Source organism: Chamaea fasciata, unplaced genomic scaffold, assembly GCF_029207755.1.
Source record: "Chamaea fasciata isolate MVZ Bird 193981 ecotype frontalis unplaced genomic scaffold, bChaFas1.0.hap1 SCAF_1, whole genome shotgun sequence".
In the NCBI taxonomy this organism is placed as follows: Eukaryota; Metazoa; Chordata; class Aves; order Passeriformes; family Sylviidae; genus Chamaea; species Chamaea fasciata.
The window spans coordinates 124,091,422-124,379,779 of NW_027094086.1; the positions used below are offsets into that span (position 1 = coordinate 124,091,422).

General features: G+C 37.8%; 2 protein-coding genes and 1 long non-coding RNA gene across 5 annotated transcripts in view; all 3 read left to right on the plus strand.

Annotated features, from left to right (window-relative positions):
• The first annotated feature begins 13,278 nt into the window (after positions 1–13,278).
• On the plus strand, positions 13,279–17,089 carry SOSTDC1 (sclerostin domain containing 1). Its single transcript, XM_066183536.1, has 2 exons — positions 13,279–13,563; positions 15,766–17,089. Exons 1-2 carry the CDS (start codon positions 13,359–13,361, stop codon positions 16,179–16,181), a joined length of 621 nt encoding a protein of 206 aa, XP_066039633.1. The 5' UTR covers positions 13,279–13,358; the 3' UTR covers positions 16,182–17,089.
• Positions 17,090–30,301: 13,212 nt separating this feature from the next.
• CRPPA (CDP-L-ribitol pyrophosphorylase A) lies at positions 30,302–141,614 on the plus strand. 3 transcript variants are annotated; one of them, XM_066196433.1, is made up of 10 exons: positions 30,302–30,534; positions 37,553–37,832; positions 55,225–55,374; positions 69,990–70,094; positions 77,320–77,365; positions 86,793–86,890; positions 90,819–90,908; positions 91,637–91,729; positions 95,954–96,082; positions 139,180–141,614. In XM_066196433.1, exons 1-10 carry the CDS (start codon positions 30,374–30,376, stop codon positions 139,282–139,284), a joined length of 1,257 nt encoding a protein of 418 aa, XP_066052530.1. In that variant the 5' UTR covers positions 30,302–30,373; the 3' UTR covers positions 139,285–141,614. The 3 variants fall into 3 exon arrangements, with proteins under 3 accessions (XP_066052530.1, XP_066052540.1, XP_066052548.1); XM_066196443.1 differs by lacking the exon at positions 139,180–141,614 and adding an exon at positions 100,065–100,131; XM_066196451.1 differs by lacking the exon at positions 90,819–90,908.
• A 144,852-nt stretch (positions 141,615–286,466) lies between these two features.
• Positions 286,467–288,358, plus strand: part of LOC136289701 (uncharacterized) — a 5,423-nt gene continuing 3,531 nt past the window's right edge. The window contains exons 1-2 of the long non-coding RNA XR_010720849.1: positions 286,467–286,510; positions 288,169–288,282. This is a non-coding gene — a long non-coding RNA (uncharacterized lncRNA). The remainder of the gene's footprint in view (positions 286,511–288,168; positions 288,283–288,358) is intronic.

Sequence of the window (288,358 nt, forward strand, 5' to 3'; positions counted from 1 at the left end):
AGGGAGAAGGTCCAGATTAGCAGAAGGGATGGGTTCCTCATTTCTGAAGAAGCCTTCCTTTACATTTCAGTGTCTTTCTGAAACGCGTGCTTTAGTCAAATACAGGTAATGGAGTTCAGTACAAAAGAAGCTGGATGTATTGTATAAAATCACCTGGCAATATCCCCTGGCCCTCCAATCTTAAAAAACCCTTGAGAAGTGAAGTAAAATTGGATCTATGTTCTGTTTACTCTTCCATTTAAGGAAGAGCAACAAATAACACTTGGATACTTTTCATGTGTAGGCCAAGTATTTTGCCATATCTGTAGCTTTTTATCATTAATAATTTGCATATATTTTTGTGGCTTCCATAGTCTCAGATTCTTGGACTGAATGAAAATAGCACTTTATATATGATATGATATGATATGATATGATATGATATGATATGATATGATATGATATATATAATATATATAATATATATTTATATAATATAATGAAAAACAGTGCTTTGCTTTAGTGACTGTCTTTTTCAGATAAAAGTCCAGCTGATAGAAAATAAACCATCCTTGTGAAGCAACTGAAGTGGAGAGCTGATTTTCTTTACTCTTTTAAAGACTTCATCCAAAAATAATTTTCTATTTTTTATGTTTCTCCTACAAACACAAAATCAGAAACAAGAAAAATTTGCATTCCATACACTTACAAAAAGAATACCTCTCTTCTGTTTTCCTAAAGAGTTATCCCTGAAACAAAGCTATACTGTTAGAGACTTTACAGTTTGTGACAAAGAATAACATTCGCAACGTGGCCAGTAGATCACATGTGGAAAGCTAAAAAAAGTTTTCTTGAATAATAGGTCCCAAAAAGGAACATCAATTGTAATAATTACTTTCTTTTAAAATCAAGTTGGACCAATTTGAAGAGAATTCTTGCAAAAAACTCATAAAAAAAAAAAAGAAAAACAAGGTATGTAGATTATAGTTTACTTTTCGAAAGGGAAGAAGAAAACATATATTTTAAAATGTTTTATATATATGTTTATTGTAGATTATAGTTTACTTTTTGAAAGGGAAGAAGAAAATGTGTATTTTAAAATGTTTTATATACATACTCATTGTCTGTACCATATGAGTTGTGTTTTGTCCCTAAGTGTTCTATTGATAATTTACATAAAATGCTTGGATGAGGACAGGCCCTTTGGCAGGAGTAAGCTAGCATGGAGTACACAAACCAAAAATCTCTTTGGGTGAAATGCATTTTTAGTTTCTTGAGACTTTTGCCTCACTACACAAAAGTGTAGTTTCAATTTAATATAGTATTTCTAATGCCATGTAGTAGATCCTTTATTTTTACAGTCTTAATTAACAACATTTCAGAATTTCAAGCTACTCTTCAGCAAGCTAGATCCTGCCTTACTTATGCACAATTGCAGTTGAACTGTGTGAGTTCCTGCTTCTAAAGAAGTACACATTTCAGTCCTGACTTGTGTCGAGCATTTTTGGATCTTCCAACATACTTGATGCCAAAATACAATGCTACATGACAAATTTGCAAGCAAACAAAAAGAGCACTCACCACATCCTCCATTTTAATTCCACTCACGAAAAACCCTGTGATTTTAATACATACATTCACCCAATATTATTGCTTGTATTAGTTTCTTGCATGAAGTACTTATTTTCTTTCAAAGTTACTGCTACGTTTAGTATTTTTTATTTTTAGCAGAGCATACCAGTCAGGCAAATGAATGCTAGTAGCATTCAGTTCACTCTCCTGTAGGAAAGGACTTTTGCATCCTCACTAAGGCTTTGTACCTGACAACTGTCTCATCTGCATGCAAAACATAGGAACTATTGTCCAGATATATCTGTTAAGGAAAGCCTAACACTCTAAGCATTACCTTTAAGACACGCAGACTTTTACTGTTCCAATCCCAAGCAAATAATTTTACTGCTTCTACCTTCCCAGGTACATAGCGGACCAGTAAAATTTATAATCAACTGAGTATTTTGAAAAATCCAGGGTCCTGGCCATTTCATGTAAATAAAAACCATAGTATGAATTCAATAGAGGTAGAGTTTTAGTCTAGTGTTCATGGCCAGAATTTCTGTAGTCCAAGGTATGTGTTGAGCCTCCACGTCTGCTTGTTGCTCCCCATGCAGTTTAGTCATATGTTGGTGATTTCGATTGAATGCAGTTTTCAAAGACTGTTGGGACTTTGCAGGATAAAAAGCACTTTATAAATGTAAAATATTTTATTATTACAGCTGCCTCCAAGAGAGAAGCTGTGTTTAGCTGAACATTCAGAAAGAAAATTTACTGAAATGTATTAGAAACTTTAATTTAGTTTCCAAACCACACTCACTAGAGATTTAAACTATTTGTCTTGAATTGTACCTGCCAAATTTTGATGACATGAAATTCCCCCTCCCCATTTAAAAGAGAGAGATTGACCACAGTCATACTGCAGACATTAAAGTAACCTGCATTATTAGGTTTTCTCCACATTCCAATCTATCTGCCTTAGGGTATTAAACCCTACTTTCATCTCTGTGAGGTTCAGTATTGCCAAATCCAAGCCATAAGGCCATGTCTAGACTACAAACTGAAAAGTGGGTTTGACTGCACATATGGGCACCCTAAGCCACATGTCCCACAATTTTTCCATCTCTACTTTTGTACATAGCCCACTCACAGCTTGGTTTTCAATAATTTACACAGTTGCAAAGAAAACCAACCTCCCAGTACTAGCTGATGAACCATTACTACGATTGATTTTGCCTGGGTGCAGGCCAGGCAGGCTGCCTGAACAAAAGCTTGGCCCACACAAAGCCACTGAGTATAATCAACATTTCTGAGAGTAGTGAGAGTTTTTCCACCTCCTGGCACTCATCTAAATAACGCCTTGGTATTAGTTTAAGGGTTTGTGGTGTGAATTATGGGAGAGTTAGGTCTTGAGAATATGCTGAGATCCACACATGCCTGACAGTAGAGATGCAAATCCTAGACATGAAAAGCATTGTAATGGTCCCAAAATCATGAGATTAGATTAATGAGATATTTCGAGTACACCGCCATCTTTTGATGCTAGAGCCCAAACCAATTAAGGTTCAGGATACAGTCTGAACTTTTACCATGCAAAGATTATGTGTGCCACAAAGCTGAAGGCTAGATTTGGAGACCAAACTCAGTGCTTCTGCTCCTCAGATGGTAATAAGGTAAAAAAGGCAAACAATGACTGACTTCAATCCTCTGCAGCACCCCTAGCCGAAAAGGACCTTAATAGCCAAGAGTAATCCTTAAGTATGATTACATTAAGCATCCTCTGTATTCCTGGGACTGTCTTCCTTCCTTTAATCTTTCTGTGTGATATAATTAAGATATTTTCAAGTTCTTTCAGGTGTTGTAGTTTCACAAAGTGCGCTGTCTCATGTGGTGACTTGGTATTAAGTTACTGCTATATTACCTATTGTATCAAAATAAAGAACAGTTAGTGAGTGATACAAAAAGAACCAAATGTGAATGGGAGGATTCCCAAGCCTCTCTTTCAAAGACAGTCACAGATTTTTTTATAATGGTGTTACTGCATGTGGCATGAGGTTGAAATTGGAGCCTTGGTGTTGAATTTCCATAGGAAGCAATGCATACTGGGGGGCAAGGATATGACACATTCTCTAATGACCTCAAAATAGACTACACTTCTAACAGGAAGAATGAATAAAGTCCTCCCTGAGATGTTTGGAATGAGTACTTGGGAAGGACTGCCATCACATAATTAGCACAAGTGTGCTGACGCTAGTAATAAACATTAAGTAATGGAAACAATGAAAAGATGTAAACTATTTTAACAAGCTGGATAAATCAAAATTTTTATAACCATGCTATTCATAAATATGATTCCTCTTTTTAACATGGAAATATGAATCTAATGCTAATTGAGCAGAAGCTAGTAAAAAGACCATTCTGGTTGCTGCATATAGATAGTTAAAGTTCATATTGGCCTTGAAGTCCAAATTGCTTACCTAAGAGTGTTCTGGGCTGGTGATATGCCATAGCTGTATTTACATTTCAGACTATGAAATCTCACATGCCACCTATTGGAAAGATGTTTTGGGTTATTTTGAAGTGCACATGTAGAACGTCAGAACACAGATGATCAGAACTTGGCCAGCTACTCCCTTGGTGAGTGTTTTACTGCATGGAGGCTCTAAACACAACTCCCTGTGAGATGATTGAAGGATTTCCATTGACTTCAGCAAGGTTCAGATTGGATCGCTCATGCCGAAGAAAAAAGCATGCATGGCTCTTCCTTGTGACAGTTTAGAAAACAAATTATCTAACTTAACGGGTTTTTTTGAAAGCGTTTTCTAAAACGTACAATAAAATGCTTTTCATGGCCATACATTTCTCTGTCCTTAGTAACCATCAAATCCTTTTGGTTTTGTTTATACTTGTTGATTGAATTAATCATAATAAAATAACAACTTTCCTCACTTTACAACAGAGAGTCATTAATGAATAAATTCACTCCAGCACTTCAGTTTTAGTTCTTTTAAGAAAAGACCTTATACTGATACTATGTCTACAAGAATTATGGATTGGGTTGACCAGAACAAAAGAGTTTATTCTGCATAAGAGATCCTCTTTTCTGTTCTCTATATTATTTGTTAGAAGGAGCAAAAGTTATCTATTCTATGCACAATTTATAAGAGTCTATATATGTAAATGTGGTACATGTTTCTTCATGTGAGAAGCAGTTGTGAAACTTTATATCAGCTAGAGAGGGCAAAACCTCAAAGTTCAGATAGATGTCTGAGCTATAACATTCACTGACATCCTCTACACCTATAAGACACAAAAACTATGCTATAACTTCTTTTACATATAGAAGTGATTTTTGACTTGTTTTCCTTTATGTGGTTTGCGTAAAGTAAGAAAGCCATCATAGATATGCTTCTTCACTGTTGTAAGGAGCTCTACAGCAACAGGTACTTTCATAGAATCATAGAAACTTGTAAAATTCTTTTTCACCAATTATTTTATATAATTGGGTGCAAAATGCATTCCACCAGCTAGTTAAGATAATCTCCTCAGAATACCAAATTTATAAAATATGTCCCCAAATTGGCTCCTGGACCTGCCTGATCTACTGGCTCTTTCTGACACTCTGCAAGTATGCAGCTTTTATACGTACTTCAAATGCTTTTCCTTCCTTGAAAATTTAATTGTGCAAAAAAATCTCTGGAGAGTTACACTCCCAATCCTCTGTCTCCTCTCCTGGTTGCTAAATGTGCTTCCCACACAGAGGAACCAGGTGGACAGACACCGGAATGCCAGGCAGTTGTTATCACACCTCTCATGCTCCAACAGCTTGCCAGAGTTTGCAATGGAAAAAGTAAAGGAGGGAGTCGGCACAAGGCGCTAATTCCATTCAGCTGTGCAAGAGGTGGATGAAAGTGAGCATCTGTGAGGCAAAACTCTGAAGGGAGGCTGGAAGACAAGATTTCATGATCCTACCCTCCTAAGAGGAAGCCAAGGTAGCACGTAATGAAAAAACCCCAAAAATTAAACTAAATACCTGGCTGTTTATACCAAGGTGGCTTGATACATCCAGCCCAACAAAGGAAATAGGCTTCTCCAAGACTTATAGGAGGCCAGTCTGGTTACCATCAGGGAAAAATCAGGCTGGGAATTTTCACCTGCAGGATTTTCCATTTACAGTAAAAATTGTTTTGTTGTTCTAATCAGGCAGGCATGAATATGTGACATGAGAGCTATGTTTTAGATGAAAACTCCAAGAAGGAAGGACACTTACTCTGGTTTTCTTCAGAGTGAAAATTTATTGGAAGTACTCCTCCTGAAAAACAAAATCAGATGTTGACAGTTATGAAAGCTTTATTTGTGTAACATTTCCATGCTAGGATACATTTTAGAACAGCAACCCTTTGAAAAGCTCTGAAGAACTGCAGAAAGGCCAAGTGAACAAACAGAATGTTCTGACATTTCCTTTCTTGAATACTGTTTCTAAGTCATCTAAACCAGTTTGTCATTCCAAAGACTAATGACTGAAGTCCCAGAATAAATGTCGCTCACAACAATCATGCTTTGCATTGGAAAAAGAATGTCTTCGTTGCCTGAAGGTTACAGGCATAAATAGAGTCAAGGTTTTAAATATTGTGCAACATGCATTTGTTGTTGAGCCTGTTTAGTTCCTGGACAGTGATGTGAGGCGCAACAGTGACAAGAGCTACTCTTATGGCCAGTTTTGAGCAGTATGGACAAAGTTTAATCTTTGAAGAAGTAGTAGTAATTTTAAAATAATCATTGCTAATTATCTCTGCTGACAGCGGCTTCACTGTTAAATTGTTTTGTAACCATAAAACTTTAACTACATTTTAATTCAAAGTGCTAATCTGTTGTGATCATATAAATATATAGGGCATTAGATGAAAACTGAAATCCCACTGCACTTCAGGCTAGAGGATTGTTTTACTTAAAACTCTGATTAAGCAACTACAGGTAATAATTATTTATTACTATGAAGGCATACTAAGTGACTTCTAAGTTTAGATAAGATGAGATAAATAATCCTTTAAAACCTAAGGCAGGGATTATCCTATTGTTGGTGAACTGCCACTAGTAAAGTCAAGATTAATCAAAGAAAAATTAAAAATAGTAACATCTGGCTAGATTTTCTTCTTCCTCTGAAGTTTCTTCTGTAAGGAGTCTCAGAATGTGAAGATTTTTTTCTGTCTTGGATTGAAGAAAAGATTTTGAAATCTTGACATGTATGGCTGCAAAGAATTGCCATTCTTGTTCTTCCCTGAAGTGTTTTGATATTAAATTTTACATAGAACCTGGAGAATGGGTGGAATGTACTGAATATTCATTCCCACCTCTCAACTTCATGTCAATAACATTTTTCACACTCTTCACCAAACAGACTGCGCATGTGTTTCTCCTATGTGTTATATTTGTGAGTGACATGACTCAACTGCAACAACAAAATGTTCTTACTGTAAAAATGCCTAAAAAACTATTAGTCATTTAGCCCTAGAATTTTGGAAACTTGACTCTCAGTGTGCATTTTGTCACTCTATTAGTTAAGGTTTTGTAGTCAAAATAAGTTTTACTAAGCTTTAGTTCAGCAAAAATGCAATTTTAAAAGAGATTCTAGAGCGTTCCACTGAGATCTCAATCAGCTCTTCCTGTTATGTTTTCTTTTTACATGGGAATTCAAGGTATTGAAAATTACCAGAAAGGAAGTCTGGAACGGGCTGTAGTGTCCGTGTAGTCAGATGATACTTGGTTCTATGTCTTAATTTCATTCAGACTGATTCATTCATTTATTGCATGAAAGAGTTTGGGACTTAAAAAAAATTAGGTGACTAAAACTAACTTCTGATAGGAAGGAAATACTCTCAGTAGCTGAGACTAAAAACCAACACATCAAGATAGAATCTTTAAGAGACAGATTTCCATTGTAATTAAGGTTCCCAGTGTTTAAAACTGTCTGGGGTGATAATGTGAAAACATTTGCTGGATTATAGCAGATCCCACATCTGCAAACAAGAAATTCCCAGTACTGTACAAATGCACAGTCATATTGTACAGATTAATTTTAATAAAATAAGCTCTATACACTTGGATCAACTATATTGCAGTTCCTGGATGAAACCCTGATACTGAGCGTGTGGTAAACCTGTGAATTTTTTGTGCAGGATGGGTCATTTCTGTCTCTTGGCAGGGAAAGGATTACACAGTATTACAATTATTAAAAATCTAATTTGGGGCCAGGTTTTGCCCTCAGGAACTTCCTTAATTTCAGCAGGGAGTTATGCATGTTTATCTGATTGAAGAATTTGGACACTATCATTCTTGGTGAAGGTAACTTTTTCTTTAACAAGAATGTGCACTAGTCATTTTAGTCAAACCTAAAATCTGAACGTAGCAGGGATAAGTTTCCTACCAGAAGACAAATGTCAGTAACTGTTCTGTTTTGATAATGTAAAGCAATTTCCTTGTAAAGTGAGTGAGAGATGGAGCAGAAGGAAAGAGGGATCTTCTTCCACATACCTTGTAGGCTTGTTTTTAAATTATGACTTTGGATCTAACAACAGGTTTGGCAAGTGTTTGCCTAGGAAATCCTGACACCGTGCCAGATTTTCTTAGCTGGTTTGTAGGAGAGTGTGCATTTTTTAAATACACTGTAATCATTTCAGACCACATAATTAGAAACACAAAGCAGTTTACTGAAACGTAGTGATATATTAAGAGTTCAGTTAATTACACATAAAGAAACAAGTCAGACTTCAAAACCTTTACTCAGTTTCTGTTTTATTTGCAACTGGGGCATGCTGATGGGACTTTGCCTGTTTAACACTGAGTAGGAGTTTCAGAATTTTAACCTGAGGGTAAAATTTTCAAAAGCATTTAAGTGACTGGCTCACTGAAAATCAATAGGACTTTCACTCCTTAGGGCAACACTTTACAAAATATGTAGATACCAAAGTCCAGTTCTCTTCAGTGTCTATGTGTAGTAAAAAAAAAATTCCATCTTTCCTGACCAAAATTTCCTTAAAATAGAAGTGTTACATTTCAGTGTCATCTAAGAGTTTCCAAAAATGTTATCACAAATAGACAGGCTGTTATTCTAACTTTTTTTTTTTTTTTTTTTTATTTGTAAAATGTTTTGGTACTCTTTCTTCTTCAACACATGCAGAAATCATAAATTATGTTTTGGATGATAAGCCACATTGTCTTCAAACTTGTCCTAAAATCTTACTGCACATGTTCAAGAAGAGTTCTTCATTCTACTGTAATTTTTCCTAGAATTAAAAAAAAACCCAACCCGTTTTCCATCTATTTAATGTCTTTTTTGATAAAAGTGATAATTTACCTCCTTTGAAGCCACAGCCTGACCTAAATTATTTTGTCTACGTTACATACAAGAGCAAGCAGAAAAAAATAAAATTGTAATATGGCATTTTAGGGAGATGAAGAAGACATAAATCAGAACTAATTAGTAATTCTTATTAATGAGAATATATGTTATGTTTTCCATTGAATTTATTACATGTAATTTACTGAGAAAATTAAAAAGTGTCAGTATAGAAAAACTGCAGTATTCAGAAAATCTTTGGTGTTAGAATTTGCAGCATGGGAGGGTATCTTGGTTCTCTAACATGTTTTATATATGAGCTTTAAAACTATGCTAACTTGTTGCACAACAGCTTACAAGTTCTCAGCAGTTGTGCTTATTACAATTTTATCTTACTTTCAGACAAGTTCTCTTATCAAGCTCCAAATCATATTTTAGGCAGCTTTGAAGTACATTACTAATATACTTATTGCTTAACAGAAAATAGCCTGACAGTCCTTTCTGTTTTAAGGTGCAAAGTAATAAATGTCAGTTTATTTTTTGCAGTCATTTATCTGAGCCTGTTCTTATTCTCAAAGTATCTGGCTTTGAAACAAGTCAGGAGTGCAATACTCTAATGGTCGTCTTCTTCTTGGATAAACACAATAAACAGAAATTTTGAACCTTTCTTTCCATGATACCTTCATTCTAATTCTGGCCTTTTTCTGTCATTATTAAAACTGGGCAGGCCTAAGTTCTATGAAAAATTGAAGATTCCTTCTCTTTTTTGTGCTCGTTCAGTGATCATGTGGTTTGCAAGGCTCTCTGGCAGTCATTTGTACTTGTCAGTGCATACTCTTCTATTCCCTGTGGCTGTTTTGTGCTGCTAGACAGGTGTGTGCACTCTGCACAAAACTTTGCCCTTTGGACATCATTAGACTGTCTAAGAAACATGGAGAATGGGATCCTGACAGACTTATAAATGACCATGAAGAAGGGAATTCTCTTTTGGGATCTTTATGGAATGTATACCTTATATTATTCTTAATCCATTGAGAGAGCGTGGTTTTTCCATCACAGAAAATTCAAAAAGCAAGATTTAAGGTGCAGATAACTATGGATACCATTCTCTCTGAAGAGTGATGGATGGCTTTACCACTATGTTTAGGTTCACTCAGAAGCAAGGCCGTCAAGATAGGAGGAGCAGTTCAGTTGAAAAAAGTATGTAGTTAAATGTAGCACTTTATCCCTGGGTACATGTAGAAACATTTAAATTAATCTGGTTAATGGGTTTCTGTCCTGTGTCTTCCCCACAGTCACTTTTCAAGCATCTGAATAAACAAGGGCCTTTGCACCATGCCAAGTTGCGGAAGGAAGCTCTCTTGTATCCTTGGGAGCAGTGAAATCCAGACTCCTGGACCCTTCACACTGAGCACCCAACCCCTCCAGACACTCAGGTATAGTCACTATGCCCCGGCTAATCTTAAGCATCATAATGGAAGATAAAGGAGAGAGAATTTATTGCCTAGGACTCAAAGCACATAGAGTTTTATAGATCAATAAGAACATCCTGAGTTATGCCCAGGGGCAAAAAGGAAGCCAGTACAGACTTCAAAGACCTTGTGTAATATATTCCTTATGGCCAATATTACAGATTAGGCAGAGCAATGTTCGACACAAGCCATCGAATCTGACTAGAATGAGAACAGACTATACACTGTATAATCTATATTGGAGGCTATGAGAATAACTTAGAGCCTTCACCTTTGAGAACTTATCACAACATCTAACTAATGATAGCAAAATGTATTTTAAGTCTGAGAACTTATTCTGAGTTAAGCAAGAAGAAACACCTTTTGATTCTGGAGTTCACTGAGGAAGAATAACCAAATTTATCTGATCAGATTTCCTTCTAGCAACTTCTTATCTCTCTCAGGGAGACTCAGAAAAAGTGAAAGACTGCAAGCCCTAGGTTTGATAAAAAAAGTATAAATCAAATTAACTGAAAAACTCCTCAGAAGCCTGCTTACCTTTCAAAGCAGGAAGGTTGACAGTACTGACTAAGACACTGAAATTACAATATTTTCGTAAAATATTTGTAACAAGTGGAAAACACAAAATTAAAACAATGTCTACTCTGTATCTAGTGCACAGAAAAAATGCGGTAATCTGTATTATCTTCCCTGTGGCAAATTCAGGGCCAAACTTTTCCTTTAAAAAGGGTGTAAAAGGCTTTTCTTGAGGTCTTCCTTCTCTAAGTGACAAGACCAAGAGATGTATGTGCAAACCTAATGGCTTCATCTAGACTCGATTTGAAAGGATGATCATTAGCTTTCATTGAAAGCTGAAAAGGTTGAGGCCTAGCAAGCTTGTTGTAGACCCAGCCCTATAACAACTCCCAAGTCCAATGCATTTTCCCTGTGAGAAGATTATATGCCTTGTTTCAAAGAAAACAGCTCTCAAGGAAACCTCTGACTTTCTTAAAACTTGTCTAATGTGGGAAAATATCTCTACTAGGAACAGGTCCCCTGACTGGTATACACAGGTACTGTGGATAACTGGAAAATTGGTTCCATGCTTTTAATTACAGTGGCTCAGTTCAGCACAGAGACTATCCTGCAGGGAAGGTGAAATGTGTAAAGATCTGTATGACCTATGATTATGAAAAAACTGAAGTAGGACTTGAACTTTAACAAGGTTCACTGCTTTTGAAAAAAAATAATGCTCAAATGGTAATGATCTGTAATGTACATATATTTTTGATTATTTGCTTAAGAAAATTTGTTTTTTAAGGGAAGGTAAAATGCACATCTTTGCTTTTGAGGTTAGAATAGATGCTCCATGAGAGTGGAACTTGGAGCTTTGTAAGGGGTTAGCAGTGATCCCACTCCTCCATACATTACCCTGCTGAAAGATCTCACTCTGCCTTGCAACATTCTTGTTATTCCAGAACTGGGTTGGGCTAGTCATAATAGATGCAGGCAATCAACTCAACTTCCCCACACACAGCTCTGGCAGTAAAACTCACTTCATCTCGCAACACTCCTGTTTTTCCTGTGTCCTTTAAGCAAAAGCTATCAGTTTGGCTCTCACTGTGGATGTGTCCTTACTCCTGCTGAAATCCAGGATAACTTTCTTAGTGATGCAAGAGGAAAGTGTTGCTGATATAGACAAATATGTGCTTGTGACTAGGGTGAAACAAAGTTGTCTTCTCTGAATGACAGATTTTGATCCTGGCAATAGATGTAACTAACCTGTGTTCCACTTACGATTTTATTACAGCAATAAAATCCAGTGTGACTTGAGATATCAACTCAGTTACAGAGAGTGTGAGTGAGATTACAGTCCGACCTTTACATAATATGGCCTTCTGAAAGGCTGGGCTTTTTCCCCAAGAAAAAGATTCCCTTTCTAGCTAGAACACTAAAGTTTTCAGGGCTGATCACTGTTGTTTTATTTATTTTGAAAGTCCATAGGGCATTCACCATGATGCAGACAAGCATTGGCCTACTGGCAACATCTCAGTTTACGCTGGTGTTTGTATCTGGCCATGTGATTTTATGTGAAATCAAGTAAGTGAGTGACACAATTAAAAAAGTATGCCCAAGTAAGTGTGCCAAAATTTTGAAAAAAGATTTGCATGTTTTCTCTTTGTTTCCTTTAACACATGAAATAATACATTAAAATATAAAAATGCTCTAGGCAATGTACAAAACTAAAAAAGACTAGTCTGGTGAATGAGCATGGTGAGAGCCTATGGATATGGATAAGTTTGTACTAAGGAGCCTAGAGGAGATACTTTTTATGTGTGGTGATACAGGAATACATACTTATAACTCTGCACACCAGGGAGAGAATATTCCCCTAAACCAAGTAATTTTCCTTGCAGTACTCCCTGTTGATCAAAGCTGCATAATTTAAAATATCTAGAGGCAGCTTTTAATTATTCACAATTTTAAAAAAATAATTTTAGTATATTGCAGACAGTATTTGTGTAACTAGCAGTCTTCTGTAAGTTCTAGATTTTTTTTCGTCCTTATAGAGCTCACCTCAGTTTGAGAAGAGGGTACATAACTTTGCATAAATTGGGCAGGAGAGACTCATTCTGACACCGTGTTAATCACATCACGCGAAAGTGCCAGGCACGCAGGACCATAGGGAATGGCAGGGCAGAGCCGGCAGTCTCTAGGTCTCAGCCTGAATGCTGCTGTGTGCTGGTTCCTAAGTTTTCTGATACCCTCAAAAGCCCCAAATAGGAATCCTGCAATTAGTGCATCTAACTCCTCCTTTACTGCAGTCTTCTCTCCTATTGGTGAAAGGTCTTCGCAGCTCATGTAGGGACCCCACCCCTTTTGTGGGTTTTCATTCTGAAGCTATCCACAACTTTACACCTGAATGAATGCCAAACCTCTCTGAATATATAAAGGAGGCCTTCAAGAGCAATTTCAGTTACACAGAAGAAGCAGAAGGAAAAGATTTCATCCAGCTCTGTCAGACAGAGACTGAACCAGCCATGCTTCTCCCTGCCATTCACTTCTATGGCTTTCTCCTGGCTTGCATCTTCACGAGAAGCTACTTGGCTTTCAAGAACGATGCCACAGAGATACTTTATTCCCACGTTGTTAAACCCGCTGCGGCGAGCCCAAGCAGCAACAGCACGTTGAATCAGGCTAGGAACGGAGGCAGGCACTACACCAGCACTGGATCCGACCGTAACAGTGAGTATCCCACCGGCGGCACTTCACCGCAGCCGTGGGCGGCAGCCCCGCCTGGCCCGGCCCCGGGAGCGGGAGCGGCGGCGGAGCCCGGCCGGAGCCGCGCATCCCGTGGCAGCGCCCCGGCCCCCGCCCGAGCGCGGCGCTCCAGGGAACCGGCGCCTGGGGGATGCTGCTGGTTCCGGGCCGGGATCTGCCTCGCCGGGCGGCCCCCGAGCCAGCCGCCCTCCCACCCCCGTGCTGGGAAGTCCTGTAGGACCGGCTCTCTCGGGCAGGTTACTTCCTGAGGGAGGTTCATCCAGGAATGCAGGGCTCTGTGGCATCTATCCGGCAGGGAAGCGAGATAAAGAAAAAGGAGAGAGAGGCATTTCCAGAGCGCTCGCTTTTTTGTTTCACCGCCCACTGCGGGCAGGGGAGGTGTGGGCTACTTTTCAAGTGCAATAAAAAACTCTGAATTTTGTTCCCGCTGTTTAGTTTTACTTCCTGCTGTAGCACTTACCTGCTTAACACCTCCAGCAAAAGTAAACAAATCAGCTCGTAATTTACCTATGATCTTTGCTCTAACTTGCCTTTTTTATATCCAGTCTTTTCCTTCTGAGTTTTATGTATATATGTCAGATACGTGGGGATCTGGAAACCTGCTGACTTTATCTGTTCCCTCCCCTGCACACCGCCTTAAAATGAAAGAAATTCAGATAGAGAAACATACACACACACCAACCCACCCAGAGCAACTTGATAAAAATAGAGTCATCCCTGGAAAGTGAAGGCAACAAGTGACACCGATACCTTTCAGCTAAGCCAGGTGTGTCAGCTTCTGTGAATGCTAAGAGTTTAAATGCACAGGAAACATCTCATCATTATGAGATTACTGGAACAGCTCAGTAGGTATTCTTTGTCACTGAGCTGTCACTGGTGAAAAGCTGAGCCGGGGAAGACAGAAAAACAGAAGGAAAGACAAACTCAGATCTGTGACCAGCTGCTTCCAGGTACATTCCTGAGTGCAGCTACAGGAAGGCAAGCTTGAATCTTTTCTGCAAAGCAGGCACTAGAGCAGCCCTGTCAATTGTCCCTGGGATCAGCCTGCAGATTCAGAGTCCCTCTGCCTGCCCACCCTGAGACACAGAAGACAGGGTGAAGCAATCTTAACTTAGTGCCTCAGTTCAGAACTTGCTCCCAAAAATCCAAGTAGAAACAGAAGCAGCCTGTAGCTGTAATATGTAGATGTACCTTCAAAGCCTTTTATGATTCACTCTGAAATGTTTCTAGTAATTACTTCTATTTTAAAAGCGTTAGTTAATTGCATTGTGTGTAGAATCTGTGCCGTAATTGTCCTTCGGAAAGAGGGAGAGCACAGCCAGTAAAGATTGCTTATTAAAATTAAGCACACTGTGGGCGTTTATTTCAAAGTGTAATTACTGAAATAAACAGTTGTGTTTATTGCAGGGTGCAGAGCTGCACATACAGACAGGTACAAACATGCCTGTATGAGAAGCTCTGCATGTTGATTCTGTCAGCTGCCCGAGAGAATTCGCAGGATCCTCTATGCTACATATAATATACAGACGACTACAGTTACAAAGATGGTCTCTTGAGAGCAAAACAACCCCTCTGAAATTGTTACTGCTGATCATTCAAACTTCCTAGGCAGAACCCCATTCTGTGGTAACTTCAGCTGTTACCACTTCTGCAGTGTCTGCTCAGAGCTGCAGAGTTCATGGGGGAGTTCAGTCCACTGTAACCATGGAATGAGAAGAAACACACTATTTGAAATTAATTTAAAAGCATTTCAGCTGTTTCCAAAGCAGTGTTTTCCCCCTTGCTAATGATGGAACATAATTGTTGTAAACATCACAGTGCAGATTCCCTAGACTGAGAACATGCAGGAAACATTTCTTCCCTTGGGGCATTTTTTCTCTTCTAAAAGGCATGTCCCTTTTAGAAGAAGGATAGAGAATAAAACTGCCTCTTCTACCACAACTGCTGAAGTGCATGTCATTAGGTTTTCTTTATGCTGTGGTATTATCCAGAGATACCATCAGCACTTGAGGCCCTCATGTTGGGGGACACAACAGCAAAGATGTCCTGTAAAGATTACAGCCTACTTTATCTTCTGCAAAACGTACCTGGGTAATGTGAAAATGACTGTTTAAGGAAATCACTCCATTCTGAATCTCAGTGTTTCTTGTTCTGTGCATTCTGCAGATCGCGTTCAAGTTGGTTGTCGAGAACTGAGATCCACCAAGTACATCTCAGATGGCCAGTGCACCAGCATTAATCCCCTGAAAGAACTGGTGTGTGCTGGTGAATGCCTCCCTTTGCCACTGCTCCCCAACTGGATTGGAGGAGGTTACGGAACCAAGTACTGGAGCAGGCGGAGCTCGCAGGAGTGGAGATGTGTCAACGACAAAACTCGCACTCAGAGGATTCAGCTTCAGTGCCAGGATGGAAGTATAAGAACCTACAAAATAACTGTGGTCACGGCCTGCAAGTGCAAGCGATACACCAGGCAGCACAATGAGTCCAGCCACAACTTTGAGGGAACCTCTCAAGCAAAGCCCATCCAGCACCACAAAGAAAGGAAAAGAGCCAGTAAATCCAGCAAGCATAGTACAAGTTAGAAGTCAGATGTCCTCTGCTCTCTCATCTCCCTCTCCTTGTGCCAAAATTGAACTCATCTGTAACCATTTGCTTTACCATTCTGACTGCTTAAAGACAAGTCTGCCATTGCTGTGTTCTCAGTTGACACTACATGCTTATTGCTTTGACCAAAATCAAAAGGGGCATTCTCAGCATATGGACCTTTTGGGTGATTTTCCAAACGCTCAAGATGGGGAATAATACAAGCCTTCCAAAACCACACTATAAACTTTTACAATTTCTCCAGCCATGGAAGCAAAGAAAATTTGCCAAGAGTATTCACTGAAGTCAATTTTGTAAAATGATGCTTTGTTGTGTGTTTTCCTGAGAACAGTTATCACATCTATTGCCTTTTATATCATGTTTTATGAGCTTCTGACAACAGCTTAAAAATACAACACCTTGTATCTGCTTTCAGATTAATTCTAAGAAAAAGTGCTTTGCATGCTCACCTTTCTCTTATCTCAGTATACCAAAAATTAAAATATGCATGGCAGCAATCAAAAAGTAAAGCTGAACATACTATTTATTTGTTGTTGTAATTATTTAATGAGCTTTTATGTGTGTTATTTCCCTTCAAAATTTCCTTATGTTTATAGCTTTTCATATGTATCAAAGTATTTTCCTATGATTTGGGCCTGGATTAGAACATACATTTTGTAGATAATGTAAAATAGACATTTTAGCATTTAGGTATATATATTTTAATTTTGAACATTCATAGACTTAGGTTTTATTTTGACATAGCATCATAAAAACTGTATTTTTCATTCTTCATCTTGTATTATTTTTGTTCAAAAAGTGTGCAATCAAAAGACAGATATGACTTCCTTTCAAATTCATTGGTTTCTTTTTTTTTTTTACAAAAATAAACACTGCTAAAAAACTGTATTGTCTGGCCCTCTATATGAAAATGCAATCATTTCAACCAGTCACAACACTTTAACTTAAAAAAGGGAGAATATTATTTGGTTTAAAAAAGTCTATCCATGAAATTTAACATTGAAACAATGCTTCTCAATGTAAAAATCTTATATGACCATTTAACAGATGGTGCTTATTAATGGTCCAAGTCAGGTTCTTATTTAACAATTCTCAAGCTCTGCATTTCAGAAGAAGTATGTATTAGAGAAATTTTACAAGCTAGTGAGACACCACCATTTTTTTTCTTTTCATTAGTAATGATCAAGTCAGAATAATGGTATAAACTACATATGGTTTCATTTTTTCTATAGAACCAATACAGTCCTGCACATTTATTCACAAATTCTTATAGAATGATCAGAAAATTAGTTATTAATCTACTTTTCAACACATACTGCATAAATCACCTGTTCTTAATCTTTCAAGCAATATTTAAACACTATGGGCAAGGTTTCGTCATGGGAAATTCTGCTGTTCTTAAATCATTAACTTTTACAATCCATTTGCACTCAAAGTAAAAATTACACAAGAGGAGAGTAATGAGAAATCTTGCCTGATAAGGTCTCACCCAAGTTCTCTTTGACCTTCTTTTTTATCTCATCCCATTTTACATTTTGATTCCAAAAGATTCATAATGAAATTCTTGGCAGACATCTTGGTCATTAATGGAGAACTGTTTGAAAATCACTGCTGCTGCCTGACTTGACTTACAGAATCCTAAATTTTATCAACAAAATGTACTGATTTTTCCTCAAAGTTACTTCCAAGAATTCACTTTAAAATTTACCATATGTAAGAGAGAGATACACTTTTTAATTCAATTTTAAGTGATCCACATGGTAGTATAGTTAAAACCCCCCACTGCTTTAATAATCTAGTTGTTTCAAATTCATTTTTGTGACTGTGAAAATATCAAAACGATGAGACCAGAGACCATTTATACTTAAATTTTCTGATCTTAAAGGTGCTTCTTTTAGGCATAAAAGGAGAGATGATGAATAAAGGAGTTAGCAGAGAGAGAACTGAAATGACATTGCTGCTAGGCATATCAGTTCAGCAGACTGGGAGAATTTTCTTTTTTTTTTTATTTTAACAGACATTATAGTCTCATTCAATCATTTCATGACAGAAATCTTTTTTTCCCAATGCCAAACATCTATCAATTTTTAAATTGCTATCCAACTACTTATTCAAGATGATAAAACACAAAATATTGAGATAATGGACCAAAATATAACCGATTTCAATGCCAAAAGTCACTAAAAAATCAGTAAAGCTACTCTACCTGTTCTGTGTTTAACTTTCAGAAATAAGAAGGATGAAAAAACTGCACATCTTGCTAATAGCTCTTCTTCAGTCAGTGGAGTTGGACTATAGAAACAAAATACATGTGTAATATCAGTTTACATTGAGAAATTGGGATAATAACTTCTACATTGTCTTTTTATGCAGAACTACCCAAAGGGAAATAATCTGACACACTTCAGCTAAAATGACTTTGTGAAATTTTGCTGAACATGCTATAGAAAGACCATGGGACCCATTTCTAACTCTGGCATATTTAAGGGAACATGAGGGAAGCCAGCAGGAGCTGTGTCCATCAGCAGCAACTTAACTTTGACATGCCACCTGAGCTAGCTAAGGTCTCTTCTTTGGCCATGACTGACCTTTTGTGGGAGAGATCTGTTGGAAAGCAGCACCAGAAATATAGTCATATAGAGTTTTCTGAAGGAATAATGTTACTGTGTGATGCAACTTGGAGCTCTGAATGCTTCAACGTGGCCTCTACAATCTGCCTTGGGTTTCACCCTGTTACATATGACCTCACAGGGGTCTATCCAAGGATCCAGACAAAAGGTATTACACAAGTACATCTAACTGGTTTCTTGTGGAGAACCTCCAACATGTAAAGTTGCAGTGGGTAGGATATGGGCCGTTGCTCTTGTAGAGGTCAGTGGCCAAAGTTTCTCAAAGACTCAGTGAATAGTATTGGTTAAAATGAAATAATTTTAGATATGATACATGTCAAGTTTGCTTCTGAGCTAAAAAGGAAAGACAAACATGCTGAAATTTTTTACCTAAAGTATTAAGTCAAATAGATACAAGAAGTATGTAAATGTTTTGAAAAAGTACAATACAGAGGCAGAATTAATAATTTTTTTATACATTAGATTATAAATAGTCTAGATTTATTACACTAAAATTATACAGAAGTTGACTTTCTCAATGATGTTTAATCATATAGGCAGATCAGAATTCCAAATACTTTCTTAAAAAGTATTTCAAACATCTAAAAAAGAACCTAATAATTTTATAATTTCTCATACTTGCGTCTTTAGGAAACTAAAAGTGAATAAATTAGGAAATAATCTGTTAATCTGCCATTACTATTTCACCACTTTTGACTTGATGAAATCTTCTCCCAGTTAAGGGGTAAATTGTTTTATAATGAGTGGAAATCAATTTTCCTTAGAGATCACTAGAAACAAACATAACCAGATGCTGATTGTTTTGATAGCATGGAGGCACTCAGAGGCACACTTCTTAGAGGCATTGGTAGATAGCATGTGTCATTAGGACATTTATCAACCCTGGAAGTCGTAAGGGCCTGACATTTGCAATCTAGACTAGAAAGGCCCGTGAGAAGTTTATTTATTCAGTTATTTAATAATAGTAACAAATCTGCTGCTCTTGCCTTTCCAGCAGCCTTGGAAGCAAAACCACCCAGTCCAAGCTTAGTCATTTGTTTGGAAATAAAGCAGACATTTGAATAACACCCTTCAAAATACCTAACAGATTTCTGCTAGTAAATCACTTTAGTCCTTCTAACCTTGACCTTTATATCCTTCCTGAAGGAGTACAACATTAATCAAGAAAGGACTGTTCAATACATTCCACTGTGAGAGTCTTGTTGCTACAGTATTAACCTGGAGGTGTTCAGCTGAAAATTATAAGGAATCCTTAGAGTTGGAAGGTATCCTATTCTCATGATGCATTTCCTTTCCTGGAGGCCAGGCAAGGGGCTTTGATTTTAAGTTCATTGACATACATATAAACATTGCTCCAGGCTAAACCTGAACATTCTCTAGAGATTTATGAGCTAAGCAGACATTCTGTCACTGGATTTGCTAATATTGCCTGAACGTCGCCCCCACAACAAAAAGCCTGCCCATGCATCTCTCTGAAAGACATCCAGCCTTTCAGCTCACTCCTTCTATGAGTTATGTGGACTGACACACTAGAAAAGTGTGATTTACAAGAGATATTGCCTACCACTGAGTTAATAATCAAACATCTACCTCGCTCAATACTTCCATGACAAGAAAATACTCTTAATTTTTAATTAATGCTTATTGAACAACATGCCATGAAAATAAGCAGTCTCTACTAATTGTTGAGAGAAATCTTTAGAAACACTGGACTGTAACCCCATTTTGAGAGATTGCATTTTCTTACCTCCCTTTGGTTTGACATGATAGTGAAAGAGGTGATGTTACATTACGTGAAGTTCAAGCATTCTTGATGCTTCTTTACAACCACAAAGAAATACAGAGGATGTCTTAATAGAAATGAAAATCTGGACATCTTCTCTAATAGGAATATTTGTGGAATATGGTACTTCTTGAATGTTATGGAAAATAAAATAAGAAAAAATAAAATAAAATAAAATGTCAGCTATCAGAAAAGAGGCCTAAATCAAAACCCCCTGAAAAGATAATATAGTTCTGTTTACTAAATTGCAATGGTAACTCCTGTCAAAAAGTGATTTTTACCACTATCTGCTTAAGTAAAAAATACTGAATGACAAAAAAATGTTTTGAACACTTTGTCTATTTCTGGTCCCCTGCTCTATTTTAGTAGTTGTACAATAGTGTATAATTGTCTCATTGTTTAAATTCCTAGCTTCTGAACTATATTACTACAGCACGCTTGCCTTTTGATACATAAATATTTAAAATCTCTTTTTAGAATGTCTGGATGCATTATTTTTTGATTTTGACTACTGAGAGGAAAAGCAATGCTCTGACTTGGCTTAGGAGTTCCACATGTGATTTGTTTTGTTAGCCCCAGTGAGAAGTGACTTAGTGAAGAAGCTGTAAAGCAACTTGGTAAAAGCATAAACCAGTCTGTGAAATCTGATGTTTGGCTGGCTAAAGAAGAGCTATCCAGGCACAATCATTAAAGTTATTTTATTTAAAACAGTGGAGAATTGAGAGAGAGGGCCTAAGGAGAAAAGTACTTGCCTAGCCCTACCACAAGAACAGCCACTGAGAAATGGAGTGACTATTCAAAGCTTTAAAATACTGTGCAGCACAAAGAGTTTGTTTTAATTGCAGTTGAAGCAAGTTTAAACATCTGTTGCTTGTTAGATCATTATTTTATTTATTTGCTTATTTATTTATTCATTTATTTTGGGATGAGTTGGAGAAAGCCTTTTTAGAGTTCCTATGGCCATTAAGTTGGGATGGAGAACAGAGGTCCAAGTGTTTCTAAAATGTAAAGCTGCAAAAAATTTTGGTTTTAGCAAGAAACACTTGGTTTTGGTGTTCATTTCTTTTTTTTTTTTCCTTCATTGAAAAAGCCTGCTGAAACGTTTGCTTTTGTACATCTTTATTGCAATTTTGGGGACAGTAGCCAGAACAGCTAATAGCACCTGGGAACTGGTTGTATCACTGCAGTGCATCTTTTGTTCTCAGATATTGAAATGCCTGAACCTTGGCATGTCTAGAAGAGGCGAAAGAAGAGAAGATGGATCAAAATAAGGCAACAAAATGGCATGTGGATGACAGCATGTGCTGTGTGTTCTTCATTTTCTTCTGATGCTCACAACTTTTCATGAGACTTCAAGTGACATGCTCCATCTGCAGACTGCCAAGGCCAATAGCCCATGAACATTGCTACCCCTGGGATGTAGCTGACTGTCAAATCTAAATACATGTGGTAGAAAATCATTTCTGACTGTTTCCGTGCCTTCACTTCCCATGCAAAGGGAGGAATGCACAGCACAGTGTGTCTGTACCATTCCACACTGAATCAGAGAAGTCAGGGAGACTTCAGAATCTGCCATCTTCACAGAAATGCACATTTCACTGCACTGTTCATATCTTCTGATGGGTGACCACAGCCTCCTATTTCTAAGGAGAATGAATACTGCCTAAGCTGACAAGATTCATGTACAGGTTTCTTAGAAAGCTATCAGCCTGCTACACACCTGGACTTACTTCTTGAAGAATTTGGCCCAAAACCTTGCTTACCAGCTACATAAAATACATCAAATATCATACACATGTATAAAATTACAGTCATCTGATTTTGTGAACAAGACCATCACGAATACACTAGTGAGTTACACATAAAACCTCTCCTAGGTGTTATGCAACTACTGTCCCCATATTTTCTTTTTGGTCTTTTTGTAATCAGTTATGAATCTTGACATCTCTCCCAGAAGAAAATGTTTGCAACATCTTTGGTCAATAATAAACTAAATATTAAGGATTTCCATTTTTATTTGCTTAATTTAATACTTCTTGGCCTATGTCTTTCATAAAAGCCCGCATTAGACAGACCATTCAAGCCACTGTCTGAATCTTAAGAACATTGTACTTTGTGGTACTCTACCTACTCAAATACTGCAGTCCCTTGCAAATCTGTTTGTTTCTGCCCTTCCCTTTGAAACTTCTGGCTCTAGCAAAATAAAATCCTCTTTCCCATGGTGTTTCAATGACCAGGCTCATTTCTTTCCAGTATTTACATTACCTGTCCCAGAATTCTTTTCCATACACACACCTCACACACACACACACACACACACACACACAGAGAGAGAGAGAAGGACACATTACTTAATCCATTTTCTGAAGCATTCAGGACTGAAGAAAACAACATATGAAAAAAACACAATAGCATTGGCACAGGTAAGTTCCAGGGAGAATTTTAAAAGCAAAATGAGCTGGACTGCATTACTCAGACAAACAGTAGCAGGACACAGAGCATTTTTCATCAAGTAGTTGGTTTGCATCCAGCTAGATTAGTATGTTGGAAAATGGTTAACCTTTGATGGTTGCTCAGCGGTGTATGTTAAACAAGCTGAGTCTCTGTATAATTGTTGGATGACAGGTAGCCACATTGCTGCAGTGGGGAAAAATCTGTAACCTTGATCTTCCTAAAAACTGAACAGGATCAAAGGATTGACCCTTTCCAATCTGACATTTTCATGCTAGAACTGCACAAGTCAGCAAAGGATAAGGCAAAGAATTAGGACAAGACCACTGTTTTTAGGGACTACCATTCTGCATGTTTTGCTCACTATAAAGTAACTGTTTGGAAAGAGAAAAAAAGAATCACAAACCTGATCACAAGGCAGACTGCATTTTAAGCCACTTCCCTTTACCAACTACCAAATGGGTTAGAAAGTAACACTAAAAAAAAATCAAAAGAAAAGGAGAAAAAGAACTACTAGAGCATGATTGTTTTGTCTAATGCATACCATATAAATATGTAATGAAGACTAAGTCCAACTTTTGTGTAGGATAGTACCTTGCCTTGACTGCTGCAATTTCAGTCCCCAATGGAATAGTTAGGACCAGTCTTCATTTACTGAGTAAAAACTGACATGGATGGAATCCCTCCTATATGAACCCTGGCAAGCTGACTTCATCTACAGTCCTTAGAAGTAGGGCCAATGAATAACATTCCCGGTATTCTTAAAGTAAGGACCATTATTAACATGACAAGAGATGGAGAAACAATGCTCTCAGTGCAGCAATAAACAGTAAAACTCGTACACCTATACATACCAAATCTGCAAATTTTCATTGGTGCTATTTGGTTGTCTCCATCACTTGAAGTTTGGTGAATTGTTTCATTTCCTTCACAAACATTTCATGGAAATAACACAGAAGAAGGTAAAGAATAAAACACAGATGATACATACCAAAATTAAAACAAAGATTCAGAGCTGTGAAAATCCCAACTTTATTCCAAATCTAACTTCAAGTCTTATATATTTTCCTATAATGTTTCATTACATCAGTCGATATCACTGCCATTATGACATCTGTGGCTCAACACCATGTACTTAACCAGTTCATAGACTATCTCTGCTTTGAGTCATCCTGAGAAAATCAAACTACCATTAGTCTTACCTCAGAGGTAACTTTCTTCAGTCATCTGTCAAAATCAAACATTTCTCTTTTTACTGACATGATAGGGCACTATCCTAATGGCTGGTGGAGGCTCTTATGTCCCAGTGACAGTGGAAAACAGCCACAGGGATTTCCATTCCTCAACTTGCATGTCTTTGTTAGCGTCACCATCAAGCGCACTCTGACAGCCAAAGACCTTAAAGCACAGTTCCTATACACAGCACAATACATGGGGATGTTAAAGCTGAGCAGATGGGCCCACCCAAACCTGGCATTACTGAACATCTGACCAACACACCTGGAATCTACAAAGACCCTTCCAGAGCCAAGTGTCTAAGATTAGTCAACTGTTTCCAGTGAAAAATTACAAGGCCTCCATCTCATCGCCTACTTGCCAAAGCACTCCCCAAAGCAGTAGTAGTCTTTTTCCAAGTCTTTAACATTTCTGAATTTCACAAGATTCTCCTGCAGTCAGAGAATTTCACTCTCACGAATTACTGGCTTACATACTATAGGGCAATTCTCTTATCTTTAAATTCTTTTACTTTGTGTACACAAAATACTAATTAGCTCCTGAAATAACCATCCATATTCCAGAGGCCTAGAGGACTATCAGATAGAGAATGGATAAACACCTCAGGGGAAATATAACATTTTAGGATGAAGCTTTAAAATGTGTGCCAAACATCAAAATCAATGTTTGTCAATTTTTTCTAGCACTTGCACAGCACACAAGCAAGATGCTTCCTCTATGCATCAAGTATTCATAGAAGAAATTTAGCTACCAAACCCATGAAAAATAATGTCAAAGGGGTTTGCACATCTAAAACACCGGTGAAATGCAATGCATGTTTTTCAACATACTTACAATGACGTGCAAGCATGAAAACACCCCTCTGTGTTCAAAGACCACATTTCCTTTACATTCCTAGCATTAATATTCTCTATTTACACTTCAACTATTAAAAAAATATATTGTGCAGAATTGCCTATGAAGGAAATAGCACTTAGAATTCCCCTTAGGGATCTGATCTATAGGTGGCTCTATGCACACTGTATATAAGGCATGTAAGCAGTCTTTGATATTTGATAGTTAACATTCACATCATTTAAGTTATGCATGTAACTCCCTTGTTGTATGTGCTGTTTTGATCTCAGTTCCACATACCAATAGGAGCAAATCAATAGCACAATTCTTTATCTAAGTATTCCACACATCTATAGCATTTTTCATCAAAGAATCTCAGACCAAGAAATAACCCTTTGCAGTCATATTTGTAAAAATACAAATATAAATATATCTAATGTGAAACAAGATAAGATTTCCCTGAAGGTGCTAAATACGCTTTGGAGAGAAAATATTTTTGCCCTTTTCAACATTGCCCCATCTATTATACTGCCTCAAGCTCCAAGTTCCCTATGACACTATATTGACTTGGAATCCACTGTCACCACAGAGCACATACTTCAAGGCAGCTTCTGCGCAACAAAGATTGAAATAGTGAAGATGTAAAAGTCAGTCTAAAAGGACCATGTGGAGGGCTGAACAGCTCTCAGACTCAGGCAAAAGCTAGAAAATTGTGAAGAGCAAAAAATAAAATTGGCACATGATCACTTTTTCTAGTAATCAATCAGAACTGAAATAAAATATCTAGAAAAAATAAGCATGCTTTCCATGAAGCCTAAGACTTCGAGATCTTGTGCAAAGTGCTACAAATAGCAACAGACATACGAGATAAAAACTGAAATTCTATCCTTTGGGGGACTTGGTAATCTCTTTAGATCGGCATGGAGCCTGTGTCTATTTCTGTAAACAGTGACTTCAGGAGAGCCAAGACTGCTATACTACTTGAACACAAAAACTGTCTAAAGAGAACTGGCATTCCACTTTCTTCCTTACAGCTCTGGATGTTCCTTTTATGGCTTGCCACCACTGAAGTAATAATTCATATATCTGGATAAAATTAGTGAAATGCAATCCTGTGAACACAAGGTTCTGGTTAAAAGCCTGCACAACTGCTCAGAATGCTACACATACCATGTCAGCTTTTTAGTAATACTTTTATCTTTATGTTGTCTTTTAGAGATCTTCCACCTTCACAGTATATTGTGGGGGGGGTTGTAATTTTGCTTTTACAATTTACTTTAACTTGCAAAATATTCCTTGACTGCATGCATTTCCCTTTTAAAACACACAATAATGAACCTTGCTGCTTGTCAGGAAAAGGCAAATTCATCTTATTTTGCCTGCACTAAAAATAAAATGCTTCAAGAGTTTTGAAAAAAGGACAATTTCTCAGCTATACCACATCTACAGAAGACTCAACAGCAATTTTAAATCAGGAAATTTTATTATTTCACTAATTTTTCCACAAAAACCTTTCTGAATGATATCTACCACACCTGTAAGTTAATGTTCTCTGAAAACCCTATTATGAGTTTCAGTCATAGAAACAGATGATTTTTTCCCCCAGCAGTCAAATTGTCAGGTGAATTTCACTACTGTAATTTTATTCCAATTTGCACATATCTTCTTTCTTCAATTAAAAAAAAGAAAAAAAAACACACTTTTTTTTTTTTTTCAACCATATGATTGGCATATTTACTGCATAATTGCAAACTTCAGCTATGGTTTCAGATGTTATATCCCTGCACAGAAATGATAGATTAGCCTGCTCTTTACTTGCTTTGAGGTAAATGCTGTCTCTGTCCATTTTTACCCAGCCAAGAACTGCAAAACTGTTCCTCCAATACGTGTGAATTCACATTTTTCCCACTTCCAATGTTTGTATACAAGCATGCAAATATATGCACAGCAACTCAAATATTAGATTGGTTCAATACAAAATGTATAATGGAATGGAACTGAAGATAAATTATGTATTCACAAAATGTCGCTCCATTCCCAAAGTGCTTCACTGCATGTTACTAACAAATGAATATTAAAAAAATGTAAACCCTCAAATCTCAGTTTTCTTAACTCAAATGTAAAGCATAATATAAATAGATAAGAATGTTAAATATGCTCTTCCTTCCATATCATTGTCTAAGAAAACAGGAAAAAAAAGAAAAGGAGAAATAGTAGTAACAAATTCAGTATAACCAAGACCCCAAGAATCTGATGGGCTTCTGGAAAAATTACCAGGTGCTACCAACACAAGACAAAGATCTTTTGACTCCATAGGGACTGTGGAAAGCATGAAAACTTCTGAAACATTTGATGTTCCGGTGCAGCCAAAAGCAGCTTCAAAGTATTTTTTGGTTGGATTGTAAAATCTCACCATAATATACAACAGATTTGATGACACTGAGCTCTGCATCCACCAAAGTCCATCCATCAAATATAATTTATTCTGGATTGATCAAGCATAATATCCCTAGTATAATAAGGAAAATGGACTTTAGAGCAGAAACAGAACCAAATTGGCACATGTTCCTTCACAGAAGAAGTTAATATTAATGAATGAAATGAAGTGGGGAAACACTGGATGGACAGGAAAGAAGGTACTGGGCACAAGAGATTGTGGGTGTAGGTGAAGACGTAAAACCACAATGTTAAGAAGGAAGGGGAAAACAGTTCTGAAGGTGCTTTTGGTGTTGGGAATGTCTTACCTACTCCTCAGAACTCATGTACAGTGTAAGAAGCCATGGAACTAAAAAGAACTTATTTTGTTCCTTATAGAAAGGCAAACAAGAGGTAAGGTTTTTTTGAATGAGTGCATTGAGACCTGAGACAGGAATTCAGAATATGAAAAACAATGAAAAAATGGGAATGCTGCAGAATAAGTTGCCATGAACACATTTGTATAAAACTGCTGCAAGAAAAAATCAGAATGCAAGATGATTTTGGATACTGGAGGTGCCTAGCTTAAGAAGAAAAATTAATTTTGGGCATCTAATAATAATGAAGTGATGCTGACTCACAGTACAAACTTGGAAGTCCCAAAAAGAGACAACAGAAAAATAATGTCGTCAGTCAGGAATTAGGTAGTGAAATACTTTCCAAGAAAAGAAAATAAAAGACCTGCTAAAAAGGAACATAAACAGTTTAATATAGTTGCTGAGCCAATGAATTTTTTAAACAAATCCCACATGCTAAACTGTCCTGAGGACAATGAGACCAACACTTGTTGGGAGGAGGGCAGATTAATTTCTAGCTAATTCCCTCTCTGGTGAAAAGTCTCCATTCCAAAAGCTTGACACCTCTGCATGGAAAGTGCCTGTGCTGTGCATGACTTTCCTGTGACTGTAGGTATCAAGAATACCTGTGAAGTCTTGCCTTTGCTAGGAGGGATCACTTCACTCCTATTGTATGACTCCTACTTTAAAGTCTGTAAAGAAAATTTACAGCCTTTAAAGACTTTGGTCATTTTAGGATAGCCTGCATATCAGACACTGAATTTTTCCTAAAAATAATGTCACAGAGGCAAGGGTCAGGGCCCTGAGTACCCCCATCTTCAAGCCTGGATGACTGAGTTACAAAGTCTAACTTGTCAAATACAAAGATTGCTCTTCCACTAGTAAGAGCTGTTATGAAAAAGCTAGAAGTAACCCTCTCCTCAACCATCTTCTCCTTGTTTTGCTTTGGAAGCTACCTTTAAGCAGTCTTTACTGTTGGCCTCCCATGAGTGCACCTGGTCTGACGCCTCCCTGACCTTGACCTGCACTCACTGGCTCAGCTTCCTGGCTTGCCCTGGCACCTGCCACCTCACTAAGGTCTTGACAGGTGATCACCAGACTACGCCTCCTCTGCCATTTAATGGGTATCAGCTCTGGGAATTTTCCAAACATGTCTCAGCCATCACTGCTTACAATAAGTAACACCATGAGACAAGCTGGAACATCCCAGATCCTCGCAGTGAATTGACTGCCACTGAGTTTTACCTGTTGGAGCTCATTCCTAGTGGCTGAACAAGAGCCACATGGCCAAGGACGCCAATGGCACGTTGGCTTGTATCAGTAGTAGTGTGGCCAGCAGGACCGGAAGAGTGGTAGTCTTGCTGTACTTGGCACTGGTGAGGCCACACCTGGAGTGCTGTGTCCAGTTCCGGATGCCTCACTTCCAAAAAGACATTGAGGTGCTGGAGTGTGTCTAGAGAGAGACAATGGGCTGGGGTCTGGAGCACAAACCCTGTGAGGAGCGGCTGAGGAAGCTGGGGCTGCTTAGCCTGGAGAAAAGGAGGCTCAGGGGAAACCTTATGACTCTCTACAATTCCCTGAAAGAAGGTTGGAGTTAGGTGGGAATTGGCCTCTTCTCCCAAGTAGCAAGGGACAGAAAAGGAAAGTCTCAAGTTGCATCAGGGGAGGTTTATGTTGGATATTGGGAAAAATATCTTCACTGAAAGGGCTGACGTTAAACAGGATGCCCAGGGAAGTAGTGGAGTCGCGACCTCTGGAAGTGTTCCAAAGGTGTGTGGATGTAGCACTTGGGAAATGCAGTTTAACAGTGAATACGGCCATGCTGGACAAACGACCGGAGCCAGTGACTTAAGAGGCCTTCCAACCTTAACAATTCCAGTATGATCCTACTTCAGTCTCCCCCTCCTAGGATGAAGGGAAACAATCACCACATTTCAGCAGGTGTCCTCAGCCAGCCTCTTGGGTTCTCACGAAGACGCACGGTTCGGCCTGCTTTCCCCCACTGGCGCCGTGTTTATTTCCTCACTGGAACAAGACCCCCGCCCCATTCCGCGGCTCCGCCGCTCCCGGCGGGACAGGGATGGATGCGCCTCCCCCGCCCCTCAGCGCGGCCCCGCCCCGAGCCGCCCGCCTGCCGGGCACTTAAAGGGCCCATGGCGGCCGTGCCCGGGCAGTGCCGCTGTGTGCCCGCTGCGGCCGCGCCGCCCTGCCCCGGGCGCTCCCCCGGCGCGGTCCGGGCGTTCCCGCGGGCTGCCGGGGCCCGGGGGAGCTTCTGCGGGGGCTCGCGTAGCGCGGGGGGGGCTGGCGGTAGGGCCCGGTGCGCGCCGGGGGCAGGCGAGCGGGCGGGCGCTGAATGCTTTGGATCGCGGACGTCGTGGGCGAATAAAACAGGCGGGCGGGCGGTTGCGCTGTTCCTGCCGCGGGGGGCGCGGAGCGGAGCGGAGCCGCCGCCGGGCCCGGCGCAGATGGAGTCCGGGAGCCGCGGGGCCGCGCCCGGCGGAATGTCTGTGTCGGCCGTGCTGCCGGCGGGCGGGAGCGGGGAGCGCCTGGGCGGTGCCACCCCCAAGCAGTTCTGCGCCGTGCAGGGGAGGCCGCTCGTCAGCTACGCGGTGCGGGCCATGGAGAGGTAACGAGCTCGGCGCCGCTCGGCTCCCGGCCGCGCCCCGCGGGCTCCTGCCGGCCCTCGCCGGGCCCCAGAGGGGCGCAGGCACCCCCGCTGCCCTCGCCTCAGGTCCTGGGCACTAGGGCGAGTCTAGTTTGCGTTGCGGTGTCTCTCCGTCCCTCCCCGCACGGTCAGACCGGGAAGGGAACAACGTGTGTGTTCCCATAGGCCCCCTCCTCTGGGAAGACGTCCCGGGCGGGACCTGGGTGCTTCCCCCACTCCAGCCTGACTCTAGCGCCGCCATCCCGGGTGGCTTCTCCGCCTTCCTACCGCAGCCCTGTCCATGCTTCGAAGCTGTGCCGCATTCCTTAGCTCCTGGAAATCCGTCTGTTCGAGGCCCCTCAGCCTCGAAGCTCGAGGGTTTGTGTAACTGCAGTGGCTGGTTTGGTGAGCTGTGAGCCCACCGCAGCTGTTGGAGACAGTCGGAGGACTATCCATCAGCCCTGAAAAGAGATCTGTTCTGCCATTGCCATTGGAGATGGTCTTTATAGTGTCCAAAGACTTCAAAAAATAATCCACTCCTCATGATGGGATGAATCAACTCACTGATGTACAGCCCTGCATTATGCTTCACTATTGCTATGGTAAAACACCTTGCATCAGCAGGAAGTTCAAAGCCAAAATGTTTAAATTATAGTTGCTGGGCTGGAAGCTGATGGCTTACGTAGTGTGAAGGTGCAGGTGTAACTTTTCCATGTTATAGTGATACCACACGGAATGCTGGTACAAATTGAAAGTTGGGAAATTTAGGTTAGGTATTAGGAGAAAATTCTTCACTGTTGGCATGGTTAGGAGCTGGAACAGGTATTTCCCAGGGAGGTTGTGGATGCCCGAACCTAGGTAGCATTCAAAGCCAAGTTGGATAAGGCCTTGAACAATCTGGTCTAGTGGGAATTGTCCCTGCCCATGGGGCTAAATAATCTTTAGGGTGCCTTCCAACCCTTAACCCTATGATTCCATATTAGAGCAAAGAATTAAAGTAATGGGATTTCTTAGGAGTCAGGCTTTTCCTTTCCATAAGGCTGTTGAGTTCTGGGCATGTGACTTAAGAGTTAATATATTATGGTCAAATGTTAACATAATGTAAGTCTTGTATCTAGTGTCACTTGAAACACCACAGGTAGGAGTAGAGTGTCAAGGGGAATTCTGAATGTGTTGCAGTAACTTGTAGGAAAACAAACCTTTAGATTTTAGAGAGAATAAATGGGGAGGTGTGGAGATCAGTGAAAGAAATAAAATTGCCAGCATCTCCCAAAGTTCTGAACACATGGAAACTTGTGCAACTTCAAAATTTGGTCTCTTTTCCCATTCCCACCTAGCAAGACTTCCCTCAGGTCACTTGTTACTTTATGAAAGAAATACTGCTTGTTTTCTTTATTTAATTTTCAGCAGCAGCCAATTGAAAAGCTAAGCACATCAGTAAGCAAAGCGTCCAATCCAAGGCTTGCCACAGCTTTAATTTTGTGGGAAGTCAAAATGTCATGGGAATCTACAGAGAGGAATTATATCCTCACTCAGTGTATTGAAGACCTGGAAAAGAGAACAGAGTGAGGTTTGGGAAGGAAATGTTATGCATCTAGAAAAAAAAAAAAAAAAAAAAGAAGTCATTTTTACTGCCAGCAAGCTCTGAGAAAATAGCTGTACTTTGAGCAACAGTATTACGTTTGTCCTAAAGCTGCAAAAAATGAGAAGGTTGATTTCAAGTTATACAGTTCAACCAAGCTGATTGTGAGAGTGACAACTTGGTGCTTTTGCTTAGAAGAGCAATAACCCCTGCCAAAGCTCTGTCAGGCAGAGCTTCCTGCCACCTCTGCTGAATTGGAGTGTTGATTGGTATAGATGTATATGAGGTGCTGGGAACAGATGTACTCCAAAGTTTGGGATGGCTTTCATTTTCATCTCAACACTTTCACTTCTGGCCCTGAAACTGTGAAGGATGTACCTCGTTCTTGCTTTGTGCGTATGTAAGTGCAAGCGTGTAATATTGAGGAGCTGCAGTTTAACACATCATCTACCTAGAAATGGCAGATTTTGTGTTTAGTTTGGTACTGTCTTCTCATGTCTGTGGTTTACCTGATGTAATTGAATGAGTCATTGACTCATTAGCCTGTAATAACTTTTGTTGGACTGGACATCTCAGCTGGTGTGGCTACTTTGAAGCTTTTTTAAATCTGGAAAAGAGGTAGCAGAGTATAGACAGAAATACACGAACAGTTCAAGGATGTGCAGCTGCTTTTTGCTCTTTAAAGATCAGTAGAAAAAGATTTTTATGCTGTTCGGCTGAAAGTAGTGAGACTCTTAAATATCAATGTGGAAAAATGGGCAGATGAGACAAGCGCAGACATGAATGAATAAGCAGTGCATCCTGTTGAATAGGATAACAGCATGTAGAGCACTGGCCTGCCAATAATAATCACAAATGGTACCCTGAGGAGGAGGAGATGAACAAAACTAGGGTAGGGAAAAATCGGTTTTAATTGCCAGTGCAGTGGCACTGATAGGAAGGTCAGGCCCTACCTTTGGGCTAAAATTAAAATGTATTAGAAAAGTTAAATGTCTCATTTTCCCATTGGATTTGTTCCTGCTTTTGTTGAACTACACAAGGCGTTTGCAACAAGTTCAACTGATTTGGAATGGCATTCCTTGTTTTGGCTTCTGTAACAACTAGCAGAGTTTTTCCTTAATTTGATTTTTTTTTTTTTTTTTTTTTTTTTTTTTTTTTTTTTTTTTTTGGTGTATGCATGTTTGTTAGAATAGAATCTTTTCAATTCTTTTTCTAAGACAGGGAGGAATCTTAGCTCTGTATGCACATGTGCACACATATTTTACTAAGTCTATAGGGAGGAAAACAAACTAAGATAAAGATTGATTTTAAAATTGTTGTGGAACAAATATACTGCTGCTATTCTTGCTGTGCTCATATTTCACCAGATGTTGCAAGTACAATGAGTAGTTATAAAAGAGGAAAGCAGACTTAATATCTTCACTGGCAGAGTTAAAATTTTCCATAAAGGTTTCAGACAGCTTTGTTTTCTTTATTGTAGTATCTCAAAACAGAGGGAGGTCTCTTAAAATCCCCTGGGCAAGCTCCCAAAGGAGCTTCTCTTTGGAAGTGTCCTGCATGGTTATTTGCCAAATATTTTTCTCCATTGATTGATGCGTATTCACTGGCTGCATAAGTCACACAATTACAGTTTTGTTAAATGGATCTACTCTGATACTTCTTTTTGTCCAGTTGTCATTAGCGTGGTGGTGTGGTTTTTTTTAGTTTGGTTTTTTTTTTTTTTTTTTTTAAATAGCTTATGAGCAAAAAATAGTAATAGCAAGTTTTATTGGGGCATCTTTTTTGTCATGTCTGACTCATAAGGAGCATTTTATTTCTGGGAAAAAAATTGAGATCTGTATGTGAGATCATCCAAACTATATACCATAAAAGTTTCCTGATTCCATTTTTGTACTGTAAGAGACACATTTGTATTAATATATTTTTTCATATATCAATAAATTCATAACAAGGCTTTTATGGAGCAAAAGGGAGTTATGCTTGAATTCTGCATGTGGATTTTGTTCTTGTTGCTTCTTTTTCTCATTTGGTTTTTAATAAGGTTAGCAAAAGTAATATAATGATTTGTCTTACACCTCTGAAAGTTTCTGTGACAGTGAAAGATACTAACACTGCTGAAGTCATCTCAGCAGCGACTGCCTGGTTCTGGCAGTGTTTTCCTGGTCTCAGTAGGTTCTATTGAATAGTTTTTTTAGTGGCAGAGTGAGAGTTGCAAGAGATTGAGTGTGAGTGTTTAAGCCTTATGTTAAATTTCAGCACTGGTTTCTATGTGAGTGAACTGGTAGAGGGTTAAATCTGGGTCACATTTGTACCTTCGCATGCCATTTAGGCTATACAGTTTCAAAGTCGGCTTGTTTCATTTCCTCTGCAGCCTGTGTTTTGAAGGAATAGCTTAATCTGTTGCTGAGTTAACGAGCTCCCTTACTTTCAGGTCTAGTATAAGTGTTTGTAGTCCTGTTTGAAATTTAATGGAACAATACTATTTTTTACTAGGCAGAAAGTCTACGCGTAGGTGATGATGGGAAGGATAGCTGCAGGAAACGAACATACAGTCCTTTTCTGCCTCATTGTTTCCTTTCTGCTACTATTGGGGTCCTCCCGAGGCAGTTGTGAAGTGATTGTAACTGGACTTGTCATTTTGTTTCATTTGGTCAGACTTGATTTTCCACTTTGGAGCCACAGCCTGTGTTGTATGGAAGCACTGGAGTTGTGTGTTGTGAAAGCACGTTGGGATACAGCACTGTGATCTTTTTCATGTGTCATGCTGATTCTTTCTGAAGCTTGAGCCAATATTAGTTATAAAATTGAAATGGTGTTTGAAATGCTGTTTTTAAACTGGATTTGAGCAGGTCCTCAGTAGATTATTATTATTTTAGTATGAAATCTTTCTGAAGGAAAGGGTGTGACAAATTGAGGGAGGGAAAAAAGATGAATTTACTGCCAGATTGGGTGTATACTGATATCTTTCTACTTCTTTAAAACAGTTTGCAACATTTCCATAGGCAGATCTTCAGAAGAGCTAGCAACCTGTGTGGTGCACAGCTTTCATTCATTGAAATTTGTAGCACACTTTACTGGATTAGTACTCTTCATGAATTTTAGTGGGCCAAAACCTAAGCAGTTCTGTATGTAATCAATCTAGAGGATACCTTTATGCTCTTACATGAATATGTTACATCCCTAAATCCCAGCTCTAATTGTAGACCGTGGGTCCAGGATGAGTTTAAGGAGGACATACTCAAGTTTACAAATGTGTTTATGCAGACACAGGGTGGAGCTGTGACCGCATCCTGTCACTTTTTGGTGTATTGTACCACTGGAGGCCTTGATCCTTTCCACCCCCTCTGTGCAGAGATTTGTCACAGGCTGGGCCAGTGCTTGTGTTCTCTTCCCCACTTCTCAGAAGATGCTGTGTACTACCCAATTGCCTCATAATCGCTTTCATTTGACTCCAAAAAGGGCAGTGTCAGTGCTCTTAAACAGTCACAGTGACTGTGCATACTTCCCAGTTTCTGGGTACTGTGTAAGGCTACAGTCTTTCTGCAACCTGAAATGCAGAGCTCTTGTGTTCATTTAGTGTGAAATAGCTCTTCCTGAATTTTGCTTTGTTAAAAGACTGACTGACTCTCAGTATTTAAAAGAAGAACTGAGAAGAATCCAGTTAGTTTGCTCTAGTTCCAAGTTGAAGTCATGCAGAAGTGCTGTGTTTTGTAGTTAGATATAAGAGTATGCCAGAAATCATATGAGAGATTTTTAAACCTTTTTATTGACCTGTGGTGAAAGACAAGTTGAAATGAAGCTTGAAACCACAAGGCTTCAGATTTTACATTTGAGCAACTTCAAATACTTCAATACTTAAAGAATGCTGAGAATGTACTGGTTTGACTGTATTTTCTGCCTTTGCGAATAGTAAAATGAACGTAAGGACAAGTATTTTTATTTTGAAGAATGTTAATATCACTTTATTTTATTTTAAATAGTTATTTTACAATTCATTGAAATAGTGTTCCATAGAGTATTTTTAATTACAACCCCCCACCCCTCCTTGCACAAGGTGGAAGATGCTCTGTTGTTTCATGTATTTCTAGGCAACTGGCCTGTAACACAGATTAATTTTGCTTTGAAGTAAGAATAGTTCCCAGGCAATGCCTTCTCATGTGTCATTACAGTAATCAGTATCTTGAGCCTGTGTGTTTCTGAACTGTGAATTTCATACTCTTATTTTTCTGGAAATATTTAGTTCTTAGTACCTTCATTCTTATTGTGTCTGCAATATTAGTTTCAGTAGCTTTACTAGTTTTAGTTGAGACAGTACATCGTACTTGTCTCTCTTTTTCCCTACTTGCATGTGTAACTAGCATGCATGGTAATTCTACATATGGGTAATTTTAACATAGTAATTTTTTTCTTTAATCATTGATCATCTGGTGAGTTTCTTGTCTGGCATGCTAAAATGCTCTTCTGCCATCTGTGGGGACACAGAAAGGGAACACAACTTTTTTTTTTTTTATGTTCGCTACATAGGCATTTAGAAAATAGGACACTACAATGGATTTGAATTTTGGTATTTCTGTTGTTTTGAAATGCCACATATGACTAGAATTTGTATTCCTAGATACTTTGACAGAAGTATGACTTCAACCTAGCTTCAGTTGTGATTGGTTTTAATCTTGTGGTCTGTAGGTCATTCACTTCCCCCTACACAACCCCTCAGTTCTAGAGCTAGACTGATACCAACAGTAAAATCTTGGAGATCTCTAAAAATGTATTTTCCATATGGTATTCTTAACAAGCACAGCTACATTTTTACATGTTTCTAGCTTCCTACAGCAGAAATCTTTCTGTTTATAAATATATATATATTTCAAACTACCAGTATAAAGTTTCCTGTCAATATTAAAGTGTTAGAGCTTTCATTCATTACCATTCTGTCAATTACTGCTCATGCCTGTCTTGATAGTGATCTTTGTTTCAGGCTTTTTCTTGATTGTCTTATTCTCTTGTACACCATGTGCTTTGCTAGAACATGGAGTATTCCAGGCCACAGGATTTACCAGCTTATTGGAAACTGATTAGCAAACTGTCGCTGTTAGATGTAGAGGTTCTGTTTGAAGTTAGGAATGATGCTGGAGTAAGAAATGGTTTCAAGGCTTTTGAAGATTTATCAGAATGTGCACCTCCACAAAGTGGTTGTTGGAAGCAAGTCCCTTTCCAGAACTCCAGTGTTGTTGGCATAAATCTTCTGTTATAACTCTCCCTTAAGGAGCGGAGTACAAAAACATGGACTTGAATATATCAAGAGGTGCTTTATTTAGCCATCTTGCATTTTCATTGTTATGAATTTCTTTGTTTCATATATCTCCACTTTTATTTAGTCATTCATGTCTACTTTCTCTGGTTTTGCACTGATTTTTCTAGGATAAGTTGGATATCTGACATTATTGTGGTGGTCTCTCCTGAAAATATCGAAACAATGAAGACTATCATTGAAAAATATGGCCACAAAAGAGTTACAGTAGTAGAAGGTGGAATAACTCGTCACCGGTCAATATTCAATGGACTGAAAGTATTTGCAGAGAATGAATTTTCCAGCCATTTGCTCCAGAAGCCAGAAGTAGTGATTATCCATGATGCTGTGAGGCCTTTTGTTGAAGAAGATATTGTTTCAAAAGTGGTTATGGCTGCTAAAGAACATGGGGTATGTACTATACAGCAATGCAACTCTGTAATGTCCTTTATACTGTACGGCTTAAAACCATGAGTGATAAATCAGGAATTTTCTAGTAATTTTATTAATGTGTGTTGAGGTTTTTTTAAGTAGAACAGATCCAGGTTCCCTATTATGCAGAAAGGTCAGGTGGGGGTGGTTGACATTTTTAAATGCTGCAGGTATTATTTGCTACAGGGAATAATTGTTGTCATAGAGACTGTCAAGAGTTTGAATCAATCAGCAATTTGTTAGCTGGAAGATAGAATATGTAATGATAGTTTACCTTTTCTTTCCATGCAGAATTATCACCTGATGCTATAGCAGTTCTGTTAATGATTACTAATAATAGCCAAAGAGTGTGTGTACTGCATTGGTTGACTTGGAAACTTTGTGCTTTCATCTCAAACTTATATGTAAATCCTGAATAAGTAGCAAAAGAACCTGTAAGCATTGCAAACTGCTGGAAAACAGGGTAAGTGGGAAGCCTCCAGCTGTAGGCTGAATATTCTCCTGTTTGACACTGCATCTAAGGACTGGGATTACTCACAGAAACCAAAAAGATTTCTGAAAAAGTAAGTGATATATGAAGGGAAAGAGTTGGTAGAAGTCGTGTTATGCAAGTAGAAGGATAGGAGAGGCATGCACTAGCATCAAGAGGAACTGTTAGATAAACTGTCTAAGTCAAAGATGTAAGAAATCACATCTTAGCCATAGGCTTCTTTGCAAAATTTGCTGTCTTCAATTTGTTTTTGAATTCTCCAATAATAAGATGCATAATGCTTCCCTGCTTTTAGGACATGGTTTGAGGTAGAAGTCATCTGTGATAGGAGATTGTTTGGGTACTAGAAAACTAGGAAAATGTACCACTGCTTGCCTTTTCCAGAAAATGTGGTAAAAGATGGTTGACAGGTGGTTCACAACTTTGACAGTAGAATAGTGAGTCCAAAGAATGAACTGTGGTGCTTTCTTAGTGCTCCTACACCTTCATAGTGTAGAAGGGGAATATATGGCTTGTTAAAATATTTATTATGAAAATCAAGTTATGTCAAGTCTCAGAACATTGTTGCAACTCTAAATATGTTGTGCCTCTTCTTAGTAGGTTTATAGTTTTGTAGATGGGCTTAATAAGAAATGGCAATAAAATAGAAACTCTGCTCTATAGTTTTCAGTGATCTAGAACCTAGGCTTCCAGTTATTAAAACTTAAATTCTGTTAGGTCAAAAAATCTTGTTAAAATTCATTCTTATATAGCACAGAATAGGATTTCAGAATTGATTGTCTGCCAAAGACTTTAAAGTAAATCATCTTTGAAAATCAGTTTTAAATGTGATTCTTTGAGAGTGGTAGAAGAGTGGAGTTAATTGATCTGGTTTTGGGTTGAAATGAGAATAACTTTTCTGAATGTGTTTGTGTTGTCTTTACATGCTAAAGTATATCGTATCTCATTTGAATTTAACTTGTTCACTTTTTTCTTGAGAGTTTTGTGATTTTAGTATAATATTTTCTCCTGGTTTTCTTTTTAATTGGATGTAAGGTATTTAAAATAGAAAAGTAGGGGGAACCAAGGCAATCTCCATGGACCTTCTCAAGTCAGTGTATTCTAGTTCATCTTAACTTCTGACTGGTAAATATTTTGTAACCGGGATCACTGAAGTATCATTTGATCTCAAAAATGTGATTATGTGCATGTATAACAGTCTATTCCATTGCATAACGTTTGTCTGAAATATGTGTGGTGATTGTGTGCTCCGTGGTGGCTTTCTGTGTTGGCTGAGGTCCACTGACTTCAGCAAGGCTGGACCATCAGAGAGATGTGTGCTTGAAGTCTCTAAAGTCTGGGTGCTGTTGATAATTACCTGACAAAGTAATTGAATTAAGGAACATGAGGAGAATTTAGTTTTATGTACCAAATTGGAAAACCACCTTCCCAGAGACAGGTGGCTGTTTCCACCTGAGAACTACAGAATTCTGAAGAACTAAATGGAAAACTCTGACTTTGTCAAAACTGGTATGTATGGTTTTGAATATCAGAAAAAAATTGATCCAGAGCAGCTATCATGTTTAGTTCTTCCTATGGTCAAATTCTTTGCATATCTAAAAGGATGTCAGTTCTTCAATCTTTCAGTACAAAAAGTAATTACTTCCTCTTGCATTATGTAGAAAGGTACAAAACCTGGCAGAAACATCATATTAAATGACTTGTGTTAATAGGGGTAATGCTGTATTGTTGTATGTCTGCATACCATATAGATAACATAATTATGAGAAGCTTTAATGTTCTTTATAATGGCAATTGATCAAGTGAGTTATTTTACTTCTGGCTGCCAATTTTCAGACAAATAAACTGCTTTATTATGCTTACTAATCAGTTTGTTATTTGCCTCTGGGAATAAAAATGTGTACCTTTACCAGAACTAATAAATTATACCTTAAACCCCCCAAACAACTCCTTGATTATGTTAAAATATTACTTTGTAACCAATTAAATTCCATTTATGTTTTGGGGGTAATTTTGCAATTAAAATTATATGTTTCTAGAAACAAATTCTTTATAGCCAGTAAAAGCTGGGAAAAGTGGAAGCTTCAGAAGGCATTGGTCCAAAGCCTCTAGCAATATCTCATTGCCAAAATTGCATTTTAAACAACATAACTAAAATGAAAAATGCCTACGTGAAAAAAAAATGAGGAAGGTGGGGGGGAACTTGTCAGTTCTGCAATTGTAAGTTTACAAAAAGTAGGCACATCCAAGGACTTTTTTTTCTCTAGTTAACATAAACTAGATTTGAGAGTAAATTATGTTATATTGAAAGGACTAAGTCAAAATGGCATTCTTAAAAGCTGGTTTCTGGAAGCTGTCTAACATCATTACTTTATTCTGAGCTTTAGCAAGGACCTGAACAAAGCTTACATGCCAATACAACGGTACAGTGCTACTCAGTCTCGTGGACTCCTACTCACAGAAGCAGTCGGTCAAAATAATAACCCCAGACAGAAAACACTATGTGCTATGCTCAGCCTTTTCCTCTCGTGGTGCCATTATCACTCTTATAGTAGCAGAAGGCTGGAGCAGAAAACATGGACCACTGTGGATCCTGTTGTTTCACCCGCTTATTTTGTTATCTATGCTTGCTGAGTTACATTAGCAAAACTTGGTGGGTGGCAAAACAAAAACCAACTCTTTTTCTTCACTGACAGTAAAGGAAGACTTGGGTGGTTAAATAAGATGATCTGGTGTGGTGTACTGGAATGGGAACTGAATGCTGGAGTGGTTCTGCCCCCTTTGACCTTTCTTTGCACTTTTTCTCTGGAACAATTATCTTTTGGTTTTCTTATCTCTTATGGTTTTGCCTTACATAGAATATTTTACAGATGGTCTTTGTTCTCTTTGTTATATTCAAAGACTGATTTTAGCCAGCTGAAAAGGCTGCATCAGTGACAAGATCGTTTTTGTTTCCTATTTATACACTAGGTCATCTGAAGTTATCCTCTGCCTGTGTTCTCAGAAGTTCTGTTTTCATTGTATGCTTGATGCTTTGCAGGGCTCTCACTGTCCTGTCAGACCCCTGTGCAAAAACAGAATCAAGAACTGATGAGCTGTTACTGTTACCATCTTGACATGAATGGAAGGAGTTTTGCACTTTAGGAGAGTGACTAATGTCAATGTAAAAATAATTATTAGTGAATTGTAGGGGTGTTATTCATCAATTTGAGAATAAAATAGCATTTTAAGACCTACATGCTCTTAGCCTATTAAGGCACATGGAGGACAGGGAGGGGATTAGAGAGCGCCATTATGGCTTTACCAAGGGCAAGTCCTGCTGAACCAACCTGGTGGGCTTCGATGTTGGAATGACTACATCAGTGGTCAAGGAAGTGGAGTGACTACATCAGCACAAGGAAGAGCTATGGATGCTGCCTCTCTGGTCTTCCCTATAGCCTTTGACACAGTGATCCACAATCTCCTTCTCACTAAATTGGAGAAAGAAGGATTTGATGGGTGAACTGTTCAGTGGAGGAGGAATTGTTTGGATGGCTGCATTGAGAGGATAATGGTTAACGCCTCAATGTCCAGCTGGAGTTCGGTGACAAGTGGTGTCCCTCAGGGGTCCATACTGGGATCAGTACTCTTTAATACCTTCTTCATTGATGCAGACACACTGGGATCAGGTGCACCCTGAGCAAATATATAGAAGACACCAAGGTGAGTGGTATGGTTGATATGCCTGAGGGGTGGATGCCATGCACAGAGACCTGGACAAGCTCAAGCAGTAGTCCTGTGATCTTCCTGAATGCTGAGGTTCAACATGGCCAAGTGCAAGCTCCTGTATCAGTAAAGGTTGGGGGGATGAAAGGGTTAAGAGGACACTTCAGAAAAGAACGTGGGGTACTTGCTTTTCATCCTGGTCATGTACTGACAATATGCGCTTACAGGCAGAAAACCAACTGGGTTCTGGGCTAGGAGAAGTGTGGCTAGCACAGGTCCAGGGAGGTGTTTATGTCCCTCTACTTCACTTTTGTGAGAACCCACCTGGAGTACTGCATCTGGCACTGCGGCCCTCAGCACAAGAAAGATGTGGACCTATTAGAGCAGGTCCAGCTGAGGGCCTCAGAAAAGATCAGATGGATTGAACATCTCCTGTGATGAAAGGCTGAGAGTGTTAGGGTCAATTAGGGTAGACAGGAGAGCTCTGGAGAGACCTTATTGTGGACTCTCAGTACTTGAAGGGGGCTTATATGAATGATAGGGACAAACTTTTTAGCAGGATCTGTTGAAATAGGACAAGTAGTAATGATTTAAAACTAAAAAAGTGTAGATTTAGACTAGATAGAGACAAATATTTTTTTACAGTGGGGGTGGTAAAACACAAGAGGAGTTTTCCCAAAGAGATGATGGATGCCCCATCCCTTGAAACAGTCAAGGTCTGGTTGAACAAGGCTGAGGAACGTGATCTCACTCAAAGTTTAAGACATCTGTGCTCGTTGCAGCAGGGTTGGACTACGTGACCCTTAAAGGTCCCTTGCAACCCAAACTATTTTTTGATTCTACATTATTGTAATGATTAGGAGCTCCTTAGCAGCCCTTCATGAATGTGTGATGAAATTAAGTGTTGTTTTACTGTTGTACAAAAACCAGTTATGCAGTGCATTTTTCCTTTTTAGTGGATAACTATCGAAAGCATAGTGATGTTTCCATAGCTTATGGCATTTTTGGTCCCATAGAAATTAAAACCTTTTCAGCCAAGTTGTTAATTGTTTTCTGTGTTGAATGGAAAACTAATGCATTGTTGGTAAATACTTGTAGTCTTAGTCCTAACAAGGCGTAATGTTTGATGGTGGGAGGGCATTGGTAAGGGGAAAAACAGCTCTGTCATTTCCCAGTCTCAATTTAAGTGCCTTAGATGATTCGCTGTATTTATTACAAAGGATGCAACTCATCCAAATGAAATACATAAATCATAGACAGAAACTTAAATTATAATGTCCCTTTTTCCTTGGCACCATTTGTGTGTTGTACTAACAGAACCAGCCTAGTACTAATACAACTAGTATTTTTAAAAAGTAGCTTAATCCACCACTTTTTTGTTTCTGGAAGTCTACACACATTTTTTTTTATTTTTTTTATTTTTTATTTTTTATTTTTTTTTAGATAGGGTTAGTTTATTCTGAAAATAAATTTTGAGCATAGTTTTCTGTATCTAAGTGGTGGTTGGGGTCATTTTTATGTAATGTCTATAAAATGTACTCCTTTAAATTTAGAGAAATTACATATATGGGCCTGTTTATTTGAGGCTAGTTAAAATCTATATTATTACATTTGAGAAAGGAAGCAGCCTTTATCAAAGATAAGTTGATTTAGCACTCAGATTTCTCCTTCCTGCAGTAGATAAAAGGTTTAAAGAGTAGTTCCATAAAATAAAAGAAATCTTGTCCAGCATGCACAAGAAGCTGAATAAAGGCCTTGGATCATTCTAGCAACTCCTACATGGCAAGATCTGGAAGAGGTTCTTAGCCATACCTCTCTGACTAAGGATTAGGCATGTAAATTTTACTCCTTTTCACCAAATATTGCATTGGAAAGAAAGATTAGCTGAGTTTTCAAGCAGAAATGTTCTCGGCTGTGTTTTGGCTGAGTTTGTAATCCGGGTGGTTGTGGCAAGGACAACACCAGCCCTGCAGGTTAGGTGGAGCTTCTGAAAGCTAACCTGGCCTGTTTCATATGCTGTGATAGTTTGCTGGACAGGTTCTGTGCTTATCCTCCTGTTTCCAAGAAGTAAGTGGGCTGTAGTACAGAAAGAACTAAAACTGCCTTGAGGAGCCTGGGAGCATATAGGAGAGAATTTGTGAGGTATCAAATCCACAAATACATGTATTAAAGTCACTATGTGAGCCAAACTGTCATGGTAAGGTGTAATGATCCATTTTACAAGGCCCTTGATAACAGAAAGTGTTAGATGAAGCCTGTATAAAGGGGTGACTTGAAATTTTGAATTTAACGGACTGTAAGGGAAAGAAACTTGAGTCCGAGGTTTCCTAAAAAGAGAAGCAAAAGCAGTTCTGAGAGAAGCAGCTGAGCAAGTTCATGAGGCAAAGATATTTGAGAAGCAAGTGCAGAGTTGCTTGGGGCGCTGTGTGACCACAATATCTAGTGCCCGTGGGGTTTGGTTGCTCAGGACTGTACGCGTGGGAAAAGAGTTATTAATTAAACATTGCACTTTTGCATTTGGTTGTTTAAATTGTGCAAGAGTCTTCCTACACCACGTTGAGATTTTTTTTTCTTCCTCATGAAATGATGCAAATCATGTGTTAAATGATATGCAGTGGATCAGTAGCCTTCCCATCATGATGTTGATTTTGTAATGATGCATGCTGTCTAGAGGAAAACTATTCTTCTTAAAGTATACACTGCCTAAAAACAATTTTAACTCCTGTGGCAGTTGCATCAAGGTTTCTGCTCCACTGAATACAAGTGCTAACTTATCCTTCTATTGATTTACTGTAATATGCAAAATCCTTTGTGGCAGAGTACACACTCACTGATAGCTTTTTGCAATGTAAATCAGTATTTGGGGTATGAAAGATGTCCTGCTGACTGTAAGTTGTGCTTCATTACTTGTTAGTGCAAGGTAATACTATGCAATCAAAGTAAAATAATCTTTTAACTTTAGTGGCAAAAATTATTGTTTCCATGCTTCATTAATTTTTAGAGCAGAGGTTTTGTTTAAATTTTGCAACCTAGATTTGCGGTATAGCACGAGTTAGAACACGAAAGTTCTGGTAGCTCATCTTATTGTCAGTTATGTTGAATGAATGCCAAAATGTAAAGCTGTAAGTATGATTTAAAATGCTTTAAAAAATATTGAAAACTGATGGTGGGTTACTGGCCATGCGATTTGCTTTGAAATATTTGAATTGCTTAGATGGAATTATACATCTTATAGAATCCATTGTAATTGTGTATAATGTACAACTATTGCTGACAGCTGAAAAGAATAAATAGGTCATAAGAAAGTCTTGAAACTCTGCACCAGCACGTGCTGCTCCTTAGGTGTGGGATGCCATGTATGGTGTGTATCATATACTTGATATTGACCTTTAGTAGCATTATACAGACCCTATACCAAACATTAAAATATTTTAAAAAAATGTATCTAGAAGGGAAAAAAATCTTGTTAAATGAGAGCATGTTGTTAAATGTCTCCAGTAACTGCACTGTGACAAAAAAAAAAGTTAAATATATTGACTAAGGTATTATGTCATATTATTTTGGTTAATAATATGACAAAATATATTTTATGTAATGTACTGTTGTATCTATGGAAAACACTAACTTCCTTGAGCATTTTTGAATTCTTACAAGGAATGCACAGATAAAGAATGCACTAGAAGAAGTTCTATAAAATTTCTATGACACATTAAAAATGTATATATTGGTTTAATCCTTTGAACTTTCATAATTTTATGCTTTGTTGTTTTAAAAATTTATGTCAGTAATTCAGGATACAAGAACAAAATAAATGACGTTCTTACAACTTACTTACAGTCTGTTTTTTTTTTTTAAATACAATTTTGATATGAAATCAAATGTTCACGTAAGTGTTGTATCATTGTTTGCAGTACCACTCTTTTCCTTAGTGCATGTGTACTTGGTTTTGCTTTTTTTCCACTTACGGTACATTTTTGAGCTTGTTTTCTGTGGTGTGTGTTGAAAAATTGCAGCCTGTGATACATCCAGTTCTGCTTCTTTCCTTTACTTTAAACATCTCTATGTATTTTTTTCATTTATGTACTCCTATTATTCTGTCTTTTTGAGGGGAATCTTTTCTATTTTCTCTGAGAAATCTTATTTGTTCCCCAGAATAACATTTAGAATTTAGCACGTGGTTGATAAGACCAAAGTAATATTTAAAAAAGAACAGAAATTATGTAAAGTAAAAAAGAACATGTGCAGTCTTAATTTTTGAGCAACAGTTGCTGTTATCTTCTTTAGTTTGCTCTAGCTAATTGGGGCTCTGACATGTGTTGATGTACATGTGCTATCCCCAGTCACTCAGATGGTATATTCTGATAAGGTGACCTCATTAGAAGAAATGTTTTCTTTTTCTTAAACAGTGTCATAAATATACATTACATTTGTTTAAGGCATCCTATGTCTTTGAAGTAATTTCAATGTACAACACAGTGTCAGCTCATTAACATTGGATCAAAGTGTGTATTAAATTTCTGATTAAACATCCCCGTTCTTTCAGCTAGGAATAAACACAATTATAACTTCTTCCTTCCTGGTGTTGGTTTAAGATTAACATGTGCCCAATTTTAGTGAGTTTGACTGTTGCTTCTAGCCAGCTGGGTAAACAGACTTTAAGGAAATTAGGTGAAGTTTAGCATACAAGCCTTTTTTTCCTGGTGTTCAAAACTCTGTACATGTGTTCTAATTAACCTTCTTTTTGTCTAGCTGGTGATTAGGTTTAATATCTATGTAAGAGTGGGCTTGTTTAACATTTTAACCAGTTCTGTCCTTGGGCAATTAAAAGCTGCCAGTGCAAATGTGTCTAGGTAGCTGAAATTGCACTGGCTGGTGATACTGCTTACATAAAAGAAATTCTAGTGCTCTAATGAGAATCAAACATGCCATAGCCATAAGGATTATGAATTTTGTTTTTTGGTTTTTTTCCCCAACAAATATCAAAATCAGGTAATTTAAGAATTATTGTTTTTGTTAAGGAATATACAGGCAGAAGATACCCTTGCAGACAGAAGGTAATCCTTTTTCTTCAGACTTAATTTCTAATGGATACACAGCCCATGTTGCAGATTGTGCTTGTTTGTCAGTAGATGGAATAGGTAGAAGGAATCCTGGCTCCACCACAGCACAGTCACATAAGTTATGTCTGTGCTACATGGGAGAGTCTGGGTGTGAGTGTGGGTGAAAGTATGCTGTGCCCTGGACTCAAATTTACGTTTCTGCATGCTAATGAGAGTACCTCTACCTTTATTGTGGTGTGCTGTTCTTTACTGAGTCATCTTGCTTGTCCTGTAGTCCTGACTGACTCCATGCTGTATCTGGTCCTTCCAAGAGAAGTGTGCAGCTGGTTTGGAGGGTCTTTTGGATACGACATTTACAGAATGAGTTATGGGGACAGATGGTTACAGGTTTGAGTTGAAACCATGCAACCAAACTGCTGCCTTGCCTTGCTATCCAGAAAGTAGGTGGGTTCTGGGTGCAGAATGAGGTTATGAACTCTGAGGACTATGTGCAGGCTTGTATTAGTTCGGTTTGGAAGCTTGACTAGTTTGGGCTTGAACAAGTGTTCACACCTAGGTTTAGAAAACTTTGCTCTCATAATTGAATTGTTGTTTTCAACTGCACTTCTGTATAGGCGTGGTGGCTTCTGGTTTGTGTCATGACTTTGTTTCTGCCCCCATCTTGTCCATTGAAATAGAGTTGGTTTTGGTAGGATTTCTGTAGATTGGAGGAGGAAATACCCTAATTCTTCAACTTCTGCACTGGAATCAAAAAACTTCTCATAGATTAAGATTTTTGGTTCTAGAAAAAAAGAAAGTAGTCCTAGATAGGAGCTGGATACAAAATACAGAAAATGAAAAGAAAAAAAAAGAAAAAAAAAGAAACATAAGAAGATAAGGTTAAGATATGGTATTTTAACGCTATGCCTTCAATGTGCATTAGAAGTAATTCTCTAATTGTTTTATTTTACAAAAACAGTTATATGCCTTTATTTTGTTAGATATAGAAGAAGTCTGAAAAGAATATCTTCTTAAATATGTGAAATATTTTAATCTGATAATTAAGTTTTTGAATTTTGCTTTGAAGGTTCTGTTTGATAAATTTGAAATAAGAAATCTTTCAGTAGATACAATTCTTCTAACTTAGATGGTAATTACTGAGTGTGGCTGAAGTAGGTTGATTACTGTAGATACAATTAGGTTGAATGCAAGTGTCTGAACAGAAATGCAGGTTTTTACCTGTTTCATGCATCAGAGATACTGTGTTTATTTCTGTTTTTTTTTCATACTGTAGATGGCTGTGGATGCCCTTCCTGGAAAGTAGTTTGATCTGTGTAAAAGAATACTTTCCCTGTAGTAACATGTGGAAACAGTTTCATGGAATAAAATGAGAAGGAATTAATCAAAGTTATTCTGAGCTTCTTTTGCTGGTTCATAGCCAGACCTAATTTAGACTGAAATCCTTATGAGATGGTAGTGTTTGGAAACATACAAATAGTCTTTCACCCAACAAAAACCATTCCAGGACATATTTGTAAACTGTTAGATACCTAGCTTGTCTAAATGAACATTGATTGTTATTGTTACATAGTTCACTAGTGTCCTAATGCAATCCTCATCTTCATGGAAAAGCAAGATAAAATTACTTGTATGTTTACCAAGGTCACAATTATAAAAATGACTTTAATGGTGTTCCAAGATGGATAGAGTTGTCCTACTAAGTGTGACAAGCCCCACCATCTCCAGCATACAGTTTCAAAGAAGTTAGCTGCTTTGAAATGATGAAAATGTATTTCTAATGTACTTCTATTTTCAGTGTATTTATACAAGCCAAGTTTATTTTTTCTAAGGCAGGGTGACTAAATTATTTGTGAGTCTTGCTTCAGTTCTATTTTGCTTGTCAGAATTGAAAACAAGTCTGAATAAAGAATAAAAATTTCTAAATACGAATGTTGAAAGCTTAAGAATGGGAACATTCTTTTCAATTTAGCACTCAAAGGCTTGTTTTTCTATGTCTCTTATCAGGCCTGTTCCTAAGTGGTATCAAAACATTGTATTGTTAGTTGGGATGATTAAAATACTAAATAAGTAAGGCATAAAATATACACTTACCTCATGCTACTAGACGGCTGAGAAGATAGCATAGGGAAAATGAATTTCAGGGCAGACAGGCTATGAATGGAGAAGAAAAGTATTTTGGTGTAGTTAAAAAGTGAAAAGAATTCATGTTAGAGAGATGGAAGGCTTTGCTCATTTATGACTAGACTCTGTAAAGTTTTAGGCTGTCATTCCTACTCACTTGAAGTTTAGGATTCCAGACCGGCGGTTTGAGTGGACTTTTTGGGTCTGCATTAATACTTGGGGCTTACTGGGGACAAGGTAAGTATGCCAAAGACATAGCATACTTTTTTTTTTGGTAGGCCAGCCTGGAGGATCTGTGGTTGTCTGAGCTTGTTACCACACAGTTCTAAAACAAAAGGAATTGTAGTTCTGACATTTTTTGTAAGGATTTTGTGCCACTACAACTTTTTTTCTTCCCAGTCCCTGTCATTCAACTTGTTGAGATTTGCAGCTATTTAGCATTTTTCTGTTTCAACATTGGCTGCCCAAAATGACCAAATCAGTGATGTATATTGGTTTTCATGCTCTTTTGGAGCTTTTAGCTCTTTGGTAATTTGTTCTTGGTGTGTTGTGCTGTAGGTGGGGAGTGTTGGTCACGAGTGAATGCTGCACTGTGTTTTGGATATCTGTAAGCGGGATAATTTCTTGCTTGTGATAAAAGCTCCATCTCCCTCCCTAATCTTTATGAAAATTTTATTGGGTTCTGTTAGGATTTTACTACCTAATATTACCTTATTAAAAATTAAATGAGGATTTTAATTCTTTATGAATTTTCTGTAAAAGTAAGCTATACTGCATTATGTTGGCCATGTTGTTATGCTACATGTTGGCTTTTGTGATCTAAAAATTCATATTTCATTTTGTAATAAAAGATGCCATTATTACCTTTTGCGTTCAGCAGTCCGTGAGCTGATCGTGTTGCCTGATCTTAAAGCTCACCCCGGTTATGGACTCACTGAACCCACACATCCAAACAACTTCTAGTTACGGTGGAGGTATGATAAACTGAGAACAACAGGTTACTGTTTAGTGAAAAGGTGGGTTAGTACACCTTGGATATACTGAAAACACCTGTGATACCTTGTTATGCTGACCTTCCTCAGGCATTTAATTTTCTACCTTTTTTTTCAGTCACCACTGAATCTTTAATTCTTGAATGCATGTTGTGGTCTAGGCAGTTACGCAAAAAAATGAATACAAGACTTAGAACCTTTTTGTAAATGTTTTTGTTTTATGCAGTTTAAAATGGGTCATAAAAGACACCTGTTGTTTCTAAAAGCATCTGGAAGTGGGTTCAGTTTCACCAGATCAATGGATGAGCTTTCTTCTGAGTGACAGGAGTCTGTCACTTCCCCTGCAGTGGCAGGAACATTCTTAGGACATCTTAGCATTGTTTTAAGGAAGTCATAGATGAGGAGGTTGGTTTTTCTTCCAATATTTTGTCTGCAAAAGAAAACTAACCAGTTAGTGGTACTTGTTTCAATGTCTGTTTTCCTATGAAGCAGTATTTTAAGAGCTTGGTCACTCATATGGATACTTCAGCTGATTTATTTAACAAAATATGCAAAAATGGGGGAAAGAAAAGCATTTCCTGGACGTGCCAAGGTTAGTGCTTGACTGTGTTTGAAGTAGAGTGACTCGAAGGCTGTGAAGTGGACATTTAAAGAAATTTGGTTTAACTATCTGTTGAATATCCACTTCACATTCAGGAAGGGTGTATGATGCATTTTCTGTATGATTTTGAAAGCAAACCTATTTGAGGTCTGGCTCAAAATCATTAGAAATTGGGAGACAAGTACTCTTGAGTAGGGAAATGTCAGTATAAGACCTAGGCACTTGCTTTAGACTCACAGGATTTGTATTTTGTGCTATGGTAATTCAAAGTGCAAAAAGGATTTTTAGAACTACAGTGATATTAGCAAGTACTTATAATTTTAATGAGGACAGGTTTTCTTTGTTTTATTCACTTTTAAGTTCATGTCTGAACCTCTCCTGAGAGCTGGGCCAAATATTTGTGCATTCCTGACATAAATGGCAAGTCAATGCTTCTCAATTTAGAACAAATAAAATTAAAATACCTGTAACTCAGTATATACTCACTTTTACTAATATGGGAATAATTTTTCTTACTGATTTATGACCACAAAAACCAACATGGAAATCCCTTGCAAAGGTTAAAATGCTTGTTGTTGTAACTGAATAGATGTGGACTAGCTGATTGTGTTCTTCACTTGCACACCACAATTATCAGGGACAAAAATCCCTTTAGCTACGATACTACCTTATTGTATTATTGTCTCTACTATACCCTAATATTGAAGTGTCTGAATGAAAAAGTGTCTGTTCTTTCGGTTCATTGCAAGGCTGCCAGGTGGAATTCAGAAAGGCTTTGTGCTTTTCAGAGTAGGGGGGAGGTTTGTGCTAACCAGAAAGAAGTACTGCAGAAAAAGCCGTACATCTTAAAAGTGTGCCTCTCTTTGGCCTGTATATAAGACAAAACTCACAGCTCAATCCTTTTGATTTTACATGCCAAATGTTATGCCTAGACCATGAATGGAGATACAATGAGCCAGTTTTGGAAGCAGAAGCATGTGTGGTGAGGTCTGTGTAAGCCAGCATGGGTTTGGCAGGTCTGTTGGCTTATACCAGCTCAGGGATGTTGCCAGCAGTACTGCAGATGCAAAGTTTCCTGTGTTTGGGACTCAAGTCACTTGCGCCATATGAAAACAGTGCAGGGCCACAGGCCAGTGTTTTCCCGTGCTTGGTCCCAGTTTCACGCAGTGTGAAAGTGGCCTTAGGAATTAATGTAGTTCATGTGTCACTGCGGTGGTAAATGCAGCCCTGTGTTGGGCCACATCATCTGGTTGAGAGAGCCCATGTTTGTTTGTGAGACAGAGAAAGGTCCTGTGGAAAGTGAGCCAGTAGTGAGCGAAACAGACAATCAGTTTCTGTATCTTGTCTCAGCATTTTAAAGTATTGACTCAGTGCTGCACCTTGGCAAGCAGGCTCAGCCTCAGCTCTTGGTGCTTTTGGACTGCAGCTCTTTATCATATGAAGGTTTTCTGAGTAGTTGAAACTTCTTGGCTTTACTAAGTACCAGAGCTCTCCATTCTGCTTTCAGTCACAGACTGAGTCCTCCTTTTCTGGAGCAAAAGCTGGGGCTTTCTTTTGAACTCAAATGACTGCTTATTATCCTGTTTCTGCATACACCGAATTTCTCTCCTTTGCATTATCGGAAGTCAGGCATGAATCTTATTATTTGTATTAAATTTCATGTTTTCAATCAGTGTCAGGTATAGTTTGAATGGACCTGCTGCAGAAAAAAAATCTTCTTGTTGAAGTGGCAGGAAGAGAGGGGAAAAACTCAGCCTGCCACGCTGGACTTAGTTATGGGATATTGTAAAAGAAAATTGTAGTTGCTTAAAAAGTGCACTTGTTAAATGTTCAGTGCCATGAAGCCTTCAATTACTTGAGAAGTTAATTGCAGAGTTTTAAAAAAATGTTGCATTTGGATTCAGTAGAAATTAGGTCTTTCTGAATTGTTTGGAAGAGCTAGGCCTCAGCAGAGCGGGAGTTGTGGTTCAGTATTGTCACAAAGATACCAATACAGATATTCATAATTTTTATTGTGCAATAAACCAGATGGCAAGAAAACAATGTGTTTCAGAGTTCTTTTAAAAACATAATTCTGAGTATTCAATTTTATTTAGAATTGCAGTTTGGTTTTTTGTTTCTCAGAGTGCATGTTTCACTTGTGAGATTTGGTTACGCAAGTCACATTGTATTCTTCCAGCCTGTTTTATGCTGAAAATGTAACATGACAGGATTGTTAAAAACTGTAATAAAATATTGGATCAGCCTAAGGAACCTTCTTTTGATAAATGGCTTTCTGGAATGGTAACTGTTCCAGAAAAAAGAAAAAAATCAAATATATAGCTAATTACAGAAAAACTATGGGTAGCATGCTGCTCTCTCTCTTTTCCCATGACCTTCTAATTCTATAATTTTATGTGTGTATGTGTGTGATCAATTAAAATATAATAGCAGAGCAAAATGACATAGTCCAAATGCCCAGCAACTGGGATATAGATGTAATAATCCATGTCCTTGGATCAGAGGAAATAGAGAGGGGACAAGTTGCAGATATTTTAGTCTCTCTTCTTCTGCTATGCACGGCTTTTGCTCTAAGTACATCTGTTAAATTTACACCTCATTTAATACACGGACATATTACTAAAATTATAGTGGTGTTTAGTTTTCTCAGTTTGTCTTTTTTATTACAGAAATAAAATTTATCCTGCCTAGGGCAGAAAGGTGGCCTAGATGACTTCTTGAGATTCTTTACAGACAGTTCTTATGTGATTGCATAATTTTTACTGATCTTTCTGTACTACATTTTGCCTTTGGATGATATTATTTTGCTCCATGTAGCTTTTGTGCAGATATCTCTTTCCATGTATTAGAAAAAAAAGTGGTTTTCAGATTTTGAGAAAGTAGTTCAGATATTTCTCTTCTCACATGTATCTTTTGAATTTTTTCTCGTCCTTCACCCTGCCCTGGTTGGTCATGCATATCAGAACTCTTTGGGTGTGAGAAATTGGTTCACATCTCTGTATTCATTCTGTAAAAAATGGAACTGAGAAACTGTAGTTTAGAGCTCATAAAGTGCTCAACACGCTAACTGCATTCACCTTTGTTTTATTGTTTAATAGTGTAAAAGGGGGAGGGAAGAGAACTTGTTCTTTCTCTTCTGAGAGGGCAAAGCCTTTCTTGTCTTCTTCTACCATTTTATGATTATCTGAGGTCAGAAATCTTCTAAGGGTGGACAGGACTCATGTATTAGGGCAAGATTTGCCAAGGGAGATAAGTAAAATTGCTCATATGTGATAAGGGACCTATTTTTTTTCTGTGTCAAAATTCAATAAACCTCAGAAAATATGTGGCTGCCGTAAAAAGTGTCACTGGGAATGATTTTCTAGGTATACTGCTTTAAAATGTTGGATAATTCCACATATTTTGAAACAGCATCAATTATTCTTTTTAATAGTCTTAAAAATTGATAATGAGCAGTACACCGTGAAGGTGCTGTTCTCAGTGTTTAGCATTGATGGGGAGCATGCTTTTTGCCCTGTGACTTGGTAAGCAATGTTCTGCCATTGCATTCTTTTCTTCATTATTGTATGGACCCCTCTTCTCCCAATTGGTTTAAGCTACATCCAAAGCACATGAGCATAAATTACTGAAGAAGTGTGGGTAACGTTCTGATATCAAAATGCCTAAAGCCATGTAGAAGGGTTCTATTTCAGAGATGCCACTGATGTTTAATACTATATATTGATGAAAGTATCAAAGGTATATGTTTAATTAGTTTCAAAACTAAGCAAAACTGAAACTGAAATACAGGCATTTAAATATCTGTTCTGCAGCACAGTGCTGCTGGATATTGAGTACTTTCAGATGTATATGCTGTGTTCCCTCTGATTTCACTGGTAAATGTGGTTACTTGGTATTTCACAGGGTGAACTGAACACAGAGGAACAAGCTGAATTTTCTGACACTTTTCTTGTAGCTTAGTTCTGATCAGTTCTGTTTAGATCAAGCTGAGATCTGTGAAAGCAATAAGTGCTGTGGATTGTCAAGACTTGTCAGGTGTGTCTGCTGCTGTTTGATATCTGAATAGCTGTAGAACTGTCCTCACAGAAACCGCCTGCTAGGTTTAGAGAAGAAAGTCTAAAGAATGACCATCTCAGATACGTACATGTATTTGCAGTAGGTTTTTATGAAGGACTTAAGATTTCTTTTTGTTTTGGTAAATTGTCCCTTGAAGCGTTCTTATACAATCTTCCATTGCTAATTAATCTCGAAAGTCTCATACCAAGTAGTATGACTTATGGATTATGAGAAATAGAAAAGATAAAGAAGGAAGAAAATAATTTTCAAGCATTTTGGACTAAAGCTTTGTGATATAAATGAATATTGATAACATTTAGGTCTCTCATTGTGTTTTTTTCCACAGGCAGCAGGAGCAATCCGTCCTTTAGTTTCTACTGTTATTGCCTCTGCTGCTGATGGCTGCTTGGACCACTCACTGGAACGTGCCAGGTACAGAGCGAGTGAAATGCCTCAGGCTTTCTTGTTTGATATAATCTATGAAGCATACCAACAGGTAAGACATTAAGACTTTCTAAGACCTTTTTTCCATTTACTTTAGTTAAAAAGTGTTATAAATGATCAGAGCCAATTCCAAAAATCAAAGATGTATTTAACAAATTTGAAAATCAATTTCGGAAAATGCCACGATAAACTCAGACAACGTCGATCGAATGCTGGGTGGACAATCCGGGAGCAGCAAAGGGTGCTTCTCCAGAGTGCTGCCCACAAATTTGGGGTCTCAGGGTAGGTGTTTTATTCCATTTTTCTACCCTGAGGCAAAAACACGGATTCGCCCAAAGAACATGACATCATGCAAATAATACAATCCTTGAAATGTCCGTTATCCTGCGAGGGATGTTTGAAAGAGTTTCCTGAGGAATTGAAAAGAAGCCTGAATGTAAAGTCTCTGAATCTTCTATTGGAAGGTTCCTGCTGATCTCTGCCCAGATTGATATCGAATCCTCTGATTAGCTGTGAAAATGTGGTCAGCCCATGATTAATGGGCCGTTTCCCAGTTATCTTTCCTGCAGATGTTGAGGTAACACCTTTGGACTAAAAAAGACTGTGGAATGTAAGGAGACGCCCTCGGATTGTTTCCAGGAGTCCGGGGTTTTTACATCCCACTGTATAGTTTTATACACACAATTTTTAATGCATGAATTTAATACAGTACGTCTATTACAAAAAGAAAAAAAAAAGGTGACTTTATTTCTCATCTTTCAAGAATAGAGCTTCAGCACCTCTTTCAGATCACATCAAACTGTATGTATATTACTTCTGAATCTTTTAGCATTCTAATTTATTCTAATTTTTGCTTAGTTAACTTTCAGATACAAGAGGGGGTGATGGGTCTAAATGGCTGGAAAGATAAATTTGCTTTAATTTGTATTGTGCATTGAATAAATTACTTAAATGAGTGGGTTTATATATTTAAAATTAGGTGTCTATATAAAGAATGTATTGTTGACTGAGAATATCAAAGGGCTTTGAAAGCACAGTGTAATAATGACATTTTATAGTAATTTAGTGGGATACAGGCTGTTCAAAAATACTGAGATAGTATAGCTTGCTACATCCACAAAAATATTTATTTTGTTTCTTGTTGCATGTGTATTATTTATTCTTCAATTAGTGGCTGAAAATAACGTTTACTTGTCTTTCTTGTAATTTTTCATTTTTTTTCCTAATATATTGCTTTGAAATTAACCTTATTCAGGAAAGTTAAAGTTGTGGGTAATGTATTAAACCCTGACTCTTTTGCCTTAATTTGCCCTGAAGACTGCTTTTATTTGCCCCACCCTGCATTCACAGTTTACTGGAAACATTCCAGCCTTTTGCCTTAACATTCTACTTCCTTTTCATTCATCACCTTGTGGAAATTGCCTGTCCTCCAGGTATCTTCCAGACTGACTGGAAGCAGAGCATTTCTTCATTTGTCACTTGGAAGGAATTATTTTTCATGTTAATGCTGACAGTCATGCCTCCCCATCAGTCTTTCAATTCTAAACTAGCCCAAATTTCTGATACTCACTTTCAGAGAGTACAAAGCTTAGAAGTCACTAACAACAGAAAAATGTGAGGACAGGCAATGAGGAAGCTGTTACTTAATTGTTCAGTAATTGTTTTCCTTAAAAATGTTGGCACAAATTCCGTGTCATACCCTTAGTGCTTGATACTTGAAGATATTAGATGCTGAAGATGAAGGACTATCCAAAATGGAGAGCCACTCAAGTGATGTGGACTGGCTTCAACCTTTTTGCTTCTGATAGGATGTAGGGGGTTGTTCTTAGTATATGACACACAGCTGATACTTCTGAGATTCTACCTTGAATGTAGTGGGTAAACTCGTAAGAAATGCAGCCTCTATGTGCAGAAGAACACATCTCATGAGACAACTGCTACCGTTGGCTATACAACCCTTTTTCATGCGTGTCTCTTTTGGCAAATTGCATGTTTATGTGCTGTTTCTTGCAACCACCTTCCCCCCATGCCCCAAACAACCCAGTACTTTCTCTACTGCGTTTGCTTATAATTTGCAAATACGGTAGAAGTGGCAAATACATAAAAAGCTCTTGCCCTAAATTCCTCACTCAAAAGACAACTATATTTGCAGTTCCTGTGCTCCTCTGAATAGAATTTTTTTTCACATATGCATTCCATCAGTCTTCTTTTTTGTATCCCTGCTCTTTCAAGAACAAGCCACCAAAGTTGTTAGAAGCAACCAAGGCTATGGTTTCTTGTCCCCAGTTTCCTTTGCTTTGGCTAAATTGTGGTCATTTTAATGCTCTGTGCCTGGACCCTTGGGAAGTGTAACACTTTGCTAAAATCTCTCAACTCATATTGTTTCCTAATTATTTATGTTTCAATGGTGTCTAGCTGTCCAAGTCAAGGATTAAGACCCTATTGTTCTGGGAACTATACAAACAAAAATGACAGATAATCGTTGTCCTGGAAAACCTAGTCAAGCTACTGTAGGACAAATTTTTGTAGGAATGGATGCAGCTTATGATGCTTCCTGAATATTAAGATATCCACAATCAATCCCACAGCCTGGTGAAGGTAATTATCATTGTACAGTTGAACAAAGAAGAGAAAATAGTTTTGTTACTCATGTTGCAAGTAATTCACAAGGCTGGGAATGGAATTCGTTTTGGCGGACTCCGCCTGGAATCATGATCCCATGCCTGTGTATTTTATACAGTTGTGACCTTTATGCAAGAACAGTGTGGGGAAAAACAACGGTCAAACATGCATTCCTTGGAAGGAAACTGTCCATTTAAATTAGTGCTTCAATTAACTCAGGCTTTTCAGTGACACTGCAGGTAATGTGGAATACTGCTTTTAAACTCCATCTCTATTTAAATACACCATCTGATGTGAGTAGATAGGTTTAGACTGTTTACTTCCAGATATGTTTGTTAATGTAAGGTCTCTGAATATATTGACCACAAAGTTGTGAAATTCAGTTAAAGGTCAGTAATCTGACCCATACAGGTTTGCTATCTGCAGTCTTTTTTGTCTCGTCTTGTATGGTAGCAATCTGGGCAGAGCAGACTAGAGGTCCTTCTCCTTTTATTGCTGTTTTAAATTTATCTAGAACTAGAATGGAATAAGGTATTAACACTGTTAAAATATGAAAAAATATATTTGTATGATCTTTACCAAATTAAGTAATTTCCTTAGAAAACGTTTTCCATTTCTTGCTCAAATTAAAAAAGGATTGTAATGATTTGTGGAAAAATACAGGCTCCATTGAAACTCCTCCTAATTAATTTTATGTACAAATACCAATGATTGATTGAAATATTATCTTAAAATATATGTGTACTACAGGGAATCCCCTTTACATTTGGCGCCAAAAATCCAGGAGAGATTTTGAGGAATTCAGCCAGGTTGTTCACCTGCATTTCATTGTGATGGATTTAATTTTCAGTCTTATATCTTCCCTGTTGCCTAAAACACATATTCCAAACATATCTTTGTTCGGAAATATATTACTTGCTGATTTTACTGTTATGATGTCAAGACTTCTGACTTCATAACTATTAACTTTCAAATTTACACAGTTTCTAACATTTATAAAATTTATAAAAGTTACAACTTTTTAATAAATGTTTACAACTTCTGTTTGTATGATGTGTATCTAGTTCAGGGTGGACAAGTGACCAATGCAAAGAACAGCAAGGGGAGAAAGAACTGTATTTACAGCGTATGTGAGTCCTGCAGGTGGGAGGCTTTATGTTAGCCAGGGTTTTTCTTTGGGATTTTAGGTAAAAGGACGTATAGATTTGTTAAGGGGATAAATGTGACGTTGCATTGCAACTCTGTGTTCTGGTACGTCCTAATTCGTGAGTTCTCATTTCCTGCACGATGTAATGAACCACAGTAAATGGATAAATTAAAAACCTTAAAATCAAAAAAGCAAATCTCTAATAACAAGTAAAACCTCTGGAAAAGTTTTAACAAAATGGCAGAATCCATGATTTACTTCAGTTCTGAACTACCTGGGACAAAATCAGCCTATTGAATTTTTAAAAATTATTTTTATTTTGTTATGTTAATAACAAATTCATGATCTTTAAAAATATGTGTTTCTTTTCTATTTTTAATAATTCCAAGGAAAATCAGAAAAGTCTTAAGTGTTAATTGAAGATCCACACTTTCTACAGATAGCAAATAAGGAATAGATTCCTTAGACCAGACTTGTTCATTTTTGCTTAAGGTAGTTTCATGTTTCTGTTCCACTTCTTAATTTAAATAGGAACAAATGTGAAGTATGATCCTGCAAGCCTGGGAGGAGGTGGGGGAAAGACTTCACTTACCAAAAGTCAAGTGTTCCCTGGAGCAGTACCTTCTAAAAGAATTAGAGTATCAGGAAGTCAGGTAGACTGTTTTCCTTTAATCAGAGTAGGCTGGGACTGTTTTCTGTAGTACTTGTTTTTGACATAGTATGAAATGCACAAAGATCTCAAAGGTTTTTTTGTCTTTAACACAAAGCATCTTGTTGTGTCATGTCATGTGTTCTGTACAAAGCAATACAACCACAATATATAAAGGGTGAAATACTCAAAGCATTGAACACTTGAAATGTATCTGCTAAAGCAGGAAAGGTATCATTTAGAAACATTTAGAAGGCTTTACCTTTTCATGATCTGGAAGAGAAACAACCAAAAACGGAAGCAGAAGAGGAGTGGTAGGTAGAAGATTCTGACCAGCTTCTATGTCAGATATGCAAACAAACAGCCCTGGTAAGATGATACAATGATTAAGGAGTAGTCAGCATGAATGTGGGGAATACCAGAGAATTGCTCACCAGTGCCACCAGTCCAGGGAAGCTGAGAAACCTGTGAAAGGGAATAGCTACAAACAGCCGAAAAAAGAGCTGGACATGTTAGATTCTGCAGGAATCCTTCCTATGTGTGTGGTGTGGCAAAGTCTGATCACTACTTCAAAATTAAAGCATAGCTTTTTAAGAATCTTATTAAAAAAAAAAAAAGATACACTTTTTTCCCTGCTGATTATTTGTCCATTATCTTACAATTTTCCTCAAGATCTGCTGTACCTGTGGAAATTTACTGCAAGAACTGCACAGTTTTTTGGGGAGGATGGGTGTTTGTATTACATATATAGTTAGTTCACTCATCTGTTGATAGTAGACCTTTTGCAGAGTATGGGAGTTTATATTTAGCTAATCAGAACAGTGAGGCTGAAGTTAAAAAAAAAAAAAGGGCAACAGGAAGCAGGAATACTCATTGAAGGAGAATGAGCTTCAACATGTTTAGAGACATTTCTCTGATTCATGTCTATAACTTCCTTACAGATATCCACACAGATCAGTCTGATTTTAGGGATTCTATCTAATCTGTATGGAAAATGTGTAGAGATTAGTACTTTTTGGGACTACATTAAATTAGTGTATCTTTTAATAGCCAACATTAACCAGTCTTTGAATACTAAGCAATTACGTTTACTTATGGGCCATTGCAGCATCTGCTTGCATAGGAGGGAATGGCTATATATAAACATAGTAATGACAAGATGCAAAACAATAGAGTGTCAGAGAGAATCATGCACATACTTTGATGCTGAATTCTGGGAGGCAGATGTTCTTCCACTCCCCCAAAAAATCATTGCGAAATGTCCACAGATTGGGTGGAGATGGGGAGAAGGGATACTCTGCAAACTGTCCAACCTGGTCATTAGAAGAAGAAAAGGAAATCCTAAAATGGTTCTCCTCTAACAAAATCCTGGAAATGTTCAGGGAAGATTTTGCCAGAGTAAGAAAGGAAGTTGGCTATTGTTAGGGCCATTGTAAAAGTATTTGGTCTAAGTATTGTCTTTTCTGTATGTAAATAATAGGGAGGGTATTCCATGTGGATTTTGTAAACTTCTAAAGTACTTTTTGAAAGGGCACAACATTACTGAGATTCTTTTTCAAACATGTGCAAAGCATTTTAGTATCCTCTGTAGCAGGGAAGTGGAGTCAGCTGTAGGAGTTTAGCAATATTTTGGCATAGGTCAGGCAAAGTCCTTCGAGGCAAAATGTCTAGACTGATTTGAGGATTTTCCTGTGGCTTCATTCTTTGTTAAAAACATCAATGTCTGTCAAATTATTACTGCCAGGAGCAACAAGCGATTAGATGAACGGTAGTAGACAAATTGTTGACTAAAACCTTGGCAACTTTGGAAGAAAGGGTCAGATTCAGAAAAAGGACTGAAGGATTAAGATATAAGTGAGACAAAATTTGGGCATTTAATTCCAGTGCTGGAATCCTGAAAAAAACCACTGCTCATCCCCTTGCCAAGACTAAAGAGACTTGAATCTTCAAGACACCTCAACCTTTATTTTTAACATTCACCAAACATGAAGCTTTGTGTATATCAAGGCATGTAAGTTGTCACCAAGGTTGACCGACTTAACATTTTATCTCCTGTAAACATTCTCTTGGGGATAATTTTTTTTGTCTGATTCTGTTCCATCATGAATTAGTGATATGGGTCAAAACTGTTCATTTTTGTAGTGTAAAAGCACTTAAAAAGAGATCACCATTGTTTTAAACATATGACAAATAGTGCATAAAATATATACATTTTAGCATAACTTGTACTGGTTTGTTTCTTGACCTTTGTCTTTTTTTTAAAAAAATCAGGAATCTTTTATTAAGTATATTGTGTTTAAGGACGATCATTTAACCTTGTTCTTACTCAAATGTATTTTGCATTTTCTGGGTGCTCCATGTGTGTGTAGGTCCACTTCCTTTTCCACATCTCCAGGCTCTGGTCACCCACTTTATTTTTGTAGATTATAGTTCTATGTTCAGGTCTTATATGTCATGTGACATCATTATTGTACTTGTCCTAAACCTGCATTCCAGTTTGTCTATAGGTTTCCTTCCTTCTCATTGAAGATATGCTGAAATACTGAATCAAGAAGTGATTTGTGAATTAGGCAAGAGCTGGCTAGACTAATACTAATCTTTTAGAATGATTTGTTTGAAGACAGTACTACAAACCAATGTTCTTCTTTGTATGGAGACCAGCATTCTTCCATCTGCCTATAGAACAGGTAATTACAGTTTTAGTGTAATTACCTACTTGGTTGGTCCAAGTAAGCTGGATACTCAGCTGAATACTTTTTTGAAATTCCTAGCCCTAATTTTAATTATCTGTGTACTACTTGCATGAATACGGCAAATATTTGTGACTTTTTCAAAGTGCAATCTAAGCATATGAAATAACCTACAGAAGGAAGCCTTTCTGGTTTGTTCATAGGTCATTAGGATTTTAGATATGATGGTTTGACAGGGAAATCTGCGTACTAAATGTTAGAATACCTGTTCTTTCTTACAAGAGAAATTTCACATTATTAAGCACCCTTTCATTGTTGTGGTCCATTTCAGCTTTGATTTTATGACTTGTTTTAGTCACATTTTTAAAAAAATATATATTTGGAACTTCAGTAGAACCTGAGTTCTGCTCCATTTATTGCATGCTGAAAGCTGGTAATCTTTTTCTTGTTTGGATGCAAAATTGATGTTGTGCTAATTTTTTAATAATGCAGTTTTGCAGAGGTTCCGCCTTTCTCCGTTCATTGTCAGACTGATCCATGCAGACTGTTGTTTAACTGTGGGGTTGTCAACCTCACCTAAATGAATATCCTAATTTGTATAGTCAGCAGGTTGTAGCTCAGGTATTTTCCAAAGAGATCTGTTATTTCACCTGGCATCTTTTTACCCTGAAAGCTTTGCCATGCGGAGCATGGAGGAATAAATAATTTTTCTTATGCGTAAAGCCTACCCTATTCTGAAGAATACTTTTCAGGGTAAATATGGTAAAAGAAATGTTTTCAGTAGTGCTTTCTTTTGTTCAAAAAGTGAAGCTAGATTGGTGGTCTGGAGAAAACTGTGCTAGTTTAGATAGCTCTGTACTTGATTAGTTCTTTGGCACAATGGTAGAGCCAGGATATTGTCTGAATCCCCACCTTGCCCTAATTAAATTCTGCCACAAGAATGTTTGGAGAGATTCTGATGCCTTGCACAAGAAAAAAAAAAGAGTTTTTACTAATGGGATAATTGCTTCCATTTTATGTCACTTCATCCTGTAGCATCTCAAAGAACTTTGCAAATTCACATCTTAGCTCTTGGAACTGTTTGCTGCAGTGGTGCTAAGCTTCCACTCCATGGATGAAATTTGGCATCTCTATGGCAGTGAAAAGGCATTTTGTCTTCAGATATAGTCTGGAAGGTGTATGTTTAGGAGACTCAATACAAATATTCAAGTTGGAAGTTAGGTTGGATTATGAGAATGCTGTTGTGTTACTGGATTTACCTGGTAAGTGTCCTGTATCCATGAGAATCACCTGTTTGGCACAGGCTCAGAAAATGCTGAGTACTGTGAGGATCCTGGTATCCCACATATGGGAAACCACCCACCTAAATTGTCATCTGTTGCTTGTTCTGAGATAGTAACAAAGAAGACAAAGTAGTGAAGCTGGAGGTTTTGGTCACTTGTTATTGACAGTTTGGTGTATTGAAAGGCAAGGAAAAGGACCATTTATGATCCTGCATAATTCAAGAGGTTATTTTCCTGGAGTAAATTCTTCCAAGAGTGAATAATCTTACCTGTTAAAAAAACTTAAATTTAAAAATGCTTTCTAGCTTGGCCTGAATTTGGCTCACCTCTGCTTCCAACCTTGATTAAATTATCTGTTGATTTCTTAATTTTGTTACATGATGTATTTAGAAATCTCTTTATTGGGAGAATGTGAACAATTACTTTTTCAAATTTTCTTAGAATAACCTAAATAATCTGCGCTTTCTACATTAGGGCAAGATTTTTCTTGTCTTTGTCTTGTCCAAATAACTCTTTCCCAAGTATTTTTCCAATTTGCAAGATAATTTAAAAAGTATAAACAATAAGTCCTAACACAGTGTTTTGACTGCTACTCTTGTCACATAGAATATTACCATTTTCTTATTTCTTCATGTTGTAATTAAAGTATGGGTATTTAGTGTACTTGGAAACAATGTGAGTACCAAAATATCCCAATGAGCAATCAGGAAGCCTTCAGGGATCTAATGGTAGATTGCCAGGAAATCATGGCATGTACGGAAAGACTTTTGCAGTTACTGCATTGAAGGGTGTTGGGATATAGATACAGGTCTGTATGAAAACAGGCTTGCATAATTCTGTTAGAGACTAAATTGCTGTATCTTTGTTCTCTTCACTACCACTGCATCTGGATGTATGTCACAACAGTTTTAATAATTAACTATGGTAAAAATAGTTTCAGAGATGAGATAATCTGGTTTTACATTGATCTCGGTGTTTCCTCATTCAGGTTTCCCCATTCTGTTTGCTGCTTCTGCTGTCTCTCATTTAGCTGTGGCATATTAATGTAGGCTGAGTGCTTGCTGCAAATCCACTGTTGGATTCAGCTTTTTTTTTTTTTTTTTTTTTTTTTTTTTTTTTTTTTCTTTTTTTTTTTTTTTTTTTTTTGTTTCAGTGGTAATGAGCATGGCAAAAAAAATCTTTTTTAAAATGTGATAAAAATAGGCTAATTCAAGTTCAGTGACAACTTGTGTCTACTTCTTTACTCAATAAAATGTTCCTGATGATAGATGTTCATGATGAACTCTGGCACTTCAGCAGTGGAAACTTGATTTGCCAGGATCTGGAAAAATCTTAAAGCTCTGCTATTGTTGATTAGTTATGCATTTTAAGTGCAAGTGTTCTGATATTGTTACTGAATGGATTTACATTGGACAATAAAATGGAGACGCTGCTGACAGTGGAGAAAGTGCTAAAGATTACACAGTCAAGGGTTAAAGAAGTGTAAATGCTGGTTCTTCACAGGTTAAAAGATACCTGTGTAGACGAGCATATCTGAAAAATTTCTTTCAGTTTATGCATAAAAGAATATTATTTTGTGTCATTATAAACTAAGGAATGATGAAAAGATAAGAAAATAACAGAGCTGTATTGAACCATTAAAAATGTTTTTTTTTTTTATCTGTGCTGGTTCTGTTGTATGGTCACCAGTTCCTGTATAAAGATAAAATAAATATTGTTCACAGTGTTGCATTGGAAGCAAGTAAGCATATGTACTATTAGTAAATACCAGGGAGGGAGAGGTTGCATAGCTGCTGTTTTCTCTAACCTCTTATTCTGTGTTTACATACAAGGAACAACAATACACCTTGCATTTTAGGAAGTAGTAGTATTTTTCAAAATGTTTTCAAAATAATTTCGGGGGAAGAGGAAGAAGACTTTGTGTAATGCTAAAATCTGTATCTCATTCCACTCCTAACACTTTATTCAAACATCCACTCTTAGAAAACAAACAAAAAAAACCCCCACCGACAAAACAGAGTCCCCAAAACTACCTATTAGAATGCCTTTGAATATTCAACACTACAAAAGCATTTTTAAGTAACATATTTCCTTTACTGTCATTTAAAGAGCTAAACTATTATGTTTTCTTTCTTTTGTGGATGTTTTGTGCCAATATTCCGAGCTGTATCCATAATTTCAAATCTGTGGTCTGAAACTTAAACTATGTCTATTGTTTCACAAAACTATGTGTGCATGTCAAGTTCAGTTAATTGTACGCTGTCAAACTTATGTTAGAAAGGCTTTCAGTAATAAAGGGGCTTTAGAAACATCAAGAGTTTTAAATAGATTTTTGTATTGTAAATTGAATCTAGATGTACACTGAATTATATACAGAAGACTTAGGATTAGAATGGTTATATACCTGGGTCAGTAAGAATTTTCTTCACAAATATTCTGTAATTTTTGTAGAATCATAGAATATCCTGAGTTGGAAAGGACCATAAGGATCACTGAATCCAGCTCCTGGCCCTGCAGAGGACATCCCCAGTAGTCCCACCAGCTGAGAGCATTGTCCAAATGTATCTTGAACTCTGCCGGGCTTTGTGCTGGATCACTTCCTTGAGGAGCCTACTCTTTCCTCTGGATGAAGAACTGGTTCCTAATATCCAACCTAAACCTCCACTGATACAACTTCAGGTCCTATCACTGATCAGGTCCATTCCCTCAGGTCCTGTCACTGATCAGCAAAGAGAAGAGATCAGTGTCTGCCCCTCTTCTTCCTCATGTAAGGAATCTGTAACTGCAATGTAACTCCCTTCAGTTTCCTCTTCTCCGGGCTGAACAGACCAAGTGACTTCAGCTGCTCCTAGTGTGGCTTCCCCTCAAGGCCCTTCAGCATCTTTATTGCCCTCCTTTGGACACTCTTTGATAGTTTAGTGTCTTTCTTATATTGAGGTGCCCTAACACTGCCCCCAGCACTGGAGGTGAGGCCGCCCCAGTGCAGAGCAGAGCGGGACAATCCCTGCCCTTGACTGGCTGGTGATGCTGTGCCTGACATGTAGGACTTTTTTATAGGTGCTGTCTCAAAATGCTTAATTTGTTAACTGAATTTCTTAGGGCAATATAGAAGCTTTTGAATTCTGCATTTTAAATACAGATTTAAAATTTCTCATGAAGATATTTAGCATGAGATGATATATAATCAGCTAGCCTTGTGCTGCTACTTCATTTCATTGTTCTCCTCTGGCATCAGCATATCAGACTTGGAGAACAGTACACTCTGACAATATGTTTAGGTTGAAACAATTACAGATAATTAGAGTGGTAAATGTCATGATATACAAGTGTTAGTGAAATATGTTTTTAATTATTACTTTGCTTTGTGTCATATTTCATCCCTTGAAGCAAGTAATACTCTCAAGATGCCTTAGCCCATTTATGGAACTTCTCTACTCCCTACTAATTATCTGTGATTAATACCTTGCTAAAAAGTTGGAATTGCTTAGTTTTGTCCTAGTTGCATTAATTACCCATATATTTAAAAATGTTACTTAATTTTATTTCAAAGTAAATACTTGCTCACTTAAATTTATTTCTGAAATTTTCTCTTCCATTCTGAAGTAAAAATAAAAAAAATATAGGTTTTTTAAATCTGTGTGTTATTCATGTTAGTGGAAAATAGTTTGTGTTCTACCAGAAAATTTTCCTTAAAAACAAGATGAAAGGAGGAAACATTTTTGTAATAAATATTTGGAATTGAAAGTTACTAGGCCATTCATTTCTGGTTTTACTGGTACTTTATCTCTGTACTTCTTAAATTGAGGGATCATTGCACTCTTATGTATTTTGGAGATAGAGTTCCCTATTCCTTTATCTTTTTGTTGACCTTTTTTGTATCCTGTTTATTTAAATTTCTGCTTAATTTGAAAATGTTCCGAAGTGGTTTTTTGAAACCCCTTTCATTTTAACTTACTCTATGTTCTTGTGTCCATTTTGTTTGTAACTCAAGCTAAAAAACTAGAAAAGAACTTTAACATTTAAAGTACTTTTCTGAGTTGGCTGACAAACTAAAATGACAGAATTTACTGATTTAAATAATATAAAAATGACAGCTATGGGTTTTTTCTAGGATGTCTGTAGGTATGAGTATTGCAATTCAGATCTGTAATGCCAATGAAGTCCTTGAATATCGCTGATACATTATAAAACAAGATTAGAAACTAAAAATTTTCTTCATCTGTTTTAATAAACTTCATCAGGAGCTTACTAAAAAGAAAAGCAGGTTGTATTGCAGTACTCTCTTCTGGTTCTACTTTAACCCACTAAAATTTTTACATGCTTGACAATTTCAATTTCTCAAATCGTGGAGGGGGCTGGAAATTATTGAGCACAGCATCTTTGAAATATGAATTTGTATACACATAGTTAAATTTGACACAGTGGAATTGTTTGTAAAGGAAAGCTTATGTATTGCAGAGCTAGGTGTCGTTCTTTAAGGACTTCACTGGCATCTTATTTGAGGTTGATTGAGGTGATAACAACCTATGTGCATTAATAAGATGTTTCACAGAAGCCTTTACTGAAGACTCTTGAAGGAAACTTAAAAGATTTGGGATAAGAGAAAGGACTTACCAGAGTAGATTGTTTGTTAGAAGATAAGAAACAAGGCCAAGTGCATGACCAGTTTTCATTGCAGTAAATCACCACTGGAGTTTCATGATTATCTGTACTGAGACCTGTGCAGTTATTTTGTTCATATAAAATTTGGAACAGGAAGTGGAGGTACCCATTTTTTTTTTCTGTGTAGTAGAGATGAGGACTGAGAAAGTTTGTAGAAGGATATTATGATAAAATTCATAGGTAAGTGTAGATAAATGGAGGGCAAAAGGGTTGATCAAAGTTTTTAAGTAGTTTCCACACATGAGATGACTGAATTGATATTGATCTCTTTATCTCTGGAAAGATGTGAGAAGAGATGTGGTGGAGCATTTTGAAGGGTTGAGAAGGTGGTTTTTCTGTCAGAATGACAGAGAATGTGATGAAAAGACTGATGAATGATATACTCCCTGCTGCAGTTGCTAAAAAAATACTGCTATTCAAAAAATAATTGGGTGAATTTAGCATTCCAGTAGTTCACTGAGTGCTGTTAAGGCAGTCACTTCTGGTTCAGTGTGTCCCTCAGAGCCTTTTTATTATAGGGATTTCTGAAGCAAGAATAATAGCTTTATATGAGGCAAAGGGAGCATTCTGGGAAAGTAAGAACATATTATTGCCTTGTTCTTTCTTATTTATCGTTGACAGTTCACTCTGAAATAGAGACTGGATAGTGTGCTAGCCAGCCTGTGATCTTCTCAAATACTTCCTTTTTTAAATAAAAGATGCTATCTTAAGTTATCCTTGTTATATGGAGTCTGTGTTTCTGGACAGACTGGTAATATAGCAATATGAAAATAGAGTAGAATTTCCTATCTTGGTTAGGCTAGTTCATCTTGAAGTAGTCCTGACTAATAAGCTCCCAGTACCTGCTTTTCCACCTATGTTTTGGCTCAGAAGATTCTTCTCCCTACTCAGTTTTTCATTAATGAGGTTCTTATAATCAGTATCAATAGGAAGCCAAACTGCCTGGGAAGGGTGTGTCAAGAGAATAATATCTTTTCTAGATGAATAAAAGGTAGATGAACCTTTGTTTGTTGTGTCATATTTTTGGGGATTTGTTTTTAATCTGTAAGGATCATGGAGCAGCATGGGACTGCTATTTTCTGTGCATGTAACTGGAGAAAAAGATAGAGGGAATCACATAAGGAATACAGAGGTTCTTAGTTACTACCATCCCTTTTTTGATGCTGCAATAACCAAAACAGCATTTGAAGAGTCATGTTTCTACATCTATTAAATTGTTGCCATACTCTAAAGGTTTGTCACTGGAAGGTCAGTGGTGTCTATTGGTGAGGCCTCTCTCAACTCCATCAAGAATTTTTTTTACATGTAACCTCTCATGCATTTATTTAACAATGTAAAGTTTTAGCTATATACTTGCAGCACCTAACTGAATTCATGTGTGCTTATAAACTGGTTATTTGCTTCTGTAGGACTTTGCTGAATAGCCACAAGTGGGCATAAGCTTCTTGGAACAGTTTTATTTGTGATCCATGCTAAACCTATGTGCCTAATACAGATGTGTTACTGTGGATAAGACTGTTCAGATGTAAGGTTCAATTAATGAAAGAAAATGTGTTATTGCTTAGAACTATCTAAGATTAATTTAGGATATTTTTTCTTTTTTAATTACTTCAGTGTACAGACTATGACCTGGATTATGGAACTGAATGTTTGCATCTGGCTCTGAAATACTGTAAAACAAGTGCCAAACTTGTTGAAGGAACAGCTGACCTCTGGAAGGTAAAGACAATAATAATATCTGGTTATATATATATAATTTAAAATTAATAAAATTTGCATATTACCATAAAATTACCATAAGATGTGTTTTCAATTGGAATTTGGGCTTTTCTATTTAATTTTTCTAATGTGATTTTTCAGAATTGATTTTGTGTAAGCTCTTTTCAGAGCTTATTATTGTGGAGAGGCTTGGGCAGGTGTTACTTGAGATAACCAATGAAGACAGCATTTTCCTGTAAATAGGAAAAACATCTAGGTATTTGAATGATCTGAGAATCTGTAAAACAATAAATCTGTAATCTCCAAAACCAAGAATTGTATTTTATAAAGTGAGCTTTCTCTTGCTATTTCTATATCTTTTGTCTGTTTTCCTTCACTTTTCTTATGAGGACATCGCTTTTTTTTCTGATGCCAAATACCTGGCTATCAACAATTTGATTTTTAGAGTAGTTCATTACATTCAGTAACATTGTAATATTTAAGACCTCTTCAAATAACCTTTTAAATTTTTTAAAACATCATTTACCTTGTCTGGTAATCCGGTATGTTGCTGATGACTGACAAAGCAGCTTGTGTGTGCAGTTACCAAAGTATATGTCCCTTCTACTTCAAAGAATCATGTATTTTTTGTATGGTGGGACATTATTCATTTTTAGTAGCTGTTGTGTCAAGCAATTTTAAAGGGTTTTATATTTTATTTTATTTTATTTTATTTTATTTTATTTTATTTTATTTTATTTTATTTTATTTTATTTTATTTTATTTTATTTTATTTTATTTTATTTTATTCATTAGCACAGTGAAGGATCTGGAAGCAGCTCAAATCACTGCATCTGTCTTTGGCAGTAAATTTCCTCCAGTGAGACATTATTTCTAACAGTGTAACCATAAATCTTACAAAGAAAGGCAATTTCCTAAATCTGCAGTGCAAGTTTCCTGTGCAATTTAACAGCAAAATTTACTTGTTCATTGGTTGCATACAGAACCTCTTTTGATATCTTGTTGAGGACATATAGTCTTTCTGAAACAGTATACGGTCTGTTTTCCTATGTAGTCCTCTGAGGGACAGACTATATCATGCATATTTACATTACAGAATTTTTTGGATGGTTTCATTGTCCGCATTGCAAGGCATGGCACTTACATGAAGGGTAGCAAAATACACCAGTAATGCTCTTTTAGCTCATTATAATGTTCATCTGGTTCTTTGCTATCTGTAGATACTGCTGGTGTCCAGCAGATAAATGTAGCTTAGAAAGACAGACTAATTAAATCTGAAAGAAATAGATATCATCTGGTCCTACACCTTGCTGAAAGTGGGACCAGGTTAGTTATATTAGGCAGTGTAGGGCCTTGTCCAGCTAAATTTTGAATATCTCCAAGAAGGGAGATCTCACAGGCCCTCTAGGGAAGACAATTTTAATGAATATCACCTTGTATGGGGACTTTTTTCATATTATTTCATCAATGTTTCCCTTACTGCCTCTTGCACTGGGAAAGGAAGAAAGGCCAACAGAAAGCTCTGCAAGAAAAGTCCAATTTATTCTTCACTATGGCCATTAATTAACCCTTCACCACCTTGTATCTTGTGTAATTTGAGCTGAACAAACCAAGTTCTCTCACACCATCTTAGCAACCCTCTACTGGCTTCCTCCTGTTACTCTTTGTGTTATACTGGGGAGCCCAAAACTAAAAGCAGTACTCTGGAGTGTTCTCTGATGGGCCAAATACAGGGGAGTACTCCCTGTATTACCTGTAACGAGGACTACTTCCTTACTGATACAGCCCTGTTGGAATCCTTTTCTCCACTGCTCCCCACTGCTGACTCATGCTCAGCTTGTCCAGAAGGTCCTTCCCTGTAAAGCTGTTTTCTGTATTTCAGCATCAGCATGGACTGCTGCTGCCCAGGGTATATGTGTATATATGGTTGTTATTGACCGCAAAGTTTCTCTCAGGTCCTTTTTCTAGGCTTTCAAGATCATTCTAAATTACTGGTGGACCCTTGAGCATATTGAAGGAATACTTGTTCATTTGTTGTTGATTCAACAGTTCTTGTTCATTCATTTCATCTACTAGTTTTCTGAGGGTATTTCCCTTTTCTCAGGTTGTTAATAAAGAGACAGTATTTTCCCCAGTATCAGGCGCCAAGGAATAGCACCAGTGGTTACCAGTCCCCACTTTCATTTGGACTTGAACTTGTGCACATCTGTGTTCTAAAAGAGACTTGTTGAAGTGTCAGGGTCACTCCAGCACTGTTTATGAAACAAAATCCTGATGCTGTTAACTTTATAGTATGTGGGACCCATTGCAGTAGCACTGGACTTTAAAGAGGCCTATAAATGTTTGGAAAATGATAATATGTGAAAAGGGAAGGGAAGCCCTCCCCCTATGGAGGAAAGAGCAGCAGAGACATTGTGAGATAAACTGGTTGCAACCCCATTTCCCATCCCCATGTGCCACTGGAGGGGAGGAGGTGGGAAAAATTTGGAGTAAAGTTGAGCCTGCGAAAAAGGGGGTGGTTGGGTGAAGAAGTTTTAATATCTGGTTTTATTTCTCATTATCCTACTATGATTTGATTGGTAGTAAATTAGACTAAATTAAACTAATTTCCCTGAATTGAGTCTGGTTTGTGTGGTCTCTCCCTGCCCATACCTTGACCCATGAGCCATTTGTTATATTTTCTCTCCCCTATCCACTTGAAGAGGGGAATGACAGAGCAGTTTTGGTGGGCACCTGGTATTCATCCAATGTCAACCTAGCACAGTCTTAGTGTTGACAGTGTTGTGCAGAGTGTGGCAGTAGCAAAAATACTCATTTATGTGAAGACACTGTGCTGAAGGCAGTGCAGAGTAGTGAACATTTTACATACAGTAAGCGCAAAGATGCTGGTGTCAGGTCATGAAAGTACCTTCGTGCATCTTGTGCCCTGTCTAATTCTGTGGGTTAAAGTTGTTAATGTTTTCTGTGGCTTGTAAAGACATTAAAAGTGAAAGGCATAAAAATGACAAGGTCTGTAAAATATTACATTGTTTCTGCAGGAAATACTAATTTCAGTTTAGAGCCTACAGAGCAATACAGCTCCTTGAACAGCTCTCAGTGTTGGTCACTCTGTGCCAAGGTGTTTGGCAGGTGACTTGGAGCAGTACCATTAAAGAAGAGAACATTCATTCTCAGTCTGCAGTTTCATGAAGTGCAGAAGACTTCCAGTTTTGTCAAGGGGTTCTTGCTCACAAAATGATTAGAAACTACTGCTGTTACTAATCAGCTCTCGGAAACACAGTTGTCTTAGTTGTCATAATACTGCAATTTGTAATGTATTATTTTCTTTCTGCTAGGTTTTTAATGCTGAGTTAAATGAAATTTCATATGCCAAGAACTCATGTTCTCTCAATGGCTCCAGTCTTATTTTTTCAACACAAGGCAAAAAGATATTCCATCCAGATAAATAAGAACTGAAATAAATAATCATTTTTCAGTTGAGGTTTCAGAGGATGCGTAACAGAAGGACTACAGCCAATTAACATTTTCTAAATTTTGAGTGTTAAAAAAAGTTTCATCCTATGTGGACCTTGAATCTTTAAAAAGCAGATCAGATATTTGTAAGAATTCAGTTTATGCATGAGTTGCACAACCTACATAACATTAAATGACTCAAAGCTGTGGTAAAATGTTGTGTGTGTTTATATATTATCTTCTTGAATTAACACTAATTATTCTATCTGAGCACTTGTACGTTAGGAAAAGTAACATTTCAAAGTCACTGTTGGAGCTAAAGCAGGAGATTGTTTATTTTCTGGGAACAAATTACAAAATTTAAATAATTCTTTGTAGTGAAAACAACAAAGTTATTCAATTTTCTTTAGTGTTATAAATATTTATAATTTCTATTTTAAAGATAGTTATTATGTAGCTATTTATAAGATATTTGGGATCAGGATGGCAAAAAAGAAAGAAACAGAAAGTCTATATTAACACCACATCTTCGGTTTCTCTGTGTTTGATACTTTGGAGGTAAAATTACCTTATATATTCTGGGGCGATATTCTCTTGAAGTGTAAAATCAACTAACAGAATGTATTTGTTGTACTCTAATATATGTGTGTGTGTGTATTGTAGATAAGACATTCAGTATAATAACACTTTCTAAAAATTGAGACAGATTTATAGACGATGTTGACAGAGTGAAAAATCCTTACTATTTCTAAAAAGCAGCAGATTATTTTCTAATCCTACAAAACTATCCCATACAAAGGAGATCTGTATGATGTCTTAGTATAAGAGGGGAAGAACTTCATTAAACTGAAATGCAGTACATTTGTGTATGTGTGTGATGATAACTTTATTGTATTTGTTCAGTGAGGGGTTGTATTTTTGCCTTTAATGTACATTTTTGTAAGTCTGAACTATTCATCAAGCTAAATCAGTTTGAAGACTTTTAAACATCACATGGAAGTAATTTTGGGGAACAGCTTCTGAAAGAACATCTTCCTAGGCAGTGAAAACTTGCAGCCTGACAATTAACAAAAAAAGGCTCACAGGAAAACAAACTTGTCTGATTATTTTTGAGGCTTTATTAAAGAAGTATGATAGATTGTTTATTATACAGAAAAGTAGAGATGCTTAATAAGTAAGACTGCTGCCTTTGCTATAAGCAGGTCTTGTTTTCAAGTTCTGTGATTGTGAGGTATTTGTGTTGAGTTTTAATATTTGGCCTAGTGATATCCTGGATTGCAGCAATAACATTCTGGAAAACTTGGACCACTGGATGTTCAAGAGGAAAAAATGAAAATTAATATTGTCATGTGAAAAATGAGAATTTGAGTAATTGGGAGCCTGTGAGTTTGATATTGATCAACAAAACAAAAGGGTGCACTGCTGCAGGCAAAACTTGATCAATAAAGAGTCGGGTGATTAAAGTAATTAATGCCAACCAACATGGAATTTTCTTATTTTGTGAAATTGACTTCAAGACCTTATTACAAAACTGTGATCTTGGCTGATAGAGATGGTAGTGCTGATACAACATAAAACTGGCAAAAGTTTTACTTGCTACTACATGACATCTTAATTAAAAATAGGATGATTAGTTCTTATTAAATAGATGAAAAATTAGATAATTGATATATTTCGAAAGAATTCTCACCGTGTCTCACCAGTTTCTGCAGAAACTGTTATTGTCTGTAAGGTATTTAACACCTGTTTGATAAAGTTTGCAGACTTTAAGGATTTGTAAATAAAAAGATTTAAGTGTTCGTAAATAAAAATACAATTCATCAGAAATAACCTATTTATAAGGATTACTTAGCAAGCATTTTAAACAGAGAGTGTGCTTTCCTTGCAGCCAAATATAAGGAACTGATTTTAGAAACAAATGAAGTATAGGTCATATTTAGTGGATTGTCCTTGGAAGGCAGTGACTTTGAATCTGGTGTAGGAATCACAGAGTATAGGAAGTTTCCACTGTGTGTGGGCAAAATATCATATGTCAGCCATGGATCAAGAAATAAGAATATGAAATTAGAAAAGTAATTGTTCTAGTATTACAAGTGCATCTAGAATGCTATGGACAACTCTGGGCTCAAGCTCTGTGCAAATGTTATAATAGGGAACATTCAGGGGATTGAATTTAGCATCTCAGTCAAATTGAAAGGGGTGTGTAGAAACTTGCCCTCCTTGACTAGTGTGGGGTGGTCACAGATGGTATCTGGAAGGGTTTTTCTGTGAACTCTGCAATTTTCACAAAACTTATAGGAGCTTGTATCTGAAATTATCTTATAGGATCAAAGATTATGAAAGAATTACTCATGAAGCATGTGATATGGTCGTCAATTATTTATGTCCCTAGAAAACAAAGCATTTACTGATGACTGTCTCAAAGTTTCAGAAGAGATTTTTAAAGGTTCATTCTTAACCTTTTATTCTCCCATTCTGTTTTCTTGAAGACCGCACCTACCATTCTTTTCAATCAGACTGTTTAGGAATACTTTTGCCCCTGAGAGAGACTGTAAATGTTAAAGTATGAGACCATTTCTAACAGACTTTAGTCTTGTTTCTTGAAAGGTTTTGAGATTATAATCTGTTATACTTCACTGAAAGTTCAGTATAAAGGCCCTCTAGAATCTGGTGAATAGAAAAGAAACTGCAGAAAAATCAGTCACTCAATTGGTCACTCTCTCCCTAAATCTAATTTCAAGACATTGATTCTTCCCAACAGTAAGTAGAAATGTAAATGTCTGTATGTAAAGTCAGATTCCTAAAATTTATCAGGAATAGATTCATTCTCTGGCTGCTCCTCCTGCAGGACAAGCTGTAGGGAAGTTAGTTTTTAATTTTAAAAGAATGTAATGCATTGGGGAAATCATGAGTTGTTATTCGTCTGTGTCTGACAATAATAACCATAATACAGAGCTTAATTTATGAGATTTACAGTAAAAACAAATAGAAATATTTAAGAGTCATGTCAGTTGAAGTCACTGCTTGTCATTGTGAAGACACTGCTAGCAAAGGCTTGGGTAATGTCTTGGGTAGATACTGACTTTAATTTTCTGTTATTTTATTTGCAAAGCCTATTATTGCAACTGTCAGGCACCATGACGGTACAAAGACAGATGTGAAGGGTGTTTTTGCAAGTACCAAGTAAATATTCAGTATCTTATTGTTCATCTAACTGGATCTGATTAATGTCTTCGAGAAGAATTTGATGTTTATTAGTTCTTTGAAAACTCACGCAGTCTGCTTGTAGTCTCACTGACTCCCACTAGTTAATTGGACTCTCATAAACAGTAATAGTCTTGCACTGCTGAAAAATAGCACCTATATTAATAAAAGCAATAACAGTGTTTTGCCCTGGCTGTCACTTTTGTGATCTGAAGTCCTGTTAAATTCTTTTTTATTTGCAATAAAATTGGAGTAGAATGGACTAGTAAAAAAACCAGATACATTATCATATTTTCATGATTTTTCAAAGGATTGAAAATACTTCTAGGTTTCAAATGAGTTCTAAGCAGATTTAAGTGTTTGGAAAAGGGGTTTTCTCAAGTCTCCAGTAGTTTCTACAACCTCGGTCCTCATAAATTGCCAGTGATATTTTACCAAAATTAAGAAATTGACAATATCACTTGTTTATGGTGTTTAAAATGTAAAGAATTGCCTTCAGGGCATGGTTTTATTGGTTTTACATTCCTTCCTGCTGTGTTAAATCTAATGAGGCTTGTCTGTCCTTTAGGTGACCTACAAGCGGGATCTGTATGCAGCTGAATCAATCATTAAGGGTATGTGTTTGTCCTTGTGACTGTCAGTTTGCATATTCCTGATTCTAATTAAGAATTTTGTGGGTGGTGGTTTGAAATGTCTTTAAGAAAAGTTATATGACGCATAAAATGTGCTTAGGTAAGTTGTTTTTGCATGTTTACTGGAGTCATTGTATTAACCATATTTATCTTTATTTACTTCTCTCAGAATACAGAACCTTATAAAAAGCTGTGCATATTACAGTCAAATAGAGTAATTTTGAAGGGCCTTATAAGGAATAAACAAATTTTTTTCTTCTTTCATTTGCAGGTCAATTCTGAATATGTTGTGTGCTTCTATTCTATGTAGTAGAGTGAAAACTGAATTTTAACTCTTTTGAGCTCTTCACTGTTTCACATACAGGCAGTTGTTGCCTTAATTGATATAGCAGTTATGTGATATTGAGGTATTTCATAAATTTATAAATATTTTGTTAAACAGTTTGTTAACCTTTTTTGTCTTTGTGGTGGCAGTGGTTTCATACCAGTTTAACATTAAGACTGGATTTAGCCTTTATCTAGGTGGACTCCCTCTAAAAACAGTGTAGGAAGGAAGAATTCTGAAATACTGTAGAATGAGATGGTTATTGTAAACTCATAGGCAGTGATTCAGGGGACCCTTGCCTGATTCCTTGTTGAGAACTGAGGGACAAAACCCCAGAAACTGATGAAGAGAAAGGGACTTCCCTTTGGATTAAAAATTCCTTTCCAGAGAAAAGAATGCAGTTCCTATTTAAGAAAATCAGAGCAAAACCCATGCTATTGGGGCATGCTGAGTGACTGGCTACTTGTTCACACTTGTTATTATAGCGGGCAAATATTTCATATTAGATGCACTGTTAGAACTACTTAACTGAATTTTTCAGGCACAAATCAAAAAGATAGATCTGGGAAGCCTGGAAATTTCTGGTTCTGACAGGCAATGGGCCCTCATCTTCATGGCTAGAGGCCTGGGATTTTTTTAAATTCTACTTTTTGTAGGATTCTTAGAAATTCCAAACTTCTGGCTTTCAAGCTTAGGAATTCCAAACATTTTGAAGGAAAGAAGATGTCAGGGAATAGTTGACATGAATATACAAACCAGAAATTATGCCTGACCAACACAATAGCCTTCTAAAATGAAATGTGTAGCTTGGTGGATGAGAGGAGAGCAGTGGATATAGTTGGCTTGATTTCAACATGGCTTTCGACACTAATTCCCATGATATTCTCATTGACAGTCTGATGAAGTCGAGACTAGAAAAGTATATGTGGATTGAAACTGGCTGAGCTGTCAGGCTGAAAGAGTAAAGTCCAGTTGGAGCCCAGTCATTGGCGGTCTAGTCTAGGGGTCCATAACAGTTAAAATCTTCACTAATGACCTGAATGAGGGCAGAGCACCCTCAGAAAGTCTGCAGATAATGTAATATTGGGAGGAGTAGTTGATAGGCTGCGTGGTTGTGCTGCCATTCAGAAGGACCGTGACAGGCTGGAGAAATGGGTGAACAGGAGTCTCATGAGATTCAGCAAGGGGAAATGCAACTTCTGCCCTTGGAGTTGCACCATTTCAGACTGGGGACCTACCAACTGGAAGGCAGGTCTGCAGAAAAGGCCCTGAGAGGTCTCGGTGGACAAGAAATGGAACAGGAGCTGGCAGTGCACCCCTAAATTGAACAAGGGCTGGCAAGATGCCCTTACGACAAAGAAGGCCAACAGCTCTGTGGGCTACAGTAGGTAGAGCATTTACCAGCAGGCTGAAGAGGGTGGTCCTTCCTCTGTGTTCAGCACTGGTGAGCTCACATCTGGCGTGTTGGGTCCAATTCTGGGTTTCCACATCAGGGGAGAGATGGTCACACTGAAGAGAATCATGCAAAGAGCCATGACAATGATTACGTAGTGGAACATCTGTCAAATAAGGATTTGCTGTTGATGCCTAGAGAGGCTACCTGGAACAGAGGCTAGACAGAGTAAAGGAATAAAGTAGGTAGTTATTAAAAGGCCTTTAAAAGATGCGTGTTGGGCAGTACAAGAGCCCAGCTGTGGCTCTACCCAAGATAGACCCAAGATGGATGACTGGTCATGAGTTTTCACACTTTTATAAGTTTTGGTCAATTTACATATTGGGGTTAATTGTCTAATTATGGCTTCAGGTTGTGAAGTCCCATCCTCTCAGTTTGCTCTCCTCAATTTGCTGTTGTTTATACTCCTTGGGCCTCAAGCTGCAATGGTGTCCATGGTTCTCAGGCTGAAAAAGGATTGTTTTGTCTAACTAAACTGTGAAGAGAATTTACTAACATTTTATATGAAGTTCAGAGTCGCACACTAAGGCAGTACAGAATCTGAAAAATATGAAAGCTAAAACTTAAGGCATCACTGTGCCTAGACTGTTGTGTCTGGAGAAAAGAAGGCTCACAGGGATCTTAGCAGTGTTTATAAATGCCAGATGGGGCACAGTGAAGAAGATGAAGCCAGACTCTTCCTCAGTGGTCAAAAGATTAGAAACTTGGAAATAAACTAACCTTCCTCCAAATGATTTTCCATGCTCCTGTGCATACAAGGACTTCAATAATCTCATAGGTCTTTAAAGGACTTTAGTTGTTACATTATTTTTTTTAATATATATATGTATATGTAATGTTACTACATTTTTTTTTCCTTAAAGCCAGTACAATTTTTTGCAACTGTTGCTTATAATAAAAGCTGGTTTAGTTTAAAGTAAAAATGAGGACCTTCATGGTGGTCAATCAGGCTAATCCCTTTACTTACCTAATGTCCCTTTGCTGTGGCAGCATGCAATTTATCTGCTTCAGTAACCACAGTGGACTTACTATAGTGTCTCTATGAAAATCTGTATTTTAAGATTGTTGAAGTTTAGATTTGCTTCTTGATGCATTGCATGAGTTCAGGAAGCAGAAGCCTTACGTGTTCTTTGCTTGTTATGCAAGCAGTATAATGAATCCTCCATAGCAAATTAGGACTCTGCATAACAGAGTTATCTTACGTAATTAATTATCTTTAATGGGATTTTGAATTGGCACTGTTAGTCCTCCAAGACAGCAGTTTGAAAGTCTTATCTATTTTGTGCCCTTCAAAAGGCTTAAAATCTCAGACCTTCAGGTGGCTATAGCATGAATTGTTTTGTTAGTGGACAGTTGAACCATGTAAATTAATACTAGGGAGATGATTTATGCACCATTCATTCCACACTTACAGCATATTTAAGGCACGAATATATTTTTGTCCTTTGGAGCATCATCCTGATGTACCCTGTATGGCATCATTTTGTCTTATGGTTGTTAGTTTCACAGAAGAAATCTTATTAGCTGTGTTCTGCTGTGTTGTGCTGCATATATGGGAAACCGTCAAGGACAGGTCAACTTGTCCAATGGCAATCATCCTACCAGCCAAGGCATGCTCAGTTGGGCCTTGCCTACAAGCTGGATAATTGACTATATCACTGTGTCTGCTTTTCTTGAGAGTTCAGAGCCCACTACATGGTGCTAGATTGTAGAATCACAGAATGGCCTGAGTTGGAAAGGACCTTAAAGACTATGTAGTTCCAAGCCCATGGCCATCAGCAGGGGCACCTTTCAGTAGGTCGGATTGCTCAGAGCCCCATCCAACCCGGCCTTGAACACTTCCAGGGATGGGGCACCCACAATTTCTCTGGGCAACCTGTTGCAGTGCCTCACCACTCTCACAGTTAAGAATTTCTTCCTAATATCTAATCTGAATCTAATCTATTCTCAGTTTGAAGCCATTCCCACTGGCCCTATCACTACATGCCCTTGTAAGTGATGTGCTCCTGCTCATCACTTTTTGGGCCATGTAGAGTGGCTGAGGGGGAAGTCCTACATGATTGTCAAATTGAATTGCAAGATACCAGCTCTCTAAATGCCACCTTGCATGCTCTCAAGGTCCTCTGGACGTGTCCCAGAAGCTGAATGCATGGGCTAGAAGGGTGCTGGGTTCTAAAGGCTGTGGCCTCACACTGCCCCCCACTGCTGTTTCAGTCTTCACAGCTGATTTGTTCATTATTAAGTTACCCATTTACTGTGTTGAATGCACATTTTGTCTCTGGATGAATTCAGTAGTGATGAAGAACTTTTGAGTGTACACAATTTTATGACTACAATTCCAAGTTTTATGTTATCTGCAGTTTATATTTATTAGTGCTCAAAACTTTTGGTTTTCTTCAGGAATTCTACAAATTTCAACTTGCTAAAATTGACTTGGGAGAAGTAAGAAAAACATGCATCCCTACATGCATTTGTTTTACCTTAGATATTTATATGTATGTGTATCATTCTTATTCAAGGCAACACAGAGTAACATTTCACTGATGTGAAATAGACTAATGAGTTATTTTTCTTTTGAGATGGTTTTCTTAAAACATTTCTGTTTAGTTTCCTAACTTCCTCAATTCTCTTTTATAACTTTTATAAAATGCAAATTTAATGCTTTTCTTTAGTTAAGCAGGTATAAACTTGTAGAGTATGCAGACAAGGTGGCACACGCCTATTTTTAATAGTCTTGAAGTAAGAAAACATTGTCTTACAATAAGGGTGACTCATCTAGAAATGTAGTTAAGATCAGGCTAATACAAAACATCCTAAAAAAATTCCATTAGGATTACTACCCTCGAGGTAGATAACTTTGAACTCTAGTTCCAACATGTAAACTTTAAATAGGTGCTTCTCAGAAGAAGTTCGTAACTTACAGTTTGACTCTTTGTCCTCCTCCTTTTTTTTTTTTTTTTTCTTAAGGGCCTTACTTTATAAATTACTTTTTCACAAGAGCATGCATTTTCAGATTGGATAATTTGCCCTCACATTTGGCTAAAGAAGTATCTGTTGATGTAGATAAAATGATGATTTTTGCAAGTGCCTAGAAAAACACTGTAATGCCTTTAAACTGTTTATGACTGTTGGGAGCCACATATTATGACTTGTGTTCTGTGAAGAAACCATGTGACTTTTTATAAAAATAAAAATTGAGATAAGCCTTGTTTAGCAAAGGACACAGATCTTATGTGAGGTAAGCTGCATTTTCATGGGCATGCTCATGGACCAATGGCTGTTCTCCGAGCCAAAGAAATAGACTGGAAGGTGGGGAATTCTCCTTGGAATAGCTACTGTAAGGTGGAAACAACCCTCTTCTTGCCTTCTACCACAAAATGTTCCTTTCTTTCCTGTGTTCTAATATTGGTAGGGTCAATGTCAAGTTTGATTTTTAGTTTTGGTGGCTACAGAGACACAGGCAATGGGTAAACAACAAAAAAATTGTTAGATATTTTTGGTTACCTATATTATTCAAATAACAATTTCAACTCATCCTGTTGAGCGTGAATGAATGCTTGGCAGTATTTATTTATTTTTCTTATGTTTGCAGTAGTAGCATCTCATAACAAAGGTGTTTCTAAGATACCGGAGGAAACCATACTGAATTTCTAGACCAGTCAAGCCATTGCTATGTAGAAAGTGCAGATGGAATTCTGATAAATTAATTAACTCCTTGGAATTCACTGCAAACTTCAAAAACATTTCGATGATTAGGATGTGCTTTCAAAATAATAGGAATTGTAATAGCAGACTAAGAATAGTGTGGTACGAGCATGTTTCCAAAACTAAGTGTGTGTGCACACATACATGTGCAATTAAGAGAAAAAATTTATGTCTGTAGGCTAAAACCTATTTGCCATTCATATGCATTTTTTTCCTTATGGTATTAATTCTCTAGGATATGATATTTATTATCTTTATTCAAACAAAGTATTATTTTAATTGCTGCTTGTTTGTGGCATGCTCTTCAAGGTAAACTTCTAAGTCTTCCATTAGAGTACACTTAATACATCATCTAACTATGGTAGTTCCATAAACATGCACATATTTTAGTTTATAATTGGGTACGATCCTAGGATAAAGACTTGTGGCAGGTGTTGCTGAATAATAATGTGATCTAAAGCATTCAGGATATCAAAGGAGGGTGTGGAAAAATTGAAAATTAAGTTTTCTGATGTAGAAAAAAAATAGGTTTAATGGAAAAAAAATTCTGAAATCTTGTATCAAATTTAGCTTTAATGAAGAAAACTCCTGATAGGGAAATTTAATGTTTAAATTTGACAGTGTAAAGTTTTAACTACTTTTTATTTCTTGTAAAAAATACGCTCTGAGTGTATGTTAAAAGTGTTGAAAGGGATCAAATGTGGAGCATGTGAATAAGGAACACTGCTCCACTATCAGGTAAGCTGGAATGAAGCTGGCAGTAAATGGATGATGTGTGTTGGGGAGAGGAATTTCCACGGGAACAGTAAGTTTAAATAAGTGGAGGAAGAGGAAGCCAAAGCAAGGTAAAGAATCTGATATGTATTGTAATAGTGAGAAAACATCTAAAAAAAAACATTGGGCAGATGAAAAGGAAGTTATGGCAGAAAGTAGTTAAGTAGAACGGTGGTTCACGGTGGGAGGACAGGAGGAAGCACAAAAACCCAACCAAGGGAAGTTCCAACTCGATAGAAGGAATAACCTCTTATACCCTTGACAGACAACCAAGCAGTGAACAGGTTGCCTGGAGAGATTGTATGCCAGAGCAGTAAGGGACTGAGTGACCAGGCCTGACCTCAGGGGTGATCCTGCTTTGAGGAGTTTGAACAAGAGACTTCCTGAGGTTCCTTCCAGCCTCAATTATCCGGCGGTCCAATGGAAAACAAAATGTTTTTAGCTGAGTATTAAAATTCTTTGTGACATGGCCATGTCGTGGCTTTCCAGAATGACTATGTCATTCACCGAAACAGAATTCTGAAAACCAGGAATGAAGTGCTGCACACAATCAGTTTTACTGGCAGGCAGCAAAACTCATGGAATCCCTGGAGTTTTGAGCCAGCACTTCCAGCTGTGCTCACTGGGTTCAGCATGACTACACTGAGCGACTAAGCTCCATTGCCTTAGCAGAAGTGGAACACAGGCAGTCTTGGGGAGGAAGGCTCCACTCAGTCTTCCTTCCCACAATGCAGCAAAAGTGCAGTTTAAATTAACATATGGATCTTTTTTGATCACTTGAAACAGTTTAGATTTAAATGGAAGTTGAGTTTCAAATCTCAACTAGAACAGAACTGTGGCTTTACTATGATGATTTTATAAATTATGATTTCCCAGACTTCCTTTATTCATTTCCTTGATCATTTAAAAGCATGCAGCATCTTTTCAATGTGTATATTATCATTACTTTAAGGTTCTCCTACGTCATTAACATACTTTCCCCTTACAACATTATGTTTCTTTTCCGGATAAAAAATACGGTTTTCCACACTACATTGGTTTTTCTCCCTTCTTTATTAAACTCAGCTTGCAAATCTTAGTTGCTTTTTTGTAATTGCCTCCCCTTTCTCATTTATATTACAGGAAATTTGAGATCTAAGAGGGCTGGAGAGAGTAGTGAGATGGGTTTTTATAGCTGCAGCCTTTGAGCAGTCTTTTGTGAGAATACTTCTGACACTGTTGATTACAGACTTCTTTTTTAAAAGTACTGTTTAAGCCTTAGTTATGATGCCTTTTGGGATTCCACAGCCTTCTTCCACATGTGAATTTTTGTAATAGCTCCAATCTGACCTTCCTCATTAAATTACTTAGTTCAATAGAGTCTGAGTTCTTGAAATCTGATATGCTAGTCTGGTTTATTATGTATATCTATCTTGTATCTGCACTTTGTGTACAGTACTAAATTCAAGTGACTCTTGCTCTGATTTCAATCTACCCATTAGTTTCTTTCTGCTGATAAGAAATTAATTCAATATGGTCTCCTATTTTTCAGACTGTAAAGTTACTCTCTATTAAGTAGAAGCCAACTGTGATGCGTGTTCAGTATACTCTTTTGCCCAGTGAATCTATGGGAAGATATTTTCTCTCACAGTTGTGGTATCCTCTGATTTCCAGTCCTGTGAGAACTGGCCATGCATTTTTTTAATTCTCACTTCCATCTGGTTGTGATGATTTATAAGCAGATGCTTATTGTTCTCTTCCTTTCTTCCTCCCTGCCCATGCTTGCTAACTTAATACAAAGTCAGTTGCCACCACTATTTTTGTTGTCACGTTATAAATTTTGGACATAATAAATATCCACGATTCAAAAAATCATTCTAATTATCTTTTGGAACTCTCAGTGGTTCATTCACTTTTCCTGCTCACAGAAAATTGCTTAAAAATCACAGGTCACTTTCCAATAATGTTAACTCTACAGCAGCTTTAAGATTAATTTTCAGGTCTTTATGTCTATTTTTGTAAAGAAGTCTGTGAGTTTACAATAGAAAGTGAGATGTTTCTGCACTACTGAAGTTATACATCTGATTGAACTTATTGTGTGGTATGTAATTATAGAAATAACTTTCCACATGCAACAAATACATATTGTTTATATCCAGACTTGTTTGAAGACCAGTTAGCCCATATTTTTATAATTTTTCTTGTCTTTCACTCTTAATTTATTTTGTGGTGGTGTTTGGTATATTTCTGTCTCTGGAGTTTCATTGAAGTCTGCTTTAAAAATAATTAGACTTCACATGTATGAAATTTCTAGTTGCTTATGGAATGGCTACCCCAAAAACATTGGAAACCTTGTGGTTTTTTTCTGCATGTTAATTCAGCATGTAAAGAATAAAGTCCTGATTTAGACTTGAGAGTTTCAGACTTAAATATTGATTTATTGGCTTAAAGAAAGGAAAATGTTCATTGAATCTAAAACCTGAAGTCAATAACAAGAGAAATTACTAATTGTCTGAAACACTGGCTTTGTGGAACAGATCGGGCAATAACTTGACGCTGTTGTTTGATAGCAACAAAATACTGTATTTTGCCCCACCAGTAAAAAATCCAGGAAGTTGCCCAGGCCAAGATCTTTGTCACAGCTTTGCAACTTCTTTGCTATTGAGGTTACGTCTGCTGTCTCTTTAAACAGTATCATCAATAAATTTTTTTTGGCAATTTTTTAGTATCTATGGTTGGGAATAGGATTTGTGTTATCTCCTGGGTTTTTTTTCTTTTTCCCCCTTTATTTACTCAGTATTACTGACACTGCATTTAGTTATCTGTTGAAGTGATAAGAGGGATGAAATTTTCAAAAGGTTTTCTTGATTGTCATCTAGTGTCAGTGTGGACCTGAACAAATATTTTTCCATAGATTTAAATGGGCTTTGGGGACAGGCCTTATGTAATGATTTAATGTTGTACAAAATCATATAAAATACAATTTGAATTTTTAGATGTATATTCTACAAATTACATATTACATTAACTGTACCTTGTAACCTTTAAATATACAGCTGTTGAAAGTGTTCTCTCAAGAAACAGTACATGGACTGAAGGTAATGTTTAGTGGACTAGTAATTTGGATTAATTTGTCTTTGTATTAAATACTAAAGTTTCTTTCTTGATCACAGACAACCTATCACAACAAGTTTGTGTTATCACCAATGGGAAGGAATCTCTTGTACAAGTAGGTTTTCTCCTTCCTGAATCTCTGAAAAGCCAAATAAAAGTAAGTACAACTCTATGGCTCTCAACTGTATGATTAATTTGATGCTTCTGGTTGCCACTACTCCTAAGAAATGGTCTAAATAATGTTAAAACAGGAACCGAGACTTCCTGTGTCACTGTAGTATTTATTACAAGAGATTAACACCAGGTGTGGAAGTTACCGAGAAGGAAGCATCTTCTGTCCAGTTGTACTGTTTAGGGGGATCTTACAGATCCACTTAACTGTCCGTATTAGATTAGAGGAGAAATTGAATCCAGACACCAGAGAGGCAATTTTCTTTAGATTTTATGAATTCAGTGAGCCCAAATTGTTACAAATATGTTGCAGAGGAAATACTTTTGTTACTTTGAGGTCTGACTTGGAGTTTGAACCAATAAAGAGTAGGTTGTTTTCCTGCAGAGCTGTGAATGCAAAATCTAATTAATCAGCCTTTTTGTAGAGTGATAGGGGTACATTTCCCTCACAGTGAATGCTCATAGGAGTCTTTGCTTTAGAATGTTGATGGAATGTTCTACTGGCATTTAACTATATTTTCCTTTTTCATTATTGTTTTTAATAGAGCTATCATATTTCCCCTTTCCCAAAGGTGTTTAACGTTTGGTAATTGCTTAAATTTAGACTGGTGTTGGGGTGATTCTTAATTATATCTTATATAATGATTTCACATGTTCCTGTTACCCAGAGAAACAGACAGGGAATAACTATTCAAAAATACAGGTTTTCTGATTTGAGTAATGTTACTTCTGCAATGGTTTTATTCATGTCTGCTGATCTTCTGCATGGCATGTTAATTATTACAAGGATATGTTTCTCTACCAACCTGTATTGCTGTTTTGTATCTGGAAATGTCATTTGACATTGCACTTAAAGTTTTTGTTGGGAAAGAATTGTATTTAGCATGGAATCATGTTTTGTATCTCTTAAATGCCTACATCTAAAAGTGAAAAAAAAATAGTAGAGTTGAATAAGATCTTTTTTTTTCTGAATAGCTTATGATGGGACAGAAGTATGTTTCCATTTCACTGACACCAGATGCATTGCTATTTCTCTTTTTTATCTCTGTGTAAACTATGCTGCTATTAGTAGGACATCACTTATCTATATACTTTTAAACAATAAAACCTCTGAGTTATTGTTAAGCTTACCAATATACAGAATTTCTAACCTTATAAAGAATATATGCGCAAGCCTATTTGTTCTCAAATGAAGCACAGTGCCTTGTGTGAGGGAGATTTGATTTTGTGCAAAATAATTATTTTAAGCAGCGTAAATATACCACACTGAAAACTGGGCTTTTTCAAAGGGATAACTGGAAGGTAATTGATCTAAATAAGAGACCAACTGGGAATCATTCAGTAGAGTACATATTATCTGGGACCAGTATTTTGACATTTTGGATACTTTTGACATTCCAGTTCTCAGTAGCAGCCATATTTATTTGTGGGGTGTTTAAGAATTAAAAAGAAATTTTCTTAGAAGGATTTCTGAGAGAAGCTCAGAAATTATATAAATATGATACCAATAACAGGGGGGAAAAGACCTAAAATTTGAACTAATAAGATAAAGAAAATGAAAAGAAAATATTTTCTAAGAAATTTTAAAGGCTTCAGCTATTGCTTTTGAAGTATTTTGAGAGAGCTCAGTGTTACTTTGAACAGTATGACTAAAGAATGGATGTTTTGTTAAAGATATCATACTGTGAATAACATAACTTGAATTTTTCCCTAAATTTGTTATTTAGCCCTTTCTTTTGAATCAAACAAACCTAAATGGGAGCTGAAGGTGTTTTCTTCTGTGACTGGAAATCATGTACTCCTGTTTCTTTGGTGAAAAAGTGCTGCTGTCACATGAAATAGAATCAACTGGATGAAGTTGTGTGTCATTTTTGTGACTGGATGATTATCCATGAGTAGGATGCAAAAGTATTTGTTTGCTTTCAAATAGAGAAAGAACTAGCATTTCACTAGTAGGAAATCACCAATTTCTTAATGTTTGTGTTGTCCATCTGCTGCACTGGTGTTTGTGATTTTAAAATCTGATATAATTTAAATAAATTTGTTGGTTCCAAATGTCCTGGTATTAGTTCTTGATTTTATGGAAGTGGATATTGAATAAAGTTGAAAATTCAGTACAGGGCGTCTGATAACTAAAAAAATTGAAGAAAATCAGTTATTACAAAGACCAGAAGTAATTAAGCAGATTCATATACTCCTTTTTTATTTAAACACTGAAACATTATGTGAGAATCACTTTTTACCAAGGTAGTATTTTTAGATACCTTTTTCTCTCTAATGTAGTTGATAACGTTGATTAATATTAATTTTAATTTTTAAAAAAGTACTATTGCATAGGATAGTAAATGGCAAATAAAATAAAAATTAATTTTAGTTAAGTAATGATTTATTGAAGCTTCTTCTTAGGCAGTTCTGCTTACTTTTCCAACAGAAAATTTCGATTCCGTTTTTGCTAGATAATATGGTGGTCAAAAAATGCTAGTGTATTACTTAATAAAATTGTTGAAATTAAATAAAAATTCTGATACACTAAAGGAATTTTTAAATACTCAGCAATGCTTAAGGATCACGTATTGTAAGACCTCAAAGAAAGAAATAAAAATGGGCCTTCTTCCTTGGATCATGTTCCAAAAGCATTCTGAAAAGACACTGGCTTCCAGTAGGCTTGTGTTCATTGAAGGACGTGCAAGGTTGTAAAGGTACCAGGGATTTCTGATTTTACACCTTCAGAGGTCCAAGTCAGGTGAACCCTGGAGTACTGCATTTTCCAAGTATTTTTAAGTAATTAATACCTTCTGTAACTTTTATTTTAAACTAAAAATATTAAACGTCAGCTATTTGTGGCTATGCTATCAAATTTTGAGCCCAAGATTTTTCTAAAATCTTTAGAGCATAACTATCAACTCCTTGGTTTCAAACTAATCTTCTTTGGCCAACAATTTAACTCCTGATTATTACAAAAATTAACAGATACAGCTTTACATAACACTGCAAAGCCTTTTTAAATGTATTTGGTAATTTTGTTGGATTGTGAATTCAGTGGCAATTTAAGTGAGCACAGCAGTGTGTTACTTCTGTTGCTTGCTATGATACTCTACTATGTGTTTTGGGAAGAAATAAAACTCAGCTGTACTGTGAATCAGTGGCATTTGCTGATTTAATGCAAGTAACATGAAGACTTTTTTTCTCCTGAATTTCAAGATTTTTTTATTTGCTTTGAAGTTTTATCTTCTCTTAGGGAACAGATTCACCCTCTGCTATCTGGTTTACTCTTTTACTTAAGGCAATCCTGAAGCTGATAATGCAGTAAAATCTACTTTTTGTTTTAACTGGGATAAGATAGTTATTTAGCTTGTGTTAAAGGTTACAAAATAAGTATGTCTGTGCTTAAGAAAGTATTTTAAAATATTCATTGAGGAAATGATTTCAAGGAGAAACTCCAGACAAGTCTTGTACTCTTGTTCTGGACAGAATCCTGGAATACCAGTGCACTTGGTCTTTCATGCCTACTTATTTTATTTTTAACTTCATGAAGACAAAAGTTATATGTCTGAATATTGTACAGGTTTTCTCAGAATTAGAGGTCTAAAATCATTAGATCATTTTACGGACAGTGTTTTCATCTCTCTAAACAGCTGAACATCCCAACCCAGGCAGCAGCGCTCACGTCTGATGCTTCCAGGGCTGTTTCTGGAATGGCTACCTGGAGCAGTATACTTCAGCAAATGTTGGGCTCCATGCTTCACTGCTGAGTGCCTCAAAATTCTGAGCAATTTTCAGTTTTTGTTGTGGAAATAATAATTGCCAGTTTAAAATCATTTAAATGAACAACCTGTGCCACAGCAGTGGACACTTGAGCAGATAGTTAGGGCTGAATTAGAATTTTTGATTTGTTTCTTTTTTTGTCTAATCAGGTTGAAGCTATTTCAGTATCTCTAAGCAAAAATGATAGCCGTCTTCAAAACATCATTTCAGGACAGTGCTACAATTTTGTTTGTGTAAATGTAAGTAGTGAGGATGCGTGCTTTTTATTTTACACCTAAACTGACTAGTAATGGTACATAATAAATATTTGTCTAATAAGTTTTTGGTTATTTTTGTCCTCATGTACTGGGTCCATTCCAATGTTTAGTGTTTCTGATGTGCTCTAAACTAGACCTTTGAGATGATGCTCTGTTCATTCTCCACTGGTTCTGCACTTCTGTCACTGTGTTGATAACCAGCCATGAATTCTTGAGCAAGAGGGATAAAATCCAAAGTAGTTTAAAATTTCCTTTCATAACTGTTGTACTGAAGTGAATTACTTTAAGGCGAGGCCTGTCATACCTGAAGTCATCTAAATGTGCATTCATTGCTACCGTGGTCTAAATTTGTGTTTCCCATTGTGGACATGTGCATGTCATGTGATCTGTATTTGGATCCATGTATGGGAACAGGTTGGTTTTAGATGAACCATATCTGAGAGCAGTCAAGACCCTTAATCTTGTTTAGGTTTTTTTATATATGTATACGAAGGGTTATTAATATTATTAATCTCATTCTTTTTCAAGCATCTATACTTTAACAGACAATACCATAGAAGTATATTAGTAACAATCAGCTAATGAACCAAACCTCCCCCAAAACAAAAACAAGTGATGTATCTTTTTTTTGGTAAATAACAGATCTTCAAATTCCATTTTTATGAAATAATTGCTGTTTTCAGTAATTCTAAACATTTATTTTAATTTAGGATAAAAGGTGTGCCATTGAAGAAACCCAGGAACTAGTGGATATGTTGGAAAAATCAAATATTCCTCTCTTATGTCCAGTTGTCCTTATTTCGGTAGGTAACTCCTATAAATTACTGTAGAAAGCATCTCATTAATTATTTTAAATTAATATTTACTATAAATATAAGTAATATTTAATATAAATTTTTAAAATATAGACTAAGTTTAAACTGCTGCTAACTCAGACTAAAATTGTAAATTCAAACTGTAAATTTGTCTCTAAAGAAACTCATTTTCACTTCAGCAAATCTACTGCATCCTGTCAGGAAACAAATGGACACTAGCAAATGACAGTTTATTAGTTATATATTTCTGTGAAAGGCTCATTATGGCTGGCTGGTTGCTCTGAACTCCTGTCTTGCTGTTGTGCTCTGTCTCTGCTGGGCAGGCTGCAAAGCATGTGCTCTGCTTGAATGCTCAGTTGAAACAGAATTAAGTGGCTTTATTTTTTTCTATGCGTGTGTGGTCCTGATGGCTGCACTGTTTTTAATAGAGGCCAGGATGCCATTGGCCTTCTTGGCCACCTGGGCACATGCTGGCTCGTGTTCAGCCACTCAAGCAACAGCCTCAGGTCCTTTTCCACGGGGCACCTTTCCAGCCACTCTGCCCCAGCCTGTGGTGCTGGCTATGGTTGTTGTGGCCCAAGTTCAGGACCTGGCACTTTTCCCTCTCAAACCTTATGCCCTTGGCCTCAGCCCATGTATCCAGCCTGTCCAGATCCTTCTGTAGAGCCTAACCTATCATACCTATTATATCCTCACCTATTGCATGCTGCTTGGAGTTAGTTACTGTGATTCTATGAACATCAGTATTTAGCACTTTGTTTCTAGGTCATCTTTTTTTCTTGACCCTGTTTCTGGGGAACTGCAAGGTAAAAGTATATTTTACTGAATTTTCAAAGATAAATTACTTCTGCCTTTCTTAATCAGAGCAATTACAAGTCTTCAATTCTGATGGTCATTTACTAGGCCGCTGGATGTGCAAAATGCTCTTTAATGGACTGAAAATGTTTTCTTTAATCCTTTATCAAGAATATAAAAAGCGTTTCTGTCTATGTTGAATTTTGAGTGTCAAGATGAAGCTGGAATTGTTTATCAACTAGCTAATGCTAAGGTGTCAAAAGTGTGCTTATTTTATGCCCCATTGATAGCACTTTCCAATCTGGACTTTCAATTGAATACTTTTTTTAGTGTGATGCTAGGAATGTGAAAACTTTGGGTTAATATTTGTAGCTATAAACATTCTGGTCTCAGTATCTCCTAAGAAATAGGACTGCAAATAATTCTTACACAATCTCCCCATGAAACTTGGTTTTTGCCTCTGAGATACTAGGTCTTGAAGCCCTCGTAGAACCCAGAACCATTTCTAATGAAAGTGTACTTGCTTGAGCAGCCTGAAGTATTTACAAATTATTTAGGTGGATTCCTTTTAAAATAGCCTAAGGAAAAAATAATATATTTAATACCTTTACTATACTCCAAATCCATCAGTTGTTTCTGACAACTACTTGAAATTTCTGAGAACTAGACAGTGGAAGAAAATCTCGTAACTAGGTGGAAACAGTTGCTAATATTTAAAACACTGATAGAAATACATTTGTTATTACACTGCCTAATTGTGCTTGGGCATCTGGTGGAAGTACCACACTATCTTTTAGAAATATGAGAAGGCAAGAAAAAGAGATCTGGAAGGTGTGTTTTAAGTGACAAGAATTAGCTTAACAAATCATTGTCTCATATTAATCACTGGGGAGTTTTGAAGTCCTTTAAACTTCTGATCTCTAAAGCTCATTACAAATGGTATGGGGGACTGAAACTTCCTTCATCAGTCTTTAATTAAATTCAGTGTTGGGTGTCCTCTTCACTAAGGCTCATGAGTGGGATTTTTCTCAACTTTATTCTTTCCTATATACTTTTTTAACACATTACCTGAATGAATTGTTAATGAAAAATCCTATAATACCCTATCTTTCAATGTAAAAGGACATATTGTCAGACAAATGTGAATCAGAATTTTAAGCAGTATGATGGCATTTAAATGCATAGGTCTTAGGTACCAGCTGTAAGGGAAACATTATAGTTTTTTACTCTCAAAAGTAAAACTCTTGAAAAAATAAATGAGGAGAGCAGCTAACTGCTTCCATTCTAAACTCTTAACTAGGAACAGTCTAATGTAGTTGGATTTGGGTAATTGGAAACTTCTTGTCTATTCTTTGATTTCATGACAAAAGCAACTTTTAAAAATAATCTGATAATTAAGAAAAAAAAGGGTTGTTTTTTTTTCTTCCAGTAATCGTCGTTCTTAGTTGTAAAAATGACAGGTGTTATTATTGTGCCAGATTCTCTGTTTAACCAGCCCAGTGAGCACTGATTCAATAAAAGGATGAGCTTGCACTGGACACGATGACTTCTGTCCATATTCCCACCTATCAGTTGCCACAGATTCAAAGTCTATCCATTATCCTGGTGCCTGACTGGATTGTTTCATGGCATCTCTAAGCTGAAGCAGGAATTGGATCTGGAGAAAAGGGAAGATTAATGTTATAGGAGAAATAGGCATCACAGAGGTAAACTTCAGGCAATTATTTGTTTGCATCAAGCCTGTATCTTTTCCAATGATGCTGTTACCTGACAAATCATATTCTTAAACTGATATTACGTTTTTGAGCAATGCATTTTCATGTTTGTAAATGGTATGAATGGATTTGATTTTTATGTTGTTGCTTTGCTTAGGGTTAGAAAGAGAGGAATGCTAATACTTCAACTCTGTAGTTGTAATTATTTGGATTTCAGTAACAAAGGTAGTTTGAGAAAAATCTCTTTTCAAAGCTGTAGAAGATGTTAATGGTAGAGAGGAGCTAGGTTAAATTCTCTCAAAATAATAGCTTTTATAATTTCTTGAAAATAGCTGTAAATGAGTAGTACTTAGCCTTGTTTGGGGTAGAAAATAACAAAATAATGAGTGTGTGTGAAAATTAATCTCTGCTTGGGTAGTAGAAGACAATAGCTTTGCTTCTGGTGAGTATGCATTTAGGCAATAAACAGCTTCTTTATAAAAGTGTTGCAAGGGAAAATGAGTGAGGACCAATTTTCTGTCAGTAAAAATGGAACATAAAGTACAAAGAGAAATTGAAATAATTTTCCTAAGCACTGATCTCTGGGGTGATCTCTATACCTCTTCCTCTCCATAGTAATCACAGATAAGTTTTATATGATGGAATCATTCAGACAGAAAAATGCTTATTCTTTCTTTAAGGGGTAAAGGTATTTCTGCTATTAATAGGTGCTGAAACCTTATATGTACAAATCATCATCCTTAATTTTGATTTCTACAGCTAATAGAAGCTTTGTAAGGGAAATTGATTAAAATGTGGAATACGTAGGACTTGGGAAAGGATTGAGCTGTTGATATCTTCCTGGTAATACTAGTTACAGAAGCACAAAATATTATGAGTTGAAAGGGACCCACAATGATCATTGAGTCCAACTCATGTCCCTGAACAGGATACCCAGAAGAGAATCCATAGAACCATAGAATGTGCCAGGTTGGAAGGCGCCCCTTAGAATCATTAAGTCCAACTCCTGGCCCTGTACAGGACACCTGAAGAATCGCACCATGTGCCTGAGAGTGTTGTCCAAACACTTCTTGAATTCAGTTCAGGTCTTGTAAGACCTGACATGTTTGTGCAGTGTCCCTGATGGAAATGAGACTTGCCTTTCCCTGCCCAAAAGCTCAGGATAGTCATATCCCTACCTTCCTTCAAAATAGTTTCTGTTTTTTAAACTTGAAGTATTTTCTAGAAATTAATCCAGTTTAGGCAACTAATATGCTGTACTGAAAGGATAGTAAATTTCCAATTAAACTTTAAAGAATCCAGTTCTGACTTGAAAACCTTCAAGATGCTTACAAAAGACACGTGTATTCTATAGTTCTCTGATAGTAAAAAAACCAACCAAACAAAAAAAAAAAAGTCCTGTAAAAGTTAGTCTTGAGCTTAAAAAAGAATATTGTTTGTTTTCAATTTGAATTGAATATTTTTAAGATGGATTACATGTTCTGGCTACTGGTTTCTTCTGCTCTGAAAAAAGTAGTTTTCATGTCTCTAAATGTGTTAGTGGAATTCAGTAGTAAATAGAAACTATCTAAGAAAAGCCTTTTTTAGTCTGTATTTTTACAGGTGCTTAACACATACAAATGAGATACTAAAAACTATCAGTCTAAAATGGCACACCATGGAAAAGTGGATTTTGTTTTTCTCCTCATCTGTTCCTTTGCAGGTGCACTTGGATATTTCAGAAAGTAATTCTTTCAGCATTGGGATGGAAGACCTTGCTACGATCAAGAAATTTGCAAGAGAAGCTAAAAAGAAAAACATTTTGGTTTATGGTCTCCTTATCCAATATGAGGTATGTAATTATCTTTCTGTGTGCAAATTATCTTCTCCTGCAATTTATATGATTAATGATAGAATCTTCATTTAAAACAAAATCAAAGGGAAATAAATATGACATGAAAAGGATTTTTTGGGAAGATTCTTGCCTGTTCTTGTTCAAAATTCAGACAAGCCTGTAGTTATAGACAAAAATGTAAGCTTTTTGGTTAGAGAGGAATAAATGATAAACACTTTTTAGAAATGCATGAAAAACATCAGGAGCCTTTTTGCTTTTCTCCTTGGGAACTTGCTTTTTTTCAGCATTAGAAAAGAGAAAAATAGTGGAAGTACATTCAGCCAGTGGTTCTGCAGTATTTTATGTCCCTGATCAAAACAGAGTTTGGTACTCAGGTGACAGGAAGGGCATGGCACATAGGTGTTGAAACAGTGTCTGTAATAGCTGCAAATTGCCTCAGCTGGAGGCAAAAAGAGTTAGCACTCCAACATACTTTGTACTCACAAAAGCTATTTAAAAATAAACCATTTGCCTGGGAAACGTGTTCTGTCAACCAGAAGAGTGGGCTGCCTTGCCTCCAGTGCAGATTTAGTTTTGCAACTTCTAAACTCAGTAAACAGTGAAGGAAGAAGTAAGCTAGAAATTTTAATTAAAAAGAATGAATTTAATCTTAACTGCTTTTTTTGGGGGCGGGGGGGTGGAGGGGGGGTGTTGAATGTTTGGGTTTATATATAATTGATTAAAAGTGGCTTTAGTTTTATATTTTTTCTGGTATACCAAGTTCTTGATTTTTCCCATCAAATTCTATTGCTTTTTTAAGAGCTGCGAGTATCAATACCTATCAGTTTATGCTTTTATAGACTTCTAATGCCAACACAATATGAATATTGCTATTATATGACATTAGTTCATCTCTTGTTTGTAAAACACTGAAGGACATACAGCTGTTCAATTTTCTTTCTGCTGCTATCAAACCTGATTTTTTCAGGGTGGACTCTGGCTTCTCTTGGTAAAAATAATTTGAATAACTATTGAAATATAGGTTTAAGAGTCACCCTATCATGGTAAAAAGTAACACTTCAAATATTGTTTTAGTCTAACTGCAGTTTTTGCCTTCTAGACTTCATTGTGTGTATATGATTTTATATACAAGTGTATCAAATAGACATATGTGGATAGCAACAGTTAGTAAAGCTGACTGACTGAAACAAAAATCTTTTGTAATCTTCAGTGGGTTTTGATGTGCATGGCATCAAGACCTTTTAATATTAACGGGCACATCTTAGAGCATTTGAGATCTGAGTGGGAATTCTTGATCTGTGATGATAAGAGGATTGCAGCAGAGGGTGGAGGGTGCTGCCTCCATTCTTTGAAAATAAAAAGCTACAATCATTATGTAAGATCACTGCAGGCAGAATTATCACTTAATAGCATGGAGAAAGTCTTATATAAAGTAAAACGCTTCACAAAGTAAGTAAACTATTTCTAACTGTCTTGTTTTAAAATGGCTTTAAAACACATCCCTGCTCCTAAAGACAGACATGTAGTGTTGAGTTCCTGCTGTCTACTTTGATTGATAACAAAAGAATAGGTTGTACACATCATTTGTATATATATGGTATATGTATCAAGTTTACTTTTGGCTGTGGATCTATATAGAACATAATTGTTTCTAGGCAAAGACCCATGGAAAGACTGGATGTATGAATCTAGAAATTGCATAGCCCCAAATTTTTTGCTGGTCTGAGTGGGACTGAGAGACTGTGAACAAAACCAATTTGTTCCATGAAAGACCATCTTTTAAGCACCTTCTTTTTTTAAAAATCTTAAGTCCAAAGCGTGATCTGAGAGTCACCCAGGTATTTTACATCTAGTACAAGCCATTAATAGATGAACGTGTAGGTGGGTTCCATGCTTGAGGATGGAATTTCACATAGGCATGACAGGAAGTCCAGAAGAAGTAGAAACACAAAGAGCGCCTGTGATAATGCAGGAGAGCCTAATAATGCAATAACTTCTGTCACTAGATGCTTTCTAGAAGTCCCAGAAAGCTATAGTTTATTTCAGGAAAAGAGTGATGACAGGTTACTTCATGGAGCTTTCCTCTAGCTGACAGGTTTATATCATCACTACCAGACATACACAGTTGATAGGTACACATTTCCTAATTCAAAAAAAAAGGTGATTTAGTGAGCCATGGCCATGGTAATGTTCAGGTGAAATTATATTATACTTAGAAGGGTTATATGATTAATTTGGTGTGAGAATATGTTGAAATAAAAGAAAATGGGAGCAGTCTTTTGGATCTTATGTTAGTAAAGCAAATTTGTTGAAATTAATACATTTTGAAAATACAGCACTTTTTATGTTTTGGAAGTGGAAATTAAATGCTTTTAGAACCAAGGAGTTCAGTTTGGATGGTATTGAAGGAAATGTGAAGCCCTAAAAAAAGGATGAGCCTTTATTTTAACTTCTTAAATGCAGTGTTTGTTTGGTATTTAGAAAAAGATGTCAAGTATTTTTATGACTATTTCATACATCAAGATGGAAATCAGGAGAATTAAAGGAAAAGGGTTTAATGTGCTGTATAAATGACTGCTTTTTACCTTTCATTTGCCTATAACAAGTGCGTGTTTGCAGCTGGTACACAAATAGTTATTTCTCTTATCAGCATCATGCATGGGATACCACATTACTGATATTGATATACAGATTGGATCCACTTTATAAAACCTCTAGTTTACATGCTGAAAATACTGTTAAGTTAAATCACACTTATGATATTTTTTCTTTTCTAAAACAGTTCTGCAATATTAGAAGTAGTTTACACATTAAAAATACAAAGGGCCAAAGAGTATTATGTATCCAGTCTGAACTTATGGAATTAGTTTTTGACCATTTTTCAGATAATTTGAAGGAAATAGCTAGTAAGGAAGGTGAGTTAAAAATAGGGAGAAATGTCCATTTATTAATGGATGATATTACTGGCAAGTGTTGATGAAAATGTTAGTAAAAGTCCAGATCCTTAATACAATGACAACTTCACCTTGAACATAGCAATGACTGGCATGGTATTATTATATATTAAAATAAGAATCTTTGTTTTAATAACGGTCAAGTAGGATGTAATGGAGAAAGTAAATTCTGAGTATTAGGAGGAAAACCTATAAAAAGAAGCCAAGTTATTCTTAAAGAAACAAAATTGTACTTAGAAGGAGTCTTAAGATCTGCTAAAAACCCAACGAATATGAAAGCTAATGTCAAATACATGCAGGGCTGGATATATATTAAAAGCATTTATTTATATCATTGGAGCCACAAGATTTGGGAGGATACCTCAGCTGCATGTTGTTGTTCTATGTTCTGAGCAATGAGATAATCCTGAAATAATCCTTGATCTCCCCCACACACAAACATTACTGTTTTAAACATATTCTGGGTAGTTAATGGGGTTATGCTTGAATATGACAGTAATGCTTAAAAAACCCCTATTTTCTCTATTTACTGCTCTTCACCATTAAAAGAAAATAATACTACTAATAATGATAATAATAACCATCATCTTATGACCGAATTACAAAAATAATCAAAAGAGAATAGAAGAAGCATTTCCTAGCTTGGGAGTTCAAATTCAACAGCTTGTAAAAGTTACAGAAATAACAGCTTGGTCTGCAAGTTTCAGTAATGACTTTGTTACTGTTCACAGGGAATAAAAAGGAACAGTAATCATCCAAAATAAAGCACATTTGGATGGACATAGGAATCCACAGAAAGCTTTAAAATAAGAAAGTAACGTCAATATATCTTGGTTATAGAACTGTATTAATAAAAAATAATCTTACTTCAGAGAAGCACTGACAGAATGTTATGTCAGAGCAGCAAATATGTGCTAAGGCGTGCCTAGGGTGAGGTGAGCCCAAATACTTTTGTCTCTGAAACTTCTACTTGGTTAAGATAAAGGATAATTTGATTATTATTATTATTATTATTATATTTAAAGGAACAGCCAGAAAAATCACAGTACCTACACTAAAAAAAGACAAATGACGCAATAGAATAATTGTTATGAAGCTGCTTGAAACTGAAAGGAACCTGAACTGTGGGTGATTTCTTATGCAAACATACTGGACACTTACTGTAGCCTTAAAGACTTTTTGAAACGAGGCCCATCTGCAGTGTGGCTGATGGCTCAAGAAATACTTAGTGTGCCAGAAATGTTTTATGTCTGTCTTGGTAAACCCCAAAGGTAAGCATTTATGATTTCTTTTTCATCAAAGATCCCTTAAAATAGTATTATGGGTAAACATTAAGGCAGTGTTTCTCAAAAGAGGGAACACACCCCTCAATGGGATAATCCACAAAGTAGAAGGTGGTTTGGCAACTAGTATTGAGATAATGAGCCTGGAGGGCAAATGAAGTAAAATCACAAAATAAAACTTTGGAAACTCATGAAAAACAAACAGGTTCTGCCCTATATGACCCCTCCATGCTTCTCAGTTCACTTAATAATCAGCATAGAATTGGTCAAATATTTGCAATCTGATTAAAATGATTGGGATGCTGCCTGGAGACCTCACTTTTCTCAAGATTACTTTTTTTTAAATTTCAGCTGTAATAGCATAATAGATTGGAATGAATAGATTGGAATGAATAGATTGGAATGAATTATGAATATATTTGTAATATGTAACGAAAAGGCTTCTTAATACAAACCTATAGTAAGGAATTCACCAGTAAAACCAGAAATTGATAGTTATGGAGGCTTGACACATTTTTATCCTTAATTATTAGTACTATCTGCAATCAGTCATCAATGTATATTTTGCAATAATTAGAAGTGACATGGTGAGAAAGGTTTACAAGGCTTTGCATTTTGAACTGAAATCTGTTTGATCAAACTAGCCTTTTACATCTGTTTTGTACCATTCAGAGGATGTCAAGAAATTAGGAACATGTCTCTGGCACATTAGTCAAATAAGAAATGTATTAGTTCAAACTCTACCAAAATCTTGGGGAAGTTTTGGGCTTTGAGTCGGGAAAGGTCATAAACACAGAACTTTGCAATCTCACTTTTGCTTGCAACACTGATGTGTGACGTTGTGGGAAGCAGAGCTGCTTGGCTGTGCTACTGCTCATTTCAGTAGATATCCTGAGGCTTGATAGTGTATAATACTGATCAAAAAACCTGGGATTGCTATTCTTTTATTTCAGAGGTTGAGTGTGTCTATCTTGAATGCATGCATACATGCTCTTTTATTTTCTTGCTCTTTTTCTCTTGACACCTTTCTCTGTTCTCTTGTTTCCCCTCAAGTGTTCCTCCTCTTCTAGCCAGAACAGGTAACAAACCAGTGGATTTTCTACAGATTTGCAGCTCTTCTAAAAGCACTCATACGAAGATTTCCACAAACTAATTTCTTAGTGCAGTACCAAATTCCCAGTCTGAGGAGGATGGCCTTTTAAGAAAAATAATTGGTAACCTTTAGGGCTTTCATTAAATAACTGTGTAGGTTTTTATCAGAGAAAGGTCAGAAAGTTGCTCAATTTGTCTCTGCTGTTACAAGTTCTGGGAGTTTAACAAGCTGCACAGAAAACTATGAGGTTAATATTTTATGCCTTTTACACATGACCTTTTTAGACTTGTTTCAGCTATTGAACTTATAATTGGAGAAACCAGAGTTCTGCCATCAGCTTGTCAGCCAAAGTGATTAAGGCATGTAGACATATCCTAGAAGTCGTGACTTCATAAAATGGCCTTTAAGCATCCTTGCTTTTATACCTCAGTTCAGCCATTCTGACAGTGTTAGTCAATAAAAGTTGCCACTTGTTTCTTTCGTGGATATTTTTAACTGTATAAAACATATTCCTCTAAAATACCTTCTTAGTATGAGGAATTTTGGGGAACAAGTGGATTTAAGGTGAACTACCAAACTCTCTAGTGGAAAGGGAAATATGTGATATACAGTATAGGAACTTAGAAAAGTATGTCAGTATTAATTATTCTGGATACTTTATTGTAATAGGAAATAAACATTGAATTGGAACCATTTGCAAAAACAAATACTATGAGCATCAAATCTGAGTTTCATCTTCAAATCTGATAGTAAGAGTTATTCTGATTTTTATTTCTTATTAAAGCTTTGATGTTGACCTCTTATCTCTAAATGGAAACATAAACATTTAAGATGAAAGGACTTTGACGCAAAATTTTGTTTGCAAACAAATGGCTTTTAACTTTTTTCTATTGCTAGCCTGCCTGACAAAAATCTCTGAAGTCCATTGCATCTTTTTAAGGACAGTTGCACTTTTGAGTTGTTAGTGCTGTAATTCTCCACTTAAAGCAATGTTTGTACTCTTTTACTCTCTAAGTTGGGCATCAAAAATTAATCTTCTCATCTGGCTTCCATGCTGTCCCCCAGAGGCATCATTTAGCAGGTAACTAAAATACCTATAGTACAGAGTACCTCTGTTTTTTTCTGGCTTAGCTCTGATTACCTAAAACAATAACAAAGAAGCTTTCTAAAATTGTTCTGTGTGCTTAAGAAGCATTTTGAAAATGTTAACAGCTTGCTCTTATATTCGTTTTCTAATGAGCTTTTGTATTTTGAGTGCACTTTTTCAATTAAAAATATGGCTGAAATTCTTCAAATAACTTTCCAGTTTCAATGCAAATTTTAGTTATAGAGTGAAAGTATGCAAAGGCTGTAGCACATTTTCATCACTATATTGGACCAGGAAAACTTAGGAAGTTCTTCAGCCATTTCAACACAAAAATTCCCTTCAAGCTGTACATTGTAGTGGCTATAACTATTCTGCAGGATTTTGCTGCAGTCCTTGCAGTGTGGTAATTCCTAAAATTTGTGCAGCAGAGGCAGTAACCATCAAATCTATATTGGGAGTATTAATTTCATCTTTCATCCTCTCCTGCTATATCCTAGCTTGAATCAAGTAATCCAGCCTCAGGCTAACTTGGGGGTATTTCTTTAGCAGGTTGGAAGACTTGTGGTTGGGGTTTCTGTACATATTTGAGACACAAAGACCCAAATCTTATTTGTTGCTTATATCTGGTTGTTCAGTGAAAGTCATCCATTATGGATAATACCCAGTGCTGAAATATTTAAAAATAATATGTGATATTACACATTGCAAAGGCCAAATAATGTCAAGAATGAAAAATGCCGCAGCCTGAGCACAACCGTCAGATCCCAGTGATACCCTGTCTATCCTAGTAGCAGCTTTGTGCACTTGAACCTTCTTCAGATTTGGCACCCATCTTCTCTGGAAGCATCTGTCCTGATACATCCCAGGTTTGGGCTTCACTGCAGTGGGATTTATTATGCTGCAATATGTCACCATCAAAGGTGGCCATAATGGACCAGATCAGAAGTTTATATAGGTCATTGTCTTGTGTCCAACAGTAGATATAAGGAAATTCCTAGTAGAGAATCAGATCAGGGGAAGCATATACAACACCCCTAAATTTTCTCCTTACACTCAGTAATTGCTAACTTAAGTATTTCCTGAGCCTCCTTTCTCAGGCTTCTGAGCCTGAGAGAGGTTTTTGGTGGAAGTATTAGCCCTGATGGGTTTCTGTTCCATGCTCTTGTCTTCTGAGATCTGTGTAAACTTTTAGCCTCCACTGTGTCCCCAGATAAACAACTGCATAGACTGAAAAACAAAGAAAGAGAGGTAGTTCTTCACAAAGTAGTGTCCTAAGCGCAGGGACTTGCTTCTGGTCTGCTGAGATCTCATAATTTAAAATTTGAAATGCAGATGAATTGTTTTACATTCACTAACATTCAACTTACTTTGTCATTTTATTGTCTAGTTACTAATTTTATAGTGAACTTCCTGCATTCCATGCCAGTCAGCCACTACCCTAATGGGCTTTGTATCATAATCAAACTCGTATTATTACTTACTATTTTTTCCAATTTGTGTATGAATGTGTTGAACAACATAGATCCTATAACAAATCCCACCTGAACTGTGTGAGTTCTGTTCTGATGACTAAGGTTTTTCTCCTACCCACTCTACTCAGTCTTTTGAGCAAGGATTTATCCCTGGCAGGTCTTCTGTCTTATGTCCTGGAATGTTAGTTTTCTTAAAAATCTTTGGGGAGGAATTTTGTTGAATGTCTTGGAAATCCCAGTAAATTCAATCAACTGTCCTACAACTCCTCTGAAGAAATACAGTGAGAATGCACATTCAAACTTAAAATCAAAGACATGTTGACTTTATCATCATCTTAACTTGCTCTCTGCTATTACTGTTGAGTATTTCACTGTTTGTTAAATTTTCTGGTACAGAGTTACAGCTTTCTGCGCTGTAGTTCTCTGTATCTTTTCAGAATTTTCTTATTTTAAATTGGAAACTATTACCATGCTACAAGGCAATGTTTAAAGTACAGATGATGCACACTTCTAGGAACCTGTTGCTTCTCTTCATTAATGATAAGGCCACAACAATCACAGTGCATTCTGGTGCTGGCTTGTGGTTGCTGAAGGCTATTTATTTTTTAACATTCAAAGATAACAGGAGCAAATCTTGTGGCAGCTTCATCTCACTAATGTTAAGTTTCTAAACATTTCAGCTGGCTTTCATCTAAATATGTTTGAAACATCTGAATATGAAAATATGTTCATATCTCAAGACTGCGAGATGCGGAGTGTTTGAAGTTAGATTAAACTGTTCTCTTAAGACATGGAAATGCATGGATTGAGGCTGAACAGATGTCAAAGAAAGATCATAGAAAACCTTCACTGGGTAGTGATTTTCATCTGAATTTTGTTGTGAAGTGTTTCCTGGAAGTTATTTTCCAGTCAAATACTTGGATTGAATAAAAGTGGAAAATGTCACCATTATAGATTTTCCAGCATTTTCAGTCTGAACTCATTAAATTTGATTTTAAAACATTCTTTGAGGAGTTGCTTTCCTAAGCCAATTTTTATTCATCCTCCTAACTAACATTTTAACCATATTCCAAGCCTTACAGTGTGTACTTTCTCACCAGGTCAGGGGTCATATTTTCTATCGAGCATCACGGCCCATTACTTCACAATGTACTTATATAAATCTTCTTGATTTATAACTGTTTTGCTCTTTGAAGTTTCTACCAAGCAGAATCTTTTAAAAAATGGGATTGTTTACATTTGAGTTTCATTCAACCTGTGTGGGACTGGAGCAGCATGAATGCACATTTTTGGCAGAACCTCTGCTTTAACTTTTTCCTAGACTCAGTCTTTCCATTCTTATGCAGCTATGAGCTCAAGTGTCTTTCCATTGTTTATTTAATTCCAGTATTCTGTGCTTAAGTGTAGCAGACCAGGTGTTGAATTTTGTAGACAAAATTTTAGCAAATTATATGAAAGATGGAGATAATGTGTAATTTCTACTTAAACAACAGCAGTATAATGAAGGATGCTTTGTAAGGCTCACTACATACCAACTTTTATGGTCACTTGCTCCCAGAACTGTGCCATTTCAGATGTTTTTCCCTGTCCTGTGAGGTCTTTCATTTTTCAAAATGAGGTTAAATGGGTTCAGGACTTTCCTTTGACTAGGTCGGGTACCAGTTCCTTAGTTCAGCTTTTTGAGTTTTGCCCTCAAAGTGGGCTCCATGCTTGGCATGTTCAAGGCACAAAGATTCTTCCGTGGAATAATGGCATAACTATATTTACGAGCTGATGGAATTCATAAACCAGAATAGTTGATGATGTCAAAAGGGACAGCATGTGCCTTTTCCTCAGAAGGAGAGAGTGGACTTCCTCTCTCTTTTGACTCTGCCTTTGGAAGTGGAGAGGGTTTTAGTTCTTTCTGTAAAAGTTAAATTTTCTCTTTCAAGGACTGGGAAGGGTTGTGGTCAGGGTAGAGCTCCGTTTCTTGTGCAGACTCCTGTTCTTGTGTGGCTTTTCCTCATTCTGTGGGTAATAAATTTCAATCTGAACATTTTCCCTCCTTCTCTATTAGGTGTGTGTATGTGTATGTGTATATATATATATATATATATATATATATATATATGTTTATATATATATATATATAAGAGATGTAACTTTTAAGTCCTTGTTATATATAGTATGGGAATACTGGGTGAAACATGATGCAATTACCCAGAGTAGAGATAAAACATCCTGAATTCTGCTTCTTAGTCGCAGTAACTGAGGAGGAGTCTTGCCTTTCCATATCAAAACTGAAGCAAAGGTATTCATGTTTCAGAGTTTGCATTGATTTAGTGGATTTTAAAAATCATCCATAAAATGCTGTAGACACTTGTGTTAGTCAGGACTGTTACTTTTATTTTGCTTCCTGATGAATAATTAACACAGTGACATGAATGTGGCCTAAAAATAATTACATTTCTGCAAGAAAATGAAATATTGAGGTTCTGCAATTAAACCTTGCTGATTTTGATTTTTCAGAACCTGTTCAACAGTGAAGGGTATGAAGGGTCTAGTTACTCAAAAATTTGTGTGGACAATGTTTCCAGTGACAAGTTTGTATTCAGAGTATTCTCAAATTATGTAAGCAGAGATGATGAGTTTGTGTTCGATAAAATGTTTTATGTTGAATACATTCTTTAAGCATTGTGTTATCTATCAGGAAAAAAAAAAAGTAATGTTATTAGAATCACTTTAGGGAATGGGAGCCTAAGCAGGGAGATACTTTAGGATAGGAAAGGATTTTGTGATGTATTTGTGACATTTGCTCTCAAACTGTTTGCCCATTTTGTTATGCTGTACTGCTAGTGCATCTTTAGGAGAAGCTTACTGTACCAGCCAATGTTTTATCACATGAACAACTTCAGGAACACAAAGGGAGGTAAGGCAGAGTATTAATGTTCGATATATGGTGTAGTAAATTAGTATAGGAGTCTTTGATCCTGTAGGAGAGGGTGAAGTAGATGAAACTCTAAACAGAGCATGGTTCTAGGTCAGTTATCATGGGAGACCCACGTAAGGCTGAGGGTCACTTTCAGATCCCACCCTTCATCTCTGGCTGGGCAGGTTTGGTCTGATAGAAACCATGGCTTTATTTGTATGCATAAGGGTAGATGAACAGTTATAATTACTCTGATGCTGTGAGGGATGTGCAGTTTAGGAGCTCCCCACTTTGAGTGAGCAAAGTTGAAGCTTCAATGAGACTAACTGTGCTTTAACTAGTGGTTATGCTCAGACAGTTGCAGTCTGTGACTGATACCTGCTTGTACTGAGAATTAACCTTCAGCAGGTTTAAAACTGGCATTTCTGCTGCACATCCTAACTGCTTAATTGAGAAGAATTTACTGGTGAAAACCTACTTCTGAATGACAATCTCTGCTTGGTATTAGTGATGTGCCAAAATTTAAGGAGAATTTTGTCAGTGCCTTAGCTATTGACTCAAGTGTTGTAAAGGTAGTTTGTCCTGATGTGTCTTGGAGTACAATGTAGCTCAAGAGTAAATTCAAGCCCATTCTCATAAAGCCTCTAAAATTTGGTATGATTTCTCATACCAAATCCTTGTTTAAAAGTTATATTGAAATTGACAGTTATGCTTCTATACCCCTTACGCTCTTCTTATGAAGAAAATTTAAACCAGGATTTCTTGAGAAGAGATAGCATGAAGAGATAATTTTTTAAAATAGAAGTGTATGTTCTCTGCATGTACTGTTTCTAAATGTTTTGGAGAGAAGATGAATCTGCTTTGTTTATAAAACTTCAAAATGTTTTGGGGTGATTTACTGCACTCTGAAGTTCCATTAAGCATGTTTGTTTGTATGTCAAAATTCCACTTCCTAAAGTTTACTCCAAATCCAATTTGAAGTAGTTAGCTGTTACTAAATGAGGGCTAACCGTGCATCTACATCCAGTTAATGTAAGATTTTGCTGATTAACTTACTAGTAACTCTTACTCTTACTGGCATGTCACTTTTTCAGGTTTTACATACATTTTGCAATAAATAGAAATTTTGGATAAGGTAACAGTTATCTGTACATGCAGCCTCTCAGCTTTTTAACATTCTACTAAAGCTTGTTTGCAGTTTGTTTAGGTTTTTCCCCCCTCATGATAGAGAAAAGTGCATTTTACTGCCTAGAATCATCGAACCAGTGTTAATTATGATCTTTCTAGAGCTTACTGAATAATTGGCCTAGTGAACTCAGATGATTTCCTCATTTTCCTTAACTCCTTATCTGACTGATCAAGGTTTTGCTACAAGGTACCTTGCCACCCCACATTTTTCAGGCATGAATTGGAAAAACCTCTCTTTCTATCCTAAACAATATAATCTCTTTGCTGAAATAGTTCATCCCAAGAGTGAGAGTGGGGATGAAATTTAGTGGTGAAAGAAAATAGCTGCTGAAAGTTTTCATAGACAGGTTGTGTGTCAGTCACAGCAACAGCAAAGGTAAGTTGGCAGTTCTGTCAGCTGAACTGCTGCTTTTGTTGTTAACAGGGTTTGCATTTCTAGTGGAAGGGCCAGCATGGTTTCATGTGCCAGCAACTCCTTGTAGCCACGTCTGTAAGAGCTTGAAACTGCTATGTTTCCAAAAGAGATGGATTTCAAAGTCAGTGCTGAACAAAACGAGTGTCTAATAATGTTGCTTTTTCTTCATGCATAGAAAAATAGGAATTAAATGACAGAAAAAATGGTTATTCAACTCCTTCATTTTACATGCATGATTATTCCTTTAAGCAAACATTGTCTTTGCCTTCCTTCTATATTGGTTTCAGTAACTTTATCCATCTTGCCTATGTAGCTTGATAAAGCTCATCTGAAACATGTATTTGTGTTGTATATACATCTATTTTAGCTATTCATGGCTTAGCAAATACTGTTATGTAATTAAATCTGTATATTTTTCTTTTTCTAATTCTTTATGGTATTAATTAGGCCATTCTCTCCTTCTATTTGACAAGGGCATGTTTTGTACTAATTGGTATTGGAGCATTAAGAGAAACTGCTTGGAGACTCACTGGCTCCATGCCTAATTACCACCTACATATTCTTGGTTAAGTGAGACATGAGAAACATCTTTTTGAACACAGAGACATACAGAAATGCTCAGGGTTGTTACTGAAAAGCAACAGCCCAAATCAACTGTAACATAGTTCTTTTTTTTTTTGTAAGTCAGGATGTAGACATCAGGATCTTTCTTCATGTTGCCTTTTGAAAATAGTGTTCACTCTTGCCTCAAATCAAAGACTGCCACAGACTAAAGTGCCACAACAGGGCAGAGCTAAGATAACTTTTTCTTTACAGAAAAAAAAGAGTGGTGAACTTATTTTAAAATAAGAATTTTTTCTTAAAAACTGTGAAGCATTGGTGAAACCATCAAGGATTGGTTTTTGGTTTTTTTTCCCCCAAAGATTCTGTATCAATATTCCATTTTGCTAGAAGCATTACAGCTGTGTTTAAGAGAGTACTTGCCAGTAAAATTAAGAATGTGAAGGATCAGATTCACTTGGGATGGGAACATTGGTCAGAGGACCTCTGAGTGCTAATTTATAGCATAAGCTTGCACCACATTGTGCCAAAATGGGAATCATACTCAGTGTCCACCCTAAAACATTGCTAAATCATTTTAGGAAGCATCAGTTTAGTATGAGATGGAATGTTTGCACATTGCTCTTGACATTGTTTCCATATTGAAGTGCAGCAACAAGTTTAATTTTAATCTTAGGGCAAGTATTTTGCAGAAAAAGCCCTCTGTATCCTGATTATGTAGCAACTGTCTCCTTGATGATGTTTTTCAGGCAAAGAACACAGGCGTTCAAATGTACAGGCAAAAGTGATGTTATTGCAGAGAAGCCCTAGAAACTTTAATGGTTTTTAACTGAAGGAAATATTTTAGTTTAATAAAAAAGTTTTTTACGCTGGGGGTGGTGAAACACTGGCACAGGTTGCCCAGAACCCAGAATCATTCAGTCAGGTTGGACTAGAGCAATCTGATTTAGCTGAAGACATCCTGACTCATTGCAGGGGGTTTGGATTGGATGACTTTTAGAGGTGCTTCCCACCCAAAACATGTTGTGATCCTATGATTGTGTGTTTTGGTATTGGGCTAAGCTAGTACACTTCGGTGGTACTGGTTCAGTGGCTCTTTTTGTTCCAGTGATTTTATCATTGGTAGCAGCATAATTATTATTTCTACAAGCTTCAGTAAGCACTGTAACTTGATATCCTTACAGATTGTGTTTACTCTAAATTAGTGTTATCTGTAGGATTTAGTTTTATTTGGTAATCAAGGGAAGTACAAGGTGAATGTAAAACTGAACAAAAGCTTTCCACTTAAAAATAGGATGCTTTTTTTGCTAACATTAGGAAAAACTCTCTTGGCTATGCATAGAGGTGGTTCTCCAATTAAGAAATGAATGTTCTTATTTATACAGTTTTCTTAGCAGATGGAAGTGGATTTACTCTATGGAGTGTGTTTTGAGCTATGTCATTTGTTCCCTTACTTAAAAATATTTGTAGCCTGTCCTAACATTGTGCTTTGCAAAAGTCAGCAATATCTTGGCATTAGGCATGCTTTCATATGTATCTGATGAACTCCTCCTTCTGTGCAGCCACTGTAGTGTCCATTCACAGGGATCCTTGATAGAGTCCCTGCAAGTGGAGACTGTCCAGTCTGAGCAATGAGCCAAGGTGGGATTGGAAGCTACTGCAAATGAATTAAATTTAATTTAAAATTATTCTTTCCCACTTTTCTTTGCTGAGGAAGGAAAGCTCCATCCTGGTAGGGAGAGCCAACATATTATTAGGAATATTTTTTATTCGTGTGAGACAATGCTTTCAGGCACATGATGTAATTTTGGGGATTGTCCTGTGAGTTGGACTCAGTGAACCTTGTGGATCCCTTCCAACTGAGGATATTACAGATTTGATGATTAATCCAGATTTAGCCAAGTGATTCAGCACTATAAACGTTCTCTCTTGTACGTACACTGTTGATGCCAGTGAAAGCTACAGCCAGGAAATTTGCAGACATTCCTCTGTATTCATCATGGATTATTGTCCATGGGTTTCAACTTTCTTTACGGCTGCCTTTTCCACAAGGACTTTGAACAGACCCCACACAGGCTTTGGCATTTTTTCCCCATTTTTTTCCCCAGGGAACACACTGCAGCTCATTGCTCCTATTTGGTGGCGGTGTACAATGTGTTTTAGTTGCAGTGGGGTTTTCATGTGTTCCTAACCACCCTCAGCTTGGGCACCTGGTGTCAAGAAGAGAGAATAAGGGATAAAGAGACATTTTAGTGGGAGGAGGAGAAAAAAGGCAAGGCAGAAGGGAATATTGCAGGAGAGAGAAATAAAAAAGACTGTGAGCAGGGCAGCAACAATGAACTTGGCTTTTTATGGCATGGGTGGAGTAGACAGTGGAGTCCATGATCATTTTACCAGTCTTGGTAGTTTGCCACACTTCTTAGTGTGTTCCCAATGGGTCTTGAGGGGCAAAAAGTGAATAGTCATATGCTATTAACATGCTTTATGCAAAAATATCCTGAAATAGTCTGCACAGAAACTGCATCATTATTTGTGTTCTGACACTTGAGTTAACCTTTGTATTTTAAATTGAAAACTGATACAGTGAACAGTTTCTTTCCTCTCTATTTTCTCAAAAAGGCATCTAATGTAAAATTATTTATAAGCTGGCTCAATTGAATGTAGACCACAGTCCACAACTCTTCCACTGAGAAGAGGAAAAGCATTGCAATGACCACATCATCTCTTCTACTCCTACTGTTAGTAATTGGAAACCCTATCAATACGTACTTCATAAATATAGATGAAAATAACACTCACATTTTTAATCTTTCTAGAAGATCTAAAGCATTTAAATTTAAATTTGCAGTTCAGATGATGTATCCCCACTTGGCAACTGTAAAATAGGTCTTCTTTTTAATATTCACTCCAGGGATATAGTGAGCAAAATAAGATTAAAGATATGATATTAAAATAAGATAAGAGGTTTCTGAGGGTTGTGCTTTGTAGGCATGTTTGGAAATATTTGCTGTAATCTACTGGGACAATATTTTACTACATATGAAAGATATCTTGAAGATGTGATATAGGACAATGAGCATGCATTTTACATAAACATGTTTTATCCAGTAAAGACCAAGTATTGTCTTGAATTAACAAGTTTATTATCATGGCAATAATATAGATCATAGTAAAAAGATAATACGGGAGGAGAAAGCCAAAAGGATTAATCACTGCAGTCCAGAGGTGAGTTAATTTACATACCAATGAGTAATTCTTTTATATACCAATGAAGTTTTATAATGCAGACTGGAGTTTTAACTGAGTATAAAAAAGTGTTGATTTGCAATCCCTGCAGCATAAATAGTACATTTCTTGATCAGTCAGCAATACTTTTATTACTATAATTATAGTCAGAGGCAGTAGGATTTTAGGAATCTTTATCCAGATGATGATTATATATTTATTACTCAAGTTTCTCACATTTATTTTAAAACAAGGCATTCCTAAACATGCTTATCCATGCGGGAACACTCAAGGCCTACTAGGAGTTACAAATGCATCCTATATTGAAACATGGCAGGCTATTGTAGTGATGAACGGTATCTGTTCATCATGGCATAGAGAAGGCTAAAGTGCTAAAGTGGGACCAACTGCAAAACTGGTTTTTTTAGCTTGATCAGTCAGATATAAATAAAAGTACCAGTGATGCAGATCATGTTCTTGTTATTCCATCTTTCCCACTTGCTAAAGATTATCACCATCTTTCAGGAGAGAAGAAACTAGGATGTAATGTTTTTAGTTTAAGCAAAGAGGAAGAGTGAGCTGTAGTAAAAATTCAAGTAGCAGCAAGGAGTTGTAAAAGTCAGGAAATTGTGTTCTCTGCAAAATTCCTGTGAAATTGGCCTACCACGATCCTTAATTTCTGTGCTTTTCTCCACCCTGGAATTGACATCAGTATCAAGTTAGCAAATACTTAGTGGCTTCAGCTGAAGCATTTTAGCTCGACTGTCCTTGTTGAAAACACCATGCGATGATGAATAGCACTTTTTGAAAATGGAGTGCAGTTAATTCATAAATCTCCACACAGGCACCCGCTTTCAGACATATAGTAGCCCCAGGCCAGTATCTGCGGAGGAGTGGAATGTGTACAGATTCACAGCTTTACTTCACAGGTTTTTTGTGTGATTCCACATTTTGCTCCCCACAGCATTTTATGTCTTTTAAGTCTATTGTGTCTCAGAGTTTTTGAACTGTTCATGCTATTAGTTTTTTCTTTCCACACCCTGATAGGTGAATAGCCTTCTGCGTAGATCTTCATACATACTATTGCAACTATTAATGCTTTCATTGTAAGTGAACATTATTTATGAGATACCTGTAGAGTGATTTATCTCTTTTCAAGTATCAACAAGCTATCAGGTTTAGAAATAAGCACATTTATATTAATTTCTCTGCATCTGTGATTGATGACACGACCACTGATGCTATGCTCTGTGTGGGGGAACACATTCTAGAGAATGCTGTGTCTGGCCAGATCTGGAGATACAGATCTTAGTCTCTCTGTCATCGTTTGTAAGAAGATTTGGGAGGAATGAACATACAGGATCAGAGGATCAGATTTGAGAAAAAGTGGTGAGGAATTCTCCATTATAAGCTTGGAATAGAGGAAATATTCTACCTCGCTCTGAGCTTTTAGGGTGAATAGTAGGGGTTTGGTTTCTTTTTTGTTTTGCTTTTTTTTTTTTTTTTTACCTTGTAAGATTTTGAATTATTCCATTGCTTTGATATTCCACAATTAGGGTGTTTAAGAAAAACACTTATTTTAAAATATATTCTCTTTGTGGCATGCAAATTAATGATGCGGTATTTCAGAATTTATTTGGATACCTCATTCTAGTATTTGTACATGTTTATACACAATGTGGGGTTTGGTTAATTATATTCCAGGTAGTTGAATTTAAAGTAGGCTAGGTAGAAGCATAGAACCTGTGAGTCCTAGGAGAATGGAGGGTTTTTCTGCATGTCTGGTTGTGGGAAGTAGGATTTAGTTAGTGTTACAGTCCATGTTGGCATAGTAACTGTGGATAGCTCAGGAGCAAGAGTTTGCACAGAACAGCTGTGGAGATTTCCTACAGTTTTATGCTTCTATTTACAAAAATGGAACTCATAAAAGCTACTCAATTATGAAAATAATTGTGCCAGACTACTCATCATATTTCCCTGCATATGCATGTTAAAAAGCTTTCCTCAATGACTGATGAAGATGTTCAGTAGAGACCTACTTATCATCTGAGATGCTGAGGGAAAAATAATTTCAGTGTCAATTAACTGAGTTCTGCAGTGGTGCTGGTATATCCTATTGAAAAAAAAAACACACAACAAAACCCCGCTGTTCTTGCAGACCGGTTGATAATGCTATAAAAATTAACATTAGCTAAGTAAAACTTTCACTTTGAAATACAATGGAAAGTTTATTATTAATGATGATTGCATTTTAAAGTAAGATTATAAAAGTGACATAAAGCAATGGCAGGGCCATTTATTCCTTTGGAATTGCAAAGTAAAATTTAACCTCCAAAATAAGTACACAGATTTGCTAAGACTTGCAAAGATAAGAAACTTCTCCCATAAGACTTGTAGATATTTTCTGGACACTTTAACTGTAAAATTCTAGTTTTATACTGTGATTCACCAGAACAGGCTTTGGAGAAGTGTTTTAGCTATTCATTGCTGCTCTAGGCTGTCAAATTAGAAATGTTTTCAGGCTGCATCAATACTTGAGCAATATAGAAGGAAGAGCCCCAGGTGGATCTTCCCAAAGTAATCCTCTGGTATTAGTGTTGTACCTTAGCATAGCTGACAAATGTTAAGTACGTTAATGGTTTTTTGCCTAATTTTTTGTTTGTTTTTTGTTAAGTTGTAACAACTAGTATAACAAAGAGAACCTCTGTGGAATCATACTATATTGTCTTGCTTCATGTGGAATATACTACTGAAATATTCTGCTTATACCATAGACTAATAAAATCTCATAGTCTTTGCTGTTAAACATCACTGTCAGTGGTCACTGTCCCTCCAGTACCCGTTCCACTGGAGTTTTCATGAGTAATGTGAACATCTCTAGGGTCAAGACCTGATCGTATCATACTGCTTCATGTGAGCAAAGATGTTCTCGTTATAGAGTTAGGTATATACTTCCAAAAAATATGGTTTGAAAAATTCCCCCAGCAGTCTTGATTATATCTTTGCCTACTGTAACTGAAAAAAAATATAGGCACCTGAAATTTATTATGAACATGGTGAAATCATAATGACAACTCAGAGCAGAAGGCTTTGACTGTAAGCCTCTGCATCCTGAAATTCTGCATATGCTGCATGTTTTATCCCATGTCCCAGGATGATGAAGTCTCATCCAAAGATTCTGGTGCCTCCAGCCGGGACGAGACTAGAGTCAAAGCAGCAGTGGTGCTAGAGACTCCTAGAAAACATTCTGTCCTCAGACTCAAGGCTCCATAAAGTCAGTTCATCTGGAGTATTCTCACAGAGTATCTACTACGGATAGAAGAGTAGCAGATGGAGGGACTTCCTAATGGCTTCATGGTGGCACTTCAGTGTAAGGAAAGATAGGAAGACTCAAAGCAGAAATAAAGATGAACAGAAAGGGCTGACTCCAAATATGAGACTTATAAAGGATCTCCTTTATGAGAAGATCATGATGCATGTGCCTCTGCCACCTGGTATTACCATGTCTGACAGACAAAAGGATGATGAAGTGCTTCACTGAGTACCCACCTGATATATCTGCTCTTTGGAAACCAAAGATTTGCAGGATAACTATCCTTGGAATTGCTGGAAGGAAAACACTTGATCTGGGCCTCAGATTTGAACTAGACTGAAGTAAAAATCTGCAAAGTTTGTATTGTGTGATTACAAGATCCTCAGCAGCATCATTGCATTGGTCTGCTCTTACTGTGCTGCTCTACTTGGTGAAGATAGCTGAATTTAGGAAACCCCAGGAGATACTCTTTTCCTGGGTTCTTTGGATTAAAAAATTGACCTGGGCTTCAGTTTCCTGTCCCTCCTGCACTGGAAAGCAGCAGCAACTCTCCTCTTCCTACAACAGCTCCCTGCCTTTCCATCTTGCCTTCCCTTCCAGAAGGCAATCTTCCCTTCTCCTTTCATCTTTTCCGTACAGTAAATTGTCTTTTCTTTTCACCTGCAGCAGCAGCAGCATCCTTTTTATAATCAAATAGTCCCTGTTCCTTACTCCCTTCAGCAACAGAATTGCTTTTATTATTTACTCTAAATTATCTTCATTTCCCATATTTTGTCATCCCTGTCCAAAAGTTTCCACTCAGCTCTAATATTTTTGGCTACTGTTATGGAGCAGAAGTGGTCTGGAATGAGTGTTTGGCTAAAGTCAAACCCAAAAAGCCTGGATGCGGCTTGTGTAGAGGCTGTGCTTGGGGGGAGACATCTTTCAGCCCAGTGGGACACCCATCTGACTGACCATTTACCCTCTGTGCCCCTCACACAAGTCATCTGTCTGCTTTGAGAGCATCTGGTGCTTAAAACAGATGTTCTGTGACTCTTCCAAGTGATCCTATGCCAGATGGCAGGATCTGCAAAATGGATCCCTGTCACTCTCACTCACTGTTATTGGACTTGAACACAAATACAACCTAAATGAAAAGAGCATTAAACACTTTAGCTAAAAGGTACACTATGCAATTTATTCTTTTACTAATTGGATGAACTCTTTGAATCCAGATTTTTATAATGTAAGTAATAACTGCCAACTCTTATTTTTATAGCTTTCTATTGCCTCAGGCGAATATATTATTTAGATATTTAAATAATTGGCAGCAGAAAGTTGACAGTTACTAGCAAAATTATAACCATGAATCAAGTCAGACAATAGCTTTTTTTTTTTCTAAACAGAGTGGGTGATATTAAAGACTTCCAGATGTTATTTTGTTTATATCCCTCATCAAAAGAGAACATTCTGAGCAGGTTGGCCAGAGCAGGTAGTATTTCTCAAATACTGATAATTAGAAATTCTTCCTGACATATCCCAAAGTTCACTAAGCGCTCCCTGCTGGGTATGCGTGGTAATCTGAATCATTCTGCAGTCTGCCCAAGATCAGAATGATCCTAAGTGGAGCTGATGGTTTCATTTCAGTGCTGTTCTTATGCTTTTACAGTGAGATGAGCAGCCTACACACACCCTAGTTGCTTCGGATGGTGGATATTCAGGACTGTGCTTGGTACTGTAGTTATGAGGAAGGCAATGCAGATAGTGAAGTTAGTATGTGCCTAAAATTGTGTGCAAAGCAAGCTGTGATGAGAAATGCTTCATGAAGTTCAATTCATAACTTAAAAAAAAAATGCACATAAGGATCTTGTCTTGTTAGGAACAGACTTCATCATCTGCTTTATTCATGGCAATTTATTTTGATAGACTGAAGATGAAAAAAGTGTGAAAACAATAAGCATTGTTATTGCTCAGTAGTATTTTGGTCATTAACTAGAGAATGTTTTAAAATTTGAAGTGGTGGGAATACAGTTACCAAAAAAGCATTTTGTCACAGTGTGCAGGGACATTTAAAGCCAGCTGGTATTAACGTAGCAACTTTGTACAGTTTTACACAGTCTGCTTGTTGACTCTAATGCTCAGAGTACAGAATGTGTTTTTCTTTTAAGTGTAAACATCTATCTCACAACGTATACAAGGCAGCTGGTGACTTAGTGGTTTGATGAACAATTTTAAGGCTTGTCTGTGAATAGTCACAGAATCATTCAGATTGGAAGAGACCTCCAAGATCATTGAATTCAACCTATGATCCAACATCACCTTGTCAACTAGACCATGGCACTAGGTGCCACAACCAGCAGTTTCCTGAAGACCTTCAGGGATGGTGACTCCACCACCTCCCTGGGCAACCTTTTCTAGTCAATGTCTGGCAACCCCTCCTGTGAAGAAACTCTTCCTGATGTGCAACCCGAACCTCTCTTGGCACAGCTTGAAGCAATTTCCTCTTATCCTGTCACTGCTTCCCTAATGGAACAGGCTGACCTCCACCTGGAAGTTGTAGAGAGTTGTAGAGGCACCTCCTTTCAGGCAGTTGTAGAGAATGATAAGGCCCCACCTGAGCCTCCTTTCCTCCAGGCTGAACATCCCCAGCTGCCTCAGCTGCTCCTCATAGGACTTTAGGACTTGTACTCCAGACCCTTCACCACCACTGTTCTCTGGACATGCTTCAGCACCTCGATATTTTTCTTGTAGTGAGGGGCCCTGAACTGAACACAGGATATGAAGTGTGGCCTCACCTTTGAGGCCACCTCACCGCTGGCCTCACCAGTGCCTCACCAGTACAGGCAGATGAATCCTGCCCTGGCCCTGCTGGCCACACTCTTCCTGACACAGAGCAGCATCAATAATAACCTAGTAACAAGCAGAAAATGTGTTCTGTCACATGTTTGTTAAACACCTTCTACATAAATGCCATTTAAACTTTGTTGCTGTTGATAGAAAGTTTTGCTGAAACACAAGCTCCAACTTAAGCAATCAGGACTGCATTTGATATGACATTAAGAGTAAACACCCTTATGCAAAATAACATTCTAAAAATTATAAGTGAAGTAGGTAATCCCAAGAGGTATATTAAGAGAGCAACAAGGAAATATGTGTGCAGTGATTTCACTGGTGCAGTGAGATGTGTTATATAACTGCAAACAGCACTGCTTAGAACGTATGATAAAAATGTACATTGTGCTTTTGTATTGGTGTTTTACCCCCAGTTTTGCTTCATATGCTGGTAAATGTTGGCAGTTATACCTACAGGTTGATGCCTGTTACAGCACTGTCAGGAATGTTTTTCAGGTTGGGAGGGATGTCTTGAGATCTGAGCAAGGATTTTAAACTGAGGAGCGGGAAAGAAATGTGTATCCAGTGGTAGCAAGGACAAGTAACCTTGGCAGTGTTCAGGGATGCAGTTTGGATATGTAAGGACGGGATCAGGAAAGCTAAGGCACAGATGGATCTGGACTTGACAGGGGTTGTGAAAAATACTTCCTGAGAAAGGATTCAAGCTTTGAAGTATGGGGAAACAAGGTATGGCATGGGAAGAGTCGAGTTTCTTTCCTCCAGCGTGTTTGCTTCCAATTTGAGAACTTGCCTTCAGGCAACTTGGAAGTGCTCTGTTGAATACAGATTGGTAGCAGGGGTTGAGCAGATTGAACTAGAAAGTATTTTTTCATTAACAATTGTTTTTGCCTGAGTGGGTGTGATAGGTAGAGCTTGGGAATAGACTCAAGAAACTCACGCAGTTACAGATAATGCAGCTGAAATTTTTAGAGCTCCTTTGTTCATTTGTTAAAATGACCTTTTGGGTGAACTGGCAGTTTCTGTGAGTTACATACAGTATGTGTCATTTATCTGTTGCTTCACTGTATACCTTTCATGAATTAAGCAACAGTATCTGGCAGGCATGTTTAATTTTTATGATATGCTCTGTCATTCATTTAACAAACCTAGGCATTTAGCAAATGCAAATGAGATTAATATTGGGTTGACCCTCATTGAAGCTTATGGAACTTCTCATCTTGATTATGCTTTAGGTGTTAGGACTCTTAAATGTTCATTTTTAATTGTTTTACTTTACCTTGGGGGATAGGTATAGTAAATACTGCAAATGGAGACTTCTAATGTGCTGAGCCACTCTTTTTACTGACCACAAGGAAGAATGGAGACTTTTTCCAGTTTAAAGATACTTAATTTGTTTTATCTCCCTCCTGTTATTGGGATATTTCAAATTCTGCTGAATTTTTACTAGATGTAAATATCTAGATCAGTTTTCAGTTACAAAATCTTCTACATACAGTTTATGAAAGGTGTAAAAATAATGCAATGGAATATAATTGTAAAAATACATTTCCCCTAAGATTTCTCATTTTTAGTGGAAACTAAACCACTGTATATTTGAACTTAATGCTTTGCATTGTAGAACCTTCTTTGCTACACAGAACTATCTTTGGAATGAAGTAGCCTGGAATTTAAAGTTCCTTACATTTGCATAATATACAAAGATTCTGAACAAATTAATTAAATTGAAGACAGGTCTTTAAGAATGTATCTGTTACTTAACCTGTAGAGCTTTTATACAGATACTCAGTAAATGGGAAATTGGAAATAAACCTGCAAGGGAAAGGCAGACAGAAAATTCAAGGCTGTTTTATTGAGGAGCTATAGCAACGGCTCTGAAGTAAAGTTTAGACAAACTCCAACTTCCTCTTAGGTATCATTTATAGGAATTTAAATCTATCAAGTTCTATTGTAATTTTCAGCTCATGAGTGACAGCTAATGCAGACACAGATTTATGTATATTTCTATGATGAAACAACACTTTTTACAATTTATAGCTTTTGAGTGACTCTTCAAGTAATGATTTCATAAGTTATCACAGCAGACAAAGTGCAGCATTTATGAAAAATAAGAGTCTGTGAGACTTATTTTGGTGTTTTGCAGCTTATATAATCAGGTTATTTGCCTTTAGAATATATTTTTTAAATGCTTTTCTTCCACACAAGAATTTTTATCTGCTTAGATGAGATTTTCTAACAAATACAAAATTCTCTATCTTAAAAATCTTAAAAAGAGAAAATAATTCCTTTTCATATTATGGATTATTTGATTATTGCATCCAGCATAGATATCTAAATGAATTTTAGGTGTTAGGCTCCTGGTCTGAATCACTGTGTAGGAAAGGAGAGGTTCTTTTATATCTTTAAAAGGGTGTGAGTGGAACAAGCTTCCTGATTTAGCCTTCCACTTTATTCCGGGTAATGTTAGAGTAAGTCAGATGACTTAATATAGATTTAGTAAATTTTAGGTTTAGTGATTCTGCGTTTAAGCAGTTTGGCTCTTCTAAAAGTGGAGTATATCAGGAGCATAGTGTCAAACATGTCGACTACTTGACTTGCAGGTGTCCTTGGATTTTGAAAGTTATACTTCTGAACTCACACACCCTCTTTATGTCCAAGATCTATTGAAAATCATGAAGTTTTTCTGTGCATCTGTGTCTAATTCCGATATATTTTTGGATTCTGCCATCTGATGTAGCAGTGAACTTTACTATGTTAAGAGCTGTTCTCCCATTGCCTACTTTTGTAATACTGACTTTCTTGTGGATTATATCAATCTGGTTTTCTGATTTTAAAAAAAGCTTTTGTAGCTACATCTCTCTTTCATCCCTATAAGCACTCAGAACTGTTTATGTTATACAAAGGGATATTTTAAAACCACTCTATTTCAAACCATTTTCCGTATTTGTTAGATCAAATTATTACATGCAGTTTGTTAGGGATTATTTGTGAGTTGTATCAATGCAGTGTTAATCCTTTAATTGTCTTGTTTGTCTTCTCTCTTAAATACTATTGCAAACTATTCTGATTTGGGGCATACAATAAAAATTAAGAAAAGAATCCCTATGGATTAAAGGTGATCTGTATTCCAAAATTGACTTTATTCTTACTGAAAGTCAATTCATCTATTAATCTATAACACATTATATTATCTTTATTGGTAAGTCCTGCTGTCATTCAGTCGCTGTTAATGGATGTACCCCAGAAGTCTGTAGTTCAATTGCTGTCAGGTCCTTTCACATTAAGTAAAACATGAAAGAGTACCTCTAACCCATATACAAACCAGATTTCTCACATTTTTCAAGTTGCCTTTGGAATCTGATTCCTACTTTTACTTTTATTTATGAAATTGAATTCTATAGTTTGCTCATTTAAGCTTCACAGTAGTGTTCCACCTTCTGGTTTTCATTGTTTACTTTTCATGTGATGTCTGAAGCAACAGCTGAAAAGCAGAATTTGCCAAAGAGAGAAAAAAGTAGACACATAGTGGAAGCGGTGAACAAAATGTACTTTGGGTGAACACATTGTTCATGACGATTTCTCCTTCTAAGGGCTGGCATTTGAAGATGTAGTTGAAATTTTTTATTGTAGAAACAAAGAAATGCATTTTACATGTTTTATCAAGACTAATTTAAACTAAATCTGAGGTACGGATACTTGCCGATAATGCTTTGTCTTAAAACCAATAAGATCTAGAATCCTAGATTAAGTACACTGTGGATATATTTGTGAGCAATTCATATCAGACATAGTTACACCTTTCCAAGAAAGCTGCTGTTCTTGGGATGCCACCAGAACCTTGCAATGCACTGTCCAGGAGCCGTGCTCAGTTATTGCACCTGAGGTATGTGGTGTTTGTTATGTGTGATATCAGAAAGTACATATCTACCCACTGTAAGGCCGAGTGGGTTTGTTATTGCCAACAGCGTCTGCTGGGACTTGGTTCCGTCCAATGGAATAAATGAAACCACGTCTTGATCTGTTGATGTTGAGTCCTGAATGTGTCTCTCTGCATAAGGTGAGACTGGCAACCTGGGAAGTAGCTAACTGATCTCTTCTGGTGATTTGTGATGTTTTTTATGTTTTTGCAGTTCTTTCAAGACAAGGAACTGATTCCAAAATAAACTTTAGAAGATTCCACAAGTTACAAACCTTAAGTACAATTGCAAGTGACACAGCAGTTTGAATTACCTGACTTAAATACAGGGATTCATGGATGATCTTTTTTAATGAATGCGTGCAACTAAGCTTCTTGAATTTTAACTGTTTGGTCATGAATGAGCACTATTCTGTATATCTGAACTTTAAAAATCTTATTTTCAGATTCTAAGTTATCAAATCAGATCATATTAGTGCATGAACTGTAAACAGTGGGTGCAGGGAGAATTTCACAATCGTGCAATAGTTCTGCTTTGTAATGCTGCTTATGAGACTTTTCTAGTTCTTTTCAACTGAATTGTGTTTCTCTTTGCCTAACACTTTAAGAAATTGAAAAGTAACTGATAGCAATTGCAGTTATAAATAGCTTCAGTGTTCTTGATAAAATTAATGTCCTGGAGCTGGTGTGCAATGACATCATTCACAGATCTGTCAATTGCTTGTTTTCCTTATTTTGAAGTTTATTTTCCATTTTGTATCAGTAATATAATCCAGGCATTTCAGTCCAAAACAGTACTTCTTGGGTGGTAAAACTCAATAGGTATTTAGTCCCATGCATTGTAAATCTACTAGAGGCAAATTATAATTGTCTTGAAATACAATGCTTGTCATAACTTATTGCAGTTTATGTATTATCTATTGTGTAAATACAGTATTGGTTCCTTTAAGCACATACCAAAGTCAAAGCAGAATATAACATCACAGTGGCCAACACAAGGACCCAGAGAATTGTCTGGGGTCCTTGGCAGCTTTCTCAGCACATTATCAATTAACCCCAATAAAGGATTGCCTCTACTGAGTGATTTGGCTTTAGAGCTCCTGGTATTTACTGACTGCAGAATGTGAATTTGCCACATATTTAGATATTAGAAAATAAAATGGTTCATTGAAAGAGTGGTCAGGCATTCAAATAAGTTGCCCAGGGAGATGGTGGAGTCACTGTCTCTGGAAGTGTTCAAGAGGTGTCTGGATGTGGCACTTGGGGGATATGGCTTAGGGGTGATTTTGGTGGTGCTGGGTTGATGGTTGGACTTGCTGGTCTTGAAGGTCTCTTCCAACCTTGATGATTCTGTGATTTATTTACTTAATACTATGGTAGTTGCAGCAAAAAGGATTCATATACAATGTTTTTAAAATTTATTCCTCCCCTAAATGTATCCTAATAATATATATTGTATATTCATTAAGCTTTGAGGTTGGTAATAAAGAAATACACAAAAATTAAAATTGACACTTCAAATTTCCATCCTAGTATTAGAATTCTACAAAAATATAATTAAAAGGAAGAATAAGTCAGATAATTTACTCTCAATAAGAATAATACTCTTGGCATATATATGCATTGCAGCTATAAAAAGATTTCAGTAGTGAGTTTGGACTTAACGACTGTCTCTACAAAAGCGAGACCTGTGTCTTGAAAGTGTAGATTTTGGAAGTCATTGCTTGCATTGTCCAGGATATTGGTTAAGAGAGCAAATATTTGAAAAAAAAGTCAAAAATTTCGGAGAAGTGGAAGAGAGGCAGTTTTTTTCTACTGCATGTTTCTATTATATTGTCTAGTTTATAAACTGTAAAAATATGTGCTGCAGTAAATCACTGAGGCATGAACACAAGAATATTTTTTCAGGTGAAGATTAGACTAAATAATTCAGAAAATCATTTCTGCTAGTGTCTGATCTGGTTGTAGGAAAGAGTATGCAGAAACCAGGGGGAAATAATCAAAATGCAGTAACTTAGAAAGGATTTTTAAGTCCCATCTTTGGACTGGAACAAATCCACAGACAACCTCAATCACAAGACAGCCTGTGTTTTCCTAATGGACCTTGAAGGGAAGGTGCTGTTGTTAGATTTGTTTGACTGGGAGAATGGAATCTTATTTTGACCATATAAAAGGGTGTTAAGCAACAAAAGTTAATGCAAAAGTTCTTACCAGGTAAGCTTCAAGTAGGTAATGGAAAGATAATCTCAGTAGTTATTGTGAAGGGGACATTGTGACTGAGGACAACTGGGAGTGTCAAGAGAAGAGACTGTGGCACGTCTGTACTGCTGCAGACATAATTTTGCTGACTGAATAGGCAGCAGATTTATGGAAGCAAAACATGCAGGGTAAAAAAGCTGAGGCCAAGAGCAGGCACAAGGGAATACAGTTTGTTGAAGACAAAAGAGATATTGACTCAAGAGAGGATTTAGTGGAAATGGAGTCAGAGATTACTTCTTTTGTCCAGAGGAAACTTTTAAAGCATGTCCATGAAAAGCCAAACCACACATTTATCTGATTGATACAGGCTGAGGAGATGAACAATGTGAAATCAGTGCCCATGAAAAAAGATACATGCGCTTCTAAATGCAGCTGTGAACTTGGAAGCAAATACTGAAGCTGGGAGGAAAAAAATAAAAGTGAGTCAAAGTCAGAGAAAAAGTAAAAGTTGTGCTTTCTAGTTGAAACTAACACCTAAATTATTTGAACATCAGAACTGGTTTTTAATTCTGGATAAGGTTTAAACAGAGCTACATTCCTTTCCTTTTCTACCAAACAAATCTATGACATAATAGCTCTGCAGGCTCTCATAACTGAGTTCACATGGTGAGTGCTGGGATTCATATCTGTGCCATCCAGTGCTCCCACTTGACTAACTGACCTTTTCATGAGAATTATTTCCTTGGTAGCTGTGGATACCAAGACCAGAAATCCACAAAATTAAGCTACTGCATTTCCCTTAAACATGAATGTTGTTAATATTATACAGTTTCTATTTTAAAAAAAGTACTGACTTTTAAAAATCAATTTAAAATTCCTCAGCCAGTATTACCTCCAGGATCTGTAATGGTTAGATGCAGTCAAATTTTTTGCTATGAGAATGGAGACTACTTAGTGTTCTGTTTGCTTTCATTTTTGACTGTTATATTCAGAAAATAATCCAACAATTTTCTTAGACCTTCTAAATTATTCTTCACTTTGTTTTAAATATTGTTCACAGTTAGCATATTTTAAAATACTTTAAACATTTTATAAGTGAATTATACAAGTCTCATGATAACCATGGTTCTTGCATCACTTCTAAATATTGGCAACAGTAATTTAGATGAATATTCAGTTTTTATAGGGAAAGGTGAAAATCAAAACCATTTCACATGCAGACCAAAAGAGTCTAAAATACCACGTCTTCTACCTGACTATTTTGGAAAAATGGCAAGCCATTTTCTTATGAAAAATACTAATGCTTTCCATCAGTTTGAAAATAACACTGGTCACTTGTTCAGCCCATGGTTTTCAATTAGCTTTGGATGACCCAGATTTTAATGTGAGGATGGAGCAATGTGTTAAGCTCTTACATATCATGTTTAATCATGCCTTTGAAAACTTCCATAGGTGGTTTCTTAATCAAATGGCTGTTACAGAAGATACCAGGGAGAGCTAAACTTACCTGTGCAGCCAGTCACAGACATATGTTAAATTGCAAGTAGGCATAAGATGATTTTAGGATTTTTGAAAGGAAACTTTGGTAACAATTTAATTGAAAGTGTTAAAGGCTGTAAAACATAGTGTCTTGTGTTACGCGACTCAGGATAAAATACACCTGAAGAATAGGCTTAACACTGAATGCTAATCTCATAAAAACAGATGTGTTCATAGCTAACGAAATATTTATTATGCCTTATTTTTAATAAAAGATCTTAATTATAGAGTGAAATTGATCCATCTGTTAAAGCAGAACTCGCTTCTTTTTTATTATTTTTAATTCTATTTCTTTCTGTTTCTTTTTAAAGCTTTAAAATAGCCTTTCTTCTAAAAGCACTTTTTTTTTTTTAACAAGAGTTGTATCACTTCGATATATTTTCATTTTGAGTGCTTTTGTTTGTATATAGACAGGCTATTGTGTTACATGATTTGGGCTGATACTTGTTGGCAGAAAGAGAAGTCTGTCTTGGCAAACCCTGATTTTTATGTAAAAGAACATCTGTGAGCTCTATCTTTGTGGTGTAGCTGGACCCTCATAGCCTAAGAGAAAACTAGAATCTAAAAGCAAGCACATGTGTCCTCTTACAGCTATACGGATTATACATTTTGAGTTGAAGGGTAAGGATTTACTGGTGAACCCTGAGGAATGCTACTAACTGCTTTATCTGCTTGCCATGGTTTTACTGGAAGGCAAGTTATGTGCTCTTTTCTGCCTTCCTATCACTGGGCTTCACTCAAGGGGGTTTTTTAGAAATTGGCTATTTACCCTGCAGCTATGCCATGGTTTAATCAGTAGCCAGTGGCAGGGGAGATTCCTCCATTTGATTTAACAGTGGAGGGATGATCAGGTGGGGGTGAGACTCAGAACCACTATCACAGCAGGAACATCAAGGTTGGAAAAGACCTCCAAGATCATCAAGTCCAACTTTTGAAAGAATGCCACCGTGACCCCTAAATCATATTGCAAAGTGCCATGTCTAGTAATTTTTTTAAACACTTCCAGGGATGGTTACTCTACCACTAGGGTTGAGTTCCACTTGGGTACCCTGTTCCAATGCTTAACCATTGTTTCAGTGAAAAAAACCTTTCCTAATATCCAGCCTGAACCTCTCCTGATGCAGCTTGAGGCCATTTCCTCTTTGTCCTCTTGCTGGTTGTCTGGGAGGAGTCTGACCCCCACCTGGCTACAACCTCCTCTCAGGGAGTTGTAGAGAGCAAATGGCCTTACTTCAATCCACACTTCCATGGGATGATACGGAGTGTTGGGTGTTTGCCATTCCTCTTGGCGACTCAGTGAAAACAAAGCACTTTACCACAGTGGTTTTCTGGTGTGTTTTTATACTTTCCTGCTCTATCTGTTGGATTAGGTGCAGACTGTTCACTGCTGCTTTCTGAACCTCTATTCACACCAGATTTTTAGACTCATCTTTCCTTTGGGATTAATTATTCAAAATTCATATGCTCCCACCATTGCTTAGCTGAAAACTTTAAGAAGGACAGACGCTCTATTTTCACTGATTTTAGACTATGGACTAAAATCCATATGACAAAGAAATAAAGAATAGAGGAACTGAGAGTTTGGATCAACATTTTCAGAAATTATTATTATTATTTCCTTGTGCCTTCTGAGTAGGGATTTATTCAGTTTGTGTCCTAGAGTGCTGGTGATATAACTTGTTCAGTCTTAAGTGAGTAGGTAAACATTGTGTAGGCAAATTACCTGAAGGAAAACAATAGAATGCAAATGCACTTTCTCCATTCACAGCAGTTTTGAGTGTATTTGAGCCTACCTGTGCTTAGACGTCCTTTGCTCATGGAATTATTCATGCTTGCAAGAAATTTAAATTCCTTTTCTGCTTATTACATTCACTGTGGGGAAACTGCTTTGGAGTTGGAACAAGTTTGTGTTTTGTGCAAAAGAATGTTGAGAACAATCAGAATTACTGCAAAATTGATGTGTTAAAACCTATTATTGATGTGAGAGACAAAGGGAATAAATCTTATTACTAAATTCTGTTGTAACTTGTTTCACCCCTGCTGACTTCTCTCCTTATTCTCCAAGGAGAGATGTCACCTTGTGTCCTTGTAACCTTTTGTCTCATTTCTGGCTGCTTTTTTATCAGTCTATGTTGGTATTTTTCCTTGTTGTTGCCATTTTTTGTTTGAGTCTTTTTGGTTTAGTGTGAGTTCTTTTGTTAAATGTAAACTAGGTTGGCCTTACATGAAAGTCTTGAATCGCAAGGAATTTACATTTTTGCGTTCCAGTCGGGTGTACGGCCTCAGAAATAGACAGGAGAAGACATAGATGGACATAAACTATGCATTAACATCATAGAGATGCGGTCAGAGAAGTAGAATCTGAGCGATAAGATGAAAGCTGTAAGATAGACAATTAAGGTGTGATTCAAAGATATTTTCATATTTCAGTGTGCAACTTAAACATGAAGTTTTTATGATTTATTCTGCAATCAGTCCCTCCTTGCAGAATGATGAGATGATGCAACTTAAGAGCCACTTTGCATGCAACTAGCTAGATTTAATTAAGAGTATCAAATTAGGGAAATCTGTGATATCAAACGACTAACAATGTGCATCTGAACAGGCACTCCCTCTCACTGTGTCTCACTGCCCAAAACATTGACATTTGAGTCACTTTAAAGCTGCTTTTGAAATTTTGAGAGATCAGTTTAAAACCAATTACATATTTGATCTCCTGTAGCAAAATACAGAGCTGAAAGTTGAAATTCAGTCTCTGCAACTGCAAATAACAGGCTGTAATACTGTCATTACTTTGGTTTGTATTTCTGTAACCAAGACTGGAATGTGGCCTTTACCCCACTGAACTGATTTTATCATCCTAAAAGTTTGGAAGCCACAAGGCTGGATGTGAACAATAGCCCAGCACATGTCTATGCATACTTTGTCCCTCAGTATCTCTTGGATTTTGTTTACTTCTTTCCCCTAAGGAGAATTTTTTTTGTTTGTTTTTTAAAGGACCATATGGTTTTTCCTCTGAACCATCTCAAATAAATTATCTGTAATCAAAAGGAATGTTTCCAATCAATTAGTTACTGCAGCCATGTGCTTGTATTTCAGATTATTCACTGTCTGTAGGAGTTATATAACGAAGATTTTAATGATTGAATGTTGGCATGTGCCCATTTTAACAAATGGACATATGCCTCTTCTTATTTTGGAGATCTGGATGTCTATTATGCTTAATATTACATATAAAGTTAGCACTTATAGAAGGGAAGAAAAATGTGCTTTAGACTGTAAGAAAGGGGAAAAAGATGTGCTCATTTTCTCTGCACTGATTTTTAGTATCCCTCAGGAGATACAAATGCATCACTCATTCTTTCCAAAAACCTTACAATTTTATTAGTCACTACTTGAATGTTGTCCAGTCTTTTTATATAGCACTGATAGTCACAATCACAAATTGTGTGTCGCAAAGTCTATGAAACTGTTGCAGCACATTTGTATGCAAAGTTCTGTAACCTGTGATAGCTAAAGCATTTAATGTCTTGTACTACATACTATCAACTTAGATGTTTGTGAACTACTGTGTTCATTTTTTTCCTGAAAAGTGACACAACCAATCTATGTTGTCAATGTAATATGGTATAGGAAGGAAAACCTCTAATATTGAAATATACTGTGTTAAATACACCATAAATATGTACTTTTTGCTTGTGCTATAAGTTTATTGAAGAAGTGCTGTATTGTTTCCTCTATCCCCATTAGGAAGGTTTTGGAATTTTTTTGTAATTTTTTTTTTTCTTTTGTAATACAGTTGACCTCAGATCTCACTGAGTGGAAATGTCTTCTGTGCTTCTTTGAAGATTTTAAAAATTATTTATTTCACCTGCAGTATATGACACAGTTTATCTGTCAGACAGAGACTCTGACATAGATATAATCTCACCTCATCATTAGCAGTGGTTTATTTTTTTGTATTTTCAGGGTTGAGATGTGTATTTAAACTTTTAACTCGGTGTTTTTTCCTTTTCCCCCTTCTGATTTGCTCCCCTATCACTTCCATCTGTCTTCTCTACATACTCATTTTTGCCTTCCTTCTTATTGCCAGCTAGGGCTAAAACAACAATCAAGTGAAACAGAGCTTGAAAGTGCTGTACTTCTCTGTTTATGATAGGAGAAACGCAGCTAAGCTGTGCTGAGCTGCTTTTGCTCTGCTGCTAGCCCATCGTGTCAAGTGCAGTCATACGGATCCGTAGCTGCTCCATCTTTGCTTGCTGCCTGGAGAAGTGCAGTGGTCTGTAAATGGTTTGCATGATTGGGGTACTATGTTTTGCAGGAGGCCAGCACCTCTTAACCCATTTTTTCTCTGTGTACGTGTGGTGGGTCTGCTCTGTATTCCTGGCTAGCTGCAAAACTTAATGCTGCAGCCCATTGAAGTATTGACAGACTCTAACAGTGGAAGAGACAGCAGAGAACCCACCACACAAACACACTGAGGGGAATGCTGTTACAACTTCTTCACAAGGGGAAGTGCAGGAGCAGCACTGATCCCTTCTCTCTGGTGACCAGTGACAAGGCACTAAGGAAATGGCATGAAGCTGTGTCAGGGGTGATTTAGGTTGGATATCGGGAAAAAATTCTTCACCCAGAGGGTGGTTGAGCACTTGGAACAGGTTCCTCAGGGAAGTGATCATAGCACCAAGCCTGGCAGAGTTCAAGAAATATTTCGAAAACTTTCTCAGGCCCATGGAATGATTTTTGGGGCTGTTCTGTGCAGGCCCAGGAGTTGGGCCTTCGATGACCCTTGTGGGTCCCTTTCAACTGAGTATATTCTGTGGATTTGTGATTCTATATGCTGCTGCTATGTGGAAGGCTTAAATCCCACTTCCACTTGAATTTGTTAGTGCTATCAGATTGATCCACAGCTTTCTGAAAATGGAGGAATGACTTGCTACAGCTTCAGTCAAATTCAGACAAATCTTAGATTTTCAGCAGGTCACAGAATGCAGGTTTGTCAGAGCAGAAAGCAAGGTTCCTGTGCCTCTGGAGCATTTCAGGTTTCCCATACTGATGACAAGAATAACTTTTTCCTTCCCATTAAAAACCCTGATGGTTTTTTTTGCAAGATTACCACAGTAACCTCATAGAGCTCATAGGTAGCACAGTTACATATATTAACATGAATACATTTCATACTATAGAATTATTTGGTAACATACTGTTTCAAGAGACCACCTCTAAGAAAACTCAAACATATAATACAGTTTTGCAGGCAACCACATCTGTTAGATGGCCTATTTCTGCCAGTACTTTTGTACCAGTCCCATACAGGTGGCAGAGCTGACTGCTAGCTCAAGCATTAGGTAGCTTTTGGAGCAACTTAGAGGGCACGATGATTCACAGGCATTGTGCTGTCACTGCTGGCACACTCACTCTTGCAAAGAGCTTTAATCAGATAGTGGCTAAGTGCTGAATGAACACTCTTGCCTGAGCTGCAGTGATTGAATGTACTGAAAGTGTTCTTCATAACAAACTCTTCTGAGAATTTTTTTGGTCCAGGAATTTTTGTTGATCATTTGGCATGATCACACAAACAGTATTTTTTACAGGAGAAAAAAAAAAGATTTGGAGAACTGAAGGAGGGAACTGAGCCCTGGTCACCTACATACTGTAGAACATGTAGATTATGGAGCTGTTTTAAACCTGTTGATCTAGGGTGAATCTGTCTACTCTTATCATACTAGAGAAAGGAATCCTATTTGAGTTTTTGTTTGTTTGTTTGTTTGTTTGTTTGTGCTGTTTTGTTGGACTTTTTATAACAAAAGAGTGATGTTTACCTTTGGGTTTCACTCTGAATCTTACATGAAAAGATAAAAGCAAATCCCTAGAGACTCAATCCTCACAGATTCCAGAAGATTTAAAATATTTGTTTGTTCTCAGTAGATGCTCACAGTCATTTTAAATGTTGATGGCTCCCCATTTTCTTTGTATAAACTATAAGAAGCATTGGTGATCAAAAGTACGAGAGAGAGTTACCATTCAGTTTCATGTATTTACACACAATTTATCCAGGTTTGGCTTGATTAGCACGAATGTATGACCATTCAACTGCAGGGAATTAACTCAGATCTATCAGAATTCACTAATTAAGTGGTCTCCTAAACTACATTAGCACAGTGACAGGTTGATTCTTCCAGTGCCATATCAGGTTTTTTTTCAATCCTCATTGCATACTCAGTATCTAGATTCCAAAATTATTTATATTTTGAGGAGTATCCACTAATGAAAAATTGATTGCATTTTCTTAGTTTAGAAAGGAAGGTTGTGTGTACAGAGGTTCAATTATGAACCTGCTCGAGTAATTTTGAACCCAGCTACGTATCTGAACTCAAGTGCTAGCTTAATTACTTGTGTATTACTTGAAAGAAAACCTAAAAATATTCAGAGAAATACTTCTCTTATCTTTTAGAATGATCTACATAGCTATCTTCTTATTGAGGTAAATTGTTGCGTTGATATCATGTACGAGATGACATTTATCAATAGATCCTTTGGCACATGGATTAAATATGTGATGGGGAAGCATTTCAAGAAGAAAGAAGACCTCAGATTAATTTGTGCTATTGCAGAAGTGGAGGTTGCTTTAATGCGTAGATGCATGCCAGTACATATCTTGAGGGGGAAAAATGCTTCTTTATGAATCTACTGATGAATTCCTCATGGTATGATTAAACAACAAATCATGTTAGATCATTGATTTCTGGTAGTGGAAGAACCTCAGTCCCTCTTCAGAACAACTGTTTCAATTAAAAGTAATAATTGAAGAAGAAAATTTCAAGTATTGAGGTTTTTGAGGCTAGATTCTCCCCTCAGTTTCTCTGAGAGCAAATGAAACACTCAGTATGTGATGTCAGGCGAGTTTTGGAGAGACCTGGTATAGCCTTAGTATAAATTGCAGCATTCCATAAGGTTTTATATTAGCAGCGGCTCCTCTTGTACTGCCAACATAGTCTTTTGCAAGATGCCTTCCAGAATAGAGACGGTTTCAGCACTTTTCCCTTCTGCCCATGTCTCCTGGTGTACCTGGTGTGCACCCATATCCACACTGTGAAAAGGAACAGTGGGCCATGAGTTCCTTCTGTTGGCTCCAGCCTTTTTCCCATAGGTGGCAAGAGTGTGCAGTACAGCACAGTCATTGTCTTCTAGTGTGCTTCATCCCTCTCTCCTTCTCTGTTTTAGTGGGAAAGGTGTCTACAGAGTAGTTAATTGTTATTTTTTTAATGACTGTGCTTATGTGGTAGCAACATGGAATTTGTGCCTCAGTCTGGGGGACGCTATTTGATTGTGGTTCTGAGTATTCTTGATGCATCTGGTAAGGACAGAAAGGCTCAAGTGTCACTTACCAATGGTGCATAGGCTGGATCCATACTGGTAAGTAAAACAGGCTGGGGATGATTCTCTTGTCCTAGGGCTAAAAGGCACAGCATGCCTCATCTCCATATGGCTACATTCTTGCTTCCCAAAAGAGGGTGGCCTCATTCAGCCTGTCCTTTGGGAGCATTCCTTGGCCTGTGCTGTCCCCTGAACCATGCCCAGCCATTGTCTGGAAACATGTTAGCTGTCAGGAGCCAAAACTGTGCCAGGGAGCAGAATTACAATGGAACAGCAAGGGCAGGAGCATGCAGGCATGCCAGCACATGCTCCGGCCCTCTTTTTCTTCCTGACACAAATATGACTGTGTTAATACTGATACTGCCTAAGTTTAAAAATGTCTTTAAATCCTGTTTTCAGGCTTTTTGTGAGCCATATAATCAGGACTATACAATTCTATTAATTTTTTAAAAAAAACTTTATTTAATGGAATGTCAAATAATATTACAGCAGGACAGAGTGCAAATAGTGGAACACAACAGTTTTGTTTTTTAGGCAGTACAAGACAGGTAATACCTGCAGAGGATTTCTTTTTTTTGAGCTGAAAAGGGTAGGTGTGTTTCTCAGACTATTCTTAAACTGAACTAGTACATATGTAAATTGAAATGCATATATGTGAAGTTCCAGTTGGGAAAAAAAAATCCTAAACAGATTGAAGCAAGGAAATTATTCGTAAGGGAAACGTCAGTAAATATTCAGATGTCCTCACAGTTTCTTAAATAACTGCACATTTGTAAAATATCACATTACATATTCCAAACACAACTTTAACTCTGTCCCTGTAGCCATTCCCAGTCTTAGTCTGCAGACCAGAGAACCCCTACAGTCAGAGATTCTACATCAAATGAATTCCGAGTATGAGTTACAGCCATCACACAATATGGTTACAGTGGAATATTTTTACTATTTAATAACAGACAAAGTAGATATTTTATTTTGGAATCAGAGTGCTGTTATGTGGATTTATGGTTTATAACATTGGCAGTGTTTCTGAATACTTTCTTTTCCAAAGTACATAAATATAAAGTGGTAAAAGTTTCAGTTTTAGCTTATAAGTGTAGTTAATAATCTGTTCAAACAATAAAAAAAATTCTGTTTATTAATGGCCAAGAAATGTTTGGGGGGGTTATTTTTTTCTTTTAACAGGAGAATCATTTAAATTAACTGGATGAAATGAATAGACAGTGTCACAATGATTTGGGGGGAGTTCATGGCACACCAACTGATCATGCGGAACTTCAGTTATTAATCCATTAAAGTCATTACTGTCTCCAAGCCTTCTTTAAAGGTCACAGTCTTTTTTAAGGATTTCGTTAATGAGGAGAAGAGCTATCCCTGTTTGATCAGTCCAGTGTGTGCAGGGCTGAGCTCTCACTGCCTGGCGTGCTGAAGGGTGTTCTGTGCTTGGAATTTGCAGTGCTGAGCAGTGGGTGGGCAGTAACGTGTGAGAGCTCTTGTGGCTGCTTGAGGATTTGTATTGATCCTCCTGTTCTGACATCCTGGGTTTTATCGTGGTTACAATATAGGCAAACACGTCAGGCAATTAAACAAGTGAAGACATGGTTCTGCTTGATTATTTGACTTCCTGCAACTAATAATGAGATTTTTGAAAGATTTAGTGCTATGCCATTGAATATAAAAGAAGTTTGGAGGCCTGTATGTGCAATGGAGTTAGGTGTGGTAGATTAAGGTTGTCCTGGCATCTTTATTGAAGCTTCCCTGTAGGCACTATCAGCTGTAATCAGCACTGTTGCCAGAAATAACATTGCAGTGTCAAAACCATGGGTGTTTTAAGGGTATAGTCAGGGGACTTGAAGTGTTTGCTTGTTTGTTTAACTTTAAATTAATAAAGACCCACAGGATTTTTTTTCCTTTCCTGGGTTGTTGTTGAATCCTGTAATTTTATTTTTTTCTAATACTCTTTAGGAAAACTTCTGGTGTTCAAATTACATTGAAAATATCTACTTACAGGCAGAGTAATGGCCTAAAATAAAGTCCTAGCAGGATTTGGAAGAGAGAAAGACTACCTACTATACAATTTAGCTGTTGCATTAGTCATTGTTATGCCTACACTTTGGAAAATGTGTACCTTTCAGTTGCTTTTTTTTTTTTTTCTCTGTGTTTGGTTTTTGTTTGTTGTTTTGTGGTGGGGTTTTTTGTTTGTTTTGGGGTTTTTGGGGTTTTTTTCGGGGGGGCGGGGACAGGGAGGAGAGGAGGGGGGGATGGTTGTGATAATGACTAGAAATTATCAACAAAAGTTTTAAATTATGCCCAGGCAGCGACCATCAGATACTACAATAATGATTCCTATCATAAGAGTGAGCCTTGATTCTCAGAAAGATACAGGATAGACAAATTGAAATTCCTGGAGGAGTCCAGTTTATCATGTTATTTACTACCTCCTTCCAGTAATACCGTGGCTGTGAGAGTGAAGCAAGTTAAAGTCAGCACATACTTGACCTCTGTGGCACTGATTTCTCCTGCACTCAGAGGCTGGCTCCTGGGCCCAGGTGCTGGACACTCTTCAGTGAATGTTTGACCCTGAGATCAGAATGGGATAATGTTACTGGGAAAGACCATCAGCACAAATCTAAAATTAGTAACCCCTATGATAAATACTTTAAAGAACTGTCTTATTGAAATCCTCAGTATATACTTCACGAGGTAGTTAAACCGTCAACTGGAACTTTACTTAGAATAAGAATATATTTTCTATTACAGCAGTTATCCTAAATGAAATGATATATATTCCCTTGAAGGAAAACACTTCTGGTTATTTCCAAAAAACAGACTTACAGTGACCAATCCTACACAGGGGCCAGTAGGTTTCCTGAAGAGATATAATGATAGTATTAATAATCAGATTATTAGAAGTGAAGTAACTGTAAAGCTTGCAGTTCTAATTTATGCCGCTTGCTTACTGTGTTTCTATTTTTGACCCAATTTCATTTCAGCAGTCAGTTTCAGTGGTTTTTAGACCAGTTGTGCATCCAGGTTTCTGTACACATTACTCTGCCACATTGCCTGCCTTATAAATATTGCTCATAATTCTTTGCATGTCTTTCCTTCAGAACATAGAAATTACCATTAAAGCCTTAGGTTTAGCTTTAGAAAAGGCTTTTTTCAGTCTAAAGGAATGTTATGGTGTCACTTTCAATCTCTCCTGTGAAAAGTTAAATTTCTTTCTCTTGCTTCCTTTTATGTTCAGAAAGTTGAATAATTTATTACTGCAAAGGAATGTGTACCGAATCCAGTAACCAACAGAGGATGTGGAAAGATTTATTGGGAGAAACATTAAGAGCATTCCTGGCCAGGTGTATTTTATTCCTTTCTGTGAAATGGAAAAAAAAGATACCATACACCTCCAGCCAACTTCAGATATGGCTGGAAGCCCATTTGGAAGAGAGTGCCTGTGATTGTGAAGTGCTTCTTGAGATAATCTGAACAAAAAGTGATGAAGGGCACAAGGAGATTTGGCATTGCTGAACAGCAAGAACTGTGTTGCTCGATTTTGAAAGAAACTACAGTGTTTGCCATCTGAGTGGGTGTGTGCGCGACTTCCGCTCTCCTTGTACTTTATCCAGCAGTTTATACCCATGGGAAATGAGGGAGTAAACACCCTGCTGAACCAGAGCAGTGAATTCCGAGTTTGCCTTTGCACCCTTGGTCCATGACAGAAGGTTCTGAAGGAGCAGGACCTCAGTAGACTTCTGCACTCCTTGCTTAACTCAGAAGGTGTAAGGTTTTGCAAGGTTACAAATTGTAATTTACTTATTTGATTATATTTAGGACAAAATTCTAGGCAAATAGAAAATAATTTTTTCAGGAATGATAAAAAAATTGGTTATACACTAGCTATTTCTAATTCAATCCAGTTACCTCTCTGGCATGTTAGATTTCATTTACATAAGTAATGAAGTTAATAAGAGCATTATCATAGAATCATAGAACAGTTTGGTTTGGAAGGGTCCTTTAAAGGTTAGTTGCCTACTCCAACCCCCTGCAGTAAACAGGAACATCTTCAACTAGACCTGGTTGCTCAGAGCCCTGTCCTACCTGACCTTGAATGTTTCAAGGGATGGGCATCCATCACCTCTCTGGGCAACCTGTCCTATTGTTACCTGCCCATCATAAATACTTTCTTCCCTCTATCTAGTCTGAACTGACTCTATTTTAGTTTAAACCATACCCCTTGTGCTGTCACTACAGACCATACTAAAAGGTCTGACCCCATCTTTCTTGTAGGCCCTCTTTACATGCTGAAAGGCTGCAGTAAGGTCACCCCAGGGCCTTCCCTTCTCCAAGCAGAACAACCCCAACCCTTTTAGCCCTTCTTCATAGGAGAGGTGCTCCAGCCCTCTCATCATTTTTTGTGACTCTCCTCTGGACCTTTTTCCACACTGAGAATGTTCCAGGTACACCTTTTCCTTTTCAGTTTTTCCTTCAACTGCAACTTCTTAGTCTCCGCCTCCCTCTGTGCTAGCTGAATTGGCAGATCCCTTCAACAGTTGCCTTATTTATTAAAAAGCAAGTTTTGATATTGTGTTTTTGTATAAGTTGTGGAAACAGTTTCTTCTTTGTCCATTAGTCCAAATTTCTTATGTGTTCTCTACAAATTCTTTGTGCAGCATCTTAGAAAAAGAAGTGAAAAGATTTGGAATCAAACTGCTCCATCCTCCTACTCCAGGCAGAATCTCTATCTGTATCACATTTTACATGGATCTGAGTCTCATGTTATAGGACCCACATGATGAGTTTCTTTGATCTGTCCAATAATATTTTCCATTGTATACTAATCCTTTCCTATTGTTTCCATCATGGAATAAATAGACAGATGAAACATACTGTTTTATCCATCATGGCTATGGAGAACAGCTCATGATTTCTCTTTGTATATTCTCCCTACTCCAGAGTTTTGTAGACCTTTCTTTTTCACTGTTGCTTCACAGAAATTGTTCTCTCCTATTTCTCACTCCAAGGGTGTTTCCATTCCTGACTACACCTATTGTTATTTTCCCAGTGCACAGATGGAAATCTTACTGGTAGCAAGGCGCCAACCTTTTGTAATCCACACAATTAAGAAAACTTGGTATAGACAAAAGAATCTTTCAAATGTGAGCTGGAGTACTCAATTAGAAGCACAGAATCAATGTCTCATTTTATTGCTATTTACTGTGTTTGTTTCTATACTTGCCTGTCAAAACCAGACTACTTTTTGAAGTTATTTGGTACAGAAATCAGCCTACACCATTGCAATCCCAGTGCTTAAATGCCTTTGTCAATTCAAGTAGTTGGTAGACTACAGGTGGGATTCAATTGGTGTTTAAAGTTGCAGGTTTTTACTATGGTAGTCAATTAAATCCTGTATTTTGTTCCATGTTTTCAACCCCAAAAGTTTTACTGCCTTTTAGATTTTAAAATTCAGTTAGGAAGCCAGTGACAGAATCAAGTTTTTTGGTGGTCTCTGAGTAGATAGAATTCTAGCAGTTTGGCATCAAGGAGATTGGAGAAAATTGTTATTTGAAATTATGCTTGCTTAAAAGTTTTAGAAGTTCTTATTCTAATAAAGAGCTTTGCTTCTTCAGCAATCAGAATTTGGCATAATTGAAATTATATTTTAAATATTTACTTTGTCCACTTTTGTAAATATATTGTTTTTCCTACTCCCTCTTTTTTTCCTTTTCTTTTTGTTCCAGGACCCTTTGCTGCTTCAGGAGACAGTAAGTTCTGCTGCTGCCCTTATCATGGCATTAATAAAGGACAGAAACCCGGAGCTGATTGGCCAGCTGTTGGTAGCATAAGACCATAAATCATGTGTAGCTTTTGGAAATGTTAGTTTTTCATCATCTGTTCACCAAAGATCTTAAACCATTTTATTCTTTGTTGAAAACTCTGGATTTATGCCATTTGTTATTAAGATCCTTTAACAGCATATTTTTGATATTTAAAATACAAGTCTAATATTATGCATAAAGTATATAAGGAAATACAAATAATTCTGAGATACACTGGATATATACTGTGAGGAATGATACTGAAATGTTTTTTAAGGTACTGATCATTTTAAAAGGTGCACAGAGGACACCAAAGCATTCATGCAGAAATGTCTTTAACTGTGTGTGTGTTGTACCCTAAAACATGACTTAAGTTTTATTCCAGATAAATGAATCCTAAAGCACAGCTCATCTACTTTATGCGAAATAATGTAAAAATTGCTGCTGTAATACCTATTAGTGAATGTAGAGTTCCTTACAGATTGTAGCTTTCCTGACATCAAGAGAAATGCATACTGCAGGATGTGTTGGAAAGGTCAGGTGCCTGTTCTCTGTGGAATGAAGGTAACCTCAAATCAAAGAAAGGAAATGCATGGGTACAGCAAGGTGCTAACTCCCCGTTTTCCAGATGCAGTATGATATGGCTGTAGCCTCCTTGGTGCTATACTTCTTCCAGGTGAATGATGATTCAGAGCTTCTGTAGCTCCACTGAAATAGGAAGAATCTGTTCATTCATGTAAAAGAATTCAATTCTCATCTCTTGCTGGTTAGCAGATGTATGTAGTTAATAGCAGTAAGGAGAGCAAGCATTATGAATTCAAAGATACTCTGCATTGATAGTCAAGTGTGGACCATCGGGACAGGAAGATGAAATGGTGAACGTTTATTATGTGGAGTATCTCCAGGTATCACAACCACTAAGCGCAATACAAGCAGCGTCTCTGAAAACATATGTCTTTCTCTATGCATCAGAACCAGGAATTTTATCTCCCCTGCAGTTTGTGAAGGGGCTAGGTTAGTGTCTTACATACTTGATATGGCTGGAATAAGGTCTTGGAGAAGTATCCCCACCCAAAGTATCCAGTGAGTCTCTGATTTAGTCTGTCACTGTCAGTTCAGCAAGTTTCCCTCTAAAAACAGCATCCCTCCCCTTACTCCCACCATGTTGCACTGCCTCTGATGCTCAGACAAAACTTAGGATAACAAGTTCCCTGCTTGGTCCCTTTCCTCTTTCCCTTCACATGACTATTTATATCTCTGGTTTAAATTCCTTTTAGAAGCTGATCTTGGTCCCAAACTTCCTTCATTGCACAATAAAATAAGGAGCTGTTAGCTGACAGTTCTATATCCAAAGCAAACATTTTCTTCCACACAAGTCATGCAAAGATAATTAACTTGTGCATCATCTGCTTTCTTCTTAGTTTTTTCTTCTCTCTACTTTGATTAATAATTTGTCCTTTTCTGACATTGTACAGCATAAGCATTCATATTAGCTCTGTGTAGGGATATACAATAGGCATATTTTATTCATACATATATTCATGTCTGTTTGTATGCAGAGCATACAAATAACTGAAGAACTAAAGAATTTATTACTGGTATTCATAATTAAACAGTTCAGCTCTCACAAATAAGTTTTCTGAATGTGCTTGTACATTAATAAATTTGATGAAGGAATTTGTCCCACAGGCTTTTAAAAGACATGATGAAAGATGTCTCTTTGACTGTATTTTGTTATTCTTGTTTGCTTGAAGACTAAAATGCAATCTGTGATGTGTTTTCCCCAAGTAAAAAGGTGAATTTAGAAAATCCTTCATGTTTTCTATCCACTCTAATTTATACATTGTGATACTGCATTAACATTGGTTTGTGTGTGACATCATTTGCTTAAACAGAGGTTTTATTTTTTAGGGTTGTTTTACTTACCTCATTATCCTAAGAGAATTTCAATCCAATTAAAAATGATACCGCAATGAACTGCTGTAATAAAAAATATATATTATAGTTGTTTATGGATTTATTTTAAAAAGAGAACAGACAATGCACAAGAAAAAGTAAGTTTTGGGTCATCCAGTATACTTAGTGCTAATCCTAAATGGAAGATAATAAGCTTTATTAATGTACTGTTAATCATTGCATTATGGCGTTTTAATCTTTAGCAATCTTTTAAAATAATCTACAAACACTGAAAAGTCCATTTTGCTGGAAGCAAATACACCAACAACAGAACTACTAAAACAGATCACAAAATACTAAAACTGCAGTAAAAAAAAAGAAACTAGACTGTGATTAATGCTATTGTGTATCCAAACCAAATTTAAATGGTTTTTGGGTGATTGTTAGTACTTACAATGGGAATAAAGATATAAAATGAAATTAAGAAACTGTCTGATTGTTTTTTGTCTGTGCATAGCTTCTCACAAATAGCAGTATACATGAGAAACTTGGCAGCCTTTTGTACACACATGCTGTTTTGAATTTAACTAGTGAATCAGTCGCCACCCATATTGCTTTGAACATTTGGACAGAGATAACAGAAAGTAAATAGAAGCTCAGACTCTGCCAGCCTTGCTTACCTTACTCCTCAAGCACTCTAATTAGTATTCCTTGGGTAGTGTTCATCAGAAAAGAGAATGCAGAATATGGCCCTAGAAATGCTTTTCAAAACTGCAAAGTTGAATGAATTAGATGTGTATACTGAAACTAATGCACTTCATGCAAAATCTGAAAATTGTATTACTTTTTTCTTCAGTCAGGTAGAAGATTTTCTATTTAGTCTTTTTTCTTTTCTTTAGTTTTTCAGACAACCTAGCTTGAAAAAAAAAAAGGCTTGATATTCCTCTGAAGAAGAAAGAAATGAAAAACATAAAAGATAGTGGCATTATAAACAAAAAACTCCAACACCCCAAAACTATGCCAAAAAACGAAGAGAAAGAAAGTGAGATGTTACCTATTGTAATCAGTGGCATAATGGAGTCAACTTTGGTTGAGCTTATCTTACTAATTAATGTAGGCTGCAGAACAAAAAATTACTGGATGCCATGGAGCCTTTGGTGTATTCAAATTTGTGTTTGTATGTGACGCCAAAGTCTCATCATCTCCACAGTGCTGTTCTAGGTGCCATCCAGAGAGAAGTTTCCAAAGGCATAAAGTTTCCAATTAATGTTTTGCAATTTATGAAGATACAGCAGCTTTTCCTGTCTGTAGGTCATTTCACCAGAGAACGGTCATACTTGAGTTGCTCTGTTCTCCCTGTCTCGGACACTTACCATTTCTCACTGCTTTTTGTTTTGCCTTTATTTCTGAAGAGGAGCACATTTACTTTGAGACATACAAAGGGCTTTTTTTATTTCGTATCTCCTTCCTCTTCATCCATAACTTTGATTTGAAAAATTCTGGTTCATCTTATCAAGCATCCACTGATTTACAGACAATCTCTTCATTGCTGTTGAGGAAGGTTTGGGGGTTCAGGAATAGGCTTGTGTTAACAGTGTTCCTGTAGGCCAGAGTTTGGGATAAATTATTCCTGCCCAACTCAATCAGTCTATTCTTTTGCACCTGATTTTGAAAAATTTGTAAAGGCACGCAGTTCCCTGTGACTAATGACTAATGACTAATTCCCTGCCTACGGTGAGATACCAAAGGCAAAGTGTGAAAATGGATTCAAATCTTTGTGCCCCAATGCCTGCACTTTCAACTTCAGATGTGATTTTTTATGACATCTGTCTCCCTCAGCCCATTTCCCAGCCCAGCTGTGTACCAGAATTCAGTTTTTCTTGTGCTTCTGGCAAGCACCAAAGGAAAAGAAGCAGTCACTGACACCGCATTTTTTTCCCAGTGTAGGTTGATTTTGATTGACAGGGCTGTAAAGCACTTGTTAAATATACATTTTCCTTCATTATTTCTTCCAGGAATACTCAATTACTTTAGCGATCTAAAAAACACAACTTCAGCACCTGTGCTGAGGAAACAGTCCCAGCCGTGAAAATACTTTTCATGATAGAATGAAGTCACTCCTCTTGCATACACCAACCTGGGGAGCAAAGTGGCATTTCTTAATATATTTATTGCAAGGTTAATTTAAGTATGCTTTCAGTATTTAGATTGAAATTGATCTTGTCCTTCATTCTGCACCTATTCCTGTCTCAGAAGCTAAAATTATAATTCAGTTAAAATGCCACAACACTGAATTATAACACAGTTACAAAGATAAATGAGAGAGCAAGAGACTTGAACAAGAAAAAAAGTGATATGAATTTAAATAGCATAGAGAAACAAGGAGGCAAGAGAGGATATACCAGAGCTCCACCAGATGGCAAAACCTGCAGGGGAGATCCCTTGAATGGCACGATAGGCTAAGGGCTGCAGGCAGGAATGCCTTCCAGGTTCAGTAGCACCTCAGATGGCAGCTCAATGAGGCATTTTTCTCTTCAGCAGCCATTTTAGATAACTGTCTCTCTTGCGTAGTTGGTTGTTGTTACTTCTGCATCTCTTTCATTACTCTGCCTCCTTCCTTTTGTTTTTGTGCCTCTGACTGGTTACTTCCAATTTCATATTTCCTTTTCATTTCAGCCGTTCCTGAGTTGTTTTTTTTTTTTTTTTTTTTTTTTTCTGTGCTCTTTCCCCATCCATGCCCCTACTTCTGTTGCTTATTCTTTCTCTCCATATTTGTCATTCTTTTTCCATTCCTCCCAGCCCACCATCGTAGAAAGAGATGATCCCCCCCCCCCCCCCCCCTCCCTTCCCTTGCAAGCCAGGCCGTGGTCTGGCATCAGAAACCCTTCCTCGCTCCTGGATCGAGAACTGAGGCGTTTGGGCTTTGGCACCTCCGTGCTGCTCACAGCTGGGACTGAAAACAGATGTCACTTCCGCTGCCAGCTGCCGGCAGATGAGCAGCAGCTGCCCGAAGGGACAGACCTCCTGCATGGCAGCTGTTGGGCTGACACTGAGTGCCGCCTATTAGCTGGAGTCAGGCTGTAAGCAGAGCCATCCCGCTGAGGGGGAATAATCCCCCCTAGGGCTAGACCCCCCCCTTCCCCTGCTCCAGTAGCCAAACTAGGGTTTGTAAAGTCAGCACCTAGTCAAGGAGCCAGATTTGCAAATCTATCAGAATGGCAGCAACAACAAAAAGTGAAAGAAAAAAGCGCCAAATCCAGGTATGGCTTCCAGTCCGGGTGACTGGAAGAAGTGTGTTTTCACTTAGTAACCAGTGGTTTTGCCAGGAGCTGCTCAGAGACAAAAAGCAAGGGACCCCACGATGCTGTGTTAAGCAGTTCCTTTCCTGAAGCTTCACTGAAGTCAGTGGGACTGAAATTTCCTTGCAGTGCACTCGAAAATGCATGGCATCTCCTCCCTCCGGCCACCTTCAGCTAACTCACACGTGACCATGCTGGTTATGCTAGGGGCTTATTATCATGATCATTATTTTTATTGTGCTGCAGTTCTAAGTGTGTATTTCTGCTGTGCTCAACTCCGTTGCCAATTGGTAGGGAACATTATGGTCTTGATTAATGCCCACTATGTTTTGGAATTTAGTTGCGACTCCAGCTTAAGTGCCCACAGGCCTGTGGTACGTGGGGTTATAGGGACACTTTTGAAGGGCAGTTCAGAATTTAAAATCTCTCTGAGTACTCACTCTGAATCCAGTGACAGCACAATAAGCCTAAAAGGATGATTTTGTACAGGACTAGAAAAATACAGTGTCCGAAAGAGTCTTTTGAACACTATTTTGTCCCTCTCCCCTGTATGAGAACGTTTAGGGTTGTGCTGCTTTGTAGAAATTCAGACAAGGAAGCTGAAAAACTCTTACCTGTCTGGAAACTAACCCTGCAAAAAGTGCCTAGCTCTCAGCAGAGTCAACGGGTGGGATACCTTTGGGAGAGAAGGTACATTGTGATTCCTGCTGCAAAGGGATGTGCTGGAGGCATGTAGGGCTGCAGCAATAGAATCACAGATTTGCCCAAACGTAGACTCAACCGTGGGGCACTGTTTTCTTAACTTTGCAGTTTCAGGTCCTGCCTATGTTGAGGGCAAGATGAGCATTTGTTATTCTAACACTGTTGTGCCCCTTCGGCAGACAAGGGTGTATATACATGGGTGAAGTGTGGGAGGGTCAGACACTGGATGTGGCTCCTCTCTTTGGCTGTCATGTGCAGTCTTTGTGAGAAGTAAAGTAAGCCTGGGTGTGTGTTGTGACATGCAAACCTCTCTAAAAATGATAAATCTGAAAATGCTCAGAGGTGAACTGCATTCCAGACTGGTAGGTCAGGATAAGAAAAGGAAGGAAGGAAACGAGGTGTCTCTCACCCCTTCTGGGAGTGGCTGCTTACAGCAGATCAAAGAGGAACTTTTATGATAGATATTTCAAGAAAAGCTGCAAAATGCCTTGAGTGCACAGCAGAAAATACACATAACTTCTCTTTGGTTGTTTGTTTTTTTTTTTCTTAATCCTTAAAGCAACTGGCTTCACCGACTTTGGTCTTTAAGCCTGCTTCCGATTGTGCACCTTTGTGTAGGCAGCTCCACAGCCTTGGAATGTGCAGGATTTGTCCAAAGTTTTGCTGCACCATGGTTACTTATGGTTACTTACAGTATAAGAATGGTCATTACAGTGGCAGCAATGCACCCTCTGCTGGTGTCCATCAATATTTTATCCAAAATCTTTCCCAAGTTAACTATGAACAAATACTGCTGATGGCAGAAGAAGGGCCAATATTTTTCTCTCCATCTTCTCTGATTCCCAGCAGTGATAACCTAAGGTGTTGAGATGGCATGCAAAAACTCTGGGCATAGTGTCAGCTACTAAGTGAAACACAAAGCTACAACGTGAAAAACAGAGATGCAACTACCTTCAAGAGGAGGCTGGAAAACACCCTTAGCATGTGGGCTAATGGAAAAATGGGGATTCATGCTAATCAGGCTGTGTGGGTGGAGGATGGCAAAGCATTTGTTATCGTCTGGGATGGCTCCTGCCAACATGTATCTGCCTTAGGCTGAGCTTTTGGTAGTGGTTTTTTGCAGACCTTTTTCATTCCTCTCAAAACACACACTGAGTAAGATTTGTTTCAGCTTTCCGGAAAACCCTAAATTACGGACAAAACAGGGATTTTAACAATTCTGTGTTCAAATTATGAATATTCAAGTGGTTTTTTTGAATGCTATTTTGTACTTTAGTGAAAATCTCAGGTGGGTTTTTTTTTAAATTTTTCTGAATCTTAAGCCAGATTTGATAAAAACCCTAGAAGCATCAGAAAAAAACCCTAGAAAATATTAGCCATACTGCACTGTGATAGGTGTGGTCTGTGATTCAAGTGAACATTTAAGAGTCGCTGGGCATAATGGCAGTAAGTGGGAAACACGTGAATGTAAGCTCAGTCTACACTACCAATCTGGTATGCAAATTAAAAAAAAAAAAACCCACCAAACCTGTTTTGAATGTGAAGTAAAATGGGAAAGAAAATCTCAGTAAGAAGAGACATCCACTAAGTTCAGTGAGGATAACAGAATGATTTCGAGTCCATGATTATCATAAAGAAATATCCTTTAGAATGAATCTAATAGTTTATGTTGTTTATTAGTTTGTATTTTTCCACAAGAAAGCATTCAGATGGATCCTCAGAGGATTTTTTGGGACAAAAATGCTGTATTGTAGATATTCAGTGTGGAAAAAAATTAAACTCGTAGAAAATTATATTGCAGGTAATAATGCCTTGGAAGTAAAGCACTCTGCTCTTCAATAGCTCTTTCATGCCCTCTGCAGTTAAAACTATGTTTTGTGTCTGTGCAGTCAAAGTGTGTTTTTCCCAGTTGCAAAAATTCAGTACCTAGGGTCAAGGAAAACTGTAAAACTGTAAATACTATTGGAAATATTTTTGAGTTGCCTGTAGGTTAGATTGTGAATTTTATTATACACTCCTGTTTTGTAAGCATTACAGTAATGCAGATGATCCTGTGCTTTTACCGGGGTGCCTCTCACACAGCAAGAGCTGAGAGCACAGAGGTAAACAGAGGTGCTCTCCTATGCTAGATCTTTGCTGGTTTCTCTACATGCAGGCATCCATTTCCACTCAGGTCTGGAATTTCATGCATATTTGCTGTCAGGTAGAAGTTATGTACAGATGACTGTATAAACTGCTTTAAAGTAACTGTGAGTCTTATCATTACATGTAACATTTTTAGCATTGGTTTCAGAAAGTGCTGATCGTATTTTTGCATAGGATCATCTGAAGTGATTCATCCTACCCAAAACATCTCACCTTATAAAAGCAGGTGAGAAAAATTGTCTTATTTCAATTGATTGTACCTCAATTATGTTCAACTAATTTCAAAGACATGTCTAACTTTTGGACATACAAAATTATGAAATAGTGCACCATAGCCCTTCTTACATTTGAAGAGAAATATGCGAGAGTGCCTAAAAATTTCATTGAACGAAAGAAGAAATGGTCAGTTTCTATAGCGTCAAAGGTCAGTCCTGAAGTATCTATGACAGGACTCTTGGGGAGGAAAGAATATGTTTCATATAATTAAGAGAAAGAATTAATAACAATAACATCAGCAGTAATAATAATAGTCACGATTAAAGGAATTAAAAGAGTCAGAAGTCAGAAATGCTGAGAAGGTGATCTGCTATTTAAAACATCAGATATCTTATTTTTCATACCAATGGCATTTTCGAGAATTACTGCTGGTTACTGATTCTGGTGTGGTAACTGATTCCATTAGGAACTAGAACAGGTCCAAACAGGTATATTTTATATATTTAATTGAAACAAGAATAACTGCTGCAAGCTCTCTGGGCTATGGCTCTCACTGTCACTGCTGTGTTCATTAGTAGAAACAAAATTTGAACTCACTTGTCTAACTAAAGTATCTCTGAAGAAACTAACAAACTGCTATACACTGAATGCATTATTTTGGGTTCCTGATCTTCATTGAGACATTCATTTGCCAGCCACTTTTAAAAGAGTGACTGTTCTCCAAGGAACTCCACAGCCCAAATTAACCACCCAAGAAATGAGGCTGGACACAGATGCTGTTAGGAGGCTGGGGAAGGCCAAGAACTCAAGCACTGCTTGAGGAAACATGGAGCCCCAGAATGTTGAGGTCAATGCCAGATCACAGAGACTCCTTAGGCCCCAGCTGTGTCTTGCTGCCTTCTTTTCTCCCCATAGAAGAGGAAAGTGAATATGGTGCACATGGTCCCATGTTTCAATAAAGACCAAGGAATCTGGTTTCCTGGACACTAGTCCTGCTCAGGGAAAATGAGAGCTGGCAGGTTGGTAAACTTCACTGTGCTTCAGCCTCTCCCTCTATGCAATATGAATAATGGCTACTTCACAGCAGCATTTCTTACAGTGAATGTATTCGTATTTACGAAGTCTTTTGTAAATTGAAAACCATAAATGCTTGAAGGAGCTGTCTTGTAAAATTTATTACTTCTGAGATGATACTCAAGTGCTGAAAACAACTCTGTGTATTAGGGAACCCTTGATTAACCAGTTGAACCATGGAAATCTTGTTTTGCCTGCATTCATTTTTCAGTGGCTCTAGAGATAATAGGTGGTATTAGTCATGTACCTGAAATACAGGCAAGGACCTTGGACAACAGAATTTATCAGTGTATTAAATTTACTCAGCCATGTTTCTCATTTGACTCATTTGATGTTGTGCAGTAGATTTACAACTGCTCATCCCTGTTTATGTTTATCAGCAACGTGAATTGAGCTGAAATCCTCCTTGGACAGACCCATTGACACTATGCTGTTAAGAAGTGGGGTTTTTTGAAAGCATTTAATAGGGGACTGGACTTCCAACTTGTATGTGCAGCTCTAGGAGAGCAGGGCTGGCCCATGTGTGTGTAACCCTGCCAGCCCAGGCTGTGCCACTGCAAATAGAGGTGGAGCTGGCTAGGGGACCTCAGGAGAGGCCTGGGGACAGACAGCTCTTTGGCATTCGTTTCCAGGCAGAGGCTTCTTCCTGATCCCTGCACAGACTTTGCTGCAGGTCCATTGCACCCTCAGCCCAATCTGGATGCCAGCTCAGCCCCTTCCCAGCCTAAGTGGCCTGGCGGGGATGGTGGCCGAGCTCAGGACCATGCTCCCCCAAGGGACCATCAGTGGAAAACATCCCCACGTCCCTCTTCACTGCTGACTGCTCTCTGTCTAGGGCTGTGGCTGACCTTTGGTAGGATGAGAAGGAGAAAACACTTGAGAATATTCCACCTGAATGATTTTTTTGGGAAGAAAACACTGTCAACTAAGTGATCTCTGGAACCAAATCAGAACAAGTCAGGGATTTTAGCTCATTTAAAACACGTAGGCTTCAATCAATTCAACAAAGCCACGGCCTAGAATTTCTGTATTTTTATGCTGGCTTCAGAGGAGAGCAGATAAGGCTCTTGTCCCCATCTTGCACCTGTCTCTCAGGTGCCTGAGAGACAACCATCTTCTTCTTCTGAGGCACTGAAGCAAGCTGCAGGTGCAGGGAGGAAGTTGGACAACTCTGGAGTCTTTGTGAAAGATGTTCAGCCAGGAAGACTACTCCATAGCCAAGATGTGGCATTAAACAGCAGAATATTCCTCCCATTGGGCAGTGTGGTATTATAGGGAAATGCAGTTTAATACAAAAAAACCCAAGCAAAGCATTTGAAACAAGCTGCACTTGGATGCCAAACTGCATTACTTTGATTGAAAATACTCAGATAGATGTTACAAAATTTCCCTTTTCCCTCACTACTCATACCAAGGGAAAAAAAAATGCAATTTTCTGGCTTTGATATAGGTTGAAGATACTCAAATGTCAAACTTCGTGGAGGGACAAAAAAATCATTTCTGCCCCTCAGCTTTGCCACAGAGTGGTGGTGAGAGAGATGATGGAGGGGTGTGCTGGAGGCAGCCGTGCAGGAGAAGGGGGCTGTACCAGAAAGGGAGGAACGGAGAAAACAGCATCTCTGGCAGCACCTGAAAGCCATAAAGAAACGGGCTAAAACCCTATAATACTCAGCAAGAGGAAAGAAAGTAAAGCGATGATGAGGTTAAGATCGCTCCTGCGATAAACGTACGCAGGTGTTACGCCCTAAGAGCCTTTTCAGCGGGATACCCCGATGAACGCGGCGGTGCCTGGTGGGAAACCGCGGGGCTCCGGGAGCCAGCACGCCCGAAGCAGGCGGGATGCGCAGGGGTTCGCCCTGCAGGGGGAGTCGAACACCAGGAATGGGGAGCGGGCGGGAGCGGCGGCGGCTCCCGGGGCTCCCGCGGGCGCTCCGAGCCCGCGCTGCCGCCCGTAACACAAGGCTCTGCGCCTGCTGAAGCCCTTAGCAGCTTAACCCTGTCAGCTATGGTTGATGTGCTGGATGCGATAAAGGTTGGTCATGGGTTTAGCTAATGCAAAGTGCTTTGTGATATTATGAGGTGGATGTGGGTGTGCGGGGGAAAGGGCGGCCTCCTGGCACGTACCGAGGTTCAGGTTGCGGACTTCCAGCTAAGGAAAGAGCCTAAAATCTCTGCCCTCTGATGTAGTCATTGAGTTCCAGGCTCTTTGATACTTCCATCAAACTTAGACTGTATTAGAACTTAAAGCTTACAAAAAGAAAGCATATTGTTCAGCAAATCCTACACAGAATTTTTTAAAATTACATTTGTGATAATTCATTATCTTAAAAATAATGTCGTGCAATCATATATTAATGGCTAGGGATAGAATCAGCAAAGGCTGAAGATAAATATCTGTTCCATACCAAAGTACTTATTCTCTGGTTCTCACTTGCCCTCTTTCTTTGGGATGGTGTGTGCAGGAGGTGCGGGCTCTTCCCAAGTGGCTCCAGAGCAGTTTTGTGAATGACAATCTAGGGCCAAGGGAGCTGCACCTGGTATGTAGTTTGGGGAAACAATTACCAACTCCTCAACAACTGCCAGAGCCAAGCAGGGCTTGAGGGAGCTGCAATAGCTCCCTGTGATCTCTGTCTGGCAGACACTGAAAGTACGCACACATGCACAAAGACACGTTCAGAACTGCACCTGCACATGTGTTAATTTATAGGTCCAGTGTTTAAGCCAGGGCCAGTCAGTGTTATTCTCAGTTGTCATCAATCTCTTTATTCTTTTGCACTGTTGGTTGCATCCCCTTATTTTAGGCATTGGTGCTAGAGATGTAGTTAGTGAGTGCCTCACGCCTGCTCAGAGAAGATTCATAGCTCCAAGTTGATTTGCTCAATGTCAAAGTTGTCTAAAGACCACTTACATGTAAGATGTTTGAGTATCCTATACATACCAGGCCTTTTTACATACTTTATCCAACTTAAGTGCTGGCTGTTATCAGTGCAATATACTTAGACAATATTCTGGCTGTATCAGCTTGCTGTATTCTTGATCTTTCTCATTAGATTAAATACAAGTGCTAATACATGACAGATTCCCTTTCTCTATCTGTGAGTACAACACACTTTTCAGACAGACTTTTTTCCTTTTTTCACATTTCACATATTTTACCCAATAAGCTCTTTCCAATTAGTCTGATCTGAGACAGAGATTGAAGTTTTCCACCAGTTACTGTTAGCATTGGCTTAAACAAGTACACAATAAGGATTAATTTTCAGTGGTTTATATGTAACATTTTGCATGTGAAGATCCCCAAGTACTTTATAAGCGTTCATTAGAGGTGACAGCAAGCAATGTGTAATAGCCAGGGAGAGCTCTTCCTATTTTGTTGAGAGACACAATTTCTGAGCCTTGATTTACCCACAGCCTTGACAGCGAGATGGTGCAATTACACTTCTTGACAGCAGCACACCATCAAGAACTGCTGTTACTTCTGCCTCCACCTTTCCTTACAATGTGAGCCCTCTCCATAATAGATCATTGGCTATTTTTACAGAAGACTGTGACAGTCCAGCTGTTTTAAAGGATTTAGCTAGGTGTTGCATAAGAAACTAACACGACTAATTTTGGTGCAGGTACTCCAGCTAAAATCCATAGTGTCCACATTGAAGATCAGGAGCTTGCTCCAGATAGAACCGTAAAGCAACATATGGTTTAGCTATCTCTTTCTGTATGCTACTCATAGAAAGAGAAAACAGCTGTTGAAATTGCAACTCTTCCTTGTACTTTCAGTCACGGACAGTCCAATGAAGTTCCCCTGAAGTTGGCAGTTTTGACCACCTGGAATCAAGTGAACAAATTGTTCATGGAGTGCCACTGGTCTCCATGCTAATACAAGGACATATTGAAAGCAACTGAGGAATCTCAGCTGTCTGTGTGAAAGGCCAAAAAAGGCTATCATTCAATGTAATGGTTGCATAAATGAGAAAAATAAATGGAAGCAGGAAAAAGACATGCTTAAATAGCCCCCACAGTCACCTAGTGGTCCAGCCATACTTTGCAAGGTGGTGCTTCTGGAGATTGCAAACATTATCCCCCCCCAAATCAGCTTCCTCCATCTTGTTCTGGGCTTGCACTTATAAGCACTGCCTTCTGCAAATCTTACTATCTCACCTGCAACACAAGCCTGGCATTGCTGTGTTAATTTGATTCTTCTATTAGCCTGGCTTCTGTTACTTGTGATTCCTCTTCAATATATTCCTTTCCATGGTATAGAAGTAAAAGGAGCAGATACCAGTACAAACAGCTTGTTGCACAATCCTGAAAAATCTCAGGAGAGTCCTTGTGGGGAGATAACTTAGAAGGACATTGATACAATGAGTAACTGTAAGTTTTCTCCTCAGGAAAACAGGTTCAACCCATTCCTTACAAATATACAAATTTGTTTGAGAGAGGTATTGATTTCTGAACCTGTTTATCTTCTTTGGGACAGTCCAAGCTCCTTGAATGTTGGCCAATTTCTCAGGTCCTAAAAGATAACAAGAGCAGAATTTTGACAAATTGTCCAAGGTACTTTATCAGATTTCTCCTGAGGAACCAAGAAACTATATAGCTCAGTAGTCACCAGAGAAAGCATTGCACTCTTATCTTCTGAACTGGAACAGGATTTAAGTCACATGTACAACCTGTGGTAATCTCCAAGCAAGTGTCCTTCTCCAAGGACAGCAAAATTCTTAAGATAAAGGCTCATGCGTTGTTTTGGTTATCTTGCCACACTGTAGAGATTTCTATCCTTTAGTGATCTGTGTGCAGTTCAGGGGTAGAAACCAAAGTAGCTCCAGGGGGAGACAGAACTGGGAGCCCTCTGCCAGCACTTACCACTGCACACACTTCTCAGAATGGTCAAGGCCTTCTGGCAGCTCCTGGTCAGGCTCCTTTCCAGACTGCATCTCAGCCTCAGCTGCATGTCCTGCTGGCCAAACTCCCATCTGCTACACCAGCTGCAAAGCTTCTCTTCCCTTCATAGGCAGCTATTCTCAGCTTTAAATCTAACATCTCCAGCCCCATATTATCAGGAACTTCACATGTGCTTTTCCAGTGGAAGGCTTCTTTCCTACTTTGGATTACTTTTTCCTGGTCTTTGAACTGAAAAATCACATTGACCCCGGTCTCCACAGGAGACAGAAAACTCTGTATATCCCTCTTCTGTTTCCCAGAACAATACTACCTGCACCCTTTATTTTGTTCCTCTCCCACTCTATAATATCAGAGACAAAGCTTTTCTTCTCATTTTTGTACTATCTTCTTCCTCCTGGTACAGCCATTAACTTACCAACTCCACATGGAAGGGGCCCTCAAGTACATCATACCCTGGAACTCTGTGCTGGTCTATTGTCAACAGTCTGCAGGTAAGTAATAAAAGAGGCACCTTCATCAGACGCGTTCACAAATATGATGGTAACCTAAGTCTGATTAAGCCAGAAGTCAAACATGAAAGACCAGGCAGGAAGCTTCAGGAGGCTGAAAACAAACATGAAGAGACGGATATGAAAGGCCATGAAGAGTGAACTATGTTGAAAATGAGATAGTTAAACCTGAGTTAACTGAATAAGCTCTAGTTTCTTTTTTGAATACATTGTGGGTGGACCAACACAAAATGTTTACTCTCAAGACTTGGCAGACTGTTATCTTTCACCTAAGAACAACTCACTGGGGCATTTTAAAACAGTACTGAACACTGAGGAGACAAAGTTGGCAAACATTTTTCCCTAGTAATAGTTTTGGGTTTTTTTTATTCTCTCTCTAGTCCCTGACGCTGTCATAGAGTTTGCAAAATAGAGAGTGTATGGTGTGGTATGGCACAGTACTGTATTGTGGAGTCTTTTTTAAAGTTTTATGAGATCTAGAAAGCCATATGCCAGGTACAGTAGCAGACAGCTGCATGGCTCTGAACACCTCTGCCTCTATACTCCTATATGTGCTAAAATAGCCTACTTATCTTACACAACACTACATCTTCCTCTATATTCCTTTCCATTCATTTATGTAACCTTATAAAATGACAAAGATTTCAGTTAATATTAAATATGTTTTAGCAGGACTGCAAAGTATAGGACAGTTTGACTTCATGAAGCTTCATTATTATTGCTCGAATAGGGGCTTTCTACTGTCCCTATATGGGGGACTCAATCCAAAACCCCACCTAAGCCAATGGGAACGCTTTCCAGGTCTTTAAAGGGTAGCAGAGCAGTTGACAAGGGGGATGAGATGATTAGCCTGAAGTTCAATGTTCTTGTGCAGGCAAACACTGGTTTTCAGTTCTACTGTCTTACAATGAGGAAAAGTCACTTAGGACAAAGTGCCTTGCTCAGCTGATAAAGTTCTGAAGAAGGAATCCTTTCTGTTTAAACTAACTCTGTATTTCTCATGTATGCTTCCAGATGATTCTTTGCCCCTGCCTTCCCCCACAGGTTTGGTTAGCAGGAGGAACTGCAGACCCCTGTTAGCACAGGAGGTGTGACCCCAGCCTCCTGTGGCAGGAGCCACATTGCTGCCATGTAATGCTGTGGCCACTACAAGGGAAATGCACTCCTGGGAGATTTTAGCTTAAGGGGAACAGAGGGAAAGGGAAAGGCTGAGCACAAATGGGACACAGAAAGGCAGGAAGAAAACAACAAAATACTGAAAACCTCTAAGTGAACTTACAGAAACTTCAGAATGGGTTAATTTCAAATGATGGGCTCTGTAATCTAGTTCATTCAACTCCTCGGTAGTTATTATGCTGTCATGATTTAGATAATGAGTGAATACCTTTTCTCCAGCATTAATGGTCCTGTCCTATTTCAACTAGCTATTTGCTAAATCCTCCTTTTGTACGGAATAATTGCTTAAGATAGGATCTGCATTTGAAACAATTGGAAAGCCCTTCATGTTACTTAAATAGTGTTATTTTGTAGGTATGATTTCCTTACATGCATCCTGCCATATTTAAAATCTAATCTGAGGTCTGGATGAAAACATTTAATTCCTCTCCCCATCTATTTCCCACTGCCAAAGTGGACAACCTTCATCTGGTTTTAGGAGTTCAACTTTTTCACATAGCACTAATTCTAGGTTTTAGTTGATAAAAGTTCCTCTCTCTGCTTTCTTTTCTACCTTACATCTATTCACTAATTTATATCAGAAACAGTCTAATGGAATGATCTGTCACAGAATACTAATTGAAGAAAGCTGATTCATCGACTCTAGAACACTGGACACCAAAGGCCTTGCATTTCTCAAAATCTGAGCGACAGAAAGTCAAGGTGGAAAAGTCACTGGCTTCACAGGTTTGTGCATCAGAGCTTACTCCCAGCTGGCTGGAAGCCCTTCAAGTCCTGACCCTTGGTTCTGCTTTTTGTCCCGAGTGTCTGGGGACAAAGCCTGGAAGTGTTTGGCTCAGACAGTGCCTTCCATGGGACTGGAAGGTGGTTGGTTCAGGAATTCCTGCCAGGTTGCACGTTCTTGCAAGGAAGCCCAGAAAGTACCAGTTAAATATGAGATTTTCCCTGGAATACCTTGTCTGAAACCTGATGAGCCAGCACGGCTATAGATGAAAGTGATGTTTTTTCTCAGTTTTATAGTTGTTAAAATAACAGCTTAAGCCAAAGGAGAAACTTCTTAAGGTACACCCCCTCTCTAGTTGTTTCTAATGCAAGAACTGACTCAAGAGAAATCTGAAAAATAATAATTCATTTGTATTTGAGCTGAATCCAAGTTGTTGAAAAGTCTTGCAAAGGCAGAATCCTGGATTTTGGCCATTTCTTTCTGGGTGGTAAGCAATAATCAAATAATGATTTCAAATTAGTTAAAAATCATCTTGAACCAAAACCAGCACAATTACAAGCAGATGGATAAACAAGAACAATGAGAGCTCACAATTTAACCAGCAGCTAGTTATTTTAAAACACCTCTGGTAAAGGAAAAACAAACCATATGATTTTTAGTGTGTATTCAGTGGGGCAGTATGATTACATTAGCTAGAGGCTGTGAGATCCACCCCATCAGTGACACTACTGCAGAGACTCAGTCGCCCAATAGCTTCCAGCACAATCACAGAAACAAAACCCTGTCCAGTGGTAGCTGCAGAGGGGAGCCTTGAAAATAAATTCAGAGCTTTATGATTTCTGCTTTTTTACAAAGAAAATTGTCTCTGACACAAAAAAAAACCCCAAACCTACAACCCTGTCTCAAAAAATGGTAGACTCTGCCTCTCCTTAAAATAGTGTCTCACTGGTGAGAGTTGTCCAGGCCTATGGATGGACAGCTCACACATTCCCAGAGCGTTCCCAGGAGCCAAGGCCAATGAGTACAGGGCAGCCAGCTCTGCTCTAGTAAACACTCTTATCCTTCAGAACCATGTGTCTGCTTACAAATTGTCTTTTGGGAATGGTTCTGGAAATCCCCTGCTTCTGATTTGTGCCTGGGAGTGGTTTGAAGGGTAGTTAGCAGCAGCCTTGAGGCTGTTAGGGATGCCTAACTCTTTAGCACCATAGATGATCATAATTCAGTGCCCAGGACTGTTCCCAGGACCTGTTTATTTCACAAGGATACATGTAGACTGAGAAGAAAATTATAATGAAATATTTGCTTGTTTGAGAATAGAGCTGTCATCTTCTAATGACATTTATTACAGAGATGGATTAAACCAATGTCATACTATTGCCTGGTGCAGAACTACTAAACTCACAGAAGAATCTTTGTAGTAGCAGTGGTATTACTTCAGAAAATCAACTTGTATTCAGGGATACTCCAGCACTTTGCAGTTACAATCTTCGTTTTGCCAGCATCAGCAGAGAACCAAATTAATCTGCAGCAGACTCTAATGTGACCTATGAACCATATGAGCTGGGTTTCATTGGCGATTATGGCTGAAACTGGGAAGCATCTGTTAATTTCTTCACTTACTTTGTACATCTGTTATCAGTCCCTCGTGTTTTTGGAAGCTGGATTTCCTTGCACACATACCAAAATGCTCACTTCAATCTTCTTCATACAGTTCACTACGAACCCCTTGATTAATGCGGTAAGGGCCAAACCTGAAGTGGGACAATCAGTCCAGACTGCTGTCGGTTTCCACCAACTGAAAACAAAGCTTTTAGACAATACAGAGAAAGTCAAAGCCTACAGCACCTATTTTAAAGATTATCTGTCAGTGTCAGCAATGGAAAGTACATTCACCTCCATAACCCTCGTCTGTAATTTTGTCTGGGTGGGTGAAAGGGAATGAGAGTAACAATGGTTTCACCTCTTCTAGTTCATAATGATCCTGCCTTTCCCCAGTCAACCTACGCAGAGACATTTACAGCCATCAAATGTACAGACTGCCAGACCTAGGTGTGTTGGACTGCGCCTCTGGGGATCTTAACCAGATGGAATTTTATGAGAGGACACAGTTCATTTCAGAGCAATCCGAACGAGCAGCTTTCTTTTCTTTATTACACCATTGCATTTGGCAGCAATCCACTAGAGGCAGATTCTCTGCTCTCTAAGGAATGATCTGCCCACTCTGTCCATTTAACAGGACGTTCAGCTCAGAAAATCCAGTCACTGATCACACATGTGGAGCAGATGTGCGAGCATGCGTAGCAAAATAAAAAATAAAAAATCCCAGCAGTGTACTGGGAGAAATGTAGCGTAACTACTGAAAAACAGTGACACAAAGGCTCTGATTCTGAAACAGTGGTTATTGTTGTTGTAAGGAGGATTTTTCTTATTACTCTTTCTTGGGGAGGAAAAAAAAGCGTAATAAATCCTTTATTATTTTTCTCTTTGGAGGTCAGGGAGGATTATTCATGTTATACTAATGTGGCTTCTTTGTTCGATTTCACAGACTTCTTCTTACAAAGATATGATTCTAACTATTTTGACCAGACTATCTTGGGGCCCTACCTCTCAGGAACTGAGTGCTGGAAAACTTCCACTGGAAAAAAAAACACAGCCTTTTAAAAGAGAGGATATCAGAAGTATACATCTTTTATCCATGCCCCGCACACTTGCATGTAAAGGGAGAGCACCAGCTGTTTTTCTCATGGTGAATAAGGGTTACTTGGGGAAATCTGACTTCCTGTTTTTACATGGACAGCTACATTGTTGCATGGCCAGTTAATTTTGGTTAGGTCAATAGAGCAAGTTTAATTATTGGAACCTACCTTACTCACTCAAGTTTCACACTGTATAGAAGAAAGAGGGATTTCTGGGAGCTCCAAACTGCACAGAAGCTGAAAAGCTCATCTCAATTGCATGGCCCTTGCTCAAACATATAAAACCATTTTTTTCCTTTTTTTTTTTTTTTTTTTTTTTTTTTTTTTTTTTGGTGTGGGGACGGGGGCAGCAGGGAAGATGAGATTTGCTGAATAGTGCAATAGACAAAATTTCTATCTTAGTTAAAAATATACTGAATAAAAATCTTACACAGATTTATATATTTTTTAATATATATATATATATATATATAAAACAACCCAAACCACCAAAACTCCACAAACTCCCAAATTAACATATTTAAAACACTGGGAGCAGAATAACTTCTCTTGCAGATGTGGTGGGAAAATGGTTCATTTTGTCCACAACAGCACAACTCAAATCAACAAAAGCTTACACAGTGTCAAATACAGAGAGCAATCCCATTCAGTTGCAGGAGGTACCATGAAAACACATCTATCTCTCAAGTTGTGGCTCATAACCAGGACCACTGGTGATGGTGGAATGAAATAGCAACTTCTCCCAGGTCCAATCCCCTAAGAAACCAGGAGTATTTCTGTCACTCTATGATGTTCATTTCTAATTTACTTTAACTGGAATGCTTAGGTTTGTTTTTTTTTTTTTTTTTTTAATTCAGTCACCGGCTAAGCCCCTTCCTCCATTTCATATGGTGTTACAAGCTATGGTGGATTTCTAAATCTTGGTCTTGGTTAATGCATCAAAGGACATATGGGCTGATTTCCTTCAGTTTCTCATAATATACATGTAGCCAGCTGCATGTTATTACATAACTTTAGACTTAAAGCAACCAGATCATTCTAGATACCATGATCTATTTCTGTGTTTTTGATACAGTGATATTACAGTGGGAGAAACTCACCAGTGCTGTTACAAAGAAAGTTTGGGGTTTTTTTTTAAATTCATATCCTTGTTCTTAATAAACATCCCAAAGAAAAATATTCAACAGCAGCAGGCAGTAATAAAGAGGCAAAAAAATGGCAAAACCACAGTACTGAGGAAACCTATGTGAAAACACTGGTTGTGTCTTCCTGGTTACAGAAAACAAATAGAACTGTTCAAAGTGCTTGCCAATAAGGGCCTGCCAAATAAAATATTGTTTTATGAAGTCAGGAAAAAACTAATTTTAAAGGTTATTGTAGGTTATTTGTGGTCACGTCTTGTGTTCATAAAACATGATGTCATCTTGAACCCTTCACTATTTTTATTTCAGCCCTATAGGTCTTTGTCTGAGACACTATCTCAGCAATTGTAGAAATTTAGAAGTTATTGGAAAACACTTACAAGAGTCTGTTCTACAAATTTAATAGGAATAAAATAAAGTAGACACAAGCCAACAGAATGCAAGAAACCATCAATGTAGCTTTATTTTGGTGAAGTTTATCTACCTAATCCAGTAATTTGGAATGATGAAATCACGCCAGTAGCATTAAATTTGAAATGAGGAATTTGGAGAATTTTTTTCCCTACTTATGTTTGTTTCATATTAGATTAACACCACAAAACTGTGCATCATGGCATCTGATTCTCTGCCTTGTCCCTGGAACACTGGGAGAATGATTATGAAGGCCACTAGGACAAACATTATGTCACCTTCTGCTTTTTTGATGGAAAGAATTTATTCACCTCAATGACTGAGTCAAGCCAGAAGCCAACCTAAAGTATCTAGATGAACTGAAAAGTGACGGAGAGGACAGAAATTAATGAGATGGTCATAAGGAGTTAAAGACTTTTTCTGGCCACTATTAAAGCTTTTGCCTAATTTCTTTCTCTCTGTTATATCTAACATTGACTGACCCATCATGATGCCATGTAGAGTGCATGAGCTTTTGGTTTTTTTCAGAATCAGGGCTTCCTATAATTGGTTTCTCCCATTTGAAGCTCCCTAATTAACAGCTGACTCAGGCCTGAACACTTCCTTGAATGTTGTGGCCACTTTGGGGATTTCTTTTTTTTAGCCACTGACAGCCTCTTCTCTGGTGTTCTTATTGCTATGAGAGTTTGTCAGAGTAAAGAAATGCTTACGATATCCCTTGTGCCCCTTTGGGCTTGTATGCCTACAAATTTTTCCATTATGATAAGAATATCCCTCTAGTTCTCCTTCTCCTTGATCCATTTAGGCTTTGTTTTATGGTCATGGGAAGTGACTTGACATGAACTAAGTCTTGTAATATGAGATTTTAAGATAGGGGATGAATTGTTCTTCATTTTCTTTCTGAAGCCCCTGAATCTATGCTATCCCAATGATTGAGGAAGCACCCTGCACATGGAAGAAGCTGTGTGCTGGGACCTGGCCCAATGGGAGCAGTTCCTTATGGCTTGGCTTGCTGTGGGGATGCAAGGAGATTCATGGTGGGTACTATGACATTCTCATGGGATATCAGAACATTTCTCCTGGTGCAGGTTCTGGCTTCATTATTCTTACTCTTTTTCTCAAAATATGCCTGTCTAAATTTAAAGGATACTCTGTGTGGATCTTAGTGGCAGTGAGGGGTGACAGTCTGTGTCACCTGCCAAGAAGCACAGGACTCCTACTCACATGGGAGGGAGAAGTAAAGGCAGTTTTAGCCTGTTTCAGCCCTCTCCCTACTCTAGACTGCTTCAAGCACTAATGCAGTCTTCAGATTTTTGTGGAATTTACATAGCCCAGAGGCCTGGGCCAGTGCTCTGCTGGTCACAGTGTTGTTCAAGGTCCCTGAAATGTACGTGGTTTGGCTCTGTGGCCCCATCTCCAATGGGTGGCCTGTTTCATGCCTGGGGTCACCAGTGACATTTAGAGGGACAACTAAAAGCCTTCCTCATGGCTTCCAAAGGAAATCGTCCTTCAGTTGCATCTGAAATTTCCAGAGGCTCTTTTCACTACATGAACCTTCTTCCTGAATAAGAGATGCAGTCATAGGACAAATCTCATTCAATATATCTTACCTGTAAATGACATTTTTTCTCCTAAATCAGTTTCTAATACCCCACTGATGCTTGTTTTTCTGTTATGTTGCCAGTTGGAATTGGTGATGCTATTTCCATGCTGTACTATTATATTTGTGGAATGAATCTGAAGACCACAGTTTTTATCGATGATCTTTTGTATTTTCTGGGCAAACTTCTTACTCCACCTACAACTGAGTCAAACTTCTATTCTCACTATCAATTTCACTCCCCTCAGGTATCCTCTACCACCCAGATGGTAAATATTTTTCATTCTACCAAGTACTGTGGAATTCATGCTTGGAAAACCAAGAAAAGTTTTGAGATAATTTGGGCTGAACTTGGAGATTCTTCTGTTCTTGTGGTCAATCAATAATATTCAAGTGCAAAAGCGGGAAACAAACTTAGGCAGAGGTTATTTATTGTGGAACACATTATGTTTTCTGGTGGTAAAAACGCTTGATTTTCTTGCTTTCCTCCGTAGCTAAATTCAAAATTAGGCAAAAATGTGACATGTTGAGCCACCATATTTGTGCGTTTCTTAAAAGAAACTTGTAGGGTCTCTATTACCATTTGCCTTCACTGGATGAACTATTTGCTCTCTATCTAGCAACATTCCAGCCAGCTAGTCTATCGTATTAAAAGTACTATTTCTAAAGCCTTGAACAATCATGTAACTCAATTCTGGATTCAACCAGCTTCTATCTTCCTCCTTAAGCTATCCCCTACATTTACAGAAGGATTCATGGGGTTTTTCCACGGGTTTTTTGGTTAGGGTTCCCCCACTTTTTTTTTTTTTTTTTTTTTTTTTTTTTTTTTTTTTTTTTTTTTTTTTTTGTGTTTGTGTGTCTGCTCATTAGCTAAAAGAGATTTTCTGTCCTGTTTTTAAAATGAGGGAAAAATAAGCAATAGGAGGTCTCAGTATTGGAGACAGTTTTGACATAAGGACAAGGTAGGGATGGGACGGGGAGGAAAATAATCCAGCTGCCTGACCATTTCTCTGTAACATGACTGGAAGCATGTATTGTATAACACTAGAGCATAAACGGGGCCACAGCCCTTGCATTTTAATATGCACTCATGCCATAGCTAATAAAAATATATCATACAGTATTTACCATGGGAAATTGCGAATTGCCATCCTGACATGCCGCAGATTTGGTCTTGATGATCTATTCCTGTGATGGCTACAAGTGAGAAACTAACACTGCATAATTCAAACAAAAACCCTAGCATTGATGAGAAAAATAATTCAGCCATTTCTGAGATAAATTATGAGAACTCATCTTCTGTATTTTTAACTCTTTACTTTTAAGGGGCAGTTCCCTGCAGAGGATCCTTAAAGTGTAGGAACTGTATAGCAGTATTAGTTGATAGGAAATCTAGCAGTACTTTCTGCCTCTCTTCAGGGAAAATGGAGATCCTTTAGAAAAAGGCCCCACTTTGATCCTACCAGGAACTGGCCTCCCTGACTGCTCCTACGGGACTTTTTCAGGATGAGGATTGTTATTAAATTCACTGAGATGGGCCCGCCGCTGGCCAAGGCTGAGCCAGGCACTGACAGTGGGGATAACAGGTATCTCTGGGATAACAGATAATCACACAGTGGATAAGGTAGGAAGACATCATTGCATCGCTGGAGGTCATCTAGTCCAACCTCCTTGCTCAAGCATGATCCCCTAGAGCATGTTGCTCAGGTTTGTGTCCAGATGCATTTTGAATATCTCCAGGGAAGGAAAGTTCATAAGCTGTCATGGCAACCTTTTCCTGTATTCAGTCACCCGCACAGTGAGGAAGTTCTTCCTCACATTCAGGTGTTGCTTCCTGTGCATCAGTTTCTGCCCTTTGCCTCTTGTCCAATTGGTTGGCACCTACTCAAACTGGAGAAACTACACACCACAAGCTTTTTCTTCCAGAACTGCACAAGAAAACTGTGTGGTGGTTTCATCCTCCTGCATACTCAGTGAGAAATTTGAATCAAAACCTAACAGCTGTAATGCTGAAGGATATGACTGAATATTTTTTGAGAAAGATTAATATTTCTCCAAGTAAATTGCAGCAAGTGAAGTCCTGAAAGCACACCACTCTAGTCAGAAGGGCAGCATTGAAAGGAGAAGGTGACAGCAGAGCCCTAAGAGCAACTTCCTTTGACTGGGTTGAGCTAATTTTCCATAAATCTTATTCTGAAGGGAAATCTTAAAGATCATCTTTTCCAAAAAACAAAAACCCCTGCCAGGTTGGTGGTAGGACAAAGGGACATGAAGACACAAGAGAAAGTTCTGCTCCCCTCTCAAGTCAGTGGGACAAAGACAGTGAGGGTCATAAAACTGGGACATCATGACTAAATGCACAGAACCTGCTCTGCATCAGAGCTTAACAGAGTCTTCTAAGACTGTCCTGCAGCTCACAGACACAGATGCAGTTACAGTCGTCTAGTGGGGGCATAATCTCATCAGGATAGACAAGGATACTTCAGCCACCCTGCATTTGGTGTGTAAGAGTCTGAAGGATAGAAGCTCTCTAGCTGTGGTCCTGCTGCCATCACAGGAGACAAATGAAGAGACTCATCATGGGACTCCCACAGTGGTGAGACAAGAATGCACCTTCGTTGTGTGAAGTGACTGTTTCTACACAGCAGCACACATACATGTATGTGTGTCTTCAAGGAGGGAGTTTCATCCAAGTCTGCTCTGAAAAGCTGTTTTACAATGATGTAGTGAGGCCTGATGTGTACAGATTGCTCTGAAGACAAAAATCCTTTTGACAAGTGCTGTTACTGTTAATAAGTAATAATTAGACATTATGTATTATGAAATCCTTAAGAATATTTCTCAAGTACTCAGAAAGAGACAAAGGCACACAAATGTTATTAATTAACTTAATTTCAGTAGCACAAGGAGGAATTTAACTTAAGTAGAGGTATCTATCTATCTATCTATCTATCTATGTGGGTGTATGTATCTGCCAGATTAAAGACGTCCTTAAAATACTCAGCAAAGAATGCTATTTTTGTTATTTGACTAAATCACTGATTATTATGCAGATGTAAATATAATTGCATTTCTGTGTAGTTATTGTATATTGAGAATTTGTTGTTGCAAAATTTTCATTCTTCACTGAGATTTGTATGTGTAGCAATGAATAAGAATACTTGATAATTCATGATTGATAATGGGATATTTAATTATTTTGTCTCTTCATCATCATTCTAATGAACATCTGCCAAAATGCCTTATTTATTAATACTATTCTGGGACTGTGTGATGAAATCTGCCTCGTTCCTGGTATTAATCTCAAATACAGGTCAAAGAGTGTGGCAGGAGCAGAATATTTGTGTGTCATAAATACAGTCATGGCACAGTGGAATTCATAAAAAGATGCTCCTGATTTTATAGGTAATTTTTCTCAGTGTGTTTGAGAATTGTTCCACCACTGTAATGTTACAAACTCTTGATACAATTTAAGGATGCCATAGGCTTTTGCCCAAGTCTGGTCAGAGTTGGGTCAGTGGCGGGTGGGAGTCTTGAACTCCTGGAGGGAAGGAGGATCCTCTGCAGAGGGATCTGGACAGACTGGATCAATGGGCCAAGACCAATGGCATGAGGTTCAACAAGACCAATGCCAGGTCCTGCACTTTGGTCACAAAAGCCCCAGGCAGTGCTACAGGCTGGGGGCAGAGTGGCTGGAAAGCTGTCCCATGGAAAAGGACGCAGGGGTGCTGGTTGACAGCAGCTGGACATGAGCCAGCATGTGCCCAGGTGGCCAAGAAGGCAAATGGTATCCTGGCCTTTATCAGGCATACAGTGGCCAGCAGAGCTAGGGAAGAGATTCTCCCTCTGTTATGGGTTCTGATGAGGTCAAATCAGGGTAGATTTAGTTTGGACATCAGGAAGAATTTCATCACAGAAAGGGTGATTAGAGATTGGAATGGACCGCCCAGGGAAGTGGTGGAGTCACTGTCCCAGAGACATTTAAGGAATGTGGCACTTAATGCTGTGGTCTAGTTGACATGGTCGTGTTCAGTCATTGGTTGGACTCAATGATCTTGGAAGTCTTTTTCAACCCAGTTGGTTCTGTGATTCTGTGATTAGGACAGTAACATGTCTTAGCTAGCAATCCATTCATTTTACTTACTGCTTATTGCATATTTGTAGCCCAACACAGCCTGCTCCATTTTAAGAGGACTTGTCTGGAGATATATACATATATTCATACCATTATTGCTCTGAAAGCAAAGGTGTTAATCCCTAGCAAGTAACATCCTGTACAAGTGGCTTTGTACAACTTCTGCAGCTCCTCTGTTTCTCTGCAAGTTGACAGAGAATTGTGACACAAAGTAGGAAAATGATCATTGCCATACTTGTAATGCAAGAAATACTTAGGGATTTGTAATATTTAAGAGGATATCTACTAGTAAGAATCATATTTTTAAGTCATCCAATGTGAATCTAGTTTGTTCTATTATACAGCTGAATACTTAGCCTGTGGACAGATGTTCAATTTGCAGACAGCTGTGTTAGTTTAAGATGTTACTATCCCCAGCTGTTTGCAACCAGCATGTTACTGAAGGCCCCGTCCACACAGTTCTGCATGGCTTTACTTGGATTTCTGAGACTATCTCGGACAAGGTCATTTGGGCTAGTCCAAACCATCTGCAGTAGCCATTGCTGTTAAGAAGTGCTGAAGACCATGAGCTGTTACTCTTTTGGTGTCTTTTTTTGTAGTGGAGAAGTGATTTCACAGTGATGAACCCTGAGTCTTCTGGGAGCATCTTTCCTGGGCAGACCAAGTCCTTCATGGAAAGGCATCTGTCCTGAGCCTCCTACACATAATCAGTTACACACAGATAGTGAATAATCATCTCCTTCATGGACCTCCAGTGGGATGAGGTCTTTGGTATGTGGAAGTAATTCAGATACCTAAAAAAATGTATATCTGATATACCTACACCTATAAGTATCTAATGCCATTTCACCTTTCTTTTTCTTTGTTGCAGTGTGTATGTCTTTGATATCTTAGGGTTAAGCTGGCAGCAGACACTTATTTCTCGTAATCAGATTTCCTCAGTGTTGAATAGCTCTCACTGACCAAGGGTATTTGTTTTGGAGAGCTACTAAAAATTTTTATACTGCATAGTCTGAATCCAGTGACCTAAAAAGTCAAGGATTACTTTAGTGATGTTTAAATAATTTGAAATTCTGAATTCTTTGTGAGGAAGATCCTTAAAAGAGAGTATTATAAAAATAATGTCTCTATAGACATAATAAAATACTGCATTAGCCAGACCTTTTCCTAGAGGAAGTAAAAACAGTCTTTCTTGGTTAGAGTCCTGGAGATCTGTTTCTCATAATGTGATATTTAGGAGCAGCTATGAAATGTCAATATTAATGCTTGTATCATTCTAATTTTACAAATAAAAAGGAAAAAAAAAACCAACCCCACACAACAAAACTTGAATTTTTTTCTCATTATCTCATACATGACTGAGAAAGTTATGTGCCTGATAGCAGTGTGAAACAGAAGTGGATAGTCCCAATAGAGGATTCTTGAGATTGTCATATAAAAGCAAATGGGCCCTAAATTACTGGTCTACACTTCTCAGTTGTGGGATTGTGTCAGTTCTTTTGTGAATATCCCTTTGCTTCTGGACAGAGAGCTTGTTATCTTTGCTCTTGGCTTGGATCTGTAATGGTGGGATCCTTTAGTTGCACTGGAGTTTGCATCAAAAAGTTGATGAAAGAAGAGATGTATATTACACATTTACTGTCCACTGTGTTCTCTATGCAGGTTTTCTCTACCTGAATGTATTTCAGAAAGCTGAGGGGTAGTCTTTACAATTTCAAGCAAACAACTGAATTTTAACTAAGTGATTCCACATGCTGATTGAGAAAGACTCCATATTCGCCCTTTAGTGCACTAAACCTACAAATCATGTTTGTAAGACCTTTTCTTTCTGTTTTTGACCTATCACTTTAAATTCAATGTGTCTATTTTAGCTGCAATTTAAAACAAATTGTCCCAGACTGATGAAGACTACTACTTTCAGTGCCAGAAAAGGGCATATGTCACAAGAAATAGTCTGCACACGTACTTCACTGTTGCTTATTTGACAGATGACCTTGATGTGGATCTCCACTGGGGGCTGAGGCTGCTTATGTCCATGTTTGGTTCAGGTTGTGTTGTTACTATTTCCTTCAACTAGGGCAAAGATACAAAGTTCCTCTAATTTTTGTCTCCATGCTTCTCAGCATCATCCGGAAAGAACAACTCAGTTTTTAAGGGGAGGAATCTGAGACCAGAACTCCCATTTTCTGTGCACTCATTTTCAGTGTTTTACAAACACCCAGTATCCAGACATCTCAGCCTGTACTAAAATGGAATGAGACTCATGAGGTACAAAAGAGACTGAGGAAGAAGCTACTGTATATTCCCATTACCTGGCTCTCTCCCTAAAATACTAGGGGAAAACATTGTATTAATATGCATACAGTCTTTGGGTCTCACATGTTTCTCACTTCAAGGCACAATCATGAAATAATATTATAATAAATTAAAGTTATATAGTCCAATACAGAGAAGTGAACCAATTCTTTAAGACATATATTCTAGTGTCCCTTCTTTTTTAGGCTTCATGGGACATTGAGGGACTGAAAATTGAGTTCAACAGAACCATGGAGGATGAGTGAGGATGGCTGTGTTGCTATGGCTCACAAATTATGGCTGTGGATCAAAAAGAATATAATTGAGTTTTCACTATAAAGCCACTGAAAATACTTCATATAAAAAGTTCTGTGTATTCTCCTTCCTTTTTCCTGTCCCTCTCTGCTCCCTGTCTACAGACTGTCAACATTTATGAGTAAGTAAAACAATGCTTCTGAGTATTTTGATGCAAATTGATAACACTATGACTTTAAATTAACTCACCTAGTAGCCAAGACATTTTTGTTTTGAAGGTATGAGCAATGCAAATAATAGAGAAACACATCTCTTAATTAATTGCTTCATGTCACAAATGTTTTATTTTTTTTTTCTTTGGCCAATGGCACCTATAAACTGAAGGTATCTCTATATCTGTCTATATCTCTATATATTCATATATGTGTGGGTCTCACCTATAAGCAAGGCAGCCAGATTAATGATGCTAAACAAAACTTTCCCAGTTGTTAGATGTTCAAGAATCTTGAGTTACATGGTATTTTGGTTAATTTTTAAGGAAACCCACATTTTCCATAATATTTTAGGATGCTTTTTCTATGGTACTGTGTCTATGGTATTTCATACTGGGGGACAACATTAGGAACACATTCAGTGGCTGCTTAAAACTTTATCCAGACAACAGCTCAAAATGATGCATTTCACACTATTGAAAAGGAGTTACAGAGTCAGAATGGGCTTGTTAGAGACTCACTGACTAGACTAAAATGCCTCTTTAAAAATACCCTTAAAGCGAGCATATATGGCACTTTCTTTATGCTTTGTATATATTGTTGCTAAGTTTTTATTATAGAGGTAGGAAACAACATTGTTTTCTTCACTTATTAGTGTGTACTCTGTTTCCATTTTGTTGCATACTTGTGCCATGATTCAGCCCCTAGAAATAGACATATTCTTCTGGGCTTCTAATGCTCTAACATCTTGGCTCTCACAGCAAACAAACTTATTTAGCACCAAGTTGCCCTGCCTACAAAAATGTTGCCCTACCTACAAAAATAATTTCTGAAGGTTTTGTGATTTGGAGTTGCATTAATCTGAATGATAGGCTCTCCTCAGCCTGCTTAGCATTATACCTCATTCAATAGACAGTTTAATGGATGATCCACAACAGTACATTACATTTTTGAGCTCTGGGAATTACTCTGCACAGCTCAAGATTTGGGACTGGATTTGGTGGCTGAAATCCAAAAGCTTTTTCCTTTTTTTAAATTGCCTCTTGCCAAGTGGGATCATTTTTCCATCTGTTGAAGGGTTTTCTGCCCTTAGTAACAATATTCAGTTTTTCTGGCTTTATGCTCACTAGTATAAAATAGAAGTAACAGAATTTAGCAGTAATGTCAATACGCAACTGAAGTTAAAGGCATCAGGGAATCAGACCTATTGGTGTGAGGGACCAAAAGAAGTCTTGTCTTCATCTGGGGGGGCTTAATATAACCTCCATTGTTTCCACCTCCTTTTAATAGATAATGCTTCATTTAAAAAGGGTTGAGAACTCTTCTTCCGTGTTGCTTTCTTGACTCACACACCAGCTGCCTTTGGAAAGTTGGGATAAGGATAAGCTGTGCTAGAAGCCCAAGGACTCCTGGATGTAACCCCCTAGTTTTCAGTGAGGAGTGTGCCAAGGACACAGCATGGTGTGCCCTTTAATACTGCCCAAGTAGTGCAGCTCGATAAGCCCTGACCTTCCCAGAGTGACAGTGTGAGTGAAAGGAGAACAGGTCGTACTGGGATGGGCTGGTGAGAGCCCAGCTCAGGCAGGCACAGCTGGCTGCCCCAGAGGTGGATCAGCCTGGGGGGACACCAGGTGCACCAAGCTGACCTGCTGGGACTTGCTGAGCTGCTGAACTGAGTACTGGACGTGCCACAATGCGGTCCTGAGAAGACTTGGATCATTGGAATTTAAGTCTCCACTGTGGTAGAATATGCATTAAAAAGGGCTGATGTATATAAATATGGATAGACCAAATAAAATATGTGTCAGTACATTAAATGTACAGGCTCCAAAGAAATTACTCCATCTGCTATTCCCAATAACTGGAAAATGTATTAAAAAGAATCATTTTGTGTGGCTATTTTTGTCACAACACATTTCAGAACAGCTGTCATAACATTGGGAATTTTCTTCCACAAACATATTCCAAAAAGTCCCCTTTATCTGGCAGCAAAATTCTCAAAAGCAGAGACTACAGTGCACAGAGCAATATTACAAATTCACATGATAAAACCCCCCCAAACTTCTGGTTATTACTGGGTTAATCAGAACTGTTCTGGAAAGTACCAAAAAATTGCATGTAGCTGTTTCAAAAATCACAGGGATATTTTGGACATTTCCACTGGGTCAAAGAAAAATGACTATACATCCTTTTTAAGTGATTGTATTCAGAAGACCAGCCTTGCTGGAGTGACTTAACACATCCATTACTGCAATTATAATTTAGTGATAATTACTCTGTAGAATTCCAACATTCTATTACCACAAATGAGGGCCCATGGAAGAAAACAGCATTCAGCATCTCCAGGGCCTTGGAATGAGTGCCTGTGATTTTATAATTTCCAGACTCATTACACTTAGTTTGGGAGAGGTTATACATGCATTGCATAGGTTAAGACACCTCTCTTTGTTGATTAAAATGAAGCACTGTCATTGACTTATCAGATCCAATATGTCTAATTAACATGAAAAATAATTTTGACCTTACACCGGTTAAAGCAGATGACTTCCTTGCACAAGTTCTAAACACTTATAGGCATTAAGCCAAAGCTTAAAAGCAATTTGTGTTTTTTGAACATCTATTTAAGATCTATTTTATTCCCTTCAAATAGAATAAATCAAAACAACAACAACAAAAAAACCCCCAAAACCAAAAAACAATCTCTTCATGTCTTCAGAGTCAGAATATCAACCCTCTGTGATCAGTATGTGACCAGATCCATGCTGACATACTACTTTGAGGATGTAGCCATCAGTGCTCCAGAGACCGCCATCAGTGCAGTACTTCAGAGAGGCCTGTTTTAGAACTGAGAAGGCACAAATATGAGTTATCAAAACCTTCTTACTTTTCATGTTTTGGTCTCTCAGTGTGATCGTCAAGGCATGAGAAGCATTACCTTTGTCCATAAACCGAGGTAAGACATGAATATTGTAGGGGTATGTTAACTTCTTTAAGATGTCTTCTGGCTGTGACATTAACCAGCTTTTGAACCAAGCAAAGGCACAAAATGGATCACATAAATATCTGTAATTGCTTTCACAAGAACACAAATCAGCCAAGTACTTGATTTCTCACTTTCTTTGTTTTTCCCAGAGGAGCTAGGACCTAGCTGAACACCTTCACTTTCCATCCTGTGGCTCTAGGAAGGAGGCAGGGGGAGGAGGACACACTTGTCAGCCTATCTGATGTAATCTGTGTTCTGGTTTTCCCTACACTTGAAATGACAAAGACTGGAAGTTACAGCTACTTCCCAGCTCTTGCAGGCACAGCTGCTAGTTCAGAAGGCAATAACTACACAGGATGAAGAAGAAGGACTCTTCCTATCATGACAGATGGGGTAGACGTATACCACAACATTAAAAAAGGAGAAGCGTTGAAAGAGAAAGAAAAGAGCTACTGCTTTTAGTGATAGTACCCGAAAATCTGACTGAATCTTTTCACCGTGCCCTCATTTTCACCTCAAGGGACGGTCTGTTTTGCTATCTTTATAAATTTGGGCACCCCAAGGGGGATGTTGATGTTCTCATTGTGTTAAAAGTCAGCCTTGTCTGCACTGATAGAGAGATCTAAGACAGCTCTGCAATAGACCTTGATTTCCAAAAAAATATTTAGCTACAACACTTAAAGGGCCTTCAGGTTATCCAAAAATAACTAATAATTTTTTTTCAGATGTTGATGTGCCTTTGTTCAATGACAGATTTCTGGAGGCAACTGTTACAGAGTAAACTAATGAGCCATTTCTTGCAACACTTTCAGTTTGGGTTCAAACCGGAAAGCACAGATCCAAGTTCTACTGCCTTGGGGATATTTTTCAATGTGAGGTTTGGATCCAGCCCACTATAAAGAGCCACTATACATGCAAAATTTTGGGATTGCTGTAGGTTTGGACTCTATCCACTGTTAAAGTTCAAAAGGTTTTGTCTGGGTATTTTGATGTGGGCCTATCTCCATTGTAGTTTTGGAAACAAAAAAGCCTCAAATACACATATGAAAGAAAATCCCTTTGCAAATATGCAACTTGCCTATCATATGTAGAAACAATTTCAGGGCCCTCAGTCCTCCAGGTAGTTACTTATGCACTGACACCCATTGTTTTCAGTGGACTCCATGGGTAAATGATTATGCACCTGGGAACAGCCATTTGCAGGATCAGGCTGTTGTAAAACAATACGCTGATGAAAACTTAAAAGGTAGCTGTAACACTTGATTGGATTGGTGTAGACTGTTAGCAGAGGCTGTCTGGATGCAGGCTATTGTCACTCTCATTTTAAGAAGCAATTTAAAAAAAATTACATTTCTTCACCCTTGATTTCCAGGGCATCTCCTGCTCCCCCTTCTAGGAGGAGGCAGTTTGCAAGTGCATGTTAGCAAATTCAAATGCTGCAAATGAATTTTACAGTCCTCAGTGCTGGTTATTCTCACCTCATGAATCCAGAAGTGTCTATGAATTTGAAGGATTGTTTTGGGGGGATGATTTCATCTCCCAGCTTTACATATTCTCTAGTTTCCTTTTCCCCTGCAACTCATTCCATGCAGTCAGCTAACAAGCCAGACTTTCCAGAAAAGGACAAACTGCTATTGTTTTTCTTTCTGTTCCTCTATGTTTGCTGCTTGTGTTCATCATCTTGCCGTGAGGCAACAGTTTTTGTCCAGGGGTAATAGTTATTTCTTTCTTTTTTAAAATTCAATGCACTTTTCATGTTCTCAAAAGCAGTTTTACTATTCCACAGATCAAATAAATTCCAGCTTTCGGAAATGATACAATGAAAGCTTGAGCTTCAGAAGCACAGCTGCAAATGAAGCTTTAATTGCCACTTCAGATGAAGGGCTGAAAATGTCTAGCTAGTGAAAATGCACTAGTAAATTTGAGAGGTCATAGCAATAGAGAGCATGTCTGTCTTCCACAGGGTATAACATAAAAGGTTAGGAAACATTCCTGTGAAGCAGACTGTATGTGATGTGTGACCAAACATGTTTCTATTTTTATCACAGAGATAGTGAAAAGTGAACAATACTCTTTCCTTTTGCTGTTAAATCCTTTCTGAGTGTTTTACCACCTTTAGTTATTTAATGAATTTTTTTCTGGTGAAAGGAGAGAATTTTTTAATGGTGTGAGTTCTTTCAAACGTTTTCTGTGCGAAGCTCAAGAAAAATTTGCAGATGTCAGGAACTAGTTCTGGAAGTTCACAACAGTTGATGGATCAATTGTAAGAGACCATAATGAGATTTACAAAAAAAATCTGTTTAAAACTTCCCTATAGCCCAAATTTATATTCCTCTTCCAAAGCATGAATGTCAGAAAGCTTCTCAACATGTTCATCAGGCCTTATTTCACAGGAACAAAACAACATTTTTATCCCAAGAGCTTTTCTTGGAAAGAAACACAGTATTTGTTAGTTTGAAAAAAAACCCAGAAGTGGGTCATAGGACAACAGGAAAAAAACCATGGAAAACTACAGCTCCAAGTGGCTACAGATTTACAAGTCTATAGGTAGGTGGCAAGAGAGTCAGATCCTGGAGTAAGTTAATGCAGTTTCAATAATAGGTGGTATTATTAGCTCAGCCTGTAACTGGTATTCTTATGGGATGTCAAAAATGGGATGTTACGGAAATATTTCATTATATAATAAACGAGCTTCTCTGAACGAAATCTCAACCTTTTGCCGCTGACTCATCAGTTGTTTCTGAAACACTGTGTCTTTGACATTGCTGCAGAGACTGCCAAAAGCTGGATCAACCAGCGCCAGCTGGTATTTGTGATACAAATGTATTCCCAAAGGGCATTTGCTTTATTTTAGTTTTCACTATACCCCAGTTATGCACTCATTCAGGTTGACTGTTTTGTGCACTTGAGGGCAATGCAGTTCAGGAGGGTTTTGAAAAGAAGTGTCTCAAAAGTCAAGATAAATAATTGTATTAAGAAAGCATTATCTGGAAATTTTGCTCTGGCTTTTAGCCTACATTTAATTGAGATCCAAAAAACCAAAAACTCAACCAATCCCAACCACCGTGACAATAGTTTTGTTAAATTATAACACAGCAAAGATGCACAAACTGTTTTAATGCTGATTTTACAAACAATAGAGCATACAGTAATAGGCTCTGTCCTATTATTTTATGAAAAACCTGTCTGATAGTTCTCTCACTCAGTTTAGAACAGTTTGGAAAAGAAGAAACAGAAATCACAAGACCTGTAATATTTCTTAGCATCCTACTAAAAGCTGTCAACTTATAACTGGAATTATCTTAGAGGCCAAATGTCTCAGAGGCACACACTTTTAATGACTGCCAGCCAAAAAAGGCAGAATAAATGACACAATATTATGACTGTGCTGGATAGGTGAAAGAAGTAACGCTTAATTTTACAATCAGTCTGCAGGATTCATTGTCACATTGTCACAGAACGCCAAAAGTTTTCATAGGTTAAAAACCAGAGTAGTTCACTCAGGAAAGAAAAGTCCATCAAGAGCTATGAAATAATGAGAGTAAAAACTCTGCCTTCAAGAACTCCTTAATGTCATAATGTAAGGAGAATGTTGTGTGAGCTACTCCTGCTCTTATACACGAACAGGAGAAGGGAGCGTGCTCATCTTCCCAGCATTCCCGGTGCAAGGTGGTGTATAACTGTTCCTATGAGCCAAAGAGGCTCAATAGCTCATAATTGTGTTAGTGCAAAGGGAAGAGAGAGGGAAATAATTTCATGTTGGCACTGTGGCTCAATAGTAAAGTCCTTGGTGTGTTTCTTGCTTCTTCTATCCCATTTTCCTAGATTAGATATATCAAGGTCTCTTGACCTTTCTATGGTGCCAATCTGAACACTTTAGTGTTGGAAAATACTTAATTTGCCTCCATTCAGTTTGTACCTGTATCATCCTATTACAGTTCCTGGTTCTACTTCTGTTGGTATTTTATTGCTAGCTAGACTCCTGCAACAGGAGATAGACACAGACCACATCAAAGAACAAAATGTTACTTGCAAGTGGGAACACTACTACTCTAAAAGTAGCAATGACTTTTCTAACATCTGTTGTTTTTCAAAGCATGCTCTGCATTTTTTACCCTACCTATCTATGAGCAGAGACTGATTTTTCCTGAAAATTTCTTCACCACAGCAAAGCCAGCAATGTGCAAAATAAATTCACAAAAAGAAAATAATAGGAGATTCATAAATGGGTCTGCACTGTATTTTTCAGAGACTGCTCTGAAATGTTGTGCAGCTCATCACCTGGGCTCCTTTTTTCCCATTTCTTCCCCATGCTGTTTGCTTGGCTCCCATGCCCACACAGGCCCAATGTAGATGCTCAAATAAAGATCAAGGGCACAGCACTGATGAACAACTGCTATTTTCTTTTGCCATCTGATCACAGTTTAGCTACTACTGTATACTGTTTTCTGCCAGTCCTTAACAAAGAAATCCAATCAACAACATTCATCCTGCACATTGCCTAGTTGGCCATGTCTTTGATGAAACAGCTGACCCTGTATTTCTGAGAGAAGTTATTTTCAGTAATAAATATCCCATTTTTCTGGTAGCTGGGGAATTGGAATTGACATGATTTATTTCTTTGGAAATGAGCAATGGTTAATAAGCAAAGATTGGAGGTTATTATTTAAAATTTCAAACCCACTTTTGTTTCAGTCTTATCCGAATCTTGCTGACTATTATGATTTTGGTTTTCAAATGTATTATACGTGGTCTTCTCACACTCCCAAGTCGTTCTGTTGCATTTTTTCGATTGAGTGTTGCCATTCATTGCTTGAAGTAGGTAACAAGAATTGTGCATTCCTTCAAATAGAAGAACATCCCCAAAGGCTTACTTCAAGTTCTGCTTTGAATTTAAAGCCAAAGTTTAAAATCTGATTATTGCATCTTCTCTTTAAACGTGCTTTTAAGTCTGTTCGCATGTGGAAAATATTTTCAGTTAGGAAAACATAGTTAATATATTTATTCCTACAAACTGAATATGTGACACATGGTACAAGAAACTTTCATATGTATGAAAGCTATCCATATGAGTTTTATTGCTCTTGCTATTTCTTATATGAGTCTGCTGCTGATGTGGCTAAATAAAATTTGGTCCATCCATCAGTTAGCAACAGACAAGGATTTATGAATGCATATCGTTTCTCATAGTAACCACTAATATTCACTTAAGGACCACTTTTTTTTTTCCCCCTTTCTGTAGTTGTTTTGTTTTGTTGGGTTTTTTTCCCCTTGTGTATCCTTAATGTCAGTTTGTTAAAGAGTCTGTTACTGTACATGGTATTGGCCAAAGTCTTATCCCATTTTAGAACCTGCACACTTCATTTAATTCCTTGGGGTTGTATGGAGCTGTTTCAAATTTATGGCATTAAAAGGAAGATGAGAATTCTGCCTTCAATGCTCATCTGTTCTGTATAAACTCCCTGAACTTGCAGAAAAAGGTCTTAAATGGATATTCAGGTAACTGAATGTTATTGCCCTTGTTAAGAAAGATTATTATCATTATTGTTACTATTTCTTATTATCATTTGAGTAAATAGAGTCAAACTGAGGAGGACATGGTCATATGCTGTTTTAGGCTACTGACTTCCGAAAACCTGGTAAGTGGATTAAGACAGAGTAAGCAAGTAGAGTGCTAGGACTAGTGCTAGGGAGAATTCAAGGTCAGGTCTGTTTTGATGAGCTCATCTTGGTTCCTTCAGTCATCCTCACTGTGGGTGGTAAATGTCTGAGTTCCCCAAAGTGTTTACAGTTGAAGTCATCTTAAGACAGGTGGATTTACTTTGAGTCCTGCCAATTTCATATTTATTTTCCTTGAATTCCACCATAGTTCAAATTGTCCTGCTGTTACCTTATGAAGCGAGATACTTGCCAGAAACCTCCCCTTCTAACATCTCTGTTGGAGAAAAGGTGTTACATATTGACTCCTGGATTATTTACTAAAAAAACCCAAAACCCACAACCACAAACCAAAAACAAATAAACAAGCTCAAACAAACTAAAAAAATTACCCTGGCCAACCCCCAAAATTTTGGCTTATCTGTATAAGGTAGTTCTCATGTGGGGAATCAAATCTCTCAAAAAAGATGATCAGTCACTATCCAGTAATGATTGCAATCCACATTGCAGTGACAGCTTTAGCTGTATTAGGTGAGGCTTCCCAAACTGTGAAGAATGTGGTTTTGCAGGACACTTAAGCAGGCCCAAGATCCATTGGTACTGATGAACTACCTGCTAAACATCTCCTAATTGTTTTACTTACACACTGAAGACACCATCATTTCTTCAGCTGCAGTTTCTACCATCTCTCCAGCCTGCCCGTGGTCTCCTGTCAGCCCGTTGTTCTTACCTCTGCGGGAGAAGCCCTGGGCCCAGGCAATTACTAAGTGCACTGGGAGAGCACAAAGGCACAAACTTCATACCCAACTATACCACATCTATAACCACAGGGTAAACTTGAATTCAATCCTTCTGTCACATTTATAACTTGAATTTCAAAGCCCTTGCCACATTAGAAAGAAAGTGCTTATTACAGGATTTCTGGTAGTTTCTCAGGGCTGCATTATGGCTTCTCTGATGGGGTTTATGTAGACAAAAGAAATGATGAGCAGCTCTGCAAGGGACTGTTTTGATACAGTTGGGAATTTTAGCTGTCTTTGTATTAAAATTTGGAGATGGCTCCTACACATTCTTCTCTCTGCCTAGAAGTTAGGCAAAGAAGAGAAAGGCAGTGAGGCTTTAGAGAAGAATAAAGACAATAAAAAAAAAAAACAACCAGGCAGAGATTAGAAAATAACAGAAACACCATTTGAGAGAAAATGAAAACAGTTGGTACATGACTTGAAGGCATTTCAGCTTCTCAACTGGTTGCACGTGTAGACAGCTTTGACACAAATATTTGCTTGCTTAGATTTATAACAAAATGTACCCAAAAGGTTGACAGGCATTACTGTAGGCTCGGGGACTGAGGTAACCCAGCCAAAATAGCAGAAATACAAGGCATTCTGGGAGCACATGAGGAGCACATGTGCACTGCTCTGCTTACCCACTTTCTACTCACGTGTAATTCAAGTGTATGTGCCCTGGAATCTTTCCCAAGAACTTCACACTTTAAATTATATATATACACCTATATGTATGTGTGAATATGCACATAGGTACTTCTGCATTAACTGCACTGTATATTCACATGTTCTATGTCTGGCATTGGTATATTTCCCAAAATGTATCCCTCTTGGACCCGGAACAGTCTCATTGTGTGGCAGGGACAGCAGTGGCCACCAGTATTCAGCCTCAGCTGCATGTGGTGTTCCTCTTTCATCAAACAGTACCCAAAGGAGAGCAATGCTGCCATGCTTTTCTGTCTTCAAGAATGAAAAATCCCCCCACTTTCTACTGGGGCTGGGGTCAGCTGCGAGCCATCATCTGGGAAATTTAGAATAGCATGTATAATTTCATGAAATTTAAAATAATTTAAACCCCTAAAACATGCAGGATGGAAAGTGACTTTATATATTGGATGTGTACGTGATCTATGGCTTGCAAGACACAAGTGACTGGATGTCTGCAGGACGAGGAGTGCTCGGAAAAGCTGGCGCAGGGTTGGAGCTGGGCCAGGCACCCAGAGCTGCTGCCGTGGCCCAGGGGAGTGTTTGTGTCTGGGGCTTGGCAGAGCCCCACGGCGAGGGCTGGGCCAGACACAAAGCACAGCTCCACGTTCAGATTCCCCAGCCACCCAGCTTTCTAAATCTGGAGCTTTCTTTCAGGGCTGCCTCTTGTAATGGTAGGAAGATTATCTGCTGTGGTTTATGCATGTTTTTCTACGATGCAGAAAAGGATTTTTGTCATTCTGTAGGTTGTTTCTGTTTCTCTTTTTGTTCTGGTCTTTTGGCTTCTCTTGTTTGTTTTCTTTTCTTTTAATTTTGGGGTTTTTTTGTGTGTGTATCTCTCTTTTTCCTTTCATGCTTTTTCATTTTCTCTTTTATTCCTTTATCTTGCTACTGTAAGGGTTGAAATGAGTGAGACTCCTAATACTTACACCCTAAATTTGAGGTCACTTAGTAAAATATTTACTGAGCCTCAGGGTCTGGTCTGTTAAAAATCTTTCCTATCATGAGAAGGACTTAAAGCACAGATGTCAGTATGATGCTTATTAAACTTCCTCTTGAAAAATTTAAGATCAATGTAAACATTAGTCACCTACAGCCTTAAGTTTGGCTGCAAATTTATTTCATAAAAAGTTACCTTAGAACAAAGTTGGGTTGGTTTCATCTCACCTTGCTTAAATCATCTACTGTGCAGATGTTTACTCCAAGCTTGTCCCCACAGCCTCCTTTTATGGCTAATGCAGTGAAATAGGCACATTCTTCCTGAGATTTATTAGGCTGATTTCAGACTAAGAAATTGCACCCTACGAGATCTTGACTATTGCATGACTTGCTTCAAGATGACTTTTGCTCCTAAATATTATAGCTGCACAAAACAGAAATTAAAGGACATCAGTAGTTGGAAATCCAGTCCTTAAAACTGAGTCATAAAATAAAATTCATAAATCTGCATTGACCTGATTACTCTCATGTAGTTTGATTATTTAACTCTTGCTGGCAATAACTTCTAAATTCTCTTTTTGGGTTCCAACATCAGCTACAGAAAGATATCATCTTTCTCTTAACTCTTTCTTGCAGTAAAGAAATATATTTGGGTTCATTATGCTCAAGAAAAAAAAAAATCAATCTATCAAGCATCAGTTACCTGTCATTTAGATTCACTTACTTATTAGAAATCTTAATTGAATAATTGTTTACAGTGATTTATATTTGTAGATGTTTGTCTAGTTAACTTTTAACTCCTAGCAGAGCAAATTCCTAAAATGTCTCACTGAAAACAAAGTCAGTTATATCGAGAGGTGTGATCATCAACAGCAGTTTCTAACCAACAATTATCAATTAGACTGACTTCTGTTGGGAACCATTAATTTTCTTTTTTGCTTCACATTCTTTATGCTGTTTTCCTATTTTTTTAAATGAAACTTTTGTATAAATAAAATCTATACTTTTTTGTCTAGTTTATGAATCCACCTCCTAAGGGAAACATGAAAATCAGCTAAATAGCTCACTAAAGAAAAAAGGAGATTTAAACCTAAAAGATCCAACATATATATATATATATATATATATATATATATACATACATAAGAAAACCTCTGCTCATCACTGGAGCTGAGGACCTTTTGGCTCCTATGATAGATTAAAACTATTAAACTTTCTTCAAACCTTCAAAAAATACTGACTTTTCCCAAGCATAACAAAAATGGTCTCTTCTGTGGCTGTGTATTTGGCCACATCAAACTGGTGATGCCTGCTGTTGGACAGTGCCAGTCAAGCTGTCACAGTGGAAAGAGAATGTGCTGTCACGTGGTGACACTCCAGGGAGAACCCCCAGCCTGCTGTGGCAGACAGCTCTGGTGATGACCGTGGCTCTAGTGTGGGATGCAGACAAGGAGAGCTCTTGGCTCATGGTCCCTGAGATGGAAATTAAATGTTCTTCAGCAGCGCCCCTGTGTGAGATGATAAAGATGCCCTGATTATTAGAGCTGGTTGAAAGTTTTCCAGTGGAATGCTTCTCTGTTGGAAAATGCCGATTTTACAGAATTGAAACATTTCACAGGAACATGTTGATTCCATTGAAAGTTTCAATGGAAAGCAGGCAAGCAGGCTGTCCAGGAAGCCTGTGCTCCTGGTCACATGCCAGCCTAGGCTTCCCTGGCTCCCTGCTCCCCAGGCAGCTGCTCCATCAGCTTCCTGACACCCTCACCAGGCCTCTGCCTTAGCAGTGGGGTGGCTTTGGGGAGGAAAACATAAAGGGGGAGGAGGGGGTGCGGCACTGGTCCCCTCACAATCACTTCTTTCCACAGAAGAGAAAGTCTGTTTTCTAGGCTGATCTACCAGCAAGGCAATACTGACAGAATTTACTTTCTTTTTGCTTGCACATCACATGCTTACCAATATGATCATAGGTAGAAAGAATCCAGTATATTCACACTCAAGTAATGATGCAGCTGTTGCTGCCTGAAGCATTTATTCCCTATGATAAGCACCAAAAAAGGACATATTTACTGTACAGACTGTCACGATGGTGAAAACAATTCTCATTTTATCTCTGGACATACACAAAGTTGTCTCAGTAGAAACCCACCAAATAAAAGAGATATCTGTCAAAGTGTGTATATATGTATGTGTGTATACATATATATATATATATGTGTCTATTTTGTGTACTTTTGTATAAAAAGTTTATATAAAAGTATACTTTTGTATACTTTATTTATTTATCATATATTTATTGTGAAATTTGCTCAGGTGAGCATAACTAACCCCATTTTTTTCTCATCCTGCCAGATTCAGAGGGAAAAGTGTTTGATTAGAAATGTCTTTTATGTGTTTTAAGAGATACCATAGGAATTTCTAAGCCCAGCTAAGAGAACCTTCCATACAGTTTGGTTAATATGCCTGCTGACTTGAGCTTTGTCTTAATGACAACTAACTTGAGCTTAGAATTCTGGTTTGGGCCATGTATGGTATGACAGGCACCTGTAGAAATCCATTGTCTCATCACTGCTCACATAGACTGTATCTTCATGTAGGTTCTATTGGTGAGTGCAAGCTAATTGTGCAAGCTACTAACATGGAATTAATTGTTTCTGAAGTATTTTGGGTGATTAGGATTATACAAAGAAACAAACAAAAATGTTCCAATGTATGGTCTTTATGTTACCACCTGTGGAGAAATACACAAGCCATGAGTTTTTATGTGCACATTCTTACAAGTTTTGACTTGCATTGAGGTGTCACACTGCTGATCATTTCTGTGCTATTTCCTCATATTTGGTAGGTGGCACTCTTACAGTACATCCAATCAGTGAATCAATAAATAATGAAACCTGTATATTAAGAAAAGTTTAACAAATAAGAGCTCATAATGAAAGTCAGTGTTGTGGGCTTTTCCTCCATGGTTTCACTGGCAGTCGTGCTTTTGATCTGGGAGCTGTTAGGAGCTGTTGCACCACAGATGAAAGGAGTTAGAAAATTCCATATCATAATGCAGTTAGATCAGTAATTCATGGAGCAGGTAATTCACAATGACTTGCTGGTCCTTTGATTGCACACGGTTTATGACTATTAGCAGTTTCCCCTTTCAAATTTGTATGCTTCCATACTTCCTTTCTGACCTCTTTTTCATCATTTATAGTCCAATTTGGTAGTGAAAAAACATAACTGGTGCTCAAGTGCATGGCTGTCATTCAAACCTCAATGCGTTAGTGAGCAGTTTGACATTTGTGACTATGAAAAAAAAAACATTAAGCAGGTGTACAAAACACTAACCAGGTCCCTTGAACAATGCTTTATGGGATTCACAACTTGCCTCTAGGCTATAAACCTGATTCAGCCTGAGTTTTCAAGGTAGATTTAATCTCGATATTTACACTCCAAATGTATCTTACTTTAGAACATAATTGCAATGGAAACGATAGAAACACATTTCACATGGAAGGTCACAGGGAGAGATGTGTAACTGCAGGAGATTTGCGATGATGTGTTCTTTGGGGTTTCACAATTATCTGTTCTCAGTTTGTAAAATCTAGGGCTGCATCTTCAGCCTCAGTAAACTGGTTTGCTCAGAGGGGTCCTGGCTCTAACAATTTCTTGCTACTCTTCTAAGGGAGTAAGGTTCAAATTAAAACAAACACACACACACAAAAAGCTATTTAATCACTTTTAACATAGTCATCTGCTGTACAGGTGTGCACATATCAGATTTTATTTCAGTTATACTTACCAGGTTTCTGGGAACTGATGTTGCGGCTTTACAAAGGTAGAGAGATTTCTACAAGTTGTATGAATAACATCAGGTAAACATGTTAAAAGAAGTTACTGTTTTGTCTCTAAAGGACTAACAAAATGCTGAAGTTGCTAAAAAAGGGCCCCAGAAAGAACACTGCAAACATCTGAGTAGTCAAGTAGGAATAAGAACAGTGAGCCTGAGAACTAAACAGTTCTTTAAGGTGTTCAATTAAAATAATATTTATATACATATGAAAATAAAAGCTATGCCAAAGTTCTCCCATGGAATTCCTCCCAGCTTCCAGTAGGCAGTAGGTTAGGGACTTCCTTCACCAGAGGGCATCCGGATCACAGTGCTTAGTAGCCATTGACAGACATATCCTTCATGAATTAGTCTAATCTCCTTTTGAACCCTGTTGTACTTCTGGCTTCTGCAGCATCCTCTGGTAAGGAGTTCCATGATTTAATTGTACATTGTAATGAAAAGTGCTTCCTCTTGTTTGCTTGAAAATTGCTGCTCAAAGTTGTTAGTGGGAGCACTTGCCTATTTGTATCTGCTTTCTTTTGTTTAGAAGACAGAGCTGGTTGGTCTGTTCAAAAGTCTTATCCTTTTGTTTCTTATGATAAAAAAATCTATAGCTAACAAAAGGTAGAGAATGACATTTGGAGACTGCTTCAGTACCAATGTATATGTACCAAACAGCAGAAAATACAGGTAATTCAATTGGGAATACTTTATTTTGATATTGTGCCTGGGGTTGGTATGACACTTGTGAATTTAGAAAGGAGGAGTAACATAGAAAGGCTCTGATAAATGTTTTCAACACATGTGCACACACACGTGTATGTAAATTATCAGATTCTTTGTAAAGTGATGTGTGCTCATGCCATTGATGTAGTTTTTTTTTTGTTTTTTTTTTTTTTTTTTTTTTTTTTCCAGAAATGTAGAAAGATTTCGTGGGCAGAATGTGCCAAATTCATGGAAAGTGTGGAAAAGACCACACAGAAAAACTGTTTCAAAAGTCAGCACTGGCAGCAGCTCGTGAGCAGTAACAGCAGAAAGAAAGTGGACATTTGCCTCCTCACCTTTGGCTTTGGACAGGGGTGCCAGGTGGTGTCTGTGCCCTGTTTAAAATGGCTGACACAAGGACAGTCCCACATCAGCAACTGTAAATGCAAGACGACTTACATATTTTGGTGCTCGTGTCATGCTATGAATTTAGTTTTGCCTTTTTTGCTTCTTGGAAAAGATGACAAAAATTTTGTTCAACTTTTTGAGGGGCGAAAAAAGTACATTGTTTTAGGATTACAGTATATTTTTTTAGATCCAGATGAAGGCTTCCCTGTGTTTGGTGTTCTCTCCCTCTACGAATAAAAAAAACCTAAGAAGAAAGAAAAAGAAACATACAAACAAATACATTAAAATTTTTAAAAAGTAATTGCACAAAATATTTAGATATTCTTCTAGAATAAGTTTAAATTTAACATAAAGCCTTGCTGAAACTTGGCATTTTGATATTTTCTTGGATAAATTATACACAGAGTAGATTATTTTCCTAGCATACTTTTCTGAAACGTATATTATTTAGGTTTTTTACTATTTTTTTACTAAATAATTTCTCCTCAATCCAGGTATTTTTTACTGCTCCCTTTTGTATTTTGTATCATTCTTTTTTCTCTAATTACCACTAATTTTTGCTCACAGGTCTACAAAAAAATTCAACCTTGACTCTTGGTCTTTCCATGTCAAAGCCTTGTTGAACAAGCTGGATGTAGCTCAGCCGGTACAGAACAAAATAAGCCAAATTTTTTTTTTTTTCTATCTTGAGAGGAAAATGAACCTCACATTTGTTTTATTCTTTTTTTTTTTTTTTTTTGGTCTCTTTACTTGATTTCCTGTTTAAGAGGGCATAAGCCCACTGACTGTTATTGCTAGAAGGCTTTCAAAGCAAGTAGTATTTGTTTCATTAATGTAAATACATTTCTAGCATAGCAAGGCCCTAGTCCTTACTAACCTTTGAGGCAATTCTGCAGAAGAGAGAATGACTAATTTTAGAAGACCTTGGTGTTTTAGGCCTCACTCTACATTAAAGCACTTTTGGGGCTTGAGGATGGTGGGCCATAACTGAAATTGCTGATTAATGAGCTGCACAAATGGTTTGGGGTTCCTTTTCTGCCCAAATTAACACTTTTAGGCACTGAAATGTCTGATAAATTCCAACTATCCAACAGGCCATAGGTTGCTGATGAAGTACAGTTAAAATTTATTTCTGGGCAAGAAGGAGTTCATCTTCAGGATGTAAATGAGTTCTATTGAGTCTGCTTACTGTTTATATTATATTATTGGATATCTTCTGGGTTTTCTTCTAACAGAAAGAAAAGTTGAGGTTTTCAATGAATTAAAATCAAATTATTATAGCCTCACTGACGGAAAAAAAGGTTAAAAAAACCCCCAAAACTTTATTATTCTTCATTTTCCTGCTGGTTTATCTCCAACTTTAAATTATTTTGTATATTTGATGATGAATGTATTGAAAAATGTCTTTCAATCTGAATCTACTGTTTTAGATGTGAGAAAGAGCAGACTCTTTTAATAAACACCCAAACTTGAGAGCTGATGCTATTAGGAGTTTAACTTAAAAAGGTTTTGAGGCATTTTTAAAATTTCAGCTTAAAAAAACTCCACAGTGTTTGAGCAAAATTGCTGATTTGAGGTTGTATTATGAAGACTACCAGGACTGTTGTAAAACACGAGTTGAAACAAAAGGTAAACAGTGTCTTTTTTCCTAGATACAAGAAATATTTACTTGATTTACCAAAGCATCTCTTGGAAACTGTTAGAAAATATGCCCTGTAGCTTAGCAAGCCTAAAGAAAAGTATTTCATAAATGTAGATTTATTTTTTGTTTTTGCTTTTCAGGGTAAAAAACCCAAGAAGGATTAGTCCTCTCTTCAGAATATCTGACTGTTTCTTGCAGGTGTTTAGTTTTGAAAATGTTTGGGCAGAACACCAATAATTTGGTTTATGGATTACAGTGTTGCCCAGTTTCCTGCATGTTATTGCAATGTGGAACAATACCATTAAACCACCCCACATCTGCTATGAACCTTTTCTGTTTTTTTTTTTTTTTTTTTTTTTTTTTTTTTTTTTTTTTTTTTTTTTTTTGTTTTGTTTTGTTTTTTTTTTTTTTTTTTCCTTTTTAGACTGTGTGTCTCTTCACAAAACATTTAAGTGTGTCTTGATCAGTTACCTCAGCTGTTTACCCAAGTAGCTACAGGACATCTCTTTCAAGATAGCTTACAGGCACATCACACTTCACCTTCCTGAAGGGGAAGAGGACAGGAAACTTAATTTTGAAGGTCAGCATTACCAAAGCTTTCTGATTTCCATAAAGATGCCAGACAGTGACACCATATCTACTCTCTGTTCCTATGCTTTGTGGCTGGAACTTCATTGCATGATGGAAATGTTGCAGGAGAATGACTGATCTTGACTTTCACCAGCGCTGTACTAGGCAAAAGTAACAAATGGTGTCATTGCTGAAGCTTGTGAAACAATATTTTTAGTCGTGGTTGTAGCTGGAGCCAATGACAGAGGCACTGAACCAGAACCTACATAGAACCCAAACCTTGCCAAGGTCACATGTTATTTTATTTATTTGTTTTAACTTGACTAAGTAGGGTTTTGATCATTTAACTGTGGTCCCTGTTCATAAGAGTCCTATGGGCCTGTGAGAAAACAACTCTTTGGTGTTTTTAAATATGATTTCAATTAAATACTGTTATTCAGAACAAATGTCTTCACCTACCACATCATGCAACTGCAATCTTTGCTTTTGCTTTCAAGTCTGTTATAGCGAACACAGGTTAAATGACCACACAAAATAATTAACAGTGGCCTTGTGTAAAAAACAAATACATTCAGAAATAAGACTGAAAAATTCCTAATCTCTAATATTGTTGACCAAAGCAGCATTCTGTTGGCCAAATTCTAAAATACTGGATTTTGAACCATGACCGTAATAAGCTTCCCTAGAATTGAATGCAGGCCACTTGCTGCAGGGATGCATTCTCAGCTGAGGGGTGCATGTTGGAAGTGATTATTAGTGTTTTTAATTATATCACAGCAAGTACTGTAACAAGTAGATACATTATTTTTTCAGTTCCACTTCTCAGCCATTCATTCTGTATAAAAATGTGTCTGTGTTCTGCTCAACACCTGACACATGCTTCTCAAAAATGGCTCCATTTCAAACATAAGTGAAATGATCCCTGCACAGAAGGCCTAATGTACAAAATTATTGAACCCTCATGTTTCTGATGGAAGTCAGGGTGAGTTGTTGCTTAAAAACCCTTTCTGGACCTTGCCACCTTATAGTGGCAACTGTTTGGGTAAAAAAAGGCTATATGGTACATACATGTTATCACATTTATATTCTTTGTGCTAACGCACAGTGAAATTCCTAATGAAAAAAACCCAAAACCATGGAATAGTGCAGCTTGTAAAATGAAGCTTTTGCTAAGTACTCTCAGTCTTCCCAGCTTTACTAGAAAAGCTACCATGAGCCATCTTTTTAATAACTTTAGGAAATATAATGTTACAAAGTTACAAACATTTATAAAGGCCCACTAAATGTTCTGTCAAACTTAAGCGTCTGACCTTTTTAACCTCAAAACTACAGACATTTTAACCAACCTGCGTTCATAAAAGAAATATTGATCGACCCTTAACTCTTGTGAATCTAATGATTACTGGCACAAAGAAAAGAAATGACACATTCTGCAATATGTTACAGTAAATCTGTATACAACTTAGTTTATAGATTTTTAAGTTTTAGATTGTCATGATAGTTTTCTGTGTTTATCAACAACATTTAGAAAAGCCCCGAAAAACAGTAAGCAAACCTGGAATACCACAAACCAATCAATAAAGTTTAAAAGTTCCAGTGAAGCTAACCTATAACAGGTCCTTGTTTGGAGAACATGCTCAAGAAACACATGTGCCTTTAAGAGGTCTTGAAAGAATTTACACCCATGGACCATTACCATTTCCAAACACCCTGCAGCTTTACCAGCCCAACATGTGCTGACTGTATATCACCATGACCCTTTCACTAAAGCTCTTTTGACTGGAGTGCTTTTAATACCCACTTTCTCAGCTGAGCTCAGGAGTGATTTGTTTTACATGCCACATTAATCCTTTCCACATTTTCTGGATGAGGCAACCACAATTCCACTTGTGAGGTGTTTCTAAAACACAGTTATAGGAATAAAGCAGCAGGGTCCCAGACTTGACAACTTCCCTTCGGGCGGCTGACAAAGTGGGCTATCGTGGCTGGTGTGGGAGCTAGCACTTGTGCCCGGCAGCCAGGGTGGCCTGCTCTCCATGGTTAGTCGGAGGCCCAATTATTGTTGGCAATTCAGCCACAATTAAAACCCTATAGGGATCTACATAGATTTAATGTCCAATGAATGCTGATGCAGATTAATAAAATGCAGCTCGTCTTTTATAAGCTTGAGATGAAATGCAACAGAGAGATGCAGAACTGAAAGTATAAATCACAGCTCCGTAAAACCCAAGAAGTTTATGCCTCACACCTACGTGATTGGAGGAAAAGAGCGTTTTGTAAATGGGCAATTAGTGTTCAGTGTACTGGCTTTTATTACGTGGTAATTTTACAGTTTTCACTTTAAAGACACCCCCCCCAAAAAATCAAAGGCCAAATGAATTTCTGTTGTATGCATTTATGAGCTTTCTGCATTTATAATGTTAGCTCAATCTTACTAATGTAGGGGTATGAAAATTTAGTGTTGTCAACAAGGCTAACAGAGTAGACCAACCAATTATAAAACTGTTTTTACATGTCAGCGCTGTGCACATTTTATTAACAAGTTAGTATTATACTCCATTTTTTATGCGTTAAATCGAACTGTACAAGTAACTGCAGGACAAAAATTATGTTTCTACGCAATTTAATTTATTGCTCTTCCCCCATAAATTTTACTTACAAGTTCAATGGTCTGAGCTGAACTATAAATTAGAGTGAGGTGAGTCTTATATATAACTTGATTTATTCTGGTAATTTCTGAAGGAAGTATCTGAATCCACATGCCTGTCTACAATTGTCTTTACAGCAAGATGAAGCAACAGTAAAAAAAAAAGAAGTGGCTGATCAAGAGTTTTCTGTTAAAGGCTTTTAAGCTCACACACAAGGTTGTTCAACAAAACTTCAAATAAAAAAAGTAGCTTCATGAACCATTCATGCTGTGCGGCAGGTGTCACCAGATGGTGCCATTTCAATCTTCCAGACTTTTTTCCATTTTTTTTTTTTTTTTTTAATTTAAGCATGTAAATAAATATTCGTTTGTGGAATGATATACTAATTTTTAAAATTTGTGTTATTAGAGTTGTGTGAGAAGGAAGCTGTGTTATTGGAAGGTGAGGTTGCTATTTGCTTTGATCTCATACTAAAATCTGCTCTTCAGGTGGAATTGTTGCTTGTAATCCAAATTTTACTGATGAGCTGAGACTCTTTAACAAGGGAGTTACTTGCACGTTGATTGTCTCTGTTTCAGTACTTATTTATATGTGTAAATAAACCAAGTAATACTTAGAATATAACCAGAGACCACATATCTGACTTCCCTGATCTGTGAAGACACCTGCAAATTCTCTGCAAGGGGACGACAAAGATGTCTGCACAAATTCTCTTTATTTAATTTCCAACTAGATATTTCTTCATCTTTTAAGATATGCTAATTTTAAGGTATGCTAATTACCTGCAGCTGGATGCTGGGGGCACTCAGCTTTTTAATGGGTCTCCTGGGCATGAAGTAGAACCTCTCTGCCAGTTTTGCCAGATGTACATTAAGACTTTGTTGACTACACCTTTCTCAGGTTTTCCTCTTTTCTCACTGTATGCTGGTGGAGAGCTCAGAAGCACAGAAACATCAGCACATCTTCTTCACAATTTCTTTTTGAGAAAGTATTACAGGTGTAGAAGCTCTGACCCTGAACTCGCTCTTCCCACCTTCATCTGACTGGCTATTTCAAATAATTCTGAAAGCCCTTGGGGCAAGAAGCATGACTGAGCCACTGTTTGTTGATAGTAGGATACAGAGGGCAATGTGAAGTATTCAAGAAATAAATTTGCTGTCATTGAGCTGGTGGTGGATCTAGTGAAGAAGTGAGAACACACCATTTGTGACACAATGCTCATCATTTTCCCAGCACATGCACGGACCATGTTCCAGCATCACCTGTGACCTGAGTGTGGACATTCCCTCCAGCAGGGCAAAGCTTGTATGTTGTTCCAAAAGCCCAGGAACACTCTGAGTCATTCTAACTTGTGTCTGAAGCTTCTTCTAATGCTCTGCATTTGCAGCAGACTGCATGGGTAGCAGCAGTCTGCACTCCAAAAGGAAAAGGACCACCTTTCATGGAATAACCAGTCAACTGAATATTGCCAGTCATGGAGCAACCCCATTTCACAGACTTAAAGAATCATGGAGTTGTAGTTTGGGTTGGAAGGGACCTTAAAGATCATCTAGCTCCAACCTTTCCACCATGGGCAGGGACAACTTTCACTGGACCAGGTGTCTCAGAACCCCATCCAACCTGGTCTTGAACACTTCCAGTGTTTGGGGTATCCATAGTTTCTCGGGGCAATCTGCTCCAGTGCCTCACAACCCTCAAAGTAAATAATTTCTTCTAAGTATCTAATCTAACTCACTTTCTGTTTGAAGCCATTCCCTCTTCTCCTGTCACTACATGCTTTGCAAATAATATTCCTCCAGCTTTCCTGAAGGCTCCCTTCAGGTATTGTAAGGCAATCAGGTCACCCCAAAACTGTCTCCTTTCCAGGCTGAAAAAACCCTATTTTTCCCAGCCTTTCCTCACAGGAGAGATGCTCCATCCCCTCTAATTGGTGGTCATAAGTTTCCTGAAGTGTTACCTCTGTGGTACCCTCTCAAGACTCAACTCTCCCCAAATTGAAAAACAGTGAAGTTCTGGCAATGATTCCTGTGGGAACAGAATAGACTGCATGGCCCTTGGATGACCATGCTCCTTCACAGTTCTACATGTGCTGCCTTGGCCCCTGTCTGGCAGGCTCCAGGCAGACTGGCACAGTTCTGCAGGACACCAGCACTGTGCACTGATATTCTTCTGTCCAAGCCAGTGGAGCTCTGGTCATAGGGCAGTGTCCACACTGACCAGCCTTGCTCACTTGCTCGGCTTACACCGAGCGTTGAGTTTACACAGCATCAGTCTGTGTGCTCTTGGAGCTGGCTGGTTCCACAGGAGCTTGGCTCCCCCTGCCAGACCACAGGCACTTCCCTCAACCCTAAAGGGTCAGTATGCACTGATTTGACCACTCTACCTTTCCCCATACCTTTGGCTCTTGGGGAATAATTTTATTTCCTGAATTTTCACTGACTTTTTTTTTTTTATTATTAAAGACTCTCCCTTCCATTAAAAAAGCAATTTTATACACATTAAGGGGAACAGCCCCCCCCCACTACTACCAATAGGTCTAACCTATAAAAATTATTTGTAGCCACCTATAAATGGGAACATCACTTACTGTATGTCACTGAAATTAGTCACAGAAAATTCTGGGCTGTAAATACTATCCAGACAAATATCTTTTAAGCTGGTAGTCTAGATTGAACAGAAGAAAACTTTTGATGCCTGTAGCAAGACAAGTTCCTGAAGTTTTGAGTGTATGTGGTTGTTTTTTTTTTTAATATCTACCCAAAATGGGACTATTTTATCAAACAATTTGTTTTGCAGAGCAAACAGAAATACATCTTAATCTGCTCATCTTTGGAAATTATTATGTATAGGCTTGGATTGTTTTTATTTTTATTGTTTTCAGTAGTCATTTAATATGTTAATTAAATTAACATTTAATTTCTGATTACTTGCACCTCAGGATACAGATTCTGATTGTAAAAAAGACAACATGAAAATAACAATTGTTGAGCTTTTTAAAAACCTCAGATAGCTTTTGATCACTTTCAAGATCACATACTTGCAAAATTCTTTTATATGCCAGTTCAAAAATCAACTCAGCTGTATTTTGTGTTGGTATATAATCTGAGCCACAAAAATTGCCTACTTCTCTTTTGCCTTTGGGCAATTTTTCAATCTTAGCTAAACCAAGTCCATAATGTATGCCTGCTGGCCAACATTCCAGGTAAATGAATAGCTTTTAAGGAAAAATTGTGCTGTTTTTCAAAAGCTTGACATTTTTAAAATACAAGTCCAGAATTGAAACCTTCAATAATTTTTCCATGCCTATATGTTGCAAGCAGAAAAATGTTGCACAAATGAATACATCTGGGATTATTTTCAAGCTGTTATTTCCCACTAGGGAAAATATTTAGAAATAAGGCTCAATTTTTTTTTCTGTGCTGAAACTACAAAGAGGCCAGCCATCTTGATGCTTTTCCAGATTTTTTTAATGGTTTTACTGATATTGTATAGTGACTTTACTGCCCTGTTTTGTATGCCCTTATACTTACCAATAGTAAGCATTTATGTTGGGTTTATTCCAGTTTTTAAATCTGTTTTGTGGCATTTATGACCTAAAGCTAATAAGGACATTCGGTATTTTCTTGTAAAATATTGAAAATACCTTTTACCATGAAAATAAGAGGGAAATGTTTTTAAAATAAAAAAAAAAATAAAAAAAAAAAAAAAAAGAAGAAGAAAAAAAGAGAAGGGGCTTAACCAAAGGCAGGAATGGAACAGCCCTTATTTTAAAATCAGGCTTTGCCATAGCAGTAAAGTGGTGTTTTCTAGGCATCAAGGAGCTGGCAGAAGCTCATCAAGCCCAAAAGGAGCCCAGCAGAGGTTTGGCAATACCCAGGTACAAAGCTGTACTACTGGACCAGGTTAGGTGAAAAACTTTTAATGAAATGGATCTTTATGAAAATGTGAGTTGGTTGAAAATGAAACTTTCCCACAGAAAAGGGTTTGGATCCATTTTTGGATGTTAAAAATCTGGAAGAATTTTTCATTGATCAAAACTGCCTATTTTTATTCTCTTTTTAAAATTGTGTCCTGCTTCTCTGGCTTGAAATTACTTTGTCCTTTTGGAAACCAAACTAGCTGAAACATAAAATGTGTAAATAGTCTCTCACAAAAATCTTTTAGGATGTAATTAAGCACAATGCTGCTTAGGAGGAGACTTACAGAAATATCTCACGATTTTAAGTTGGATTTTCTCCAAGGTCTTTTTTTTCCCCCCTCAGAATTGTGAATATTGTCATGGAGCAGAAACCTGGTTGCTTCCTAGTGTGTGTTCAGTGATTTCGTATCCATTAGTATCTCTTCTGGGGCTTATGAAAGGGCATCATCCCTATGCCCATTTTACAGACTGGAAGAGAAAGTACAGAGCGGCCTTGCTAACCAGATTTGTGGCAGAACTATTGTCCTTGAACCCCATTTTTAAAGGCAAATATTGGCCAGTGCTTCCCAGGTGATGTGCAAGACCTGTCCTCCTCCCTGCTTTATAAATGCGCTGCTTCTGTCAGTTACTCAAGCAGCAATGCTTCCTCCCAGATAATGTTTTCTTTGTATAATAGAGGGTTAATTTAAATAAATGCCTTATTTACATTCACAACTGTAAAAAATTGCCTACCAAGACCCTAGGTGCCCCAGCGTGCCACTTGGTGAAATCACAGCAACATTGAAATCATTATTCTGACAGGAACCCAGCCAGCCAGACGCCTACAGAAGCGCTTTTCCTCTCCTTCGCTCTGGGAAGCACGGCCTGCAGGCCTCTCCAGAAAGCTCTCCAGCTCCATTCATTTATTTATTTGCTGCATCGCCAGGTCACTAAATTCTGGTTTCTGCGGCCCAGGGTGGGGGGAGCGATCTGCTGGGGCGGTGGGGAGGCCCTGCCAGCTGCCCCCTCCCGCAGAGCCAGCGGCGGGGGGGAGCAGCTGCAGCTGGAGCTGAGCCTCTCTCCGGGGAAAGGGGGGCCATCGCCACACATCCAACACCACCAGGGCTTCCTGGCCAGCCACCTCGTCCCACTGTTTACAAGGAATTGCGCGCATTTTAAAGGAAAATGGGACAGCCCTGGCCTGGCTCTGCATGGGTCTGCTCCTGCTGCTCCATGTGTGATGGGTAGGATTTGGGAAGAGCTGGGGCTTTTTATAATTTTTAATTTAAAGTGTCATGGCATTGCAAAATAGGAAAAGAAAGAAGAAAAATGTGTCTTCAATGAACATCATTCTGAAAGTCAAATTATCTACAAGGCATTTCTAGCCAGTAGCTCATTATTATCCAGCTCTCCTCCCACCCTGCTTATTAAGAAAGTTTAGATATAAGTTCCCTTTTGCTGTTCAGAATAGCACAGATGGAAGGAAATGAACATGCCATTTGCTTTTTGTGACCTCAGGGGAGCGAAGCAAAATATGGATGTGAAAACATTGCCAGAACCCTGAAAGTTATATTCTTTCATTCATTAATTTTCCTGCTTCTCTATTCCATATGCTCTCCCTTCCTTTAGCTCCATGGAAAAGTATTGACGAGCCAAATGAGTAATACAATTAGAGCTTATATATGACCTGAATGGTGTATCTGGCTTGAGTGGCCCATTAGCCAGGGCAGCTGCCTTACAGCCAGGACCACTGAGGGCTGCACGGACTACGGGCATGAAAGTCACAACTCTCATCCTCCAGAACATCTTCTGACATATTATTTGTGTATTAGTGCATATGAATGGTTCAATACTGCAAGAAGTCACAGTGAATAAACAGAAACGACCAGATTCTACGTAAGGATGTACACATGGTTCTCATTTTAAGGCCTGAACCAATCCACTTAAGTTAATGTAAATCCTTCTCCAGACTTCAATGGGAATCTAGCCTTTCTGGCTAGCTCTAGTAAAGGACTTAGGCACCTAAGGCAGGATGTAGGTGGAACAGCATCCAAAAGCACTCTCCAGAAACCCATGCTTGGCTGCTGCCTAATCCTGGAGGCGCCTAGTCTTGCAAAGCACTTCCCTTTTTGATTTTAAAGTTTTGTAGGTGACAATAGTCATCCAGATTTTGTCCAGATCAGCCTGGTCTGAGCAGCTCATCAGCCAATTCTTTCCTTGGACTGGTTCTAAAGCCAGGAACTAAGCAGAAGACGCCTAAGACTCTTGAGGGCCACATCTGGTAGGCATTTTCAAAGCATCCTGGCATACAGTGATAGATCATATCATTCTGCTTTATTACTGGAATGTCAAAAGGCATTTCTTTCCACCCAAACCTGGGAAGAACAGAAGAGTACTTTTTTTTTGTCTTTTTGTGAAGGTAAAAAGGGTAATATGATGTAAACTGGAAGTATGTCTAATTATTCAAGGTATCTTCATATCCTTTTTCCCCTCTTCTATGTGTTTAAAGGGTAATTTTAAGTCCACTTTTACTGCAGCGAAAAACAACCACCTAAAAAATCTCATGCCTAGCAATGCCCACATTCCTTAAATCAAGGTGAATGGAATAAATGTCAAATGATCACATAGGGATATTTTTTTCACGTCTAAGTTTGGAAATAAAACCTTCAGTCTGCATTAAAATTGCAACTCACTAACAGAAACGAACACTATTTGAAGAAGTCAACTGCTTTTTGCACAGGTAAAGCATGCTGCTTTTGAGACGTGGAGGAATCTTGCGTATTACATGAAGACTGCAAGGCTGAAGTGTTAATTCTGTGTCAGATATTTGGCAAAATAGAAATATAGCCACAGAAATAGAACATTTTCAACACATCCTGCTTTGAAAATCAAATATCTTGGCTTCTAAATGGTATTTTTTCATTAAAATAGAGGTTTTGCTGTGGTATTTATGTGTCAGGAGGAGCCCATTAGTCTATGATGATATTCTTTTTCCATTGACATTATCTTTTAATTATATCATTCTGAGCCACATCACCAGTGAAGGATCGATTTTTACAGCCCAGTTTACATATCGCTTCAGCATCTAATTCTGAGGAGGTGTTACACACTTTGAGGTTTCTGCTTCCCTTTTTTAAAATAATTTGGAACTCATGACTGCTTAAAAAGGCATCAACAAAGGTGCCTGTCTTTCCTTTGAAGTCATTTTTTGCGGAAATCACAGTCACTGACCAAAAGGTTTCAAAAGATTAAATTGTGCTTATTTTACGACATTTTAAAACAGCAGGGTTAAATGCTGGGCCAGCTGCCAGGCAGTCAGCAGCACCCATACTTTCATGTTCAGCAGCCAGACACATCTACAGCAGTTATTTCTGAGTAGTTATTCCTGAAATATGTCACTCAGAACGGCAGAGGGGTTTTAGCATTTGTGCACTTTGATGACGGGTTAATGAAAATGTACTATATATATATAAATATATGTATATATACATATATGTATATATATATATACATATATATATATATGCCATGAGTATAATGAGGTAAAAAAAAGAGTTAAAAAAAGAAAAGAACATATTGGACAAAATAGACATTTTTAATTCTCTTTGTCAACACTGGCTTCTCCCTGTAATTGGAATCAACTTGTAGAGCCACAGAATCATGGCTATTGGACACTTGTGTCCCACAGTGTATTATCCACATGCGGCAAAACACTTGACTGCTTGCTGCTTTATGTGGAGGCTGTAATGGACTAAGGCTAGTTTAAACTCACAGAACTATTCAAAAAGGAATACATAAATCTTGACATGATCTTTGATGAGAAACCTGAGGAGAGGAAGGACACTCAGACACTGTCTGTCCTGAGCAGCAGTGCTGTGCGCTTAGTGGGTCTTTTTTGAAGTTCAGCCCTGTTGCAGTCAGGAAGTGATTTACTCCATTTTACAAATTTTCATTCTGGTCTTTTCTTTCTAATCCTCATGCGATGTCTGGTTTCCCTTGCCTCGGTGTGTTTTTTTTCATTTGCCTTTTTCCATTTTGAGGACTCAACAGGCCAGACTCTCTGTGCTGGTTTCCGTCACTTTGTATTGTGCAGGTGTTCCAGAGCACTGCCTTAACTGGCCCCCGGGGAATGTTCCTTATGTAAGGAACCATGCAGCCAGTGCAAGGTGGTATAAACAGCTCCTGTGCCAATTCTTGTCCCTGTGCTGGCACACAGAGTGACTGAGAGACTCACAGAAGCAAATAGAGTGTTCTTGATTCTTAACGGGTACCTCTCAGGGACTAAAACATGAGCTTATCTAAGTTCTGCTGTGGCTCAGGCTGACACAGGAGCAGCTGTAGAGCTGTGTGACCGTAACCAGCTCCCCATCTCCTGCTCTGAGTGGATCTTGGCACAAGGAAGAATATGGACCTTTTATTCTTGTCCTGCTAGCTGGATGAAACCCCACTGTCTACACATCAAAGGGGTTTGATGGACTGCCAAAAATAGTAACCTATACGTAAAACATGTGCTCCATTTATAGCGATCATTTGGAAAGTTTCCTGCTACTGCAGAAATTCAGATTACATTGATTTACTGTTCAGTACTGCAATATACTGAGAGGCTTTTCAATGAGTTCTATTGTATGCATTCGTAGAAAGGCTGGGGAGATTTTTTTCTTCCTTCCTTCCTTTCCCTTTGGTATATAATACATTATCATGTGAAGTACATCTTTCTGAGGTTTTGCATAGTTCCAGTGAAGTGGGTTAATATCTACTCTACACTTTGAATGACATTGTCACCTGTGCTGATGTTTTAGCCTTTGAAAAATGAAGTGCTGTTTCTTTTGATGTAAAGAGCATCTCTCCAGTATTTATGGAATCATTTTATTTTACCTCTCAGTTTATAGCCTGTTAGCTATGGAATATGTCCTGCACGTTTTTTACAGGCACTTCAATGTCTTTCGTGGGAACAGGGATTAACAGAGCAATTAAACAGGAAGGTACACATGAGAACAGACACCCTGTGTCTGAGCACTGGTCTGAATCAGCACTTGAGCCTATCTGTGCTGTGGTCAGCACATCCTTTCCAAGCCTCATCAATTATCTACTTTTGGAGTCCTTCCTAGAGGAGTCTTAATACCACTGAACAGCTTGCATCTATAGATAGCCCGAGCTTAGGTTTTTACAGCATGAAAACATGATCTATTGGGAACTGATGCACATTAATGATACAGATGAACTGATATGGACACTTAGAACTAAATCAGGGAGCATAATAGTGCTACATCCCATGCTGAGCCAATTTACACAGATCCAATCTCTGTGCTAACCAAAGAGGATTTGATATTTAGCTAATAACCAAGGCTGAAAAGAGCATCTGTAGCTCTTATGACTCATGAGAAGGGCCATTAATCCAGGTATTGTGAGAAACTTGCTAATATAAGAAAATAATAAAAATTCTAGAAACAAGCAATGACAGTAACTGCTGGTCTTAACAGCAACAGTGTTTAATACTATTTGCAAACAGTGGCTCTCCTTGGTTGATGATAAAGAGGACAAACTTGGGCTTCACTTAATAACTCATATTAGGGAAAGATGGCATTCTCTCAAATATACAGAAATGGTCCTTTTCCCATTCTGGTTTTATTTTTATAAAATCTTTTCCTTCAGGCCCTAACTTCTGCTAGGCACCATTATTCTATCTCTGGATCCTATTAAATTCACCCCAATTCACTCCTCTGCTTCCCGTCTGTTAACGTCCCATGGATCAAAGCTCAGTATAACTATTTTAGGCCAAGAGTTCAAAGTGCTACGATTCATATTATAACTTAACAGGAAAGCATGAATTACTTTTCCTCCAATTAATTAATACCTTTCTGAATTATGGTGTTTCTTTCTCCTCCTCTTTTTTATTTAAACAATTAATCCAGTTTTTCCCCCTTTATAGTCCTAATCTCAAAGTCTACATCAATCTGTTTTCATGCATCATTATGTCGCAATCATTTCAAGAAGAAAAAACACATCAAATAAGAAAAGAGTATATAACATTTCAGAAAGAAAGATGGATTTAGGATGGCATCAAGAAAAAAAGAAAGCCTTTTGTCTGCTACTTTTCCTTTACTTGTGAATTACAGAGCCATTTTCCTTTTAGAATTCCTAGCTGCGTTTGCGACCTGAGGGCTTTGCACAGAAGGGGCCGTTTTAATGAGCATCCAAACGGGACACGCTCCGCCCAGGCTTTCCCTGAGTTTCTGCCTTGCCAGAAACGTGCCGGCCGAGCGCAGGCCTTCACCCTGCCATGGCTTCCATGTCGATGGCCGCCAATGTACTCTCCACGTTGACATTCCCTAACGCTTCCCGGATTTCCCCCGCCCCGCCATCCCGGCGCGGCACGCGGCCGGCCCGCGCTCGGGCGCCCCCTGGCGGCTGCGCCGGGAGGCGTCACGCGCCGTGCGGCGCTCCGCGCGCTGCCCCCGCCTCGCCGGCCCGGCGCTGGCGCGGTCGGGATTCCAGCGGCGGGGAACGGGCCCGGCTGCTTCGGGAACGGGACCCCCGAGTGCTGCTTCCCGCCGAGGGGCTGTGCTCATGCCGAGGAGCTGCAGGAGGCTGTGCCGCCTCAGCCTGTTGTGGGTGACGGGAAGAAAAAGAGGAGCTCGGTACGAGAGAGTGCGCCGTGGTCAGAGCCCGGGCGTCGCTGGCACGGCCCCTGTGGAGGGCAAGGGCAAAGGAGCTCGTAGCTTTAGTTTAAGTGACACCTCCAGCAGTAGAGAAGTATTAATTAGGAATTCGCAATCTCTCAACACCTATACTCGAGGTGGGGTCTCCTCTGAAGTACTGAATCCAGCTCTGGGGTCCCTAGCACAAGATGGACATGGACCTGTTGGAGCGACTCCAGGGCAAGGCCACCAAATTGATTCGAGGCACCTCTCCTGTGAGGCAAGGCTGAGAGAATTGGGGTTGCTCAGCCCCCAGCTGATAAAATTGCAGCCTTCCAGTACCTCCAGAGAACCTGTAAGAAAGATGGACTTTTTCCAAGAGCATGTAGTGTCAGGACAAGGCAGGAAACCTTTAAACTGAAAGGGAGTAGGTTTAGATTAGATACTAGCTAGGAAAGAGGTGAGGGTGGTGAGGCACTGGAATGGGCTGGACAAGTTGGAGATGTCGCATCCTTGAAGGTGTTCAAGGCCAGGTTGGATGGAGCTCTGAGATACCTGTTTTAGTGGAATGTGTCGCTGCCCATGGCAAGAGGCTTGGGACTAGATGACCTTTAAGATCCCTTTGAACCCAGTTAATTCTGTAATATATATTTTAATATATTAATTTCCAAAAGCTAATTAAAAGCCTAGACTGTGTAATACTGGAACCTTCGTATCAGGGTTGTGAATACTTCTTCAGAAACAGAGCATTGAAGTATAGGTGTAAGTTGAGAGATTGCAAATTGTTGATATTTCTTTACTGCTGGCAAAGTATTTATCCATGTCAAATACATACCTGAGTTAAGTCGTATATAAAAACGAATTCAAATGCCTTTGGTCTCAGCTGACCCAAAATGCCCTCAGATGGAAGTAAAAATTTTGCAGAAATAACAATGCACTTTTGAGGTGGTGCTGCTCAAACTGTGTAGAGGGACTGGCAATGGCTCCAGCTCAAGGACTGACATGTCCCCCTCCACAGTCTACCACTCTAGCCTCCTTCCCTTTCCAGTTCCACCCACAGCACCAGCCCTTTCCTTTCCCCCTTTTAAAGTTGTTGCCTGTGATTTTTTATTAGCCATTTAGCCCTGCTCAGCTGTACGGCATGAGGAATGCATATTTTTCCTTCTGCTTAGTGTTGGCTTTATCAGTAAAATTTGGCTGGTGCTTGATGTTCAGAGGGGTGAAGAGATGATGGGAGGGGGGAATAGCCCAGGCCAGCTGTGTGCATACTGACTGCTCATTTAAGCAAAGGCAAGAAAGGCACCCTGGCTGCAAAAAGTAAAATATTACAGGCTATATCACAAAGTCTGATGTGAACATACGTACACAATGCTTCTTTCCCAGGATTGCCACTGTAAACTTTGTCCTTTACTGGCTGATTCAATCCTCTGTAATGAAAAAGTTGCCCCACTCTGAACTTGCCTGACTTTTCTTTCTTTTCAAAGAATACTAACAACAGAAACTAAAACAAAAGACAGAAGAAAATATTCTCCAGAGTGTGTTAAAAGAATGTTTCTTGGAAAATGAAAAGCCATGGTGCTGCTGGAATCGGCCATTCTTGGAAAATCAAAAGCCGTTGTACCACTGGGATCGGCCCTTCGAAACCTCTGAAATTTTGCCCCAGCCTCCGCAGCTGCTGCAGAAATCCAGTTGACACCGCGCTGCATTCCCTTTATGGTTAATTCACACTTATCCGGTGGGTGACCTCTGCGGTTCACAGACAGACAGGGTAGTAAGTGTGAAGTTACCTGGATCCAGAAGCAGTAGAGCTGTATTTGTATCATCTGTATTCCCTAGTTCAGAGAGGTGCCATATGAAACTTCAGCTTTTTTTCTCTCCCTGCCTGATCTGATCTTGTCAGTTGCTATAAAATAAGTGCTATACTGTTTAAGTTTTTGGCTGGCCAGGGTACCCCATTTGTAGACCTGGGGTAACAGAAGCCTCAGTAAACCACAGACACCATGAACCCATGGAAACACCTGCTAATAGTCCTTATTACATTCCTGTTATGCTTCCTAATTTACTGCTTGTCTCAGCAATATTATCTCTTTGCTCTGTGCAAGTCTCCTTCAATAAGCATGTCTTCTTCTTTCTAGACCTTTGTTTGCAAGTTACGCATGTATTAATGCACACAAATTGCTCCCTAAATTGTTAACTACCTTAGGACACTTTGTAATCTGATGCAATCCAGACTATGTTTGATAAGCATACAAATTTCTAGATACTTGCTAGTCCATGTTTTAATCATGTGACTTGACAAACATCTATTTTTTAATAAAATAATTTTTTCTTACATATACACATTCAGGAGACCCCAGTGATACCATGGCTTTTCATTTTCCAAGAAGGATTCTTCTAACAAAATCACTACGCTGCTACATGATACAACCCCAGGAATACTCCTAGAAACCTAGAGCATTGGAAAATATTCAGTCAACATATCAGTTTATTGCTAAAGCAAGATCATATTCCAGTGGAGAGAATATGAAAACCAATATACCAATAGACCACAGTCTTTTATTAACTACTGAGTGCTTTAAAACACAATAATGTGCAAAGTCTTTGTGCAAATTAAGTGCCAGGTTTCAGTTTTGGACATTGAATGTTACCATTTTGATAGATTTTAAAATATTCAGTCCAGTAAATACAAAACTGACATATGTGCACCAGAACAGCAAATTCTGAAAATGCACATAATACACAAAAGAGCCCAGAATATTTATTCTTCAAGTATACTGTGTTTTTTGTATGTTGTCTGATAGCTGTTAGGAATGCTCAAAGAATTACTTTGTAATTGCACTCTCACAGGATGTCCTTTTGTTTTGCAGAGGAATATTCCCCAGTGTTTCTCTTTTCATTCAGATGCCTTGAGCACGACCACAGGAAGACATTATTTCCCCCTTCCCATATAGGGATATGTATCAGCATAAGATCCATGCCATGCTGTTACACTAACAATTGTTCAGTAATTTATTTCTCTCTTGTTTCTTTCTTTCCAGTAGAAATACGTGATCCAAACCTGAGCAAGCTGACTGCAGAGATTTTTGTTAACCTTATAGGCTTTAATTCAGAATCTGTGATACAAGAGAATCCGCCGTGCAGGATGGGGGTGTAATTCCATCAAGGACTTTTGGTGACCTCATAAACCATGAGAGCTGGCATGGGCTTTAATGGGCACCACGTGGTTTTAAGTTCCCATGCATCATTTTGAAAATGTAGGGCTTCATTTGATATTGCAGAAGGATACCAGACCTACCATGTCAAATTGTTTCTCTTTCTTCAAAAGGAGCCACACGCTTTATGTTACAGTCAGTCCTCTTTGGTAGCAAATGAAATATGCCATTCTGGAAAATTAATATTTTCTCTGGCAAAATGAACTTGAAAAGTGTGTTTCATAGAAAAGCACATATTTGGGTTATATTCTTTTAAATAAACTTTCTAAAATGATGGCAGTAAATTCAAGTAAAGGTGTGGTTTGTGCAGGACTGGCTTTGCTTGCAGATTTCTAAGTAAGAGACATTTTAAAAATTAATTCATACCTCAGAAAATACAGGAATAGAATTGTTATGGCTCAGTTGAAAAAGTAAAACATGTTAAACCCAGTTTAAGTCAAGCCTGGTAAGTTAGCTCAAATTGCTGATGGTGAATGACCTAAGTTAAAAGTTACTCAACCTAACGCAATTTAACTGTATTTAGTGCACCAGTTCTAGGATTCTGTTGTTAGGAATTTCCAAGGGTTAAATAAGGTGTACTTGGAGTTTCAATCAGTGAAGTTTGTTCTATCACTTTTGTACGGCGCATGGAGATTTTCTCCCGCCTTCTCTCAACCTAGATTTCGCCTGCTGAAACCAGTGTTCAGCCATTGTGCAAACCTATACAGAGTTGATGGTTATCAGCCTAAAAATATGGTCTGTCAGTGTGGCTATGATTCAGGTAAATATGGCAATAGAGACATAACCTAAGCGTGTCAGCTTAGCTTATGTATCGTATATGACATCTGTCTATAACAAGGAGATGCTCTAAAAATGGCTCATCGTGATGAGTGCATACCAGGAAAGGATCTGTCCTTAATTCTGAGAGTACACGCCAGTGAACTACATTCTAACTAATTTTATTCTGAGATTAGTTCATCAATAACAAAAGCTCTGTGGCATGGCTAGATGATGTAATATATAAATACTGAAATATGTTATTTTTTATTCAGCTCTAGGTAAAAAATCATCTTGATAAATAAAGGGGAAAAAGGATACCTTCTGCACAATATCCAAAACCTACTTGCTCTGGCCTTTCTGCCAGCTTAGTGTGAAATACCTGCTGGTTGTCATTCTCTGGGATAACTTTTGAACTACATGCATCACTGCTCCTTATGCTATATAACAGTGAGAAGTACATTTTTTCACCATGTGCATGGCTTATCCCAATATGGCATGATGAGTGCACACCTTTTATATATTCCATGTCCTAGAGCCAGGTAGAATAATTGCATTTCTTAAAGAACTGCAAATGTGGGTGTATGGGAGAAGGTTGATTGTCTGGTCTTGGTATCACAGTACAGTATATGTAGATTTGAAACGAGAAGTTCCCTCTTAATGACACTCAGAATTATTCCAGTTGTAATCTCACAGCTGTATAGTTAATAAATTACAAGCATATGGAAGACTGTAACAGCCTTGGGATGCAAGTTGTACTGTACAAGGTTAGATAGTTTGTACAGGAGGAGGATCCCTAAGGCTTGTGGAATAAATAGATGCATCTTCTCTGTACTCCATGAAAAATGATGTATGTTTTTGGTTTGTTTGTACTACTTTCTCCACATGAAACGTGTATTTGGTCCAACAATTCTGTGGTTTCCTCACTTTGTGATAATAATTAACACCCTCACTGAAGTCTAAGCAGTGATGACATTTGTTTAGGGGCCTGACTCTGATTTTTGTTGCTGTTTTGCCTTATGTTACTTACAATATGCAATTGAAACCATTTTAAAGAATCGAAAGGTTTAGAGATTGTTGTTTTCTTGATCTTACTGACCGTTTAGAAACTCTTTCATGCAGTATGTCCTTCAGCCTTTGTGGAAACACAGCCTCTCCAGCTATATGGATCTGGGTTGATTAGCAGAAAGCTCAAACTAAAGTCAGCAATGCAGGGGTCTAAAGTTTTGGAGTTTGGGGTTTTTGGGGGGCATTTTTGCCTTTTTTTTTTCTTTCCTGACAAAACAGAGAAATGGATATAAGCAGTAAAAAAGTAAAACAGTCATAAGATAACTATTGCTTAGTAGGTAAATGTGTTAGGAGACAAAAAAAGAAAGAATATATTAAACCTGACTTAAAAGATTCCTGAAGCTTTGGGGAAAATTAATTTTCAGAAATATGACAATGGTTCTCCACTCTCCCCAGTAATCTTATAAAAAAGATTAATAGCTTTGGAGTAGATGTACATATTTTGAACTTCCTTTCTGGAGAGAGCACAAAGAAAAGCTGGCTTTTTGTGGTTGTAGAGGAATCATAGGTGGCTTTGTGTAAGAAAGGCAGGTAGCTGCCAGGGACATTCAAGCCTCCTTCTCTTTCCCTGTTCGTTTTTTTCCATAATAACTTTTTTCTATATGTTGTCATTTTTTCCCTGATTTTCCTAAATAAAGTGAAATATCAAATCAGCAGAGAATCAAAATGTATTTATAAAAAAAACAACCAAAAGGGCATCTGATGTTTTACAGACATTCCAACACCTTCAGGAAATTTGAACTCACACCAAAGGGTCTGATATTCATTTGAATCTCCATCTGTGCTGAAGCACATGTGTGCACACAACACACATTGAACCACTACAGTGGAAAAAAAAAAATCCCTGCTCTTAAATTATAGCAGCTCTCTACAATTCTTCTGTAACCACAAAGGCTTTGGTAGTTTTGAGGCATTGCAGTGGCTTTGGGTGATCTGATCACAGCGCTTAGTTTTGTTAAAGAAATCCCTTTGCTGAAAGATACGGAAAAGCTGTAGGAGAAACACAGGGAGCTGCAAGTTCCCAGCATGAGGGTTTGGAGTAAAGGGGAAGGGTTCAAGAAGCTGTTATGGCAGCAGACACCCTACAGCCAGAGCTAACACTGGAAATGCTGCAGTTTTAGTTCCCTCACCAGAAATCCCCATGCTTGAAGGAACGGATATAGTCATTAGTCCTCAATGGGAATATGACCTTTCCCTTTAAGTATCTGTGTGATGCTTTTGATCCTTTTGACTCTCTCTAAGGGATAGATTAAATATGTGGCACAATGTCTACTCCTGAGTGAGGATTAAGCCTGGCTTTTGGAAGCAGAACTATATTGCCTAACCCATCACCATTTATCACATTCTCTGGGGACCTATTCTCCATTTTTCTTCCCCTCCCCCTAAAATTTTAGAAAATTCCCCTTCTCTGGGGTTTAATATTGATCTCAGCTGCGTCAGCCTTGGCTTTACTGTAGTTACTTCTGATTTTACACTGAAACAGGTCCTATGTCTCAGATATCTTGTTTAACAAAGTGCTATTCTGAGGCTCAGCTCTTATGCAACCTGCACTTTCTTTAACATATTTTTGTGTTTGAATTTTAATAACAAATACCTTAACATGATTTATAGTTTTGTATCACCCTGTATTTCAGTGGAATTCCCTGAGGATAATCCTTGCCTTTTCATACTTGTATTCTGATTTAATGAAGCAGTGAAACATATGATTACCTTCAGGACCTGTGTAAATCCCATTAACTTAGTTTAAGCCTAAGAACATACTTAAGTGCTTCACTAACCTGGGGTGCTTAAGGCTAACCTGCGCATAAATGTTTTGCTGAAGCTAGTCTTAGTGTTTTATTAATTTTTGTTCCTGTTTCTCTTTTACTCTGTCTCATGGTATAATGATTTTGCTTTTGTAGTATCCTTACATGCTGCTTCCAAGTTAGAAGTTACACTGGAACTGAAGGTCTCATTCAGGAGAGGATAAAATTAATCCGTTCTGCAGCTGTGAACCAGAGAAGTCCCAGCAAGCTTCCCAGTAAAATGAAAAAGTGATGGTATGCCACTCTGGCTCATAAAAATGTAATTTAAGCATTGCCCTCTCAATAAAAATATCACATTTAGGACACAGTAATCCCCTTCTGAACCTTATCTTACTTTTCAACAGCTCTTTGGACTCTTAGAATTGATGCACTTTGAATTTCCTGTTGGTCAGGTAGCATGACTTTCTTTCAGCTCCCTCCCACAACCACAGCTTTGCGCGTCGTTCTAAGCAGGCAATATCCAGTCACAGGCAGAAAGCAGAATCGGTGGTCTAAAATTCAGTAAATTCAGGAGCTTTAAGGTACTTAGTTGACAGACTAAGTTGACTTTGGAACTACTGCTGCTCAGAGCTGTGGCCTTTGCAGTATTGCACCAAAATGACTGAAACTTCAAAAATGCTTCTCAATTGTTTTCTCAAGACTCCTGCCAGAATCTTTGCCTTCTTTTCATACTTTTTTCTTTTAATCAGCTCCTGATTTATGACAAGAAATCACCAGACACCTAGGTTCTTTGGGCTTATTAAAGCAGACAAATACCCTGGTGTTAGAAAATCATCGTAAGAACATATATTTTTTTCCATATTAGATTGAATCACTGTAGGCAAGTGCCCCAATTCTCTTCCCAGCTATGGTCTGGAGGTATTTCAGCCCAAGGAAAAAAATAACCCTTTCCAGTTTCTGGCTCAATAAAGCCAGGGTTTTCACTGGGGGCCAGAAAGTTGATTCCTTTCCTTATTGTGTCCTCCATAGTATTCTGCATTTTATCTATATCAAAAGATTTTCTTGCTCTGCCTTAGCATGTACAGTGTAGTTTATCTTCCAAATAGGAGTCATCTTTCCAGCTTCCGTGTCTGAGCTGCACTGGTGATTTATTTGCTCCCTGTCTGTTTTCACGATGTCTTTCCTGGCTGTCTTGTATCTCTCCCCTGTGGAGCACTGGGCCTTAGAATCATTGCAGTAAGGACAGGCAATCAGTCTTCTTTAGATACATATTGGATTTTACTGGTGCCTGAGTCTACAGAACGTTCCAATGTCTTTTGTGGTTCTGGAAGGGAAACCTCAGAAAAGTGTGGAGTTTTGGTTTGGATAGCAGAGGAGCTGGTTGTGATTTTTTTTAAACAAAGTGTTCTTTTCTTTTGTTCTTTTCATCAGATAATGCTGGGAATAGATGAGCAAGTTTCAGAAGGAGTTTTGGTGCTGCGGGGTGGTGTTTCTGCTCAAAATCACAGAGCCATATGTTAGCTTTGGACTCTCTGGCAGCAGCCTCATTGCAAAACACAGCTCTGCTTTGTTCTGATAAGGGATTTAAGATTATAGGGATGGCCACATGAGGCAGCCCAAATGCCTCTCCAGCCCTGCAGCCTGTCTCACAATAGTCAGTGGTGTGTGTCTGTCAAACATATACTGAAATTCTCTGTGCCTTTGCAAATTGGAGTCAGTCATGTGACATCCGTAATTAATAGTCCTTGATTTTTTCTCCCCATGAATATTTCTAGCCACTTTACACACAATATAAAATTGTAGCACCTGCAGCATCCTGAAAAAATGATTCATACTGCTTGCGTGTACCTTGTGTGATGTGTCTTGAATGAAGGATCTCTGCTTTGGTCTTGCCAATTGCTATTTTATTTGATAATCTCTAGTTCTTATATGGGAAGAATCCACAAGTGTTATTTCTATTCACCTTCTTCTTGCCATTCAGTGTTTTATTAGGCCTATATTACTGCTTCTTCAACCAGAACAGTCCTGATCTGCTCAACCTTCTTCATACAGAAACTATTTCACACCTTTCTCCTTCAATGAAATTTATCTGAAACAATTCCAGTACAGTCTACTGTCTGTATCATATCAAATGTGCATGGTCTAGTCTCAGGCTACCAAGGAAGTTTTTTTGGTAAATAAAGACTTAAATGTTACCTGAAGCAAGATCTTCCCTGTGGTTTTAGAAAAGTTGAATGCTTCAGTCACAGAAGACATGGATAGTCCTTTCCTTTCAGTACTTCAATAGACATTTTTTGAACAAAGAATACTATTATTTAAAACCAAAGAAAAGATAGCAGAGTCTGAGATCACTTCTATAGCCAAAAGCGTTTGGATTGGAAGTAAAAGTCTTTGGACTGTCTGAGCTGCCTGAATTACCAGGTCAATTCTTTCAGTCTGAAACAAGGCTTTTTCTTTTGCTTTTCTCTTTGAAAGGCCCTTCTTCATCCCACCATAGCATGCGGGGTGAAGAGGGTAAGAAGAGAAATATAACAAGGGACAGCAAAACAGCCCGCTCTAACCTCTGCAGTGGCAACTCACCCACAATTTCACAAATTTTATGTTTGGACTGAAAAACTTGTCTTCAATTCACTTGCCTAAGTATGGGTGGTGGGTGTCATTTGAGACAAAACAGGCTACCTGGGACACCAGATTTTCTCTTCACACTTAAGGAGAAGCTGTGTCTTTCTGGGGTGACAGCTAGTGAGCTGACCAAGTGTCTTCAGGGTTTAGAAAAACCACAAAACACGTGTTGGGCAATTGTATTCCACATCTTATTTCTTTCATTCTGGTTTTCACTGTCTGTGCCTTGCATATTTGTTTTAATTTACAGGTGTAGTATAAGTCAGGTACAACACCCATTTGGGTACAGTTCTGCTTATTTGTAAAGGATGTGCACAGAATTCCAGTCCTTAAAAAAACAGTAGAAACAACAGATAGTGATTGTAACTTGCTTGCTTTCAGCACTCAGGTTGATGTTTCACATTTCTGTGGAAGTCTACACTCTTGTGACTGTGTCCTCTATTTGTCTTATTTGTTTTAATGGTCTTAAGGCAGTCATTCAGCCCTGCTTTAGATTCACGGATTCTAGGTCCATTCGATTTTGACTCGGGTTAGACTTCCCTGTGTCCTTGGGTATTGTTTTCTGCTGTTTCCAGGTATGTCTATACATAAATATATATTTCACTTAACTTCCTGAATCCAGAAACTTTATATATATCAGTGATAGGTTATTGGTGACAGCCTTGAAAGCCTCCCATCTTATAAGATTTACTCAGAAATTCAGAGGTTACTAAAAATAGAGGTTGCGGGCAAGTCAGATGCCTGCAGCTAAACAAAGAAAAAGACCATCTAAGTAATCCAGTGAGAGATACAGATACCCTTTAACACATGTTAGTTGCCAATGAGATATGAATCTATATCAAGATTCACTTCTGTTTTGTGAGTTGATTGAATCAGATTTAAGTTCTCTCACCAACCCTTCCTTTTCTGCTCATTAGACTCCATACAAACAGCCATAACGTTGTGTGGGTTGGAAGGAACCTCTGGAGATTGTGTAGTCCAATCTTCTTCCAGTTAAAGCAGGCTGCTCAAGGCCTGCTGCAATCACCCTTGGTATATCACCAAGGACTCTTTACTGACTCTCTGGCTAGCCACTCTAACGTTTTTGGGTTTTGTTTTTTCTACACATAGTCAAAATTTTCTGTGTTCCAACTTGTGCTTCTTGTGCTGTGGCCCTCTGAGGGCCACAGTGTCCTGCAGGAGGCAGAACAGGTTGCCAGTCTGGATACGTGTGTGTGTTACAGAGTGATTGTTATTACTGTAGCCTTGAATGCAGACACACAATTTGAATGTGTATTACTGTGTAATAACAATTTCTACCTCAACTAAAATGAAAGTTCGGAGAGAGAATCACATCTTATGTAATAACTTGAGCTTAGGAGGTACAGATCGATTTGAATATCAGTAAAGTCTTGCTCTTTGGATTTGTATTCAATGTTCACTTACTTCCGTGAAAGTTTTTGAGGAGAACTGGCAAGCAAGTTGAACAGACAGATGAACAGGGAAAGAGCACTTTTACTACTGTTTTCTTTTTGGAAAATCAAACTAAAATGCTATTTTTCCTTTCAAAAATACATGTCTTTAAATCCATTTTCTAATAAGAAGAACCTCAATGAATTTACATTTTTTAAAAATTTGTTTTCAAGTGCAAAAGTGGTATTAGGTTTTGCAGTTTTAAGGATCTGTCTATACCAGAAAATCGTATTCTGTGGTATGTTATGAATGGCTGAATGTGTTGTATGTACTGCCAAACTGTTGGAAAAGTCCCCCGCAAGGTTTTTTCCTGAGACAATTTCTGGTCTCCCCAAGAGTATCTGGGCATTATTTGGAGTCTAGCAGAGACCATGGTTCATTCTCACTAGGCAATATTAGAATGTAAGGAGGAATTGTGCAGGTATACACACTCTATTCCATATTGTTAGCCTTAATGAGAAAGTGTTCATTTGCCTGTTAAATTCTACTTGTACATATTTTGACATCTTTTACCAGATGGAATTAAACTAACTCAATTAATGTAATTTATTATATATACAATTATATAATTTATTTCTGGTAGACCTATTTTCGAAAGTCTCACAATTCCCAATACAGAAGGAAACTCAATTTCTGATCCCAACAATTTATCTTTCCTCCTTGTTGACTGTTACAGGCTATTACCTGATGGTGGTATTAATTTACTTTTTTCACTTTGCCATAACTAAAAATAGATTTTTTTTCTCAAAGGTCTTAGATCATTCTCAGCAGCTAACAGTTACTGAGTCATTATCTTTGCTAGAATAGGAATTAGAAATAGAACTATGCTCGTGGAGAGTGGTGAACAGTTGTGAATCCAACATAATTATTTGACATCACAACCAATTTTGCATTCATTCACGCATTGAGGAGATGTGTTGTGCATCTAAATGCCTAGTCTTTGGAAATTTAAGGACTTGGAACTCATATCGTCTGTAGCTTTTAGGGCCATCAGTATTTTTGGATCTAAATTCTAGAAATTTCAGTAGGTTAAAATTATGATTACCTTTAAGTATTTTTCCTCTGATTTGTAGAGACTAACTTGCCCCCATGTTTGGTGCCTAGATTCCCGTTACTGTTTCAAACCAGTACCTAGAATAGATGACTAGCTGACCAAGGCAGCACCTAAAATCAAAAGGAAAACAATGAGCTGCCCAGAGTACATGAATAGGTAGTACCCATTTCCTGAAGATAAAATGATGTCTCTAAACTATTTCCAATGGTATGAGCAGATTCAAAAGAGTAAAAACAGATGATAATAATTTTATGCATAATTAGAACTGCTTTATATACATAATTAGAACTGCAGTAGAACCAATATGCTTCAAATAATGTCAAATCCCAGTGAGAAGAATTACTTCCCAAGTGTTTTTGTTGGCACTGTTAAAGACTGCATCTATTACTGTATTTTTAATAATATGTGTCTTGCCAATCTTGTACTAAAAGAAGCAGCTGGATTATGTCCTACAGGAGATTTAAGCATACCTGTGTGACACAGATGTGTGACAGAATGCAGGTAGCTGGTGCAACCAGGAGATGCAGCAGTCTCTGTCAATTTGAGCAGAAGGGAGGACAGAAGGGGGCCAGAAACTACAGAGGGTGGTATAACACACTCAGCAATGGTGCTGACCTCTCATGGGGCAGGAGCTAAAGGATCTTCCTCTGTCCTTAACTTAACCTGAATTCCCAAGGGCGGATGGATGGAGCTTTGCACGTTCATGGGTGCAGGGATGCCTCACTGAGGTATCCTGGTTTTAGCTGGGATAAAACTAATATCTTCCTAGTGGCTGGTACAGTGATGTGTTTTGGATTTAGTATGACAATAATGTTGATGACACACTGAAGTTTCAGTTGTTGCTAGCAGTGTTTACACTAAGTCAGGGACTTTTCAGCTGCTCACCCCACCCAACCCCACCAGCAAGTAGGCTGGGGGACACAGTAAATTGAGGGGGAACACTGCCAAGGCAGGTGAACCAGCTAACCAAAGGGATATTCCATACCATTAGGTGTCTTGCACAGCACATAAACTGTGGAGGAAGCAGGTGGGGGACTACTGCTCAGGAACTGGCTGGGCATCGGTTGGCAGGTGGTAAGCAAGTGCATCACTTGTTTGTGTATTCTAATTATTATTCTATTTATTTTTATTACTGATTTTTAATTTCCTTCCTTCCTTCCTTCCTTCCTTCCTTCCTTCCTTCCTTCCTCCCTCCCTCCCTCCCTCCCTCCCTCCCTCCCTCCCTTCCTTCCTTCCTTCCTTCCTTCCTTCCTTCCTTCCTTCCTTCCTTCCTTCCTTCCTTCCTTCCTTCCTTCCTTCCTTCCTTCCTTCCTTCCTTCCTTCCTTCCTTCCTTCCTTCCTTCCTTCCTTCCTTCCTTCCTTCCTTCCTTCCTCCCTCCCTCCCTCCCTCCTTTCTTTCCCTGTCCTATTACTGTGTTTATCTCAACCCATGATTTTTTCCTTTTTCTCTGAATTCCCTCCCCTTCCTGTTGTGGGGGTGGGTGAGTAAGAAGCTGTGTGGTGTTTAGCTGCCTGCCTGGCATGACATGATGCTGGGGCTGGAGATGGTGTCTTTAGGTGCAGGAAATGTGCACTAACAGAGGATCTGCGTCACCAAGTTAAAGAGCTGGAGGAGGGCTACAGACTGCATTGCATCAGAGACATGGAGTTCGATGAGATCTTGTCCAACACCTTGTAGCTCTGCAAGAGCCTGCACTCCAGTTGTATGAGGAGAAGGGAGGCAGAAGCCAGAGCTGGGAGCTTTGCCTAGAGCAGACCCTGAGCTTGCACAGCCTGAGCCCCAGCAGCACAGGACACAATCACTACACTCAAACAGAAGAAATTGCATTTAAACATAAGAAAGAAACCCTTTATTGTGGTCAGGGTAGTTGAACACTAGGACAGGATGCTTGGAAAGTTTGTGGAGTCTCTGTACCTGGAGATATTTCAAATTGCAGCTGAACATGATCCTGAGCAACCTGCTTTAGCTGAGCTTGCTTTTAGCAGGGATTCATAGTAGATGATCTTCTGAGGCCCCTTCCAACCTCAGCAATTTTGTTTTTCTTTGTCATAGTGGAAGGTTGTGAAGACAAATCAAAAGAGCATATATAGTCAGTGAAGAGCAATAAATTATGAGCTTCTGGTACCCAGACCTTTTCATTAAGAGCTAGTTGAGGTACATATGACCTGTGTATTACCGTGCAGGCATATTCATATGTAGAAAACATCTAATTTCTTGATCCAGATGGAATATAAGGAAAGTCTAGTCAGGGCATCCATGGCCAGATGTGGGGTTCAAGAAACACAATTGAATATTGAAAAAGAAAGCAGTTAGGACATTAAGACACCACCTGATTTAGGTGTAAATCAGACCATTATGTATGTTGGGGATTTTTTTGTTTGTTTTTTTGGTTGGTTAGTTTTTTAAAATTTTAAGTCTTGTATTTTCTGCATATGTGTATTTTTGTTGCTCAGGATATTCATAATTTTCCACCTTCAGGCTTAACCATGCACATACAAGAGAGGAGTGAAAAAAGTTCACATCTGCCTCCGAAAGAGAAAAGAAAAAGAGATTTTTGTGTCTTTCTGTACATTTCTACCTTTAAGGCCATATCATTGCTGATGCTCTGTGCCAGCAGCCCTGCATTCTTAATTTGAATATGTATGTAAAATGGATGACCCTCACCTTCCCACAGCTGTGCAACTGTTATAACTTCAAATAATGTTTTACAGCTGGGGCATAGGGCTGAAATACTATATGTGGTTACTTACTTCTTTATATATGGTGTCCTTCAGTACGTTATCTGCTGTTCCTCAGTAGGGCAAATATTGACATACAGTATTTTGCTCCCCTTTAGCTCTCACACTTCCCTTTTAACCAGATGTACCAAACTCTTTCCTAACCTAGTCTGTCTCTACTACTATGTATGTTGACACCAATGCACTTGTGAGTAAGTGGGCCTGTCAGCAGTGGATATTTTTCTTCTCCACTGTCGTTGGGATAATGACATCTCTTTCTTTATATGGTTTTTTGTCCTACAGCTCAATAATCCAGTGCAGACCTTACTGTCTGACTGCAAGACACCAGTCTGTAATTCGCCTAATAAGCCTAAACAAAGGAAATCCCTAGATTTAAGGACAAGAATGTGTCCTGCATTCTTTGTATTCTGCAGACTAGAGAGCAAAATTGCTCTCCTCTTTAAAGTCAGAATCACTACCCATACCTGTGTGGCCAGATTCTTTTAAAATGTAGCAAACAATATTATACATAATTATTTTACAACAGCAAGATTTTATTTGTTATTTTAAATGGTTTCCTTGGTTTTTTGGTTTGGTTTTTTGGTTTTTTTTTGTTTTTTTTTTTTTTTTTTTTAACTTTAAGAGAAGAAGAATATAAATGTTCTAGAAGAATACATGCTGAGGATAGCTTTCAGCTGCTGTGCTCTTAACTTAAGCCAAGTGCCTTGGAAGTGCAGGTATGTTTACATCTGGGTTTTATTTCTAGCCCACCTCTAATAAAGATGCAACAACGATAAAGCAAAACACAACACAACATGATAATATATAGCACATAATAAAGAACTGCCATAAGTACACAGGGGGCTCAATTTTGCTTTCACTCTATCTCTGCAAAACTCCACTGTTCATGACTAAACCTTTACAATTGTCAGAGTTCCTTGTGGTTCAAAAAGAGACATTTTCCAGAATAATGAGGTCACTGGTTCCCATTTGCCATTCCACAATATTCTGTTTATTCCTAGAATCCCTGTTCTTTCAGCAATAGTTGATGCTCTCTGTAGCTGTTACTCCTGTGGGAATTGAGACTTTAAACATTCATTAAAAAGTGAATTGCTATTGTTGACAAAATACAGATGGCCAAGCATGAACTACTGACACCTATGAGCACACTTCCAGTGCAGTGCATGGCGACGTGGCCATGTGAGTGCTCTGGTTGCTTTTACCAAACCATTTGTGTCCTTTGTTACCAGACTGACCCCGGTGTGTGCTTATATTCCTTTCCTAAATATGGCACAAGCTGTTAAAGTAATTTCTTCAAAAAATGAACTGAACTTATTTCTGCTTTTGAGAGTGAGAAAAGATATGCTCTTTCACAGCAAAACTATTAGTGGACAATATTCGTACAAGACTCAGCTCACAAGATAATTACCCTGAGTCAAAGCTCTGCTTCAGGCTGCTGCAAACATAACACTAGATGAGTCCCAGAGGCTCTGTCTAAGCCTCTGGGTGGGGTGTGCTCCATAACCAAGTCCTTGATCATCTGGGGGGGACCTGGCTGGGCCAGCAACTGGAGTGTGGGGGGAAGGCTTGAAGGGAGTGAGCAAGAAGCCAGGGTGCAGCTGGGGCACACACAAACACACACACACACACACACACAGACACACAGACACACGGCTGTAGGGGCTGGGAGGCACACCCAGCTTCCCCAGGTTAGGCTCAGCCATTGCTTTAAATCAGCCATATATTAAATAGTTTATTAAGCTACAGTCGACAGACTTTGTCTCTGAAGACTGCAGTTAGATGCTACACCTGGGTGTAGCATGCAGCATTACACTTGCATAATGACATGTACTCCAGGTTAACGTGGAAAAAGATGAGGGAAGGCTCAAGCATTTAACATTTTCATCTTTGGGAATACTGTGTGGTAAGCTAACACTGAGACAATAAGATGAATCTGTTTGGAGTTTTTTGCATAATTTTCAACATTTCTAGAGATAGAAATTTTGGGCAGAGAGGTAGAAATTGCAAAGCTACGTTGAGCTTTAAGGTTATTTGGGACTTAAGTTTTTTCTGGTTTTATATCTTCTCCTGTCTTCTCCTCATCACCAGTATAACTTACTTTTTTTCCTGTCACCCTTATATATAAGAGTAACTTTTTTTTTTCACTTTTTTGCCACTGGCATATTCAAACTCTTCTTTTTTCCCTCCCCTTTTTTTACGGTTTTGTGTTCCTCTATTCTCCCTCATAGTCCTTTTTTTCCCCGCAGCTTTTGGTTCTTTTCGAGGTGTGGAAAACTGCAACTTGCCATTGTTTTTCTCCAAATGGTATTTCCCATCTATTATGTGTGCGTGCATAGTGTGTTTGTGTGTGCATAAGAGAGAGGAGAGGAGATACTGTAAGGCTGCCAACAAAAATCAAAATTGGAGGAGACAGGAGAGCAGAGGGAGTAAGAGACTGTCTTATTGAACTTGGAGAGGAATGAGGCCCACCTGGGGCTGAACCAGCCATTGGGAAGATTAAGGAAATAAAATAATTATGGAAAGTTAGTGCTGGAATTGTGAATGGGCCTGAGAGACCTGGCTGAGGCTCAGGAACTGGGAGTGGTGGCTGCTTGAGCTGAATCAAGTGCTCAGTCACTCAAAAATGGAACAAATAAGGATAGAGTAGACACACTGAGAAATTGTACTTTTGTACTTTGACTTAACTTTTTTAGCTTTACAAATTGAAAGAGGATGGCTCTTTGTTTTCTAAAGAATAGATTCTGAAAAATATAAGCCCAGGTCTATTTGGTGAACATTTAGAGTATTATGACCAAATACCCAGAAATAAGAACAGTCTGTAAGGAATAGCTCCTCCAATCTTTGACCTTTCAAATCAGAGCAAGCTCTCAGCACCGATGCAGTGAAACACAAATGGGGTCAGCACAGTTAAAACAGATATAGCTGTGAGCTTAAGTTTCCTGCTTCTCCCTGTTTTTTCATAAAAAAGACTTAAGATAATTTCTTTCTAACTGAGTGGGTGTTGTCTCCTTCTGAAATGTATTATCCCAAAGCTAATGCTAAAATGTAAAGAACAGGACAGTAGCTTGAAAATTCATTTTTTGCATAATCATTCAAATTACTTTAGTGTAGACCACAATGAGAATTTAATGCTTCATCTTCTACTCTGTGGCTTTTGGATTCCTATTCCTTTGAACTTTAAAAAGTTCACAGAAAAAAATGCACTTCAGTAAATAAAAGTATCTTCCAATGCACATTTCCTTAAAAAATAAACCCAAAATCTTTAAAAATCATCTAGTTTAGCTTCCTAATACATTTTTCATAATATCAAATAGATTTATTTGGTAGGATGTGTATTATTAAGTCATAAATGAAGTGTGGCTAAAAATTTAGAACCAGTTCCTCAGCCTCAGCTAGCGTAATAAATGGTCACAGTCATCCACTTCACGTCAAATTCTGCTTATGAGCAGTAGAAGTAAACTGCTTGAAAGGTGCAAAAACTTGGTGGACAAGATGAAAATGAGATGATCAGCATATGTTTCATTCTCTTTTGTCTGGATTGATATATCCATTTGAAAATATAAACATGCTACTTATGCCTTGTTTTCTGTATTTTTTTGTAAATATCACTTAATAGCTTATTTATTGTTAACTTAATGACTGGACTTACAGTTCAGTGTTGCATATGCAACTGTTTTAGTATTATGGCATATAAAAAAGTTTGTAAATAAAGGGATATTTTAAGACTAGTCTTGTATAATAATATGGTAGGTAGTATGAAACTTTCTTATGAAAGGAAGCAAGTTTAATCATTCAGTGATGAATAAAATACAAAATTATTGTATCCTAAATCTTGATGACTACCATCAACACTTTACGACTAAGGGATTTGAGAAAAGATGGAGGAGGAGTAGGATAGCAGTGATCAGAGTCAGATTTATTTTTATTGCAAAGAAAAAGAAAGAAGTCATAAAAAGAAAAACATCTCTTAATTGCTGTATGCTACTTTTTTTTCTAATCACAACTTGCACCACTGATACAGTAAACAAAACTCACATGAGAACATGTCATTAGGAGATGACACAACACAACTCATGCTACCAATTTTTGTAGGTGATACAGTCCTTACCAGACCACTGCAGAAAGCATACAATTTTGAAATGCTTGGAGGGGCCCACCAGATATTAACTTAAGAATTATTAGTTGTGGGTCGAAATAGGCTGAAGACATTTCCTGCTGTGAACAACACTTGGAAGTTCTCCTTTTGCAGTACTGTAGAAAACAATGGCAGAATTTATTCAGCATTCATAGACAGCAGATATCCCCAGACACTTCAGAAATGCTATCAAATTAAAACTGCTCTTCAGCAGGGCTTCACATTTTGTTTTTGTTGGCTGTATAACAATAATTCAAGTGTGAATGTAAAATGAATCTTATTTACTTGATTGTTGAAGTATGGATATTGCGAGATACTGAAGTGAATTTTTTAGTTTTTCTGTTCTGGGGGAGGTGATAAAGGCTTTCTAAATTGTAGCTGATGAAAATGCAGTCAGGAACTGTGGACATGGCCTACCCTGAAATCACAATCAAACCTCCATGTCTCTCTGACCTGACTTGTGACCGGTTGCTGTTAAAGCTGTGTGTTCTCTTTTTCTGATGGATTCAGTTCTGTAAATCTTGGCAAATACTACTATACCCAGGAGGTGCAATAGGAAAATCTCAGCTTATTTATTTGGGAAGAGCTATCTCTCCAGCCCTGTATGTTTGTTGATGACTCGGTACCACTCAATGTGAGTCCAGATCATACTTTTACTTACTGTGGTATGTTTTACTTTGGTGAATATTGGCCCATAGGCTCTGAAGGGAGTTTGACACTATGCTGCCCTAACCACCTTTACTCTCTCACTGGGGAGACCTAGAGATGGACAAATATCAAGGTTTTCCCCATATCCATGCAAGACAATAGCATGTGGGCATCACCTGGGTGCTTATTTTCCTTGTCTCGCAGTCACTGGAGGCAGGAATTGGCTTATAGCACTAGGAGGTGAGCAAAGGTTTTAGTGGAGAGCCATAACAACCAGCTGCTACAAATGAGCTGACATAAAGGTTAGTATGTTGACTGTTCAAGGCAGAGCAGATTATATGCTTATGATAGGTGCAGGAGGATGATGTGAATCCTTCTCCCTTTTCTTTTTTGCCTTAGGGAAAAGGCTATTCTGAGGTCCCTCTGACTTAGGGCCATGCTAGTGAGACAGGCTTATCACTCTGAGTTATGATTCACATTTTCCTTTAAGTCCACAGATGTGGTTGCTTAAAAGATTTTGAATGTTTGAATCTGAATGTAGTTAAGACTGAATATTGTGCTCCACTCTTGTGGAAAGGTGCAGAGAAATACTGTTGTCTGTTTGACAGATCACACTATCTGTGCAATTGAATTAAGGGTGTAGGCTTCTAAATGTTTTTATTATCATTATAAGACATGGGGTGGACTGGGCCCAAGAGCAAATGGATACTATATGGCTGGATGGCTGCAGAAGAGAGCTTGAAAAATTAGCAAAGATTGATTTAATGATATTGCAATTTCTTGAAGAACCAGAAATGTCAGTCTTCTTTTTCCTTTTGTTTGAAGACTGAGAAATGGAGGGATTTTCCTCTTTCGGTATGTCCAAACAAATTCGTGTATGTGAGATAAAAAATTCTACATAACTGCTTTTACTTACATCTAGGTAACAGTGAAATTTCACCTGGCTAATGTTAATGAAAATTGTGTACTGGATTTGATAAAATCCCCATCTAACCCCAGTCGAGTACAAAGCTCCTCTAAAGACAGACTCATTTATTCACTAAGCCTAAGAAATATAGGAATACATTATTAATCTTAAAATGTTCTCTGTGTACGAGGAATAAAATGCTTAGCACTCAATTGAAGTTGGGTATATTACTGGGTTTTGGTACCATCTAATTTATTTGCAATAAAACCCACTTTTATTGGTTAGTATCAATTTGCATAACACTAAGCAGAGGAAGAAAGTAATTAGTAATATTAGTAGTACTTCTAAGGAGTCATTAGAATCTACTTGACTTTCAGGATTAGCATGGATTTAGATTTTGTTGCTTCTAAAGTTGGAAATAGAAGAACCTTTCATTTTCAAAGTACAGGAAGCAAAAAATATTCTCTAAACTCTATCAAAAACAGTGGAAAAAAATTCCTGTAATTAAGAAATACAAATCAACACTTTGTGTAGAACCTTTTTGTGTTGATTTTGACCAAGTGGGGCAAAGCTTCTTAGATAAAAATGCAGTGTTATATTTGCAGGGGAGAAGGGGAAGAGGAATGATTGACTAACGGTATGCAAATTTACCTTCTGTCTTTGGTTCCAAGTAGGACATAACATTTTGAAGTTATGGAGCAGCTAGAGAATATTCTACTGGAAGCCATTCTAAGCAGTGGCTGGAATAGGCAGGGGATCTGTCTTATCTGTCCCAAATCTCAAAATGTGATCAAGGTCGCTCAGTAAAATGTTTGGATGTATTGGAGTTTGCCCGACTACAAACCCTTCTAGGAAAGCCAATGATTTCTACTGGCTTGGGGAATTTTTGTATCAGGACTTTACAAATCCTCAAGTAGGACCTATTGTACCATTTGAAAGTGTAGGACGGAATGAAGTTTGATGTGCTGGATATTTTTATTTAAAGAGTTAATGAACTGACATATGTTTATACTTACTACTGATAATCTTCCTTTGGAAAATCCATCTAACTCCTCAACTGTACAAAATTGGCATCCTATATGACCTAAATTGAATTTGAAAATGATATTTGGATAAAAATAAAAAAAAATACATCCTACTGGTTATATATGATTGTTTTATTATGTTTGATAGGAATGAAAAGCCAAAGGATTTGACAGTCTCAGAGCCTGGCATGTAAAACAAAATTCCTGAATGTAAATTAGACAGATTAAACTATCCTTTAAAAGACTCTTGATGGAAAGAAGGATATATTTAAAATCCAATAAACTTCAGACCTCCTTAAAATGGCTTAAAATGAGGTCCCAAATGCTTGCTTAGAAGAAACTCCGCTGGTTTTGATTTAATAAAAGAATTGTGGATTCTAATTTGAAAAAAATGCCGTAGCTGTATTCACCTTGCAGAAATAAATATGAAACCATATGGAGAAGCATTTTTCCACAAACGTATTCCAATTTAAGATGAATTAACTGTATGTTCTACTTTGTAATCAAACAACAACAAATTTCTTGTATTTATCTACAACTATTAAAGAAAATAATTTCAGCTTCTGTATTACTTCTCATAAGAAATGCACAAAAAATGTACTTTTGGTAGAAGTTCTAAATGCACAATTTTTTTGTAAGATATAGGTGTCATAAGTAAGGACGAGGTATTTTTATGTTACTAAGTTGCATTTGTGATTGGCTGTGCTGGTAAAAGAGCACAAAAGAGTCTTTGTTATACTCTCAGTAGAGCTATTTCTACATTGTGACTTACTGTGTCCAAAGACTGCTTCTTCCTTCCGTTAAAAAGTAGTCCCTCCAAATAAAATACAAGCCATAAACCCTGACATTACTCAAACCCTGTCTATTGAAACAACAACAAAAACGTCATACATGATTTTGCATTACCTATATAGAGTTCTCTTGAGTTTACTTAAATACAGTTCCAGATGAAGCATACTGTGAAAACAATGCCTAAAGAAGCAGAGAGACATTTTGTTTGGTTTAAAAATAATGATGGTCCAAGAAATCAGGTGCATCTATGGGGTATAGCTGTAGCTGGGGAGGAGTGCAGCAGTTCTGGTCATTTTATAGACCATAAGCTCTGTTGTCAGCAAATACTTTTTTTGTGTTGTGCTTGAAGATCCTGGCAGGAGACTCTGATACGTGCTTTGGTCTTTGTGAAGTTTTAATGGAATCAAACAATATAAAAAATAACTATGTCTGTATGTCTTCCCTGCTGGTTCCCCATGCCTATGGTCAACCACAGCTCCTACCCCCATATCTGTATGTGCTCACTAATGAGTTTCACTTTGATTTCATGGTATTTTTAAAGGTAATGTGCAAAGTTTCCTACAGCTTCTAAGTAAATCTAGGAAAGGATTCCGAAAGCAAACCATCAAAAAAAACGGAAAAGAAAGGAACAGTCAAATAAGATTCCTGTTCTTCCCATTCTGAGAACACACTTGCCTTTTTGTAGACTTAAAGTGTTGGGCAATAACCTCGGTACATAAAGATATAAGAAAAATCTCATCCCTTCGTACAGACTAGTGCTTAGTATAGGCATAAACAATTCTTAAAACCATGAATCTTAGAAAGCTTCTTTTAAAAATTTCAATGCGGTGTAAAAGTTTTTAATAAGACTCCAGCCAACTATTAACGTGACTTTTTTCATTGGGAAGGAAGACATTTCACTGTCCTACAGTTCCTAATCCTCTCATCCATATTGTAAAGTTTAATATAAAGAATGTATATCTCTGTATATTACAAAATGTAGAATTTGCTGCTTCAGCTGTGTTTTAGACATTTTTCTGCCCCAATACACTCACTATGGCCTTTGATTTTTCTGTCTGTGTTCACTCTATAGTGTGCCAGGGAGAACTCATTCACCATTTCCTTGCCAGGAATAATCTAAACAGGCAACAGGTGTGAATGGGAATGAAGTGAAAATTGGAACTATTTAACTGCATCTAAACCAACACTTATGTACATAATGCATGTCTCTGTCCCCAGAGAACACTCAAATCTCTCATTTTAAATGTGTTAATAGCATTTATAGACTAATTTTGGTTTAATTAGTATTATTTTTCTGTAAAACTTAAACAAAACAGAGTTAAGCAGAATCTCTGAAGAGCCTTGATTCCTTTACACATGCTTCTCGACCAAGGAAAATAGACTCAATTTACCCTAAACCTTGTACCTTTTGCATTGAAACACCACAGTGATATTTAATGAAGAAAAGGGAAAAAGTGCTGTTGCTTATTTATGCATTATGTGGTTTTTTTTAATGTAAGCTTCTAATGCTGTTCCCTTGCTTAAATAGCAAAGCATAATTAATTTTCATTGCAATATTCTATTCACAGATATTTCCACCCATTTCAGGAAGAGCATAACATACACACAGAGACATATTTCAAGTGAGCAGTAGGGTTTTCACTGATTCTTGTGTGTCTTAACCAATTAAACTAGATAAACTGTAATTTTTCTGGTCAGACTCTTAGGAATAATTCAAGGAGTGCTCTGTGTAGATCCATTAGTTTTGCCCTCACACTTCATAATTATTATGCAGCAAGTTTTATTCACAGTTCTACACATAAATCCTGGAGCTCTTGGTTATTTTTTCCTTTTGTCAGAATGAGCTCCCAATAATGTGAATGGAAGTTCAACTTGAGTAAAGATAGAGTAACAAAAACTGGATCCGGATCTCAGGATTTGGCACATGGACACTGGATCTATTAAGTCATCTTGTCCATACTCCTGCCAATGCAGAATTGTTCCCTTCAGCATAATCTCCAGTGCCTTATTCAGTCCAATTTTAAATGACTTGGGTGAAGTGGTTTCCATTACTTCACTTGGTTGAAGTATTACTTATTCCACAGACTAATATAATGCTTTTCAAGCTGCTTCATTCTCATGGATCACTTCCCAATCCCAACATTTCCCCCAGACGAACGTGTATGAATAAGGGTAAGGAAAATGTGTGTAGAGTATAAAGGCCAAAAGGAAAAAGTGGCATGAAATTCTTCCCCTCACTCCATTTTTTTATGTCTTTCTCCTTGCTTCATATTTCTGAAGTCTGCCTCTTCACTTTTGCCAGCGAGACTTGGACCAAACTCCCTGAGAAACAGATCCACTGTAAATTTTTCCCCATTTTTCTTCATATGAATCATTCCAAAACTGTCCCACTTCTCCCCTCCCCCCCCCCTTCTCTCTTATATCCTATTATTTTTACTTTCCTCTGCATTTTACTTATTTTTAGTAAGGCACTGACTTTTACCAGTTATTGCTGACTCTTCAGTATTCATTATCGATCACCTAAGATAAGAGGAAACTTTTGATTAGAGGGAATTTTTCATAGGGAATCCATGGAGTTTTTTTGCAGGTGAAAATGGGTGTGGGCAATAAATATGACATTTTACAAATTATGAGGAACACTAAAACCAATTGTAATAGTAGACAAGATTGATTACAAAAACATTGAGAAAGGGAACAAGGGTTTATGGGCCCTGTTTTGCAGTATATCACATGTAAACAGATAGTTTATGCTTTAAATCACAGTGCATGCAAAATGAGGTTAAAATACTTGGTACTGTAACTGAAATTCTGTGCTATGATCTTTGTTTCAGTTTTCAGCTGTATATACAGTAGATGCTGCAAGAACAAAGACTGAAATTGGCACTTTATTGAGATGTAGAAATTCAACAGCAGGAAATAATCTTCCTTAAAAGAAACCCCTATTTCCGTCCTCTTTTTTTTTTTATGTATGTATATATATATATATATATATATATCCTTTAGTAGCTGATCACTTAAAACAGGTGCTGTAACTCATGATTGGACATTAAACATTTACGATGGATGGTGTCTGTGTTTAGAGACAACTTTATGTACCAGTGCTTGTAAGGCACTTCCTTTCAGGAATCAAGTGGAAATAAGATCATGTAACACTCTGGCAGATTATACATTCAAATATTATAGCTGCTTGAATTATTCATTGGAATTCACTTACTCAGTTTATTTTAATATATGTAATTATTCAGAAATGAAACTTGATTCTTATAAATATGTTCTTTCAATAGCTGTGTTCAATAAAGCAATAAAAAAGGATGCCATATGGGTACAAACATACCCAGGTTTCTGGGCTGTGCCAGCTGTAGTAGAAACATCTGAAAGAAGTTGCCAGTCATTCAAAAGGGCAAGCATGCTAGGTAGGGCAAGCCTGGCCATGCCAGTGAGAAAGTCAGAGCAGGGTCCTGAGGCCACGGTGAGAAATGGTGCCTTAGCTCTGAAAAGTGTTATTGCAGCTTTGTTTGACTAATTTAGATTCTCAGATGGAAATGAACTGCTACCAACTCCCATCCATGTGATTCAGCTTCATGCAGAATGATTACTGTGAGGGGTTTACACTCACCTTTTCTGGTTTACAAAGCATTCCCTTTACTGACATATCCATATTTACCTCCAAAACATCAGCATCTGTAATTTCAGCTGTGTAGAGATGAGGATTCACACTCAGCACAGACCACACTGTACTGAGTGCAATCAGACATCTAATAACATGGGTAGAGGTGTTTTAAAGGTCCATCCATAAGCTCTGGCAGGATGGCAGAGATAATTGTCTCATGGTGTGGTTGAATCCATGGGGCTGTGCACCCCTTCTCTTTTCTCTGCTCAGATAAAGTTTTCATCTGCTCTGATACTTGTGCCGTTATAAGAAATTTTGAGGTGCTTGTCATGCAGAGAAAAAACAAGCTCTTTTCTGAGGAACAGACACGCATGAACTTTGAAAAGCATCCTGCAGCATGGGGATTTTCTTCCATTGCCTTGTGAAGTGTTTGTGTACCTGGAGTACAACATGCAGAGACAGAACTGTGATGAGATGCTTTGGTAGTTAGACACATTTTGTCTGCTGGGCAGAGGCTTTGCTCTTTTCTCATGCCACTGTTATTAACTATTGCCTTCCTTCTGGCAGTGATTGTTCAGGAGCCACAAGGGACCTGCAGCACCTCCTCTGGGTGCAGCAGGGGTAACTTCACCTGACACACTAGGAGTAGTTGGGCGCATTTTACTTTCCCCCTCCAGAATATGTAGGTGAGCACCCCTCTCACTTGTTCTAATTCTGCATAGATTTAAACTATGTGAATATAAAATACCTAGGATGTAGAACAAAGATAACATGTCTTCTTAATCCTTGTCTCACATGTATGAATATTCATGATGAATCATGCATCATTAGCCCTAGATGTACTTATACCAAGGAAGAAAAGCCTTAATGCCAAATATGTAAGGTTTATTTAATAGATTTTTTCCTTGTAAATTGGATATTTTAAGAGAGTCCTTTACATATAATCTCAATCCTGTCAGATTGGTAAATTAATTTTTCTGCACCTTAGCAGAGGAGACAGAACATCCATAAAAGCAACATTTTTCCTACACATAGTATAAATGCTTTGCTATTCTAAGGACAAAGAGCAATAAAACAAAAATGGGATATCACCCAAGAAAAGATTTGAGAGGCAAATAGAACCTGGAAAAGAAAGAACACAGGAAAACAAGACACAATACAGAAGGTATGTCATATAGGAAACATTACATCCTCCTTCTGGAGACAGCTATCGTCAAACCTGCTTTTATCAAAACAAAAGCTTCTTTGACTATAATTGGTCATAAAGGCATTGGATCCTTTTGAGCTAGTCCTGTGTTAAGATGACATCTGGATTTTTTGTAATTTTTTCATCAGAACAGGTCTTAACAGTGGTAAGTTTGTTCAGAATACTTTTATATTGCCTCCAAGCTGTTATTCACCAGGAGTATGTGCATGGGAAGAAGGGTGGTGAACGAGGCTGCAGCCAGACCTGTCCCCATACTGGTGCACTGTATCAGAATATAGATTAATTAAGCATGTTCTCGGAGAAAAACTCCTACTGAAATCTTTCATAAAGTCCCAAGTAATTCAGATGTTGAGAATATGAACCCTGAGAAGAGGCTCTTTGAACACATTCTTATTCACTTCCAAACTACCCAGGGTATTGCCATTTTGTGAGCTCGTTCAGATGTTACTTACCCACTTACCTGCCCCAGAGTAAGAGTGAATTGAGGCAAGGTTTCAGGCGTTGTTACCTAAGCTGTAGTTAATTGCCATTATACTCAGCTTCAGGAACACAATCTGGAGGGCAGAGCCTTAGCTCCCCAAGTTTTAGCTTGCTGACAGCTACTGACTGACAACTGATAGCAGAAGCAGAGACAGTGACAGGTTCTCTTTGACAACTGGAAGAAAAAATCCCAATATGTTTTTCATCTGATTAGGTGTATGGAGATTACTGCTTCATTTTGCAGTAAATAAATGTAAAACAGAGCTTCTTTGAAGGATATACTTTAGAAGCCTTTAGAAGAAAGGAAAAAACCCAACAAACAAAAAGGCTAGCAACAACTCCCCCAAATGTTTTCATGCTAGAATTTGAAGTGCAACAAGATCGCTATGGAGAGTTCTGGCTGGAAGCCCACTGTGAAGCCCACTATTGAGTCATGTTCTTCAGCAAAGGAGCTGAAGAATGTCTGAGCTTTGTCGATGGTAGAGTGCCTTCACAAAGTCCTGGAGTACTTCGCAACAGTCTTTGTCATAATGAACAAACATGAACTCCAGAGTACAGAAAAGATGGTAGAAATAGTAGCAGATAAAAGAGTGTTTTTAAACTGTGTGCAAGTGTCTTGGACCTGAAAGGCCTTACAGTTCTTCTTCTCATTAAAGGAAAATTATTATTTACACTTTGGATTAAAAACACACAAATTATCCTCACTTCAATGCATCCTTCAAAATCTGTAGATGTGGACTTTGAGAAGGCTTTTAAAACATCCTACTCAAGATAATAAAGAATTTGAGTGACTGCCGCAAGTTGTGCAAGTGATCTAATGCATTTGTTTTACTTGCCTGAAAGAAACAATGTACTTTAGTGAAGCATTTGCTTTCACCAAAGCCCACCCATGTGGCTGATGGCCATTGTGCCTTAGGCTTGCAATGGAGGATGCTGTATGGTGGGCAGGAGGTTTGGAGAGCAAACAGGAACCTTTGTTTCCTTTCATTTAAGGAAAAGAAAACAAGGCAGAAGGAACAATGCTGAGTAGCTACCTGAAAGCTGCTTTGTCTCAGCTTCATTATGCCATAATCCCTGAATTGGTTTTTGATTAAGTATATAATATATTGGAAGAAATCACCAAACTGTATCTCTAATAAGCAGTTTAATTTAGAATTTACATTATGTGATGAGTAGAGATAGCAGTGTAAATCCTCCTAAGCAGATGCTGTGCTTTTTGAAACAGGACTTGAAGTCTCATATAGTACCTAATAATAGAATTGACAGCAAATATGATAAGGCAAATGCATGGTTGTCAAACTCCACTTACCACCTTTTTCATCATATGTGGACCAAAGAAATCATGACAGTACAACACACTGGCAGCATGAGAATCTGTCTCATTTAACATTGTGCTACTGTTGTCAGTTGGGAGAGCACTTACTCAGTTTGGTGATCTCCCCTGAATATCCAGGATCATTTAAAGTTGGTGGAAATGTGAAGGCTTTTCAGCATCTGCTTTTTACATTGTAGTGTTCTGCAACCTTAAAAACAGATGTCTGAAATAGTTTATTGTGCTTTTCCTCAAATATTATACAGCACCGGTATGTGCAGAGCACAAAGGATTATCTCAACAGTATTGTGTAGGTCTTTGTCTTTAGTTTATGGTCTCTGCAATCTATTGTATGTAAACCTTTTTATGAGACTGGGAAGGGATGGTAGCCTAAGTAAAATTAAACATTGTACTGTGACCAAAAAAAAAAGTCTCTGCTGCTCTCTAAATGCCCATACTGAAAACCCAAAATAGAAAGCCTTTGGAAAATTAAATACTTTCTTCAAGTAATTTTGACCCAGAGAAATATTTAATGCTAGACAAGTTGTTGGGTTTTGTGCTGGCAATAATACGACTAATTTTCCCAAGGGATGGGGGAAGCGTTCTCTCCACTCTCTCGCATTTTGAAATTCCAATGGGGAAAGCATAGCTATTTTTGTCATGCTGTCTTCCAGTTCCTGCATCACTTTCTTCTGTGAAACAAATAGAGTCAAGTACCAGCACGGCTACAATCCAAAGAGCACAAGATGCTTCCAGGAGAAATGAGTGAGATATATATATATATATATATATATATATATATATATATATATATATAATGTTTTCAAGCATGTGTACCATTGTTGATTTTAATACATTCTTGTCTTTATGCCTAAAGAGGCATGCCAGCATGAAGTCCTTATACTGAATAGAGAAGCATGCTTCTTCCCTAGAGGAAAATGGTAATCCAATCTGTCTAATTTACATCTTGGTTTAATGGTCAGATCACTACTTGAGATTTTCATAGTATTGTAATAACATGGAACCAAGCAGTAGATTGGCCAGAATGTGAATGCTTACACTTAAACTCACTGAATGGCAGGATGTGATTGGAATTGGGTGCTAAGGAGAATATTCTCAAAGAAACAAAAAATATATCTGAAAATCCCCGAAAAGAGACACACTGGCTTATTGGAAAGGCATTGGAGAGCAGAAGCCCACAGACTCCTTTCCTTGGTTTGCCCTTTCCCAGAATTTTATCTTTATTGGTAGCTAGGGAGTAATGCAGCTGTTTGGTATTCTGCTCTCATCTGATGAATCTCATGTTGATACATCTTTAAATTAAGAGCTGGGAATGTGCAGAATTTTCATAGCTTGTCACTTTGCTAAAAGATGGAATGTATAAATTCAACGTTTTACAGATTAAGAAAGGGTTTCCCTTAGGCTTACTGTACTTTGGGAGTGCTATAAATATTAAACTGTAAATAAAATATAATGTTTCCTCTCACTATAAGGAGTTTTAAGAAGTTGGCCTTGGTGCTGTGCCTTATGAGGAGTTCAGTCTTGTGCCAGATTATGTGTTTTAGAAAGCAATGCTGTGTTGAAGTGGCTTAGTGAGCTGCAAGTACAAAGAAATTCTGCATGGCTTAGCCATGTCAAGATTGTGGCATTTTACATCAACAAAACTTCAGAAGTCTAAGGATCTTCCATGTTGAAGGTATTGGTACCTTAGCTCTTCTGAAATCCTACTGTCTTATCATAGGCCACATTCAACAAAAGGTAGGGGATTTCTTACATGGAACTGAGCCATGTGAAACCTAGAGATTGTTTCTTCCTTAGTGCCATCTAACCCTCGAATTGCGTAAGTTCAGGTGTCCTCTCAGTGTAGACTTTAATTTTTCCCTGACCAATATTTTTGTTGTCTATATTGCTGCTTTTTCCTATCTCTGAGGAGGTGGTCACTCATCTTCCTCCAAAGCTTCCTCATAACTATCAAACAATAGATTCCTCTTTGATCTTGACAGAGTTCAAGAAGCATTTGGACAATGCTCTCAGGCACAGGGTGTGACTCCTGTGGATGTTGTGTGCATGGGTAAGAGTTTGACTCGATGATCCTTCTGGTTGCCTTCCAGCTCAGCATATTCTGTGATTCTGTGATCTCTTCCAAAAGGCAAGCGTGTATGGACCTGTCTCTTAGAGAGTAGCACCATGGGGCAGCATCCACATACTATATTCACCTCACTTGAAGGGATTTATGGCTGCCCACCATATTATGGAGTCATTTGGATTGAAATACCTTTGTCTTGTCCTCGTTCTTCTCTTTTTAGCACAGTGAAAGCAGTTGTAAGCAATCTTGTAAGCCTCACTAGCATAGGGCTGTCATTTGTCACAGTTTTCCTAACTTCTTTTTCTACCTGAAAATATTTTGCAGAGCAACAGAAATCCCAGATGTACATTTTGCTTGTGCATATCAAATCTACCCCACATGCACAAATTGTGTGCAGGACAAATACAGTAAGTTTAAAGCTTCTTGGGGGCATCTGTCCTGCTGTGCATGTGACATATGCATTTCTTGAATGGAAAAGTCAAGGCAGTAGCCTTAGAAACGTGATGAATGTGTGAGCATATACAAATACGTTTGTCTAGATTAAGCAACATTATGTTCCAGGCTTGTGATCTGCCCAGACATGAGTGCCACCAAATCTTCAGGGATAAAGCGGCCCTTGTCAGCTTGTTGCTTCTTGGCCAGTACTGGGTGAGCTCTACACATGGGGTCTTTTCTGTCCCTTTCTAAAGAGTCCATCTCTACACTGTTCTAGCCCTAGATGGCCACCTGCATTTTCAGGTATTTTTGATAAATAAATTCTGAAAAGCTAGTCTCAATACCTTAACAAACTCTGATGAAACACCAGACTATGTAAAGACCTAAGGCAGAGTGATTTGACTTGCAGTTCTTCCTATAATGAGAGCTGCAGTTCATTCTAGAAGACCACACCAATATTATTTAAGTGCTTTAATGGGGAATTGGGTTTCAAATTTTAGTCATCAGGAGTTTAATGTTGTGGTCATGGTTTGTGTGCATATTGCAGAACTCGCGGGTTAAACATTGAATGGAAACTTTTTTTATCCCCTAGTTGTCTTGGAAATCATGTTTCATTAGAGCAGTGCAAAATGTTCACAATGAAACACCAGACCACACAAAAGTCACCTGGTGTGGAGTTTTGTTACAAACTAGTAACGCAAACCATATTTATCAAAAGATTTGCTTAGCATTGTGCAACTCCTGAGTGACCTGAACTCAATTTTAAGCATATATGGTGTGTGGCTTTGGATCAGAATCATGCAAAATTCATAGCTTTGCATGGTTTTGATGTGAGGTGTGAATAAACACCAGGTGAAGCACAGCAATTCCAATTGAGTTTCAATTTGATCAGGATTCAATCCTTGCCCGGTGTTAATCGGTGTAGCTCCATTGAAGTCAGTGATTTGCCCATTGTTGAGCTACACCAATTTGCTGAGGACCTGATTGAAATTTTTAGTTTGTTCGAACCAGAAAGTCAAGGTCTAACTCAGTGGGTGTGAAAGTATTTGGATCAAAATGAAAGAAAATGTTTGGACAAATACTCGTGAAATAAAACTAGTTCTATATTTTGCAGCTGTAAGGTCGCAGCCCTGAAGTATAGATTCCTAATGATGTAACCATAAGTTTAAATTCTTCCTTACTTTTTTTTTTTTTTTAACTAACCAGAAAAATGACTTTTGCTATATCTACTTGTTTAAAAGGAAAAGACAGTATTTATACCCAAGTCCTGTAATAATCTCAAATCAAAAAAAGTTTTATAGATAGCTAAGAAAACTTATTACCTTGGTTGCAAAAGAATGCCTGAGAAATATGTATATTGTATTTGAACCTTTATGTTTAATATATAACTGTAAAGGCATCAAAGACATTCAAGGGCTACAGGACTACAAAGATGATCCTAAAGATAAACTTTTGTAGGCCATTCCTGGACAAAACTGAAAAGTGATATCTTTAGCTTGCCTTTCAATTCTGCTTCCTTTTTTTTATTGTTTCCTTTCCAACAATTCCATCAATTCAGACAGCTTTCCCTTGACTTTCCTTTCTCCCTGAATATAGTAAATAAAGAGAAAGTAGAGCTCTGGTAATGCAACAGAGTGTATCTCTGAAACATCATTAGTGTTTTTTGTAGAAACTGAAGTGTGATGTCATGCAGTTATTATTAGTGGTCAGTGTGGCTTCACTGTCTACATCCATACTCCTAAGTCAAGGCAGTGTTCCTGGGTGGTGGGAATTGATCAGCTGTACTGTTAAATTGCTACGTCTGCCCCAGCATGGTTTGGTTTTAGGCCTGTGCCGCTTAGCACTGCCAGACAAATTCTGGGCACAGTGATCACTGGGCACACCAAATCAAATGTGTATCCCTGTGCTTGCAGGGTGAGAGAATGAAACAATATGGTCACAGTCCAGGACATGCCAGTTATTTATAGCTATCAGGATTGTTCTGGCATGCTTAAATTACTAGATTTGTTATATTTATCTAACAACTTCTGGTCACCACGTGACATAAGCAGCAAACATCAGTTCAGATGTCATGTATGCTTGTTAGTAAGACAAATTTTAGGAATCTGCCAAAAAAACCCCAAGCAACCAAACAAACTTTTTGAGTCTCTACTCAAGAGACTAGAGCTCCTTGCTGGTCACACAGACTGATTCAGGATACTAAATATGGGTGTTTTTATAGGACACTATAAAAGAAAAATGAAGGTGGATTTCTAGTATGAAAAGAATCCTCTTGGAAAATGTCTTAAAACTAAGAAAGGATGGTGAGTAAATGTATTTTTCTCAGTGGAACAAGTGAAAACTCTGTTAGAATTGCCTGGTAAAACATGCTATCGCTGCTTTCTCACTTTGTCAACGTTTTTGTTCCTTTTCCCCTTCTTTAAAAGTGTTTAAGATGTTATTAGCTGAATTTTTAACAATTTCTTATGTTGTTGCTTTTGCTTGATAATAAGAAATAAGAGGAAGAACATATACAAGTATAAAAGTTTTTATGAAAAATGTGGGAATAGATACCAAAAACTTCCCAAAAATTTTGAAATCAGAACCATGTCTTGGGTTTACAAATGGCTTGTGGAGAACTTTTTTTTTTTTAAATAATAAGCAACTGACAACATTTACCAAAACTGTACTGTTTTATGGCAAAAAGGGGTGGGGGCAGCACTTCACCAGAATGACTTTCCATGAGTGTATTCCATTTGGTCACTTTTCATTGGAAAAATAATAGTCAAGTCTTTCCAGAGAGTGCTTCCATTAGAAAATTTAGAGGATCCTGTCACAGTCACAGCCTGTACAGTGAGAAATATCCTTTAAACTGAGTACAGAGTTGGGATGATGATGAGGTAGGAAAGCAGCTTGGTGTGGGATCATTTCCAGGTGTAGAACTACTTCTATTTTGCCCCTATCTGAGAACACATTAGGAAAAAGTAGCAAGCTCCCTTTCCTCCCTATTTAGTAATCTTGTTCATCCCTGGCAACGCTGATGCTGCATGTCGTGATTGTTAAACTCCAGTAGATTAGAAGAAGAGCATTGTGAGTTTGAGAAAGAAATGTGTTGTGTGGCTGGGAAGTCTCAAGCTCATCTTTTTTCCCAGAGTCAGGGAATGAGAGAGAGCTGTATCCTCTGGAGAGGAGTGGAACTAAGGAGTGAGCCTAAAAGAGTGAGAGGAGTGTTGAGAGGAATTGCCCAAGACATTCCATTAGAACAGAAACCACTGGAGAAGAGGGATGGTCCATTGGGTGACGAAAGGTCCAGACTGAGAGCTGGGAAATCTACAGCAGCCTGAGGTAGTTCTTGAAAGGTTGGCTGCTTGCCTGTCTGCCTGAGGTTTAAGCCCCAGACCTGTCAAATTCTGCATACAGCTCTGTGCTGTTTTGTGAGTTGGGACTTGGAGTTTTGACTCAATGCCAAGGGCCTGTATGCTCTGCACCTACTGAAATATTTGGGGTATTGTCAGGCATTGTATAATTTTTCTTGGGGTGCATTCATACAGAGGTTTTCTTGCATTCCATACAAAAATATAATTTTAAGAGATGTTGTGAAAAAGATCACTGGCTGAAAATTTAATTTCCTGCCTAAATGGATGACGCCTGCAAGGTAAAATAAATGCATTTAAAGAAATCGGCTATCTAAATCAGTCTCTTTCAAAAAGAGTTTACCTCTGTCAATAAGGCAGAATCTTGTGAATTTACACACTTCATAATTTTCACATAATGTTGGCAGGTTTTCCCCACTTTTTTGGCAATGATTTAGGGTCTGTAGCACGCTCTCAGATTACTTGGATTATATTGCACAATATGCTGCAGCATATCTACAGAACAGCCTTATTAATTTGCATTAATATGAACCCACCCACTGTAGTTAACTGTTTTTGTTGGGGTTTTTTGTTTGTTTGGTTATTTTTTTTTTTTAATGGCAGAGCATAGAGAACATTTCAATCCAGCATCCTGAACAAGTATTGACGTGGTGTGGTGGTGGAAGTGTGGAAGGTGGGGAAGGTACCAGATTATGAAAAATTTTCCTTTTGGATCCAGATGAGGTAATTTTCCTCCATGGTATTGGATTAGGAGTCAGAAGACCAGTGTTCTGCTCCTGTTTCAGGAATTGATTTTATTGTTCCACTAAGTTATACATTTGTTGTCTTTCATAGTTCTGCAACAATCTGTGAAATGGTGGTAAAGACTTTGATGCTTTTGCTATCCTTTGCTTTAAGGTCTTGTGAATGTTTTTTGTGAGGTAACAATATTTGCTTTTAAAATGCATCCTGTGACTTCTTACACACGAGTTTGATTGGAATCACTGAAAACTAGAGTGGTTTAAAATACCTTTGCATAGGGTGTAAGGGGACTGAGATTTTGGTTCCTTTATCTGAAAGACTGGAATTTGAGACCCAAAGCAAGTTAAGTTATTCAACTGTTGTTAAAAGCTGCTGACTTGAGCTAAAACAAATTGGTTCAGTTATGAAAAATTTGTGTTCATCTGGACAATGATTAAGACTAGGAAAGAACAGAACCTGGCCATGTTTTATACTCTCTAATTTTTATGAGAATGTGATATTTATTTCATCTAAAAAGGTGCTTCTGGCTAATGACATGATTAAAAATTTGGCTTGACATTATCTGAACTTGTGCAGAAAAAATGACCTTGCATTTTGTAGGATTTTAAATAGGATTATTATGAAGGAGAGAGCAACTAATTAGAAGATGGCAGGTTTCCAGTTTCCAGTTGATGACCTGCTGTTGCTGCTGCTTGTTGCTGTCCCCAGAGTGAACGCAGCAATATGATCCTCCGCTTCGGGATGTACAGAATGTTCTGTGGTGCTCAAGTCAGGTGCTCTACGGAAACTTTGCAGGATCTTGCATCCTCAGTGCTTTTCATGCGCCTGAGCTGGGGAAATCTGCCAGAGAGCCAAACCAAACATTTTCATGGGTTTCCTCAGGCCCTACCTCCACATCTTGTTGAAAAATTAAAGCACACAATCATGGGTGGGTCTGTTGAAGCAAGCAGGCACTATTATTCTGGGCTTTCAAGGTTGTTTTTCAGGCTATGGATTCAGTCAATTAAGGAAGAGCACGTTTGAATTCTTTTCTGAAATTTGTTATGGAAAATCCAAGTTCAGAAACACTTTTCGAATAACTCTCAGTGACTGCAACAAGAAATCACAGAAGGCAGAGATTCTGCTGAAAGCATAAGTAACCCAGAAATTAAACAGCATAGTTTTATTGATGAAATGGGGTTTCAGATGAAAAGGTCCAGTAGTACTGGAATTTCCCACTCCCCATTTCATTCACTCTGTTTGAATTCATTAAATACTTAGAACAAAGTCTTGTCAGAATTTTTTTGTCATTATGGCTAAATAGAAAATTTAATCCTACAAATAAAGTGTCAGCTGTGGCAGCTTGGAGTTCAGTGCACCTTAGCCACCTAAATATTTGCCCAAATTTTCAGATGAAGTTTTCAATCTACACTTTGCTCTGTAAAGGCTATATGTTTATCACCAGTTGGCCAGCTAGTTGCAGCCTGTGCACACATCCTCAAACAAGCTTTAAATCATACTTCTTGGCTGCCATGTAGACATGTCTTTAACCTCTGCATAGCAATGCCAAACAGTAAGCTATTTTTTCTGATGCAATTTCATTGCATTCTTTCTGAATCCTCATCTTTGATCTAGAAAGAACATCCTGGCTGGATAGGAAGTTAGTTCAGGCTATATATTTAGTTCATGTTATAAAAATTAGTCTTAAACCTTTCAAGACGTGCATACCTAAGACCAATTAAAGGGATTTTATTTCCATGCTCCTTTAAGAGGTTAAACAGTAGATGCCAATTGTGCCAAAATGCTTTTCTAGTACAAACTATCCAGAAGCCAAAAAATACAGGACATCTTCATCCAGAGACATTGCCAAGTGCAAGCATTCAGAATAAAGCTGTAGCATGGTTGGGTTGCATGCACTTTTTAATCTGAGGACACATTTGCAGAATTTCCTGGCTAAAAGCCCTGAGCTACATAGTTCTGCATGGCACGAATGTCTGAAATGGCTCGGATTTGAAATCCTGTTACGCTTTGGGGTGAGTGAGGCAGAGGGCTGGATTTTATTTCTTTTGTACCAAAGCCCCTCTTGAACCTAAATACTATGCAGTTCTGAAATGTTTATGATGAAACTTAATCTTCACCCTCTTGTTGTCTTATACTGTGTTTTCCAAAGACTTACCTATTTTGACTTGTTTTGAGTCATGGAAATCCCTAAAGGACCACAATTGCAATTCACTTGCATGCTATTAGTCAAGAAGGGTCTCATAATTACATATAAATACATATAAAAACATTAAAATTTGCATAGGAGGCAGTGAGAGAGGAGAATGAAGTGATTTGATTTTATTTCTGCATGAGTAGGAGGAGAGATGGTCCAACCTTGGTTTACCTGGCAGTCTCCCTAAAATATGCTTTATACTATGGCCTGAGCTCTGCCCATGTGAATACTTTAGAACCCTCAATTTGCAACTACCTAGAGGCTCCTGGAACTATTAAAGTCTCATTTTGTTCCTTCAAAGTGGAAAAAGGAGCCTGGCCCAAATTAAGCAGAGAGTGCTGCTCCCAAGACATACCAAGCTTTATGGGACTTCAAGCATAGTATTTCAAACTCTTAATTCAGAAGTATAGGGGAAAGCAATCGCCACTATATTATGCCTCTTTTTCTAAACAATTCAGTATGTTTTCTTTTTTGCATAAATGTGATGCAGCTGGTTCTAGTACCATATTTACAGTAAATATCCTTTTTGGTAAACTAAGGGCTTATTGAGGCAGTGCAGTAATAATGTGTTAAAGGATTTAATCCACTTTTTGAACAGTTACTAAGCATATTTTTTTTTGAATGAATGATCTGAGCATGTTGGACAAAACTTAGATCAGAAGATCAGAAGTAAGCCAATGTTTACGTTTTTGATTCACTGCATATGAAGGAATTGTGGGTTTTGAAGGAATCCTGACTTTGCTTGAATTTAGTGAAGTAAGATCTAAGGAGTCTTCTGTGATGAATTTCTTCAGGAGTTCAAATGAAAATATGGAACTTTCAGCCAGAACCTATTGCTTAAATTTAATGAATTAATTAGATACAGAAAATTGTTAAAATGTATGGGACGACAAAGAGTTTCTTCCCTGCTTTAACAATGTTAAGAAAGTGGACTTGTGTTATGGTTTGTGTCATTGTTGCAATCTGTTTTAAACATCATTGTATCCTGGTTGATTTTTTTCTGCATCTTTTTGTATTAAACAATATACCTCAGTAGACATGATGGCTGTTACAGTCTGTTTTCTTCAAAGAGATTTCTTGCGTATATCCCACCATGCAGAATCAAGTAAACTTGGAAGAAAATGCGTCTAGAATGCTTTTCTGTAAGTCTGCTTAACTAAAGCCAAGTTCATTTAAATGGCTTTCAATTACCTGTGAAATGTTTTTGTCAGTGTAAGTAGAAAACTAATGTTATCTTACAAGGAGTCTTTAGAATCTCTTAAGGAGACTAATAGTGTATAAAACAAGAAGTTGAGCTCTCAATTAAACACTTTTTCAGTATGACTCTTTATTGAAATCTCATCGTGGTCTTCAACATTCTCATGAGGGGAAGAGGAGGGGCAGGCACTCATCTCTTCTCTCTTGTTACCAGTGACAGGACTCGAGGAAATGGCACATGGAGTGATTCTTGGGGTCTCCTGTGCAGAGCCAGGAGTTGGACTCAATGATCCTGATGGGTCCCTTCTGACTCAGCATATTCTGTGATTACTGAGTTCACATTAATTTCCGACATGTCAAGCACTATTTCAAACAGCCTGAAGGCAATTTTGCTCCTCAGATTTGAACTGCCAGGAATTTTAGCTAGGTTAGATGGTGAAGTGGCATCCTTTTCTGTGTAAGTCTGCATACATATCCTATTGAAAATGGTCAGCCTATCTATTCTTTTACACCTGCCTCTAATTTACAGATGACTTCTCTGCTGTAATGAAAAAGCTGGTTGAGTGATGTAGCTCTTCAGCTCTTCTCTCAGGGAACTTGATAGCCCTCTAGAACCAAGAGTTGTCGTGCATTTATCCTTCCAGATTCCTGTCCTTCATCAGACAGAAACAAAGGAATGCAAACAAAGTCTTGAGTTGCCTGCTCAAGTTTTTTAATAAACTCTTCTGTATTTTCATAGTTTGTAAAATGTTTTTATGAATTTTGCCTCTTTACTCTGGAGCAGTTCATCCTTCAGAAATTATTGCTGTAATGGCTAAACACCATCTTTCAGTTTCCAGCCTCAATTAATTTCTGACCAGTGCCTGCTGTCTTATTATTGTGCCAGTCCTGTCTATTGCTTATATAACTATTCTGCTTTCCTGATGTTTACTTGACAATCCCAAATTAATTTTATAAAGCTGCTCCAATGATAGGTTATTAGGTCCTCTGGCTATCCTAGTATGATATTTCATACCTGTGCTAGTGATAAGTTCATTTTCTTTGAAGAAAAGCTCTATGTAGTATTGCAGATGAGGCCTCCCAAACCTTGCACAATTGGACACTCAGAATTTGCTACTTTTTCTCTAGTGTCATATTAAAAAACACTTCACTTGTGGACTCCTGCAGTTTTCTGGTGATTCCAGAGCAACTTCGCTGAATCTTTTCCAAATGAAAGTTTTAGTTCTTAGCCTTCAATGCAAGTTTTGACATTTTCACTACTGTGTGTCATCTCATTTCAATTCACAAATATTCAGTTCTTTCAGTGGGTTTTCTTGTAGTCTTGTATGTTTATGTATGCCTCTTTGGATTACCATCAGTGCACTGCCATTTTCTAGACCCACAGCATAAATCAAAATAGTAGACAAAATCAATCCCTTGTGAAATTGTTCATAATGCTATTCCCTCTCTGCCCTTTGTTTCAATCTTGCACACTACTTTCTCCATTTTTATGTTATCTCCATTTTAATGATTTGGCTTCATGCTAAAATACATTCTATTTAGACATTGCACTGTTTACTAGACCCAATGACAGAATCAGGATCAGCATCTTTCTCACTGGCAGATATCTAGCAAAATAATTGAAAAACCCACTAACATACTTCTTATCTTCTTAATTATGCTTAGCTTAAGTAGTGCATCAGTTTTCCTATCAGTTGTAGCAGCAGAGGTGAGGTCAGCATTCATGGCTGGTGTAGCTGACATTTTGCAATGGGGATTTCATTGGTTTTCCATTAAATAATTTGGGGTTTGTGTTTTTAAAATGTCTGGTTTATTTAGCAGTGAGAAAACATTCAAAGCACATCTTCTAATTAAAAATTATGCTGAGGCTCTCAACAATATACAGATGTTCCATATTTTGGTCATGTATCATCCCAGATTTTGATGGACAGCATAACAGTTGACTAAACTGCAAGACTGAGACTATCTTGTCCTATACTGTCAGAGTAGCCCAGTCCAGGGTAAACTGGGTTTTCCTTAATTGGAATACATTTTTTTTGTTGCTGTTGGTTGGTTTTTGAGAGTTAAGGGCAAGAGTGCATCACTGAATGACAGCTTGATAGAAAACCTCCAGAATTTGGGATATTGGCTCTGTCATACCCATGATGAGTCTGCTTTGTTTTATGGTCATGTTGGTCAGAGTGTACAAACAGCTAGCTGGCTACAGTTTTAGGTCTCTTACCCAGAACCACACATGGAAAAGCACCAAAGTTAAGTGTAGCATCTGAAAAAAAAAATCATCATTCTTCACCTCTGGAATCCAGCACAGTGTCTATTGCTCTTTTTATTAATACCTCAGGCATCCCAAGCAATGCAAACAGCACTATTCTTGGCCTTATCTAAAAATGGTCATAATATCAGGGAGACCTTCATAGTGGAATCCTCTGTGCACGGAAGACGTACCTCATGTGGGCCAATGTTCTTAATCCTTCAATCTCATAAACCAGCCAGCAGCTCCTCTCACTGGCACAAACAGCATTTCCCACCAGGGCAATGAGTCTTTCAGACTCTGACTTTTCCTGCTTACAGCTCAACATTAGCATTTGGATTGAGGCAGCTGGATCTGAGCAGGTTCCAGGGCCCATTAAACTTCATCATCTTGAAGTTCACTGGCATCACTGTTATTTAAAAAAACGAAGCACACATTCCACATGTGCTAAGTATAACTTTCATCACTACAAGTATTTCCATATTCAAAAAATGTGAATTTATATTTGATTTGTGCTTTATGAAAGAAACTACTATATGAAGTTTCCATTTTGGCTGAGTAAGTGCTGTTTAATTTGTAACTTCTCAGAGGATTAATTACAGAAAGAGAAACAATAATGACAAATGGAAGGATTTGTTTATCCAGATTGATTTAAAAATAAACAGGATAATAGGGATGCCCATTAATCTGAACTGGTACTAAAGGACACAAATGCATTTTTCTGGGTGGATAGGTGGGTCTGGTTAAAGCTAGAATGTCAAAGAAAGTGTAGGTAGGATCAATTAAAAAGTCTAAAAATTTAAGAATTCATTTATGTTTTAGATATCTGTCTTGTGTACACACAGTTTTGAGCTCTTCAAAGATATTCTGCCCTTTGCACAACACTTTGGTATTTGAAAACAAGATATAGCCATGTTTCTATCCTCAAAAGTTGTGGTTTTGAATGAAAATAGGATTTATGTTGGAAGTCACTAGCCAAATCATTAAAGGATTTTTTGGAGTGACATTTCCATGGAATGAGTTGCAAAAAGTTAAGGTATAATTTATTTATATTGTTAATAATAATTAAGTACAATAATGGTTTTATTCACTTCTTTACATTCTACACTATCACCCACCCCAACTTTCCCACCCCCAACTTGGCAAACTGGTTTCAGTTCTGGTCACCTTCCTGTTAACCTTTTCCCTGAAAACTGATTATTAATTCTGACTCTTTGTTTTTGGTTTCTTAGCCTGGTCTAATTCATGGTAGTATTTTACCTCTCACCCCAATTCAGTTGCTGTAAGGTTTCTTAAGCAGTAGAGCAAATGCAACTTGTGAATTGTGAAAGATTTGTAAAGGGAACTTAAAAAGTATTTCTTTTTTTAGAAAGGAAATAATATAAAAACATATTTGCAGTGTAAATTCAGAAAATAATGATGCAATGAAAATAATAAAATTTCTGTGCTGTTCTGGAAATGTATCTATAATAGCTCTGAAGTAGCACATGAAACCCTGAAGGTGAAACAGAAAATGAGACTGACTAACTCTGGGAGCCCAGCCAACCACTGATTGCAGGGAGTTTAGATCTAAGGGGGAATTAGGTGCTGAGTGGACATACTAAACATAGTGATTAGAAAAGGAAAGAATTAATAAATACAGAACATTCATAAAATGAACCTCTAAGGCGATGGATAGTGCAAAAAGGGAAGTTCTTGGGCCATCAGAATTTTTAGTCATCTACACCATCCAGTAAGATTGTGTAAAAGATCCAGAAAAGATATCATATGGAAAAAGGAAACATGACTTCTAAAGCATCATAGATATTTGTGATATTCACAATATCCCTGTTTATAAATGAATAGGATGAAAGACACATATTGAATGCAATTTGACATTTGACCAAAGATATGGCACATAAAGATTTTGCACATCAACTGGTATTTTTGGATGCAAAAATGGAATTTTGAATTGGATTTCCTGTGGCACAGGAACTTGGAACAACATGAAAGTAAAAGTTGTGGAACAGCAGTCAATCTAGAGATAGAAAGTGACATCAGTGAACATGAAATAGCATACATAAAAGAAAAGGAAAGGTAGGAGGGAGCCATTTTGTGTTCTTACTCCCAACAGGTACAAGTACACTGCCAAGATGAAGGAGAATGAGACAAAGCAGAGGCTGGCTGAAGCCGTCAGCACAAGTCTTGACAATGAGCCAAATTTTGAAGGTGACTCATTATGAAGACATAAACAATCTTGGTTGGTGACTCAGTGGTGAGGAAGCTTGGCTAAGACATCTGTAGCCCATATAAAGAAAACAGGATGATGAGATTTCTCTAGGGTATGGTAAGATAAACTATGGGACAATAATACTGCACGTGCCTATGATAGCCTGAAGAAAGTTGGGACATACTTACTCTTTATAGCTCATGAAGGAATGTACATATCACCAACAAAGGAAGCTTTGATTGGCATTTGCCTGGGGAATCTGAGAGGAGTGCTGGAAATGGATATAGTGTGAATCTTCTGAGAGTCTGTGGAGGAAGGAAGAGGGTGGGTGATGAATATCATCATGTAGGGAATGAACTCTGCAATGCAGAGAATATTACACAGTTTGATCTGTTAATTTCTTACGGCATGGAAACCACCAACTGTGTAGAATGTCCATCTCCTTTCCAACTTTAAAAACTGCAGTGTGTGCCTGGGTCAGTTTCAACAAAGCAAAAAGAACACACGTTTTGTAAGAGTTATGCTCCATAGACGATGGGGATGATTTTCAGTGAAAGGTGAATATTATGCATCTGTATACCACTTAAAGAAGCATGCTGAACAAGACAAAAACACGATCACTGATAAAAAAAATTGCATGGTGTCTAAAGCAAAAAACTCTGCAGAATCATTAAAATAACTAGAAAGCAAACATATTGCGTATTGTTTCAGTCTGCATGAGAAGACAAAGCTGTAGGTAAATGTTTTTGAAAAATCACTAACAACCTTTATTAATTATGTGGAAGTGAAACCCTTCTGTTTGTGGTGTGCTAATGAAAAACTAGGAATCAGTGGCCACAGAAAAAGCTATAGATTTGCTCTTGTTATTATTTGCAGACCCAGGCTTGAAGCAAGACTTCATTTTGATACATGCTGTAGAAGTGCACAACAGATCAAAGATCCTTAAAGCATTCTATAACTCACAGACAAACACAACTAAGAGTTTAGCATCTCTGTGAAGACTAACAAATATAAAACATCACAAGTGTTCTGCAATAGATGCCACAATGAGATACTACTTTTTGAGTAGTTTGAGAATTATCAGGCTGTGTTCTTTGATTCTGAAGGCTTTTATGTATTTTCTTTCCCTAGACATCTCTTAGAGAAATACTGTTTCACCTTCCACTGCTCCTATTTTTCAAAATGGTCCCTTTCACTGTTGCCATTCTATCACAAAGCTAATTGACTTTATGTCACAGACATTGCTTCTGCAGGAGTGGATTTAGCTGTTGTGTCTGAATTTTGTGGCCACTGTTGAGGGAAGTGTGTGCGTGGCTCATTCCCACACCTGTTTCCTCTCTGTGTTTCATTGCCAGGGAGGTTCACCGAGGTCTGTGGAGGAGCCTGGGTCAAACGATTCTTCTGTAAAGTGTTTCTCTTTATGTCTATCTTCCTCTTTATACACATGAGAGAAAGAGAAAGAAAATATTGTTAGGAAGTCTTTAATAAGAAGGAAAATAGAATTACAAGAGGTATTTCTCTACTGAGAGGAGAGTTAATGTTCAGTTATCCCCTTGTCATAACTCTTTTTTTTTTTCTGTTCATTAAAATTGAAATATTTTACAGTTTCTAGGGTACTATTAGGTAAAAAAGCTAACGTTGCAAATGATGCCAAGAATTCCTCTCCAGAGATCAGGAAATGTTACCTTCTTGGCTACTGCAATGAAACCTGAAACTTTTGTTTTGGAGTTGCATTTTAGACTCCAATCCTGTTTGGTATTTGGTAAAATGTATCAATTTGTCAACTAAGCACTGGCCTTCTGCAGCATTTTCTCCCAATGAATTCCATTAAAGCTAAAGCAGGGAGGGTAAATTCCTGCCCATCATGAATAAGTGTACCAGAGTTTGGTCCTAAATGAACTGGTAGCTATGTACTTGCAATCCTTCCCAGCTGCTGACAAAGACCTGACTGAGCTGGCTAAGCCAGCAAAGAAGCAAAGAACTTAAATTCTCAAGAGCTTGAATCATGGAACATAACTTTAAAGAAAAACATTGACTGGGGGTTTTGAAGGAACTGGGGAGATTTTGACCACTGTTGCTTAACAAATATGCCATTGTCTGTACTCCTTCTGCTTTTACAGAACATATGGATTTCTAAATTATTTTAAATAACACCTAGATAAAAAACTACTTTTGGGATTGAAATGCATGCTGCAGAATACTGATAAAATTTTCTCTGTCTTGACTCAGATATGGATTTCAGAGGTGGGGTTCTTTTGTTGTCAGTTAAACATTTGTAACAAAATTAGTTTGACTAATTTTGCACAGTCTTAAGTTCTCAGCATCTGAGAATAAAATGATTTGGGTAATTTGAGCACAGCCCTAAGTTCTGGGAGATCATCCTGCACTGTCTGTTCAGTAAAAAGTATTGTCTGGAATGTTATTGCTCTAAGCTGCATGGGATAAAAAAAAGAAAAACATCTGGCAGGATTGGGATACCTTAGGAAGACTTTCTACTTGCGTCTATCCAGCTGGCAATCAATGCTATGCCACCTGCAAGACAAAAAAAAAAAAAAAAAAACAACAATGCATGCCCTCATTCATTTTTCCCAAAATAAGATTCCAGCAATCTGAAGAGATACATTCAAAACAAACTAGGGTCATTAGAATTTTCTCTCAAATAAAGTGATAACTGAAAAGAGATGCTGGAATAGCACTGAAGGAAAAAAAAAAAAGTGTCTTATTAAAAATAAGAAACAACCTTAATTCTAGATGTACCCTTTGTGGTTTTAACTGGTCCCAAACACTGTTTTGGTTGCTGTCTTAATCACGGGAAGCAAACAGTTGTTCATCTGCTGAACAGATTCACACTCTTCAATCTTGTAATTAAGAACAATTATTTTTTGAGGTTCAGGCCCAGGATCTCCAAAGCATGTCAGTGCCTTTGCTTTACTGTTGGATAGGCTCCCCATGTACGTTAATAACAAATGAGAGAAAATGTCCAAACCACTTAATCCCTCCAGAAAACCCCACATCCAATGGACATCTGCCTATCTCTAAACCAAGAGATGCTCTATTCCCATATATAATAGCATTATGGCAAGCACACCGGATATGGGGTTGTCATGAGTCACCATGACAGCTTCTCAGGGGGCCCAGACCATGAATAACCCACAATAAGCTAAATTAGGTAGCAGTGAGGCAGGACCCTTTAACCCAGCCCGTTGCTATGTTTCAAACAACCCAGTGTGTTTCTATGCTTCATGCACATATTCCTTGTTAATTTGCTGGGCCAGCTACATATTTCACAGTTAGCATCACAGAGGAAGTGCACTTACTAATCGGATGTTACTCTCTCTGTCTCTCTTGGGTAGTTGGAAAGAAGGAAAAGGAAATTTTATATTGTTAACCCCTCAAAAATTTTGATGCCTGCTTTTAGCAGAGCTTTACTGACAATGCACTAAAAACTATGAAATCATAAACAAATTATAATAAATAAGCCATCCTGGGATTTCAGCTGTGGCCCTTTTATCTACAGTGTGTTGAAAGGCAGGGCCTTGTATGTGAACTGCAGTTAACTTGTAATTTGTTTTTAGTATCAATTCTGTAATGCCTCCAATGTTTCTGTCACTCGCTGTGTTCTCATTTGGACTAACTGGAGAACTCCATCCAGTTCTCAGGATTGTATCAAAGATCTGTCAGTTTAAAGACTTTTGCATATCTTACATGTCCTTATGACCAGGCAATTTTATATATTGAGAACAAATCATTCCCAGATCATGCAATCTGTATCAGTGTTTAGCTGATGATCCATTTTGCATTGTTTTCATCAATTATCAACATTTGCAAGGCTGTATTTTAAAGCATTAGTATTTGTTTCTCTCTTTCCTGGCTCTGAATGCTTGGTTTCTTAACCTCAGTTTTTTTCCAACCTATTTTTGAACCCCTTTGCATATTTCAATGATATATTACTTATGAGATACCATGAACATACAGAGTTTTAAAAATATCCCCTCTGACTTGTGGGTCATAAGGGACTTTTTTTGTTTTACTTTTTAAGGGAAGTTTGGGTTGTGTGTTCTATTAACAGCAATTGCCTGAATTGCTGTGCTTCTGCCACATATTGGACTTCACATCTCTAGGCTGACACCTGTTATTTTTTGCAATAGCCACTTCTCACGTTCTTTGAAGTTGTGACAGGTGTTGCAAAACATAGAGGGTTTTTATATCATGTTGGCTTAGTTCTTATTAAAACCAGAAAATATCTTTTTTCAATTACTTTTTGTGCTTGAAAAGGCCTCCTCTTCCCATGGTACAAAGGAAATGGATATTTGTTTCAGGGTTCATATGTTAAAATTAAGAAGAAGCCGGGTCTAATACAAACAGAGAAGTAAATGACCCCTACCTTTCTTGTGGTTTATTCCATAAATAAGTTTTTATCACACTGAAACATGAGAGGGGAGAGATTGTGTCTTGGTTTAGAACACTATTGGACAACAGTCTTTGGGTTAGTAAATATTTTCCATTTCTTTTGCACTTTACAGTTCTGTCACATCTGTCACAGCTCTTGCAAATTCTCCTTGATTAGTGCTGAGCCAATGAGGTTCAGCTCAGAAATGTTTCAGTGTTCTTTTCCCTTAGCTTATCTCATTTTCTTTCAAAATCAAATTGGAAAACAAATGGGAATGAAGTTGTTTTGACTCTATTCCTTCCTTTTCATGATTAATAAAGACTGATTTTCTCTCTCTTTTTAAATTTTTTTTTATTTGCTATGCATTTGATAGAAAGAACAGAGCACTAGTTTATGAAGAGGAGTGTTATCTGTGGTGTGGAAGAGTTAATAAGGAAAAGTTTCTTACAGATCTGAAGCACAAGTAACCTAGATGTTCACATCCTTGGCTATAAATTCATAAGCAGATCCTTGGGGACTGAAAGACATATGACTTTTTTTTTGCCATTTCCTCAGAGTTCTATCCTTAAATTCAGCCTTCTCAGAAGCACGGCCTAATGCTCCCTGGGTGCATTCCCTGGTGCATTTCCCTTGCTTCTAAGTTTTTGAAAAATCATGCCAGATCATGTTGCTATAACATTTTAACCTTGCTCCACTTGGGAATCAATAGCTTGCTCCAAACACCAGTTGACAGACATTGGTCTTCCTGTTGACTTTCTAATATTATGAATTACTCAGATTTCTGTGATAGCTTTTAAAATAATTTCAGAATAATTTGTAGAACAGTTGCATGCCTTGCAACTGCAATTTATGTGAGCAGTAATGTTCCTGTTTAGCACAGGACTTAAGCATATGCTTTAATTTAAGCTTTTGCTTTATTCAACACATTCAGAAAATGCTGAAATGTATGTTTAGGTACTTTACTGAACTAGGGTCATTGGGTACTATTTGAACTGGTAAATTCCCAGTATATACCAGAAAAATGCAGGATGGTATGTTCTGCTAGTACAAAAACTGTCAGTAAAGCTGTTAGGTGTTCTCTGCTTCATTTACTTCTTCCACTTCATTTTATGGCACATACTACAAATGAGGAAGGATATCAGAATTTTAAAAAAATACTGGTCACTTTGACCTCATTTCTTTTACAAATCCAGTCTATATTTTTAAAAATTGCAGCATAATGTTCAATGAACAGTTTTGATCTTTCCTCCCCAGTGATCAGGGACAGGACTCTAGAGAGTGTCATGTAACTGTGTCAGGGAAGGTTTCCACTGGGTATGAGGAGAATGTTTATCACTCAGAGGGTGGCTAGGCACTGGAACAGGCTCCCCAGGAGCTGGTCACAGCACCAAGTCTGGCAGAGTTCAGGAAGGGTTTAGACAATGCTCTCAGGCACATGGTGTGACTCCTGCGGTAATCCTGTGCAGGGCCAGGAGTTGGACTTCCATGACCCTTGTGGATTATCTATGAGTTTGCCATATATTTTTAGGGCCATTTGAATTGCTATACCTGCTCGTACATTTGTCTTTTTAATGGTTGAAGGAATTAACAAAGATGTCATTACTTTCTTCATTTTTTATTTCTAAGTGTTCTGCATACTACACAGCTTTAACTAAAAGCTCACTTCAGAGAGTATTTGGTAGATTCTTAGCTAGCATGTTTGAAGGCTGTCAGTGCCCAAGCCAATAACTGTACCTCTCAGAGAACGTGCTTGTGTAGCTTTTGGGTTGGAGCTGGGTTGCAGCCGGCTGGGACCAGAGACACAGAGGAACTGAGGGAACTGCTTGCACCTGTCTGCATAGGCATATCTGTAGTTTCACTAGGTATAATTCACCTCACAGGGCTGGAAAAAAGCCCACACATTTTTCAAATCCCACTGGAGCCTTACTTTGAGGACTTAAGTGATAAAGAGGAGTCCTGAGACCCATATATTCAGTGATAAATTTTATTCATTTATGAATGCATATACTATGCCTGCATGTTTTTCTGAAGTGCTACCCATAGGTACTGCATTTCTCTGATAGCTCAAGCTATTAAACCATTAACCAACTGAAAAAACGTAGATGCCATTTTAACAGATGTTGTACCTTTCATCAATAAAGCCTACTGTGTTTTCAATCCACTGAAACTTAAGGTGTTTCCTGAAACAGGTGATATAGAGCAATCACAGATGAAGCTTTTATAAACATATACAAGAAAAAAAATCAACATTTTGAGATTAAACATCTTAAATTCTGTGAGAGTGTCTGGTGTATTTCCTGAAGGAAAACTTCTCTGAATATGGGTTAGCAGCTTTGGGAACAAAAATTAGGAAAATCATCTTCCTTCACAATCATGTTCTCTGTGAGAACTTTTGAAAAGCAGAGTTATTAAGGCAAAGTTGTATGTAGCAATTTGGGGTTATTTGAGGGGTTTTGAGCTTTTATTGTGAAATGAGATAACACTGATGTTTCTTTAGCAGTTTTGTTTTTGTTTTGGGAAACTGGTTTACATCTACAGTCTCATCTGAGGAAAACAATGTTTGATGATTTAAAGATAAAAACACATTCTTGTATTTTTCTTGGGAGTGTACAAACCTTGTGGTCTAAGTTGTAGTGTTAAAAGCGGACAAATATTTTTAAAGCTGATTTTTGTGTGTTTGGATCCCAAAGTTTCTTTAGAAAGATTAGTACTTGTGAAGGAAAAGCTGTGTTTAAAGCTGCCCTTGAACTTAATCCTGTGAGGTGTTGAGCATTTGTAATACCTATTAAAATAGGGAGGATTTTCAGGGTTAGGCTGCCATTCATTATGTCAGCTTTCACACTGCACTAAGGTTTTAATCAGATCATTTCTCATGGAATTTCTCATGACTAAATTTCTCTTACACTGCAACCTGTCGTATTGCAGCCTGGTTGGGACGTGTTCAACCAGCAGCTGGAGTAATTTCACCTGTGCCTGGAGTCACTTTCATGTATCCAGACAGAAAACCTTCTCAGAAAAGTACCTTTAGTATCTGAGAAAACCTCAGAAAAGTATCTCAGAAAAGTACTTTAGAAAAGTATCCAGACAGAAAATCTTCTCAGGGAACTATTCCAATACAGGAGTCCTTTACTGACGCAGGGCACGTATACTGAGAACCAAAACCCACATCTTCTGTTCAGGTGTGTAGTGATTTCCTCTGGCTTTTTCTGCCACAAGCAATGGTCTAGCCATAACAGGTATCTCTTCTTAACCATCACCTATCTACCTCTCATTACTGGCAGGAGAAACAGTCTGCTTACAAGTAGCCTTTACATGAGGAAAGCTGCTAAAATAATCAGATGCCACTGAAAGCGGAAGCCCTCTTTTGGCGAGTCAAAAGAAGAAAGGCAGGACCTCTTTCAAAAGTCTTATCTGTTGTTTCCTTTAAAAGAAAAAAATTAAATAAAGGCAGAAATCTCTGTGCCCCGTAACAGTAGCTAGAAATGAGCAGCTTCTGCTACACCCATCCCTCAAGCTTTGTGAAACAAAGCTAGACCTTGTATTTTGCAAAGTATTTTAAGTATAACTTACCCTTTCATTTAAAAACCAAAAATTTCTAAGGCAATACTTGTTAACAGGAGAAAAGGAGAGGGTCTGCAGGGACAAGGAAGTATTTTCATACTGTTTTCATTTTCTAATACAATGCCCTTGGAAAAAAAGGCAGAGGATGACATAATAAATTTGGAATTCCAAGGTCACAAACAGGAATTCAGACAACAAATGGGAGGGTTTAGGAATGTACATTGTAAAATAAATCTATCGAATTTAAAAAGAAAATGTTAGTATTGAAATGTGTTATTTCTAGGCAGATATTTGTATGGTAAATTCAGCTCCTGCCCTAAAGGATTATATGATATATTTTCTGATTTACTTTCTCATATTCAATGTTGTGAATGCAAATATTAAGAGGTTTTATAATTGACTATTTTTTTTTTCTCAAAAAAGACCACTGGTCTCTTAATCTCAATATTTATCACTCCACAGGAATGCTTAATTCAGTTTTCAAGTTCTGTATGACACAGTAGAATTTTCTGCATCTGTGTAGGTAGTAGCCAGGGATATATATGTAGCAGCGATAAAACTTTATAGAAAACTATGTAACAGGAAACTTTTGAGATGGAATTTTGAAAGTCCTTTCTAGAAGGGATATTAGTAGCTTTTTTTTTTTTTTCTCTCCCTTTGTACCTGGGGTTTTGGCATTAGGATGACCTAAACAAGAGCTTGAACTGCTGCTTCTTTAGTGAGATTTTTCAATCTTATTTTTTGTATTAGCTTGCCCAGACTAGAATCATAAAAATCTACAGTACTGTATAAACTATGTACTGTTGTCAAAAAGTGGACTTTTGATTTTTAGGCTACCGTACCTATTTGTTCCCGTTTCCTTAATATTGTTTTCTCCAGATGTTGGAAGTTAAAACACCCTTGTTATTTTTTCCAGTGTCACTCTTTGTTACTTTCCATAGGCAGTGTTCACTCAAAGCCAGGCAGTAGAGGAAATAACAGATGTGTTACCCTCAAATTATGGGCATAAAAATAACCTTAATAAAATAGGTATTAAGTGACAGCACTTTAAAAAAAATCCAGGTCTAATTTATTCTAACCTAGAAAGCAATAACTTAAGGGACCTTAGACATGCATCCATGGACTTCAGATAGTTTGTAGCAGAGCAACAGTAGTTTAGATGATGACAATCCCAGCTTGCTGTCAATGGCGCATTCCAGGAGAGGCTGACAGGGTGTGTTTGTGCTAGACACTTTTCTGCCTGTAACCCTATTGTTTGCTTGTAATTAATATTCCATTATAGACCTTCTAATTCTGCCAGAGAAACCCTCCCTTCTCCTTAATAATAATAGTAGTAACAACATGACTAATAATAAAAAAGTCAGCCACATTCTGACTTTGACTGCAGGCAGAATTGTCACCCTGGGTTTACTCTCCTTTTACCAGGCCTTTGGTTCCTGCTGTTCACAGAAAGATGCAGATGGCTGCCTCAGCAGGAAGCCCTTCCCCCTTCCTTAATGGAACTCGTGGGAATGCGGGGATCCTGGAACCAAAGCCCTCCTTCCCTTCCAAACCTCCTCTCCAAACCCCTACTGAGTAAAAGGAAAAAAATCCCCACATCCCTGGAAACATTTTTGCCAGCCTGTTTTTCAGTAAAAACTTAAATTAACCACTTCACTCCTGATTATAATAAAGATTTGTTATTGAAACAGCTTCTCTTTAATGTACTGAATCATTTCCACCCGCTTATTGAAGTCGTCCATTTGGGTTGAATTATAGCGTCCCACTTCCATTATGTAATAATTTCAAATAAATGAAAACAGGTTTGAATTCTCCAACAATTAGCAAAGTTTTAGCACATTCCCCCTCCCCCCACTCCTTCCCAGACACCCCTCCAAAAAGTGAGATTAAAAACCGCAAAATTTTGTCACATCCTAAGTTTTCTTCCCTTGTTAAAATCTTCTCCCAGATTTCGTCAAAGACATCATATGGGTTAAGTTACAACTTTCCTTAATATTTATTTTCAAGTGAAAAATAAAAACAGCTTTAGCATTGTGACTTTACGTTAGAAATGAAAGAGTTAAATGCCTGAACAAAGCACTTCATTTATAATTTTTGTTAGGAGTTCTACACTGAGCATTAGAGTGAGGTGTGTCTTATAAAGAGGGTGTTTATATTGGATTTGATATAGTTAAGAGATTCAGCTTACATATAATAGTCTCCTCTAAGAAGAAGCATAAACCAGAATGAGTTCAGTGGGATTTGCTGAAGTATAAAACATAGTATAAAAGTCTAATCTTATAGACTAGTGTCAAGCACCGAAGAATTCATCCACCACAGAAAGGGAATGAAAAAAATGGGGCCAAATGTGTTGGTTTTTTATTTTGGAGGTCTTAAAGCCTCCAGCATGGTCTACACTTGCTCTTTTGTCTAAGGGTTACGTGAGTGACTCCAGGCAGTTGAAAGGGGTCCATAGTTCAAAGCATTTGTGGTATGTTTCTTATAAAAAAATTCGTTAAAAATCACCCATCATATATGTGATGCTTTCACAAATTCAAATGATTGGCTCAGGCCTGAAGAAAATGTTAAATAATTACAATGCAGAATGAGAAATGATAGAAATTTCACAGGAATTAATCTGCTATAAAGAAGGTTGCTAGTGTCTAATGCAGAACTTAAATAACCTTGAATTCAGTATTTGGAAGTTTATAGTAACTATGTTGTCTACATCAACAATCACTGGAATACAAGAAGGGTTTTGGATTAGAATGGTGAGCAGCCCAACTTAAAAATGTCAGACAAGCCTGTTAATGAAGGCCATTCTGTACAGCTCCACTAATTGAGAAGATGCTGGGCAAATGGGGAAGAGTGGAGGAAGAACTGTTCAGCATCTGAATTAGGCAGTTTGGCTTCAGTTCCACCTTCAGTGTGATACTGAATATTTTCCCAACGTTCATAGAAAAAACAAAACCTCTTAAACTGGGATGTTGTAAATACTGCAGAAGTAAGGAAATAAAAAGCACACAGAAAAGAATTCTTAAATAGTAAGGACCATATGATGTACCCTGAAGGCCAGTAGGGATTAAAGCAATGGTTTCATTAGCTTTGCAGTAAGAAAAGTTCAGGGAGGACTGTGGAGTGGAAAAATAAATATACATCTGCACTTAAGTACTAATCCAAAAAGAGGAACATATGGTAACCTCTGGATGCCAGCTTATCTTAATGAAGGTTGCAAAGCCTGTTACATTTGATATAAAGTCTGAATGAAGACATATAAATATTACACAGCTTCCTAGAACTGATGGTATCACACTCCAGGGTTGTTACTTTTGAGTTCATTTGCTGCCAATAGGGCCGTGATTCAAAATACCGTCAAAGGTTGAAAGTTTCCAAAACTGCATCTGTGTATGTAATTGTTAAGGAATCTTTAGAAGTACATATTAGGAATGAGAGGGCTTAACAGGAGGAATGGACAACTTTTGAAAGCAGTTGACACTGCATGTGTCAGCTTGGAAAAAACCAAAACCAGCATTCCTGCAAAGCTAGTGAGTTCTGTTTGGTGACATATATTAGGGCAGCGCCAGTAGGAAAACAGGAATGAATAGAAACATCATTAAAAATAGAAGCACTGAAAGGGCAAACAGCAGATTATTTTTTTATTTGCCAAATATGAATGCTATTATCTACCCAATAATAAGAAAGAAGTGGCGAGTGATGTCGTCATACTGTATTCTTGTCAAATGGTCAACATTTGGGCTTCGTGGTTTTCAGAGACAGATTTATTGCCCAAGATGAGGGGAAAGTTCTAAAAAATCCACTCCATAAAAGATGTTTTTGTCCATGATCTCATTCATTATGTCTTTTACTATACAGCAGAATGAGAAGTGATCATAGTAGAGATACTTGAAAGGTGAAATGTGACCAAATGCTCCTTAAATATAATAGATAAAACATGAATTGCATTTCAGGAAAGAAAAGTAGTTACCCTGGAAATACTTTAAATGTTTGCATGTGTAATGGTTCTCCAAGACCCAGCACACTAATGATGGGCCATTGCACTGAGCCGAAAAGGAAATCCATTCCCGTACACTGCCCCTATCCAAGTCCATTAAGAAATAATGGTTATAAGATGAAAGTCTTGTTAGGGTTTCAGTGAAAATGTTTGGCACACCAGGATGAAAAGTCAACAATCTGCTTTTAACGAGAGACACTGGAAAAACTTTGGTTAACATACCACTGAAAATATTAATTCTCCTTAATGGCAGGATGCAACACAGCTTTTTATAGTTTTTGATCCATGTCATAAATTTGGCCATGACAAAGGGATACTGCAGCTTTAGCTCACTGGCAGAAATGTTAGCTGTTTCCCAACTCTAAAAGGTTAGTCCTTTGGATTCTCTCTAAAGTGCCAAAGGGCCAAATTCTATGCATGGAAATAAAATTACATCAGCCAAAGAATGAGAGTAAAAAAGAATCATAGTTGGTGTGTAAACTGTGGCATATTTAATTCAGGACTTTCTTTTTGCATCCACTGTCTTGTTAAGGGGTGTAAATAAGATACAAATAGGAACATGTATTTTAAGATAAAATGTAGAAGGATGGTGACAGTATAAATGCAGATGTTCTAGCTGTTTCGCAACTATTTCTGGTCAATAATCTAGTGGAAATATCTAGGTCTGTGTGCTTTTTCTCTGTGTAATTGGATATTATCATGCAGTAAAAGGGGAAGTTTCTTTTATCAGTTCTGTGCAATAAAATTTGGAATCCTTTCTGAATCAGAATCTCTCCTCTGAAACAATGTTTCATTTGTTCAACTTATGAATATAGAGTTGCCTGTTTAGTAAAGCTGATGTAAAAACTTGATAATTTATTACTTCAATAGCAAAGGCACCTACTAGCTAATACTACCTTTGGTCCTGGTACAACATGATCTATTTCCTTTACAATAAATAGGAGTGAACAATAGAAATTACACACCACAGAAAAAGTTCTTGTTCAGTCACCTTACAAATACAGCATTGTTCCATAAGAAGTAAATTTCAAGTACAAAACCCTGAAAGTTTGGCAAAGAGTGACTGATCAGTGCATAGACTAAATTTCATGTCTAATGGCTTTGTCTGTAACAGGAGTAAGTTTTTACACTGAATATTCACTTTAAAATCTCAAAACACTTTACAGAAATATTCTATTCTGTGATCTAGTTTTTAGATCAGGAAGCTCAGACAATCAAAATAGTTGTTTGGCAGATAAGTGGCTAGAATTAAACTAGCCGTGAATCCCAGCATAATGCTGTAGGAACTTCTCTTTCCTAGTGCTAAGTGTCTACTGAAATTCCCTTTTCTATATTCTTCCTAAATTGCCCTCTTGGTTTCTTGTCTTGTTTTTTTACCCATAGAATTTTATATCCTGCAATTATTTCCAATCAGTGAACTAAATTATCGACTTTGTTGGTGCCAATCTACCCTGCAGCTGTTGAAAAGTAAAATACATGTTTCAGAAACTGAAACTAGAAAGTGACTTGGTAGTAGTCAGTGGGTTCTGTCCACTACTGGTCTCCTGCAGGAGCATTGTTTGAGACTCCTGTGAATGTGGTTGTTGCTGGAAACCACAAGGATAACCCATGGAAAATCTTAATCAATCCTAGAATTTGAGTATCTGTGGGTAACTGTCATGATATTAAAGGACATGAGTATTAATGCCATTGATTAAACCATTTTTAATTTTTTTTCTTTTTCTGTGCTGGAACTTGGTAGCACCATCTATGTCAGTCATTTATGAAGAGACTGTCATCTCCACGCATTGAAACTCTGGGAATAAAGCAAGCTATCCTTTCTCATTTGGTCCTGCAGTCTATTCTTGATCCTACCCACAGTTTTTTGGAAGAGGCTAACACTGGGAGGCTTTGTGGTTCTGTCCTTAGGATAAAAAAACTCCCCTATTTCTCAAAGTATTGGTTCATAACAATAAGAAAATCCCTGTAATGTACAGAAGTGTGATGAATAATGTTTTGGGTCACTGATCTTATCTGTCACTGTGAAACTTCTTCTCCATGTTTGAACTTAGGCACAAAATTATTTTAAATTTTCTGCTCATGGTCATTTTCGCCCATTATTTTCCTTTGAAGTGGCACAACATTGAAATCTTGAGTGTGGAAAAAAGAAATTAAGATTTCCCTATTAAATAAAAGGAAAAGGGACAACTTTACTTAATTTCTATGTAATATTGGGTTTTGTATCCTTTTCAAATATTGCCTTTTGAGTCTATGAAATTGATTTTGTAAAGCAACAATTTTGTTTGGAGTGGTATTCTCTAAAATTTTCCCTGTGCTTTAAAAAAAGGGAGTGCAAAAGGAAGAGAGGGAAAGAAGGAGAAAAAACTTGAAAGATTGAGATGAAAGTAGGATCGTTAAACTATTCAATAGTCATAATGTTTATTAATGAAAATGTTAATTTTGAACAGAGTGGGGAATTTACATGTCTTGTGACGTCCTTGCTGGCTTTCAGCTGACATTTTCTGGAGGCTATGCTGATGATGCTTGTAAGATTGAGGGAAGTGCTCTAAAGAGTGACAATATTATGTAGTAATTAATAAAAGAAGTTGAAAGGTGAGTAGGAGCCTAAGGACATATGTCCTGTCATGTACTGTTATTTATATGAATCTTTCCAGGTATCAGCATTTCCAATCTTTCTGTGACTCCCTGTGATTTCTTTCAATAGGTTATCAATTATGAGTCCCTCTCACACTTCAACTGTGACATTTTTTTTTGCTTTGTCTGTTTAGACTATTAGAGAAACAAAGAACATTAGATGAAAAAAGACAAAATAACTTCAGTGTTTCCATTGTGAAATCTGTCACATTTCACCAAGTAATTCACTTTCTGTGGTACAGTATTTGACATTGCACAGAGATTATGAGCTTGAATGATGCCTAACAGTAGTCTGGAAAGTTTTCCATAAACAGGAAAGGACTTAAATCTAGTTTATTGTATTAGTTGTTACCTTCTCATAAATGTTTTATTTTGACAAATCTCTTTAACAAAGATAGCTAAGGAAGCATAAGCACTGTTGTTCTCTCAGAGTACTGTCAGGCTCATTGGTCTGTATCTTTGGGCTGGAAAGAGAGGGACACTACTGAGTCTTCAGGTACCCTTTGAAGAAAGAGGTACTGGAAAACTGCAGTTGTTCAAGGGGTTTGAAAATTTCCTCAGTGGATGGGGCCTGTGTGGGATTTCCATTTGCAGCTTCAAATCCCTGAGGCCAAAGCTAAAGGTGAGATTTCAGATAATGGTAGATTTTAAAAATATATTTATCTAAATAAATATCTGTTTATTTTTTGAAATTTATTTTTATCTATTAAAATTTATATTTATCCAATAAATATCTATTTATTAAAAAAAAATCTTTTTAGTTTAAGCAGCAAAATGGGCCACTGGAGTCACTGATCAATAGGCATGCTTTGGACCTGCCTGGGCATTGCAAACTAGGACAGAGTTGGCCTAAGAACTTACAGACTATCACTGGTTTCACAATCAAATAATTTACACCTTACTGTTTCAATATCCTTTCAATAACTTTTGAATTATTTCCTCCTGTTCACAGACGCAGATTGGCTGACTCAATTGAGCTTTGCCATGTCCACTTTCTCTGGTTTAAAGGAAGCAAAGTGAGGCCTGCAACCTGCATGACTGCAGAGCTGAGAGATGTGCTCAGAAGCTTTTTGGTTGATTGTACAGGGACTCGGCAGAGTGTGTTTTAGAACAAGCAGGTTGCATCATTCAAAAAGTGGAGGAAAGAAAGCAACTTCTTTTCACAGCCAGGATCTGTTCTTTAGACTACTTACAGGAGGGGCGAAGTATCCTGTTTCTTTACTTGGCTCTCCATAAACATTTGGCAGGGTGCTGATGTTTTCACTCATTAAATTTCTTTTCTTGGTCTGAATACAGTTGCATGACAAAGTTTGCCTGACGGCTTTTGTAATCAAGCAAGTCAGTCACTAATCACTGTCATCCTGCAACAGCTACATAAAGACACTTGGTTTTATAAAAAGGCAGATTCACCTTGGATCCAGCGCATGCTAAAACATCCATGGAGGGATTGTTACCAGCCCTACTTGCACCTCACCCACTTATGTGGACATGCTCTGCCTAAACCAGAGAGAAAATTTCTTGGTTTAGCTCAATTATGTCATTGCTCAAAATGTATCTTGCTTGTGTGGCACTTAGAAGATGTGTGTAAAGGGACAGGGAGTAGAGCAGGGTAAGGAATTCTTTGACCTTGCCCTGCCGGTGCTGTCGTTGATCTCACCTGCTCCCTCACAGCAGTGGCATAACATGTTTTGATTCTCAGGAGCAAAGCTGCGTGAAAGAGGAGCTGCACAAACAACAAATCATAGAACAGTTTGGGTTGGAAGAGACCTTGAAGATCGTCTAGTTCCAAACCCTGTTGTGGGCTGGAACATCTTTCACAGATTGCTCAGAGTCCCATCCAGCCTCACCTTGAACACTTCCAGGGCTGGGACACCCTTAGCTTCTCTGGTCTACTCATTCCTGTGCCTCACCAACCTCACAGTAAAAAATTACTTCCTAATGGCCAACTTAAACATACTTTCTTTCAGTATGAAGCCATTATCCATTGCCCTGCCATGATATGTTCTTGTAACAAGTCCCTCTCCAGCTCTCTTGTAGGCCTTGTTAGGTGCAGTAAGGCTGCTGAGTGCCCTGGAGTGATATAGAATTGATTGGGTTGAAACAGCTGGATGGATTGAACAGCCACATACCACATAAGGGTCCATGTTGGAATGTCACAGGACACTGGACCCTGTGTTGGGACCCTGAGGGCACTGCCAGGCTTTACTGTCCCTGATCAGCCTCCCTCAGAACTCCCCCACCTTGCCCATCCCTGCTGTCTTAGCCCCCAAGTATAATATGTCCATGCTGAGTAGGAGAAAGTTGACAATTTGGACAAATTAGCAGGGTAAAAAATAAAATAAAATATGCCATGTAAAGTAGAAATTAGATAAATCCTCCTGGCTTTAATGTGAAGGATTGAAACTTTGCGCATGATGGTGCAATATCTACAGCTGTACCCAAGGTGAGGGGATGCAGGAGATACAGGTCCATCAGTTCAGACATCTAAAAGGACTGCACTTCCATTTGACTTAATTTCCTCTCACTGCCTCTTCATCTATATCAATATATTTACCTGTGGAATAATATGCCAAAGAATTTTCCTTAAAGCTCAATGAGAACAAAAAATTTTATTAGAAAGAGTTACTTTCAGCCTCAATACTGTAGTCTCTGACTTTCTCTATGTTTCTCATCTTCACTAATTGCCATGTTCAAGAACTGAATTTTACTGTTAGTGTTGGAAAAATGAGTCCTGCAAAGTCCTTGCCAAAAAGGCTTCTTATTTTCCAGAATTTCTCCCTGCTTATGCCTGTAATCGGCACTTGAGCTTATCTGATAAGCAGCTCTCCTTAAGCCTTGATTGAGAAGACTTGTTTTCCAGGCCCTGTGTCATTTCTGTGACCCTCCTTTGAACTCCAGGATTTGATATCCTCCCCAAAGAACAGACACAAGTATGGCCAAGTATTTGCCTTATGAGTGTTGAGAATAACAGCAGTTGGATCACTCCCTTCTCTTTGCTTAATAGTCTCAGGTTTACACATCCAAAGAAAGTTGGAGGGTTTTTTTGTCATTGCATAGCACTGAAATTAAGCTTTTCAGAATATCTTTTGTGGCAACAAAAATTCCTAATGATCTCATCAAGGCACAGACTTTATCCTTAGCATTTATATGTTAGCAAGTCTGCAATTTTCCAGGTTTACAGTCCCACATTCACCTGGGGATTGTTGGAGCTTATGTTACTTTGAAGAGACAATCTCATTAACTGCATTTTAAAATCTCTTCAAAATGGATTGAAAAGAGAAGTTCCAGAATACCTGTCCCAAATCTTCCAAAGGTGTACTCTGCTCATATGTTTGGAGTTTCCCTGCCTTTTTTTTCTATATTAATTTCTTGCTTTCTTTGTCCCACTCCAAGAAAAAAGGGCTAAAACCCAATAGATGCAAGAAAAACATAAAACTAAGATCTAGAAAAATAATCAATATCAAACTCGATAGCGGTAATTTGGATGGGCTGCCAGGTCAACCACTGTCATGCTTATGTGCAAAGGGAGAAAGCAGAAATGGGACTTGATTCCACCTTTGCCAAAAAGCTGTGTTGTGAGCCTGAGGAAATAGCCGACGTATATCTTAGATTCTCTGTGTGTGAGTGGCAGCTGATAAACTGTTTGTTAAATACCAGGAGAATCACTGACAGAACACACATCAAAATTTTCTTTACACTATTGTGCTACAGCATAACAGTATTTCTTTATTTTCAATATATCCTTCCAATTTATTGGAGAAAGAAATATAATTGAAATCTGAACCTCAAGAAAGCCCTAAGCCCCACCAGCAGTTTTGCACTTCTCTGCAGCATGGCTGTCTTACAGCACCTGTTTTGCCTTTGCTTTGCCATTTTTTTTTTATTCACCCGTGTGAATAGTATGATCAGTATGGTGGGACTGAAAAGCACATTTTCAATTAGTGTGCTGTGATAAATAAGCAAGGAATAATTCTATATGTTCATGTAGAACTGGGTGTGTCTGCAGCTTCAGAACTCCAAAGGTCCAGGGATCAATAAAAATTCTCAGGAAGACTGCAAATTCACTACATTGTTTCATGTTTAGCTTTGAGATCATGCAAATGTCAGAATTTGAGAAAGAGGTCAGAATCACTACTTGACACTGCTGTAGAATTTTCTCCAAACTGTTATGCAAATCGTTTCCCTTCACTTGAACACATTGCTGCTTTACAAGACAAACTATGCTGTATATAATATACATTTTGCACAATATGCTGCAGTTAGAGTTCCCGTATCTTCCAATATGGGGCAGCAGTTGCCAAATCCTGGTACAAGAGAGTCACTTATTTCCATCTGTGAAAATATAGTCCTCTTTCTCTATGTAGGCAGAGAGAAGTTACTAAAATAAGCCACTGGAAATGGGAGGAGATGGAGTTTGTTTTATTTTTTTTTTGTTTTGTTTAATTTGCTGGCAGAGCAGAAGTAATGTGGTCCAGGAATGTTTCCATTTCTTTCATTCTTTATTATGGTGAAACCTACACATTGATCTTTCATGTGATGTAGTTTCTGGTCAGAACTCTGAATCATCCTTTAATTGCTGGAGGTGTTTTTAACTTATCTGAGTTGTTTTTCTAGCTAATTCAGTGCTCAAGACCACATTTGAATTTCTTCCCAATTGAAACTGATGCTTTGCTCACTAGATGCCACTACGATATTTTAAAAGACTTCTGGAATGTATAATTTCTCCTCTCTCTTTGTGGAACTTTGCTCCACCCTTGGATCATATTTATCCCATGCTTGGAGGTGTAAGAGATATATGTGAGGCTTCTGTATCTGAAAATATTGTTCTTCAGTATAGCAGTTTAGCAAATTTGCTCATACTTACTGATGAAGAAAACCTAATAAAACAAACAAAATCCGATGATGATTTTGGCTGAATCTTTCATGGTTTTGACTAGATTTTCTCCCTAAACTAATAGACTGTTAGCTTCAAATTTCTCCTGTTTCCCCCCATCCTCTGACAGTCTTTTCACATGTGCCCTTATCTTTTATTTGCTTTGTTTTCTATGCTCAGTTTTATGTCCCTATTTAGCTTCATTCTTAACTACTCAGTCCTTCTGAAACCTGAAATGCTGTGTGCCCCCAGTGCTGCATTCTGGTCTCTCTTATCTGCTTTAATTACAGAAAAGGGCCTGTCTTATGCTTAATATTCATACATTGCCTATCAGAATAAACTATAAATAATAATACTAATCCTGACAGAGTGCCTGCTTTTGAACAAAGCACTGTTTTGTCTTTTTTTTTTTTTGGTTTCCTTTGTAAGCCTGCAAAACACATTGCCACATTTTCCACAGGCTCATCTTCCGCACCTATCAAACTTCAGCTGTTATACAACCAGTGTCCATTTGGTCAGCCAACAGTAGAAATGTTTTCACTGAGACCTACGCTGAATTCAGCATAATAGCAAACAGGTGGTCAAATTAGAAGAAAAACAAGTTTCCAAAAAGGAATCAGTGATCGAAGCAAATAAATATTCAGGACCTTGAATGCTGATCAAAGAGTAATTAAAAACTAGCATATATGGATATGTGCTCAAGGAAAGAGCCATCAAAGTAGGGTGTGTCTTGTGGGAAGGGACACTAATGTTGTTGAGGGAAAACTCAGCAGATAATTCAGATGAATATTTGGTCATTTCCTGCTTTCAGTTTACCTATGGAAATGATGTGAATTTTGGTAAATGTATGTAAATGAATTTAACTGATAAAATAAAATACAAGCTCCAGTGTGCTGTTGGAATTTGGAAACTCATACTGCATGATATGTGGCTTCTTGTTGAGTGGCAGAACAATAGCACAGGCTTACATCTATCTTCTACCTGGTGGGAGTTGTTGCCAAAACAGAATGTAATCATGAACTGTCTCACAATACTCATTTCATCTGACTCAGCAAGCTTTAAACTTTTTTGTTTTTTCTACAAGTGCTGAATGGCAGTAAAATTAGAAAGGAAAAAAAAATTGCACAAAATAGTATTATTTTAAATATCATATATATATATCCCAAATAAGCACATTGCAGAAGCATAATAAATACCTGTTGCATATCCAAGATCAAGAAACAAATCACTAACAACTGAAAAGAAAATCCTGACATTCGTTAATTTCTAATGGCAACAAATAATAAAAATATATCCTTTTCACAGTAGAAATAATTATAATTTTGGCATACATGTAAGATTATTCAATATCTGTATACATTTTTACAAAATGAAAAATCATTCCAAGGGGAGGACCTGAAAAAAATACTCATTTACTCTACTGTGGAACCATATTAAGAAGTTGCCATCAAGCTGAACCTTCACAAGGCTTCACTGATGTTTGTTTACACAAGAAACATCATGAAAAGTGCTTAAACCCAGTGCTTTGGCTGCAGCAAGCAGACCTACCTTATGTTCGGGCTGAAAAACTTATTATTTATAAAGAGCAGTGATAAATGCAGTTAGCTATTTATTTGAATGTTAACATTAGAAGTGTTTAACAAAAGGAGAGGAATCAGGAAGCTCAGTTAAAGCTGCAGATCTGTTCTGAAGTCTCAGCATTGTTCCTTTTATTTTTCTCAGCAGCATGGGTTCAGGATGGAGTTGTTAGGTTTAAGTTAGAATTTCCTGGCTTTTCCTTTGGTTTGTGTTAAACCTCAGTATTTTTAAACATACTTTCACAAGGGATTCCACTGGTCAATTCTTCTCTCTTTTTCCTTTTCCCTCAAGGTTTTTTAATGCATATGTAATCATTTTACAGATGCCATACGACAATTTGGAACAAATTCTTTCCAAGCTATCCATTCCAAACTAAAATAACTAAATTTAAATCTTATTTTCTGTATTACTGTTCCAGTGATCTTTCTGTATTTGAATCATATTAGGTATTTTGAGGAAAAATTAAAGAAAAAAGAAGTGATTTTTTCATGCTCTCTGGGAGATCCACCTCCAGGCTCACTTTTGCAGATAAAAAACAGTATCTGACTTCCTCTCTCTTCTGCTATCTGCCTGCTACTGCTCTGGCATTGTATTCCTCACCTTCAGTGGCAGCATACAGCTGCTGCTTCTCTTTCCTCTGAGGTTTGCTATTGTGAAAGGTACTAGCTGAAAATACACAAACTATATTATCACAGGAGTTTTGTGTCCTATTTTCATTTCAACAGAAAATTTATTCTTCATTTTAAGACAGTGAATATGAGGAGTCAATACCAAAATGTTACTGTTGAACTTGAGTCAAAATTATTTATTTTCCTTTTTGTAAGAAGAGGATAACTGATGTGATTATTTTTTTCTTTATTAATTTGACTTGTTTGTTTAATTTTGTTATCTATTTAGTTTTTATTTCTCCAGCTTGCCAGGATAAGCTATGATAATGAGCTAGAGTTCCCTCGCTTTTCTTTTGCCAGCCCAGACCATTCTCCTGTGATATGTTGGGCTCTTGTGGCCGAGTTATCTTACAGCAGCCCTGAAGTAGTTTATGAAATCAAAAGTCGAAGCATGGGAGGGTGAAATGAGTCAGTTACAAACTTCATATTTCTTGAATAATGTTTCTGTTTTCAGATTGTTTCAGAAATCATGTCAAATAATGGCATTTGGCATATATACATACTCTCACTGCAAGAGAATACACTGTCATTACACATGTATTTCACAGGCCCCATTTGGAACTGCATGCATGAAGTATACAACACGTGTTGCTTCCTCCATGCTGGTGGAATACTCCTTGGCACTCCCTGGTGCTTTAAGGAAGACTGCCTTCCAAACATCACTGTGCAGGAGAGAGCATCTCTCTGTTTCCCATTCTGATTCCAGCATTTGTTCTATTTCTTCTGATCACCTTTTCAACCAGCTCTCCTAAACCGTAAGAATGAGAGAAACCAATTGTAGCTTCATGGAAAATACTGAATATTTTGGACACAATTGAAAAAATAAGATTTCAAAGTGCCTCAACTGTGGGATATTCAATAATTTGCGCTACACCTTCAGAGTTACTGTAGGAACATTATTTTCAGAGGTGAATTTGGGGATAAACACCCTTCTTCTGTGGTAAAAGTATGTAGCCACCTCCTAGATGTGGTTTTGAAAAAGTCAATTTTCTTTTCATAGACAATAGTAAAAATGAAAATTGACCTATTTTTAATGGCTTCTTGACTCGTAAGTTATTCTATTATTCCTGTTTTACTAGTATATTAACCAGGAACTCTAAAGCCATGTTTTATTTAATGTGCCAATATTGTGTAATGTTTTCTCAAGAGAAATTTAATGGCATGTATTTTTTAGAATTAGAAATGAGCTCGCTATTTTTTTTCCAGCAGTAGTTTTCACTTGAGAAGTGTAAACATATTCTGTGGTTTCAGTTTCTCGATAAAATAGTATAAATATAAATATAAAGCATTCCTTTGTGGAATCCATTTGTGGAATTTTCTTGCTTTCTATCATTCTGGGGTGTGTATGCACCATGGGGATCTGTGCTTTGCAAATAGAAATTACCCATCATATAGATGGATACGATTATCCCCAATTCCTGTTAAAGGGAACTAAGCATGCAGATCCTTTGGATCTCCTCAGATATTTCAGCCAAAGTGGGTATGTGGTCTAACTTTATTACTGTGGGAAAGCCACAGGCAACATTCTTAGTTGTGTAAACTGATCCAGTAAATTCAACTTTACTGATTTATGTTAGCTGATGATCTGACCCAATGTTTAAAGGATATTAAACATATCAGACCTACAGTAAAAAATAACTGTTGATTGACTGTTTCTTACAGAATGCAAACACAGAGAATGGACATTTAAGACTTTTGCAGTCATTCAATATTTTAAATGATGGTTGAGCGCAATAGAGTTATTCTAATCTGTGCCGGCTCAGCATCTGACAGAGAGTTCTGTATGCTGCTAAGATCATTTGGCTGTGTCTGTTTACTGTAAAATAACACAAGAGCTATGGGACAGTTGGCAAACTTATATGGCAACAAGATTACTATAAATAATAACCCCCCCCCATTTTCAGAGCACATAATTAATTATTGGAGAGTATCCTGCCCCCCAGTATTTTAAGGCAAGTAGGTTAGGATTATAGAATTGCTTTGTCCAGGATAAAAATAAAAAGCAGCCCTGAATTCTTCTCTTTCACTTCCTGAGCTGACCGCAAGTTTCTACGTGCTAGGTACATGGTTTTTGTTAGGCATAGTGTCACTTTGTTTTCATTATGGATGAGCACAATGGTGGTCAGAGGAAGAAGATTCTGTTTTTCTTTGAAACATTTGACACTTTTCCCTGTCAGAGGAAATGATCCTGGCTCAAAGGACTCATCAGTCTGACCAGAATTAGCAATTTCCAAACTATTAGGTCAATGAAGGGATTTTCTGGATATCAATTCCTCAGCCTTTTAGGCAGTTTAAAAAGAACTCTGTTCTGGCATTTCTCCAAATTTTACATTGTGCCTGGAATTTCAGCCTCCAGCCTTTCACTCCAGTTCACTGGAGTTTACCCAGTGATCATTTGATGTTGATGTTTTGCTTTGACACGGTGCTAACATGATGTGCTGAGGATGGAGAAAATATCAAAGAGCACAAAAAACTCTTTTGCTGTTTAAAAATATTTGAAACCAAATCTAAACTTTGCTGATAGCTGAATCCTTTCTTTTTGTGATTTTTGGAACAGATAGGCTTTTTATCCAAACTATTTATCCTAATCAGCAGTTGGAGGAGAGGAATGTTAAATAAACTATTTTATTCTGATTCTTTCTCTGGATGTTTACCAGGCTGTTGACAAAGGCCAGAGAATGTTTAATGACTTGGTGGGGAGACTTGAAACAGAAGTGGGGATCACACTGGATGCTCCTTATTTGCTTTCTTTCACAGTGCAACAAAAGGGAAATGATGACAGACCACCTCTTGATACCCAGTTTGATTAAGAAAATTTATCATGTTCCTTGTCATGAGTTCAAGTCTCCCACATTGAATAATATAAACATTCTCAAACAGAGCCAGAAATAGGCAGATAAGACTCAGATGTCTCTACCAGAGAATTGTATTCGGTCTGGAAACGTGAACATGACCTCAAAATAACTCTGATGTAGAACTAGGGAGTATTTAAAGATATTTGAAAGCCTTCTCCCTCTGCAATCAACACAGGACTCCCAGTCTGGTGAAAGGAAAGGTGGTCTCTTCCATTTCTGAAGTCTGTACATTCCTTGAGCTGACAGTAATCAGACACATAATCGGGAACTCATTATTTCCTGGAACTTTGAATTTATTTTCATTCTGTCAGCTCTCATATAGAAAATTATCCCCCAAATTAGAACAGCATTCTGGCAGTCACGTTAGAGAATGTTACAAAGGAGATAAAAGTGGCATAGAACAAAAAATATACTTCAAGACTGTGTCATCAGATTTATCTTGCAAAAGCGAGATTATTTTTTGACTTGAAGAGCTACATATAAACAAAAAATGTACACATTTGTCATTTAAAGGGTTTGCTCTGTTTGTGATTTTGCACACTTTTGAGCCCGCGCTGCAGGACATAACCAGAAAAAGCTTTCTTTAGTGGTTTACTCACAGAAATCATGCATTTTAGTAGCATATCCTGAATGCATTTACGATAAGCAATAAACACCTTTAAGAAAAAAATCTCAAAACTTATACACATATTTGTATTTATACAGAATATTGAATTCTGTATTTGTATGAATTTTCCAGGGAAGGAATGAAGAGGAAATCTGACATGGGGGTAATGTTGATTTTGTGTTGTCCGAACTTGCATTGCTGTAGGAACACTGTAGAACAGGAATATCCACTGTCTCAAGTCATGACAATGCCCACAAGAGTGACATAAAGTAGAATTTTTCCAGCTGAAGCCAAAAGTTTTTAGATCTTTGATGTAGCTAAATTGTGTGCTGAATTTTGGAAAACCAAGAAACAGAGAATGGATTAAATTCAGCGAACAATTTGGAGAGGCAAATAATTTTTCCAGTCTTAGAATTAAGGCTTAGTGTCTTAGCCCTTCACCTCTGGACACCTGATTCTCATTCCAGGGTGGGTAATAAATAATGTGCTTATTTGGTCAAGTGGTTGTCTTCCGTTTGGCAACTTTTAGGATTCTTACTGTGTATTGCAGACTGGCTTTTCACAGTTTGATTATGTTATATTTAGAGTAAATTCCCAAGAAGAATTTTCAGCACATTTTGGTAGCAGGATAATCTTTATAGGTGGGTGGTAACAAAATAACCTTTATTTTTTTACAATACATGTGGTAGACATGTGGCAGAAAACAAAAAATGACAGGGGATTTAAAACATCATCAGAGCAAATCAAAGGCATAAATTCAAATGAAGTAGATGGACTTATGGTGTTAGTGGGAGTTGATATGAATCTTTCAATGAATATGACACAATATTTTTCTTACTAGATGTCTTCTATTATATACATAAGGTTTTTGCTATAAAAGGTATTTCAGGTGCAATAAAAAAAGTCACACAATGCTTCTTTAGATAAAAAAAAAAAAGCTCTGAAGGCTGGGTCATAGCTGAAATCTTGGGCATATAATTTTCTCAGTAAAATGACTGATAGTGCAGTCATACAAAAAGTATGTGAGAGTATTTGAAAAGGTATTTCTATACATAATATTGAATTGTTTTGTTTGGAAACTTTTAAATCTGTAACTGTTCACAGCTTTGACCTATGGGTGAGAGGTCAAACAATAAATATGGTTAAATGGTGGGCATTTCTGGTCTATGGATATTTCACCTTGTGATGATTTTCTTGGAAATTTCTTGGAATTTTCCAGGAATACCTCTGTATGTGTATCTTTTCAGATATAGTTCTTTTATCAGATTTGTTAATTCAGCATCTGAGCACCCTCAATAAAACTATGAGGGATAGCATGAGGGTTTTTTTTTTTTTCCAGACCTCATTCCCATAGGGAAAACTATGTTTACATTTGTTTTAGTAGGGCTTCTTTTGGTTTGTTCTTTTGTGTTTATAGATACAGTTATGGTTTTACAAGTCCATCTAAAAGAAATGTTCTTTGACCTCGGAGCAAAAGGTGGTGGGATTTCTAAAGTTTATTACTTGGTGAGTGGGCCCATTTCACAGCTTTGAAAGGTCTGTGAGAAAATCATGTCTTTTGCCCAGATAAATACTTTTGTTACTGTAGAGTGCTGTGCTGTTCTAAACAGCTTTTAAATACAGACCACACTCCAAAACTTGATGCAGTTTTATAAATGCCCTGAGACATGGACATTGGAACAGAAAGTCTGAGACTGATGTAAGGATTTGTGATAGCGAATTTCCCCGTGGTGACTTTGTATTCTGTGCCTGAAATTTACCTTAAGCTGATGTTCCAACCAAGGCAGAATTTTTATTGCATATTTAGATTTAGATTGAACAGTATCATCTTTGAGACACTGATTTGATATTTGAGAAAATGAAGGAATTCTTGTCTTCCTTCTGAGCCTGTTCCAATCATCTATATTCCATTTTTTAGTGTAAGCTATTTAGATTCTTAACATGTTTTCAAACATCAACGATATAGGCCATAGTGAAAAATCTCATTCCCGAAGAAATGGGTTGTTTCTGGTAACAAGTATTTAGTGAGTCAGCAGTGACTTCAGCATTTCTTTTTTTCCTGGGTTGGACAGGAGATAAAAAGTTTGGAGTCTGGATTCTTATTTATCACTTTACATTTATTGACAGCTCATGGTATTTTGAACTGTAATCTGGGGAAAGGAGTGTGTTATCATCATGAGTTCAGCTGGAAGAATATTCATCTCTCTTATTTGACATCATAAAAAGTCAAGGCCGATTTGGTGTTATAGATTCTGTTGGTCCAACAAATGGGTTACTGTCAAGCCAGTGTTTTTGCAAGAAATGGAAACACAGGGGCATAATGGAATGAACATCCTGGCTGTCAAAGCAAATTCACATTGGATTGAAGATAGATTTGAAGTTCTTAAGTATAAATTCAGAAATATTGGCGCTTGTGACAAAAAAAGAACTAGGAAGGTTACATATTAAAAAAAATCAGATAAACTTTGGAAAAACAGCATCAGTGAAAAGTGGTGAACAGATTGTAATCTCACAGTAATTAGCCCAGAACGTGTGGATAATCATGCAATTATTATCCACATTAGCCAGGAACAAACTGATCAATGGGATTGGATAAAAAACATAGATCTACAGGTTGCATGAAAAATTTGGAAACGCCATATGTGAATTGGGCATCTGTATTGCAAGTAAATTGCAAGGGTAATAGAAAACGAAAAAGAAACTAAACTGTGGAAGACTTCTCCGGCTAAAGATGTATTCAGTTGTCCAATACACTGTACCTACAGAAGTAGACAAAATTGCAAGCTTTTAGAGCAGGTAGCAGTCCTCTATAAGACAGAAATTATGTGCCAAGGAATACATTTAATGTTATTTTGTGCAGTAATTTCACTGGAGGCATGAATATTCCTGACATGATAGTGGTTTGACAACAACGCGAATAAGCGCATGATCCCATATTCTGTTGACATGCACTTTAAAGGCATAAGGCAAACATTTATATCTGAGATGGAAGTGTGCATGGGAATAATTTTCAGCTGTATAACTCCATGCAGATTTGGTAATAGTGTTCCTTGTTATCATCTGTGTCTAAAGCTACAAGATCTGATACACAATTGCACCATCAACATAGCATGGCACAAGCAATTACATTTGGGGTAAAAATTAGATTTGGAACTTAAGACTGCCATTTTGATGTAAATTTTGGGAGGGATTAATGAATCTAAGTAACATAAAAATGGAGTGAAGCAAAGTGATTTTGATCTATAAAAGGGTGTATACATCAAACACTGAAAACTTGTGTGGTGTTGATCATCAGAAAACATTGGAGGCTGGAAGGTCTGCTGTGCAGTTACACCAGAGTTAATGGGATATGAATATGCATAACTGTCCTTCGCACCTTGGCATGTCTTTTGCACTACCATTTGTTTATATGATGTTTTTATTCCTATTTTTTCTAGTTGGGGACAGTAGGTTTAAAAGGGCATTACAGCAATATTGGCATACACTATAAAACTTATCAGATGTTCACTGCTTATAAACATAATACACTCCCTCTCTCACTCTTTGATCTTATAACTAGCAAAAAAAAAAAAAGGGGGAATGACACTTCGAACCTTTTGTTTAAGGCTTTTAATTTAGCTTTGTAAAACGCTCAGATTGCATACTGCTGTGTCTACTTAGTAGATCAAGAAAATGTGGGACAGCAATATTAAGTGACTTATCCAAGTTGCATCAGAAACTCAGTGGCAGAACTGGAAAGAGAAGCCAAATGTCTTATTTCTCAAATCTTTGGTCCAAGACATCAGATTCAAGACTAAAAATCAGACAAAACTCAGGAGCTTGGCTTCTTAGGAAATGGGTAATTTTGTTCAGAGATCCTTAGGCTCACAAGTAAGTTTGTTTGTAATTCAGGTGCCAAGATAATAAATGAGATATAAATTATAATGCAAGTCATACTTTTGTATGATTATTTTTATTGGAAAGTGCAAAAACCAAATCAAACTTTACAGGGAAGCATGTTAGTTTCAATCAATTTTTTTCTCAAGAGAGGCTTTGCAGGTTCAAGATGGAATTTCTAGTTACAGAAACCCAGCACAAAAACACTGGATGTGATGATGTCCAAATGGTTGGGATACTTACCCACAGTTTAGGAAAATAAGGCTCAATCTCTGTAGCATCGATTCAAAATGGTGATTTGGGTCTGGTTCTTTTTCATCATCTGGGGACACTGGTTATTCTGGTGACAGTCTCTTGCTGTCTTCTCTCAAAACTGTAAGAGATGTCTGTTGCATTCAAACACCACATGCAAAAATCTTCAGGGGTTTTTTTGGTGGGTTTTTTTGTTTGTTTTGTTTGTGGGGTGTTTTTTTTTTTTTTTTGTTTGTTTTGTTTGGTTTTTTTTTTTTTTTCCTCTGAAACTGTCCTTTCTCACGCAGCTTGTAATATAGATGCTTGAGTTGTCTGGTAGTAACATGTTCAAAGTTGAAAGCCAGCAGTGATCTAAATCATCATTCTACAGCCTATACAAAATATCTGAACCATCAAGACCAGGTGTTTACAACACAAAAACCATTACAGTAAATGCAACACTTTTCCATTAGTTTTTGACAGTTTTACTAAAGCAGCCAAAGCCAGAATGGAGTTTGAGCCAGAATATTCTGCTTGATTGTTCAGATTGCCTGTTCTTTTCAGGGCAGAGGTATGTTGCAGCAGAAGGCAGAGGCTAAGCTAAGTTGTGATGTGGAGAGAGGAAGGAGGAGTGGAGCTCTGCAAACCATATGACTTTGTGTGTGACCCAGGGTTCACGGTGTGCTAAGTGACGCTCACTGGAGGGGAAAAGGAAAGAGACGACACTATATCCCTACTGAGTTTTCACCACAGTCTAACCCGAGGAAGAAGACTGCTTTGTGTGTTTAACAAAGACTTCTAGCCTTCACTAGTGATGATTATGTTAATTTTTTTTAATGAAATTATTTTTTAAAAAGAAATTAATTTTGCTGCATTCACAAATCCAACTTTGTAGTTAACATATTGGGATGCTTGGACTGGGGCCAACTCTGTATTTTACTTTCTGATTTTTGGAGCATTATGTCATGGTGAAACCAGAGAAAGTGTGTAATAGATCCATCCCCTTGTTATCTGTGATCTTACTAGTTCCACAGCTTGCAAATCCTCCAAATTAGGTTCACATATCAGCACTTCAGTAGTCTTCAGCAGCATCAGCTTGACACAACATAACAAGCTTTCTGATACTGAAATAAAACCCTTCAGCAGCAGTGGTATAATCTGGATTTTGCTTTCTTTAATGGCTGAGTAACATCTGTTGAAGTATTAAAGGAGTTTATTTCAAATCCTCCCTCTATTTTTGTGTATGTTTGTGTATGTGTATTAAAGTGTCTGTGAATTAAATTTGTCAGTGAATGCTCTCTTGCTGCAGAAAGCTTGGGCCAGCTGAAGTCTCATATCAAATGCACAAGTCCTACAGATCTGTACATAAAAGAACATAGCAAATGTCCCTATTCAAAAGTACAGAAAATTATCATTATGTTTTTATAGATAACATCAGCTTGTGTCTCCCTATGCATGAGAACTGCAAGTAGTATGTTTAATGGCATGATTGTAGACAGCACTTTGGGGAGGCACAGTGAGCACAGGATGAACAATCCTCTTCCTGCAGCCCTTTGCCTCATTTACCGGACACCTTCTAAGTCGTGCAGTGAGCCAGGCGAGGCGAGGGACTGAGGGACAATGGGCTCATTCAGAGCAGAACACTGATTCATTTCTGCATCACCTTTCACTCTGCGCAGCGGATGAAACGGGGGGGAGAGGGGAGGGGAGGTAAGAGGTGGGGGAGTCTGGAAAAAATAGTGTGCATTTTGTGTAATTAAAAATTGTATAATAACCTACAAGCACAAGAGAACTCTAGTAGAGTTGAAGAAACAGTCTTGATTTGAAGACTTTTAATGGTTGCACATGAAATGTCAAAAATACCAGAATAGGTGTTTTCTAGTAATTTTTTTTTTTTTTGGAAGTGACTGTTCTTTGCATTCATACAAAGTAATTTCAATGTGTGAGATGATTAAACTTGAACAGCATTTTCTGTGTCAGTAAATGTGGCTTTCTCAAAAGAGAAATTTTAATAAGAAAGGATCTTCTTTTTTTTTTCTCTTCCCCTTTTCTGAAGATTTCACAGGAGATGGAAATATTTCAGGTCTCCCCGTGTTTAATTTCTGTTTCAGCGTAAGATTAGAAATGACATATAAAAATTGTTGCTTTGGATCTCTCATGCTTTTCTACCTTATATAAAAGATGCTGTGCATATGGGCTATGTTTTCCATACTGCATGGCAGTTAGTCCCTGGAGATGCATGCTAGCGGAGAGAATAGATCCTTTTAGTTCAGTTTGGATTTGACAGATGAGATAAAATACATTGATTCAAGGATATTAAAATAATTCAGCTGAAAAGCTAAAAAAGGAAAAGGAGACTTTTTAAATTTTGTCTCAGTTAAATATAAAAATAAGTATCAGAATATCAGACTTTCCTCTAGGGCAGAAAGTTTTTATCATCTATGCCACTTACAGATTAGGCAAAGCAGATGATTATATTGCAAATCCCGATTAAGACATAACATCTTATTTTCATCTTTTTTTTTTTTTTTTTAATGATTTATATTCTATTTCAGGCTCTGTGTGTGGTCTGGACAGGGCCTCAGTGGAGCAGAGACTTCAAGACTTGTGCCAAGCTGTGCAAAGTTATGGTGGTCTGATGATATGAGTTGCTGCTATTTTCTATTTTAATAACAACTGTTTTCTTTTAACATTATAAAGCTGGCAGTTGTTAGTGCTTTTAATTGAACTATCCATGAAGTGTGAATGATAGGTGGAGCTGGCATAAAGGATGATCCAGAAAAAATTAATAACATTAATAACAGGGCTGGGGTTTATTTTGCCTGCAGAAAATCCCTTCTCTGTGACCAGCCAATAGACTCAGCATTTGTGTGTACGCGTCTCCTCCACCACCACAGGCCTTAATACTTTGTATGGTCTGTTTCCCTTTAAATGCTGCTTTAGGCTTGAGTTCACATGTCTTTCCTTAGCTCAAACTATTTTTGTTGCAGAGCCAACAGCCTGACAGCACTTTTAAAAAAGAATGTATGGGGTTAAAGTACCCAAGTAGTGATACGTTGTTTTGATGACTGTTCCCCGTAGTTTTGACTGCTGAGCAGTCAGCTATTGGTAATTCACAGAGGAAAAAGTATTGAAATTCAGATTGTAGGTTTCTCATGAATTGTTGTAGACTAACAATGAAATACTCCTGTAGAAGCGTCCCCACTCATAATGTCACTGTCACAAAGATTAGTCCAGTCTGTGTTTTTCCAGGCTTACCCACCCTAGATGAATTATTTTACAGAGGTCGCACTTGTTTCAAACGTACATGGATCTAGCCTGCACTGTGGTGTGCCTACTGGCACAGCAGCTGCAGGTCCCTGAGTCAACATGTGTGGGAAGAGACTTAGGAACCTTCTCCAGGACAGGCCAGTGAGCTCTCATTATCCAGCCATCTGGACCCCAGATTATTCCAGATGTGACATGTGCAGTAAAGGCTGCCACACAAATACATGTTATGAATTCAGCTCATTTTATTTTGAGTTATAGAGTTTTGAATTTGCTCTGTTCCTTCATCTACAATAAACAAACACATGTGTATGTGTACACACACACATTACTGCCTTTATATGCTGTACCTACCTCCTCATCCACTCACACCCCAAAAAGCTACACTGAACTTGCTCCTATAGAAGTCCATCATTCAGTTTCTACATGCTTCATCTCTGGGACATTATTATTTCCACTATTACCTCATCCTGGTCCTTCTGGCTCACTTGACTTGCTTCAGTGACATTTATAATGTTTCAGGAAGATGATTTCTCTCTTTATCATGAGTGCTATGACTGTGGCAGGGGGGAGAAACCTGGCAGTTCAAGAATGGGAAGCAATTTTACATCATGCACCCTGTATCATTTAAATTTTATATTATTGATTGCTGTGGAATGAGAAGCCAAGGCTTTGAACAAAGAAAAATATAACAAGCTGGGACAAGTGTGGTGAGGCAAATGTTCATGTGGAACAAATATTTCTATAAACCAATTCAAGAGCACAGGAGAATTTTTAAGGGACTCATTTGCAGGACATAAATGTTGAACTTATGTAGTCTCTATGTATAGAAACTTTCCTGAAAGCAATATTACAAATATTACAGACTAGAGTTAAGGAATTCATTTATATAGAAAGTTGACCCTTGAAGTCTTATTTTACCTTAATCTCTGAGGCACTGGGATAAGTAATAGTTTGGGGTCAACCACAGTCTGACTTTGGACACTCAGCTGAACCACCCAGCCTGGAAGACTAACCTTTCCAAACTCCTTACAAGTAGTCAGTGGAGGACACAGAAACATCTCGGAACCTTTTCTGAAAAACTGCCTGTCAACTGCCTGTCCTTCTCTACTCACTGTAGAAATGTTGGGGAGGTAGTGAGGATCCTAAGTTCGTAGACTAAGTTACGTGGTGTGAAATGCTCCTGTGATACCACAATGTCTTCCGTCAGTTCCTTTTCTTCTTTACCGACAAATTAAATTATATGAAGAATGAACTTGGAAATAGCCAGCATATATGGCACTGAATGTATTTTAGATGAGCTCCCTCTAGTATAATGCCTGCTGTACAGTTGTCTGAAATGGTGAAGGAATGGATACCTTAACCCATGCATTACTCCAGGAAGAGCCTGGTACAATGCCCTTTATGTGTCTGGATCACCACATGAAAACAATCTGCTACGCTAAGCAGGATGCTAAATTTATTTAAATATATTAATTATTTACAAGTTCATACATCTTCAGAGTCTTTATATCCTAAAATAGTAACTGGAGTTGTTACTGGATCTCCAGATCCTGGCTGCTTGCTTTTTCTCTAAACTAAACTCTTTTGAGTTCTTGCAACATTTTTTTTTCCCATGTAGGCTTTTTACTTGCTTCCAGCTCCTATTCTTTCCTAACCTGGTTTTCATACTTCTTTTTGACTGTAGCACAGTGTTTTGTCAGTTAACCACATTTCCTCAGCATTTTGTTGGCCCCCTTTCCAGTTAAGTTGAATATAAATAAGTACAGATTGCCATTCCAGCAACTTCTCTTTATAGTCATTGCTTCTGGTGTCAGGCTCTAGTAAGGTCAGATGCTCTTTGAACTGGTATTGTCTCTTCACTTGGTAGGTAACCTGGCCTGTTTTCTCACACTAGAAAAATAATAAGGTTGGTTTGCAGAAATTCCTTTAAAACACTACTTGAGCATCCTGTCTGGTAGTAGAGATGAACTTATTTCTCTACGTTTTGATAGTCATCCAAATCCCTTTCGTCTCAGTCCTCCTGTGCATTGTTCTGGGAGTTTTCTTCCTGTGGACAGCTAAGCAGTTTCATGTGGATCATCTCCAGATCAGTCCCTAGGTTTCGTTGCTTTACAGCTCCTAGTTAAGAAAGATTATAAAAAACAGGGTCATTGTTGTCTCTGTTCCCTCTTGTTCAATTTGGAGAATGTTCTGGCGCACAGTAAGCTTCAGTGAATCCTAGCGATCTGGCACTGGGTCTGGACTTTGCTTACTTCCTAACTTAGGCTTATAGGCCAGGAAAATGTTGTAATGTAGTTTCTTCTCTCCAGTTAGTCCTTGGAGATTCCCCCTCTTCAGATTCAACTGTAGACCTTCAGATATTATTTTCTCTGCTGTTTTTCAGCTCAGCAGATTTCTTATAACTTCCTGCCTGACGGGTCCATCTCCTCCTCTTCACTCCTTATATGAGCATGAGGTCACAGTGAGGTTGTTTACTTGTAAGTCTGCTTCCAAAAACCTTTGTCCTTTCAGTTTATAACCCTTTAAACCCTTGCAGGACTTTAAACATTTTCAACTCAGTTGATTCTTTTCTTTCGAGTTTTCAATTTATGTGATTAATCTTTATTTTTCAGTGTGTGTACTTGAGTGCTACAAGATTCTTATACAAACACAAAAGACAAGAAATAAATATGTTGTACAAAAGGCAACTGGATAGGAATGAGAAACAGTAACTTCAGTTTTAGCCTAGCAAAGAATGGAAAGAAAAAGGGAAGATGTGATCAGGACAGGAAGGCTCCAAAACCCAGAAACTAAGCACCTGTCCTTCTGGTGTTTCCCAGCTGGTATTGATTGATTGATTGATTCTCAAAGGACAGTCTTGTAAGATTGTCACAGTGAAGTTTGACACTTACGCTCTTATCCCACATCTTTACATTTCCCTCTTCTGTGTTTAAGAAAATCTGGATACTTAGTGTGAAGTAGAGACAGTGACAGCAATTTAGAAAATTCTGGACACTCTGGACATCAATGGGAAAATGTTCCCTGATTTTAAAAATACTTAAATGCTTTACCAATGATTGGAAAGCTGAAAGATAACACTAAGAGAGACTCAGTGTGACTATTTATGTCTGAGCATATAAAAAGTAAGCACATGTGGATGGCTGACCCCTCTGGTACTGGGAGAGAGGAGCCAGAAAACTGCACCCTAGTCTATCAAATTAGGCTCCCAGATCAAAGGTAGCTAACAGCTGCTGAAAAGGGAAATAGGATAAGGAAACATGCAGACCTTTGGAATGATATGAATCAGTGCAATAAAAAAGATGTCTTTGGAGAAATCCTGAAGCAGCTGATCTTGAAAAACTTGTTAAGTGTACAGTTTGTGTTAATTTAAAACCTAATTAATTTCCAAGGTAATACCAATAGGCATTAGGGGGCTTGTCTTCTGTGTGAATTCTAGGTGAGTTCAGCATATTTTTGGAACTTAGGAGTTAATTAAGCATCCTGTCCAGGACAGGGTAAGCTGATTTTGCTACTTACACAGCAGGCTCAGTGCAAGTAATTTAGGCAGATTTAAATGAAGAATGCATCTCCTCTCTGAAACAGACAGCGTATCTGAGAGCCAAAATACAGAATTTGATGGGTCATATGTAAAAAGAGGTTTGGAACTCTTTGCTGATTGGTTGTTTTGTGTTTTTTTTGTTTTTTGTTTTTTTTTTTTTTTTTCTTCTTTGAAGGAAATTGGATTTGAAAAAACCTCCCACTTTTCCAGAATTAGGTGGAGAACTTAATTTTGAGCAACAAAAAAAGGCCACAAAAATTCACCATCTCTACCTATTAACCATTATAAAGGTTTGGAGAATGGATCTATAGGCTGATAATTATGTTGTTTTCTAAGTCAAAGTATGTTTTAATGAAAATATTTATCAGTTTCCTTCTTACTGAAATGACTTTAATTTTTAAGACTTCTAGAGTGTTTTAAGAAATATTTTGAGCTTTATAGTTCCACCCTCCAACTGATGAACCCATCCTAGAAAACCAGATTGTTTTCAACCAGGTATCACCAATTGTCAGTTCTCATAGAACCAAACAAGCTGTTTTAGTAATGCCTTGTTAGCACTGCTATGATTTCATGAAACAGGTCTTCACTGGAACTTTATTGATCCTGTAGATGTCAACAAGGAAAACCTTACAACAAAATTGTTATAAAAGGGATGACTTTAGGCATACTGACCACACACACAATCAGTTGAAGCAGATGAGGTTCATCTCTTACAGGGCCTTAAACATAAATCTTCATAAGATCCTTCTCTTAGGAATTCTTACATGATAAAATAAAATCCCAAATGTTTTACTTAACTATTATCAAACTGTGGCCTAGATTGTAAATAAAAAATATAAAATGGGACCTTCTGTTCCCATGTTTCCTACTTTAATCAACATGAATTTGAGGATATTAAGGGCTTTCCAGCATCAGATATTTTATATGGCATTCATTCTTTTCCCACAGGACTCTGAATAAATACTAATTAAAATTAAGCTAAAATGTTCAGCTTTTAAAATATGTATCTTTTTTTTAAAAATCTACTTTTCTTCTGGGTAACAAATGTGAATACAGACTTGTTTCCTGCCTTACTTACTTTCCCATGCTTCTGTGTTTTCTTCTTTTTTTGTCCTTTTTTGTATGAAGGAAAGAAATAGTTTTGAAGAAAGCTGAACTCTCAAAATCCACTGGGTATTGTGTTAGAGATTGCTAAGCATAGTATGCTAACAATAGGCCAAATACTGTACTAGTTTTTTTGGGATAACTTTTGGATTTGGGGTTTATGCTCTTTGAACGAGAGAACCTTGCCGTAGAGCAGAACACCCAGAGTACTTTTCTGAGCTCATTCATATGTCCTATGGTATATGATGCCACTGACCTTTCACCTGACAAGGAAACATAGTAAAACCAGATATCTTACAAGATTAAAAAATACTAATTCTCTTAAGTTTTTCTCTTAGTACCCAAGTATCTGACCAATGTCTTAGTACCCAAGTATCTGGCCAATGTCCAAATATTGTTATCTGGAATACAAGGAAGGAATGCTGCTGATTATGCTCAATTTTGTCTCAGCGTAAATTCTTAAAAATTACTTCTAAAATGTCTCAAGTACTTACTTCAGACTTTGTGCTCTTTGTTGTGGGATGTGTTAATTAAAATTAAACTTTCCAGTGCAGTGAATTGATGGTCAAACATTGAAATATGAGTGGAGGATAAAGTTGGTGTCTAATAAGAGTATTTATATGACAGTAGTGCCCACAGCTTATTGGCTCATGGGCTTGGGTCGTTAGTGAAGGGAGAATTTTGAACCAGATGAAAGACAAGAATGATGAGATATCATGATTTGGACATCAATAATAATCCTGGACATGAGGAAGAACTTTTTTATGGAAAGGATTTTAAACATTGGAAATGTCTTCCCAAGGAGGTGGTAGAATCACTATCTTTGGAAGTGTCAAAAATCGACTGGATGTGGCAATTAGTGTCATGGTCTAGTTGACAAGATGGTGATCAGTCAAAGGTTGGACTTGATGGTTTTGGAGATCTTTTCCAATGTAAAGGATTCTGTGATTCTGTGATAATGTAGTGCATGGTAGAAGTTAGGTCTGGTTTTTAAAACGGTCTCAAACTTCTGACTAACTGGCGTTGTAAACACACCTTTGTGTAAGGCTTCAGTGTTCTCTACATGGCTGTGGGGATGGGGGTAATGTAGAGTGCAGAAAGCACTGAAGTTTCTCACAGAACACTTTTGTGCATCTCAGCATAACTCTTCCTTGAAACCCAGGCCAGAGTTCTCACTTTGCAATTTCTTGGAAAGTACAGCATGGAGTCAGATAGGGGTTATGGAATTTATAACCCTAAATGTCGTTATTAGTAACAATTTCCAGTTGCTGACAAAAGCAAAGCACCACACAGTTGCTCCATAAACAAATATTTATGTATAGTACATGGAAAGTGTAAACAGCTTTTGCAGTGTTTCTTAAATAATTTCTCAATGTGATCAAGAAGTTAACCTACAAGTGTTTCTTCCTGAACAGGCTATTACAATCTGTTATTATCAGATGCACTCACAGAATTAAAGTTTGTCTTGTAACATTGACTTATAATGTAAAGAATCAGTACTGCATTTGGATTTCAGTGCTTTAACAAATGTATATAAGGACATTCTTTCCTGTGCAATCTCCACTTCAGAAATTATTTCAGTCTGTGTGGCCTGGAATACAGAGGTGCAACTTAGATTCTTTTTAAAGCTGACAAAAGATTTTCAGTGTTTCTTGTGACTTTCAAAAATGCTTTTCTTGTCAGCAAACAGAGATTTGGCAGAGCCTTATAACTAGACATATCCAGCCCTTTTTAATGACTTGCTTGCATCAGCTTGTGTGGGAGGCAAAAAAATCAATTATGCCAAACCTGAGCAGTCGAACGTTATGAATTTGGCTTCAGAAATTCAGAAATCTTAAAATTAATGAACTTAAAAGGAATATAGTGAAGAGAAGGGTCTTTCTGCCTGCTCTGCCATGGTTGAGCATTTTGATTAATGATTTTAAGTTTTTCTCTGTGCCAATTCAAACCTGAATCTATTTTAAACAGGAAAGTTGCACTTCAATTCACGTGTCTTTGCAAGTTTCCAGAAGCTGGGCCTTTAGAAATATCACCACTTAACAATAGACTTCCAATAAAATTACAGTAACTGCTGACATTGAAAGTGTGTACTCTGTAGCAACAGCGTTACAGGTTTTGTGATGTGACCTGACAGTAACATTATTCTTTCTCTGTCATTCAGCTCATCCTCTAGCCAAGACCCTTGAGCTTCCAGTAACACCTGTGTGTGTAACCAGAACTCGGCAGAAAGCAGCAATCCCACTCCACAGGGTATTTTGATATTTCTAAATTTAGTTTCTTTCATACAAAAAGAAATTTAGACATTCCCTTTGAAATAAAGCTGTCTTCAGACTGGTTTGCTTGAAGTCCATACTCAGAGGAAAAACCTCAGAAAATTTCATTGCCTCATGGCATCCTTCAAGCCCTCAAAAAATTTTTGAGTACAGGAGTCAAAAAAAACTATACTCCACTGGAGTTTCCAAAGAATATGGTGTTCCGTTCAAATGGAAACTTTTAGCAATATATCAGGTTTGTTTGGTTTCTTTTGGGAGGCAGCACATGAGAGAAAAATTTTTGTGGTCCAGGTTGGAAAAAAAGAGGTAGGCCCCACTCAGATTTTTTTTTTTCGTGTTGTATGGACGAAGAACTATTCTTTTAAGAATTGGATCTCTGATGTCCCAGGCTTTTGTTACAACCACCATCTGAGAGACAGTTGAATTCCTCCAGCATAAATCTGCCACACACATACAAATTTGAGCAGCTTTGTTTTCATTCCAGTATGGAAGACTTTTATGTTTCATTTAAAAAAAAAATTTAAAAAAATTAAGTTTTCTGGAGTCAATAGTAGTCTGAAAGCTCCAGCTTATGGGGAAGTCTGCCTGCCCTGGACCCTATGGGACAGGAAGTGGGTAGTGAGGATCCTCCAGCTACTCCTTCTGGCTTCTGATTCACCCAGGGGAACTTCTGCTGGGCTGATGCAAACAGTGTTGAACAGGAGCCTGCTCCACCGTATCTGATGCAATATTGACAGATGGGAATTTTATCTCTGTAAGTATACTGGTATAGATTTCTCTCAATTTTTCTCTCTGCATATGTACTTGTAGCATGTAAACTTTAAGAACTTAATTTTGAAAAATTTCAATAGAAATAAAAATTGCTTCTGAACTTTTATGACTAACTTTATTGCTGACCAGTTTCTGGCCTAATTCAGCTCTGAGCCTCTAAGAGTGTAAAAAGTGTTAAACAGCCTGCCTGCATGGGTAACTTATTCAGGAAAGACCCCAAAATGTGTGTGTCTAATTACCCTACACCCTTCCAGCTGAGGTCTTCACTTACTCTGTCTGCATGTAGGCTGTCACAGGGTTCAAACAAAACATATTTCTCCTCTCCTTTTCAGAAATAACAAAATGTTGACATTTGACACATCAGTTGTACAAGTAACAAGGAAGCTGAATGAGTGTGTTTTTGAAAAGCACAAGTTTTTCTTTGCCCTCTCTTTGGGAACCTCCCTGAAAATTTGACTTAGTTCCAATTTCTTCAACAATTGGCCAGTAATTCCCAAATTTCCCTTTCCATCTCTCCCCACTGAACAATATTCTACTTCCCTTGACATGCTTGCTAACTTTTCTGGGAATCTTTATACAGACCACAATAAGCTCAATATTTTCAAGATGAAAACCCACAGCAGCTTTTCTTTTGCCAGCCTCTAACCATCAGCTCTTTTTTTTTTTTTCTTTTCCTGTTTAATGCCAATGGCAATGTCAGCCTTTCTCTTCCTCCATCTGCAGCTGAGCTGTTACATACATCCCACACATCCAGACCCTTGTGTATTATTTCCCTCTGCTCAGGCTTCATCCTGCATCCCTTTCACTTCATCCTCCATTGCCAGGATTACAGTTCATACCATGCTTATCTCATGTCCTAACTACACTTTTCCAGTTTACTCCTCCCCGCTATGCCTTGAAACCATTACATAGAACTCCAGAAAAATCCTTCCTCTCCTTTTTTCTGACCACTTAGGAGGAGAAATCAGATGATATGAAATTCAGAATATTTTACATTTCTTCTACTCAGTGGTCTTCTCCTTTGCCATGTCTCAAAGCCTCTTCTGAGCAGTTGTACAGAGGTTCCCTATTTCATTCCCATTTTAAAGTATCCTACTTCACAAAATCTCCAGTTATACCACTGTAAAGGGTTAGTGATTTTTCTGCTTACCTTTTAGAGCTGGCCCTCTATAGACACTACTGCTAACTTACTCCAGAGAGACATTTTTATTATATTTTGGCACAGTCGATGATGTGTATAGAAACATCTGTATATAAAGAATTCAAGTGTTTGGCTCTTAATTACAAGACTGCAACCACCATTCATCCATCCAAAGATTCTCTGTAGCAAAGTCTTTTATCAATAGGAAACACTCATTGTCCCTTCTTTCCTTATGAATGCTCTGAAGGGAATCATAAAGTCATCACAGAATACTTTGGGTTGGAAGGGATGTTAAAGATCCTCTAGTTCCACTCCCCTGCCATGGGCAGGGACATCTTCCCCTAGACCAGGTTCCTTAAAGTTCCATCCAACCTGACCTTGAACTATTCCAGAAATGGGGCATCTGCAGGTTCTCTGGGCAACATGTACCAGTGCCTCACCATCCCCACAGTAAAGAATTTTTTCTTAATATCTAAACCTACTCTCTTTCAGTTTGAAGGCATTACCCCTTACTCCATCAGTGGAGTTTCTTGTAAAAAGTCCCTCTCCAGCTCTTCTGTTGGCCTCTTTTAGGTACTGGAATGTTGCCCTAAGTCTCCCCAGAGGAATCGCTTCTCAAGGCTGAGCAGCATCAGCCCTCTCAGCCGGTCTTTATTAGAGTGAATTAGCTATATCAAACACTTTAAAATCTGGAATTACATTGTCCCTTAGCTATTACACCATCCAGTGAAGTGACATATGAGGATCTGTAATTTCATCTCCCCAAAGCATTAATGGTTTATGCCTGCTCAACTGTTATGCTTCACGGCCTTAATTTCTAGGTAGAACTTCTGAAATCTGCTTTCTGAGATTAGTAGTGCCCTCTTGCCTGATTTGAAACAAAAAATAATTGGAAAGGCACATGTACCAGCTTCCAGTTTATAAGAGTTCATTATTTGAAATCCCCTGAGCTCCTCCAATTAGAAAACAACTTTTTGACTTAATATCCTTCAATTGTTAAAAACTTGCGTCACTGAGAGATCACAGTGAAACGTAAAGGTCCCAGCACATTGGCACTTGATTGTGAGGGGATGTGATTGTTCCACATTTAGACTGGAAAGGGTTAGGAACTCTGCTTCCCAATGTGCTTAATGAATGAAAGGAAAATTGGACCCTTGAGCCAGAGGCAATGACCTAACTGAGTGAAAAATGTTTGCAGGTTAACAGGGGCAACTGTTCCTTGCTATAATTCCCACTGGAGGTGAATGACAAAAAAGGCCAATAAACCTCAGACTCTGGATTATTTATTAACCTGTTTTCTTCCTAGAAGAAAAGACCTTACTGTAGATCTTGAGAGATAGAACTGAAAAAGTGTCCTTTCACAAGGAGTAAATTAATGACCATGTGTACTTCTTTAAAAGATTAAGGTGTAATATTCAGTATCATTTTATTCTCTGTGATTGATCAGAGTTCTAGAAAGGCAACTTCACTGGGACTGATGCTCAAGGAGAGCAAAAATAAAATTGTGACTAAATGACACTAATGTAAGCCGTATTAGAACAAAATGTAACTGGAAATGACATGCAAGCATTGTTGACACTGAATCACAGAAACATATTTTATGTCTTGTCTTTTCAAGCACTGCTGCCTAACATGCTGACACAGCACATCCATAGCTTTCCTACAAGTACTCAGAAACTAGGGTGTGGTGGGATAGCCAAGTGTCCTGATGGAGAGTGGAGTCTCTCTAGCTGGAAGTCACGCAATTCACTTCGCACCCTGGAGACCAGGCTTGGTTTCCAATCTAAACCGTTTGTAATGAAGTAATGGAAAGATTACTGTTGTCTACACTGAGATCAGGTCTGGAGCCTAACACGGAGGCAATGGAAAAAAATTGCAAGGTAAGTGCAGAACAATGCAGGAAAAGACTAGTAATAACCAGTAGAGCAGCTGTCAAACTACCTTTGCAAAAAATCCTGTGATGCCTTTTCAGGAAACAGTGTAGACTAGTCAGGAGAGAATTGAAGGGTATGATCCAAAGTTGAGCTGTTTCAGTGGGCTTTGTATTGTATTAGTCCCTAACAGAATATACAAATAACATATTGCTTCCTGTATTTGAAGTGCCAAAAATGAGACAGTTGCAAGCATTCTGCAAACCATATGTCTGAATCAGTCTGGGACTGAAGCAAAACAAAGGAATATGAATTTACATAATGCAACTCTCTCTGCAACGTAGATATGATAACCATAATGCACAGATGTATTTTCAGTAACAGGAACTGCATTTGACTTTCTTGTTAAAACAACCCTGCATTTTTCAAAATGCTCTTTCCTCACCCCCTTGTGTACCTGCACGTGAAAAGGTGAACATCACGTTTATGTGTTGCTTTCTTCTCTGAATGAGAGAACAGCCTTCCTGCTCAGACCTTTTCCTGAAAATGCATGATTGAATTTGTACAGTCTTTGGCTGTGGGCTTTTATTGACTTCAAAATGGTTAAACAATTTACATTTGATTATTAATTCTTAGGTAAAGAAAATATCTCAGAGAAGAGGAGCTTTGCTTTTTATCCCAATGACCTTTAAAGAGCGCAGATTGAGCAGCACCCCAGGTCCTTTTTCACAGGGCCGCTTTCCAGCCACTCTGTCCCCAGCCTGTAGCACTGGCTGGGGTCATGCTGACCCAAGTGCTGTACCTGGCCCTTGGCTGTATTGAACCTCATACAGTTGGCCTTAGCCCATTGACCAAGTCCAACCAAATCCCTCTGCAGAACCTTCCCACCCTCAAACAGATCAAAATTCCTACCCAGTGGGTGTTGTCTTCAGACTGACTGAGTGGGCACTCAATCCCCTCATCCAGACCATTGACAAGGATATTAAACAGTGCTGGCCCCAACACTGGTCCTGGGGAACACCACTAGTGATCAGCTGCCAGCTGGTTGTAACTCCATTCACCACCACTCTCTGGGACCAGCCATCCCACCGGTTTTCTACCCAGCAAAGTGTTCCCATCTCAAACATGAGCAGCCAGTTTCTCCAGGAGAATGCTGTGAGAGATGGTGACAAGGGCTTTATTAAAATTCAGCTGGACACATCCGCAGACCCACCTCATCCACCAGGTGGGTCATGTTGTCACAGGAGGAGATCAGGTTCATAAGGTAGGACCTGTCTTTCCTAAACAGGTCTGGGCAGCTGCCCTCAAGAAGATGCCAGGAGCAGATGGCAGTGCTTCTCATGCAGATTCCCAGTTTTTATGTTGCCATCAACATTATCTGTAACGCCACTGAATTAGTATGTTCTCACAGCTTGAAGCCTGGTTCAGTTGTAGGGAAGTCTGCTCACAGTGAAACTGCAGATAGATCGGAACCTGTTCTTCCTCTATCCACTCTTTATGGGATCTAGTGCTCCTAAATTGGATGCCAAAAATCTTAATCCTATTTCTTTGTCTAGAAAGGCCAGACATATTTCTGATTTTAAGAGGAAATTAGGTGAAAATGTGCCCATTTTTGCTGGATATTGGCTGCAAAGTTTTATATTTTGTCTCTTTATTGCATAATCCAGGGAACTGTGAAAGTCTGCAAAGTGGATCTTTTTATTAAAAAAATAAAAAGAGGGAAGAAGGAAGCAAAATAATTAAAATGAGAAAATAACAAAGGAAGGGAAAAAATAAAACTGGTAAGTTTTATAAGTAATATCTAGGTTAGTAGAAAAATGTTTCTTTGAGTAAATAGCCAAATTACCAACTATAAAA

Coding starts and splice junctions, on each gene's coding strand:
- SOSTDC1 (XM_066183536.1), top strand. CDS start 13,359: ATGCTTCTCCCTGCCATTCACTTCTATGGCTTTCTCCTGGCTTGCATC. Junction 13,564..15,765: donor CACTGGATCCGACCGTAACA/GTGAGTATCCCA, acceptor TGCATTCTGCAG/ATCGCGTTCAAGTTGGTTGT.
- CRPPA (XM_066196433.1), top strand. CDS start 30,374: ATGGAGTCCGGGAGCCGCGGGGCCGCGCCCGGCGGAATGTCTGTGTCG. Junction 77,366..86,792: donor AGCTGAATCAATCATTAAGG/GTATGTGTTTGT, acceptor TCTTGATCACAG/ACAACCTATCACAACAAGTT. Junction 90,909..91,636: donor ACAATTTTGTTTGTGTAAAT/GTAAGTAGTGAG, acceptor ATTTTAATTTAG/GATAAAAGGTGTGCCATTGA.